We start from the raw sequence: 225,389 nt of genomic DNA on the forward strand, positions 1-225,389 counted from the left end.
GTTACACAACGCAGGGGCCAAGAACTCATTTATATATTTAACAGCCCTTTTGACTCCTAACAGGAGGAACAGAAACGGGGGAAAACATTTGAAAAGAAATAAGAGATGATGAAAGAAAGCAAGAGTTTACACAAGTGTTGAAATGAGCCGACAGGTTGCAAAAGACTGGAGGTGAGCAGAGTTCAGAGCCAGATTAGAGGGAGACGCTTTACCTTTGCCCATGTAGCGGGTTTTGTCATTGTCGCGCAGCTCCAGGGCCTCATAGATCCCAGTGGAGGCGCCGCTGGGGACTGCAGCTCTGAACAGACCTTTAAAAAAAAAACAAAAAAAAAAAAAAACACACATTTGGTTTTATAAATGCTGCCCATTACACAAAACAGACAATGAACGCAGCTTTTAAATAAGGCTTCACCAGAACACGCCTCTTCCTAAACTACAGCTCTTTGTTGCACAATGAAACATTTGCCCGGGTCTGTAGGCCGCGCCACAATTACGTAAAAAGCATAATAAAATAAACACGTAGCGAGGGAGTTGTGCTGGCTGTGCTGCAAAGAGCTACGACGTAACAGGAGGAAAAAAAACAGATCAACTGAGCATGTGCAGAGAATCTGTGGCAGGATATCAAGCCTTACACACACAAGCCCATACCCATCTGAGTCAGAAGTGAATAAAAAAAAAAAAAGAAAAAGCACCATTGGTTTTGCTTAGTGGAGCAGCAGAGATTGTAGAGTCTGAGGGGATTTAGTGATTAGGACAAGGGGACACAGCCGCTGTGGTAGAGGCAACAAATCATCTGCAGCTAGAAATCGGCATGTAGCAGGGGGGGGCTGCTGGCTGTAACCAATCAGGCCAGAAAGTAAATGCTTTCCCACTCAATCTGCCAGATCTACGGGGGGAAGACGGTTCATGTTTGCTTCACCTGCGCTACAAATTTATCTAGCTGGGTGAACAAAACAGCGGTTTTATGCAAATAACACTGCAAGTTGATAAAGATGCGTGCAAATGTCCACCAGGACATAAAATGGTAGAATTATGACAGACTACCTCTGCTGCTGGTCTTAAAGGTCAGAAAAGGAACTGTAGATGAGGTTTACAGTAAACAGAGCAGGCCAGCGGTCCTAAGCTGATGAATAGACGGCTGCAGAGCAGCCAGACGGTGTTTTATTCAGGCCGGTCCCCTTCTCTTCCATGTCAGCGAGCATTCAGGTTGCTTCATTAACATTCTCAGGACACTTCAGAGGGTTGAGCAACTTCCTCTGTTTCAACTCAACAGGAACAACCCCGTCCAATACAAGAAAATAAACTAAAATTGGTTGAGTAAATAAGAAAAAAAGGACCTAAAACTCAGTAAAAAAGGCATGACAAACCTCCCAGGTTTAACGGATGCACTATCTGGTTTTTCTCAGGTTTTCTGAGGTCTGACCTGCTGATATTAATTCAGTGACGCCACAAATTAGCAAAAACAAGTCCTGCAGATTCAGATGGAGGTTTTGAGTCAAATAGAAAAAAAATACAAGATTATCCCAGTTTGTGTTAAAGCTCATGCCTCTAAACTGCATCTGGTTTTTATTAAACTAAAGAAAACCTGCAACGAGCACGCGGTCGGTCAATGCATTTATAGATTGGGTGTTATGTTCCTAACACCGTTACAGTAACAGCAAGCTGTGGAGGTCATGTGACGCTACTGGAGCCATTCTTAAATGTCCGGTTTATCCGATCCACTCTGGACCCACATCTGGCAGCGGCCAACGAGCTGCTCTGCGGTCCTGACTCCACATGAAGGCACGTTCAACAAGCTCTCAAAGAGTTCAGAATGTAACCTATTAAAAACAACTTTAAAGGGATTTAACGAGTCGACAACGAGCAACACACAGGGCTTAGACAGACGGGACACAATACCTTTCTTAGTGTACAGGTCAACTTCCACAGTGGGATTGCCACGGGAGTCAAAAATCTCACGAGCGTGAATCTTCAGGATGGACATCGTGTTGTTAAGGTTGATCTGCACAGAAGCAAACACTCATTATTATTATTACTAAATTAATAATGCAGGTCTGAAGGAGACAGAGCACACAGCAGTCTCCTTCGCAGGAGCGTAAACAATGACATGGCAAAAAAAAATAAAAAATAAATAAATAATTATATTGGAAGAAACTCACAAAAAAAAGCACTAATGTGAAAATGTTAGTCCAGAGAACTGTTCCTCTTAAAGGACGTGCTGAGCATTGGAGCGGCACAGCCCCTCAGACTGATGCAGTCAGGCCAGACGTTATGCTCCAGTCAGAGAGGTGTGGCTTCCTGCAGCAGCGTAATCTCTGCAGGTTCACTTTATCAGACACGCACAATAAAAAGAATAGCAAACATCTTGCACAAGTGTTCCCTACAGCCACGAACTACGCAACAGTTTGAGACTGCAGTATTTACCAGTAAACACATCCAACAATGGGAACGTGACCAGGCACAGACGACGTGTTTGGCCTCCTTTTGTTTAAATGATACAGACTGCAGAGACCTGCTTGGCGTCCTAATCTCCTGCAAATTCAGCTGCAGAGGTCAGAGCATCTGGCCGTGACGCCTGCAGCAAGCCATCGATCGCCCCTCGATCTACGCAAACCGCTCCAGATCCATACTTCTGCAGCCGCAGCCGATGGAAAACGTAGCGCCCTTTAAAAGCCTGAGTGGAAACTCGCATAAACGGAGCACGAGTCTCCCAAACACACCCAAGTGGAAACGTTTAAGTCCTCTGAGGCTGGCCATCAACAATCAAAAGGCTTTTTTTTTTTGGAATAATTGTGTCATCCAGCTGGTAAAGATCATGAACTGATGCAAAGTTGACGCCTTCGTTTCCCTTTTTGCTAAACTACCAACCAAATTTAAACCGATTATTGTCATGATGGATCAAACTGGATCCTAACGTCTGATCACTGAAATGTATTTGTACGAATTTGATTTGCTCAGACAGCTGAATATGAAGCCAACTTTTGTCTTGAGAAGCCCCTCTAGACTCCAGGTGGGAACTGGCGCTTTATAGATGCAATTAAAATCATCCATGCAATCACTTTTTTTCTTTTTTAAATGTATTCATGGATAACTCATCTAAGAAAAATTAAGAACACCCACCAGTTATAGTGTATGGACACCAACAGCACATACTACAAGCTTCTTTTTGCCCTAGAGATATTTAAAAGGACTATTTAACTATTTTTATTTTCTGTAATATTTGCTTTGTTAAGAACCCTGGAACACGTTTCTCTTTAATAACTTGTGTTCATTAGGAAAATATAAATTGAGATTGTTCCAAATTGGGCTTGGCAGGTCAAACTTTGAAAAAACAACCTACAGTCAGCATTGACCAGGAAACACCTGATCAGTGCATCTGTTGGGATCAGAGTTTCAAAGTGATTAACATCTGATCAGCCTGTTGGTTCTTTAAAAAAAAAAAAAAAAAAAAAAGAGAGAATAGTATAAGTGATTATTTTATATGCTCAGCACATTTTAAAGCCAAAATACAAGATTCATTTATTATGCAGATTGATACTATGCAAAGTCTTGAACACCTGCAATCATTTTTATAGAAACCTCGGCAGAGCAAGCAGAAGAGTTAGCCCAGGAGAACAAAATGGCCCCCATGGATAAATAAATAATTAGACACCAGATACTTTCCAGAGAACTAAAAAGGGGTTTATCAAAATGCACTGAACAGACCCAGCTGTCTAAACTGATGTGACCCAATAGTTGTGCAAAAAAAAAAAAAAAAAATCCTCTAGATAGCCATTTGGCTGGGGCATAGGACTGCCTGAAGCAGACAGGAGCCTGTGTAGGCTTGCTGCACAGTAATTTTCCTTTCCACGGCAGACACGCCTCCCGTGTAAAGGAAACTGCATTCAACTAGTAGTCCAACTAGTGTGCCGTCATCTCCGTGTTCTCCACACACTCTCCATTCTCCCCCCAACAAAAGGGTCGCTACAGTGTTTTAACAAAAATGGAGAGAGAGGAGTCTGCTGCAAGGTGGACCCGCAACCTGACACCCCCCCGTTCCCCTCCACACACTGCGGCTCTAAATGGAGAGAGATATGCCTACAGCTGACGGGCTGGGTTAAAAATAGACGATGGGCTACAAGGTGCTGCATCCTGCAGGAAACCCACTAAACTGAAAAAAAGGGATTAAAAATACTGTGGAAACATCAGCTTAACCCCTTCAGCTGTCAGCTAACCCAAGGACAAGCCACGGAGGAGGCCGTCGAGGAGAAAAAGCCATCACGTAGGTGGTTATGAGAAAAAGATAAACCGCTAATATTAACACATAATATATAAGAATTAACACGCTAAGTAATAAGAGGTCGGTCAACCTTACACGTAGCAAGAAAAGGTGAGAAAACGCGGATAAAAGTTACCTTTCCGGCCTAACTGTGTGCAAGGACGGTGCTGTGTGTGTCTCTCTCGTACAGGAAGGCAGAGAAGGCGCTCGTGACGCCGAGAGGCGGATGATAAGTGGACGGAATCAGGAAGGGCGCAACCTGATTGGCTGGAGCTGAGTCACCACGCAGAGGAGCGCGAGTCAGGAAGCACGTCCGTCGGCAGGCGTGTACGGCAGGCCGTTGTAACATATAATCACGTTACATGTCACATCACCTCCTTTTTAGGAAAATGCTACATACATATATGTATGTATGTATGTATGTATGTATGTATATATATATATATATATATATATATATATATATATATATATATATATATATATATATATATATATCAGCGAGATCTAGGGTCAGAAGGCAGTGGCAGACAAAGAGTTTCGCCAATGAGGATTTATACGAGACCAACACAAGATGGGCAAATCGAATTGTCACATTTTTGTAGTTAACATGCGCACAAGTATCAGTTTCTGCTAGGTGATACAAATATACTTTCATTATGTCAAATGTAATGACATTGATGGTCCTGGGTTTAAATCCCTGGGTTCTTCCTGCATGTGTGGCTTCTCCGTTTTTCTCTCCCCCCCCCCAACCACAAAAAACAAAAAACAAAAAAACGCTTCACTAGCAAGGACCGTGCCACAAAGACATGAGATTAGAGATTTATTAAAATAAGGGGTCGAGAAGATGGATGAACGGATATAGAGCATTGGATAATCTGGGGAGGCCTGCTTAAAGGCTTGGGAGGCTCAGCATGAGGTCGCAGTTCAGTATTTGATTTAATTCAAGCCCAACAGGACCCCCAAAGTGGGTTTAATGGTGGTTGAGATTCCAGAAACAACGTGGATGACAGCTGGCATGGCTGAAGCCAGTGTAGTATATAATGCCACTGCTTGCCATACCTCCCAACTGGAAGGAAAAGAAGATGCGTATTTTCTTAATTGAAGCATCATCTAAAAGAACAAGACAGGCACAGAGAGCAGCAGCTTGAATTTATATTAAACGGATGGTGGGGAAATGTTTGCTTTTACTTGTTTTAATACATGTAAAATTCAAAGATGGTGGAGCGTGGGGAAAGATGACGCAGAGATGAGTACGTGCAGAGGAGCAGGCAGGGATCTCCCGATGCAGTGTTTCGTTGTTGGTCACATGTTAGTTGTGGTGTCGTTTCCTGGCAGCGGCTTTTCCCTCTGCTCATTACAAGCCTCATAAAATGAATGGAAACGCGGAAATGAATCATTTCACCCAGCGTGACACACTCCCTTCAGATTTCTGTGGGCATATGCTGACTATAGGTGAGTGTAAGTATAAAGTATAACATTTTAGTTTTAAATACATAACAAATTGAAAGGCAAACTTTGATGTCGTTTCCCAAAAAAATACACGCAGGATAATCTATGAACTAAAATCTATGAATTAGTTTTAATGAGTAATATGTGGGTCCCCCCCTTCCTCTCTTACTACAGTTTCGTCTCGGTATGACACTGCGTTTTTGCAGCTGCGCAGTCCACAGCGTGCAGCATCAATGGCAGGACCAACAGAGAAGTAATGACATCCTGCTGCAGTGACCTTGAGACTGAAGCGTTTTAAAGTCAAATGCGCCCCCTGGTGCTCACAAATGACACACACATTCATCAAAATAATGAATTTACAGGCGTGAAATGCTAGCTTTGGCATTGTTGAGCCATATTCCAGAAGTAAATTACACAATAAAGCTGTGGGCTCACCTGATAGAGAACGTTCACAAAGGACAGAGGGCAAATATTACAGAATCAGCCTGTGGTATCCATTCAGAAGACTGAATGCTGAAATTTAAAGATAAGGCGCTTCAACAAATAATCTTTTGAAGGGTGTACACACTTATGCAACCGGGTTATTGGGCCTTTTGGATTTATTTCCCCTTCCTAAGAGATTTACTTTGTCAAAGCATATGAGGAAAAAAGTTTGGAAATCAATCGTCATGCTATTATTTGTTTGCATCACAAAAAGCTGGTATTAAGAGACACTCTCTATGTGTCCTCCAAAACTGAAAGTCACATTTTACTTTAGGTTTATTTTCTGTATATCTTAAAACAAGACATACAATTTGACATATTTATTTACAATCAGGCATAACTAACATATTCACTCAGCATATCAGCTTTTATTGTCCTTTTAAATGAAAATATTGGTTGTGATTCTTTGATTTCTCTGTTCAGATTGTTCCATTAGCTGATTGGTTCCACAGAAACCCACTGCTCCATAACTTGTATTCTAAATTTGCTTTTAAGATCTCAGTTCCTTTTAAATCACAATTGCTTTCGATTTTTCTAAATCTTTTCATAATTTTTATTGGCAATGTGTTTTTATTTGCTTTAAACTTTATTTGTAAAACACTATAGTCTACTAATTCATTACATTTCAGAAATTTTAACTGAAGAAATAATGGATTTTTTGCCTCTATGTAGTGTGTTCCACTTATTATTACAATGACTCTTTTTTGCAAAATGAAAATTGATTGAAAATATATTTTACATGCATTTCCCCAAATTTCTAAACACAACATATTGTTATATAAAATACTTTCCATCAAATCCTTTACTTTGTGTAACGTCACAATTACCTTTTATAGTCTTACTTTTGTGTAATTTAAATGTGATTAAATTTTCATCAACCATGGCACCCAAAAACTTAAGTTCCCTTACTCTATTCATTTCAGTACTGTACCACCAATATAAGAGCTTTTTTTTGTCGTTAAGTCAAATCTTTGTTGTTTGAACAAACATTTTTGAATAAAGTGGTCACAGTAAGTCGGGTCTTATAATAAGCTGTGGAGGAAAGGGCGGGGAGTAATTTGATAATAATCAGAATCACATGTGTTTATCAGAAAGAAGCAGCAGGTGAGCTGAGTCAATTAAAAGGTTAAAAAAATAAAAGCATAAAACCTGAGCAGCAGGTTTTTGACTGGTGAAGCAGACGCTGGTGACCTCTAGTGGATGATTAAAGACCTGACAAGTCAAACACAAGATCAAGACCTGCAGACTGTCACAATAGTTTTATGCTGATACATTTTATTCTCCTGGCCCTGGGGAATTAAAATGTGCAACAAAGATAAGGAAGTTCAGTCTATTTTTTTGTTTCCTTGTAATATGAGAGGTGTGTAAGGCTTCCGTGCATGAGGAAGCTCTTGAGCAGAGTCCTGTGTAATGTCTGATGACGGGGTGCCTGTGATGGACAGGTGTCCTGTCCAGCATGCACTCTGTCCCTCAAACCCGTCCCGAGGGGTTCGACTTCTGCCACGCATGGCACTTTGTGGGTTTAGGAAGTTATGGAAATTTAACGACATTGCCGATTCATTGAAAGGTGACATAAAGGTAGCTAAATTATTTGCACACAATTCTAAAGGTAGGGTTGGGCGATAAATCGATTTAATCGATTAATTCGAATTTACAATTCTTTAAGATTTCATTTTTGGAAAATCTGGATTTTATTTTGCCAATACACTCATTGGGTATCCATGAAGAGAACAGCATGTGATGCTGAATATATGTTTTAGGCAAAATTATTGTCAAAACTAAGTGGAAACTTTTTTTTTTTTACCATAATATGAGGTACTTCATTTACTTATTTAATTTTTTCTTACTTTAGTTTGAAGTTCACAAGTGCTCAATGTGTAATACCACTAGCAGCAAATGTTTTGTTATATTTTCATTGTTTATAATGGCACGGCTACCATCTTGTTTTGCATGTTTCACAGCTTGTTTTTAGTTGCACTTTGAATTCAGGTCAACTTCCTGACGAAATACTTGACATAAAAAGCAAGGTTTTAAACTAATTTCTTTAATTTCTTTTTATGAAACAAAAAGGAGGAAAAAAATCGATTAATCGGATTTGGTAAGATAAAATCGGAGATTTATTTTTTTAATCCATATTGCCCAGCCCTATCTAAAGGCCTATTGGTTTTGAACTGAAATCTTTAGTTTGTCTGTGAGAAAGTTATATAATATATATATATTAGATTTTAACATCACAGTGAGTCCAAAAAGTACAACAAATTCATCAAAATAATTAATTTATAGGCGTGAAATGCCAGCTTTGGCATTGTTGAGCCAGATTCCAGAAGTAAATTACACAATAAATCTGTGGGATCACCTGATAGATTTGGAGAACTTTCACAAAGGACAGAGGGCAAATATTACAAAATCAACTTGTGGTATCCTGGTAAACTTCTACCAAAGAAGATTGAATGCTGAAATTTAAAGATAAGATGCTTCAACAAAGAATCATTTAAAAATGTGTACACACTTATGCAACCGGGTTATTGGGCCTTTTGGATTTATTTCCCCTTCCTAAGAGATTTTCTTTGTTTGTCAAAGCATGTGAGGAAAAAAGGTTTGAAATCAATTGTCATGTTATCATTTGTTTGCACCACAAAAAGCTGGTACTACGAGACACTATATGTGTTACCCTATAACAGAACTACTTCTAGCTAAGTTTTTTTGTTGGTTAGGTTCTCTGAATGTACAAACATTGAAATGTTTATGGCTGCTGCTTGTGTAAAGTTAGTGTTGGGTAAGTTCCTTCAGTCACCACAAAGGGAGGCTGCAGCCCAGACGGTCTCCTACTTTGTGCACCAACGACTCTGGACTCACATCACAGCAAGGCCTTCTCTACCCTAGTAACCCAGTACCCCCAAGACATGCCACTGCCCCAGCAACACCACACACACACATTCCTAACTGCTTCGGGCTGAATTTATGAATAAAATTATATGTGGGTCTATTCTATGAACCCAAGAGAGCAAAATGATTAGTTGTTTTTTTTTAGCAGCTCTCAACCACCCAGTTTCCAGCAGATCTGTGTCAGGTTGACAGCACAACCACAGAGCCAGCCTGCTGATGTTCTTTCACTGATAACCAGTAAACAGGACCAATGAAGTGCCTCCTATTTATACAAGAGTCACACATGTACACACCCACAAGTTCTCACTGCACTGCAGACCAAGCCAAAGAGCTGTGAACCGTACAATCAACGCGGAGAACAAACCGAAGACAAGCTTTCAACATTAATGCAAAACACCAGGATGCAGAACAGCCCCCGGATAGACAGACTGAGTCTCTTGACAGCAGTCTGAGATGGATTCATGCTTTCCTAACGCAAAATGACAGTAACACCAGCGGTTTGACAGCAAAACTAACAATCAAGCTAATTTGACTTTACAATGTCAGGGAAGCATCTCTCTGATTATCATAACAATATATTTAAAAAAAACCATTGTGATGTAAAATGTGACTGTTTTTATTTCTTAGTCAACTTGGGCTTTCTCTGAATGCTTCAAAGGTTCTCACAGCTCACCACTGCAGCATAGAAGCAAGCCATTTAGCATTAGGAGCTAATACAATATCTATAATATCTTTTGACCCTAAATGTTTAATTATTATAAGTTTTGACTAAAATTCACATTTGGATGACAGAAGTGTACAGCAAGCATTGTGACTCATCTCATTGTTTCATACCTACAGTATATTCAACAAACAACGTTAACAATGTGAACTTCCTGTGTGAACGATGATGACACCCCGAAGGCTGTTACTGTTACATGAAACAAAATCAACGTTTTTTGAGGCAATGCAAGTCGACATCAGTCTTGGAGATATGTGAGCACTTACACTGCAGTTTGCCAGTAAACTAGACCACAAACTGAAGCACAATTAGTTGCATATTTGATGTTTTGTGGAACTCTGACAGTACTCTGTTTCCATTGTAAATGGTTTTGAATAATTCATCGATGCTTTTAAGATCAGTTCAGAAGTTAAGGCTCCATCACCAGGAAACAAAACAACAGTGTTTAGGTCTTCCTGTAACAGTAAACCCACGACCTGACTAAGGCTGCAAAGAATCTGCATCTGATTAACCTTTAAACAACAAACAAAGCAGTGATCAGATCCAGGTTGCACAAGAGAACTAAAGTATCTAAAAAAACAACATTTAAATGGGAGAAAATTATTTTCATCTGATTTATTTTCTATTCCTCAGTCTGGTCCATGAAACTCTTTGCGATTCAAAGTGCATTTGAAATCTCATTTTTAAAATGTCAAGTTCCAGATCCAGAACAGTCCTCATCCACACAGACGATGTCCCCCAGTCTTTCACTATTGTTGTGCCATATTAAAGCCATGATGAAATAATTGATGTCAGATTGAATTCTGGCCATGTAGCCGGAGGACAACTCAGAAGGGGGTTGTGAGAAAGAGAGTTTCAGGCTGGGACGGCCTCTCTCTGCAGAGTGCCATCCGTGAGCCTGGACCACTCCTCAGATTCAAGCACATTCTTCACTTCCTCCCTGGGGCTGCCGAGGAGAGGGTGGCTAACCAGCCACCTCTGCAAGCCACCACAGTCTTCACTTCACCTTCTTCCTGCCTGAGACAAAGGAGGAGAGAGGCTGGCTTGAGAACGGCTAGGACCATGGAGGCCTCAAGGCCCCAAAAGCCCACAAGCTGCACAGAACGGGCGTTCTGTAAAACTCATCTGCCTGCTTCAATGAAGTGACAGAAGGGGGGAGGAATTATTGTCTTCTGAGGAGTCCAGTTCCGGACATTCAAAAAGAGCTTGTTTTAAAGCATGAGGCTTATTCGTTTCGCTCCGCCATCGTTCGATGGTTCTATGAGCGTTATTACCGCATTAATATGGAATATTAATGTCGATTTAAAGGCGTTTTGCTTAATGTTAGGAGTTTAGCGACCCATCGCTGCAGCGACCCCTAGCTCCCGGAGGTAGAATCGCATTAATAACATTGAGCGTCCCTAAAGTAATGATCTTACTGAGCAAATCATTTTTTAAATTTTATTTTATTTCCTCAAATAATGTTTTGCGCAACTCAGGATGCCCATGGTGAATGGGTTGAAACACATACCAAATGTTGCTCTGAATTAGTTAAGCTAGTTTAACCTCAATTCACATTCTTTCAGATGAACTTTGGTTCTTTAACTCTAACAAAATGTTATTTCATCAAAAAATGTTTTGTTTACTCAGGATTCACGTTGTAAATGGATTGAAACACATGCCAAATGTTGTTCTAAATTAGTTAAGCTAATTTAACTCCATTCCATGTTCTTTAAATCAGATCTGCAGTGAACCAGGATTCACTGAATCATTCTGATTATGATCAACCACTTTTGTTTTGTCTTTTGTTTCTTTTGCATGTAAATAGTTCCTTAGCTTAGCTTCTTTTGATTTATTGAATGAAATATAGTGTTAATTCAGATAAACAGCATTATATAGTGATGTTCTCACGTGGCACAGAGGTTAGGGAGTTTGTCTTGCAATTGGAGGGTTGCCGGTTCAATCCCCCTCACTGACTGTCTCTGTCGTTGTGTCCTTGGGCAAGACACTTCACCAGCATTGCCTGCTGGCGGTGGTCAAAGGGCCCGGTGGAGCCAGTGCATGGCAGCCTCGCCTCTGTCAGTCTGCCCCAGGGCAGCTGTAGCTACTAACATAGCTCACCACTGTCAGGGTGTGAATGACTGTAGTGTAAAGCGCTTTGGAGGTCGTCAAGACTAGTTAAAGCGCTATACAAGTACAAGCCATTTACCATTTCTCTGGATGTTCATTTTATTTCTGTTATTAAATTCTTGAACTTGAAGAGAAGTTGGCTCTCCTTATTCTATGTGTGTGCAGAGTTTGCTGTTAAAAGTTTGTTAGTGCTCGTATCATCCCTTTCAACCGTTGTCCTGATATCAGCTTAAGAGCTGATCATCACCAGACAATACTTAACAGACAAAGAGTTATTTATTAAACATGAAATAACTTTAAACAGTGTATAATTGCACTACATTATTGAAGCACATGAGACACTGGTGTTTTGTTAGCCTCTGAAGGCCTTATCCACTTGCTTCTAGAAAAAAAAATTGAAAGTTTCAATTAAGTCCCTTATGCTTGTAGTTGGTCTCTGTGCTGCCTCTCTGATTAATGTCCTCCTTGTCCAGTCTGTGAGTTTTGGTGGGTTGCCCTCTCTTGGCAGGTTTGTTGGGGGAACCATGTGCTTTCCTTTTGAAGATGATGGATCTGATGGTGCTTCAAGACAACATCAATGATTTGGATATTTTCTATAACCCCACCCTGACTTGTACTTCTCAACAACTTTGTCCCTGACTTGTCTGGAGAGCTCCTTGGTCTTCATGGTTTGATGCTGCTCAGCGGTGACAGATCATGTCACACTTAGATTGCACATAGGAGGACATCATTTCCCTTATTATGGGACTTTTGAAGGCAACTGGTGGCACCAGAACCTTTTAAGGGCTCCATAGCAAAGGGGGTGCAAAATATTTGTTACATGTGTTTTTCCCATTTGATTTCAGCAACCTAAACTATTTCTGGTGGATCAAGTTAAGCAAGATTTAAAAAATATTAAAATTAGATATTTGTAATGTAGGAATAAAAAAAGGTTAAAACAAATAGTTAGGTGGGGGGCACTTTTGCAAGGGACTGTATTTCACATTGAACTTATGGCAGTGCTGTTGATCTTCTTCCAGGAACATCACCTCCTAGAGGTAGAGTGCACTCTATATCTGACAAACGAGAGGCTACAGAAAGGTATGTGGAGGAGGTGTTGGCATGTGGTCTCACGTCCATCATTGTTGCCAGCTGCAGTTCGCCTCTGTGAAGCACGTAAGATGCTTTTCTTTGGCCTTGCATTTACAATAGGGGTCACAATGGGGTCTCAAACTTTCTCTTGACATCTTGAGAAACACGTCCATTCAGTCCATTTGTGAGTTAGCCTGGCCAAAGTGGCTAAAAGGAAGGCAGTCAGGCAAAAGATGTCCAGTGCAGCAGGTGGTTTTATTCACAAAAAAGGTGTTGAAAAATATTTACAAAAAATCTCAAAAAAATAACCAAAAGGTTTAACATGGCTAAACAGATCAAAAACTGAACATAAAGCAACCAAAATTAATGTCACGTGCACACAGCTACACTGACCTGGTTCTCTCCCTCTCTCTCGAACCTCTCAATTTCTTGTCTTTTATACCTTTCCCCACCAAGGTAGACAAAATGGCCTCCGATGGACTCTCCCACACAGGCACCCCCAAACAATTGATACATTTCCTATCAAATGTATCATTGTTAAAATCAATCCAATTCAGCACTATCTGAATATGAAACAATGCAACAATTAAAATACAAACATTAAATTACACAATGCCCAAAACTTAATATGGATGGATTACTGCTTCCCCCTCTTCAGATGGTCTCTTCCTGTGCCAATCCTCCAACAGGAAGGCCTAATTTCCAGGAAGTAAAGTAAAACATCAGGTAAATTCACTGAAATAAAATACACAAGATAAATGAAAAAACAATTACAAACTGAATGATTTGAACCACGATGTTATAGTAAATAATCATTAGAAATGCAAAACATAAACAAACCCGGGATAGTATATATATCTGCAAACTAAAGACTAAATACAATATGGCTAAATCAAAACAAACCAGAATGTTACCAAATGTATATAAACAGACAAATTGAGTTCTCACCCACTTTGTCACACCATTCATGGCCTATTGCAGAAAAAGCCTTATTTGAAGGCAGAAGAATATGGATTTCATCAGTCACAAGTCTCTTTTCTGGGATACATTTTGTTTTCTGAAGAGGTGCAGAAGGACCTGTAAAATGTGCCAGCATCAAAGGCTCCTTGGCTTTACCCATATTGTTTAATAATAATAATAATAATAATAATAATAATAATAATAATAATAATAATAAAAGCTCTGTAGCAGCCCAATTGCATCAACTCCCATCTTCTAAGGTCACTTTTTAGGGGACCTTCTGTCCTCGTCTTTCTGATCCCAATCAAATGTTTGCTGTTGATCTTGATGGCTCAGGTTCAGGATAGCAGTAATTTCAGGGCAAAGTCTCTCTGATCTCTGTCTTCATCCCAATTTCTTTCCTCAACAACGGTCTGTAGCTGAAAGAAACGATGACATCGGAAACAGTAAAACCCATTCTGGAGGAGAGATTTTGGTCTGTGCAGTACAGAAACCTTGAACACATTTTAAAGACTAAGAGGGCTGAACCTGGCATGCAAGGTGAGCATTATTTTTTAGTGGTTTATTTAACTCCTGCCCATTACCATCCAAGGTGATGCTCTTTAATGCACAAGCTCAAAAGCAGAAGGCCAGAAGGAGAAGTTTGATGATGATGTAAAACGTCTTCCACACATCTAGCTGTTTTTCCTGCAGGCATTGAAATGGAGGTCTCACATGGCTAATTTCACAGGAAGTGTCCTGTACACTGCCTTTTGTCTTCTGGACAGCCTCCAAACATTCCTCTAAGATAGCCTACTATATCTGCTCTAACAACACTTCATCCTGGTCTGAAAAACTGTTCTGGGTTGAGTTTGCCCACAGCTGCCCGCCATGCAATATTGCTGGTTTGACCCCTTTTCATACTGTTCATAGTTACCAGCCTTCTTGATTTTCCTTGCAGGGCTGTGAAATTAGAATGCTTTCTGCACAGCTTTCACTGTCAGCATGTCTGGTGGAAGCCACTGTCAGGTCTTATTAAAACGTCTATCATTTACCCCAAGGTATCCGCTTATGCTGTGGATCAGAAGGTCTGACTCTCTGTCAAGGTCAAACCTCTTCAAGTTATATGCAGAAAGCATGGTTTTTCATTTTGTTGTACGTTGTTCAGTCTGTAAGCTCAGCTATTCTGTAAATACATGTTTACATCTCCCCAGACCTCTGCTTTCCTCCATCTCAAAGATTAAACCTGTATGCACATTGGGATTGGTCTCTCCATGCAGGCCCCAGCTCCCTTCCTGATTCGTTTGTGGCTCACCGGCTTATACTGTCCTGCACATCCTTCACACTCAGCTTTGGGCAGGTTCCATTCAACTTTTGGTGGATTGTGAGGGATATAGAGTTGGGTTTCTGTTGATGACATGGACCCTTACTCCCACTGTTGACTTTTACTCCTACAGCATCGTCCTTGGCTGCCAATCCTGGAGGGTGGGGAGTAATGTCAGCTTTTATGCCTGTTCTGTGTTTCCCGAGCCTGCCCTGAATGCAGCCTCGCTCCACCTTTCTTGTGCTCATTGCCTTCAGCTGGGGTTGCCTGTATTTAACTCCTCTGTTAAATACAGGCAACCCCGGTACAGCACTCAACTGGTTTAAATCCTACTTCCAGCCTAAGACTAAGAAAGTAGAGCACATAACCCCAGTTCTAAAGTCATTACACTGGCTCCCTGTAACTTTGGCTACGCTCACACTGCAGGTCTTAATGTTCAATTCCGATTTTTTTGTGAGATCAGATTTTTTTGCGTGTCCGTTCACATTTCCAAATATATGCGACTTGTATGTGATCTCCTGTGTGAACTGAATTCATACGCCTAAGTGTCCCGCATGCGCAGTAGAAGACGCGATGACGTGATACATAGCAAGCGTGCTTATTGTTTGCGGAAGTAAACATGGATCGGAATGCTGCAGCGTATCTTCTTTACATTATTCTCCAACCGGAGCACATTACCAACGCAATCTTTTTAAGAAGATTGAAAGAGAGCCGAATTTTAGTGATGTGAGCGTCTTTACTGATACGGACTTCATTCATAATTTTCGATTGACAAAGGCAACCTTTATGTGCGTCTGAACGGATCTCTTTAGCGCTCTCACATAAAAACACACCTCTTCAGCGGCCAGAGCAGCGAGTAAATGCGTTGCCGTGGGGCTGTATGGACTTGCAACAGGTGTTTGTTACCGCACAATAGTCAACCTCTTTTTTTTTTTTAGCCAACCTCTTTGGCATAGCCAGGTCCACCGTTAGTGACGTTTGTCAAGTATCAATGACGTCTAGGTCGGATGAATGCGACCTGACCGTACAGACACAGGTCTCAATTGAAAAGATCAGATACGTATCGGATTCAGGACCACATATCCAAGCGGCCTGGGTCGCATTTGAAAAAATCCGATCTGTGTTGTTCAGACTGTCATAAAAAGATCAGATCCAGGTTGCATATGGGCAAAAAAATTTGGGTCACTTCAGCCTGCAGTGTGAACGTAGCCTAAGAGAATAGTCTTTAAAATGCTTCTGTTAGTCTATAAATCCCTGAATGGCTTAGCACCTAAATACATCACAGACTTGTTATCAGTGTATCAACCATCCAGACCACTCAGGTCATCTGGCTCCAGCCTATTCTGCATACCTAGAACTAAACACGTAGAAGTAGCACTTAATTTCTATGCTCCACTAATCTGGAACAAACTCCCCAAGACTGTAAAAGTGCTGAAACCCTAAGTTAATTTGAATCAAGGTTAAAAACCAATTTGTTTAGAGTTTCCTTTAAATGTTAATATTGAAGTTTGAGTCCAAACTGTCTTATGCTGTATCTGACCTGCTGCTACTATTCCAATACAATGTTCTTGGCTCTCTAATGTTTTCTCGCTGTCTCTGCAATGCTTTTCTTTCCTCTGTTTTTTTTTTTTTGTTTTTTTCTTGTACAGAACTTTTAACCATCTTGTTACTGAAAAGTGAAAAGTAAATAAACTTTCCTTGCCTTGCCTAATCTGTATTTTTACGACGGAGCTACCTTTTTATTTTGCTGCACAATGAGAGGAAAAGACCTGCAGTAGATGGGGCTGTGAGCACTTAAGACGCGGGCCATTCTTTCTTCCTAGATGACAAAATCAGACCGTGAAATCATTATTTTTATGACGTGTAAAACCATTTTTATGACACCATTCGATTTATGTGTAATGCCCACAGACTCCAGAGACCCAATAATTCAGCCAAGACAGAAATAAACGTTTAAATGCTTTATTGAATTAACTAGTGTAGCTTGAACAGGAACTGACAGGATCAAACTCTGGAACCAATTTCCCAGAGGATGCACTGGCTCTGATGATTGGCTTCACAGGTTTGTTTGTGTGATCCGAATCACTGACTGAATGGTCCACTCCAAGTAGAAAGTGTTCAGGGCAGAGGCTGAAGGGGAATCCAAAGTCAGGTCTTGGGTCATACACAGTTAAGCAGTTCACCTGGCAGACGTTTCCAGATAAGCTTGGTGAAAGGAAGGAATCTGGGATCCAGACTTTGAGTCGTTAATTAAAATAAAAAAAATACTTATATTGATCCCAAAGGGAAATTAAATGCTGAGCTTGGACAGGCTTAGCTTTAACGTGAGGCACACTCCAGGTCGAGGTATCCAGACCGGAGAAGAGGTAGGAAGGCTTGGTCGAGAAGCAAGTTAGGATATCAATGTCCAGAATGCAGAAGCCAACTGGACAATCTGACAGGGGTAAGACAAGCAGGAGAATCACAGGGAGAGAGACAGGTCAATCATAGGCAGACAATCAGGGAATGCCGGATGGTTTACTCACACAAAAGGCTATCAAGAATCTGGCAGTTACACGCTGGAAGAGGCTGGTATATATGGTGCTCATCGCAGGTGCAGAGACTCTGCTTAATTGGAGCTGCTGGAGGTGTAACTGCTCAGACCTTGATTACCATGCAGCGTGGGAGCAGGAAATGACATCACAGAGGCTGCAGACAGGGTTTTCACTGGCAGGATCAGACAGAATCCTTACATTATGTGATGCTTTATTTCACAATGTGATTATGACTTGAAGGAATCCTAAATCCTCTTGTCAGATTGTTATTGCCTGGATAATGTTAATGTTAGACTGTGCCAGCTTTTTGATGGGACAATCATTTTAGAGGATTTTTTTCTGGTCCTGTGTGAACAAAACTGCCTCAGATTTGAGAAGGTTAGCCGAGGTGTCCATAATACTCCAAACTTCCTGTATGGCACTCTATGTGTCATCTATCACTTTTCTCCCCCCTTGAACTGACATAGGCTTCCAGGGACTGAGACATTGTTGTTGCTGACAAGTAAAAAGCACAATAGTCTGACCTCAAGACTTCTTCAACAAGACACCATCGGCAGCATCTGTGATTTGCTGATCAGCCATATGCATAAGATTCTTTGGAAAATCTGCCATTTGTTTGTGCCATTGCTGTGTTAAGGTGGAAAATTTGTATTTTAGAGGGGTGGTAAACCCGTTTGGTGAGGTGAATACTTCAGAGGTCAAAACAGCAGCCAGCTGCAGTAGGAGATTTTTTTTACACGATCCCCCAGAAGAGCGCACACGCAGTTATTCAGAAAGGGGCTTTGGGGATCTTTGGGAAAAATTGCCGACCCTCGCTTAAGATACCCTGAGAGTAACACATGTAAAACATTCTTTCTTCAGATATTGTGTGAGGAGACCATCCCTTTTGAGGGGTGTGTCTAAGCTTAGAGAAAAAACATGTTTCTCTGAGACTGGGGCTCTTCATCTTTGGGAATGTCGCACATGTTGTTGTTGTAAGATTCCAGCGCTGTAAACTTTCTCTGCTGTATTTATAATAAATGGTTAAGATAAACTCTGAATTTGAGTCCTTGGAGGGTGTCCATAGTGGTAAGCTGCTTGGAGGAATTAAACAGACTGGTTGGAGAGACCCCGTGTTAATCTTAATGCGTGGTATTAATCTTTACGCACTTAAACCAAGGCAAAAAAATACCAAACCTGATCTTAAACACTGTGGCGTGCTTGTAAATAAACAAAGCTGGCTATTAACCGCCTCCTGAGAAAAGCCTTCAGGCTGTAAAGACGTTAAATCCTGGGTAAAAACAAATTTTACCACGCTGGACTGCATCGACTGGAGTCGCTCTGAGAGGAGGGAAGGCGGGAGGACCAGGGGTTGGCGAGGGATAAATCTGTTTTGTCAGCTATATTTTCTTATTAAACTCAAACATAAAATAAACGTTTTTTTCTTCTGTTTTGTGGAACTTCTACTGACAAAATAACTTTTTTTTCTTTACATTTTGATTATTAATAATATTGTTTCTAAGAAAATGTCAAAAAGCAGAAGTTCTCAATTTATTAAAACAGTGTTGTGCATCCTGGGTGTCTGGAGTGATTATGTGAAGTGTTTGATCTTCCTCTTTCTTTGACAGCAGCTCTCAAGCAGCCAGCAGTGCATGCAATTTTCTCATTTAAATGTTGTGGACCAAATCTCTTTTGGACCTCTTGTCCTCTGGGGATGATTTTGTTTTTTCTGATCATGCAATTTAGTGGTCCTTATTTGGAATCTTTGAAGATCAGGCCCAAACGTTACTGGCACATAAGCCACCAGAGAGGAAGTCCACCGTTGTCACGATTTCAGTCTCAAAAGGAAGTCATGACATTTAGCAGTCAAATGTTTCTTGTCAGGTCTAGACAAAATGATCGATAGAGCTTGTGAGTGCTGCAAGGAGGAGGATTTAGCTGCTCAAGGTGAAGCAAGTGGAAACAGCTGGTTTTCTCCAAAAAGCAACTCAAAAAAGTTATTTAACTTGTTTTCCCTTACAGAAAGCATTACTATTTTCTGGTCTAATTGCATCAACCATCTGTCAGAAAGGCACATTTCTCACCAGCTCTATCTGTCTTTTGCCAGACTGCTTAACAAAACACAAAAAGAGGATATTTGGTTAACAACATGTTGCTGTTTCAACAGTTCTACGTCTTCCTGCTTCTAAAGCAGCAATATGCTTCAAATTAATTCGGCAATGAGTGTTTTGACAGGAGTGGAAATTGTTTTCTGTTGCTGAAGCATTAAGCAGTTTGAACTTCTCTGGAAAGGCAGCCTTTTAAAATAAAAGTTATATTACTGCATAATTGTGATCTTTGTGCTTCCATGCAGGACAAAGAATAAACAGCATATTTTCCAGAGAAGAGCTGTCGAGTTTCAGGTGTGAACATGTGCAACTGTTGGAGCAGGGCGTTGCTGGGAAAGTCCAATGGATCTTCACGCTTCGCGGACTTCTACAAGGAGATGTAAATACAGAGAAACTGCACAACTCATCGGCTCCTTTGGCACTGCGTCCAGGTCCAGGTGGCTGCACCAACAATGTACATTTTGTGCTAACATTGCGTTTGGTCACCCAACAACCAGATGGGGTTTTTGACACACATGTGTAATTCCAAGAAGCACAGCTTTCCTCCTTGTCTCAGAATTTGCGTGATTTTTGTTGTAGAGTTATTCCAGGAAGGCAGATTTGAATCGCATCTATAGAAAAACATAAAATATGTGTTGTGTCCTTCCCTCGTTTTGTCTGTTTATTGCTTGAATTTCAGACTTTTCACATGACACCAACAAACATTAATAAACTGTATTTGGATTTGATGGGACATCCCAACTCAAAGTAGCACATAATGTAAATTGAATATCACTCAATTCTTTATAAAACCACCTTTTGTCTTTTAGGGTACGCCTCTAGCGTCTTTGCTGATTCTACAGACCAAAATATTTGACAATTTAATTTTTACAGTGCAAAATATTTCAAATATTTAAGTTTCGCCACAGATGTTGGGTTAGATTTTGGGTGTGGACTTTGACTAGGCCATTCCATTGCTCTGGTGGCATGTTTAGTGACAATATACTTGCAGAACCTCCCACCCAGATCTGAGTCTTTTCAAGCCTGCAACAAGTTTTCTCCCAGGGTTGATTTGGATTTAAAGTTATTTATTTTTGTTTCATCCCAACAGCATCCTAATTGCAGTGCCACCACCATGTTCCCCTGTAGTTATGCAGTCTTCAAGGTGTCAGTGAGGTTTGCAGGACGACCAAAAGCTTTTCTTTTGGTTTCATCTGACAAATGCAAACTGCAAACAGGCATCAGAGTAAAGGGGATCTGAATCCAAATGCATGCCACACTTTTCAGATTTTCATTTGTTAAAATATGATCGAAAATCACAATTGTACTTCTATAACTGCAGAAATATGTTCTGCTTGGTGTTGATTAATCACCAGATTCACACCAAAATCCTCTGACCTTAGAATGAACTGCACTGAATTTCATACAGTTTGTTAATGAAACATAAAAGATTGATGTGTTGTAGTTATTCACACCCTTCTGGCCGTATGAGCTTTGTTTTAATAATTCAGCAATGCCATAATTGCTGAAGTGGCTTATTTTAAACAGAAAAAAAGTCTGATTTTTATTATGTCAGTACTTTAAACCCCTCCCCCGGTTGGTTTTAAATAACCAGTTTGCCCCAGGCTTCTTTCAATTACCCCATTAACGTCCTCAGATGTTAAAAACCATCATTGTGCTGGTGGTGAGGATGAACCTGGTGATTTGCAGGGGAAGATGACAGCCGGGACTCCTGTCTAGTAAGACACTGAGGGGCATCATGTCTGCGGCTTCTTAATGATCTCATTCTTTGTGCGTAGGACAGTCTTTCATGTCTCCTTCACCTATAATGATCTGGGATATTTGCTTCTTTACCCAGGCTTGTCTAATTAGGTTTTTGTCTCTGTTTTTTTTTTTTTGGCCAAATATTAAAACAACTGCTGTTGCTGAACTGTGGATAACACTTCAAAAAGGGATGTTTTGAATCCAGTTTCTTCAATGGATGATTTACCAGTTTGTTGAAGTCTTTGCATTTGAAAGTCTTTGCATTTGAGGTCTTAGTACCAAGCTTTGGTGTAAGCCATTTTTATTGACATCAGACAGCTTTAAAGCTCTTAAAAACAAATGTTTTGTTTCCTGTTTTATGTGTCCAAGAGCAACGATTTCTGTTTTGGAAAGGGTTAGTGGAAAATACAGCTTCCATTGTCAAATTTTTTTTTACTACAGCTACGACAAATAATTTAATTGAAGCATTTTTTTTAGACAATTAAACTTTAATAATTAAATCTAGTTCCTTCTACAAACAACGGTTGTTTTGCTATGTGGCAATATTCACTGTGATGGGAAAAAGAAAGTTTCCATAAATAAACTCCATGATGGAAATGGTTGTAAAAGCACCTTTTGCAGCTATAACATGTATTAGTATATTTTTTAATCTCTTCATCAGTCATTACTGTGGGGTAGCATTGCTCTGTTCTGCTGAGGTCTGCACTTTGACTGGGAAACTGCAACATCTTGATTTTTATTGAAGGCAGTAGTTTTACCGTGTTTGAGCTCATCATCCTGCTGCATTACCCAGGTTGGACTGACGGTCTGACTCTATAAGACTGCGGTACAGAGGAGTTCGTGGTCGACTCATTGACTGCAAGCTGCCCAGGTCCCGCGGCGGCAAACCAAGCCAGAATCATCACCCCTCCACCACCGTGCTTAACACTTGGCCTGCTGTGTTTGGTTGTCTCCACACATGGTTCTGTGCATTGAGTGCAAACATCTCTACTCTTGACTTTTCCATCCAAAAGACATCATTTCAGATGTCTTTAGGTTCCTTTGTGTGAGGAGAAGCTTTCTCTTGTAAACACTGTTAAATAAGCCATACCATTTCCCACCTTTCTCAAATATTCTTGAATGTTTACAGAAGACATGCTCTATTAACTGTGGCGTGATGAGTGACACTGAGCTCTTGTTTTTTCTTCCTTTGTTTTTCTTTTGCCATTTCATCTATGGATTGCATTGTTTGACATTAGGGTGAATCTGCTGGGTTGTTCCAACCTTGGAATATCTGCAGCTGTTTTAAATGTTTACCACTTGTGAATATGTTCTCCTATTGAAGAATGGAGGATTTTAAAATGGAGAGTTTTTTCTCAGAGGTTGTGGCATATCTCCTCCCTCCTGATTCCTGAGGGACAATCACGCCAACGATCAGTCAGTCAGAGGATTTTGGGAGCTGCTCCTGGTAGCTGCTTTCGCTGTTCAACTTTGTAAGTTAACGTTTTTTTTTTCTCACGACTCATGGAGGGTAATAGAAACTTTATTTTCCTTGTGAATATATATATAACTAGATATAACTATAACTGCAGAATAAAAAACAGATCCAAATATTATGAAAAGACACTAAGAAGGCACTCACTCTTCATCACCAGACTGAGGCAGACTCTGGGCTGCTCCAAGAAGCAGGAAGCTCAGAGTAAATTACCCTGCAGAGGATTAGGTTCCTTTTTTATCTAGTCTGTGTGACAAAAGCTTCACTGTTCCTTAGCTGGCCGCTCATGTTAATGACACCCATTCAGTCAAGCGCGTCAGCCGTCCCAGGATGGCGTCAATCTTGCATGACAGAGTCCATGGAAAGAAGCTACGACATTAAACTATACGAAAAATAAATGGCAGCACTCCAAAAAGCCATCTCTACTACACAGCATGCATAATATTTTTTTCATTTTTAAATCTTGTGTTTATGTGACCAGAATAAAAAGTGTGCTTTCTCTGTCAGGTGACCTTCTGGTATTAAGTTTTACCTGCGGAAGTTTTTTTTTTTAAAGTTCCCACTATGTCATTGAGCAAATTTAAATCATCAATAAATGCTGTTGGGTTCACAATTTGTTTCTGTGGTAGTGTGATGGTAGTTTCTTTTGAAAAACTCATTTCTAGTGGGGAAGTAGCCCTGAAACCAAATACAGTACAGGCGAACCAAAGGCATCATCATTTAAAACAGTGCAGGTGGTTTTAATACTCACTTGCACTGTTGCATCCAGAATGACAGCTTTAGGATTTCTTTATACTGTTATAAAAAAAAAAAATCTGATGCCAAGCTTCTTTTGTTGGTGCATTTCTGCTTTGTTCTTAAGCTTGTAGCTATCTAATCAATTAGTTTGTTTGATTTATTGTTTGGGTTCAAGTAGACCTAGATCCAGGGTTAGACCATGCAGAATTTATGCAGGTAAAGATGTTGAACAAAATCCTTATCCTACAACAAAATCACAAGATAATTCGAAACCAGGCAGAAACACACGAGACAAAACTAAATTGAAACACTGGTGGGAACAAAAAGTGACAAAGAGGGGGAAAAAATAAAACAGGTGGCAAACACACATCTGTTGTGTAAACAGAAATAAATGATTTCCTGAGACCAAGGAGTATTTCTACTGGGAGCAGTGATTAGGAAAAGGAAACCAGATGGGACTAATTAACTAAGCAGTAAGGAGCAGTTAAACTGAGACCCTGGGGGAAAACAACAATACTATAACTTTATATCTGACAATGGCTCCCACACATCCACAAAATGTCAGAAAAAGGGGGAAACCGGGTGGAGGAACTAGAAAGGGTGGAGACTTGAGGAGGGTGGACGAGCGGCTTTGATGATTGCCAACAAAGCTCTTAAAAACCCAGAGGCCCCACTAACCAGTGAGAAAGATCTGGTGGCCATGTTGAAGAAAAGAAAGCTATGGCAGACTGCTCTGAGGTCATTCTGACGGACATTGAAGCTCTTTGCTTTAAAGAGGGACTCCAATCTCCAAAACTGACTGGCAAGATAGTCGACCCTGAGGACGTGTAGCCGGACCCAACAGGACTGAAAAGGTATCTGTTGGACCCCTAAAGACTGAAGAGTATTTGGAAGAGAGACGGTATCAGTTGTACTCTCTGGGTCTGAGAAGCTGGTATCGTCCGGACATTTAAACGCCTTTGTTCAGATGTTCTGAATCCGAAAAACAGGATCAACCTGACACCCTGGGACTGAAAATGAAGCAAAACTCAGACGCCGTAATGTAGACTGGAAAAAAAAGGCTTCATTAAGACAATCCAAGACTGAACACGACGTATCAGTCTGTCAGGTTTTGAGTTGTAGTGGATGAACAATTTTGCAGACAGGCACTTGGAAGCGGCACGATAGGATAAAAGTGGTTCGATGAATGAAACGACGCCGCTTACAGGCAGGCAGATGATCGCAGAGCCAGGAACATGACACGTTGGGGACCAGAACATGAATAGATAAACAGAGGACCCGACAACTAGTGAAGGGAAAAGGGTGGCTTTAAATAGAGGGACGAACAAAGGGGAAACCAAAGATTTTTATTGTCGTACCAGATTACATTTGTATGTTTGTGGTATGAAATTCGGACTCAGGTCCCAGTTCAATAAGCTTAATATTAAAAAGAAAAAGAGATGAAGCTGAATAAAGTGCAGCCTGACTTCAGCAGTCTAACAGCTGCAGGGTAGAAACTGTTTCTGAGCCTGGTGGTCTTGTTCTGGGCGCTCTAAAGGCTGGAACGGTCTGTGTGCTCAGGGGAAGACAATTAGGCCAATCAGTGACAGGTGCAAGGAAGGAAGGAAGGGGACACAGAACTCTGAAGGCAACAGAACTAATAAATAAGGAAGTGGAAAACCGAGGATAACTTACTGGTGAAAGAAACAACAATGTGCAGACAATAAACCATACTAAGGAAGTGCAAAAATACAAACACAAGTGCAGAATCCCCTAAAAGTAATCACACTCCTGACATGTTCCCACACCCAGGCAGCAGACGCAAATTCTCCATTCACACACTCTGGCAAGGGCAGAAATCAGGTTGGCAGGTTGGGCACTTGGAGTTAAAATGTCAGCTATGCTGTGACTAATTTGCACGGCGATGCACAGAATAATTCATTATTACTTTAAATAAGATCATGTGATCATAGATAGGGTTTATCAACCTCGTTGTTTTTCTCTCTCATAATGACTCAAGTCTTCACCGACAAGATGATCCTCAGCACCTTTTCACAGCTGAGACAGACCTTAAACTGTGCAGAGAATTCTCTTGCAAAGAAAGAGTATTAATTGTAAAGAATGAAACTAGAGTGACCAAGTAAATTATCTGATGTTATGAATAAAAAGAGCCAATCACTTTTATGTAGTCTCATAATAATCCAGTCCAAGCTTGAACTAAGTTAGGAACTCATTTCAGATAAGCGTCAGATAGTTGCCTTTCCACTTTGTCACTTTGGCTCTGCTGGGAAGCGCTCTGGGCGGTTTCAGCTGAGCTTTCAACGCCTCCCCTCACCACATGTGGGTTAAATGCAGAGAGCAACCCTCCGCGGGGTGTCAGTGTCTTGCGTGAAGAATCCAAGACGCAGTGATGGAGATCCTCTCCGCGTTTGTCTCCGCGGCTCTCGTCTGCCTGGTCAACGGCGGGGCCCATACTGATATACACTGGACGTACCAAGGTGAGCCTCTCCTTTTGCGCTCGGACATCTGTGATAAACAGCTTTACGCGGTTTGAGCAGACGCTTCTGGTGCGTAAAACCCACGTAGAATATGCGTATGCGTGGATTTGCTTTCACGAAAGACAGAAACGCAGCGATTAAAAGTACTTTTCGGTTTTTTTTTTGTAAATCAAGTGAGATTGTTACAACTTTTTAACCCCCCCCCCCCCTCCACATTCTGTTGAACTACCATTTATTTGCCATGCGCTACGTGGTTTTCCAAGTACGTTTGGGAAATTGCTGTCGTAACATCTGGAGCTTGTTAGAACAGTTGTTAATATTTCTGTGGTGAATAACAAACCACATGATGAACCGCGGCAATATCCAGTTGAACAAGTTATGTGCGCTCTTTTTAATCCGTCTACAAACAAAGGAATAATAATAACCCCACTCTAACATAAACATAAGGAACGACGCTGCGCAATACTTGGAGTCGTGACATCCCAGTGGCGCGTCTAACAGCCCTTTCTCTTATTATTTCTGACCGTGGGTGAACGTTTGCCTTATTTTCCACACAGAGGGAGCCTTGGATCAGAAGCACTGGGCAAACAAATACCCAGCATGTGGAGGAAAGAAGCAGTCACCAATTGACATCCAGCGGAGCAAAGTCAAATACGACCCAGGCATGTTGCAGCTGGAGCTGAGCGGGTACGATGCTCAGAAGGGAAATTTCCGCATGACCAACAACGGGCACACGGGTAAAGAGCTCACATTACTCAACACCGCCTCACTCCTCCAGCTTCAATGGTTGGAACGCGCGTTTTATGGGAAATGCGCTTTATTGTGAAGAGGAAGGAGAATGATGCAACATGCCCTGTACCAAGCCCTCCAGACTGTATCCTTAGTGGAGCCAAGTTTTTGCTGCTGCAAATCTTTTGGGCATGCCCACCAACATTTTGCTCCTCTAGAGATTTTTGCTCATTCTTATTTGCAAGATGGCTCAAGTTTAGTCAAACTGGTCAGATCAGCGGTTAAGTCATGCCATTTTAGGTGGGCACCCTGGGTGGTGAGCCATATCAGAAATCACCTCTGTATCAGTTATTTGTTTCCATAATTTATTTTGTCATATATGCCTGTGCTATCCTCAATTATTGCAACAGCAAACAGGTTTACATTGGAGGCAACCAGACTTTCCAACTGAGTAAAAGTCTTGTTGCCTCTGATTTAAGCCTGTTTGCTTTAGTCATATAAATATAAATTATAACAGAAACAGAAGAAAAAAAAACTAATGAATTTGACAGGAACATTCTGCAACCACCCTACCTAATGTCAACTACAGACACAATAACATGTTCGTCTTCTGATTTTATGCTGTCTTCAAATAAATGCAGCCACGGTCACTTGGAAGGCAGGAAAACGCAGTTGCAAACATCTGAAATGCCAACAGCTGTACTATGAAGTATTCATGATTCACGATGAAATCTTTATGTTGCCCTCAGTTCAAATCGACCTGCCTCCCTCCATGAAGATCACCAAGGGCCTCCCGAACGAGTTCACGGCCGTCCAGTTGCACCTGCACTGGGGTGGCCAAGACCAGGAGGAGAGCGGAGCCGAGCACACCATAGACGGTGTCCGCTACATGGCGGAGGTGGGCTTTCAAACCAGCAGCAAGAAAGGGACTTTTTTTCATTTCTGAAAGGGATTGTTTTTTCAGATCAAACCTAATGTGTTCCTGGTCTCTGCCTTTTTTTTTTTTTGCAGCTCCACATTGTTCATTACAATTCGGGCAAGTACAAGAACTTCACTGAGGCCCAAGATAAGCATGACGGGTTGGCAGTGCTCGCTTTTGTCTATGATGTGAGTCAGCTACAAACACCTCTTCGTCTGCGTCGCTGCTCGGCACCTCAGAAAACAGTTTGAGGAAGGAAATTAGCATTTGTTCTGTCGGAGGAAGCTCCAATGATGTCTTTGTGCTGAAAAATTATGAATAATAATCTGCTGGTCTTTGAAGCAGGTTGTTTTTGCCATAATGGAATAAAGGCTCTATTGAGACTTTGGCTGCACACCGACTTGTTGAAAGAGAGTTTGTACCCAGCGGACTGAGACAAGTCTGAGTTATGAGCCACTTTCTTCTCTGTACTCTGAGGTCATTGCTGCAGCAACACCTCCGCTGGCATCCACTCTGGCGGCAGCACAGAGACGTCTGTCCTCTTTGAACAATTTAAGAGCCCTTCAACAGTTTGGAGTAGATGTTTCATGGCATTTTATTTCTATTTACAAAAACAAATGTGCATTGCTCCTATATGAATTTATTTGAAAGCTAAAAGGAATAGTTTTTTGAAGTTAGCTTTAGATAAATGGTTAATAGTTAATATTTGGCCTGGAGTAAATAATTTAGTAGGATCCCAGATTAGTTGGAGGCTAAAGCTTGTCCCAGAGGTGCTTAGACAACTCCAGTCTAAGATGTCAACAAGGCTTGTGCAAACACAATTTTGCATGTGATGGAAAAATGACGCAGGAAGGTCACTTGTTGTGCATATTGTGCCTAATTTAATCATGAGGATGTTTTAATGGTTTGTAAATCAGGGTCTGCTTAAACACTTGTGAGGCTTTTTAAACTTGTTTGAGGAACATCCTACCCCAAGATGTCCACTTTGACCCTGGGCCATCTTGTACTATCGACTAATTTTAGCTTCCTGGACCAGCTAATCTTGATGTTAAATGAAAGGCATATGTTGCAGATAAGATATTAACTGCTTACAACCTTTCAACAAAACCTAATTTGAAAAATTCTGAATTGTCTCTTCAAGATGCAACACGTTCTCTAGCTTTACACTTGAACTCTTCAGGCATTTGGCTCACTGGGTCCTGAAGTGACATCTGAACCTCTAATCATCGGTTTTCTCTGTCAAAGTTTGGAGCCCAATCTCATTGGCTCATCTAATTCAGTACATTAGTTATTTATGCAGCGCTTGTGACACCCGCTCTTCCATTTTCAGTTTGGAGAGGAGCTGTTTTATGTAATGAGGTATTAACATGGACCACCTGGTCTACAATTGCAAGAGAAGTTTGGTGTATTGTTTTTTCTAACCATTACCATGCGTTCTTTAAGTGCATGAATCTATGGAGGGAACACACTTTAGGACACGACAAGATGTTTTTTCTTTGATATGAGTGAAGTTGGTCAGTGTACTCCAACACGTTTTGTTATATTTTTCAGGACAGTCACTATGAGAACACGTATTACAGTGATTTCATATCAAACCTGGGGAAAATCAAGTTTGCAGGTGAGTTTTCTCGGCATGCATGGACTCTCCTTCACAGTATGCATTAAAGGGGACATATCCTGCTTTTTAATACCTTCCTTTTCACTTTTATATTAATCAGCTGTGGTGTATATAAAGTGCAATTACAATGCTTAGGTCTGAATTCCTCATTATTATTGCCCCACAGCTCCTCTTTTACCCCTGTTATGAGGTGCGTCTCAGAGCAACTCGTTTTGGTCATGTCTCTTTAAATTCAAAGGAGGCACTTCACTCCCCGCCCCACTCCATGTCACACACCGTTCCTCTCCACCCCGTTCGGCCATTTTTGTAATATTCTGGGTGACGGTGTAATGAATTGTGTGGGTTAGTACACCCAATAAGCAAACATTTTCACCTATCCGCTTGTAGCTTCTGCATCCTTCGGCTTGGACTGCAAAATTGCCGTGAGAAATAAAAATGGCAGATTCGCAAAATTTTTAAAGGTATACTATGCAACCGGGGTTAATTTTCCAGCGAGGCTCCCCCCAGAGGGCGAAAGTAAAAGTGCACTGTCATAAAGATGCTCAGCTGTTCTGGGTTCTCAGTCAAGCCAGGCGCGGTTGTTTTGAGCTTAGCAGACAGGCGAACGCAACGAAAAGTGGAAAAAACGGCAGTACAAACAACAACGCGGCAGCCGCGGTACCGCCTCGCATTAAAAAAAAAAAGTAAATAAATAAAAAATAAAAATAAATAAATAATAATAATAATAAAACTTGATATACTTGCATGTTTATTTGACGTTAACACGCGGTTCTTTGTTGTTGCTTTCGCGCGTGCATATAGTGAATGGCAGGGCAAAAACACATGGAGTTCTCGCCATAAAGCAAGACACACGAGACTTCTGAGCCTGTGGGTGCGGACCGAGGGCTCTTGCAATTGCAAGTGCGGTATTTCCCCCACAGACCACCAGGGCGGCCGAGAAAACCTTTGTTCGACCTGAAATGACTCATTTAATCATCCAAAACGGTATGAAACACATTAATTAACTGAAAAATGTTGCATAGTATGCCTTTAAGCTGGACCTCAATGACCCCGTTTAGCAGTTCTGAAGCAAATAATGTGATGTAATTGTTCAAAAGCATATTAGAAAACAGAGAAAACCAAATGCTTGATATGACCCAAACAGAATATAAACATATCTACACAGCTTATGGACAGACATACAACATTCCTGATCCCCTAGAGACTCCAAGTACACAACAAAATGTATTTAATTACTAAAAGAAGGGAGTCTTGCATGATATGTCCCCTTTACATTATGTAATGTGCTAAGTTGCCCGCCTGTTGGTGAAACTACAGAGCGTCTGACTTGACACTGTGTCCCTGTCAGGTCAGTCCATGTACATATCCGACATCAACGTGCGCTCCATGCTCCCAGAGAACCTCAACGATTTCTTTAGATACGAAGGCTCCCTCACGACTCCCCCCTGCCATGAGAGCATCATCTGGACTGTGTTCGACACGCCCATCACTCTGTCTCACAATCAGGTATGATGGGGAAAATGCAGGAAGGTGCGAAGTCGGACTAGAAGTGGTCTTAGTGGTTCCATTAATTTAGCCTCTTGCTGCGGCACCCAGATCACGAAACTGGAGCGCAGTCTGATGGACCTGGACAACAAGACTCTGTGGAATGACTACCGCATAGCTCAGCCGCTCAACGACCGTGTCGTTGAGTCCTCTTTCCGGCAAAAAAGTGTGTGATAACACATATTGGTCAATCATCTATTCCTCAGAATGTCTGTGAATTTGCAGAGCTCGTTTTGAATTTCAGTCATCTTTGTTTGCCTTCTGCCTTCTTAGAATCTTGTCTGCAAGATGTAATCGAATATAGGTTCCAGAAGATTGAGGGTCTGATAACGTCCCTCAGAGACATGTATTCAGGTAAGCTGTTGGACACGAGTACTGTAAACGCAAAGTCTCATTTAACCTTAATTAAACAGTTTTTTGTTTGTTTCTCTTTCATTAGGAGGCCACCCCAGATCAAGGCATTCAAAATACGGTAAATGTTTTGAATATACTACCCAGTAATTGTATTTATTTTATTTCAAGGATGCACTCACAATAAACACAAAGCCGGGTACTAAAGTTAGAAGTTTCAAGATGGGAGCTCATGCCTTACAAAGTCAACTATAGGAATATATATATGACGCAATATGGCTTTTGGCATGACAGGGTTGTCAATTGTTATTAAATATTAGTCGTTTTCTGGTGCTATTTTTCCAACCTGGAAGAAAGACCCTTGACTTCACTGCAACACCGCTACTCACCATGTGGGGTCGCCCTGGAGCCACAGCAGCATGGTATCACAAAAGACCGGTTTCTGTCGCTGTGCAGATAAGGTGCTAAAAGAGCCACAACTTCTCAACTTTGAGCAGGAATTAGCGCGCTCTGCCTCACGTCTTGTTGGGCGTGTTGTTTACTGGGGCAGTGGCGGCGCGGTCAAGGTCGATGCTTTCTTTAGGGGGCGGGTAATGACCACTCTACGTAGATCTGGTCAGAGCCACTCGTTATCCAGGACAGGGAGGGGCTGCTCCTCAGAGAGCAGAATTCACCAGGATTACTCCGACATGCACGAATCAGGCATAACACCACTTTGAGCATGCTTTTGATGAAGGAATAGCATCATAACAGAGTTAAAAGCTCAAACAAGTTTATTTTGCATGATATGAGTCCTTTTTAAAAACCATCTTAATGGACTGTATTAAATAAGCTTTTTGAAAAAACAAAAACAAGAAAACATTCAGTTGTAAACTTGCCTTGGAACGCTAAAGATGTCTATTAAGATCATCTGGCCGTAACCGGTCTGCTGTGGTCCTCTTCACAAACTCTTTTCATATGTTTTACTGCTGCAACTTTTTTTCTGAAATGCATTCAGGGTTCTCACATATGGTTCGAATGTTTTGCTGCGGCCACAAAGAATGCAAGCAAACATGTTTTAAGGATGAATTTTATAAAAACGACAACGTGCAAATAAGGAAAATAATAAGTTGCACATTGTATACGCACAAGCTTTTTAGAGAGAAAAAATATATCAATGAAAATGCTCAAAAAGGGGAAACAAAGCTGTTTTCTGTTGCCTCATGGGATGTCGTTGGTTGGAGGTATCTGGCTTTAGGAGAGTAGATTTTATCCTTATTAAACAGAATTTCACAGCTAAATGCCAAAACAAACAGAAAAACCAAAACTCATGGTCAGGTTTTTCATTTATTCATCCAAAGTGAATTAAAAAGATTTCTACAGAAACGTCTGCCTTGTGGTGTTAAAACAAAATGTGTTCCTCAGCTTGATGCAAGTTTTTTTTTTCCTTCAACAGATCACAGTGACCTCTTTCCCCTGGTGCTGAACTTCGAGGATAGAAATACTCAAAGCTACGCGTTGGCTCACCTCAGCCACCTCATAGATCTGGATGCCTTCACGGTCTGCATGCATGTTCTCCTCAAGGCTGGGGGGGTCCACACCGTCATCTCCTATTCCAGCGGCGGCCATGACAACGAGCTGATGGTCTCCATCAGCCAGGACACCAGTGCAATGGAGGTGGGCCTTTGGATCGGCAACGAGTTCGTCAACATGCCACACAATACGAAGACCCAGGACTGGGCCAACTACTGCATCACCTGGTCGTCCCACTCGGGTGGGGTGGACCTGTGGATCAATGGCATGGTGGGGGAGTCGAGGCACCTGCAAAGCAGCTACATAATCAGCCATGGCGGTACGTTCATCCTGGGCAAAGACCAGGACGGCTTTCTGGGAGTCTCCAACGCAGACGGCTTCGTGGGCAAGATGACCGACGTCAACGTGTGGGACTATGTGCTGACCAAAGCAGAGATCCGAGACCAGTTTTTGTGCGGGAAGAACAGCACTGTGGTGGGGAACATGTTGAGCTGGGGAAGCAGCAAATTCAGCATGTACGGGGGCGTGCAGCTGGACAACCAGTACAGATGCTCCTGAGAGAGCTCCAAATTTTTTAACAAATTCTGCAGAAATATTCCAAAATCAACACTTTCCGTGTGAATTAGGAGATTTTTTTTGGGAGTCAACTGATATTTGGAGGTAATTTAAACATCACATCAGAACATAAGTATGAAACATTACCCTTATCGTAGGCACATACACAAAGATTTGGAAGATAAACCTTCATACCGTCCATCAAATGTGTTCATCCAACAACATAAACAGCTGTTGTTGGAGTATATGGGCTGAAATATGTGGATTCAACCGTCTTGTGCTCTGGATTTGAAAATGTGGCCACAGTTCCCCCGGGTTGTGTAAATCATCAGTGCACGTAATGAAGGAATGCACCGTGTAGGAGGCGTGGCCTTAATATCCTGGTAGAGAGCAGTGTGTTATGTGCATATGTTGAATGGTATAAAGTGTATATGCATGAAATCTAATAATCTTTGTCACAAAAATGCTATAATAATTATTTTAAGCTGTAAAACCAAAGTCTATTCATGTTCCTTTAAACTCCAGTTAATTCCCAAAAATTTTCCACGGAAAGTTTCTAAACTTTGCAACCCTACCTCCTGAAAACCCTTCTCCCCTTGTTTTAAAATAAGCTTGCAAAGCTGCAAAACCCCAAAACATCACAGCTGATGGTGTGAGCTTTTTTTAAAAAATGTTTATTAAGGATAAAATGCTTGTCGGGCTCTTGCAGTTCAGTACTGAGAATGTGTGTCATAGCTTCATCCATCCATGCATTCATGTCTTTGCATTATAAATAAAGACCTAAATGAAAAGGGTTTGGTTTCTTTAATGACTCGTGCAACATTCACACTTCTACAACCGGAGGGGCATCGGCTCATGGTGTTTTTAACGCGCAGGAGAACGATCAAAGATATCGTGCCAAAAACAAACAGTCCGAGTCTGAATCCCTGCAAAGGTAAAGAATAGAGTCTAAATCAAAACACTGAAGTCCTTTACTGCATCCTGCAGCTAATATTTCCTCTCCTCTCAATGCTCCCATTCATTTCCTCAGAAGGTCGAGAGCTTCTCTGAACCCTCCAGGCTCTCTTTGCTGTCTTTCAGAGGACAGATCCATGTCCCCGACTTTGATCTCGGCTTTGTTCCTCTTGGCAAACATCAGGGAGACCTCCAGGAAGGTCTTGCTCTTGGTCTCTGGCACCACCATCCAGATGTAGATCAGCGTGACTAGGCAGATGGCGGAAAAAATGATGAAGCTGTAGGGGCCTAGTCCGCTCTAAAAGGGAAGAAGGAAGGAGAGGAAAAGTAATCTGTTTGTCCTCAGGAGGAGTGGTTGTAAATATGTCACGAAGGCACAGCTGGACACAAACTGAAGGTGAGGGGAAGTGGGGGGGGGGGGGGGGAGTTGATTTGAAGGGGATACTCTTCTAGTTTTTATGTTCTACTACCTAAACACATTCCTCATGTGTTTGTTTATTTCATTTCTGTGTTTCTTCATCTAGTGGTTTCCCCTATCCTGTTTATCAAGAGGAGAACAGCTTGGGTCAGGACCAATGGGCAACGTGTTGTCTTCTTACTGAAAACACGCTAATCAGGGCTGATTTACAAACTTCTGTTGCACATCTAGAACCGACCGATATACACCTTTTTTATTCTGGTAAAGGAATGGTAACAGTAACCTGGCCGGCCAGATTGATAATGTGTCATACTCCCATCGGAAGCTGTATGAGACAAAATTTCGTTCTGCATGCACTCTGTACATACAAAATGACAATAAAGTTGTCTAAATCTAAGTCTAAAAAAGTCTCTACGTACTCTATCTGAGAAGATATCTAAAATATTTACTTCCACTTGTGCCACTTTGTGTTGGTCTAAAAACAAACCATCCTAATAATATAACAGACTGAAGTCTGTGGTTGTAATGTCAAAAAAACAAGACAAGGTTCAAGAGGTGTGACTGCTTTGATTTGTTCCGTAAAGTGAAATACCCTTTATTATACAAATGTAAATAAACACCTTTTGTGGTGTAAATAAAAACTTTTTACTGGATATAATTGATATTGTTGTGACTTGTAGTGCTGATTTGCTGATCTTGCTGCCGAACTCTCAGTTTCTAAAATGCATTCTTGCACAAATAATTTCTGCACATACAAATGGTTTTAAAAAAAATACTAACCTGTAGACTGTGATCGCACACCGTCTCTTTCTCCTGCATTGTTTACGTTTCAATTGTTTTACTGTTAAATCACTGCTGCACTTTATCCTGTAACCTACAGCAATTTATCCTGTAATTTCCAAGCTGTATGCAAACGAAATTTCGTTCTGTACGCACTCTGTGCATACAGAATGACAAATAAAGTTGTCTAAGTCTGATTTCACTTTGAACAAATGAAACATCTGCATGCAATGAGGCACGGACATAACCAGCGTCTGCTCTTTCAGCGTCCCTTGCGTTACCAACCTCCATAAATGGAAAAACGAGGCCAACGGTGAAGTTGGAGATCCAGTGGACCGAGCCTCCAACCATGAAGGCCGCTGGCCGGGCCGACTGCCTGAACATCTCGGTGGTCATCACGTTTGGGATGGGACCTGCCGAGCACACGTGAGGTTACCGCAGGCCAAAGCTCTGCAAAGAGAGACCATCGGTCCTCCGCAGGGAGGAGGCTGACGTCTGCCACGACAGAGTTTACAAAAATCCTGTGATTACACGTCTGGTGGTCGGAGCAGCTCTTCAGCTAATGGAGTGGTCTGTTGTAACCAGTGTGTGAGTAAATAACCACAGGTGGGTCAGACTTACTGGGTCCGATGGCATGTCCTATGACGTAGATGATGACACACGCGATACTGACGTAAGGCATCCATGAAACGTTTTCCTGTCAACATAAATAAACAGATAATCATTAGTTTGCAAAACGGAAATAAAGAAAAAGCTCTCTGAATGACCTAAAAAAAAGTCTTATTGGAAGAGAAACCTTTTACACAGTAGCCGGCTGTATATTCAGTCATTATCAGAGTAAGCTGTAACTGATATGTGTCTAAATACAGGGTTTCAGGAGAGACTCTGGGCTCTGGGTCTGTCTATCAGTAATACTCGCTGGCATTTTGGTTCAGTGTATGGGATTTTTCTACAGCCTCAGCAGAGATGCGAGATTAAAGCTGTATTCCTCTGAGCAGGTCTGACCAGCAGGTGTTTACTATTAAAAACCACAGAGCTGTTGCAGGTAAGTTGTTTCTGTGATCAAAACGGCTAAATGAAATGCATTATCTCCACATTTGGCCCCAATGTGATATTTAGGCCTTCAACTTTACTGTAAATGTCCGCGTTTGTCAATGTTGGCAAACATGATGTGTTTGCCAACATCTTTCTGACATTATTCATTGTGAAGCCTTTGTGGTTTGTTATTCTGCCTCCCTCTGTTGTGCTTCTCCAGACTCTTTCAGGTGTTTAGACCAGCTTTGTCTGGTTTTTATTCAGATGTATATACGTTGTATTTGATAATTGTTTCAATGTTCTAACCAAGAACCTAAACAAGGAAAGAAAAAGCTTCAGTAAAACTAACCTGAAGCATATTCCAAACAGTAGGATATTATTTTCAAATGGATTTTCACAACCTTTATGGCAGTGAAAACAGCCCAGTGAGGGGAGTATACACATTAAATCTTTCTCTAGCTGAGAATAGTAGCAGGATGTGGGGATGTGAACTACAGAAAAAATGTTAAAGTTTATTGTTTAAACCATTTGAATTAATCTCAAGTGTTATTTCGTTTTTTTTATTCATGTGCAACATTTACAAAATTACAAAATCTTATGTCCATTCCCCTCCACCCCAACAAAAAACAAAAACAAGACAACAAAAAAAAAAAAAAACTGGAGACAGAATTTAAGCTGATAAAAACTTCTTGAGTCAAGCTTTTTCTCCCTACCTCACCTTTCACAGCGCAACCTTTAATTTGTGAACATTTATTCAGTTGTGCAGAAACAAATTTCTAGAAGAAACCCTATAAACCCTGTTAAAATACTGAAATAAGTTTGTAGTAAATTAACTTTGTAAATTGATGTCAGCAATCTTTTAACAGTTACTTCCTGTTTCCCAGGGACTATAAAGATGTTGTGACACGGGTCCATGTCTCTAAGTTACTCTTGAAAATGGGAAAGACAAGAAAACATACTGATTAAACCCGGCCAGATGTGTGTGAATCTTTTAGCTCAGAAAATGACTACAAGTAAAAACAAAAAAAAACAACATCTCTCCTAAACTCGCGCGTATCTACAGTCTGGACTTGTGTCTCCATGAATCTCTGTGAAAATTGCAAGAGTGCAAAGAAACATAAACTCTCAACCTTTTGAATGAAAATCTGGTGAACTCTGATCGGAAAACTGACTTGTTGTCATCAAAGAATCTTTCAATGGGATAATGATCTGAAACATACGTTCAACCATTCATAAAATCGACCTTCGTCCATCAAGCTCAATCCTGCAGAAAAGCTGAGGAGAAAGGAGCATAAGAAACGACGCTGGACTTCACGCGATCCAGAGAGTTTGTACACAGAAGAATGGCCAGAGGTTGAGAGATGGGCAATTATTAGGTTTAGAGGAGCAACAAGTCTCTTTTACATATTTTTTGATGGTTTAAATCCACATTTGAAGCTGCTTTTTACGTTTAATCAGGTTATGTTTGTCTGATCTGATCATCTAAATCAAACAAACAAACCAGAAGAAACCTGTAAAGAAAAGGCCTGTAGGGGGCACCAAAGTAACATGTTTAATCTGAATCCCACTGCAGCTTTCACAGCCGCTTACCTGGAAGTTGAGGGCCACAGTCAGCAGCACACAGGCCCCGCAGCAGATCCCAAATCCCAGGAGGAGGAGCAGCCGTCGGCCTGAGGACTCCACGATGAAGACCTGAGGGAACAAACTTCCTGTTCAGAGCTAAAGCAATCGGATTACAGACTTCATTCATTTTACTTTGTTTTTGCTGCAGTTGTTTTATTCAGGGTACCTACAGCAGCTATGGTCATGAAGACGTTCACCGCCCCTGTTCCCACTGTGACATACTGGACGTCGTTCTGATTTACTCCAGCAGAACCGTAAATACTGTCTGCGTAGTAGTAGATCTGGGAAAAAAAAGCATTATTTATCTGGTTGATAGCTGAAAATGCCATTAAAGACAAGACAAAGATCCGTGCGTTGAAGGATGCCTCACCGCGTTGACCCCTGACAGCTGCTGGCCCATGTTCATAATGATGATGGAGACCAGCTGCCAGCGGAGAGACCGCTGGGACAGCAGGGAGAAGACCGACAGGCGGCCCTCGGCCTGCTCCGACTGGTCCTCCAGATGCATCTCCTCCACCTCCGCGTCCACGTCCTCCCAGCCGCGCAGACGCTGCAGCGCTGAGAGGCACAAAGCCCACACGTAGCACGGTTACGTTCGGGGTCAATGCAGCCGTGTGTAGCGGCGGTCAGTCCTGCGGTCTCACCCTTCCTGCTGCCCTTCTCGTCGCCCTTCTGGATGAGCGTGTACCTGGGACTCTCTGGGAAGAAGGGCAGGAGGATCAGCTCCATCGCAGCAGGAATGCCAGTCAAGCCGAGCATGATGGTCCAGCCTGGACCAGAACACAAGTCCCGGGTCACCTGACGGCCCGAGTGTGAGGAGCAAAACAGCAGCGAACGTTTACGAGGACTTCGGAGCACCTGTGCTGTTGCCTAGTATGTTTCTGATGCCCATCACTTGTGCAGCCAGGATGCCGACGGTGATGAAAAGCTGCGGGACGATGCCGATGGCCCCTCTCAGGTTTTTGGGCGCCAGCTCGCCCAGGTACATCGGCACCACGTTGGACGACAGACCTGCAAACGAGGATGGAGTAAAATACAACAAGCCGGAACTAAAGCGCCCTGAAAAAAAGGATCCATACCACATTTTCTCCCATTTTGTCATGTTGGTACTGAAAACGTTTAATGTATGTTTTTGGGATTTTGTGCGACTTGCCATGGTTTAAAGTGTTAGCGTGATGACAGGTGATTGTGTGAGATGCAGAGTGTTGCAGTCTAACCTGGACGCAATCCACCTCTGAATATTTTACAGGCTGAGGTGAATATTTTACAACTTGTCGCCTGATGGACAACTGTACTTGTTCAATTTCAAGCCAAAAATTTACCTTTTACCTAAATGCTTTTCAGCATCCCTGTGATTCTCCATGTTTCTCAGAGCCAAAGATCCTGGTCGAGCCTCAGATTCCTCAAGCAACTATTCCTTTCCAAGCCTTCGCCCCCAGTTCCACAGTCTTCTGCCTGCCTACTCTCCACCGCTCAGCAACACCAGTCCCCCTGGATAGCTTGCAGAACCTCTCCTCCAGACCAGACTGGAACCTCCTCCCTACTGTCGCAACAAGCTTGAGATCATCCTCTCATCCAAACTTCGCCTTCAGTCAAACCTTTTTGGATCTAACTCCCTACAGAGAACGATCACCGTTTCCTTGTCCTCAGTGGTTCTCCTCCATGTGGGTCAAAAAATGATCTCCAAACATGACAGGGATAGATTAACACAAACTACGAAGAGGGAAAGAAATTAAACATGGTTTTCAAACCTTTTTGCAGACAAAGGACTGAAACGTGCGGTGTGCATTTTTATTTGGCTCCCTTTAGATTCAAGTATAACTATAACTGCCTTCAAAAGTCGCCCAATGAGTCGCCTAAAGACTTTCGGCGTGTAATCTAATCTCAGCATGAATCCAGCTGTTCTGTGGAGGCCTCAGAGGATTGTCAGAGAACATCAGGGAAGAAACAGCGACATGAAGACCAAGGAACACAGCACACATGACAGGGAGGACGTTTAAAGCAGAGATGGACTACAAAAGCTTTAAACAGCTCAAGCAACCCTGTTCCATCCATCATCTGAAAACACAGACGGTCTAACTGCAAACCTGCCAAGACATGGGCGTCCACATAAATGCAGAGGTGGGTAAATCCAGCTTTGGAAAGTTAAAAACCGTGCCTAGTTTTCCTTTATCCTGTTTACTTAGTTAGTCCCTGTCTATGTTGTGTAGCTAAAGATGCAATTGGTTGGAATACAACTCTATACTTTCTGAATACCCACCCCTGCCTAAATGAGATGCAGGACGAGGAGAGCATTAACTAGAGATACACTAAAGACCTCCTTGGTGTCTCTGGAGGAGCTGCAGAGACACACTATTCAGGTGGGGGAATCAGCTGAGAACAACTAACCACGAGGCGCCTTATTTGCCGTTGGCCACAGGTCATGTGTGGGGCGCAGCAAACATGTGGAAGAAGGCAGACGACACCAAAAATGTACTTTCCTGCAATATGTGGCGGAAAACTAACCCTGCACAGCACTCTGAACGCACCGTCCCAAGGGTGAAACAATGTGGCGGTAGAATCATGCTGTGGGAATGTTACTCTTCAGTAGAGATGGATGACATTAAATACAGGGTAATCTGGGAAGAAGACCTGTAGAGACTCCAATAGACTTGAGACCCAAAACAGGAAGCTAGAGCTACAATTAAATGGTTTCAATCAATGCAAATCGCCATGCAAATTGCAAATTGACAAACTAATTGACAGGAATTGAAAACAGATGTGTAATTGGATTATCTCCATCCAGTTTGACTGAGCTTGAGCTATTTTTGCTCAAGCAATTCTGGAAAATGGTCCAGAATTGCAAGTAAATTGGGGGTTGGGAGGCAAGAACAAGTAATGAACAACCAAAGTTGTATATATATATATATATATATATATATATATATATATATATATATATATATATATATATATATATGGATAAACCCCTCTTTTTGTGCACACTGGTCCTTGCAGAGCTTCACAAGCCATAAAACAATAAAAGTTGCACACACACACACACACACACACACACACACACATACACACACACACACACACACACACACACACACACATAGTTAAATCAATTCCTTCAGCCTGCAATTAGATTTATCATTAGAGTAGAGACATTCCCCACTTGTACAAAGTACTGATTCTGGGGGCTGAACAAACAAAGATGCTTCACCTTTTAGATTTTTACCTGTTAAAAAAAGGGAAAAACCTTTGGATCACATCTTTCCACTTTACAATTACGCACTACTTTTGTGTTGGTCTGTCAGATCGAATCCCAAGAAATACATTGAAGTTTCATAGTTGTTGTGTGACAAAATGCGAAAAGGAGCATGAATACTCTTGTAGGTTATGATGTTAACCAACCTGCACATATCCCCACTATGAATCTGGCTACAATTATGATCTCATAGGACTTGGAGATCTCACTGACTCCCATCATGATCGCTGGGACGATGGAGAAGACGTTGTTGAAGAGGAGGGTGCCCTTCCTGTTGCAGGATTTAAATGAAACAGATGAAAGAGGCGCACTGCAGCTGAAAGCCGATCTGCCACGTTTAGCAGGGAGAGGCTTTTCTACCTGCCCAGCTTGTTAACCAGGGGAGCCACCATGAGAGATCCGAAGAAGCCTCCGAGGGGGTACATGGACACGGACACTGACCACAGGAGAGTCAAGAGGTTCTGCCCCATCGGTTCGTTGTACCGATCGGTGTAGGTTTTGTTATAAAACTGTTGCATGAACTGCAGAGGAGAGGACAAGGCTGAAAGACACGTGTGTCTCTGATACAAATCTTATTATTAATGATTGTAGATGAAGAAAAAAAGATAATTACGGGTGCTGGAGAGTTGACCACAGCCACATTATATCCATACTGGAAGGATGACCCAAACGCAGAGATAAGAGTAGCTAGTGCCAGGACTGCTGTTAGTCTCTAATGTGGGGGACAGGAGGAGACCTCTGTTCACCAACACAATCATCCTCCATAACCATCATTTAGACACGCCGACTGATCGGATGAAGCAAACCCTAAAGTGCCACTCACCCCTCTCCGCTCCACGGGCTCCTTACTGTCCTCCATGGCGGCGATTAGACTTGTTGTCACTTTCTGCGATCATAACAGCCTTTTGTTACAGCCTCGGCGCTCGCTCCGGGGTGCACTTTGGACATGAGACCAGAGAGGTTTACAGTCCGGTTTGTGATTATTACCCCCTCCCATGCTGCTGACTTTGCTCTCAGTTTTATGTAATAGACACAAGTTATAATAGATGACAGCCTTAACTGAGTGCAGATATGTAGACTCGTGCCACCTTAAGATAAAGGCATTTTGTGTAAATATTTATCTTATTTTTTCTACCGGCATCGCCTCGTTTCTAGCTCCGTCAATCCAAAAAAAAATCTTGGTGGAGCTGGCCAATAGATTTCCCTGCCTAACCCAGTACATGCATTTAAATTAAAAGTCGGAAAATTACTATGATTCCACAATAAGCATTTAATTAATAAAAAAAACATTGTTCACAAAGGATTATTTTGGTGTTTTTGTCTTATTAATCCTTTTCACAGACTCATGCCAGAGGGATTACATACATTGTGCATGTACGTATATTATTACGAAACAAACGTTTACGTCTTGACTTAAACATATATCCTAATTTTTTATTTATATAATGATTTAAGTAGAACAATGACCAGTGCAAAATTAAGTTGTATTTACCAGAGATGAAGTGTAGACTGCAAATTCTGTCGTGGTATGATGGCTCCCACAGTCCATTGGGACTGTCTGCCTGCATCCTTTTCATTGAAATTATCCATTTCTTTCTTCTTTCTTCTTTCTTCGGTAAACGAAAGAAACGTACATCCGACGATTTGGAATGCCTCTGTGTGCAACCGGCAGCACAACAAGTCGTAGGCATTGTTTAGATTCCAAAAATAAACTAAACGTATGCTCTAATTCACCTGGTTTGTTACGCAGGTAAGCGAAAACAGTACTGTTTTTGCCGACCACCGTGACCCGGATGTAGCGCAGATGTAGCGCGTGACGTCACGCGTGAAGTGCACCTATCACTGTGCAGCTAGAGCTACCCCAGACCCATTCATTTTGGCGATACTGATTGGCCAAATATTTATAAATCTTCCTTAGCAACAGTATACGATTGGTTATTTCGCTACACTTGTGGGGCTCCTTGCGTGACAGCCCCACAAGTGTAGAAGAAGAGAAATGATACGTTCTGTTGGTGGAAATACACTGTTAAATGAGTCAATTGATAGAGTCAATTAGTAGAAGTGTTTTAATAATTCTTATTACATGTAGCCACATACTATTAAGTAAAACTGACATTAATAATACTTTTAAAATCTCTATATATTTTGACTTTTCCCCTCCACATCTAGGGAAGGCAGCACCCGAGCGCCCCCTATGGGCCAGCCGCCACTGCGTCAATTCCAATCAGCCTCCCTGTCTCTGCTGGAGAAAAGCATCCCCACAGCACAATGCTGCCACCACCATGGTTCACTGCTGGATGGTGTGCTGGGGGTGAGGCGCAGCACTGGTTTTCTACCACAAATAGGATTTGGAAGAAGGCGAGAAAGTTCAGTTTGAGTCTAATCTTGGTAGAGCGCCTTCCACCTCGTGCTTGCTGCGTCTCCTGCATGGAAGGTGACAAGGACTCCTATCAACGACGGCTTTCTTTTCCTCTTTAAAGGTCAGGTTTGTGAAGTGCATGGCTGACACCAAAGCTGTGGATCTCTGGGTAGCTTCTGTGATAAATGCCCACATTGCCCCGCCTGTCAGTTTAGAGAGATGACCACACTCTGGTGAGTCTGCTGTTGTTCCATCCATATTATATTATTATCCATATTAAAGCCATATTTGGATGATTGACCAAACACGGTAAAAAGAGAACTAAAAATAAGTAGAATTATCTTGAAATGAATGTATTTGCCCTTGATTTGAGCAGGTAAATAAGATTATCTGCCAATGGAATGAGTATTTTTACCCCTAAAATAAGATAATTAGATATACACCACTTGAAATAAGATGATGGAGATGAATTGTCCCTATTTTAAGTGCAAAAATCTTATTCCATTGGCAAGTAATCTTATTTACATGCTCAAATCAAGGAAAAATACTCTCATTTCAAGAAGATTTTTCTTATTTTTAGTTCTATTTTTGCAGTGAACTGAGCTCCTCAAAATGTTTAAAGCAGGCAATATATTGTCTTCATAACCTAACTCTGCTTCAAATCTCTCTACAGCTTCCTACCTGCTGTGTTCCTTGATCTTCGTGAAGGTGTTTGCTCACTAAAGTTCTCTGAGGAACTTCCAAGGAAGAACCTTCACACAACAGCTGGATTTAAATTTAGGAGTCACCTGGTTAGTAAACGGACCCCGCCTTGTGGAGGGACGTCTGAGGGCAAATGGTTGCATTGGTTTTTATCTAGCAGTATCAAAGTAAAGGGGGCTGAACCCAAATACTTGCCACACTTTTCAGATTGTTTTTGTCATATAATCGAAACCTACGATTCATTTTCCTCCCACATGACAATCAAGCCCTGCTTTGTGTCGCTCAGTTACATTCCTATCAAACACACCGAGGATTGTTGTGGAAACGTGACAAAGGCAGTGCACGTCACGCCACAGCTCTGGCTAAACAGAGAGAGTCATTGCTGCCATTAAAACATAAATGATAAGGATAAGACACATTTACTGCTTTTACAAAAACAATTACAACAAGACAGTAAAGTAAAGCTGCCAAAGCCGTCCTTCGTAATCCTCCTTCGGTTTATTGGATCTAATCTGCTTTTATGCCGCGATGACAATACTTTAAATAAGAACCTCCTGCAGGAACAACAGGGCTGCATGTTTCTTCTGCTGCTCGCTCTGTTTGCAATCTGCCATATGCTTGTTATCTCCACAGCTGAGCCTGTTTGCCTATACAAGGTCCTTAAGGCTGTCTGCTCTTAGAGCAGCAGCTCATTTGCTTAACGGGTGTCTCTGCGCACAAATAATAATATTTAATTTCAGAGCTCAACTAAAGATAAAGTGTTAAGATAAACCTACAACTACAGCTAAGGTCTGCTGTAGTTTTATCTCTGTGTCGTTCTTCTCTCTCTCTTTCTTTTAAAGAGGCAAATTCAGAAAAAGGAAAATAGAATACCACAAGAAATATTCTCTAGAAAACAAGTTCTCTGAGGAAAAAAACAACAACTTTGTCCTGCACATTAACTTAAAACATATTGACAAGATGAGTATGGTGAGACTTTAATGGGATAAATAAAAAAAGGTGTGTGTGTGTGTGTGTGTGTGTGTGGTGGTGGTGGGGTGTTAGGGATTTTATCAGCAACATAGTAAATAGTTGGCAGCTTAAACTAAGCTAAGTGTTTAACTGAAAGCCCAGCTGAGAGATAAAAACATGAGGTTACCCACATAACATTGTCAGCGCTACTCTTAACAGCTGCATCGAAAGGCTGATGATTTAACAATTATACAAAATCTGTCCCTATGAAGGCTGTTAAAAAATGTCACAGCAGTCCAAGGACAAAGTGCTGTTTCACTGTGGGTTCAATAGTTTTTACTTCTTGCTTACTTAACGAGACTCACAAGACAAAACGTAAACACGGTTTTGTTTGACTATTGCTAATCAACATGAGTCTCTGCAGCAAGCACCAAGAAACATTAAACCCAGCAGATGTACGTTCCTGGCGATGAAGTGAGAACATTGGATTGAGAACAAAAAAGTCAAGGTCAAATTTTATTGGGGATGGCAAGAAATTTGCTACTAGAATCCAATAGAAGTATACAAATAGGTAAGTATGACTTCAACATAAGAAAGATGGAATACGCAATAAGCTAAGTAGGTAATAATATAAAGATAGGAACTTGAACCGTGTAAAAGTATAAAACCATAATAAGTGGAAGATTAACTACAAATAAAATAAGACAACAATGTACAACAGTCCTGTGCCGTTGAGGTAGTGACACAACAATGCAATTCTACAATGTTAGCAGTTTGTGCAAAAACGGCTGCATTCTGTCCAAGCATTGCAGTACTGAGAGGTACGTCTGTGGGTGTTATAGAGAGAGAGAAAGAGAGAGACAGAAACAGAGAGAGAGAAAGAGAGAGACAGAGAGAGGGAGAAAGGGAGAAAGGAAGAAAGGAGGAGGTGATTAGCCTCAGGGGCCACAGGTTCCTTCAGCGTCTCCCAGCTTGCGGGCAGAAGCTGTTCCTCAATCTGGTGGCCCTGCTCAGTGCAGCCTCCTGCCTGAGGGAAGGCAGAATGCTGCGGACCCCCTTCACCCGACCACAGTGTGGTCCTTAATGATGCAGGAGGCCCGTTTCCTGCACCTGGAGGTATAAATGTCCGTGGTGGTCGACAAGCTGCGACCCACAGTCTCCTGTGTGGCTTTCACTGCTCTATGAAGTGCCTTCTTCTGTGCTGCAGAGCAGCTGCCGTGTGCCATGATGATGCTGGAGCTGAAGATGTTCTTCACCATGAATCTGTTGAATGATGTCAAAACGGAGCCCCCCCAAATCCAGTGTGCATTAACCCTCCTTAGGAACTAGAGACCCTGGTGTGTCTTCCTAATCAGGCAGGAAGCGTTGCTCCCCCCGGAGAGGTCGTCAGTGATGTAGCTGCAGCTGGAGACCACTTTGATGCAGAAGTTGTTTTTTCCTGCACCAACTTTTCAGGTTTTCCACGTCCTGTCTGTCGTCAGAGTCCTTGCTGTTCACACAAAATCCCAATAAAAGGCCGACCGCGGTTAAAACAGGACGAAAACCTGGGTGTACGGAGGATTGAATAATGATAATAAAGATGTTTAGCTGTAAAATCCAGTGGTTGTGATTAGATGACTTTGCTGTCATTGTCCTGCTCCCTTATCTCACAGTAATTTTCCAAGGTCAAATTTTCCCTCTTAAAAAGCTCCTGTTTCTTGCGTTTTGCTCTATTCCATGAGGTGACGTTCTGTTTTTCTTGTTCTGTTGTGCATTCGTTTTTACGCCGGTCTTGAGACTCTGGACTCCTTTAACGAGCAGCTGAAATATTTCCTTCAGATCTTTTCAAACATTAATGCACTTATTTAGATTTTCTGCCTCATTTCATGTCCTCTTTGTTCTTTCGATCATACTTTAATTGTGTCTCGATGTTTGTGCTCTCTTTGTGAAGCACTTTGCTATGAAAAGTGGTATTTGAATAAAACATACCTGTATGTGGAGAGCTCCACTGCCATCCGTATTGCAAGTTGAAGCTCTGACAGCTAAATTTAGCAGTGGTGGTCATACCAGCAGTGAACAGGTGGTGGGGCTAATGTGCAGGACAGTGTCACATGATTCAAAGAAGAGACGGAGAGGATGGGTCACATGCTTATGCTTAGCATAAATTAAAGTTTTACTGGGACTTTTGCTGCTTTCCACCTGAATGTTCAGACTTTAAAGGAATTATAAGCCTTAGATTATTCTTAATGTGCATTCTCTTAGAGGTGTTTGAACGTCCTTGGTGCCATTAGTTTAACATTCAGTCTAAGTTCTTGTGTGCTACACAGTGAATTTGAGAATTGGCTCCTACGACAACAGAATCAGCTAAATGAACAGCTCATGTTAAGTAAAAAAGACTCCCACTGCCGAGTGGTCACCACAGCTCAGAGGTGCACTGAACCTAATGAATTAACCGGGCAGAGAGCCAGCAGGGGAAGAGAAAGCACCGACGTCTTCCTCGAGTGTTTCCACCAGCTCGAGGTGTTTCAATGTCAGCCAAATCATACGACGGATTCATTCCTGGAGGAAATACAGAGACGACTTAGAGTGGCTGACTTAGAGTGCCCTGCAAAAGTATTCACGCCCCTTGGGTTTTCAAACATTATGTCATGTTACAACCTCAAACCTTTATGTTTTTCTTAATTAGGATTTTGTGTGATAGACAAACAAAAAGAACTGAATAACTGGGACACGTGGGAAACAAGTTAGAACATTTTCTACAGTGACATTTTTAAAATGTGTGGCAGGAATTTGCATTGGGCCTTTATGGGAGATTCTCTGAACTTTCCGGCTTACGTGCGAACTAACCCTGCTCATCTCCCCTGAACATCCCCCCCCCCCCCACAGTGAGACATGGTGGAGGCAGCGTGATCCTGTGGGTGTGACGTCTTTTTCAACAGGGCCTGGGAAGCCGGTCAGAGTTAATAGGGAGATGGATGAAGGTGGACAGGGCGATCCAGGATCAAAACCTGTCAGAAGACTTGAGACTGGCGTGGAAGTTCACCTTCCAGCAGGACGAGACCCCAGAGCTACAACGAAATGTAGATTAAAGCAAACCTGTGGGCTAGAGGAGCCCAGCCGAAGTCCAAACGTAACCTCATGGAGACTTTTGCTGTTCGTAGACGGTTCGTAAAGCTGGCAATGACATGAAGGACGTGTAGCTGACTGGACTTTATTTAAGGTGATCAGAATAAGGGAGCCAAATTCAAAATGCTGGCCACACTTTTCAGATTATTTGTAAGGTTTCATCCATGTATCATTCCTTGCCACTTTGCTTTAGTCGGAGTTGGTCCATCACGTAAAATCCTTCTGCAAAAACATCAAAGTTTGTGGTTGTAACATGTTGTACGACTACTGCTGTAAGGCAGCAGTAGACGGCCTGTTTTCCCAGACCATCCGCCCACTCTGCTGTCGTTACTCCTCTTCCCCGGCATGAGAAACTGAACTGTGCACTCCCCCCCATTACTCCAACTACAAGTTCAATCAAAACTGTTTATTTTAATAAGTCCAGCGTAAACAGAGGAAATCAGACGGATGAATGGGAACCAGAGGTTTTTGAGAAGGATACACACATTTTTCCAACCGTTAAGTCTGTTGGTTTTGAGTCTTGAACGCTGAATAAATGCATACATGCCGCAAATGGTTCAAATGACGTCTTTGTTCAAAGCAAAACAGAGGTTTTTGAACCAAAATCAGTGTTGTTGGAGTCAAAAGTTGAATTTGAATTACTTTAAACATGCCTTTTCACCTTGTCAAACTGTGGCAAAGATATGTCCTCTAATGCGTGCTTGGGCCGTGTGTCCTTCCACACAGCCGGACGTCGTATATAGAGTATGTTCCTGTGCTTTTTATTTCTAAGATGATGCCGTAATGATGAGGAGACACAAGTAGGGAGCTTACTCACATCCCTCTTGACTTATAAACCAGCATCCACTGCAGTAATCAGTCAAAGAGCCAGATTAAATCCAGAAATAGCCCTTCTGGTGATAAGTTCAGGTTTTTACCCTCCTCTCTGGTCTGTTTCCTGCTCCGTTCATGCCCGGCCACTAGGAGCCTGCAGCAGCAGGGGTCAAGCCAGACGTTCAGGGTCACGAGCGCAGCTCAGGTTGCAAGGAGGAAGGATGACATGTGATGATCGTTCATGCTTCTCCTGACCACAGTGACACCAATGATGAAGGCGACACATCACACTGAGGAGAGCTTTCGCAACGGCTGCGTGTTGCAACCCCACAATTACACAAGAGCTACGAGCTGTAAGTTATAGAAAAGCCAGGAGTGCAAAACTGTCTTTTTACTTGGTGCTTCTGTTGTGTTTAAACTGACCGGAAGCGCAAAATATTTTAAAAGACAAAGTATTTTATAAAAATAATAATGATGATCCACTAAAAATGGCAGAACGTCATCTTGGTTTTAACATCCAGACTCTTTATTAACAGGTTAATCGCTACAGTGAGTCTGACTTGACTAAATAGAAATGGCGAGACAACAAAACATGGCGTGAACTGCTGCTTCGGCATGTTACGTCCCACTACCTCTCATTTAGGCTAATTCTGTTTCTGCCAAATTGTTTTCACATTTATTTCTGCCTCCTTCACAATGACTGGCAAACCTGGTCGAGAGAGACAAAAGCCTTTAAAATAAACTCCCTTTTGATACAACAGTATGATGTTACATTGAGAAAAAAAAGAGAAAATACTCATATTCTTTATTTGTTCCCAGAGAGGAATCTATGACCAAATCTCTCTGCATCATCCTCCCGTCAAACTGGGTTTAAGTCTGAGACAATCATTGAAGAAGGTTGAGTTTGTGTTTGTTAAATGCATCTTTGCTAATAGCCCAAATGATTTGGATCTTTATCCTGCTGAACAGCCCATCAATGACTAAACTTAAATGATCAGTCTGTCAAACTTTTATTTTAAATCTCGGGTTGGTTTTGCTGTTTTTATATCTCTTTCTGAAGGTGTAGAAACAGACTTTGAGGATATTATCTTACATCCTGTATATATTTTTCCTCTGCTCTACTTTTAACACCTTTTCTCCTTTGTAACATTTTGCCTGATTGTTTTGTATCTTCCTTTCTTTCTCTTTCACCTTCCAGTGATCTTTAGAGATGTTTACTTCCCTACCCTCCCTGTTTCTCACAGTTCCAGCTGTTTAAATAAGTTTTGGTCAATAGCCACTTTCTGTAGTCGTCTCCTGACTTAAGAAGTTCAACAAACACCTGCTTCACTTGAATGTTATGCTCTCTTGTCTTACCCACATTAAATAGGAGGATCAATGCCCTCTGTCTAGCATCATCTTGATACCGCCAAGAAAACAAGAACTTTCTAGACACTGATCAACCTAATATAAAATATCTTCAGGTAAATGTGTTTTATAAAAACCGTAGAACAATCAAGGTGTGTCACTGGTGACGTCTTATAAAGGACAATTCTTTTTTTTAATTGTGGGATTATTTTCTGTAACCAAATTAAAGGTTGGGAAGTTCTAAATCATCCAATCTGTCATCTGTCGCATGTTTTTAAGAACTCAGGGAGGGTAAAATGAGGTTAGGGAGTTTGTCTTGCAATTGGCGGGTTGCTGGTTCGATCCCCTGCTCTGACTGTCTCTGTCGTTGTGTCCTTGGGCAAGACACTTCACCCGCATTGCCTGCTGGTGGTGGTCAGAGGGCCCGGTGGCGCCGGTGCATGGCAGCCTCGCCTCTGTCAGTCTGCCCCAGGGCAGCTGTAGCTACTAACATAGCTCACCACCGTCAGGGTGTGAATGTGTGAATGTGGGTGTAAAAGACTAAACTGTAGTGTGAAGCGCTTTGGAGGTCATCAAGACTAGTTAAAGCGCTATACAAGTACAAGCCATTTACCATTTACCATAAAATAAGAGGCATTTGCTACACTTTTTAATCTAAAGTTACAATTTGAAACATGTTTTTTATATATATCTATATGGAGCTGGCTGGGTGCAGCTGTCAGCAGTGTTGCCTCATAGTAATACAGTAATGGGATCTCTCTGCATGTGTTTGCATGTTCTCCCTGTGCATGCCTGGGTTCTCTCTGGGTACTCCAGCTTTCTCCCACAGTCCAAAAAAAAAAAATATTCTTAGGTTAACTGGTCTCTCTAAATAGCCTTTAGGTGTGAGTGGGTCTCTGCGTTGCCCTGTGATGAACTGGTTACCTGTCTATTGCGTACCCTTCCCCTCGCCGTTTGTCCCCATCTTATCTGAAGCCAACCTCATTAGTGCACAACTATGTAAAGAAAAAAAATACCCAGAAAAGACTTAGAAAGCCAAGTTAACCCTCCATTTTTAAGGAAAGTCTTGTTTATTTTTTTCAATAAGGCAAATCACATTGTGCAGAGCAACAACCGGACAAAACGGATCAGATGGTAAAATGTTCTGCTTAAATCCAGACTAACATCGGAAAGCACAGCACATGTAAAATCTTTGAAGTGCTCTTTCCAAATGCTTACGGTGAGTTGGTAAACTAAGACATGGTGCAATATCTGCTGACATCACATTAACAGCAAGTCACCCTAACGTGTGATACATTTGCTTTCTATTCAGTTAATCCGTGCTAAACAAAAAAAAGACCAAACCACGACACGGATCTTAGTCACATTTTACATCCCAATATGTTTTTTTCCGGTTGCAGAAACATCTAATGAAACACAGACTAAGCACAAGCCTACAGTACCACAGGTCCTGCAGCAGGACTGGAATAAGACCGTTTAAAAAAAAAAAAAGAAGAAGAAGAAAGAAACAGAACTTCTTCCTGAATGGTTTCAGATGCAACTTCAACAGGGTAAAGATGTTTTTGGCAGGTTTTCTTCTTTCCTGTTCAGTTTAAAAACAACATCTCTCAGCACAATCAGCTGAACAAAACATCAAGATTTGATTGCTCAACCTTTCCTTCACAGTGGTAACTTTGTTACAGTACATGATAAATAGAGGTGCTACAGTACACTGTCCTTAATTTGCCGTAAGAGAATCAAGGAACATAATAGAATAACCATAATAGAAACCCCACTTTAAGGCATCGTCAAGTGCTCAAGTATCAGTGTACTTTGAGACTAACCCTAACCCCTGACATCAACCCAATGACCGCAGTCTGTAACAAAGATGCACCCGTAGCATCTCCACTCATGATTTATCGAGGCTTTGAGCGCGATGGATACCTCCACCACTTCCTCAGTCCAGCTTCACACAAGCCCATCGCAGAGCGAGGCATCATCTGTTCGACTGCGCACAACTGGTGCCGTATTCTTCTTCTTCTTCCTCTCTCTGGGTGGATGAGTCCCGTCTCGTCTGATGCCGCTGTGGGGTACCGTCTGAGCGCGGCGCCTCCGCTCGGCATTTAGAGCAGCAGCAACAGAGCGAGGTGCAGAGGCGAGAGCGGATGGGCTGAGTAAACAACACAAACATGATGCAGTTGGCTGCTCCCTGCGAGGTGTTGCCGATACCCTGATGTGACATGGAAAACAAGCGGTCACTCACCTGACCAATAAAAATGCTAATAACAAAGTTTTTTTTCTTAACCCTGTTTCAAAAACTCCATAATTGTAAAAGGTAACAGTATAGTACAGGGGTGTCAAACATACGGCCTACGGGCCGGTTCTGGCCCGCGGAACAATTTAGTCCAGCCCGGTGGCTAAATGCATTATCATTATTCAAAAAAAAAAAGTGTCCTGTCTGGAAATGTGGCAATAATTGTTGTCTTAATGCCAAAAAGAGCTCATCAGATTTGACTTTCACCAGTGGAGCAGTACTGCTTTTGCCATAGTGCTCCGCTTGATTTATGAATGTGAATAGTTTTACTATGATTTATGCGGGGAATATCTGAAATGATATGGACACTAAAATGGTAAAGCAAGAACAAGAAGAAAAAAGAAAAGGTGAAAGAAAGAGGAGATTTAAGGAAGAGAATGATAAAACAATTATTGAAAAAAAACATGTACTTTGTTTAATTGGAAATCTGCAGTTCCTATACTGTCCACGAGGGGCGCTGTGTTTTAATCAGCAGATGGTAGGACTGAGCTTCAGATGCAGAAAATTGATTTGAAATCATTTCTTAATTTTTATCTGTTTGATGTATTTTGTCATGCAGGACAGTGTTTCTAAGTTCCAAAAAATGTGAATAAATGTTTTTCAACATTGTATAATCACTGTGATCAGTTCTTATGCATAATGCACAAGTAAATGTTTAACTGAGTAAAAGTATTGTTGAAGTTGCACATACTTTTCTTAAAAACTGCTGAGGTTATTCATAATATATTGTGTAAAAGTGAAATTCATTTAATATAAAAATCAACAACAAGTCCACATTTATTAGTTCTATTTAATCTTGCAGTGAGTTTACTCGTGTGGCCCTCTTGAGATCAGATTAAGCTGTATGCGGCCCCTAAACCAAAATGAGTTTGACACCCCTGGTATAGTACTTAAAAAAAGGAAAACAAGCAAAGTGGCAGATACCTACATACATTGAATTAATTTAGGATTATTAATAATGCATTTGGCCATTCTTTTTACAGGTTTGAATACATTGTAATATTTACACACTTGGTACAATGGCCTTTAGCAACTCACAGCCCAGCCACACACGTTTTGTGGCCATCAACAAGTTTCTGGCACGACTTTGGCTGGATATCTGATGCCTCTTTTCAGCACGATTAGTAGAATTGTTTAAATTTGTTAATGTCCTGCCACAGAACAATGTGAAACAGCGTTCAGGTCAGGGCCATTCCAGGAGCTTCATATGGGCCTACTTTGTGCATTGCGAAACCAGTGTTGCAAATCCTTTGAATCAGTCCTGGGTTACTACACCCAAATGTGTCCAAATTCTATCCATCTGACCCAAACCGTCCCCCACAGATGAAGGGCAATCGGTTAGGATAGTCAAGAAAAACCCAGCAACCCCAAAGGCTCAAGCCTATCATAAACTGAAACAGGCCTAAACAAAAATGTCATTGTCCGCCGGGATGTCACGTTAACGTCATCGTGAACTCAGAGAGTACCAGTCAAGAAGGAAATTTAGACGTACCAAAATCAGAACCTTCAAACTGGATTGACATTTGCAGCTCTCCAACATGGACAAGCCCAAAGGCTTTATTATCAAAGACTGAGGTCTTTAGATAAAATGACAAGAAGTACCGCTGGCGGAGCTCAGGTAATGACTGCAAACCCTAAAACCACTTTACCAACTGTTGAGTACGGTGGTGGTTGCATCATGCTGATGAGAGCTGTGCATTAAGCTGCAAATATATCATTATTGTGGTATCACTGTACACAATATTAAAATAAGGTAGAAATACCATTTATCAAAAGACCATGCATTTAGGCGCCTTATGCTGGTGACAGCATAAAACAGTAATGGAGCAGAAGCACTACGTATAAAAGCGCCGGTTTTATTTACCACAGTTAAGTCATTGCGACATTCACCAACATTAGCGCTTGCTGTTGTGCAGCTTTGATGCTGAGGGTCTGTTTCATTGCCAGGGAGAAACAATATAGATAGAAGGAGGAAGGAGAACCTCTTCGTCTCCACCTCAACTTAACAAAACCAGTGGAAACTTGAGACCCAACCGGGTGTTCCACCAAGACAACGACCCCGGACACACGTCAAAACTGCTGTGGTCAAAGCTGCCTGACATTAGGGATCAGGGATGACTCCAACCATTTTAGCCTATTGAACATTTACGGACTGTGCTTAAAAAGGCAGGTCGGTCCCTGTTTAGGTGAACTCAGCCAGTTCTGATAAGAAGAGTGGTCAAATATCCAGCCAGAATAAGGCCGTAAGCTGGTTGAAGGCATGCAACAAAGCACAAATGTGTCTTGCTGAGAGAGTTATGGCCACATATTAGTATATGTCTGGGCATGTATGTATATTGTTGAGCCCATGATCGTCAGAAAAAATGGCTCTTGCACTCAATCATTGCTCATTTCACCCTAGAAAACAAGTGGTTCAAATGTATTAATTGCAGTCCCACACATAATATAATATTGAAGCTCTTGATGAGTCTGTGCACACATCTCCCTTTCACTACTTAGCTTCTGTTACATCTGAAGATTCATGAAGATGGTTTATACAGAAAACCTGCATGGCGATGGTGTGATGATTCACAAGTTTATTCACATCCTCTCTTACACTCACACGTTTAACAGCACAACAACTAATGATAGCACACATACACTCCCACGCTGATGTGACTAATTATGAAAAGACCTCATCTCCACTAAAAGCAGCCCCCCCCCCACCCACCCCCAACAACACTTTAAACTCACGTGTAGTGTGACCAACACCGGGTGCTGTCTGACCGGAGAGTCAGCCAGCAGCAGGACGAAGCGCACCGTGCTCCAAATGCGCAGGACAATGAAAATAATGGGGATGAGACTTAGCTTCACATCCGCCATGGAGGAGAACGACTGCGACGGAGGCCTGCTGGCCAGGATGGGACGGTACTCCGACAGGGCCACGTGCTGCGGCAAGCAGAGGACACAGGCAGGGAGATGATTTACAGAAATGAAAGAGGATGTAACGCACCACCAGGAACAACAGATCATTTTTCATGACCACGGCAGCAGCAGTTAGACGAATGTGATCTAGAATTTCAGAAGATCAGGATTAATTCAGATTTCGTAAAGTGATGGGATTGCTACGAATTGTAAATGATAAATCCTTATTATAACTATAGTAATCTCTTTGAATAAAAGGTGGGTGTGTATTTAAAATGCTAAACAAAGAACTCAAACACCTTAAAATGAGGAATCATAAAGGAGTGGCTGAAAAATGGCAAATGCGTGAACTTCTTTTTTTCTTCTGCATCACTGAGAAACATGGTGTTCCTCATTTTCACAAGGTTAGAGAAAATAGCCACAGAAACATTTGAGGTCGCTATAATAACCCTTAAAACTGTCCCTTTGTTAAATTCAACCCACCATGGGAGAAAACTCTGGTACACGATCAACTTTGATAGGACTGGTGCAATGACACTTAATGACAACGCTTTATGAATATTCATAGAGATTTTCTGACAGATTGTCATTTAAAGCCCATCAGCCAGATGAACTCAGCCATGGTCACTTTGGCTAGACTGGGGTGATGTTTTAAATTACAACTAAAAGTCACGCTTTCAACTTTAAACAGGGTTCCCACACATTTTTAAAGTCACAACTCTAAAGTCCTTGCTTAAGGCTTTAATTCATGGTTCAAATATCAATATAAAAAGGTTGTAAAGAATTTTATAAAGACTTTAAATAGGGACTGAAACAAAAAAAGGCTATAAATGTGTGATGGGGACACAAATTACTGGATTGTTGGATATTTGAATCGAGAAATAGACAAATTCTAGATTGAGGAATGGATTTGTGTATAGAAGGATAGATGGACGATAGACGTCAGACTGATCTATGGAAGTAGGAACACCAGATTGACAGACAGAATCTATTTTTTCACAATAATTCTTTTCAATATTTATCCTGAGTGTAAAACCACTTAGATCAAATTCTGTGACCTAATAAAAACTATGGCAGATCAATTAATAATTTACCCTAAATGGTAAACGGTATACTTGTATAGCGCTTTATGAAGTCTGACGATCCCAAAGTACCTTACATTACATTCAGTCACTCACACATTCACTGTGGTGAGCTTCTTTCATAGCCACAGTTTACCAGACTGACAGGAGAGAGCCTGCCATACATTCGGGGCCACTGGGCCCTCTGACCACCACCGGCAGATAAAAGAGATGAAGTGTCTTGCCCAGGGACACAATGACTGGGACGGAGTGGGGGGTTCGAACCAGCAATCCACCAGTTACGCCCCTCTCATCAAAATGACAGCTCTTAGATGCATCATAGAGCTGATATACTCATGTTGGACCTGCAAAGTGGGTAACCCCTCCACCTCAGGTTCAGAACTCAGGCAAATGAGATTTAGCTCAATTTAAACAGCAACACCGTGTGTTCACATTAGAAGAGAGAGAGAGAGAGAGGCCCCTCACCGCTTTGTGGATATGCCTCTTGATCAAGATGTAGAGCACAGGCAGAGTAAGGTAGGCCAGGAACTCCCAGATCTTTCCAGTCAGCAGCATCCACAGGACCCAGTCCTGGGCGTCGATCCTGACCCAACACCAGCCCACGGTCACCTCTGATGCATTGTAGCCGATCTTCTTGAGACACAAAGCAGTGACAGTGATGACCAGAGGAACACCCCAGCTAGAAAACAAAATCAAAGGGGAGATTTGCCGTTAGTCAGATCAAAGGTCATCTCCACGTTTGCAGATTTGTTTCACGGATCCTTGGTTGGGATAAGAGCCGAGACACAAGACGCCATGTGAAAGCTCATTTATTTCTCATTAAGACTTGTCTGTGTTACTGAGTAAACAGTAGACCACACTGCTGTGGTGTACTGTTTAGTTTGTGTTTCATGAAACCACAAAATGATTTTCACTTTCTGAAAAAACGGCATTCAACATTTTAAGCATGACTCAATCTAGAAGACATTTTAGTCTATTCTTCATGAAAATTAAGGCAGATTGTTTTAAATGACACAATGATTAAGGCCAAGTTGTGTTTCTATGTGTTATATGGGTCCATGGATTATGAATTATAGAAACAAAATGAAGACTTTCACATATGCAGGCAGGCATACCTCCTCCTCATATCCTCAACAGCAGACACCAAAAGACAAGCACAGAGGGGGAAATAGTATACATTCAGAATTAAATCTAGTCCATGCTAAATATTTTTAATCAGTTCTGTGTTACTTTTAAATAAAGCTGTAGCTTTGCATTACAAAAAAGTACTCTATTTGGGAGTTGAATCTGAATGAAAGAAAGATTTTTTAAATAGTCCCGTGTCTTAATCCTGCCGTTATTCATTTAAAAGACCCTTTTTTTCCCTCAAGAAAACAGGGAAATAAGGGCATTCTATTCAGACGATGATTCACATGCTGTACAACATAAACCTCAGAATGTGCACTATTGATGAAAATGTAAAGTCAAAATATATTTTCACAATTAGTGCTTGCTTGAAGAGATTTAGTGCGGTATGAGCTAAATCGGCGCCTATGAAGCTGATAGTTCAGCTATAAAATGGATCTGTACTTATCTGCTGAAATACTTTCTCTTTGCAAAGTACTGTGTATGTTTTTCAAATCTGTGTATGTTTTTAGGAAACACATAACAAGCGACCGGGGAACTTTCCAGTGGTACAACCCGCCTCTCACATTAATCTGACGTCAAAATCAAGCAAAACAGTCTCTGGTGGAGACTCTCTAGTCTCCACCAGAGACTAGAGAGTCTCCACCAGAGACTGGTGTCACAACATTTTAGGAATTTATTGTAATTGTTTGTGAGCGATAATTATTTTTGCCATAAACAAACAATACATAACCTCCATGTATAAATAAAAAAAATGCGGGGTACTTTATAAGTGTACAAACTAGAAAATATTAGAAGAGAAAAAAAGGAAAGAACATTCTGATCTTTAACAGGCAGCGGCATCTAGCTTTTAGCCACTAGGGGCGCTAGACTTGTAACTTCCAGAGTAGCGCCCCCGAAGGCCACTGGTAACACTGTGTTTTGGAGTCTGATAGCAGACCATTTTGGACCAGCAGATTGAGAAGTCATGGAGTTTCTTGTAAAGACAAAGCTACATTCACCCCTCTAGATTAGGCCTAAATCCTACATCAGATAATCAAAGAGGTTCTCTGATGTAGGATATGAGTTGTCCTATCTCCTTTGTTGTTACGACAGTCTGAGCTCAGTCTGCCATGACCTAGAGAGGGTCATGTGACCTAGAGCGGCGCTCCAGATCACATGACCCTCTCAAGTTACATAGTCGAGTTTTTGAGAAGGGCAGCCTGCACCGAGCATTGATACACCCCAAGTGCTGTAATTGACCTGAAAAATCATTTAACATATCTTAAATTAAGATCAAACCTAGGTCACACATTACATGGTGCTGCTTTAAGTGATAGCAGGAATTGTGGATGAAGCACTACTTTGTATTTCAATAGGAGTACTTTTGACATACCATATTTTTCAGACCATAAGGCGCACCGGAATATAAGGCGCATTAAAGGCATACTATGCAACATTTTTCAGTTAATTAATGTGTTCCATACCGTTTTGGATGATTAAATGAGTCATTTCAGGTCGAACAAAGGTTTTCTCGGCCGCCCTGGTGGTCTGTGGGGGAAATACCATACTTGCAAGAGCTCTCGGCCCGCACACACAGGCTCAGAAGTCTCGTGCAAGACCGCCAGAGTCGGTCTCGCTTTACAACGAGAACTCCATGTGTTTTTGCCCTGCCATTCACTATATGCACGCGTGAAAGCAACAACAAAGAACCGCGTGTTAACGTCAAATAAACATGCAAGCATATCGAGTTTTATTATTATTATTATTATTATTATTATTATTTATTTATTTTTTATTTTTTTATGTTGGCGAGATGCTACCGCGGCGACCGCGGCGAGGTGGCGGCGGCTGTGGCTTGGCGAGGCGGCGGCCGCAGCTTGGCGAGGCGGCGGCGGTAGCGTCTCGCCAACATAATAAAATAAAAAATAAAAAAATAAAAATAATAATAATAATAAAACTGGCGAGGCGGCAGCGGTGACGGCCGCGGCCTCGCCAAGATAGCGCTGCGGGAAGCTTGATGTTTGTGTTTTTTTCCTTGGTTTGAGTGGGTAAATAAGACCATTTGCCAATAAGATATTTGCACTTAAAATAAAAACAATTCCTCTCCATCATCTTATTTCAAGCGCAGGATATCTATCTTATTTTAGGGGTAAATTTACTCATTCCATTGGTAAATAGTTTTATTTAGCTGCTCAAATCAAGGAAAAATATACTAATTTCAAGACATTTTTATTACTTTTAGTTCCCTTTTTTGCAGAGCGCCCCTCCGCGTACACAGCTCTCTCCTGCGGGAGAGCTATTCGTCTCTATAGGGAGGACAGAGTAGTTGGACTATACTGCCCTGTTTCTAACGTAAGGCCAAAATAAACGTAATTTTTATATTGAATTAACTTACTAGGCTTGTTGTTGCTAGTGTGTACTCCTGTCGTGGGCTTCCTTACATGAATGCACTTCAAGTTCAGACATTACGGTCAGGCAATCTTGTAGACAGCTCAGGACTCCTACTATGTAGTGACAAAGTGTACCATAATGCTCTGAATATCCATTGAGTGCAGCGGCTTTGTTGCTGACCAAAGTCGTACTTACACATTTTAACATATTTTTGAGCACATTGTACCACATAAAATCGGCCAATAAGCACAAATATGGTAAAGGTTCTCCGGATTATAAGGCACACCATCAATTTTGAGAAAATTTAAGGATTTTAAGTGCGTCTTATAGTCTGAAAAATATGGTAACCAAACAGAAAAGGAAAGATGCTTATATTACAGTTTGAGCTGTTTTGGAGGCAATCTTGGAGTTTTGGTGAGATATTTGATTATTTACTGTTAAACTAAAGACGTATCAGAAATTTAGTGAGGTAAAGTTTTTATTTATCTGAGTTAACTAAAAAAAAACAACAACAACTAATATGACACTGTGTACATGTAAGTGAATTGCTTACCCTAAATAAAGACACCCAAGTAAAGGAAACATGCAGTGTCTTGCGAAGCTAATATACCCTGGAACCTTCTACATTTAGTCATGTTATGTTATTTGTGTTTTATGTGATAGAGCAAAAGTGTTCTCTCTAACTGTGAAGTGAAAGAAGGATACAGGATATCTTTTTGTGCAGCAGAGGCTCTACAATATATTGGCTTAGAAGGGGATAAATACAAATATACCCCACACGTTTCAGATTTATATTTATATATATATATATAAAAAAAAGATAACCATGTACTATTTCCCTTTGACTTCCCAATAAGACAATACTTTTTGTTGGTTTATCATAACTAAAACAATACAATTCAACTTTGTTTTTGTAAAGTCAAACTGTTGAAAGGTTCAAAAGGTTTGCAAGTACGTTTACCAGGTACTGTACAAAAATACAAAATAAACTACAATTAACGTGTTACTTTCAAAAGAAGGGGAAAATAGCATACAGTTTGAAATAAATAAGTTAGCGTGGATTAAATAAGTTAGCGTGGGTAAGTTAGCCTCACTTTAAGCGTTTCCATGGAAACCGTTGCCTACGCGAGGGAGCGCCACTTTAGGATAACAAAGTTAGCTTGTTTTTACACTTCCTTACGTAACTTGCAGTTAAAACAAAACAAAAAAACAAAAAACTTTTTATTATCCGAGGAGGAAATTAATTCAAAGTCTTGCTGTTGCTTCGTAGTATTTTTTGCTGTGTTGACAGCTTACTTGCCAACACGTTACCCTCGGCGTCTGCTCGGAGCCAGCCCGTCTTCTTCTACGCCTTCACTCACCTGACCAGGTGGAAGAACGGCACCAGGCTGTCAGCGACCCTCTGGCTCGACCTGACGATGAACACGTACAGGTACACGGCGATGGACACGGTCCAGAAGAAACTGCTGGTGTTGGCGAAAGTGGATACGGCTCCCTGGGCGATGCATTCGGGCGAGCTGGTGCGGAAAACGCTGCCGACTCCGAAGGCGTAGGAGACGGCCGACAGCCAGTCGGCGACGGAGAGGAAAACCAGCAGCCTCCTCGGGGTGGTCCTCAGGTCCGTCCAGATCATGTGCGTGAGGATGATCAGAGAGGAGCCCAGGAAGGACAGCGCACAGGTACACAACACCACCACCTGCTCAGACAAGTACACCTCGGTCTGGCTCCCGTTGGCCATGGCTCGCTGCTGCTAGACGCGACTTTCCCTTAGCGCTTCTGGGAGCAGCAGATTTGTGCTCGATGGTATCATGACTTCCCTCAAAAGCAGGCGAAGATTAAAACTGCCCGTCCAGGCGAGGCAGACAAAACTTTTTAACTCAGCCCGTAGCTTCGCTCCGTGCGTCCCCCCGCCTACTCCGCGCACCAACCGGAACCCAAAGCAGAAGTCAGTCAGCTGGTAAAAGGGAACAAACAGGTTTATTTTCGTCCTTAGATTATTTTTTGTCTCAGCTACTGTAACAGCTGTGGTCTCACCGTGTGACACATGACATTGAGTTTAGCAACGTGGATCGTTTAGATATCTAAAAAAAAAAAGGAAAAGGGTAATAAAAATGTTCTGGATTAACCGAGTGGGAAAAAAAAAGCAACAACGCGTCGTTCTCCCTTAAAAACCTGGGCGAAAGTTTCACATTGTAGCATTGGCGTAGCGGAGGGGGGCTGTATGGAGGCCCGAAACGGACAGATTTACTTTATAAATGGTACAATAAATAAACTAATGCACGTGAAATGTACCAGTTCATTTGAAAAAGACAGCTATTAATATGTCTTTGTTTAAAAATGTATTTTTTGATGTTCACATTTTCCCCTTTTATTTCCAACACATTATTTATTGAAGTATTTAATTTTTTTCAGTTTGTTTTTCTTTATGTTATTCTTTTACTTATAAAGGCACTTATGTCTCCTTTATTTTCTCCTTGAATTTTCTTGTATTGTTTTTCCCCACAGGCCTTTTTATTTCACTTTATTCTGTCTCTGTTTTTCTACTTTTCCTTAACATTTTTGCCTTATTATGCAAAAAAAAAAAAAAAAGGGCTGTCCTTCACTGGGTCAGCTCCTCTATTATTCGGCAATCAAATCTGTGTGCACAGAATTTTGCTTTTATTTTCAATTCTGTCTGTCTAGGCAAAACTTTTTCAAGCGAGTTTAATTGGGTTTCCTATTTGGAAAAAAATAAAATAAAAACAATATAGCAAGGGCATGCATACAAAATATACAATGTTCTTAGCTATGTTTAAGAATAGTAAAAGCAGTGCAATAATCTGAAACTTCAAAGTTCACCTCAAAGTGAATTCAACATCAGACCTGGTCATTCTCAACATTAACAACATTCATAAGTATTATTAAGTGTTACCAGTTTTTCTGCAATCACCACATTGCCACTGGATATTTCAGCTGAAATGAGATGAAGAAATATTTTTAGGGATTTCAACTTAACAAATTATTATTTAGTTAACCCAGGTAACCTACAATATAATGATAGCGCCCTTACCTTTGCACTGATCCCAGGAAGACACTGATCCCAGGAAGACACTGATCCCAGGAAGGCCTGCTTCTTGATGTCTTCATTTAGAAAATCCCTTTATTAGTGAAATGTTCTCACCCACACGATTGTTCCCTCATAATGTCAAAATTTTTTCATATCGGTTCTGCAGATCGGGAGAATTGCTACTCAAACCACTTTCTGCTATTAAAGAGGTTCACATCTCATTTGCTACATTTTTTAATTTGTCCTGTAAGACAAAAATGAGATCTGATTGGTTGTCATCTCCCTCGGTTACTACAGTCTCATTCTAATTTGTTAGTGTTTTAAAACTGTTGGTGGTGTTTATCATCCTTCTGAATGAGTTTTCATTCAGTTTTGGTCCAGTTTTAATCCCTAAAAAAGTTGTTAGTGAAAACTATGACAAAACAATTAGTAAAAAAAAAAGTGATAACCCCATAGTAAAACTCCTGTAATGGCTTTTAGTTTTGATGTACCACCCAAAGATGCTTTTGATGACATGGTTCCCCTCTGGCCACCCCTTTAAAAACTTTCTGGACCCACCCCTTCAAAGTTTTCAGTTATTAGTCAAGATATTTTGATTTATATCTTTATGTTTTTAATAGTGTCTATTCTACCTCTTCAGATGTGGTGAGTCGCCTAATAAACAGCAATTGTTTAAAAAAAAAGATAGGCAAACAACATTAAAATAATGAAATTAAATAAAAGGTTTAGTCAATTATTTAATGGTATACTGATTGGATCTTTACTAGGTTGTAAACAAATCTAACAAAGTACAAAACCACACACCCCTGATCCCATCATGTCATCATTTATTGAACCACGATGAAACCAAAATGGAAAAGTTTCTAACTCTTTTTTTTTTTCCGCTACATTGCCCATCCATTGCTATCGTCTTCGATTGTATGTTAACTTAAGTTTATGAGGCTCGTTTCATATTATCTAAAATTAAATTGAAAGTGCCGGTTTTATCCTCTTTATAAATTCACGCTCCACATCTCCAGTCCCTCAGACCCAGAACATGCACTTTAGGAGCTGCTACCTTCAGGCAATCACCTCAGGGCGCTGCGAGCAAAAACATCAAGGCATAGAAACGACTTTTCCTCACAATCCATCTGCCTCATAAACAATTTGCCAACATGCAAGTTCAAGTAACGACAAAGTGGCAAACATTTCTGCTGCTGTCCATTATCCCCACATGCTGCCTCATAAAATATTTTGTAAATAACAACATTGTAAAGACACCAACCTTCCTGACTGATTAAAATGTGATTTGAATGTTCCAACTATACATCTCTAACATATTTCCCAATGCACAACTGTCATCTCTGCAGGTCTCCTACTGAGCTGCCTGTTTTTTTTATTTTTTTTTTTTTTTATATTTTAAGAGAGAAATACCTGCATGTACGGGAGCTTTATTTTCCAGTTTCAATTATGGGGAGCGATACTCACTACGAATACCTTTGTTTCTCTTTGGATTGTAAACTAAACCTGACGTGGCGCTGTGAGGCTGAATTGATGAGGGTTTTGTTGTGATTTTTCCTGAGTAAGCTCAGACCCTTTTAAAATACCGTAAGCCTCTTGACATACCGTGTTTTATGAGTTCTGCTGTAGGTCAGCATTAGTGGAAGATAAAAGTGAGAATCAATAGGGTGATTAGGAAGGTTGGCTAAGGCTACGAGGAAAAAGAGTGAGAAAAGGGCTGCATTAAAAAGCGTTTTGCAACTCAAAGGTAATCCATCCCACGCTGTTTTTTAACAGACCTAGAAGGTGATTTACTCAGTGACTGCTGAGGCCTTTGGGCTTTTTTCTCAAAAGCATGGAGGGTAACCTTTCCCTGCACTGCTCAGACTGTGCATGAACTGACACAGCAGGAAAATGAGTAGCAAACAATTCAAGGTCTTTCTCACTAAATCTTTTTCTATGGCGGCTATTGACCTGAAATTCACACCAAACGACTGCGACAGCCCGTGATTCACGCACGAATCAAGTTATGTTTTATGAAGTGGAATATTCGAGGGAACACATATTGGAGCATGACGAAATTAAGATACAAAAAGTAATTTGAAAGCTAAGAAACCCACTGAAATGTTTCCGGATATAAAAAAAAGTCCTGCTGCCTATGCAAATGAATATTTGCTAATTTACTCCTAATAGTAATAGTAAAGTAATAGTAATATCATCTTTATTGTCATTGAAACATACATTGAAACATACATTACAACCAAATTTGTTCTCTGCTTTTAACCCAATACCCAGTATCTTGCCCAAGGATACAACAACTGAGACGGTCAGTGTCGGGGTTTAAACCGGCGACCCGGTTATAGGGCAAACTCCTTAGCTCCTTGCACCACTGTTGCCCCCCAAAGAAACCTTTTATTAAATTAGCAAGTACCGCTTTTTTATTAAAGAAAGCAACTATGCACTCAGCCACAATGGTCTCAATGCAAACTCACTGCAGAAAACGCCGCTGTTGAACAAAAAGCGCATGGAAGCTTTCTTAAGGATTGCTCCAGAGCATTTGGACAAGCCAGTGAGATCCAGTCTGGTTAGATGAGACCAAATTGAACTCCTTGAAAGTCATTGCTCACACAAGGTTTGGTGCTGACAGGCTTTAGAAGAACGAAGACATTTAATGGCAAATCTGAAGATAAAATGAGGACGGATTCCTAATTTTGTTCGTTTATCTTTTGTACGTTTAGTATTGTTTCTCCTGGGATCCTTGTTCCTGTCATTAGTTTAGTTTTCTCTTCAGTATTTATGTTAATAGTGTATTCTTGGATCTGTTAGATTCGGTTCCTGTTTTAGTTAGCTTCTGGTCTTTTATGATTTATGTAGTTCTGTTAGATCTTTCTTTTCTGCCTGCTCTTTCTTAGTTTAGTTAGGTTTTTCCCTCATGTCTGGTCATTGTCACGTTCCCTGTTAGGTTCTGTTATCCTCCAGCCCCTGCCAGTTCATTGTTCTCCCTCTCCTTCAGCCTTATTGCCTTTACTCATTTGACCTGTATTTATTTGCTCCACCTGCTGCTCCTTCCGTCTCCTCCCCTATAAGTTCAGCCAGCTCTGTCTCATTGTCACATCCTCCGTCTATCGACCCCGTTCTGGTCATATTCGCAGTGTTCATGGTTCCTGTATCCCTGTTTTTCCTGCAAGCTTTAGTTATCATTAAAATCTTTTGCACCATTCAACATCCGACTCTCGAACTCTTCGGTCCGATGTAGACAAACCTGACACACACAGCAATGAAAACCGTCACCTTGTTTCAAGGAAAGAAAACAAAGCTGTCAGAATGGCCCAGTAAGTCAGCGGATTAGCGCAGAAAGAGGCACCGGGACCTTCGAGATCTGAAGACGGGTTGTTTGGAAGAATGGATCAAAATCACACCTGAGCAACTACTGTAGTTGCTATTACCCAAAACACATGTAATACATTTTGATACTGGGAACTTAGTCAGAGTGTCCTTCTACTCTATTTTACACATAACTTAATTCACAAATTATTTTTCTTTACTCCTTTTCATATGTGGATGAAAACAAGATCTGGTGATAAATTCATGTCAATCGGTCCATTAGAAATATATTTCTAAATGAATAAAACGTTGATGTACGCAATGCTTATTTCCTCCACAGTATGTTCCAGAGTTATTTGTGGGTCAGATGTTTTTTTTTTTTGCTGTAAATGTAGCTTGTTCAGATGTGGTTTGTTGCTGACGGTCTTGATTTATAGTTCTTTGATTTAGTAGAAAACGTTCCTCTTTGGAGATCAATAAAACCTTTGATCTAATAACTTCTGCAGTAAAAAGTAGAGTCTAAATTTCTAACATGCCAACCTTTATTTAGGCTTAAACCCTTTTCACGTTTTAAGTACGTCTTTTCACACCAAGCCTTATAGATTTATAAAGGCTTTATATTTTTTTTACTGACGCAGTTCACATCTAATGAAAAATTATTAACAATCGGCTGACCTGGGATCCATTATTATCATCGTTTTAGCTTCATTAACCACTGTAATGATAAACCGTTACTCTTGTCATAATTTATCGGCAACTGAAGAAATCCAGCAATAAATCAAAAAAGTACTTGTGAATAACTGTAATAAAAATAAAAAAAAAACATAAACTGAATTGAGAATGTGTTGTTGATGCACATTGTTGGCCCTAAAGTAGGATCTCCTCTTATCAAGCAGCTCCCAGGGCCCCTATGATAACACGACGACTCATAACCGCTTTGATTAATGAGAGACGTGTGCCGCTCTTTGTGTCCAGCAGCTGTTAATTATTTCTTGGCCGTGTAGTTGAGGGTTTTCATAGGGCCGAGGCGTAGGAGGGCTGAAAGCCAGCGAAACAGTGACCTTGTGTGTGTGAGCCAGAGTTTACTGCTTCTGCATTGCTGCAGCTCAGGAGAACTGCAACCCCCCACCCCCACCCCCCTGGTTGCAGCAATGCAGTGAAACACCAGGAGCTTTTTTTTTTTCGTAGACTGCAGCATGCGCAACATCTGCATTGGAGTCAGAGTCGCATCTGAGCAGCACTGACCTGCTTTTTAAAAAAAATGTATTATTAACATTTGTGTCATTCTTTATGCAAAAACAAAACACCAGAGAAACAAGACAGATGCAGCTGTAATTACGGCGCGAGTCTTTCAATTGATGTGCACCTGGTTCATCCGCATTCATTACAGCCCGCTTTGTTATCCTGGCGACATCAGCTTTTCTTGGGGGGCCTTGGTGCTTTTACACGGGGCAAAGTGGTTCGTGCACAGCACAGCATTTCTCCCTTAATTACAAAATGCATGTTTGATTAAAAAAACAACAACAAATGAGCCCAAGTGATGAATCAGGTATTACGAAACATTTATTTACACCTTTTCACAATTACAATAACTAGCACGAAGAAATTATTGGGCAGCAGCTAATAAATTGGTCAAATTGACTAATTAAATTAAAATTGCTCACAAAGGAAGATGCGCTTGCAACTGAAGACAAGAAATCTGGGCCTATTAAGCCACGCGAATGCATTTTGACAATAGACGCTATAAAAGATTAAGGTAGGCTGAATGAAGAAAAGCATGCGGAGAGGTTGCTTTCAGTCACAAGATGGCAGCAGAAGATCATGGAGCTACAGAGTTAGGAGGCTTGGTGCCTCGATCCACATGGAAATGTTGGTAACAAACAGGCCAGGCTCTGTCGGTCTGCCTTCAGCTCTTCCTGTTCCCACTTCAGACCTACAGCCGCAGCCGGGTCCGTTTCCCAGCGTCCTCCGCCGTGACAATCTTTGCTCCTCTCTGCGCCTCGTGACCATCGTCGATCCCGGGGCTTCGTATTGCGAAGAATTTCTGCGGCAGTATACTTGCTGATTGCTTCGTTCTCACTCCTCACAACAACCAGCTAAGACACTGCCAGAGAAACACCCACAGCAGCCTACCGGCCTACCGTCCGTCTGTCCGCCGGCTTCCTCTCAGCAGGAACCTGGCCGCTTTTAGCCGCACGCGTTGACCCCCTCGGTTCCAGCGACGCTGATGTTTGCACCTCACCTTCCCGGCATCTTTGGTGGTGGGATGCTTTGGCAACCCCCTAGAAGTCCTGCAGGATAAAAGATGTGGAGAAGAACGTTGTTGAGTAAGAACCGTTTCAAAAACACACTTAACGTAAATGGGGGCATTTCCTTATCACCTCAAGAATATCTGTGCATAAGAGGTCTTGGGCATCCCGCTCAGTAACCCAGAGCTGGTTTCTGAACAGCCACTTCATATCCTTCCAGCCTTTTTTTTTTTTTTTTCTTTTCTGCAGCATCACTTGAAGTTTGCATAACTTGGGCAAACACAAACACCCGCGAACTAAGAATAGATCTGTCATGACTCATGATTTTGCAACAAAACCTCGGTCTGATTTAGTTCTCACCTACCTGCGAGTCTATCTGTTCACTCGAGCACTACAGAACCCGTAGTGTGTTGATGTACCCCGGGAACAACAACTAAACCCCCCCCCCCTCATCTCCCTTGCTATCAGTTGCGTCCGCTCGCTGCAGAGCTATTTTAAGCCGGCTGACCGCTGCTGTCTCCGTGTGGGATCTGCCTCTCCGTCAGGCCAGCGTGGATACTGGAGACCGGCGTCGCAGCTGCTGACAAACGACGGAGAAAGAGGGACTTCTGAGTTCTTACATTCGGATTCTACAGTCGGGTTATTTGTCATCCATTCACTGTGTGTTTATGTATTTTCGGACAGTTCTGGTTGTGCAACTGGCAACCCCAGAGGTTGATTTGTGCTTTTAGGCGCTCGGACCTTATCTGCTACGAAAATAAATTTAAACGCTTTGATGATAGCGGTCTGCAACATTCATACGCGACAAATTTGGTGGAGTTTTTTTTTTCTTTGTCTTCTTTTTGTCAGAAGAATTCTTCTCGTGTCCGCAGAGAGGCACAGGGGCTCCTCTTGACCTGCTTTCTGATGCCAAACAGCTGCATCCGCGTCCCTTTGTGTCTTTGTCTCGAGGCCAGACGCCGCCTTCGCCAAGCACATGACGACAGGAATTCCTTCCTGCTCAGGCCTTGATGTAATCTGTAACGCAGGGCTGAGAAATGCCAGCGAAAACACGGCAGCGCTCTCTAAATGAATGAAAGGCTGCCACGCCGCTTCAGACGGCGGGAACGGCACCGAGCCTCCACCCATTAAGAAAAAAAAGGGTTTAGATTACAAATGTTACTGTGAGGGTGGGGTGGGGGACTAAAACTGTGATTTTTAGATTCTTGCAAGAGGTAATGCGTTTTGATAAACTGTGATTGATTCAGTCACAACTTTTTTTTATATGTAGAAAAGTACCAAGAGGTGTTTTCAACGGACACTCCACAAAAGGTCTTGTATTGTTCCGCAAGTTAAGGTGGAAGAATGTAACATGTAAAATAATTTAAATTACCTGGTTATGAAAATACTCTGCGATTACATTCCTGTGATGATTTTAATTATTCATTATTTCTTCATAAATATTGTAGCAAATAAACAAATAAATCAAGGGTGATGTTACACAATTAGAAGAGTGGAAGATCTCACCACTTCAAGATGGACGTCCTGATTAAACATGAGAGAAACGATGTCTTATAATGCAATATAACATTTATTTGTGGTATTTCAATTTTGTAAAAAAAAAAGAAAAGGCTTTCTATGATGCAGCTTAAAGAACTATCTTATTTTATTGATCTATGATGTGCCGTTTTTGTACCCTCTGACAAATTTAGAGTTAAAGTGATTTCGTATTCAACCAAGAGGCGTGTTTCCAGTAGGAAATGAGGCATGCAGCTCTCAAAAGATTTTTATTTTTGGAAAAAATAAAACATCAAACATTATTTATACTCATGTCAATAATCAATGGAAAAACCTTCAAGGGGCATCACAGCACTCAAATTGTTCTTACGTTTTCGGACCCACTTTTTGCATGTTTCCACTTGTATTCTGACGATTTATCTTTGGTAATAAGCTCCAAGTATTTGAGGGCGGAAGGCCTCCTTGTCATCACCCTAATCACCAGCTCCCTCCCTCAGTCAGACTCGAGTCAGGCTGCTGCCCTCCAAAGCATTCATGTTGTTTCCAGTCAGAAGAAACATGCTGGGAAAACTAATAGTTTACCTTAAACCTGAATCTGCTTGTTTATGAATAATTCTGGGCTTAACAGAATAAGTCTTGTATGAAATATGAAGGAACATCATTTTTATTTAATTAACTTGTGGGCAATTTTCTCTATGGTTTATTTTCATAAATGTACATCTGTGTTTTCTCAAAATAAGCTAAAAGTTATTATTAAATAATTATATTTATTATTATTATTATCATTATTATTTGTACAGATTTTGAAAGAGTGACCGTTTTTCACCTTCTAAAGATAGCGGCAGATATTGTTGGGGATCTTTTACCTTTTGTTTGGAATTTTTTTCTTTTAGTAATTTAAATTGTAATTAATTATATTTTATCAATATCTATTTATTAATATCATGCTAACATTTTTTCTTATTTGAAAGTAGGCTGACAGGAGAGAAACCCACGGGCGGGGGTCTGAACCCTGCACAGCCTTGTTGCATCTGAGGCTTCTGTACATGGGTCGCTCACACTCCACCTAAAAGAACTCTTAATAAAATAATAGTGAAAATAATATTCAGGGTGCAGTGGTGGCACCCTGAATATTATTTTCATGATTATTTCATTTGGAGTTCTTTAATCAGGACGACCTTTCATGAAATATCCAACACCTTGTAAATGCCGAGTTAGTTTGGGATCGTGCTCTAGGCTTTGACTTCAGATGCGGCCACAGCTGGTGACAGTTCAAAGATGGTTTAATCGGGTTAAGTTAATCTGTTTTTCCCATTTATTTACTTGTTAGTATCATAATATAGAGCCATGTCATTTTCCTCAAAAATCCGCGCAGTTTTTGTTTGTGTTTGCGAGTGTATTCTAAATTACTCTTTATCAACACATAAAGACACAGATCGTCTCAATCACTCACCAGATTTTTTTCTTTCACAACTTCTTTAAAAAAATCTACAGCTAAACTAGTTATTCCTTGGTTTTAGGTATATCAATGTTGTACGGCACGTAAGCGTTTTAAATGTGTCATAAAAAGAATTGTAAATATCTGAAATAATCAGTAGTATTCTGTACAATAGTTTAATATAATAATGTACTTGGCTTGGGTTAACATCGGTTCAGGCAAACCACGGAGCAGCAGCAGCGGCAGCATTCCTCAATAAGTTCACAGTTATGTGACATATTCAACCTACAGGCAGCATTTCCTTTCAGGAGCAAAACATGTCGGCGCTGAAACAAACTAACACATTCACACGGCAACCCAAACCAAGGCTCGCCTACACCTGAGTCTGCTGGGTCTGCTGTCAGGCCTACAAAATCTGTCAGCTAGAGAACACACACGCAACCGCTGTGCCAGCCATCAGCGGCTCCGTGTGTTTCGGTCCTCGTCTCCGGCGCTTCTCGTTTCTCTCTGTGTTTCTTGGTTGTTACCAGTGTCAGCTTACAAAACTCCAACAATCATCCCTCACTGGGCTGGTCCCACTCCACTCGCATAATGATCTTATGGCTAACAATGCTGTTAATATTTATTGTATAGGGGGGGATAGTGACCCGCTTAAGCTTTTGATTTATTAATTAGAGGATGGAGGCCTTTCAATTTAGCATAATTGGGGGTAAGTCATAAAACAATACCTGTTTATGTGCTTTAAAAACAAAATAACAAATACATTTTGGCCATGAGCAACCATGGGCCGGTGTGACTTCCTCATGTGTAGATATATTGTTTTTATTATATCATAGTAATAATGAGAAATTGAAAACAACAATTTATAACATTACCTAATTTGTTTCAATTCAAAATAAAAACACATTATGATTACTGCTAAATAAGGGAATTTTGAGTGTTACCTGGACTTAATTAACAACCCCTAAGCTTTGCATTAATTCTTCCCGAGTGCTTATCACGCAGAATATTATTTGTCCGTTTACACCGTGACGTAAGGTCAATTTGTCACGTGGCGAGCCTGCAGTCGGCTGCTCGAAAGACACGGCACGTTTGTCAAATGTGGTTTTAAAACAGAGTTAAACTAGTATGACTGATGCAAGCACTGAGGATCAGAAAAACTACCAAACCGCCTAACATCTCTCTTATAGAAGCTGGGAAAAGTGTCGGGGCCTTCTTGCAGCCAGCTGACCAGCAGTTTGCAGCAAAAGGTGACTGAGGCCCAGTGAGGTGTTGCTCTATACGCTTCAAGCAGTCAGACACTTCCTCTAACATCACAAAAAAAAAAAAGAATTATCTGCAGGGACGGTGTGATGGAAGTTTTTTTTTTTTTTTTTTTATTCAATTTAGAAGTTGTAAATGAATAAATAAAAATCTTTTTGTGCCTTTTGTACTGGTAACCGTGCCCTGGTGTGAATAAAGTCCTTCTACTTCTACAGACGGGAGCGGGTTAATAATTCAGGCTTTAACACACGTGAAACACACGGGTCGTTGTGTGCCGGACACAAGTCACTGAGGGGTTCGTCTATATTTCGCTTTTTGCTGCCTACTATGGGATTTCACTGTTGAGTTCGTCAATAGCACGCGATTGCGAGTGACAACGTGGAAGGCCCTTCCGCACTTTTATCTGTGTACACTGTACTGTAATCTTGCAGAAGTGCTGACGACACTTCTCTTTTGAGAGCCGGAGCACTTTGAATGTACTGTCACGTCTAAGTAGAGACCTCCTTATTGGTCCTGGCTTTTGCAGAGAGGATGCTGTCAACGCCGGGTTTCTCTTCAGCTCAGACTCTCCGCAGACGTTACCACGCCACTTTTTAGTTTGCGTAGCTGTCCTCTGCATTCAGCAACCTCTTCCCTAGTAACCGAGACACTTTCACAACGCTGGAAGCTGTCATTTTTAAAACTAGCCTCCGATATTTAAATTTGGGCCAACTCAAAGCGTTGGTTTAGCTTATCTGAGGGCCCCGAGTCAGCTTTTTCACTTCCCAGTGCTGTGTAATCTAAAATGCTCCATCTAAAATACTCCGATTAACAGCCGCTGGATGCTGTGACAGTGGACCACAATATTAAAATAAGATCTAACAAAGTCAGAGGCGATCGTTCCCACTCACCAGGGATCAAGGCAGCGGCGGAGCTCCTCCATCCACCCCAAAATCTGGAGGGTCACTTCACAAGAGGTACCAGTTGACCACCAGCGTCTTCTCTTTCTCTCTGTGGCTTCTACCCCACTCTCTCTCTATCTCCCTCTATCTATTTCTCTCTCTGTCTGCTTCAGCCAGACAGCACAACAAGTCAAGGCATGTTCCAACACGCCACCAGCGGTGAACCCAGTGCATGAGCCTAGACCACAGAGGGGGAGGAGCGGAGGATCAGAGAAGGGGGAAGCCCAGAAAGGACCCAGCATGACTCAGCCTCCTTCACATAGCTTTGGCTTTAAAAACGCTTTAACTCTTAATGTTAGAGCTGATGACGGGCCAGGATGCAGGCAGCTGAGCAGAAATGTGTTGAAGCGGAGCTTTGATATACTGGCCTGGCTTGTCTCGTTGTATTTTTACATCAGAAGGAGGAGGAAGACCCATTTACTTGTCGGAACTGTGTACTTTTCAGGTTCAGAAGTTGTTTTCACAGTGTGTACGTTTTACTGGTATGTCGAGGTTTTAGAAGGTTATGGTTTCAAACCTGCTAGGATTCCCCGTCATGCTGTTTCTGTGGCTTAAAGTCCTTTTAATGAGACGCCAAAGGAGGAGCCGGAGGTTTCTACGTCAGCACAGAGCGCAGACTGACGCTGCCCTCCCCCTTCCCCCACCTGCTGCTGAGCACGGCTAGTCAGCTGGCTGAAACAAAAGGCTGCAGCTCCTTTCCTGTGCTTACAAGAAAGACAAATTCGTCTGTCTGAAAAATATTTCCAGTCTCAAAAAACATGAACCCCCATGGCGTTGAAATTAGTTTGGTTAGTTTTAAAACTAAAGCAGGGAAGGAGCGACATGCCTGTTAACCCAAGAAGATAGGCTGACTACTGCCAGACCATGAAAAGAACGTAAATAATAAAAAGAAAAGTCCTAAATATGCTTAAATATTTTTTGGTTTATCTCGAGATAATTACATTATTAAGTTATCTTTAGTTTTACACAAAGAGGTCTGAAATTTTAAGTCTGCCAGCTATCAGCTTTTCATACTTGCTTGTTACAATATAAAGAGTAGAACTGTAAAAACGTTTAATATTCTATGCAAAAGGCTATTAAAAACTGCTGTTTATTTATTTTTTTAGCATTAATGCATCTATTAAAACAGCAATAAACGTTATTGATAACATTGTTACAATTGTAATAATGGATATTATTATAGCAGCAGCAGGAATGATTGTTGCTTTTCCATTTTAAATAAAAGCAGTTTCGACTCGTTACATGTTGTTGTTTAAGCACCGTGTAAGCACCGTAAAACCATTGCAGTTTTACTCAAGGTTATCGTCCTATTAAAATCTCCTTCCCGGCCGACGTCTAATACTTTTACGTAGCACCGAAACTCTCGCTCTTTATTGGCTGAAGCTGAATCCAGGACATATAAAATGCAAAAGCTAAAACCTTCAGGCCTATCTGCAGTAGTTCTGTGTTATCTTTCCCAGAAGCTGTAACTGGGCACCAGCACAGCATACTAACGAAAGCTGCTGATTCATCACATCATATTATACAGTATCCCTCAGTAGGTCACATCAATTACAGATGAAGCTCATCAGGATGAATTATAAAACCGAAAATCTGAGCGAACGCATCGGCAAAGATTTGAAATCCGTGTGAAATATTAATGCTTTCTTAGAGCAGCGACATTTGATGTTGGACGTGAATTTAAAAGCAATTCATTAATGTAGCAATGACGGGATCTTCTGTCGGATGGATCAGAGAGGTACTTTTTCTTTTTGCAAGTGTGCATCGCGAGCCGTATAGCTACTCATACGTTGAATTGCGCTAATTGTGCCAGATCATCAGTATTCTTGAGTGCTAATTATGTTAAGTATCTGTTTTTTTTTTTTTTTATCTACTAGCGGGAGGCTGATGCTGTTAGTGGAAGTTGATCACTAGGCAGATTCTGGCGTCAGTAGCAGAAGCCAGCTCAGCAAAACTCACCTGCTACAATATGGCCCGAGTTTGGCCGCCTGAATGTGTCTTAAAGTTGCGTAGCGTACAGCGACGGCGTCACTCTCTGCTGCAGCCCGTCAAACAGGCCGATGACCTTATCAACGAGAGAGCAAAGTCACTACGGCGTTACACCCACAGGACACTCAAAGCGCTCTGAGCCCGGCCTGGAGCTTCGTCTCCGTCCCGCTGCAGGCGACTCGAGAGGAACTCTGCAAAAAGAGCAGAAGAGAGGAAATGGTATATAGTGGAGTTCATTTATTGACAGCCATGATGCAGCACTGAACTCCAAGGGTAGATTTTGGTGAAAGTGCACACTGAGGTATAATTTATACAAGAAAATAACCTTCCGGTCACGCAAGAGCGAAATATGGACGTCCACGGAGCGCGGCCACTTAGAGATCATTTTCTGTTGTGAAAAAAAGTCCAACCTATGCATAAAACCTTAATTTATCGCCTGTCTTACCTGGGACTGCAGTCAGGCCTCACTTTTATTTCTGTCAGTCAGAGTTGTTGGTAATGGGGTGGGGGTAGGGGGGGTGCGGAGGAACCCCCTAGCCCAGCAAGTTCAAAGCCTGCTGCATTGATTACATCATCGGTACAGGAGTGCTGGAATGGGACAATGCACCATCGGGGGTGAGGAAGGAGGGAGGAAGAGAGGGAGGGAGGGGGGGGGGAGAGATTCATCTGTTTCTTTCTGTTCTGTCTCTAAACTCGGTTTACTCCAGTGCTGAGCAAGACGGCCTGCGCCGCCTCAATTTGACCACTGCTGTGTGACGAGAGCTAAGGACTCTCTGATGAGCAAATGATGGGGCTGTGTGGTGGTGTGAATCTCCATATTTCCTTGCGTGTGTGTGTGTGTGCGTGCGTGTGTGTGTGTGTGTGCGTGCCAGCACTGCAGGAGAACAGCTGCTGCAGGACACTGCAGGATTGGTGTTCTGCTGCCTCCTCACTGGCTCTTGCTCTCTCCTCTCTCTGTTCTCTCTCAGGCAAATTGCTCAAGGAGGATGGTGAAAGCATGTGCTGCGTACTTTTTCATCAGAGAGGGGGTGAAGTGGAGGAGGGGAGTGGAAGGAGGGGGGGGGGGGATCACCGAGGTGCAAAGCATGCCAGTGAAGCGCTCTGTTGGCCAACTGTACCTGCGAGCAAAACTACAGTAGGGGAAACTGGAGACCAAAGGGAAAAAGAGGAGGGGGGGAGAGGAGACTTGATGGGAGGTAGGGGAGGGGGGGGGGCAGGGCAAGAACAGAGGTGCAAGAAACATCAGGTAAGTGCGTCAGTTTCCTGTGCTGGCAGTGCAGCATTCACCCCAGCGAGCCGGTCTGCAGATGTTCTTGGCTCAAAACGTAGTGCAGAGCTTTAGCGCTGTCTGCTATTAGTTCTTCTTCAGAGAGCAGTCCAACAAAAAAAATAAAATAAATCACATATCTTTGCACAAAATGAACTCACCACTGACCCAAGTATATATAAACTGGCCTCAAAACTTGCATTCAATACTGATTTAAAATTTAAACATGTATCACCTTGATAAACTTTCTTTTTTTTTTTAGCTCGTTTTTAAAAACTCTCAAAGTTCAGTATAGAAAGGAAAGAAAAAAAAAGACAGAAGTAGCAACACTGACTTTTTAAATTTCCGAGAAGCTGCTGCAGCCGAGTGTAGGAGTCTTTGTGCCATGAATAATCTTTACATTTCCTTCTGTCTTCAGAAACAGCACAGGTTCTGTTCATCGGTGCGAGCACGGTAAAGTTTTCATAAAGAACGTAACATCCTCATGTAGGACATCAGAGGAGTCCTATTAGCACTACTTCATGACTGCACCACAGCCTCCCTGTCCCACACAGGCCACTCTGGCCTCATTTTCATCTCCCCACTCACTACCTAGACTCAGTCATCGGTGCAGATCCTCCTCACTAAGTTCAGGCATTTTAATTACAACAAACTCGTTGTTTTAAATGTAAACACAAAGCTCGTGTGTGTGTGTGGGGGGGGGGAATGGAAAGATGGAACCAGCAGAGTCAGCAAATGATCGAAGTCTCCACTAGAGGAGGGAACTCTTCGCATCCCGATAAGTTTTCAGTGCCCTTGCGAGCAATGGAGTCCCGTCGAGCGGCCGCTATCTAACACGCCGGCTGCTATTTCAAGCCTGTACTATGTGTTAAACATGGATGAGGGAGCAGTGGAGCCTGACTGCTAGCTGAGTGGCTCTGTCTGGCTGGCCTCTGCCTGCAAGTGATGAGGCAGAAGCCAGCCTGGAGCTTCAGCACTGCAGGCATGCACACCGACAAGCATACAGGAGGAATATACGCTTCGCTTTTCCAACAGGATAAATAGCCAAGGAGATGGACATGCAAGGTGAAGCGGGCTAGAGGAGGGATGGGAGTATTTACCTACAAGAAGAGTCTGGCACCGCATCGCGCTGGAGGAGGAGGAGGAGGACGAAAACTTCTCTTCACTCTACGCGAACCTCTTGGTCACTGGCGATGTGCTTTCATGGCGCAGCAAAGTTGACTGCAGCACTGCCTCCTGAACAGAATGACATTGTTTGCACTCTCTCTCCCTTTACTCCTCCTCCTTTCTCCGGTGCACGCTTGTTCCCCCCTCCTCTTCTTTGCACGCTCACTGGCAGCACAAACTGCACAGCTCAGCAGTGTTCCCCCACTGCCGCAGCAGATCCTGCATGAGCTCTGCGTATCTGAGAGGGATGGGACTTTTAAAGGGGAACGCAACCTCCAGGGTCAGTCGGTGTGCACATCCTTCCTCTCCTCTCCTCTCCTCTCCAGTCCTCGCCATCCCTCCTCCTCCTTCTCCTTCTTCCCACAGGAATAGTCAGTGTAAAGCACTCCTCAGAACAGAGAGACCCCCTTCTGTACAAATGTAACTCACCGTCCACTCATACTCATTTTGACGCCACCGCAGGAGCCGTTGTTGAGGTTATGACTCCAAGACGGGCTGTTCCTCATATATCTCCAGTTTATTCTAGTTATTATTAAAATTAATTTTTATAAAAGGTGTGAAAGGGTTTATTTTGTTTAGATATGGAAAAAAAATATGTATTCACATAAAAAAAAAATGTTGTGTGAAGGTCTTAGAAGCCTCATCGATTTCTTTTCAAAACTCTGGAGGGTGGATGTTTCAGAAAGCTTCGCATGCAGCGTGTGAGATTAGAAAATGTGGCATAATCCAACTGAATCTGATAGCATGTTTTATTGTACAGTAAGCATTAGCCGGGAATTGTGTTTTAATGACGTACTTTGGTGTCACGGATTTATCGTGCACAGTTCCCCCCCCCCCCCCCCCCCCTCAGGTGCTGTGACAGTCATGCAACCCTGCAAACCTGTGCACAGCTGCTTTAAAGTTTAACGTTCCTCTGAGGTACGGTGCGAAATTCTCTTCAGTGGAGCAAAAAATGTCCCTTAATCTGCAACTACCTACCTTTCATTACCCATGATGCAATGTTCTACTGGTGCCATTCTGCAGTGCGCTAAAAACAGAGAAATCTTGACCGACTGAATTTGTCTTTTTATAGGTTACAGTGAGAGTGAAACCGTCCATCATTTAGTCAGGCTTTGAGCTTCACTTTTTTTGTCCCACCTATGTTGTTTGTTCTGTAAAGGTCTTTTTTTTTTTTTTAGCGGTTCGATTCCCACCTTTCAAGCGATATTTGGACAACGTGCAGATAATGGTGTCTCCATTAGAAATCCTATGTCTTTTAGCCATTAGCGACTTGGCTGTTTTCCTGCAGCAGTGCAGTGCTCTCTGCTTTTCACTGCAGGAGGTTTTCTCCTTCTTTTTTTTTTTTCATGGCTTCGTAGTGCATTGGCCCTCAGGTAAATGCCGTGAGGCTCTATTTCCCGGGAAGAAGGAAAAAAATGACAGCTTCATTCATCTCATGTTAACCCTGATTGCATCTAGTCTTAATGTATGCTCATCTCTTTCCAGGTCGTTAGGGTTTGTATAAAAAGGCTTTTCCCCCCAATTAGCTTGCAGCTTCATCCTTGTGAGATGCTGCACTGGTGGTGAAGACGATTGAATCAGCAAAACTGCCAACCTTATACTGTTAATGTTTCAGCTACCCAAGGCTTTACATATCAAACATTGCTCATGTGAATCATCAGCGTAAGTAATTGAGCAGAGATGTTACAATATGAAAATATATCATGATTTTGTGCAAATTCATCAGTCAGTATAGTTTGGTTTATTTTAAACTGTGTTCAAATATGTTTAAAGTATTATTACACACTTTAGACTTAGACTTAGACTTTCTTTATTGTCATTTTGTATGCACAGAGTGCATACAGAACGAAATTTAGCATTAAAGAACAGCACTGGTAACATCAATCAAGCACTATTATTGTTGTTGTGCAATAATACTAAAAGTTGCCGTAATACTAAGACTAGTGGTAGTTTTATTAGTAATAAACTACTTACAGTAATGGTAACAATATTTTTCAGCATTTTACTCAGTCACACTGGCCTCTTCACCCTCACACACAGAATGTGTACTCTGTTACATTTATTGTCTAAAAGGCCAAAAACCATGATATTTTAGGGCAAAAAAATTTACAAATCTTGAAAGAAAAAAAAAATCACAATCACCTTTTCCATTTGCTTTCAAAGTAGATTTATGACTTTAAAACGTAAGAGCCTTCTTTAACAAGGCCACAAATGCAGGAACAATTTATCATATATGAATGATGGCACAGTGTTTGTACCTGTATTGTTTGGAAATGTTGTATGGAAATTATGGGGTGCATTGTTTTTCTGACAAAAAAAATGGGAAGATGTTGAAATTGTGTATATATCAGTTATGCTACTAAGACCATGTGTGCAGGAACCGTGGGTAAGCCTTGAGGCAGTAAAAAATGTAGGGAAGATTGATTTTGTCCTCACCCACTAAAAACTTAGTTTGAAACACGTTTCCCTGAAGATTATCTTCAGTGTAAGGGAGCCAACAGCCCAAAGCTGATGGAAGAGGGCACAATGCAGTTCATGCTACAGCAATGACTGATAGCCTGGGCAGGGAGTAAACAGTCAGACCAAAGAGGCTATTGTTTATAAGCATAAAGTTTGTCAGGAAAATCAGGTCTGTTACTCATAACAAGCTGTTGCAGCATACTTTTTTTCTCAGTGTCTGAGCCAATCAAAGAACAGAATGTTTGCATGTAGACACTTTCTGAGTATTTTGTCTTTCTCTCCATTCACAGCATATGTAGTTTTAGCTTGAAGTTAGTTTGAACTGTAGACTGAACTCCTATGGTATGAGTGTCCTCATGATACCGTCTTCAACAGCGACATTAGAGTAGTGTATTTAAACCCTCGCAGGATTGTTTATGTGGAGAAAAGTGAGACTTGCACAACGGCTACAAGTATATTGGCTCTCTACTGTAAAGTAATGTGGTGACTCAGTTACTTTAGGAAATGGGAGGCTGCTTTCTCTGCACATCAGAGTAAGAATGCTAGTAAGAGTTCTAACAATAACAATTGTCTACATAAATTCCATCAGAAATACAGTTTTTTTTAAGATTTTTCGCAGCTCTAATAGCTCGCTTTTTTAACACAGTAGGATGACAAGAAGGGGGGTGGGAGAGACGTACGGCAAAGGAACGCAGGTCGGAGTCGAACCCGGGTCGACCGTGTCGAGGACTAAGGCCTCCGTATAAGGTTCGTGCTACCCGCTGCACCACCAGGGCGCCAGCAATACAGTTTTTTAAAAAGTTTTAATTACAGTTTTTGCAACAAATGGTAATTCATCACTATCAGGATGGATTACATGAGACTGTGCTGCTCACAGAGCCTTTTGTAATCCCTGCGAAGATTACTAGTTTGCTAAAGGAGATCGCTGCAAGTTTAACTCCTCCTGGCCAATAGGTAGCGCTGTCACACTCCCCCACTACTGTGTGCCAGCCGGTTGCCAGGTCTATTAGCATGCCAGGTTAGCATTAGCAAACATTTAACTTGTCCAGAAGGGAAGCGGTAACCTCAATGTGGCTTCTGAGCCCCTTTGCTTTCTTAAGTCAGCACCAACGCTCAAAAGCTTGACCGATGTTCTTCCATGTTTGGCGTATTCTTTGGCCTGCTTGAGTCTGAGAAATGTAACACAGAGAAGACTCCATTTCTCAGCACTATCACGGAGCTACTAAAATCTGGAAACTCCTGAGCTCCTTCTAATGTGACTCCAACCTACTATTCCTATTGGTGCAGAATCCTTTCGTGTCGACGTTGGCATTGTAACCAGAAATAAATATTCATATATTTTTGACCCGTCAAAATTAATAAAACTATTATCTATATACTGTATATTTATTTTTTAGTACAAGAAATACTTTTATTCTGCACCACTCTAGATGGTGTGTGGATGTATTATTTTTGAAAAATTAATATTTTTGATGAAAACGTTGTAGCTATAATCTTTGGGTCTCAATGCTTCGTCACATTTCTCCTGACTTTGTCGATCTCACTGATTAAACTGTCACTAAATCTTCACTTTGTGGGCTCAGAATTGAGCTGGAGACTTTGCTTTCACTGCTTTTGTCTTGGGTGGCTATTGTGTTTGACATTGATGCCCAAGTTTGATGTTCCAAACACAATGTCATCACTCTCTTTCTGCTGTATTTGCAGTTGCCTTGTGCATGCTTTTTGTTATGCTTTTGGAAATTGACATTTTATATAGCTGTAAATTAAAGCATGAAAACAATTGAAAAGGAAAAAAATGTTAAATTACAATGTATGCCCTCTTTGTATAGTTTTGTGTGTTGATACTGAGACCCTGTGTGCAATTACTCAAAATAAATAACTCAAAGCTAAATCAATATAGTGTAATACCTTTCACGTCTACAAAAATGTGCCTATAACCTTTGAGATGGAGCGATTATTTCAAATGAACTAAACTTAGGATCACCAATAAAAGAGATTTCACTGTTGGAAGTATTAACTGGTACATTAAAATAACTAATGCGTAAAGGCCTGATTTCAGTTTGCAGAGCCTCACCATGGTGCACACCACACTAACATACAATAGAATAAAATAAAAATATCCTTTATTTTCCCAAAGTGGGGAAATTTAGGTGTTCCAGGGGCAAAGTGACAGGCAAGTGGAAGCATGCAGATACACACAAGGGTAAAAAAATATAAAACAAACAAAAAAAATTGGAGGTCATACAAAAAGGACAAATTTAATATAAGAGAAAACACTGTTCAGTTGTTGAAAATACCATACATACATTAAAAGAAATTTGCAAATGTGTTGGGTAAAAAATTTACAGTCCATGCGTATATTTGTTGCATAAAAAACAGCAAATGAAAAACTGTGCAAAAAGACAGCAAGGATGTAAACACCTATAACATGTGTTGCTTTTAAAAGCCATGATTAAAAGCAAATTTGGCTCTGTCTTTTATCATATTTCAGTATATATCAGGCAGACAAAACATAGATATGTTAGCTGAAGTTTGTTGTTAATTGAAGTTCAAAAGGCAGAATATACAGTATGTCTACGGCTCCTACTGTGAAGGTTTAAAGGAAAGCGTCTCAGATCATCTTCTGTATTAATGCTTCAAACAAAATAGACACCCGTCTGGCTGTTTCTTTGCATTAAGCCTTGGATTTTTATAATTAGTCTCGCCAAATATGTATATTAAGCAAGCTTAAATGTTGATGGTCTAAGAATTGGATAAGCTGGTCAAAAACATATTCGAAACCTTTCTTTTTGTAGTTACAAAATCCAAGATACAGCAGCAGTTCACATGTAGTGCTCCTTTATAAGTGAAATTATAGCTTGACTGTCCAGGGTTTGTCATTGTGTTAATCACATGCAACTTTAAAGTTATAATACTAACCTTGGGATACCCTTAAAACCAGGAACCATTCATTCCCTATCAATATTTATACTTTCCATTTTCGTATATTTTTGTACCTAAAATGTCTTCATTAAGCGCAAAGTAGAACCAAAGTCAAATTGGCTGTTTGTGTGCACAAGCCCGGGAGTTAAAGCCGATTCTGATCACGCCGTCGAGCTGAAATCCATCTGCGCGAACAATCAGCTGCTGCTGCTGCAGAGTCGGCAGCCTCTGTCCTCCCCTCTGCACTCTGTGACTCCAGGGAAAATGCCTCCTCCAGCACCTAACAGCCACAGCCCATGCCACGCTCAGTAATGACATCCCTTGTAATGAATAAGCCATGAGGAGGGGCCCTTTTACATGTCCTATAAGATTACCTCGCTACGCCTTACCTGGCTAATGTCACTTCAACACCTCTGATTCTTTTCTTGACTTGATATTCAGCACACCAAAGGCTGCCATATGGAAATTAGTGATAGGGACCATATACTGTATACACGTTGTCTTTGTGTACTTCCTTGTCTCTGTACGTACAGTCATATTCAATAAATTAGATCATGCATTCTTATGAGGTTCGTTTATCAGATTAAAAGTATCTTTTAAAAGTAACAGCCTTTAAGCAGGTATTGACCATTTTTTCCATTAAGCCCACATTTCTGTCTTAAAAATGTTCTTCTGTTGGTCTGACGTAATATTCTAACCATAAATATCATGTTTTCATTAGCTATAAAGAGGAAATCGTCATAACTACCAGAAATAAAGGCTTGAAAACATTAATCTGTGGTTAATTAGTCCATATAAAGGGTTTCGCTTAGTTAATTGAGTTAATTAAATGGACTTTTTCAACAATAATCCAATTTATCACAGTTATTTATTTTACTATATGTAATATTACATTTTGGAGAGAACTAACTCGGTGATGAGTAATGTTAAGCTAAAACGGGGAACAGCGTTATAGCACCTGATGTCGTGGCATGAACTGTGACAAGATCCATCTGAGGAAGTAGAGGCTATCTGTCATGTATGGACTTTCCTGACACATACAGATAATGGAGGTAAACCCAACCACTGGACGATGAGTTAGTACATGTCCTTTTTTCCCTCTGTCTCGGTGTTTCTTTCTCTTTTTTTGTGATTCAGAGCTCATTCCTCAGCTCTATTGATCTGTCCGGAAAAGATAATAGACACATTGATTCACAAGCTCAGCAGCTTGCTTGGTTTACACATCAGTTCAGACTAATTCTCCGCAGTCTTCAGTCAAGATGAAAATTGGTTTGACTGACAGTTTACTCCTTGCTCTTGATAAGCGCAGATTTCAAAGTTGTTTTGGGAAGATTTTCTGTTTCTTTAGGCTTGGCATAAGGATTATTTATGTAAATGTCAAGAAATGGTTACCAGCAAATTTGTAAACAGTAAAAAATACCCACAAAAGGGAGACATCGTTAAACATACAATAAACGATGCAAAATTTGTTCAATAAAAATTATAATTTCAATGTATAATAATTTCTGTTTTAAAACCACTTTCTGGACTAAGTTTAATATAAATATGTTGCCAAAAGTATTCGCTTTCCTATCGAGATAATGGAAATTAGTGGTTCCAGTCACATCTATGGCCACAGGTGTATAAAATCAAGCTGCAGACTGTTTCTACAAACATTTGTGAAAGACCGAAGAGCTCAGTGAATTACAGCATGGTTCTGTTACAGGATGTCATCTGTGCAACATGTCCATTCCTAAAATTTCCTCACTTCTAAATAATCCAGTCAACCGTCAGTGGTATTATAACAAGGCGACTGGAAACGACAGCAACTCGGCAACGAAGCGGTAGGCCAAGTAAACTGGCAGAGCGGGGCCAGCTGATGCTGAGGCACATGGTTAGCAGAAGTCACTAATTTTCTGCAGAGTCAGTCGCTACAGACCTCCAGACTTCATGTGGTCTTCAGATTAGTTCAAGAACATTGCATAGAGAGCTTTGTGGTATGGGTTCAAGGTAACTGGACCAAGATGCAGAGTAGCATTTGGTAGCTGCATAATGAAAATGAGGATTTTATTAAAAAAAAACAAAAAACAATTTACAGCAGGCACAATGGCAGAATCAGGTGGTATGATGAAGCTACAAGGAGCAGTAAATCTAACGTAACCCCACATTTACACGATGTCCCACTCCACCCTGCCGGTTTTTCCATTCCTGATTGGAAGCGCTCCGTCCCGCTGCAGAGACAATAGGTGGTCCGAGAAGCATGTGAAGATCGCACAATTAAATAGATGAGAAGTCAGACCAAAACAACTCATTCTGTGGAAATTAAACAGTTACAACTGCTTCACTATTTTTTTTAATATATATATATATATATATATATATATATATATATATATATATATATATATATATATATATATATATATATATATATATATATTTTTTTTTTTTAAGATATTTTCACGATTAATGTTCCAAAATGGGTGAGTACACTGAGTGCAGAGAAGCTAGATTCCCACATTCTTTAATGCTTTTCAGTAATTTTGCCGTTGATCAGGGTCAGTGTCACCACTAGAACCATGAGGCGATACCTATACGCTACCGAGGTCGCACAAGCAGTCAAACTCCACCAGGGTGGTACATCAAAATGTGCCTTTGCCAGAAGGTTTGCTGCGTCTCTCAGCAGAGTGTTAAGAGCATGGAGGAGATTCTAGAAGACAGGCAGTTAGTCTAGGAGAGCTGGACAGGGCAGTCAGAGGTCCTTAACTCATCAGCAGGACTTGTTCCTTCTCCTTTGTGGAAGGAGGAACAGGATGAGGGATGCCAGGGCCCTACAAAGTGACCTCCAGAGGGTCACTGGTGTGAATGTCTCTGACCAAACTATTAGAAACAGACTTCGTGAGGGTGGCCTGAGGAACGGACATCCTCTAGTAGGCCCTGTGCTGACTGCCCGGCACAGTGGAGCCCAACTGGCCTTTGTCAGAGAATATATGAGTTGGGAGGTTTGGCTATATATATATATATATATATATATATATATATATATTATTGTGTGTGTGTGTGTGTGTGTGTGTATTTAGATGAAACAACGTACAGTTAGTGTGGGGAGGCATAATGTTACTGAACCACAATAGCTTGAAAGACAGCTTGTGTTTATTAACTGGCTTTATTAAACGCTTAGTGGAAATTTTAGTCAAGGCAGACTACAACATTTCTTCCTTAGTTATGTGTCTGTCTGAAACCAAAACAATACATAAAAAAAAGTGAAGCCTTGTGACATCCGCGTGAGAGTGGGGATTTATTTCTCAAAATAGACCTGATAAACAGTCTTTTTAAGACCTGAGGCAAAATGGATGATAAAAACCTGAACTGTTTATCTAGTTTATACAGATATATCGTGAGTGGCAGAACCAACTAAAACACTACGTCAATAAAAGTGACATGTCCTTAATTATGTGTTCTGCCTTTTTACATTGTCCTGAGGAGACCTTCTCTGTCTTTATTAAAAAAAAAAAGGTATTTACACCTGGGTATTTTCATCATTGTGGTTTTAAAAACTGTGGAGGACAGAACATTCCTGTTCTGTGTATTTTGTTTTTAGCAAAGTCTAATAGTTAAATAGGGGCTGAGGAAGCTGTGGTGGTGGGGAAGTTTCCACTGTTGTCTCCCAGCAAGAAGGTCCTTAATTCACATCATACCTTGTGTTTGATTTCCATGTTGTAATGGGATTTCTCAGCTCTTTGAGTTTCCTTCTGCCAAAATCTAGATATTGGGACGGTTGATACCTTTTGACCTACTGTGTTGGTATGGACCCCTCCCCCTCGTCAGGGTGTACTCCACCTTTTGTCTTACAACATCACGATGCAATCCGTGGATAAATCCAGGGACTGTGGGAATATATAAATGAGATTAATTAGTTTTATGGGGTTTTTTTTTTAGTCCTTACATGAAAAATTAGAAACTGCTTTTGTGGAAGCGGCGCTAATTTTCTCCCTAAGTGTTCTTGAGCCGATGCAGTGGTTTCCAGCAACACAGCCCGTTTATGCTGCAGTGTTGCTGGAGGGCTTGAAGATTACAGCTGTTCAATATTGATTTCAGCCTGGTCTCTTTGATGCAGGAATGCATTTGGTTTCTCTGAATCCCATAATGATATTAACTCTTGGAGATGATAAGATCTCCACATTCCTTTTAATTTTAATGCTGTCACTGTTACTAAATGCTTTAATTATTTCACTACACAGAGTGGTGAACTCATCCCGAACCTTTTTTGGATGCTTTTTTTTACAGTCGCATCTAAACATATTGAACCCTCACTACTACAGATTAGGTTTATTGGCAATAAAGCAATTACAAAAGGACATTTAAATAGATAAAACTATTATTACAGGGGTTTTATATAAGTTCAACAGTAAGTCCTACTTTTAATGTCTGCTACAGCCTCAAAATTATTCACCTTCCTAAAGAAGATTTGGTGCCACTTTACAATAAGGCTCCCTTTATAGAGACTTGTAAATGGTTTGTAGACATTATAATTTAATCTATAAACACTTTATAAGACATTAATAACTGTTTATTATGCAATAAAGGGTGAGAAAGAGACAAGAAATATTAAAAAGATATATATTCTACTTTGTGTCATGGTTACACAAAGGCTCCTCTTTGATAGTTGTGGATTTTTATAATGCAGTGATAAAGTAGAATATTAATGGTACAGAATTATGTTTACAAATGCTTATTGAGCTTACGAGGTAGTAATTTAGACTTAAATACATAGTCTAGCAACTCTAGATGAAATATATAGAATTTGAAACGTTTTAGCCAAATATGGATTTGACAAGAAACCAGTCAGTTCAGTCTCTGTGTCGCCCTTTATTAATGCATAATAAACAGAGAAGATTTAGTGCTGTGGGGAAGCTGAACCTTAGCGCCATTGGACCTTGAAACAGGACAACGATCCCAACCATATCTCAACATCAACCAAAACTTGGTTTCCGAACATGTCCTGGAAGATACTAACCTGACCTTAGCCATATGGATGTCGCTCCGCCTAGCTCCACTCACATACATCTGGGACATCGCCCATAGAAAGTGATTTCTCCAACCAATTTTATGGTCTGGCCAATCAGGACGCAGGGCTGGAGTTTCATGGATGTGACGTAGTGGAGACGCGACCGTGACGCGAGACTGTTTTGATAGCAATGGCGGCTCGCATCGAGGAAGCAAGCGTTAACACTGATGCTGCTATTTCTTCCGTGTTGTCCAATCTACCTAATATTGTTTCATTAAAAGAACATCAGAGAACGGCTCTGAAGGCTTTTGTTGGTGGAAACCATGTTTTCGCCCTTCTCCCGACCGGATTTGGCAAGCGGTTAGCCGCTAACGAGCGGTTAGCGGCTAACCGTTAGCGATTAGCGCGAACCATATTAGGAGGCCTTTAGTCCTCAACGCGGTCGGCCCGGGATCGACTCCGACCTGCGGCGCTTTGCCCCCTGTCTTCCCCCCTCTTCCTGTCAGCTCATTGGCAATAAAATGCGTGCCACTAGAGCCGCAAACACATAAAAAAATAAATTAAAAAAAGTTTAGTTTTTTCCTGCGTCGCTCTCATCAGCGTCACGGGTTAGCTTCGGTGTGAGGGGTTGAAATAGCACGTCGATAAAGATGACAGACAAGTGGCTTATCCAATCATATGCAAGGATTTGTGATAAGGCCCAGCCTTCTGAAACGCCATTCCTATAGATCCAGATGTTCCAGATGGATGAGTGAAGCTAGGCGGAGCGAAATTCATTTGGCTAGGGTCAGGTTAGGAAGATACCAGAGTGACCATGATTGTTGCCTAATTTAACTTCTTTTGAAGATCTGTGGTAGGATTTGAAAAAGTGGGCTTCAGCATGCAAACTGATAAATATTTAAAAAATTTAGGTATATTTCCATCTGGACTTGGATGGGTCGCTGGTATATGGCTTTAAATGACATTTGTCATAACAGTGCACTATAGAGCACTGTGAGTGTGTCCTTTTGGCTGCTTCCTTATATAGGAGTCGCCACAGCAAGTTATTACAACTTACACACATACTTGGCAGAGATTTTACACCATATGCATCCAGGATTTGAACCCAGGTCCCCCACCGTATCAAGGACATGAACGTAGTCCGCCACACCACAGAGGGATGCTGGACTATTAGGCACCAAAGGAGCTTTTCCTGAGCGGAGGAATTTTGAGAAATCAAGAAAACAAATAAAATGAAGTATTTGTGTTTAACTTGGAGAAAGTGGGTGTAAGATTAGTTGTGTTAAGCTATTGAAAAAGTTGTTTGTGATTTGTTGACAGAACACAACTGCCTCTTTGTTTCTTTTGACAATAAGCCCAGTTTGTAGTGCGACTGCACAGACAACCATAGTGATGACCTTTTCACGATGAAACAGTCGTTTTTTTTTTTTTTTTTTTTTTTTTTTTTTTTTTTTGCAGAATCTAAAACCCTGTCACATATTTCTGGTATCTAAATGTGCTACTTCTTCATCTGCACATTCATCGCTGCTCTATTTCAGTGACCAAATGAGTCCAAATGATTTTCTGGTTATGGCGCTTGTGTTCTTATGCATTTTAACTATCCTGGGATATTTGCATGTCTCTGCACCAGCGCTTCTTCGCTGACCCCATTTTTTTTTTAAACTAGACAGCTTCCTGACAGGGCAAAGTGGAGTTAGAAGGAAACCTGAAACAAAGAACCAAATCACTTGTACTACCAGAGGAGGGACTGTACACAGAGATTCAGATTTTGAGCTGTATGAAGAAACCCAGGTGTTTTTCTTGTCTCTTTTTCGTCGGCTTTCGCGTCGAGCTCTATAAACTGATTTCTTCCAGCGTCATTGCCGGTGATATTAAACATCCTTTTCTGAAGACAGACGTGAAAGATATGAAGTTTGGGCCATCACCCGCGCCTCCATCAGTGTGAGATGGATGGCAGTGAGGCAGCGGTGATGGAGACTGGCTGGATGTGTGACAGCCGGCTGTGCTGTTGTGGTGAATGAGCAGCGGCCGTATCAGCCAGCCTGCTTCTAGAGCGGCGCCGTAGCAAAGCCCAGCACACAGAGCGGTCATGATACACCTCTCTGATTGTGGATCGAGCCATCACAGAGCTTCAGTAACATTTTTCAACCATCCTATTTAGGGGTGTGTTTGCTCTGTTTTCCTTTAGTTAAAACTAAAATACAGCCAACGCAAGTTTTATGTTTACCTTCAACACTTAATATACTTGAGATTAAGTCAGATAAATGTCTCTGCTGCAGTTCATCAGTGGATAATTAAGAGGAACAAAGCTGCTTTAAAGAGCGAATCTGGGAGCCAGTTCTTTGTTCTGCTACGTGTGCACTGCAACGCTGCCGAGCTGCTTACTATAAGCCTGTTTTTACTGCTGCATTGTGCTCAGGTTGCTTCTTGGAGGAGTGCCGCATATCCTAGACAGCAGCTCGTGTCATTTGTAGAAGTGTGCTGACTCTCCCGGCCTACATTCACCGGCTCACCGCTGCCATATGTTACAGTCAAAAACTGGGTAGCGGCACATGGGGACAAAGATGGATAATGCAAAGGCTTCTCCGGGGTGGACTGTCGATGGCCGTCTTCCTGTGAAGGTATTCAGCTGCTGCAAGCATCTCTGAGGGGGGATTCCTGACTCATGCACTGCTTTCAACTAATAACACAGAAAGGCAACTGTACACCAGGAGATCTGATTCACATTCAGAGTTCAAGTGACAGAATATATAACACATCCTTTTCCCTACTTTCAGTACCTTTTTTCCCCCAAATGTGTCTTTTATTCAATAATTTAGTTCTGTTTTACTTGTAAAGTGTTAAGAAAAAGTTCTGCCATAAAGATTTCTTTAGTTTTTGCTTTGTGTTTTTTACCACATCTTTCAGATCATTAACCAAATAGCTTGAGGTATTACAAAAATATTTCTGAAATGATGATTTGATTTCTTTGGGGAACCCCACCACCACTACACAGTTTGTAATTTGACATCATTATAGAAATCACTCAAAGCTCACCAGCAAAATGAAGGTTCTGGAGTGGCCTAGTCAAAGTCTGGGTGTGATTTTGAACAGGCTGTTCATATTCAAAAGCCTTTAATGTGGCTGAGTTAAAACATTTCTGAAAAGAGAGGAGGCCAAAATGGCTCCAGAGTGATGTAAAAGACTCCTTACTAGTTACTGCAGACGCTACCGAGGGTGGAACAATCAGCTGAGGGGGCGATTACTCTTTCACACAAGGTCAGGCCTTAGCTTTTTCTTCTTCTCAGTAAATTAAATCATTGTTACAAAACTGCCTTTGATTTTTACTCAGTGTTATCTATGCCTGATATTAAAACCGGGGAAATCATTTGAAATGTTAAAGGAGTAAATTCTTTTGCACAACAGATGAGTTGAAAATCAAACAAAAATAGTGTATTTTTAATTTGTAAATCAGAATAAAAAACCCTTAAAAAGGATGGTGTTTGATACTGTATGTATATAAAAAAAAAAGTGTCTGTGGCTAAAACTAACATCGCAGGGATTTCATATCTAAGCTGCTCGAATAGAAGTACTTCACACAAGAATTGGAAACTTACATTACTGACACCCACGGAGGTGCACTAGCGAGTATTTCTGGCCAGAGAACACTATATATATATATATATATATAAATAATGTATGTATGTAAACTTAAAATGAACGTCTTATCATGTATGCTGTTTTATACTAAGGAGGCTGTGTGCCTCATGCTGTGATTTAAAGATTCAGCAGGATAGCAGGAGGAGAACAGTAAGTTTTTGTTGTACCAAGTCTCTGTTCTTTTTTTCTTTTTTTTGTACTTTCTCCCTAAGGAAAATCTGTAATATCACTAGACTTGCGGGAAAAAATGTCGAGAGACATAATAATACATTGAGAATGTTACCAGAATCAGACATACTTTAATAATCCCAGAGGAAAATTGCTTACACTATTTAAAAAAAAAATCAGGCTCTTTCTTGTTTGAAATAGCGAAACGAGTCAAGATAATGCAGAGGGGAACACGGCTAAAACATATTACCCAACAGTATTAGGGATGCAACAGGAAATGGCTGATTTTTCAGCATGAACGGTCTGCTCTGTGATGACCGGTGGGTCAGAACCTAAAGGAAAATGTTCAGCTCAGTGTATGCACCACATCTTAGTGCTACCAGGTCACACTAACAACAGCGTCCTTCTGCATGGAGGTGATCAGCCACACACATCAAAGCTGGGTTTGGAAGACGTTTGATAAGCTCTCTAAATGCCCGCTGCAAAATCCTCAACATTGGTCCACGGGAGGAAGAAATGCAAAATGAGCTTTACTGATTTTTGCCATGGATTTGGTCAAACAACTAATTAGAATTATGCCAGAAGCTTTTTAATGGCTACAAAAAGCATCTGGTTTGACTCAAACTTGTAAAGAGACACATCTAAATATTAGTAGGAGAGAATGCATATATTTAAGATAGCATGGATCATTTTGATAATGTGCAGGGAACAGAAAATCCACTATAAGTTAAACGTGCGCACCTAATTGTTTTCAAGAATCAGTGAAGGTGTATAATCAGTCACCCCTGGTAAAAGAACGACTCAAATAAATTCTTAAAATCCCCAAATTAGCATTCACCCATGATGCTTGTGTATAATATAAATCCCTGACCGACACTGTAAATGTCATCACTTCACTGCTGTGATGGGACATCATTTAAACTATCAGGTGGGATTTAATTTAAAAAACCCTTACCTATTCTCTGCATTAGCTGCATTCACTCATATGAACAAGACACATTTCTGATCAGAGTTAAACATGGAAATATTCCTCTGCACATGGCCGAGTGAGGCGCCTTGATCCACCTGGGACCCTTCCTGGTTGGATGAGGTGTGCCGTTCCACTGCTGATTGCCTCTCCGTGTTTCAGCAGCAATGCACCATTCAAGTATGCGGGCAACTTGACAAATGAGCAGCGATCTGAGCTGTGGGGGGATGCTCGTACTGCACCACATCCTGTCCCGTCCACATCCCCCTGCCCTGCAGTGGTTCACCTCCCTTAACGGATGCGCTTTTTACTCTAAACCAGCAAAAGCGCCAGTGAATGTCACATAAATAAGAATATGTGCTTGGTACACGCCTGCTGACACATGTGGAGAGAGTGAGTGAACGTAAACCTGCACAGTATCCGTTTTCTGTGTGTAATATTGCTTTTATTGCACTTTTAAGAGGGATTATATTAATGAAGGAACTATGTTAAAAAGACATTCAAACAATGTTTAGATGTTTACAATCATGTAAAAAAAATTAGTAAAATGCTTTTTTTGCCAACACAAAAGACAGAATGTAAATACATTTATGTAAATACATTGGCTCTTAATAGTACACACCCCTGTAAAAAAAAAAAAAAGTTTTTGAATTTCCCACCTTTAGTGGGACATTTATTCTTTAAAATCCAATTTTAAAAAAACAAATTGATTATAGTGGTATGTGTTTGAACAGATGAACGTGGCGTCTCAGGGCATCCGGTCGTTGTCACAAAGATGAACGAAACATGCAGAAGTCCACGATTCCTTTCCTGACGTTTCGGCTGAATTCTTCAGATGATTTCATGGTGTTTCACTAGGAAGAAATGCTTTTGGGGTGTTGCCTGAAAACACATCTACAAGTTTGGCTCGGGTTAAATATGTGTTGTGAATTAAGCAGTAAGAGAATTACAAAGGCATGACGTCCCCATCCGAGCTTTTACAATTTTTTTTAAGTGACCGTAATAATAGAGGGTGTAAAACTCTGAATTTGAATTTAGTCAGGAAAAAAATCTCAAAAATTCTATCTCTCATTATTTTGGCCTTTGGCAAATACATATCATTTTGGTAACCCTAACTTACCTAAAACAGGAAAAGACAGTAAAAAAAGAAAAAAAGTGAGAGGGAAATGGTTCTGTGTTTTTGTACTGCGTATGTATCTGGTTTCAGCTATATATACATCATGGTACATTAAAAAATGAGCATCCATCATTGAGGAAGATGTGGGGCCTGACAGATTTTATTTCCAAAACTAATGAAAACACAAGATGAAAACTGGTCTGTGGGGCTAACAAGAGAGTTACAGTAACAGTGAAGGGGCCGCAGCCATTTCCAGCAAGTACTGTGACATCGATGTGAGATATTCTTCATACGACTGGACCCACATGTAGGGATGCAAGACGGATGTCATTTCTTCCAAAGAAAACCAGGACCGGTTAAAGTCTCCCATAAACCTTGCAGGATGTCTTATTGTCTGATGCAACCAAACTGGAACTTCAGGTCCGAGGTAATTGTTGAACAGAAACGGCACCGTACATCACCAATCGCAAGGGTCCGAGGTCACGTTTCTTCACACAGCTTAGGGACCGAGGTGGATTAAATTGTGAGCAGTTTGAAATACTGCACCTGTTTAGTTTTGATTGAAAACTTTAGACAGACTGTTACAAAGCTTTTTTTTTTGTAAACATTTTTTAGCATATTTGTCACTCTGAAAAAGGGAAAAGTGTGACAATTATAATTATCATGGTTTCAGTTCTTATCCAATTTAATTGTATTTCTATAGTGCCAACACATGTCATCTCAGGGCACTTTACAAAGTCAGTTGAATAAAACCCATCACACAGATGGGGTCAAAAAGGTTTCTACCTAAAGAAACCCAGCAGATCGCATCGAGTCACAAGCTGCATCCACTCCTGGATGAACACGTAGCCACAACGGACAGCCGCTTGCAATGCGTCATTGACCTTGCAGCAATCCCTCATACCGAGCATGCATGTAGCGACAATGAGAAGGAAAACTCCAGATATTAAATTGCAAAGTCTGAAAAAGTCACACTTTTTTTTTTGTGAGCCACTGTATGTTTTCTGTTTTTGACCATGAACATGAGGGTTTAAAGAACATCAGGAAATATTTTGTGCATTCTGCCATTTTTACGCCGATACAGACATGACTGCAGTTTCTACTGATGCCCAGCTTTAGACATTGTGATAATTATGTGTGTTTTTACAAGTTTTACTTGTTCAGTTTCCTTAACAGCTCTTCTGTGAAACTGAAATGAAGTGAAAGAACGTTTAGCAATCTTTTCGATATTACATGGAGGATAAAATCTTTCCGCAATAAAACCATTACTGACCACAATAGTGTAAATGAGACAACATAAAGTAAACCTACTCAATGGGCTCCTTAAGCACTAAATAGTAAAGTCCTACTATACTGAATAAAAGTGAAGGATTTTCTCATTCATGCCCACTGGGCTACGAAAAGGCAAAGCTCATTTTTACTGCTGTGTAAGGATTTCTCCTTTGCAGAGCTGAACTGTGGAGGTCTTATATTGCAAGCGATACTCTGAAACATAAGACGTCTTCTCACCTATGGCGCCCAGCAATCCATTTGGGAGCTCAGCATCCAACTAAATTTCAACTTATAGAATAAAAAAAAATAAAATAAAAAAAACAGCATGTGAAGATATTTATTGCAATAAGCGATCAGCTGGTGATTTCTGCCTCAGCTTGGACGCTGAAAGTTAGAACACGGAGTGCTCGGCAGCAGAAACTAGTTCACCGGCTTCATCACCACGTCGGCTGCAACTGCATCCACCCACTGGTCTTCCTCGGAAACTGCAGCTGGGAGCAAGGGAGCAGCGGTGTCTGACGCAGCATACGATCATTCACCTTGACTGCGTGCGCTGCTCGAACTTGCCTCCGTTGCAGCTGTCAATGCATACCTCCTCTCGCCCCCCCACCACCACCACCACCGCGGGCCTCCATCCCCTGTGGAGGCAGCACACTCTGCCAGCCGTGGAGTGGGACGCACTATCGATCCTGCTGAACTGATGGTTTCTAAAAGGGAGCCAGTAAGCATGTCTGCTTGCCCCTCCTCCACCGTGGAACGGCCCTGAGATATCACCGAGCTCAGCACATTGCACCATCCCCGCATGGCAAAATGGGATTTTTTACCGGGAGACGAGCTGAGTGGAAGGTAATTCAAGTCGGCGAGCTATGTTCCTCACGCTGGATGTAAAACGAACCGAGTTACCTTCAGACGCCTCACGCGCCGGACAAATAAGGTCACGTTTAAAGGTCCCTCTTAATTCCCGTCCCTGTCATGGAGAATCCACATGGCTCATTTAAAATATGCCATGTGGATTGAGCAAAAAGCCAGTGAATGGGGGGTGAAACTCATCAATGAATCTTTCAGTTTTTGATCAGGACAAGTGTGTGGGCCAGCTCTGTGTTGGGAAGAATAAATATCCTGAATGTGTTCACAGACTCTATGGCCTTCAGACAGAAGGTGTGTGCTTCAGAGCAGCCGCTAGATGGCAACAGAGTACTCGTTTTTCCACAAAACTCACCTGGTGCACTCATTTTGGTGCATTTACTTTGACTCACAAAATGCCCCCGGGTTTGAACCACAGCAGTCATTACCACGCTCACGAATTTAACTGAATCTCTTGCTTGGGTCATTGTTAGAACTGATGATTATAAACAGGGATGCTTGTTGTGCTTTCTTCCTTATGACTGCACCATCTCGGAACAGCCTTTTCAGCTTGTTCAGATGTGGGTTTAAAAGATTGGACGCGATAGCACTGCCTGTCCAGAACATGAAGGTTATGTGCAGGGTGGATCGTTCTGTTCAGTTCGCCAGGTAATTAGGTTTCACCAGCTGTGGGAGCTCCAGTCTGAAGGATTTTGCTGAGAAATAAAAAAAAAAAAAATCCTATTTTCTTGCACGGAAACAAAATATTAAATAATCATTTGCATCACATCTCTTAGACTCAAATGCACTTAATGGGGTAAAAAAAAGTTGCCAGAGACACATTTTTATCTAAAAAATGTTTTTAGTTATGTTGTTTGAGAGAAACATTCTTAGATTCAACTTTAGAATAAATGTGTCCTTTATTATTATTATTGGGATACAGGCAGCAAAGTTACAGGCAAATGTAAGCATTCAGATACACAAAGTTGAAATTTTAATCTGTCCAGGGTGTACCCCACCTCTCGCCGATTGATAGCTGGAGATAGACACTAGCACCCTTCGTGACCCCACAAGGGATAGACTTGTTAGAAGATAGATAGATGAATGGACGGATGGATGGATGGATATAAAATAAATTACCTTTACTTTTATAGCGCATTATCAAGTCCTGAGAACCCCCAGGAGACAAAAACCTTTGAGCAGGCAATTGATTGAAAACAACAATTAAACTTAATTAGGCTTAAAGGTTTAAATTTAAGTCCATAGCCTTTAAAAGATAAGTTCTGTGCAAAACCATTGGCTTCCATGTAATTTTCCATCAAGTATTCCCCTTGTCAAGACCTCCTGATAGGCAAAGGCAGAAAAGCTGACCGACTTTGAACGTGGTGGGGATTGTCGAGCTCCACAAGCCAGGCCTCTCACAATGCGCCATTACTGCAGAGGTTGGACACAGTAAGACAGTCATTTTGAATTTCTTAAAAGATCCTGAGGGTTACGGAAGTAAAAACATCTAGATAATGACCCAAGATAATTCACAGAAGACCCGCAGGATCCGATTGGCTCTCCACACAGACACGGGGATGATCCTCCAGCCAAATTAAGGCCACTGCTGGTGCTGACTGCAGCCCAATAACCATCTGTATGGGAAGGGATACATAAAAAAAAGGTATTTAAAGGCCATGTCTCCTTCAATGCCACAAAATTTCCTGCCTGGACCTTGCAAGTGAGCACCAAACATGGTACGTTGAAAGGTGCGAGAAAGTTTTTTTTCCTTCCCTGATGGAAAAAAATTCAACCTTGATGATCCTGATGGCTTCCAACCTTATTGGCATGACAAGGAGATGCCACCTGGGATGTTTTCCATGCGACATAGGGTAAGGGTTGGCGCGGTGGGGGTTGTTAGCGTGCCATCCTGATATGGGGTGGTTTTTCCTTCAATGGAACAATGAAGCTTCAGGATGTGCAGGGGCGTCAAACGGCAGCTGGCTATGTGGAGATGTCGCACTGGGCATCCCTCATGACGGAGGGCCCTCGTCTGTGTGGAAACTACTGGATTTTTCAACAGGGCAATGCTGCATCTCACAATGCCCGCCTGACAAAGGACTCCTTCCAAGAGAATAACGTTACTCTTTTGTACCTTCCTGTGTGTCTCCCTGATCTAAATACCATTGAGAACAATCGGGGATGGATGGCATGGGAAATTTAGAAAAATGGACATCAGTTCCAGACAGCGGATGCCCACAAGCCTCCTGGGAACACTTGCATCAAGCATGATGCATTCACTGGCTGAATGACTGTTTGAAGTCAGCAACGATAATGATGGAGCTACTCATTACTGAGTCCTTTTTGGACACTTTGATTTCTATTTTGAAGGGGTTTTTGAGGTCTTAAATTTTTGAACAGCTGATGCACAGCCTATTTCAGTGAAATCTTCTTTCAGCATTGTAAAGTTTTACTTAGAATTTTCTTAAGATCAAATAGAGCAAAAATGCTAATTATTTTTCATCAGTCTTAAGACTGACCTATACATCAGAAGATAAGTCTCTGTTCCCATCCTTTGTTCAGCATAGAGATGTGGTAGTAGTAATGAGATGATCTTCTTTTTGGCCCCTAATAAAAACAAAGCAGTAAACGTAAAGCAAAAGACAACACCATGCCTCTAGAAAGAACAAAGGATGGTGCTGCAGTAGGGTAACTTGTACCCCTTGAAGAGTTAACTTTTTCAACATTTTTCAAAACATGAAACACTGTATATCAGACCAGGATTTCAACAAGTTTTCATGTGTTTGTGTTCACATTTCATTTATTAACACAACGTTTCCTCAGGTAAATCACAAATTAACTGTAATCAATCTCAGATTAAGATTAAATATATTACAACATATGACCAAAAAAGTCTAAATCCTTGTTTGTGCACACACTCAAATAAAGCTGATTCTAAAATAGAATACAAACAATGGTAAAAAATTAAAATTTTTAATAAAATTAAAAATAAATCCAAATTTAAAAAATCAAAAAGCAGCACATCTTAAACAAATTTACAAATAGATTTTAAAAAAAGTAATTGAAATCTATTAGACTGTAAACAGTTACAAAGCAATTTCTCTGTCTTACGGTCTATGATGGTCCACAGTGATGTGTATAAACAGATCAAAACATATGTTTTAAGGTAACGATGTGCCACTCACAATATGGCGGCGAAGTTGACGGTACGATCCGGAAGCCCGTGCCCCGTCTATTTAGAATTTCCGCGTCTGCGCCGGTGTTCCCACCTACCAGCGGAGTCGTCTCAGGCGCCTCACCTTCGGGGCTCCGCCAGGTCCTGTGCCTGCGCCGCGGCCCAGCCCGAAGCCTTTCATCTCTGCTGCAGCTCGTCACGGGGAGGTCCTAATCTACTGGTGCAGCTGGGAGCATTTTACCACGTGATTCGAGCGATGTCAGCGCAGTCATCACCATTTCACCTAATTCACGCCGGGGGCTCAAACGGTAGAAAGTGACACGGCCGGGGAAAGAGGGATGAAGTAGGAAGACGAAGACCCTGAAACCCGACCCGGTTCTCTGCCGCTGATCTCCGCCTCACGACTCAAACAAGGTCGGTTTTCTCCCGGTGCTCATCGAAGCTAGCGACGAGGCGTCTGTTTTGCTCCCAGCGCTCCTCTCTTCACATCCTAAATATACTCTTGGTGTCGGTGGGGGCAGCAGCGGCTGGCGGTTAAGGACTCCCCCGTTCCGTAACGTCCACTAAATATCCGCGCGGCGTCTCTTTATAGCTTCTGGGTAACGTTAGCCGCGCCAGGTCGCTGTTTACGCTGATCACCGCAGGTTTGTGTCGCTCGTTTTCCGTAACGAACCCGGCTCGGTTTCCGGTAAACGGTTAAAAAGTACCGAGGCTCTAAACCGAACGTTAGGGCTGACGTATGGAAGCTCGCGGAGCGTTAGCTTGACCAACGGGCGCTCGCGAGGAGACTAGCCTGCAGTGACAACGGCTAGCACGGCTAGCTCGGCGGCTAGCAGGCCCGCGGACGGTCATTGACGCTCCTGCGTGAGCTCGCCGCGACAAAGCAAGCCGGAATATGTTGGCTTGTGTACATTTCAAGCTCTAACGTCGGTCTTCGCCAGCAGGTCGCCCCGGGAAAGACTAAAACTAGCTTTTGTTAGCTTTTAAATTTTGTTTTGTCGAGGGGCTGAGCTATCCTAGCTTGTTTAAACGGGGAAGTAAGGTGTTGTACAGTGTTTGTTTTTTACAACACGCCAGCGACAGTAAACAAAGTATCCAATCCTAAGCCCCACACGCCCAACTTTCCAACGGTTAACGCTTATCAAACACAAAATAATACCCAGTTTAGACGTTTGTAGCTCATGGCTTCATTTCAGGCCCTGCATTGCTACTCGGCGCCGTAAAGCACAGCTGTTCTGGGTCAAATGATGTAGGGAAGCCTCAAACGAAAGTTGCTTATCTAATTTCTAAAGGGACTTTTAAGATAATATTTTTTTTTTTAAAAAGCAAAAAGGAGCCAAGTAAGTCCCCCGTATTGTTGAACCGGCAGTATATTATCAGTTAAATCAGTGGAGCTGTGCTCAGGGCTGGTTTAATATAAACACCCCCCCAAACTTAAGACAACAGGGGACACAAAGGAAGTCTCCATGTGCCACATCAGGGGGAAACCGAAGTATCCATTTAATACGGGGAGGGGTAGTGGTATGTTCAGACAATAAAATCTGTACTGTTAATTTAAAAGTAAGCGGAAGCCTTATTTTTCTTCCTACTGAAAGTATGGTGACTTTGGTCACCTTTTACCCACATGTGCCAATCAACAATCTACCTAAATTGAGCCTTACACACAAAACAAGTGTTTTCTTGGCTCAGCAAATTCAACGAGCCCTTCCTCTTGCATTGTAATCACCTCTGAACCAAACCAGGGGCCCCAGGAACCCCAGTCAGCCCTGGCCTGGCTTTTAGCCTACAAAACAAAGGGAACCACATGCCACTTTTTTTTTTTTTTTTTTTTAGATTTCTAATAAACTACAATGTAAAAAGTGAAGAGATTTTTTTTTTTTTTAGGTTGTTTGTTTTAGCAGTGAAAGGAATAATGGTGAGGTCCCGACTCAAAAGGCTTTGCAAATGAACATGTTGCATCCTTTGTGAATGCTGGACAGCCAGTGAAAAAGGAGACGGTTTACATTCAAATGCAGGCCACCCGTAGCTGGCTTTCTCTTCCCTCCTGTTTTCCCAATCAGCGAGGAGACATGACCCATTTAAATGGTTGTTTACTTGCATTAGAAGGAGAGCCAAGGCGGTTCTCAATGAACTCTTGTCTACAATTTAATTAGAGTGGCCTTCCCAGCAGCTTCATTTTCCACATTACAAAACGCTCTGGTACTGTGGGCCCTGCTGTACAGTCAGACGCACAGAATGACCAGAAGCACCTGCAGAAAAATCCCCTTTGAATACTCTTTCCACTAATATATGGGTGTTGTGAAGCAAGGTTGTTTTATACGGGGAGGATGAAACGCTATATTTATGCCAGAGCTGATGTTTGCTCTCTTTAACCAATCGTGTTTTGGAGGACATCACACCACGTCTTATTTCGGAAGCACGTTTCACTTTCATTTTAGCAGAATCTCGTTGCCCTCTGAAGGAAGCTATTGATTCATTTCAGATTTGCAAGACTTTTCCTCTTTTGTTGTCGGTGTATCCGTGTCCCCTGTCCTCGTGTCTGTTTTCTGTTTTAAACCAAATACAGCTTTGTGTGACGGTAAGTGCTGAAATGTCCTGGGTCATTATGTCCAGTGTTGTCAGGGCCAGTTGATTAGTTTTTAAAGCTTAATACCATTACGTTGCAATTGCTTCCAGTTTATCAAGAGAAGCTAGAGAACCCAGACCATGATTGTGGGCAACTGATCAAATGAGGTCTAAATGTTTTCTCTCCTCAATATTTGTGTGCCCCATTTTTATCTGATGTACAACAATTTAACAGAAAGCCTCACAAGACCAGGATCTTATTCCTTGTTTTTTTTTTTCTTACTAAAAAGTTCTATGTAAATAAACTAGCCTTACCTTTTTGTAAATTCACATAAAATCCCAATGTAACAATGAAAGTTTCATTGCAATTGACAAATTATTTGTAAATCGCCTTAGAAATCATGCAAAAGTGTAAAATCTGCAGATAATAAAAGGACAGGATTCAGATATGACTGGATAAAGATCTATCAGCTAAACAGATTTTGAGGTTTTATATTTTCAATGTTAAACTGTAAACATCCTGTATTACGTAATTTTCTTTGTTTTGTCCTCCAGACGAGCTTCTGAAATCGATGACTAACACGTCAGTTCAGGAGTGTATTGCAGGGTTACACCATAACGTCTTATTAACGCTATAAAATTGTCCTCAGATGAGCTCAAATTCTATGAAGCACAAATCGGCTCGTTGGAGCTTGTTGCGTACGATGCGTAGCTTTAGTCTCTTAGATTGTTTGTCAGCTGGGAAACTCAATGTTGTTTAAAGCTTAAACGCCTCTCTCTATTTGGGTGATAATTCAGCCTATTATAGTTAACCTCCGCCTCACTGATGTTAGACTTTCGAGTAACAAACTCGTTGGTCTTGTTCCTCTGGGTCGGCTGTGTGTGGCGTTGAGCCGATAAAGGCTGAAAACCGTGGCAAACAGCCCCAGCTATTGGGTGAAACTGAGCAAGTTGTCTGTAAATGCGTCGTGTTCAGGCTTCGCCTTCCACGTATTTCTGTACAAATTATAAATGTACATTTGTATCTAAGGATTTCTTGGTAAGCTGTTGTCCTGACACGTTTTTTCCCCCCCCCTCTCTCCAAGAATCACATGAGAACAAAAGCACTTTTGAGGTCGCTCGCAGCCCTGCAGCTCGCAACTAAATTCAGCCGAAACATGAACCGTTTCTTGTTAGATTTAAACCATTTCCAACAAACGAGATGAGATGTAGTTTTTGTTAATGTATTATGTTCAGAGAAATCTACTGGACACCGGGTGATTTAAAAAAAAAACTTTTTATTTTTTGTTTGCTCCGCTCTGTGCAGTCAGTAAACAGCCTGTCGACACACGACACCGGCGTTTTCTGCCAACACTTCTCAGTGTGCAAGTTGTTTTGACGGAAGAAGTCTCGGTTGACCATTTTCAGTATCAGTGAGGTTTAGAAAAGTAAAGTCGGAGGAAATACAAACTCGTCTCGCCTTTGCGCCATATTCCACAGAGGTATGCCAGCTCTGCGGCAGGGAGCCACTTGAACTTGGAGAAAAGACTTCAGCAGATGGCACAACGTTGCTTTTAAGTCCTATTATGTTGACTTTTAACTTGTAGTGACGTTGATCCAGATGTGATCTAGAAATGCTAAAGGCGGCCAGTCACCCCTGGCTTTAAAATCCATCCTGGTTGATCAGATGCGTTTCCCATTTATATGGAAATAAACACGTAGCCGCGTCACTACTTGGGCTGTCACCTGAGTAATCAACACGTCTGCTGACGTTTGACACGTCAGACATTCAGTCACTAGCACCGCTGGGTTAGTCAGGCGTCATAAGTTTCACCACAGTCAAAGTTTCTGGGTTGTTTTGTCCACTAACGGCTTATTTACTTTAACAAACATAATGGCGGAGACGACTAAACTTATGTGGCGCTTTGTAAGGCAGCATTCAGCGACGACACTTTAAAGGTATTTAGCCACGTGATGTTTATAAATACCAAAAACCGTCTGACCATTATAAAATAAGGTTATATACACCAAGCCTCCATCTTGATGGTGTTTTATGATCCTTTTTGAGCCGAAAAATAATTCGCTCTCAGGTGCGATGCACAACTATAAACTGACATGGCGACATCTAGCGACAGTATCAGAACTATCATGCTAGTTTGCTTAAATAATAAAACACTTGTAAATAATGCCGGACTAAGCCTGATCCTCTGCAATGCCTCACGGTGAAGCGGAAGCTCGATTGAAGAGCAACAATCTAAAAAAAACTAAGAGCTTCAAATCAGAACATTTACTCACCTCAATCAACTCTACGATCACATCTGAGCCTCGGCAGGTTTAGCGTCCGCTTCGGTGAACACCAACGTTCATATTGTATTCCCAGTGACATTACAGTCTTTCCCTTCTGGGAATGATATATTTTTTGCTCTTTTACCCACTGGGTTTTGGACCTTTATTGTTTCGCCTGGCCATGCTAATATCCGTTAGCTGCTTCCTTGTTTTAACCCCTGCTGCACATGTGCAGTACCTACTTCCGTTAAAATGAACACAAAAGGCTGTATTTACCAAAACATAAACCGCCAAGAATAACATCTAATACGCCAGAAGGACTTGATAATTTTTCATAAAAACGTTGTATGCAACCAGAGTGAGCTAGTGACGTAAAAAGCCAAATAACGTGGCTATGTACCTTTAAGCCATAAAACAGCACTGCAGTAAAACCGTCGACAGCTCCATGGCACGCCTTTTAATAATTTACACACCCGCTGCTGCATAAACGTATGTTCCACATATAGAGGTTTCTGTGCGTTACATGAACTTCAGCTGACATGATCAGGGGCACAAAAAAGAATTCACTCATCACATTTTTATCGACTAAAATATAAATATCCATTACATTTTCTCTTTTTATTAAACCCAGAGCTGTTCATGTTCTAACCTTTCAGCATGGCCCAGGATGGCCTGCCTCCAGGCTGCCAAACCTCTGCAGATCTAAGTGTCCAGGCCCCCTGAAGGCGTTCTCAAGCAAACCGTCTTCAGTGCAACGCTCACATTTAGTTTCCTTTGACCACTCACACCCGTTAGGACTGGGTATGGATGGGCGATAATTTCATCAGCTTCTTGTTGTGATGAAAATAAAGTACTTACAGCTTATTTTTCTGTCTTTTTTAAGGCAGCTTTATGACCGTGACTGTTTTCCTGCAGTCCAAGTCCAACAAACATAAATACCGCTCTTAAAACATTTTGAAACGCCCCTCTCCAGGACACGCGTTGCATAAAGTGGGATTTTTCATCGCTGAAATGCACGCTCCATCTACATTTAATGTTTAGGCGAGGCAAATTTATTTATATAGCACAATTCAGTACAGGGACAATGCAAAGTGCTTTACATGATTAAAATATAGCAAATTAAAACAGAATAAAAGCAAGTAGGAATAAAATGTAGATAGAAATTAGAACGAAGTGGTGATTCAGTTAACTAGAACAGTTGAAGGCAATCCTACACTTATTAGTGCTCGTAAGAAATGTACAGTTCTGAAAATAATAAAGGTAGCAATTCTGACAGTACTGTCAGTTTTGGGGATTTTCAAACATCAATTCAAATTGCCGTCGTGATAAATCAAAAGTTTGCGATACCCGTGAGCCACACGATTAGCTGCCCGTCCTGACTGCTGAGGGTAAACGGGGCCTCGCTGCACCTTTTCAGCCTTTGAAGCGTTTTGAACGCTTTTGGCCGTCGTGTTAAAATTATCGCTACGAAAGGCCGCTCAAAAGAAAACCCGACTTACAGACCTGTTTTGTGCTCTCACCTCTCAGCTGTCCAGACGGGGTCTCGGCGCCTCAGGTCGGTGGTCAGACACGGCACAGCCAGCGGGCGTCTCGGGCCGCAGCAGCACGGCGGAGGAGAGGCTCTGAGGCCGAACACTCCCCCCATTAGTCTGTGAGGCGGGGGGAGGAGGAGGAGGAGGCGGGCCACCCGGAGCTGCTACACCCGCCTGGAGCATGGGGCAGAAAGTCCCAGGTGGCATTAAAACTATTGACATGCGGGATCCGGCGTTCAGCCCCCTGACACTGGAGCTGCAGGCCCTGAGCCACACCAAGCCGTCTCGACTGGACCTCCTGCTGGACATGCCGCCCGCCAGCCTGGACACCCAGGTCCAGCACTCGTGGAACAACGACGACCGCTCCCTCAACGTCTTCGTGAAGGACGACAACAAGCTGGTGTTCCACCGGCACCCGGTGGCGCAGAGCACGGACGCCATCCGGGGCCACGTCGGCTACACCAGGGGGCTGCACGTGTGGGAGATCAACTGGGCCATGCGCCAGCGGGGCACGCACGCCGTGGTGGGCGTGGCCACCAGCGACGCGCCGCTGCACTCGGTGGGCTACACGGCGCTGGTGGGCAGCAACTCCGAGTCCTGGGGCTGGGACCTGTGCAGGAGCAAGCTCTACCACGACGGCAAGAACCTGCCGGGGAAAACCTACCCGGCCTTCCTGGAGCCGGACGACACCTTCATAATCCCGGACTCGCTGCTGGTGGTCCTGGACATGGACGAGGGCACCCTGGGCTACATCGTGGACGGACATTACCTGGGCGTGGCTTTTAGAGGACTCAAAGGCAAGAAGCTGCACCCCATAGTGAGTGCCGTGTGGGGACACTGTGAAATACGAATGCGGTACATAAATGGACTCGACCGTAAGTATGAAGCTCGGTGGTTTCAACGTGTGATTGTATGTTCCTGCCCCGTCCTCAGAGCACAGCGCGGTTATGTGTAAACCTGTCTTTCTTCAGTCATAATCCAAACTTAATCTCTGATTAGATTGATCAGTAGCCAGCTGTTTCATCGGGTCCTGGGATGTCTTTATGAAGGACTTCCACTGTAAAGGCGGAGCTTCAAGGTCACTAGTGAACTTTAGCTCCAGGAGGTAGGGGATCCTCCTGTAAGGATGCTAGCAGCACCTTTACAGGCTCCTGGCGTCGTGCTGCTCAGTGTCGCAGGGATTAAAGAAACTACAGGCGGATTAATCCCCGCTTTGTCCAGCTTTAGTGTGGAAACATGGGTGCACATCAGGCTGGGCTCTGCACATCTGTCCCAAGTGCTCTGTGCTCATTAGATCTTTCTGCTCAGCTCCCATCCCTTGCCCTAGTTCTTGTCTCTGCGATAAAGGCGCCGTAGATGATCTCTTATTCAGAGTTAGCTTGGGTCTGAAGTGACGATCTGTCCGTCCTCTGACTTTAGAAGAGAGCAGCTGCCTTAAGATGGAGGCCATGTCGGTGCTCCTTGTTAGGTAGCTGCTCCTTACCAGGCCTGAACTCTGATTTAACCCCACACCCTCCTTCTCATCAGGACAATTGTTGGCAAGACTCTCATCCGACAGCTTGACTGATGCGTCCTACCGAAAGGTTTGCAGCTGGAAAATCGACCTACTTCCTGGATAACTTTGACTGCTGGCGCCACTCTTGACGCAGTTTGCCGTGTGGGGCCTGCCCCCGCAGGAGGTGCACACCCAGTCCTGTAACTGAGCATGTTTGCCTCCTTCGTGTCTGGCTCTTTTTAAAGCAAAGCTTTTTTTCTTTTGTAACTTTGTTTACCTGTTGTACAGAAATTAATTTGGTATAGATATATTGTATTTTGATTGTACTCTTTTTGGACTCCATTAATTTGTGTGACGTAGTCGTGCTTTTATTTGGGCATCGTCGTGGTGTAACACAGGTATTACAGCATGGCGTCAGACGGGCAGAGGGTGTTTCCACCGTCTGGGGTTTGGTTTTAAGTCCTCCCCAGGTCCAGAGGAGCACAGCAAACAGAGTACGGCCAAAGAAGGGAAGTTCTTCCCTGTTCTGTCGTCTGAAGGTTTCATCCATCTGGCCATCATGCGTCCAGCCTGTAGTCCTTTGCAGTCCTGGCCTCAGCGGGACAAAATCCATAACCGGCATTTGTGCTTAAAGGTTAAAATCTGTGGAAAATGAATGAGTTAAAAATCTTTGTCTGGAAAAATCTGGACTTACAGGATCAGAATGTGTGAGGACCCTGTGGTTGTGTGCTCTGTGGCAGGCTGTGGTTGGACGCTTAACCGACAACCCCTGAAGCTAACTGTGGCTGCAGCGTTAGCTTAGCAAGAGAGATGCCCCAGCACGACTTTGTTTCCCATCTGGACTATTTCTATCCATTTCATGCTTGTAGACAGTTCTGTGTATTTTATTTGATGATGGTGACATGTTTTTAAACCTTTGTGTAGTTCTAACAAACCCATGCAGATTTGCAGTTTATATCCTGGCTAATCCTTCAGTGTCCGCCTGCAGACCGGTCCCCTTCCTAACCCTTGTCCCTCCTCTCTCCTCTCTCCCCTCCCAGCTGAACCTCTCTCGCTGATGGACCTCTGCAGGCGCTCGGTGAGGGTGGCGTTGGGACGAGACCGGCTGAATGAAATCCACAGACTTCCCCTGCCAGCCTCCCTCAAGAACTACCTGCTCTACCAATGACGAAGCCGGGTGACTCAACCCACCCAGCACTCCCTCGTTTTCTCTCTCTGGGATCGTCCTTGGGTTTAAACCCGTTTGGCAGCATTACTGAGGCCTCCAGGACTGACTAGGCCGCCTGCGTGAATTAGCAAGTACACTTCTCTGTCAGTGGCAAAAACTCCTCTGGAGTTTCTTATCCTGTTTTTATGACTCTTTTCAACTGTAATCTTTAACTTTGTCAAATCAGGAATCATTGAGTACTATGCACACACCGATCCGGCCGATGCCCTGACAGTCACCACGTCGGTGAACCGCTTCTAGCTTGTAGGTTGGCGAGGCATCTGCCGCCGCGACCTCCAAGCTCCTCCTTCGGTTATGCATTCCTGTCTTGTAGCCTTGGAAATCTGAATGAAACCCTGAAATGAGGCGCTGGGGGGGGGGAGACGTGGAACACGGTGCACTGCTGTTATCTGACCACCAGGTGGCAGTAGAGCTGCGTCAAATCGAGCATCATAAAGTTCTGGGTTTTAGAAATGGTTTTTAAAGGCTTATTGGCTCGTTCACATGACACAGGAGAGGCGATGAGCGTTTTATAGAGAGCTCCTGGTTCACTGTGAATCCGTGGAAACGCAGCACCGACCACTCGCTGCGCTCAGGTTCCTCCGTAACACGGCCGCCCGCGCGTTCTTCTGCAGAAAGATAATGTCACTGTGATTATTTGTAGCATGCACCTGCAGGAAACTCTTCTCAACAGACTCCTTTTTAGCGTTTTTTTTTTTTTTCCTCCCGTTGCTCCTTGTTTTATTGGTGCGGTAGTTTTCAGCCACGTGCCTTTGGGGCCCAAGAGCGTTTTTTTTAAACTCGTGTAATCTCCATGTTCTGAGCACTGGTTTGCACATCTTAAAACAAAGAATGGAGGTTAGAAAAATAAAATGGACATGTAAATGTTGGCTGGCTCTTGGGTCCCACTGGCAGATAACAGAACATCTTTGTCTTGTGTTTATGAAATGTATAGATGGGGGTCAGGGTTTTTTTTTTTTTTTTTCTTTTTTTTTTTTGGAGGTGCCTGACTTTAAGCGTTGGTTTTAAAGCACCGTATTGACAGAAAGCGACAATCTACAATGTGCTGCACAAACATAAGGAAAGTAGGTCAGATGGGCAACAGTTTGTCAAATGCCATATCATCATCTTGTCTGTTTTTAATTGTGTATAAGTGGTACACTTTACTTTTCCTTGCTTGCTTCCACTTGATTTGTATTACTTGGTGTATATTTGTTTGTATCTATTAAAGATTATTTCACAGTATCTTGTTCATTCCGACTTGTCATTTTGGCTTCTTATACTATCCTGTAACAAATGGCAGCTAATTGCTTCAAAAGCCTTTATTATGTTATGTGTGATATGGTTAGCATCAAAGTTAAGGGATTATTCTGCAGTTGGTATGAAAGCTGGATTAGAAATTACTATTCAACAAAATATTCAGTAATAAGGATGCACCGATTTTTAGAAACCAATATCAAAGGAGTTGCTCTTGGTCCTACTTTTGGACGCTTAACGGCGACTTGGTTCGCTTCTGCCTTTGGCCGGCTGGTTTTATGCAATAATTTAACTCGTTTTATGGGTACGTTTGTCTCCTAAAATGTTAAATGAATGGAAAATCTCAAGTCTGACAAGGATGGCTACATTCTTAAAGGTGTTTTTTGCCGTCATGGTTACACTTTACGCTGTGTAAATGAAATCAGCCCTTGTTAATTTCTCATTTGAGTAGTGATGTCCTGTGGAAAGGTTCCTGAGGGGCCCTCCGTTATCAGGCCCCACCCTCATAGGGGACTTTCTGCCTCATTAACTTGTGCCAGTATCTTGCAGGTGTGTAGACTGTTTGGTCCAGCTTTCATTTTATTCCCTCACCGCTGAGCAAGACTGTAAATGTCAAAAAATATATATTACTATAATATAATACAAAAAATAGAATGTAGTAGTTGTACTGTTTGTGTGCAGCAGCTTTGACTATAAAGTGTTTTAATCACGAGAGTCATCTTTATTGGATTTATTCTATACAGAATTTGAAAGCATCCTTGTGAAGAAGATGTTGACCCTTTCATTTTGGAGACTCACGTTTCTAAAACTAAAGAAAAATGTTTTATCCAGTCCTGAGCTTGTCTGCTGTCCTCTGGTGGCGGGTCTAGGTATTGCTGACGCCGGTTTTCATGGCATACAAAGCTTTTGTGGAACTTGTATGAGGAGCAAAGTTAAAACAAAAACGGTAGAATTATTTAATAGACAAAAGCGCGTAAAACTATCAACATTCTATACAAACCTGTGAATTTGTTTTGATAGGTTTGCTGTAGGTTCTGATAAATTTCATGGATCAGTGAATCATTTGACTTTGCTAGATTTAGTGCTATTGAAACAATACTTTATAAAAGCAAAATTTTTTGCCTTTTATTAAAAGCTAACAAACAAAATGGAAAGATAATTTAACTGTACATATTGGTCAATATATATATTAGATATAAAAATTGTTTTGAAAACAAACCGTTTATCAAGGTGTTGGAATTGGTAAGTGTTTCTATGGTGGTGTGCCATGTTTTTTGAAAAATATGATCAATACGCTTTTTTGGTGCATCAATTATATTTTAAACTGCTGAATTTTCAGACCTATGTTTTGTATCCAGCATTTAATGGGTACTTAAGGTTGAGGAGCATAAAGTGGACCAGGCATTTTCCTAAAAATGGAGTATGGCAAACTGCAGTACAAGAAGGTGAATATCAAGCACCAGAATATGACTTAATTTAAAGTTACAATAAACATAATTCAAACAAATGTGAGTGGCTCTCTCGCTCCCCGTGATGGCAGGAAAGCAGTCTAACTTCAACATAGTCTCCCTCTGTCTTAAACATTCAATTGACTTGGATGAGCAGCTAAAATGGCGCCGCGTTTAGGCACCAGCGGCTAAATCGCTGACCTGCAGATCTGAAGCAACCAAAAACACACTCCAGCCACACAATGCAGAGACGGTCGGAAAAGTGAATCACTAGATGTCAAACTATCTGTCCACAAATAGCACAGAGCCGTATGACTGTTGGCGAGATGTGAAGCTTGGGTTTAGGGCAGCTGGGAGCTCTGCTTGCCGCCAAAGCAGGTCATGGGCCTTGAAATAAAACTGTTATGTAACTGTACGTGACTTTTCTTTTTTTCCTTTTTTTTTATCTCTGCTGCGTGGCTGATGGGGCTTGTTTGTTTGCAAGCAAACACAGGCACACAGAAGACTGCAGAATGAAAACAAAATGGGACAAGTTGAAACCAGTGAAAGGTTCAAGTTGATTGGAAGTTTTTTTTGTTCAAGTTGAACGAAATGCATCGCATGCTGGTGGAAAAAGTCGTGTATGAACACATTTTTATTTTATTTTTTAATTGAAGGATTAAGCAAAATATGTCCATGTTGTTCAACTACATCTGGATCTTTAATATTGTAATCTGTGAAAAATGTGAGGTGTCAAACAATCACGCAGCTCACCATACTTGATCATCAGCTGTATTACTTTGGTGCATTGATTTGTATCATCGAATCTAACACTTTGCAAAAGTTACCAACAAAAATAAAAAGGTTCGGTAAATGTATTTATTTTTGGCATGTGAAAAAATGCATGGAGTTCAGTGGGTTGTGTACATTAAAAAAAATAAATGAATAAATGCACCCTTTGTTCCAACTACTGAGAGATCCAACATCTCAGCCATAATCTACTCCAGGCTGCTGGACAGGAGGCTCCGGGTGATTAATGAACGTCAGATTCAGGAAGAGCAATGTTGCTTTTATTCGGGCCGCAGAACAATGGATCTGATCTTTACTTGCCGAGGTGCTGAAGGCTCGTCTGGTTGTCCAGTCAGCATGGGGTTTGTGGATCTGGAGATTGCTTACAGGGCGCTGGGCTACCCGGTCCTCAAACCCAAAGTAAGGGTTGCGTCCCCGCCCGGATCACAAAGCTTGTTGACGATTCAGGTTGGACTGCATCAGGACTCCCAGGTCCTGTTTGTTTACTCGACCTCAGGGTCTGATGTTTGCTTTTGCAGATGATGACGTTCTGTTGCCATCTTCAGGCTATGACCTTCACCTTAAACAGGAATGCTTCATGTGGCCGAGTGTGAGGTGACGGAGATGGGGGGGGGGGTTGTTCTCCAGGCTGGAAGTCAGTGACAACCTGAAGCAGTGGAGTAGAGTCTCCAGTTCAGTGGATGGAGCAGAAGATGGCTTGAGAGACTGGGGCCTTGTCTGAAGTAATGCACTGATTTGTTTTGTCTCAGCGAGCCGAGCTCTCTGTCTAGTGGTCCTTCCAACCTTCCCCTGCGGCGGTCATGAGATATGGGGGATGATCCCAGGTGAAATGAGCTTCTTTGCCAGAACAAACCCGGCTCAGCCTTATGTTTCAAGAAGAACTCCGTCATTAGTTGACGGTCTGCTACTCGGCTATGAAAGGAGTCGGGTTTGAGAATTTCATCATGCATCCCAGTAAAGTCAGATCAGCGTCTGGGTTTCCTGTTGGATCCATGACCTGAGCGACGGACGGACAGATCAAAAAATCTGTACCAGCTTTGGAATTTAGTATTAAAGAAAAGAAAAGAGATTTAGCATGTCAGATAAGCACCTGAGTTAGAATACCCCTTCAAGTATTACTGAAGGGGTATTCCAGTCTCACTGTTCCATCACGCCTGTACTGTCCATCTCCGTTTAAATCCTGCATTTGTTCATCTTTTTTTTTTTTTTTTTTTTAACAAAAGGCTCAGGATCAGGAAAAGCAGCGGCATCCAAATTAAATAAATGAATAAAATCAAAAGCTTTCAGAAAGATTTCATAAAGCAGTGCCACAGGGAACTGACTTTAGCGTCAGGACCAAAGGTTTTGATGCATAACTAAAACAAATGCAAGGCTTCAGTTTATCGAAGAGTAAAAGACGCCGCGGCGTGAATGTCTGGTCACTTGGTGAGTGGCGTTTTATACATGTAGCTAATGCCAATCCTGTCAAAGATTTGGCCTAATTTCTGTCCATGCACTGCAAAAATGGACCTAAAAATAAGTGAAACATTCTTAAAGTTAGTGTATTTGTCCTTGATTTGAGCAGGTAAATAAGATTATTTGCCAATGGAATTAGTATTTTGACCCCTAAAATAAGATAATTAGACATCCTGCACTTGAAATAAGATGATGGAGATGAATTGTTCCTATTTTAAGTGCAAAAATCTTATTCCATTGGCAAATCATCTTATTTACCTGCTCAAATCAAGGACAAATACACCCATTTTAAGAACATTTTACTTATTTCAAGTTCCGTTTTTGCAGTGTGCTGGCAGAAACTGCTCATGCTTCTCAAAGCTCAACATGCAAAACATGCATGAAGAAGAAGTCACCTTTCCTGTTCACCTCTGTCACGTCACACGGCCATCTGAGCGCACGTCCCTGGCCTGTCTGATACATTCAGCAGAATTAGAGCTACGTGCCCCCATCGGAGACTCTAACACCAAAGCACAGCAGCTGCTTCTGATGTCGGAGGGGACCATTAACACAAGCTTAAATTGGATCTGCTGGCATGGCTGATTAAAAAGTAAAACCCGATGTCACACAATGAAAGATCCTACCCTGCTGTAGTCCCAATAAAAGAACGAGGAAACTCCAGAGCCGCTTCAGTCAGCAAAGCAAGCGCGTGTTTTCCATGTCAACACCCTGCTGCTGACAGCGGACATCAAAAACATTGTTATAATTTCAACCAGCCCAACATGCTAGTGTGCCTGGTTAGACCAGATGTTTTGGCACAATAACAAAGACATTGCTGTGAGGAACAACAAAGCTGCTATCAAGGTGACTTCATGTCGTTCCTATCAGCGAATATTCTTATAGTTTCAGCAGGGGTTATTTTCTATGTTTGTTTATTTATTTATTTATTTTTTGCAGACATTGTTGATGATGCAAGATTTCATGCACACATCTGCACCCAATATTTTATCATCACGACCTGCGTTCAGATGTGAAACTTGCTGTCATAAAAGAGTGGGGGGTTGTTTTGCTTCTTATCTCCCTGTTTCCAGACTAATTCCAGGTAAACGGTGGAAGATTTCCAGAAGCTGTTATGACAGCAGGAAGTAACAGGAAGAGAAGCATTCGATACAGCATGTACTACACATTGTTGTCCTCGCAGCATAATTTCAAAACATCAGGGCAGGAGAGCTCATTGCTTACAAATTAGCATTTTTGCAGCACCTTCTTATGTTTATCTCACCCCCTGTTCCCCTCGGTGGCGTGATTGGGGGGGTCCATCTCAAGCTTGGGTTCTCTACTAGAGCCCAGGTGGCGGTTCTAGACCAAATTTACCAGGGGGGCCAAGGTGGGGCCAGTGTTTTTTTCACAGGGGCACAGAACAAAATAATTAAACAATAAAATGGGAATATTTAACTGTGTAATAATATGAAGTGAGCCACTTGTGGCTCTGGAACTGCAGGTTTCATAGTCCTGATCTAGCAGTTGAAAACTTTGCCCCCCTGCTCAATACGGCGAAAGCTAAACGTGAAACATCTTAAGTTTTAAATTCTTTTTAGAGTAAAACTGTATAGGCAAAAAATTGTATTGGTCAAAGTGACCAATCAGTTATGGTTTCTTTGCCATTACAAATAATTATGAGAAGTGTATTTAATATCATGTCTTTACAGGGGCGCCACCAGGGGGTGACCAGGGGTGGCCATGGCCCCCCCATGCCATGTTCTGGCCACCCCACATGCCAGTGTAAATTGTAGGCAACCACTCTTCTATCGCGCTTTTATTTGTATCTGCCAGTATCTACTTTTCCCTAGTAACTGTTTTGTTCTCCAATAAGTTAATAAATGTGCACCTTATTCTAAATATAATTACACAATAAAAAGGAATTGTTATTCAACTCAAAATGTTAACTGTACTGTTATTGGTCTATGCACATTAGATCATTAGGAACATTAAAAATCCCCCCAAAAAACATTAAAAACCAAAAGATATTAGTAGACGTTTACTTAAGTCTTTCTGATAGGTTTCTACAGGCAGCTTTACTACAACAGTAGAATAAAATATGGCTTTAGTTTCAGTGCCACCCCAAGAGTTTGAGGGGCCCCATCTGGCCCCCCCTATGAAACATTTCTGGAGGCGCCACAGTGTCTTTAGTACAGGGGCCATAACAGGCGCCAGGACCATTTCTACAGGGGCATGGGCCCCTGTTGGCCCCTGTCTAGAACCGCCCCTGCCAGGGAGTGCTAGGGTTCTGCACAGGATTGTTCCTGTTCCCAAAACTGTGCACTTCTGGGTCTCTGATGTCTCTCCAGGTATCTGTTGGAGCCACTCTCCTCCCTGACCCCTTGGTATTTCTGCGCCCCCCCACATGATCTTAGCTTTGTTATCTTCCACCACCTCGGAAGATGATTCCCACTTCGACCACAGGGTCTCCGGTCCACAGATGTTTCTGTACATCGTACGGGAATCGAACCCAGGGCCACCACGTAGGACTTCATCACCTCTGAACATGCCGCCTCTGCTGTCGCTCCAGATAGAGATTTATATATAACGTCGACCCGGGGTTGGTTTCAGCGCAGAGGCTTTCAACCTGGCATCAGTGGTGGCTGAGGGCACATTAGTGCACGCAGCATGTGAAGGCAGGCCTGCCACCGTCGTCGCTGAGTGAATTCTAATGGAATACACACCTTACATCATAGCTGTTGCGTATAGCAATGTTCTGCGTATACATTAAAGGCAGAACATCGGCAGCACTGTTTGATGACGAAAGAGTCCAAGCTAACTGCAAGACACGCCTGCAAACGTTAAATACATTATATGATTAACGGAGTGCATTGAGATGCTGCTTTTCTCACATTATCGACCCGTTAGATTTGCTTTATTAAACAATAACACTGACAGACGGGGGGCATTATGGGGAGCGGTGAATTGGCTGCAGCGGGACACACAATGAACACTGAGGGCGAAAAGAGCCACAATCCAACTCATAAATAGCATTGCATAACTGAATTGGAAATAAATATACTTATTACATATTTACATGGAAAATTAAACCTGTATTGAATATATCTATATCTATAGAGATATACATAGATATATAGATATATATATACATACATATATATACTACTCAGATGTGCCTCTTCAAAAGTAGTTGGAAGAGGAATAGAATTATGCTGTGAATTTTACGGTATATTTACTGAGTGAATTGAAGCATTTGGTCTTCTACAAGTCAGGAGGGGGGGGGGGGGGGGGGGAAGCTATCATGTGCTGCACTTGTACATCACAGACACCAAAAATAGGATTAGAAAAAACTTCAGATAGTCAAGTCAATGAAATCCTATATCAAGCACTACATGGGTTTATCTTAATTGTCACATGTACTTTTTTTTATCCCTTTAAGAGTGCAGTTCAAAACAGGCATATATATATATATATATATATATATATATATATATATATATATATATATATATATATATATATATATATATTTACTTTTAAATAATGTGTTATTGAGTATTTTGTTTGCTATGCACTCATGCATGCTTTAGCTACCATAAGAGGTAATAATAATAATAATACATATAAGAATATTGCCTGTTTTATTTTATTTTTCTGCTCCTGTTAAAGGTCGGGGGCAGTTCAAAGTCTGGGCCCTGTTATTTCTTTTTTAGCTTTGTTGGTTGCAACACATTTGAAAAAGGCCAAGGAGACCCGGCTTGGAGCACATGTGCCTACGTCAGAACCAACACCCCCGTCCGGCCCTCTGACGTAAATGGGGACGGATCTGTCCCGGTGAGCAGGCAGCCAGCGCGCGGCCGTACCCTGACACATCCAAGAAGCCGGCGCCGGGGTTGGACGCACGGATACAAATGAGCCGCAGCACACCGGTGTCCTGAACCTCTCTGTCTGCTTCCACGCTGTTTCTGCCCGGACTTCAGGAAGAACATGGTGGCCCATTGAAACAAAAGAGGAAAAAAAATAATAAAAGATGAGTCAGAAGGACACTTTGCTGCATCTCTTCGCCGGGGGGTGAGTCAAACATTAAGGTTATCAAGACGTATACACGTGTGCGTATTATTTTTAAAGTCTTATTCTTAAACATGCGATACATTTTTTTTTGTTCCCTACGTGTTTTTAATGCGTTGATGTTAACCCGCAGCTAGCTCGTGTTAGCGCAGCGCGTGCTTTTAAAAGGTTTCCTTTACTCTTTTATCGGGTGACCCGCTAATTATTTATTTACATAAATAGGCGACTAAGGTGTGTGGGGGAAAGCGTTGGACCTTCATTATGTGACTTTTATCAAGGTTGCGGTATACAGTGACCGGCCGGCGAAACGCCTCCATGCCGGAAGTCGGCTAACCTCTCGGCCGCTACGGTTGGCCGAGATGCGTTAGCCGGTTCCTGGAAGAAAGGCGGCTCCGTTTTTAACGCTTCGCCGTCGGTCTGTGGATGAAATGCTCTGAGGCGTTTCATAACGAAGCGGTTTAACGGGACGTCTTGTCTCTCTCTCTCTCCCCCCTCACGGTCGCCATCGTGGCCGCATTTAGCGCGGCTACATTCGCAGCTAGCATTTAGCATCAAGATGTCCTTCACCGTGTTATCTAAGAGTGACGCTTTTTCTGCCAGCAGCAGCGGCGACGGTGCCAACAACCCCTGCTCGTCTTTCAAAGCCACACACATGCACTAAAAAATAATAAAATAAAGTAATATGCACAATAAGCAGCTGCGATAGCATGGTTAAAGTCACTGTTTAAATAAATTGTTGTCATTTTTGCGTTGTTTGTGGCGTTTGTCACCCTTGCAGTCCGGGCTCTCGTTTTGTTAATCATCAAACCAATAACGCTTTCAGTATATTTGGTTTACCATTAAACGGGCCGTGTTGGTTTACTTAATACACAGACAGACTAACATATCAGTTATTAGGAGGACCAAAACCTTTACTTGATGCACAGCTGTGGCTTTAATTGGCTGTTATTATAAAAAGATAAAATAAAACGAAGGGGATCACTTAATTTAAATACTTAAAAAAAGGAAAACTTGAGTACAGATTAGGTTAAGCTTGTTTTTACTCATTTTCACTGCAAAATAAACGTCCATTATGCTGTTCTATGGGATGCCAGAATGCAGTTTTGCACTGCTGGTCAGCTGGCTGAAAGAAGGCCGCTGCACCTTACGGATCGCACATAGCTGTCCTTGTACGTGAACCCGCCCCGAGCCCGAAGACGGCAAGAGTTTCACTCGCCGATACCCTGAAGCTTCCCGGGAAGCGATGGCGCACCAGTTTATTCGCCGTCTGAGAAGAAAATAACAAGAAACAAGCAAAAATATAATTAACGAATATCGTTTCATTGATTGTTGTACTCCAGTTACTGAGAGATAAACTATGCACTCCAGGAAACAACAGGTTTACTAACCCCTGACTAGGAGTAATGCTGTCCATGTCAGCACATACATGGTCACATAAATCATGGCTGCCTGTGGGTGTCCGACGAGCCGGCTAGCAGGTCCAAGCGGGCGGGTAAAGAAGAGGAAGATGATATTTACACTATTCAGGCTTTTTGGTCAAGCAGACAGTAGTGTGGGCTTGGAGATAGCGAAAAAAATATAGCAAAGAAAAACTATTCCTTGTTATAATAGTTTGGGTCGCTAGACAACTTGGCTAGTTAAGGTGTGAGAGCAGCCAAATGGTCTTATTAAGGTAATGTCCTGTTTTAAAACTATAATAGGTGTGCTTTAAGCAGCAGGACTTCAACATGCCAGCCAGAGCTGATGGCTTAACTAGTTAACCATCCAATAGCAGCTCATTATACTATGTTACCCTATAAGGACCAGGACAGTAAAGCAGGATAATATGCCTGGCGCTTAAATGGTTTGATTGAAATCTTCTACCACTGCTTTCTTTTTGCTTAAGCTTCTGTCAGAATGGCAGTAAATGGATGGTGTAGGTGACAATATTATTACTGCAAAAAGCCACGATGCCATCAGAGCTGCAGCATCTTAAACATACCGCAGGAGTCTCGCAGCAGACTAAGCTACTGGATGGGAAGGACACGGACCGATGAGACTATCAAAACGTGTGATTAACCTTGAAGAAGTTGGTTTGAATTCCTTTTGGTTTCTTATCTGAATAATGTTTTGAGTTGATGCCCGGACGTTGTTGTCACGGCTCGACTCTCGAACCGCACAGACGGGGATCTTCTCTTTGGGATCACTAGTCATGGTCGTAACAACTCAACAAACCTCTTTTGTATGTTTTTTTTTTTTTTTGTGGTCAGAATTTTGTCTGGTCCAGGCTGTGGCACTGAGTAATACCAAGGTTTTGTCTCAAAGCTGCTGCTAAGCATTCCCAACGTGGCGATTTTATGGTGAAATGTAATTTTACTAAGATGACAGTGTGACTGTAATTTTCTTGGTGCCCCATGTAGTCATGCAGCTCTGCCCCTCCCCGACCTATTGCCACGAGCTGCTGCTCATGTGGCTGAAAGAAGGCTAAGACACTCTTCCCCTTTAAACAAAAACAGTTTAATTGGTCTGCTTTTGAAAAAAAAAAGGAAAAGGTAGGCCAGTAGATTAACACCTAACGCTGTATTTAGACCGTATGCCTTAAAAGGTTCAATATTCTGTGCAGGGCGCTTAATTACTGCTACTAAATTCTGAAGGAACCGATTGGACGACTAGTAATCGGTGAACAGATAATTGGGTCAGGTGTTACTTTTGCTGAGATATTTGACGTTGTCCTTCAGACATGACACAGCACAGAGGCTTAAATCTAATCTGCTCTGGACTGCTAAACTTGTTGCATGTGAGCTTGCACTGGTCATTAAAGACGTTCTGCTGAGTTCCATTAACCCGGGCAGTAGTCTAGGTGAAAGTACCGCGGCCCTTCCTCAGGAATAAAGCTCCTTTTTAACCCGCAGTTAGGACGTCTGAGTTAAAAAAAAACGTGTCAGTCTGCTTGAATAATCTCTAAAGCGGAGTGAGCAAACTGCCTCTGACCATAATTGTGCACTGCTGCTGGCCTGTAGCTCTTCAGTTGTGTTTGGATGGAAAAAGCAGTCCCCCGTGAAAGCTGACGAGTAACATCCAGCAGCAACAGAAGGCTCTGTGTCTGCACGCTCGTTCTATGTTCATGTCAGACTTTAAGGCTTTAATACTCTCCATTCTTCCCGTAGATGCAGCGGCACCGTGGGAGCCATCGTCACCTGCCCGCTGGAGGTGTTAAAGACGCGGTTGCAGTCGTCGGGCCTCACCCTCCGGCCCGTTTTCCAGGTCCAGCTGGGGACGCTGAATGGCGCCGGGGTTATCAGACCCGGGACGGTGACCCCTGGGCTGCTGCAGGTGCTCCGGTAAGACGTCCCTCTGTGCTGTAGCTGGGCAAACAGAGGAAGCTCACGGTTCCTGTGCTTCCTCTGGACATGTTTTATTTTTCTACCGTTTGGAAATAACTTGTTTGTAAACATGTAAGAAAGAAATATTCCAACTATCAAGTGTTGTTACATGTTTTTAATTCTTGAAAGCACTGACTGAAGTCCGTTGCTTTTTATGCTTTTAAAATCAAAGGCCTTTAATCTGGTCTTACATAAAGTGAGGATTAAGTACACTGTGTCCTGCTCGTGTTTAGTGCCTTCAACCAGTGAGAACTCCCTCTGTCCTTCTCGCATCATGATTTGGCTAAAGCAGATTTCTGCGACGTCTGTGGAAGCGGTCGTCGTTCGTCGTGTCCGCAGGGATTGGCTGGGAAGAAATAGACCCCCCCCCCCCCAGTACGCTGAGAGGGGAAGGAGGGAGGGTGTTAGTTAACCGCGGCGCTGCTGCCGCTGTGTTATATTACACTCAGACAGCGACTAGCTTTGCAAACTGAACCGGTCTAGACCGGCGCCGGCTGCTTCAGTAGGCTGTAAATATTAGAGATAATCTGACAAACAAATCCATCTTTCTGTGGTAGAGTCTAGCCATTTAAATAAACTTATAAAGATCAATCAAGTCAAACATTGATTCATTCTCCATGAAATCCATTTACTTTTTACATACTTAATGTTTTTTCCCAAAAAAATATATAGATTATTTTGTTTTATGTATTTATTAAGCTGTGTCTTAGATGAAAAAAACGGACAAAAGGAATAAATGTATTTAATTCAGCCCTGTACTAAAACCTTGTGGCTGGACATTATGTTGACCAAAAACTAACTAGCCCCCCCCCAATCTGAACCACGTTTTTCTTCCATTTATCTTTCAAATACTGTTTGTTTTATTGATTCAGAAGTTGTCTTTGCATTTACATAATAATTTAAATGTCCAGAGCAAATCAAATTAAATGTGGATTTCTCCTGCAGCCTCTGATGGAGCTCTATACAATTCATTACATTTGTTAAAAGGGCAATAAATATATTTTTTGTCTCTTTTAATTTTTTTAACTTCCATTTATCAGGATAAATAAGAAAACATGTAGAGACAGCACAACATGGAAGGACGAATAAATAGATTTCATGGGAAACATTGAAACATTACTGGATTTCCCCACCGAGGGACAAGAAAGGCCATTTCTGATCTGATCTACTTTTACTGGAAAAGTTGTGGGTTTGTCACCGTCTGAGAAGAGGCGGCAAGTGTCGATGGCAGAAAGGAGGGAGTGGATGAACCCTGCATGATTAACAGAGTCAGAGAAACACTCCTGGACAGTTCCTGGTAGAGCGCAGCAGACTCGCATGGCCCAGACGGCTCACTTCCTCTAAAATGTTAAAACTCCTCTGTGAAGGGAACGTCTGGCGTGACTCTCCAGGCAGGGCACCAAGTTCAGGACAGGGTCCAGTGAACTGAGCTGATGTAACCCTGAGGAGGATTGCAGCAGAGGCTCGTCCCCCTAATGACCACATCAAGTCTTGCAGAACAAATGTGAACTAAAGTTGGTGTATTAAATGTCTCGGCTTTGTCTCTGTTACAGATCGATCCTTGAAAAGGAGGGACCAAGTTCTCTTTTCCGCGGGCTGGGGCCGAATCTTGTGGGCGTTGCCCCGTCAAGGTACAGCAGATTCTTATTTGATGTGTTGTGCTTCTGTGCTCTAAGTGGTTCAATATGGCAGCTGACTAGTGTGGGGGGAAAAAAATCCCACATTCAAACGGTGCAATGCATTCAAAGCAAAAGATGCAGAGTAGATTATCACCCTCTGTGCTTTCTAACTCTAGTCTGGTTGGAGTTTAGCACGCTGCAGCTGCAGGTCAGGCAGAAAAACACTATACTGCTTATTTCTTGAATGGCTGAAACAAAAAAAACACTTGTTTGGTAAACAGGAAGCCGTTGTCACGCGACGGCTTCAGAGTCCCATACGGCCGGTTGTTGTGCGTGCGATGCAGCTGACAGGAGGAGACGCCTGTTTCTCATAAACGCAGAGGCAGACGAGGGTCACAGAATGACACGCGTAGCGCTGAGAACAGGAGGCAATTAATCCAGAGCAAACGTTCTGACAGGAGAACGTACTGTGACGTATCAACTTCACCTTTATTCTATTTTTAGTGTCAACAAACTTCTGTACTTTGGCCCGTTCCCCCCCCCCCCCCCACTGCCGATAACCTCGCTATACCGAATGCTTCTGATTCATTGGCCATTAAATGTTGATTGGACTCTGACACTGAAAAGGGAGTTATGTGTAACTTATAAGTGTTCCCTGTGGTTGAATAATAGCCACAGTGTTATTGTTTGCTGTTATACCAACAGTGATGGTCTGAACCAGAAAGCTGGCATTAGAAAACAGATTCCTCTAGATACCTGCTGACAAAGCCTCATTCTAACCAAGGCTTTTTGTTATGCTTTCAAATAGCTTTACTTTCACATTCTCTCTGAGGGATTAAACAGCACTCTGACCGTAAAACAGCCTCAACTGCCGCTGCTTCCTCTTATCAGAGTCTTTCTCTTTCAGGGCCATTTACTTCGCTGCCTATTCAAAGTCAAAGGAGATGTTCAATGGGCTGTTTGTCCCCAACAGCGGACTGGTCCACATGTCCTCAGCTGGCACTGCAGGTGAGCAGTTTGTGCATTTCTCTCTAGTGTTTCTAATTGTTTTATGAAATGTTTATTTCAGGATCGGGAGAAATCGGCAACCTACACAAATAAGGACACAAACACTGTTCTGTTAAAATAACAATGCTCACATTTATTGTTCCCCACAGGATACAGCAACACAAAACAGCAAGCTCTTCACACACGCAAAGTAGCAAGCGCTTAAAGCAACAAGCTTTCAAACAGGCGTGACGCTCAGCAGATTCTCAGAATCAGCTCTTACCATTGACACGAACTGGGAGCCCTCAGTCCAGGTTAAGATTAGCGTTCGCGCAGCCGGCATCCACACACAAACCCATGGCAGACTCACCGGGCTGAGGGCAGTCTCCTCTTTATATACTTGTAAAGAAAGAGTCAGATGTGGAGCGAGAGTGGCCATTTCTCCCTCCACAACTGCCCTGCTTCCTAAAACATGTTTCCAAAACAGAAACCGTTCACAGCATCTCAGCAGTGTGTGAAGCAAAATAACATTGCAAACTCAGAATATTGTAAATATAAGCAAAAAATAAGGAATACAGCATCAGTCTTTCCCACAACACATTGTCATAGGTTCCCACCACAAGTTAAAACAAGTTATAGCAAAATAACACATGTTGTTAACACGAGCATATATGTTGCTCTTAGTTTATGTGAACTCAAAAACAAGTACCAGCTCTTCCCATAATATACATGAAACAAGTTATATAACTGAGCAGGTTTTCCCATAATACATTGTTAAAGAGCAAAAATAATTATTTAATATATCACTAATAAATAAACATTCGCCAAGCCGCACAGAAACGTTTCACTGCCAAATTAACATAATGATTAATGGTGAGGCAGCTCTTCCCGTAACTTTCTTGCTATACCGGTTTCAAAGAAAGGGTTTTGCAACATTATTGCGGGAAACTTGAATGGCATTCTTATCTTTTGCCTTTAAGGTTAAACTTGTCATGTTCATTGTTCTCAGCTTTTGTTACCAACTCTCTGATGAACCCCATCTGGATGGTGAAGACAAGGATGCAGCTGGAGAAAAAGTATGTTCTGCTCTTCCATTTGGCCTTTTGTTGTGTACGTCTTGGTGGAACACGCCTATTTTAGGGGGGATAGCAGGTGGTAAAGCGTGGCTGACCTTCAGCTGGAGGCATTTGGGGGGCTCTGCAGTGCGTGAGGCGGAGCGTGTGACCTGCGTTTATAAATACGCACCACTGACGCACTGTCCTTCACCCAGGAGGCTATATTTACATTGCCAGGTCACAGAAAACACGTACGTCCTGCTGCACAGGCTAATGATTTGTTGTTTTATTGACAAAAAAATTGGCCCAATCGGGGGTTTGCTCCATAGAATATTATGTGAACAATACAAATCCAGTTTGATTGGTTAATGATTTATAAAAAAAAAAATATAAAAAACATTGAGTTTTCATCCCAACTTTTCCAAAAGACGGTTTAACTAAAATTCAAGCTAAATCCTTATTGGTTAGTGTGAGGTAGAGCATTAACCCAGCCTCTGATTAGAGTTTCAAAGGTTCTGTAATTGGGAGCGACGCTCAGGTTGTTTCGTATTTTTGTATCAAATTTACTTTAAAAATAAAACTTGTCCTGCGGGTAGAGCTACAGTGACCAGCATCAGCCTGAAATAAGTTCTGCCTTTTCCAGGTTTGACCTTTTTTGACTTCTGTATCTTTTTACTCTAAGGACTGTAGCACAAAAAGGAGAAAAACATAAGTTCTTTTTTTGTTTTTCTTTTTTGGTCAAAAAATAAGGTGTGTTAAAGTACAGTGTTGGTTAATGGGTTTACAGACTAAAAACTGAGGAGTTGTTAGTTTTGTTGCATTTCTTAAACTGGAAAAACATAAACAGATTTATGATCAGTGAACGGCACGTAAAACAACGATAAATAAATAAAAGTGGATCTTTAAAGTTAAGGTAACATAGTAGATTGTTTCACGGCGTCGGTAAAGCAACACGTTCTCACACACGTGTGCAGATCGGCCACCTGGGCAGATGTAACAGGGCAGGAAACTGGAAACCAACCGGCAACTTTCAAGGCATTTTCACCATTATAAGACTATAAACCCTCTGTCACCCAAAATAAAGAGTAAAAACATGAAGAGGTGGCGTTATTTCATCCCCTAAACTGTCTAATCTGAGAGCCACTTTTGAAACCCTCCTGCACACTAAACTCACCGATTGCTTGTTTTCCTCAATCCTCGTCCTTTGACTATCGATTAGTTGCTATTTTCTGTGGAAAATGAGACGCATGGAGGCCACGTGTGACCTTTTATCACTAAAGATCCGTTCTGGTTTGACTTTTAGAGCCAGAGGAGAGAAGAAGATGAACGCCCTGCAGTGCGCCCGCTACGTTTACAGAACAGAGGGCATCCGGGGCTTCTACCGCGGCCTGACCGCCTCCTACGCTGGCATCTCCGAAACCATGATCTGCTTCCTCATCTACGAGACGCTGAAGAAGCACCTCGCCAAGAGCCAGTTCGCCTCCCCGAACGGCGACCGCGAGAAAGGAGCGTCCGACTTCCTGCGGCTCATGATGGCGGCGGCTTTTTCAAAGGGCTGCGCGTCCTGCATAGCTTACCCACACGGTAAATGACACGCAGCTGCAGTTCTAACGCATTCCTCATATTTTTATTTTTCCCCTATGTTTGTCTAACTGTTTTATTTTTTTTATACGTTGTGTCTAAACAGAAGTCATCCGGACAAGGCTGCGAGAAGAAGGCAGCAAGTACAAGTACTTCTTCCAGACGGGCAGGTTGATAGCTGTGGAGGAAGGCTACGCAGCTTTTTACAGAGGACTCATTCCACAGCTGATCAGGCAAATCCCCAACACGGCCATTGTCCTGTCCACCTACGAACTCATTGTCCACCTGCTGGGAGAATCCAAGTGACGCTTGAAAGCCGGGACTTTCCTCACCCACGACGGATTCCACACACAAAACACGACGACACGCGGGGCGAGAGACTGAAGGAAAACGTAGCAACGTCGGAGCGTTGAAACTGTAGCATCTTGTTCCGTCATCCAAAGAGTTGTTGTCCACATCGTTTAATTCAGAGCTTGTTAGTTTATCAGCACAGAGCTTCAGTACTGAAACGCGTACCTGTGGAGGGGTCATGTTCCTAGAGGACTAGTGTTAAGTTAACTAAATTATTTTTGTTTTTTGTAATTTTGAAGGTGTACGTTTTTTTTTTTTTTTTTTTTTTTTTGTTCTATCACTGTACCATAACGAATGCTGTGAGCAGCTCGACTCGGTTAGTTGATATCATTCAGGAGAAGCGCTGTTCTTTCTTAGTGGCGGCTAACGCAGGCTACCTTGAGATTTCTGTTTTACAATCTGTTTTGAAGTTGGTGTTTTGAGCTGAAAAGAGATTTATCATATTTTTCCATAAATGCTCAATCTACCGAAGCACCTGTCTGTTTGCTTTGTGAAGAAGTGGTTCATTTTTTATTTATTTTTTGCCCCAAAAAAAGAAACTGGAGGCACAGTTGATCAGAGTATCACTTAACATTTACAGACTTAAGGTTGAGATGGCCTCTGTTGTCTGAGAGTGATCCTAAAGTAAGGTGCTATCTAGAAATGCGGCTGTTCTCCTGCCCTGTGACTCAGTGGGCAGCGGCAGCTTCACATACGGAGGCTATGCTTCACATATTCCTGCGCTGAACCGTTTACTGCCCGGCTTCCCCTGCGGTTTCTGCCGGCGTTCTTCCCGTCCAGCTACAGATGATTAAAGGCCTCCAGCGCCGCAAAATCTGAAAAAAGTTCCTAATTGCTATGAAGTAATTTTTCTTTGTCATTTTTGGTTCACAGCTGTCATAGTTTCATTGTCACGTCGTTGCTCCCCTGAGATGTTTACAGCTGCCTCTCGATAAATTAGAATATCTTGGAAAAGTTGGTTTATTTCCATAATACATTGATTAACCCCCTCCCTCCCCCATTGATTAAACACACTCCTCATTTAATAAAGAAACCAAAACCATGCCCTCATTACATAAATAAAACAATTCTAAAAATCTATTTTTATGCAGTGATGAAATATGATGACACTCCTGGGTCAGAAATCTATGGAGAAAAAATGGACTGGACTGTTGCTCAGTGGTCCAAAGTCCTTTATTTATTTATTTTTTTTTCAGATTAAATTTAAATTTAACATTTGATGTCTCAGAGAGAACCTGTGGACTATTGTCAAGTGGCAGATCACAGCCAGCAAAGCAGGGACGCTGAAGATAACCTGGTGCTGCTCTAACACAGCAGAACCACAGGCGGCTCTCTTCATGCTGCGTTGATAAACTAATTGATCCAAAACAGGACACACTGTTTAGTAGGCTAGCATTCCACATTAAAAACCCACATTTTTATGAATTTGTGTCTTTAATCACTCATAAGCAATAATCATCAGAAGATACAGGGGAAAAAATGCTTGAAATACAAGTGTGAGGCATGACTTTCATTTTTGTCTAATTTATTCATTTACAACAGTGATATTTAATGTTTAGCTGAATCTGATTTTTATTCTAAGGTAAAAGTAAAAAATGTTATGATAAATCGTAAAAGGAGCTGTAACCAACTCCCTGTGTAGGACTGTGACTGGGGAGGTTGATTTGGCAACAGTTAGTCATTGTATAATCAGTCCATTTAGGTCTGACTCCCTGACGCTGCCCAAGGTTATTATGTGAGAGACCAAACAGATCCAAGTTAAACAAGCGGTTCCCACACGGATCAAGGCCTCTCTGGCTATCGTCGGGGCTTTGGGTAGTCGACTACAACAGGGAATTGAAAGGAAATTAAAGAGCGTGTCTTGAGGCATTATTTAGTCACTTGGTGTGTGAAACCCCCATGATGAGTCAGCCATGAATCAGCAGAACACGTCCTCTTCCTTCTGTTTTTGCTCGATTTAGCCACAGTGTCCTCCTCCTGCAGCCGGCTGGAGCCGACCGGGGAGCAAGTGGGAGGACTGCTGCAGGAGGAGTCATGAGGACCCAGGTGGTACTGCCTGTTCCCACGCCAGGAAACGTACACACAGCATGACTCGCATGGATCGGCCTATCAGAGGAGGCTTTCACTGATGCCTCATCAGATATGATTTACTGCACATGATTTTTTTTTAAAGTTATATCAGCTCTCAAACAGAAACTTATGCTAAATAATTAGGTTTCTCAAATATTTGGGAACCTCAAACCTTTAATTTGGAGACATTTTTTCAGCAGGGGAAATATAAAATCCTGCATTAAAAGTAAAATCACACACACATATATGTGTAGACATATATGTAGACATATATATATATATATTTAATTTCTTTTCATTGACTAAGATGTTTATCTAGTAATCGTCCCACAAAACTTTTTCAATTAAAAAAATTTGACCAGACAATTTCATCCATATTTCGCAGAGATTTTGTTTGGGATTAATACTTTTTCTAAAATTTAGCCATATTATTTTTCTATCCATATGTTTGTGTTTTTGTTTGTTTTTTTACAGGTACAATTCAGCTGAAGCATTTTCCCCCTATTTTTATTTTTATTTTTTTTTACTTTTTAAATTGATCAGAGTTTCTAGGAGCTTCTAATCGATGACTTTCTCTGGAGTATAAATACGGCACGGCAAAAATACCCATATCTTTTAGCCACTTGGGTCCTGCTGGATCAGGACCCATCTACAGTTAAATCCAAAATGATAAATAAATGGTAAATAAATATAAAATTATTCATTCCCAGTGATGGTTGGTGATAAAAACAAATATTTTGGGGGGATGCACTAGAGCAGGGGTGTCAAACTCATTTCTATATTGGGCCACTGTGGACTCAAGAAGTCATTAAAAGGGCCGGTTACACCTGTATATATGACACTTTTTATTTCACAATTTCATTCTGTCAGGATGCAGCTTATTGGCTGCATGCTGAGCCTCTCTCCCTCTCTCTTGTTCCTGCGCAGCCTGATCAGTTTCACCTGGCAGGCTGCAATTTACCCACAACTGCTTCCACCTGTTCCCACCGCTTTATCAGACTCACCTCTTTCTGTTCCCGTCGCCGGTCCATAGCGTTCACTCCCGCTCAGTCCCTGCCAGTTTTTCTTGTCAGCTCCGTTCGTACCCGTCAGCCTGAAGACTCCGTTCACCTGGTCATGTTACAGTCAGCCCATAGACTTTCCGACAGTTTTGTTTCCTCCAGTATTCAGCTCAGACGTTCAGACCTCCACCGCTCGGCTCGGACGTTCAGCCCTCCACTGCACGGCTCGGACGTCCTGTGCTCCACTACTCGGCTCTGAGGTTCTGCTCGCCTCTGCTCAGCTCTGATGCTCTGCTCGCCACTGCTCGGCTCTGACGTTCTGCTCGCCTCTACTCGGCTCTGATGATCTGCTCGGCTCTGCTCGGCTCTGATGCTCTGCTCGGCTCCGATGCTCTGCTCGCCTCTGCTCGGCTCTGATGATCTGCTCGCCACTGCTCGACTCTGACGTTCTGCTCGCCTCTGCTCGGCTCTGATGCTCGGCTCCGATGCTCTGCTCGGCTCTGACGTTCTGCTCGCCACTGCTCTGCTCGGCTCTGATGCTCTGCGCTCCACGGCTCTGCTCAAATGTCCTGCTCTCCAGTGCTCGGCTCCAGAGTTCCTCCCGGTCAGTCTCTCCACACTCCTCCTGCCAGCCAGCTTCTACACTCTTCACCTCCGTCCGTTGAAAGACTCTGGTCTCATCCTCCATCTTCCAAACTATTCAATAAAACTCACTCATAAGAACTGACTCTGTGTGTGCGTGCTGTGTCCGGGTTCATCCCAGAAAAATATATCATAACACATTCCAGTTCACATAAAATGCTAAAACTTCACAGTAACATTGAAATTAGCATAGTTGAACAGTTTATTGAACAGTTTATCTGCAAAACTTTGATAAGTTAAAGTTTAAACTCTACTCATTCTGCATCACTTTTTCTCTTTTTGGACATTTCTGGGTTGTTTTAATGTGTTGTGGGAAAACTGACATCTACTGGCAGGATGCCTCTACTTTAAGACATTATATGCCTTTTTTGGCTCTTGAGGGCCAGATAAATTGCCTCAAGGGGCCGGATTTGGCCCGCGGGCCTTGAGTTTGACACCTGTGCACTAGAGGATGGAGATTACCCCACAACAATAAACTCTACTTGGACATAAATCCCTCCACAGTCACTTGATGCCGCTGGATTTTTACACCTTTTTTTTTTTTTTTTTTTTTGCAGTTACTGACAACATAGCCTGTTGACATAACATAATCATTCATGTCCCTGAAGTAGTGACATACAAAGCTGAGTCTGTTGGATCTGCACAGGATTTACGTTCTGTGCAAAATGTTTTTTTAAACATCTTTGCTAAATGTATGCAAAAGTTGGCTCCAGTGAACCATAACATCAGGGATGTTGAGCAGCAATGTTAAATAAAAATACATCATATGAAAGTTAGACTTCTTACATAACAGGTTAGTGAGACAGAGGGATGGGCCTATAATTACACATTTACTAAGGCTGCTTGGACCAGGAGCCTGCCAACAGTCCTGTAGGTGTTTACTCCTCACAACGTTCCAGCTCACTGATGACGGGTCTGAGCAAAACTAAAACTGAAACGACGTCCAGGTCCAAACATGCAGCAGCCGTGAGAAGAGCACGCCCTGTTTTATCTCGCTGATGCATGCCTGATGAGGACACGTTGCTCTGTTTTTTTGTTCATGCTGATTTATATGTTTTATTTATTTCTTTTTTCAGAAAATGTGCAAAAGTATTCCTACCCCTTGAGCTCTTTCACACTATGGCCACACGCTTGAATCCATTTGAATGGGATTTAGTGTGCTCAATGTGGAGGATGATGGTGAAATTAATGAAAAAGATGAATTAATTCCTATATTTTAACCCTTAATTAATTTGCATAACCACCTTTTGCTGCAGCCACAGTCTCTGGATGTACATTCCCACCAGCTCAGCACATCTGGAGGCTGGATAGAGACCTGCGATGTCTGTGATGATGCTGCATATTCTCTAGGATTTAACTCTGGATTTTGACTGGTCCAGTCCAATCCTTAAACAGGTTTTAATGTAAACCACTCCATTGCTGCTGTATTTTTAGAGTCATTGTCCTGCAGGAAGAGGAACCAAATCTTTGCTTTATTCTCTCTGACAGTTTTTTTCTTCCCAGAACTGATCTTTAACCTATGCCTCAGATCACTCCCCTTGAAGAAAAGCATCCCCCTCAGCAAATTGTTGCCAGCATATTTCACAAAGGAGGTTCTTGTGTTCAGCCTTACGTCCAGTGGTAGTTTTCTTTTCTTTTTTTTGGCACAAATAACACTTTGCATGCAGGCCTCACCTGACCAGTGCATTGTATTCCACATGTTCATCGTGTTCCCTACAAAGATAGTGGCGGACTGCATGTGGGACTTCTTATGGCTTTATTTCCACACTGACGTCTTGCTAGTCTTCCATAAAGACCACATTTGCAAAGTGCACAGCAAACAGCTCCTGCAGCGTTACTGTCCGTCATGTTCTTGGCTACTTCTCTGATAGCAGTTTTGTTACTATTTTAATTTTCACATGATGGACTTATTGCTTTTTGAGACTTATTGCTTTAAACTTCTCTACAACTTTCTCCCCAGTCTCTCTGTTGTGTTCATTGGTCTTCATGATTCTGTTTTTTCCTCTCTAATGTTCTTTAAACAGCTTGAAATCACCAGTTAAAGACAAGTTGGCTCTAATTGGGCCTAAATACATTTAAGAGTTGCTGGTCATCACAGACCTGCTCACTCAGTGTTTCCAGGACCAGAACTAAACATGAGGAGGCAGCATTTAGCTTCTGTGCTCCTCAGCTCTGCAACCAACTCCCTAAAAGCCTGAGATGTGCAGAAACCGTTGGCCTTTGACCTTTAGGGGAATACTCCTATTAATAAGTCGTGAATTAAAGGAGCTTTCTCAAAAAGGTCATATATACCTTGATAAAAAAAATTATATCATGCCATTGCTTTTTATTTTTGTTATTTGCGTTTTAAGATCTTTTTCTTTTTATGTGTTCCTTAATTTTTAACTATTGTTCTTTCTAAGTTTTTTTTTTTAATGTGAGTCTCTTGTTTCTGTTAATTTCTTCTCGACCAAGCATTTTACAAACCTTGTGCATGAATACTGCTACGTATATAAATGAACTTCACAGAGCAGCTGTATATTCAATTAACTAGAATATGCATTCTAGGGAGATTTGTCAGACCAAAAGCAACCTTTGAACAACCTTTAACCGGGTATCCTGTCTCAAAAATATTTTTTTAGTGGTCTGATGTTTTACTTTCATCAGCTGTAGGTGGAAAATCATCATAAACAGAAACAAAGGCTGGAAAACATCCATCCGTATGTAACTAATCTATACAATGCATTTCACTAAGTGAATAGAGTTATTCAATTAATTGTGCTTTTTCAATAATATTCTAATTTATTGACATATGTGGACTCTAATTATGAACTAGGTGACTTGATGGCACTTTGTTGCACTGCATTTTATTTAAGGGGTTAAAGTAAAGGGTGCTGAATACAAAATGCATGCCACAGATTTCATGGATCCATTAATATCAAATGCATAATTCTTCTCCAACTTCACATTTATGCACTGCTTTGCGTTTTCAGCATCATGATTTGTGAATGCAGGTTCTGATTTCAGACCCAACGCGTCTAAAAAAGCAGAAATGTACATGAACGACAAGAGACAGGACAAAATGTAAAAATTGAAAGTGGCCATTTGAGTAAGTTTTACAACCAGAACTGATTAAAGAGATTGACTCAGTGTTATTAAACACAAACCTTTAAATCATGCAAACCTTGTCCACAGAGCCCACATCATCAGGTGCAACACAAAGTGCTTTACAGAGGCTAAAAACAGAAAGACAGATCTGAACTCTAGAGGCACACACAATAATCAGATCAGACAAAGAGTTAAATTAACCCAAAATAATTATATTGAAAACAACAGTAAAATTAGAATTAAAAGTGAGAGAAGATCAATCACTGACAGAGGCTGAGGATTAAGACTGCTGAGAGTTTTAAATACTGGTGAGGGTACCTTAAAATCCCTCAGTTCTAGATGTGACAGGAAGCCAACGCTGGGAATTTAAGCTGGGTGTGACGTGAGCTCGCTTTCTGGTCCTCGTCAGCGTTCTTGCAGCTGAGTCCTGCTGTAACGGAGCTAGGAGTTATTTTAGGAAGAGCAGGAAGCAAGGCGTCACAATAATCTCCGACTATCTCTTAATTGGAGTGAACTGGAGAATCGCTGTCTCTCTCTGGGACTGTTCTTCACATGATTAAGCACATGTTAATGTTAGTGAAACTGGTGTTTGCATCAAATATGACGGGGAGGGTTTTGACCTGATCTAAAGGATTCATTACCAGTGTTTGAGAGGGGGGGCGTCTACAACTAAAACTTCAGTTTTGTCCTGATTGACCTGAAGGAAATTATTTTGCGGCCTGCGTTTGCAAAGGGCCTAAGTTATATTTTGGCTTTGTCGAATCATGTATTCTTTAAACATAACTTTAGCTGTTTAATTTCAAGTCATGTATTTAGAATATGTTAACTTGCCCAGCCAGGTTGATGACGTGTTGCACTCTCTCTGTGCTCGTGTGTTTGTCAACGTACAAACACAAATAGAATTCAGCTTGCAGGCAAGTCAAGTTTATTTGTATATCACATTTCAGCAACAAGGCGGTTCAAAGTGCTTTACATCCTGAAAACAGAAAAAGCAAACATATTGAAACGGTCACCTGTTGTGGGAACAGTAACAACCATTGGATTGTATCAGGTGAAAAACATCAATACACATCAGATAAGCTGGTCAATGTTCCTGTTATTATGGATCTAAAGCAGCTGTGAACAGGTAGGTTTTCAGTCTTGATGTAAAAGAGCTCAGTGTTTCGACTGTTTTGCAGTTTTCTGGAAGTTTGTTCCAGATTTGTGGAGCGTAGGAACTAAATGCTGCTTCTCCATGTTTGATTCTGGTTCTAGGTATGCAGAGTAGACCAGAACCAGAAGATCTTAGTGGTCTGGAGTGTTGATACAGCCACACCAGGTCTTTAATGCATTTTAAGGAAAGGTAATGCAAGGTTAACACCATGTTACCGCGATTGACATGTTATGTTTCCATATTCTAATAGCCAACAACTAAATTAGTCTGACAGCTGCCGCGTAGCTAATATAAAAATAATAACATTATTAAGGCGACGCTTATGTAATCGCTTGGAATTTGAAGCCACGCCCCCTTGCGTGCCGAGCCTCCGGAAGCTGGGAGGTCGGAATCTCCGAGCTCCATGCTGCGGCTTGTGGTGACCTCTGTCTGCCGCTGGGGTGTATGGAAGAGCACCGCGGCTCGGAGAGTGTCAAAAGCAGATGAGAGTGACAGCCCAAAGCCCCCCAACTCCTTTTTAGCTCAGCGCCGTGTTTGTTGGTTAATAAATGGCATGGTTTAGTCGGACAGCGCCTCTAAGCTAGCGCCAGCCGCCGCCGGGGTGGGGGCTCCTTCGGCTAGCTGCTAGCTCCTCTTCCCCGCTGCTGCTCCGCTGCTGCTCCGGGTTAGCGGATGTTTTTCAGCATCTGTCAGCGGCTCCATCAGCAGGACGACAGCCCGGGCGTCTGATGGGAGGCTGAGGGAACAATGCTTGGATTCCTCGGTGCCATTTTTACAGGTACAGCAGCAGCAGCGGCGGTTGTTCGCTAGTATCGCGATGCTTGGGATTATGCAACGAGACCGGAGAACGTTTGGGCTTTGTTGTTAAAACGCACGAAAACTCACGCTGTGGTGTTTTTTTTTTCTTCTTCTTTTAATTAACTCATGTTTTTTTTTTAAGTTGTAATTTTAAAAATTTGAAGTTGTGTACGTAAAAGTTGCATGTAGATTATTCACACGTGTGAAAACGGAGTACAGTGCTGTTGTGTTCTTCGTTTTAATCATTCAAGATTAATTAATCGTAACTATTATTTTCCAGTTTGAGGGTTTGAAAAGTCAGGACATTATAACAACGATCTGGTTTTTACCAGATCCATCATCCATGAAGCTCATTTTAGGTTGTGTTAATAAGCAAAACATGTAATTTCCTTGACAAATGTTTCAATTTATATGCAAAAAGAGCTGTTTTCAGGAAACCCAGGCGATTGAGTCAACTTCCTGAATTAGTGTAAATTTAATCGCTTTGCAGCAACCCTTCATACCGAGCATGCATATGGCGACGGTGGAAAGGAACATGGCACTTTAAATCAGAAAGAAACCTGCAGCGGACCCCGGCTCTGCGTGAGCCGGCATCTTCTTTTAATTTTCTCAAATCAATGGAATGAATTGGGCTAAATGCCTATGAGGCACATTCTGCGCTCAGTATTTATTGAACTAAAACAAACTCCAAATGGAGATGCTGTGTGTTAGCCACGTCCAAACAAATTGAAATTCTTCAGCGAGAAGTATTATTTACATTTGGAAAATATTTAAGATTGTTGACAACAGACGTCCCAGAAAATTCACCTGGCCAGACTGATCAATGTTTGGAGAAATCCTTGTGGAATAAACAATAAAAAAAAAAGACCTGTTTGCCCTTAAAGGGGACATATTGTTTATTACAATCCTTCCCTTTCTCATTGAAATCATTCAGCTGTGGTTTGTGCAAAGTGGAACTGCAATGTTTTGGTATGAATTCCTCATTGTTATTGTTTCCCCACAGCACAGCCTCCCTTGTGTTGAACAACTTGTTTTGTTGTGGTCGCTTTAAATGCAAATGAGGCACGTCACCCATATGACCCAAACAAAATATAAAGATGTCTAGGCAGCTCCTGGACCGACTACATTCACATCATCTGGACTCCTAGAGATTCCAAATACATAACAAAATGTAAACGGCTAAAAAAAGTAGATTTTGCATATGTCCCCTTTAATGTGACGCTCCACGTTTGTTGAAAATTAAACACAAGATCTTTGCACAGATATCATATAAAACAGTCAAACATGGTGGAGGCAGGGTAATAATCTGGGCTTGTGACAAAAAAATTAAAAAATTCAAATAAGTCCATTCATCTGTTATGGAATAAAAAGTACCTCTCTTTCTGGTAGGACTGGGCCTTTATCATATTTTTTATCATAAGAGTTTGGGTTTATCTTGACAGCAATAAATTCCAATTAGTAATGTCTGAGACAGCCACAAACTGTCTGTGTTGTTATTTTTGCTATTTTCTCCACTGTTGGTTTATTGATGCTCTGCTGGAGCAAATCACATTTAACAGGTGTCCAGAGGAAACATATTTCAAATTTTGTTTCAATATTTGTTACATGATTAAATGTGTTTTTTAAGGCCAGAATATGTGTTTATGGGACAATAATTAACATTAGGCCAAAACCAAGAAATTACCTAAAAGACTACAAGAAGCTGGTGATAGTCTTTTAGCATTACTTAAATATTTTATTAAATAGTACAACAATAATATATCATGATAAAATGTAAAGTCTATATCGCCCACCCCAACTTTCTGGTATTTATTGGTGTCCCACTCTTACAATTAAAGATAAACTATCAAGATTAACATCTTTAAGAAGGTCCAGATGATCAAAGATGATCCAATAAATGTGGATTAAAACAAACAAGCATAAGTGGTGTAGCGATAGCCATGACTACAAAAGGTGTATAGCTGAAGGAGTGACTTCTTATGTGCAGATCGGTCAGGATAAAAAGACGGTTGTTTATCGTTTAACAAATAACCAGAGGCTGTAAAACATGCATTAGTACTTCAAAGAGCCAGGACTTTAACCCGTGACTAATGAGAAACAATACCTGTGTTGTGCATTGGTGTTATTTAAATACAATTGAGCTGAACTAGAGTTTCTCCATAGTATTTAGATTTTTACCCTTGGAAGTACGGCTGGGTATCGATTTAAAATTTCAAGCTTTGATTTCGATTCTCAAGATTTGGAATCGATTCTTTTCCATTCAGTTCGATCCGATCTCAATTTAGATTGCTGGTGTTAAAAACATTTTTTAGCTGTTAACTGAATTTCATGTAGTTATGTAACATATTAATCCTAGTATCAAATAAACGTTTAACTGCAAAGTAATAAATTAAGGATAGTTAATGCCGGCTGTAAGGACCAAACTCTCTTCCTGCATGTGGAGACAAAATGCTGTGGGTCATGATCAAACGGATCCAGGGTAGAAAACAGGGACGCCAGAGATACCTACAGCTGCTGTTTCTACTCAATTCAAATATAGTTTATTAGATCAAAAGGGAAACTAAATTTGGACACTCACCAGGTGCATTATTAAAAATGTGACATTAAAATTCACCTCTCGGACTGGAGGGGAGCTTGGCGCTTTGTTTTGTTTTACACATCAACACAGTAAACTGCGCTTAGAGAGATCAGACTGGGCCTCATGGATGGACAATAAAGGAACCCTGAATAGGTAAATTTCCAGCTTTATTGAGATACCTTAGAGCAGGGGTGTCAAACTAATTTCTATATGCGGCCACTTTGGCATCATTAAGTCATTAAAAGGGCCGCTTGTATATGTAGAGACGATACTTTTCATTTCATAATTTCATTCCAGTTCACACAGTAGTATAAAAAACGCACAGTAACATAAAAGTAGCACTCTTAGGCGCAGTTTATACAGTTTATCTGCAAAAAAAAGTTGATATTGGGGTGAGTTACACTTACAGGAGGCACAATTTTAGACACTTTATACACTATAAAAGGATATATGCCTTTTTTTTTTGGCTCTCGAGGGCCGGATAATTTACCTTGAAGGGCCAGATTTGGCCCGCGTGCCTTGAGTTTGACACCTGTGCCTTAGAGGGTCTCTGTTGAGAGAAATTTGCTCACATTCAAGCTGACGGGACCAATTTAAAGTTTTATTGCCAAAGGTTTGGCTTAAACTCTTTAGGCTCACCCTAGTTCTAGACAAATAATGGCGCTAAAGTTGCCGCAAGTAACTTCAGGACTCGTCAAACGATAACGAAATGGCCACAAATGTTTTCTGTGGTCAGCTTGTTTACTTTGTTTCCCCCCCCCCCCTGTAGGCCTGTTGGCTGTTCTGTGCGACGGAGTAGGAGATTTTGACGGTGGCGCCTATGGTGAGTCTGGGATTGATGCATCCGCTTCCTTTACCGCAGCCCACGTCTCTAAATGGGTTCTCCCTGATCCACAGGTGGGGTGAGAGTACAGAACGGGGATCACCACTGTTCCGGTACAGTAGAATTAAGCCTTCACGAGAAGTGGGAGACTGTCTGCGGCGATGGCTGGGACCTGCGGGCGGCGAATGTGGTGTGCGCGGAGCTTGGCTGCGGCATCGCTGAGTCCATCTCTTACGGAGCCGAGCTGGACCCAGACGGCGGCGGAGCGATCACTCTGACCTCCGTCCATTGCAGTGGACACGAATCCAGTCTGATTCACTGTAACTTCTTCATTAACAGGCTCTCCATTTGCTCCCATCAGAATAATGCCGCCGTGAAATGCTCAGGTGAGACCGTGGGCCGTTTAACAGATGTAAACACATTAGATGACATGGCTGCTGTGGTTCATTGTTCGCTTAAAAAAATAAACTTCAAAGGGACCACTTTCTGTTCAAAGATGCTCAGGACATCTGCAACCAGAACCCAGATGTTTACATAGACGGTATGAAAAGACTCAGCGTGTGTCCTCTCACGGTCTGGCGTTAAATCAGACTAAACTTTTTCTCTTTTAGGTCAGTTAGGGCTAAAACACTAGAATAACATACATTTCTTTGATTATTTGGCAGATTTACTTTTTAACTGAGTGACTTAGGTCAAACGGCGTGGCTACCTAACCTAGCAAATGTTTGCTCTAACTTTGGCCCATTCCCCCAGACAGAACTGGTGTAAGCGAGTCAGGTATGTAGGCTGCTCGTCTCCCACACAACCGTTCAGATTTTCCTGCAAGTTTAGCGAGAATGAGATCAGGGCTTTGTGATGGTCTCTCCAAAAAAAAAAAGGACTTGACCTTTTAGCCACTTTGTAGCTAGTGTTACTGTATCTGTGTTCATTTAAAACTAACTTTAACTTCCTGGCTGAGGACTTGAGATTTTGCTTTACGTACCTAACCGATCCATTCTGTAACAAAACATCCACACATACCACACCGTATCTTTATTTATAAAGCACTTAAAAACTGCCAATGGCTGAAACAAAGTGATGTAAATTGCTACAAATTAAAAAAACATCTCTTAAAAAAACAAAAATAAAAAGATAATGCATAAAACAGAACAATGAAACCAATTTAAAACAAACACTAAGTCTCTCTAGCGGTAAAAGCCAAAGAATAAAAGTAGGTGTTAGGGCGAGTTTTAAAGGTGGGCAGTGAAGAAGCCTCTCTTATGTGCAGAGGCAGGTTATTCCATAATTAAGGACCAACAATAGAAAAGGCCCTGCTCCCTCTGAGCTTCCTTTTAGACCTCGGTGCCTCCAGGAGACGCAGTTCAGCTGACCTGAGGGGCCGAGAGGGCGAACAGGGATGAAGAAGCTCAGAGAGGTACAGCAGGGCAAGGTCGTTCAAACGCTTAAAAATGAAGATAAGAATTTTAAAATTAACTCTAAAATGCACTGGGAGCCAATGAGTGAGGCCAGAATAGGGGTAATATGCTCTGTTTTTGGAGTGCCTGCTAAAAGACGCACAGCAGCGTTGTGAACCCGCTGTAGACGAGAAAGCAAAGACTGATACTCTCTAACATAGAGCCTGTTACAGTAATCCAGGCGGGATGATATAAAAGCATGGATTACTGTATCAATCAGTTGTCTTGACAGAAAGAATTTAAATTTTTGCCAGTCTGCCGTAAGTGATAAAAAAACATGATCCAACAACTGCTCTGATCTGACCATCTAATTTAAAACCCAACTCGCTAAAAACCCAAATCAGTGACACTTGGTTTAAAATGGTGCTGCCACCACCGTCCGTCTGCATACCCTAATCTTGCTTTTTGGTTACTTTGGAGTAATGTCTGCTTCTCCTCTGTGGGGCCTTTCAGACTATGGCTCCATCTGAATAATAGCTCCTAGCTCTTAGCTCCTGTTCCTCTGCCTTCCACGGGGTCAACTGTAAGAGCTCTATCGTGGGGAGGAAAGGACCTTCGGACTGCTGTGTCGTTTTCAAACAGCCTTTAACTCCGACGTTGTTATGTGACGGAAACACACATGGATGATGAGAGTCACATCCGGGCCTACAGCCTTATGAAAACGAACAACAAAGTGTGCAATCTCTTCTCTCCGAACATTTTTGTTGATTTTACGTGAGGTGGGCTATGCTAATACTCCATGTCACGCAAAGGATTGTGGGATACCTTAAGGGTCCTCAGCGGCGGTAGAGGACATAGCACATCCGCTATTGTCTTAGAGTCCTTGATGTATAAGGCTATTGTAAGGTTTTGCAGGCCAAAGCAAAAACCTTAGGGAATTATACAGCAGAGGAGCAGGGATTCCACTTTCTCCAACAGAGGGACAAACAAAAAAAACAGACACCCCCATATTGAAACAACCCAGCTTTTAAAGCACCAGCCTGTACCAACTAAAAAACTAAATTTCTATTTAGGGAACAAACTAAATTAAAACCTCTAGAGGAAAAACAAAAAAATTACATTCAACTTCAACAAATCAAAACAAAACATCTCCCCTCCATCTCAATCAAAATGGATTTTCCCTCATGAGGCTGATTGACAACACCAGGTCCTTATTAGCACTGCTCATGGGCACGCTTCCATGGCAACACCTGACCAGGTGACCTCAAAGGAAAAAAAAAAAGAGTGGTGAGAACAAAACGAGTTCATAAAGTTACATCAAATAAAGATAAACTTAAACCTTTCCCCAAATACTCAATTGCTTTAAAAACAGCAAATGCATGTTTACAACATTTGTTAGTGAGGGGGTAAATCCCTGATAGGTATTCAGACTGAGCCGCTGTAGGTGAAGCGTTGTGTCGCTCTGGATGGTGACACTATTACAAGCGTCAGCCAGCATCTTTACAGGGTCTTTGGCTTTTGTTCTGGGGATTGTTGGAAAGTCTTACTGACCTAAACCAGGAGCAGTTCAGTCTGATTTAATGTCAGACAAAGAGGATTTAAAAGGGTTATGCGTAATCCTCGGGCTTCATCTGCGAGCAATTAAATCTGCGATTGCTTTACCCTCAGGTACTCTCATGGAGCCCGTGCTCACGGTGCGGTCCAGCCACGCCGTGTTCTCTGTCGGGGAGTCGGTTCACTTTTACTGCAGAATTCAGCCGCGCAACCACATCAGCAACGTCCACCTGTACAAGCATGGAGTCGACACGCCGCTGGTCACGCAGAGCGCCGACCCCACCCAGATCAGAGTCAGCCTCGTTCTGTCCGATGTAGAAACTTTCCAGCAGGGCAGCTACAGCTGCCAGTACGACATAAAGGGCGGTTCCCCCCCGAAGCCGGTCAGGTCCCCGCCCAGCGACCCGGTTAACATCACTGTGGGTAAGTATTCGCCTCTCTCCCTCTTGTTTAATAATTTTACATCACCATGTTGCTTTTAATTCAATTAAATTTTATTTATATAGCACCAATTCATGAAACATGTCATCTCAAGGCACTTTACAAAGTCGAATTCAATCAGATTATACAGATTAGGTCAGATTATATACAGATTGGTAAAAAAGTCCTATCTAAGGAAACCCAGTTGATTGCCTCAAGTCTTCACAAGCAGCATTCACTCCTGGAGAAGCGTAGAGCTACAGGGAGAGTCGTCTGCATTGTCCATGGCTTTGCAGCAATCCCTCATACTGAGCAAGCATGAAGCGACAGTGGAAAGAAAAACTCCAGCAGAACCAGGCTCAGTATGAACGATCATCTGCCTCGATCGACTGGGGGTTAGAGAAGACAGAGCAGAGACACAACAAGAGAGAACCGTCTTACGTTCTCTTGAAGGCTTTTCCACATGTTCTGCAACAACGACAGACTCCAATTATGTGTTTTATTGGGATTTTATACAGAATTTAGCCTTTATCCTGATACCCCTAAATAAAATCCAGTGCGATTAATTTGCTTCTGAAGTTGCACAATCAGGAAATGGGCTCCAATTTAATGATAGCATGAATATGGATGTTCTGTGAAGGCGTGAGAGCTTTGTTTGAGAATAATGAGACGCTGAGAGCACGGCTGTGTCGGAAAAAACGATCTCCTCTGCTTTAAGTATCTCAGATTGATTCATCGTCCATGAAAGGAGAGAGCGTGACTCATATGTGTTGTTACATGACGTGACTGGGACCATGGATGAGCAAAGCATGCAAGAGGCTCGTTGTAGCTCAGTGTAGCAAAGATCCACTGCTTTGAACGATGCGTTCCTCAATCTAGTCGTATTAGACGAGCACGAAGTAAGGCAGACATAAGATGTCCCGTTTGCAGTTTGCCACGGTCGGCGTGGGGAACATGACGCCAAGGTTTCACAGACGCACGACGCTGCGTGGCAGCAAAACGGCACTCTAGCCTGAACACAACCTGCCTACACTGCAAAAATGAATCTAAATATAAGTAAAATGTTCTTAAAATTTGTGTTTTTGTCCTTGATTTGAACAGGTAAATAATATCATCTGCCAATGGAATGAGTATTTTCACCCCTAAAATAAGATAATTAGACATCCTGCACTTGAAATAAGATGCTGGAGATGAGCTGTTCCTATTTTAAGTGCAAAAATCTTACTCCATTGGCAGATCATCTTATTTACCTGCTCAAATCAAGGACAGACACACTCATTTTAAGAAAATATTACTTATTTTTAGTTCCGTTTTTGCAGTGTATGTGGAGCCCACTGAGCTATATTATACACTGGAGTGCTAATCGCCCGCTGTTAGAACGAGTCGCTTTGAAGCCACCAGCCGCCATATTGGTATTCCCTATTTCCCCCCAGTAACGAGGGAATATGTGCGCTACAGCATCAAATAATGATGATTTTCTCATGTTCAGGGGGGGCCCTAAAACTTTTAAAATGTCAAATGCCATATACTTTTATGTTATGTTCTAAAACTATCAAGTACTGAGAAAGTCATGTGCTGAAATATTTAGCATTTTATTTTTTTAAATATATATATAAAACATTTATAAATATATATATATAACAATATACAAAAACATATATTTACATATATGTATACAAATATATACATATATACATATACACATACTTACATATACATATATGTATATTTAATATGAATAACATGTAAAATATTTCAGCACCTAATTTCCTAGTAGTTGATAGTGTTAGTACATCCACTGACTGTAGAATTACCTGTGAAACGTTTTCATACAGCCAGAAAACTGCTTGTTGTTGCAAGCAAATCCTGTAGGATTCTGTGAGAGTCGGGAGTAGCAAGATGGCGGCCAGTGACTTCAGTTTTTCGGCAAAATCAGCACTCCAGTGTATAATATAGCTCAGTGGTGGAGCCTGGGCGTGGCAGCAGCATGCTGAGGTGATGCTCTTCTTCAGGAGGAAATAAAACAATAAAAACACGTTAAAATCTGGTAACGCCACCTGCTGAAAAGCTTTATTTATAATTTATTTACTTTCTGTTTTACTTGTCCTTCCCTCTTTTTTATTTTTTTCCTTTTATTGGCAGTTGACCTCTTGACGCCACAGCACTGGTACAACACGTCCTCCGACTCGCCGGCCGGCTCCGTCATCAAAGGCGAGAGTTTTAACATCACCTGCTCCACGCCGCGGCAGTACCCCGGCGCCTCCTTCCAGCTCCGCCTGGTGCGCTCCAACGGCACGGTCCGGCAGTCGCTCCCAGCCGCCTCCCGCTCCGTCACGTTCACCTTCCCCAACGCCCAGAGCGCCAACGAGGGATACTACTACTGCCTGTACCGGGTCCAGCTGGGCGGGCGGACCTTCGTCTCCAGAGAAAGCCAGCCTCTGCCTCTTGCCGTTAAGGGTGAGGCCGCGCTGAACGCAGCACACGGGACTCTGAGTGAAACGTAGAAATGACCCCCTTCCCTCTTTCAGATCCCGACCCGCTGCTGAGCCCCATGGTGATCAGCTGGCTCGTGTCTGGGGTGACGTTTGTCATAGCTGTCATAGTTATTTTTACCGTGGCAAAGGTGGTGTGTAACAAGGAGAAGAAGCCCTCTGAATTGGAGCGGGAGACCAGAACCTGTGAGTTTAATTTCTGCCAATCACTTTAAAATGTCCAGGGATCCTCCTGTGTGTGCATTTAGAGTGACGGGCGCTCCTCTCGTTGCAGGTGTGGACAACACATACGTTGCCGTATCAGTTAACAAGCTATGATGGAGTCTGCAGGTAACAGGTGACTTCAGATGACGGATGTTTCAGAAGTATAAACAGCTTGGAAGTGCTGGGGGGGGGGGGAATGTGTTAATATTGGTGGGTTTGTGTTTTTTATTTAGGTAGTTTCCATACCTTGCATTACGTAATTTAAGACCTGAACATTGAATCCAACACATATGCAACTGCAAAGCACTCCGTTTTTCATTTTGAGCCGAGCTGAGCGGCTGCAGCTTTAATCAAGAACAATTTGCTAATGGGAGCTACAGCAGGTCCCCTCTGTGCAGGATGATCCCAAGCGCAGCTAAACTCCTTCAGTGTGATCACGCTGCTTTAAGAGCTCGTCCGTTTTGCTCCTGACCTCCTGTGAGTGTTGCGTGAGCAGGAGGATCCTCGTTTCTCATTATTTCTGCTGCCCCATGTGGTCCTGCAGCTTAACTTCACACAGCTGATTTACAGTTTCTACTAACCCTGCTTTCAAAGGCCACTGCTGGATCTAGTAATGATTTATTCACATTTGTATTGGAGGGAAAACATACATGCAAAAACCTATTTCATAGCCATACCCTCATAGATCTTTATTTTGATTTTAATGGCCACTGTTTTCCATATAGCACCAAAAACTATTGAAATATTCTTTCATTTAATGCAACTTAGGGGTGGGTATTGCCAAAGAAGTCACGATCCGATTCTATCACAATGCATCACGATACTTGAATAATGCGATGCATTGCGATATTTTCACTGAACACTGTTAGAAAAAAAATACAGCCATTACCAGTGGCTAAATATGGGGTAAAAGCGGTTCCATAATAAACTTGTGCATAAAAGGATAGTTGTGTCCATATTAGTCAGAAGTTGTGCATAAAAAACATTTGTAAACTCATAAGAATTTAAATCACATTCAAAAGATACAACATACAGTTTAAATAGTTACAACTTCAATAACTAATAAATACAAATTTCAAGTTTAAATTTGTGCTTTACTCTTTATGAACACAAACAGTAGCGGCTGCTTGAGAATACGGATTTTTTCTTTGAGAATACGAATTCACAACAGTGGTCTGACGTCACGGTTTCCAAGGCTGGTTAGTGGACCACAGAGTGCGAAGATAGGAGCCGCGCATGCGCTCTTCAGACTGACCGTCTCTGAATGCACCGCGGCTGCAGCTTCATTCCAGACAGCGCAGATATCACAGTGGTAAGTTAAACACTCCCTTTTCTGCTGCTGTTGTTCAAAAGTACGTTTTCAGATCGTTTGAGGCGAGAACATTATACTTTTAAGCTTCCCTACGTGGCCTGTTTACAGAGTTAGTGCGTAATTAAAAAAAAAGAGTGATTTATTTGTTTTGTGTTTATCAGACTGACGCGTGTTGCTTTATTAACTCAATAATTGCTGGAATAAATTGTAAATGTCTCCCAAGAATGACAGCATCATATAAAATAGGGCTGGACGATAATTTAATAACAATATATATCAGTCGAAAGACGTGTGGCACAATAAGGGAAAAAAGGATCGATAAAAGTTGGTTATACAGACAGTTTTCCTTTCTTCCTTTTAACCTAGTTGATGCTACAGTCACTGCTTCCTCTCGACCAATCGTAATCGCAGACCCAGGCACACCGTCACAAAGTGCCGCCCTCTCAAACCACAACACAGAGCACGTGAATATGTCGCAGCAAAGGAGAGGCGGGGGAAACGGTCCCAAAACGGGGTTTTACTAGTTCGCTAGTCTGAAAGAAACAAACCAGTGATTTGTAAAACTTGCAAGGAACCGGTAAAAACAAAGTCTGGTAACGCAACCAACTTGTTTCATCACGTAAGCCGCTCAGTCGCTCACTACCGCAGCAGCGCGAGCTGTTTTAGCCCCGCGCGGCTCCGCGTCATCTTCTTAGGAATCTTCTGGAAGTTCTTCCAAAACAAAGCAGGTACAGCAGCTACTGGGCTCCGTTCTTTGTGATAAAATGACAAAGCGTCCTGGCGGCATAAGGACATCACGCATGCAGTAACGTGCTTTATAGTGATGGACATGAAAAACCTGGCTTCAAACTCGCCACTCTTGATCCGCGATATAAAGTTCTGGTACGCAAGTTTTTCCTCTAACAGCGCTGGTCACTTGAGTTTATTCTTTGTCAGTATTTAATAACATCACCCAGGTCTCTTAAGTTGAGTTATTTTTCTTTTAAAAAAATCAGTTATGGTTAAAAATGTTGGGTAAATAAGAATTTATTTGGGATTGAGTGTTTGTGTGTGATATATTAAAATTAAGTCATTTAGCAATATTATAAGAGCCAGGTTTTAAATCTTTGATAATTATCTATCCATCAATATGCATTTTTTTTATCAATATGCTTTTTTCTATATTGTCCAGCCCTAATATAAAATCTATAAATAAATTCTTTAAATGTTTTTCCTAAGTGAGTTTCCTCTGAGTGAGGACACGAAAAATTGAGAAGAGAAAGTGGGAAAGAAAACAATGGTAACAATATATGAAAAAAACAAACATTTATTTTAGACAAATGTTTTAACTTTGTTAATTTGTTGAATATGTTACACCTTCATTCTGTTCCAGTTACTAACGTGGTTTAAAACAAATAAATAACTTCTATTAACATCTTATACAAATAGACAACACCTACAAACATACAATTACAAATAGTTGGAATGGAAATTAATTCACTGATTATTTTATGTATTGTTACAGGTAGTGAAAAAAATGAAATGAAGCAGCATGTGGACATGACTAAAACTGATCTACGTTAGGTCAGGTGTAGTCATGTTCACTTAAACATGCAGCCAGCTGGAGCAGCTCCGTCTTCAGCCGCTGGATGGCCGTCCTCCTCTGGGTCGACCTCCTCATCTAGCTGATCACCTGCTGCTATATTAATACTGTGGAGGATGCAGCAGGCGGCGATTACTTTTGGGGCAAACGTCGGGCGGACCTCCAGCACCCTTAAGAAGATGGAACGCCACCGTGTCTTCAGACCACCAAAGACACGCTCAATGATGTTAATCAGCCTTGGCGTGATGCCTGTTGTAGCGTGCCTCCACTTGACCTGTACCAAATATAAAATTAACATGTAATTTAGGTAATATGCTGATCTGTCTTAATCTTCTATCCAATTAATATAATCTATGTATCAATTGTGTGTCATTGTTGGCTCTATTTAACGACAAGAAGGTAAGAGATCTTACTGGCAAGCTGTTTCCCTATATGATGCACCGCAGGCCAGCCAGTAGAGGGTCACCAGCACCTCTATCTCCTGTGGCCATCCATGGACCTTCTGGATGGGCAGCAGCTGAAGGAGGAGGACGATGGTGGCCCTGTTTAGCCTGAAGGCTGGTTTCAGGTCCCCTTCATTAAAAAATATTTGGAGGATTGGCACAGAAGTGTTTATCCTCACATATTTTGTTTCTGTTTCTTCCTGTAAATAAAAAATGCCAAATGTTACCATAATTGTTTTTTTCAATTCTCACCTTTTCACACCATAAAACTATATGTGGTTAACATGCAGATTATTATAGTTCTCAAGAAAGAAAGGGTCAAATGTATAGTAGTAAATGTAAATAATGGCTTCCCTTCTCTGGTATTTCTACCATTTCACTGAAAGAATGAACTGAACTAACTGCACATAATTTATAGATTAATCGCTGTAAAGGTGGACAGACAGAAATAACTTTTCCTTAATGAACAATGCTGTGAAGGTTAGACAAAGTAGCTTAACTCTACTCCCTTTACTGTTAGTAATATATAAAAATTATGTTTTCATTTTAATTATTTACAGATAAATAGTCACAATTTCAACGTGATCACATATTTAATACCATCCTCAATGTTGTTTTTTAAAGATAAAAGTAGGAAATAAGCTGTCAATCTTAAAAAAACCTACCAGTTGGCACAGACGCTCAACGTCGGACTTTTTATTAAAATTACGCACTAACTCTGTAAACAGGCCACATAGGGAAGCTTAAAAGTATAATGTTCTCGCCTCAAACGATTTGAAAACGTACTTTTGAAGAACAGCAGCAGCAGAAAAGGGAGTGTTTAACTTACCACTGTGAGCTCTGCGCTGTCTGGAATGAAGCTGCAGCCGCGGTGCATTCAGAGACGGTCAGTCTGAAGAGCGCATGCGCGGCTCCTATCTTCGCACTCTGTGCTCGATTAACCAGCCTTGGAAACCGTGACGTCAGACCACTGTTGTGAATTCGTATTCTCAAAGAAAAAATCCGTATTCTCAAGCAGCCGCTGCTGTTTGTGTTCATAAAGAGTAAAGCACAAATTTAAACTTGAAATTTGTATTTATTAGTTATTGAAGTTGTAACTGTTTAAACCGTATGTTGTATCTTTTGAATGTGATTTAAATTATTATGAGTTTACAAATGTTTGTTATGCACAACTTCTGACTGATATGGACACAACTATCCTTTTATGTACAAATCTATTTAGAAAGCTCTCTTACCCCATAGCTAAATGTCTGAAAGAAACTGAATTCATACATAGCTGTATTTATTGAAATGACTTTTGGAGGTATTGCCATGAAAACAAATATTACTGTTACTGGAGTGGACACACTGACATAAAGTGCTTAGGATTTATAAAACTTAAAATAACAAAATAAGGATAATCAGTGCCGTTTACATGGCCTCAGTGGTCCTTTAAACCAGTGAAGTTGTATTCCACTTGTTTTTGGCTGATTTTCGCCAACCATTCATGCAATTGTATTTGTTAATTTTTTTAAATTAATAATCGATACTTGGCGTCAAAAATCGATGCAGGAGATCGCGAAAATTAGAATCGCGATGCATCGTCATGACGATTATTTTGCACACCCCTAATGCAACTAGTGTATCTTTATATACAGTAAACTGAAAAAGTATTCAAACCTGAACCTGGCAGTTCCAAACTTCAACTTATTCAATCAGGTTTTTAGATCAAAGTAATATATAATTGTAAGACGGGAGGAAAATGTGACGTAGAGCAGCAAACACACACCTGATGCTCTGATACGGCGAAATAAAGGACAGTACGGCCACATGGTTCCACGCGTGTCTAAATGAATCTCAGGATGAATCCAGCTGTAATGGGAAGGCCCCAGAGGTTTGATGCAGAACATGATTGAATAAAGAGCACCATGCCGACCAAGGGACCCAGCAGGCAGGTCAGGGAGAAAGCTGTGGAGAAGCTTGAAGCAGAGTTAGAGTGTCTAAAAAAAAACGGGAAGAGTATGGTCTGATCTACGGAGGCATGGCTGTCCACCTAAACCAACAGGTTGGGTCTAGGAGAGCCTTGGTCAGAGCAACTCTGGAGATTGACTGCTCAGGTGGTGTTTTCTGTGGACAGGACGACTATTAGTAATGCAGTCCACAGATATATTTACCTGACTCCGCCAGATAGATTTGCTCCGCATATCCATCTGGAAACCTTCCGTTGAAGTAATTTTGGGAAGGGGCGAAAATACTGGTCAGCTGATTGGCCTATGTTGGTGATAGACGGGAGAAATAAACCAATCAGATTCGTCGTCGCTCGTAACAGAGCGACGACGAAAACACAACCACAAGTCAAGCTACTCTTGCTGCTGCAGGTAAAGGCTCGTTAGCTCACCAGAGAAATACTCTGTAATTCCGATAAAACTTGCTCGATAGCCGCGCTAACGCTAGTTTCATCGGCTGAAGCCGCCATGTTCTTTAGACTGAACTGACGCGCTTCCCGTTGCGTCACACCTCAACCCGCCTCAAAGCCAACGCTGATTGGACGTTCGTTTGGTGAACGGCTCCAAATTTTCTTTAACGGAGAGTATCCAGACTGATCTGCGAGTGAAACCTTGAAACCTCGCGAGATCAGGATGGTCTCACGAGGCTACAGATATATCCCTTTTGGTAGAATGACAAAGCAATAAAGCCGCTGTTTTTAGTTCGCCACAAGCCGTGCATGGGACACAAAATATGTCTGGTCAGATGAGACCTTCATGTCCAAGTAGGTCTGAGTTTATGGTAAAATATCTGGAGCTGAATGCAGGGAAACCTGTTTGAGGACTAATTAGGATGGTTTTGATCAAGGCTAGTGTGATGGACCGAGGTAAAAATGCATGAGGAATCACAGGAAATTATTCAAAAGTTGGGTTTTTTATTTTTAACCCAAAAGCCAAAAGTACAAAAATGGTGGGTTCCAGAGTCTTAAAAGAGGTCAAAAAAGAAAAAAAACAAACTTTAACTGAAGCAAACTGTGCCCAAACTAACTGACTGCACAACCAAACATAACTGACCTACAAACAAATGACACACAAGGGTATATATACACTGGCTGATCAGACCACTAACACAATAGGGGTAATTAAAACCAAACAAACACTCACAAATGACAAAACAAAGCAGTACAGTTGAGTTTGGCAATAAACTAATCTAAGAACAATGAAAAACACACAACCTCTAAATACAAACCCTAAGTGAAATACAAAACGAAGAAAGTAAAATACAAATTCCCCCCTTCCAGCGAAAGCAGGTGGAACAGTCCAATTTCCCCTCCCCGGTATTTAGTTGATCTCAGCCCTGGCAGCCATCTTTTGTCTGGCCAAACTCCCAGGCACCATGGAAGGTAAGAAATAATGATTAGCAACAAAAACACAAAAAAGATATGGATAATTGACTAAGTACAAAAGTGAACTAAATGTGCGCGCTTACAAATAGAACACAGGTACTTAAACTAAGAATAAAGTTTTATTCCAAACTAAAGTGTGCATATACTGATTGGTAAATGAAAAGTGCATGTGTGGTACAGACTTTTAAGGTGTGGCCATGGGTTTGGCCATCACACTAGTCAAAGCTCAGCCAAGTTCTCCTTAAGCTAGTTTGCAAACAAGGGTGACAATCTACACTTTTATATGTAACAAAAGTATTTGTTCTACTTAATAATGCACTACTGTATGTGTGGGTCTATCCTCTAAACTCCCACCAAAACACATTACAGTCAGGCTGCGTGACCAAAAGCTGAAAGTCTCCACCGATCCGAGGCACATCCTGCATGTTTTACCTTCATCCTGCTCATCAGATCAGTCCTGTAGCTTCATCACTTTCGGTTAATGTCTGTTTTTTTTGTTTTTTTTACATTTAGACGTGTGGACATCAAGAGGGCTCAACCCGTCTCCCAGCACATCTGGACTGCAGCAGACGGGAAGCAGCAGCCAGATACCTGTTGCTCACCCCCTGCTGGTGGCTGCTGGTAACTGTTAATCTGGATGAGAGACGGACGCTTTTATTCAGCACTTCCACGGTGATGCAGCTCGACACTGTATTGCCTTTTTTTAATTAGAACTGGAAAACGATGGATAAGATATAGACATCCAGCTCTGTATCATCAGAGCATGCTGACAGCCCCATCAGAGCAGCGGTTCTACATTAGTTGCTACGGTCATATGAAAGCCTGTTGTAAGATACGCTACAGAACCAGAAACCCGACACTAAACCTTAAACTGGGGAGGCTGTGGATCTAGTTAATGCATTTCTGTGTTCCTTCATAGCAGCTAACAAGCCACACTAATAAGCGCCTCTGCTAGATACTTGCCCTCAGAACAAAGATCCTTAAAGGATTACAAGATGTAATGTATTTGAAGACTAAAACTTCCATGCATTTCTTTTTTTTTTTCCAATAACGTACTTGTTTTTGTAAATACAAGCTGTTGATTATCAAAATGCTGTAGTCAGGAGTTTTGTGTGCAGACTGTTAGACAATCTAAACATGTTGGTACTTTTTTGTTTTGCCACAAACTACAAAGCAGAAGGATTTTTTAGACACCTTGTACAGGACTGTCTCAGAAAATTAGAATATTGTGATAAAGTTCTTTATTTTCTGTAATGCAATTAAAAAACATGAAATGTCATACATTCTGGATTCATTACAAATCAACTGAAATATCGCAAGCCTTTTATTGTTTTAATATCGCTGATTATGGCGTACAGCTGAAGAAAACTCAAAAATCCTATCTCAAAATATTAGAATATTGTGAAAAAGTATACTAGTAGGCTTTTCAACTAATCACTTGAATCGTCTAATTAACTTGAAACACTGCAGGGTTTCCTGAGCCTTGAAAAACACTCACCTTGGTTTGTTGTGGTCAAAAACAGATGAGCACATACTTTAAGATTAAATTGAGACTAAGATTCAAACTTTATCTGATGTCCACTTTAAGATTAAATTGAGATTAAGATTCAAACTTTGTCTGATGTCCAGCATCTACAGGACTGTCTGAGAAAATTAGAATATTGTGATAAAGTTCTTTATTTTCTGTAATGCAATTAAAAAACATGAAATGTCATACATTCTGGATTCATTACAAATCAACTGAAATATCGCAAGCCTTTTATTGTTTTAATATCGCTGATTATGGCTTACAGCTGAAGAAAACTCAAATCCTATCTCAAAATATTAGAATATTTCCTCAGACCAAGTAAAAAAAAAATTATAACAAAACAAAATCAAACATTTGAAAATGTCCATTAATGCACTCAGTACTTGGTTGGGAATCCTTTTGCACAGATTACTGCATCAATGCGGCGTGGCATGGAGGCAATCAGCCTGTGGCATTGCTGAGGTGTTATGGATGCCCAGGATGCTTCAATAGCGGCCTTTTGCTCATTTGCATTGTTGGGTCTGGTGTCTTTCAGCTTCTTCTTCACAATACCCACAAATTCTCTATGGGGTTCAGGTCAGGGGAATTGGCAGGCCAATCAAGGACAGTGATGCCATGGTCAGTACACCAGTTACTGTGAGAATCTTATGTCGTCTCTTAACCACTACCATACTTGTGATTTAGTTTACTGAACCAAGCTGAGTGTTTTTCAAGGCTCAGGAAACCCTGCAGTGTTTCGAGTTAATTAGAGACGATTTAAGTGATTAGTTGAATAGCCTACTAGTATACTTTTTCACGATATTCTAATTTTCTGAGACAGTCCTTTAGTATGAGATTCATTTATTTTGTATACACCATTTAACTTGCAAGACACTTTTTTTGGTTCCTGAATAAACGACTTAATACTCAAAATGCTTACATATACAAGCTCTTTATTATATTTAATTATGAAAACCAGGTACAAAACAAAATTACAAACTCTGAATATGTTGATAATGTAGTAGAAAAGTGCTGCACCTCTGAGCAAAGCATAAACTCGTAGCATTAAAGAATAGTTTACTTTTTTTTAATATTTTTAGATATTTACTTTGAAACCCTTTACGTATTTAACACCGAATGCAGAATATTAAAACACAGAGGCACTTAAATTTAAAGAGTCTGTCCGAAATATGCATAAGTGGTTGCAGTCAGCAAAAAGGAAGCGTTAGTGCCGTCTGGGGAAAAAAAAGCCAAAATTAAATTGAGCCACACCCCAAAAAAATAAAAATAAATTTAAATTAAAATTCTGTACAAGAAATTAGCCATTTGCCCAACATTTCTCCTTGCGGGCATCCAGGTTACTGATAATTTACATCACGAAACAACATTTCAACAACTAATAATATTGTCCCACTTTCTCCTGATCCACCACATTGATAAAAATGTATATCTTTGCCGTGCACCACTTTTAGACCAATAGGCCAAAACAAATCGACAAAAATGGCAGCAGAAACTTCAGACTACCCTGCATTCATCAGATTAATGAGAGCTGCTGCCGACATACAAGAAAATGTTTGGTTTGTTCTGCGGTTTGACTCAGAGGTGTTGTAGTGAAACTTGGTGACAACCTGTACAGTCATGCAAAAAAAAAAAAAAAGATAAAGAAAAGGACATTCCTTATAAATCCGAGGGATTTTTGGGGGTGTAACCTACTTTATTTTTTCATTTTCATTTTGGTATCCTATTTCATTTAACGATGAAATGCTGGAGTCTGGAATGCATGTGCATTTGTACTCTTGGTTAGATTTAAGTTGTTTTAAAAGCTCTAAAAAAGGTCGGATCATCTATTTGGTAAAAACCTAGAGTTATTTTTTAATTTTTTAAGCATGACTGCAGGTAGGTGCAAAAAAAAAAAAAAAAAAAGGAAACAAAAAAAGCAAATAATGCATTAAAGCCACAATTTCAGCAAAGTCTAAAATTCTCAAAATACATCCACCGATTTTAAATGTAAAATAAAGTATACCATCCGCGGGCGTCGCATAAAAATCACACTATTCCTTTGATAGATTTGTTTGTCTCCATACTGGAGAAGACCAAGTAGAGGAAGACGGCCAGACCCAGGAAGAAGATGAACTGAAGCCACAGCGGGATCAGGCGGGAGGATTTCGATGATTTCTGTCCCTGCGGTGGCCCTTGTTCCGACTTCACGACTTTGGAGTAGGAGTTACTGTAGGTGGATGGTGTGTCGTACATGTAGGGCCTAAAAACAACAATCATACGAGTCAGGCTGCAGCTGATGACTTGTCCTGGGTTACACTTTAATTCACACGCACTGACGTTTATCGCTGACCGGTCAAATTAAAAGTTAGGACGTTCATAAATGCGATACCTGATTTGGAGTTGAGACATCTTCTGATCATCTACAAACATTTGTACACGTTTTTGTATCATAAATGAAACGAGTATGAATAGGAACTACGTCAATGACCTGAATAAATCTATTTGTGGACGCAGAAATCAGCAAGAATCCTTGTCTCTGAACGCACCATCAGCCCTACCAGGTGGTTGACAACACTCTTCAGTGTGGACAATATGAGTAAGACTCAAAGGTTAGCTATGTTTTGTATTGGTGAGATGTGCCTGAAATAAACAAATATAAAAAAATTATTTACATGAAACCACGGTGATATAGGCAGCTGCCTAAAAGCAGACTAGTTTGTATGATCCGTTGAGACGTGTCAGCGTTTTTTTCAGCCTGCTGGAGAGCGAGACTTTGGACAAATAACAGGAAGGCTCGACGGAAAACAGCAGAAGAGCTGCTCCGTTTTATTCTTTTGTTTTTTTAAATCTGACCCATCCAGGGTTCCTATGTATTCAGGAAAACTATGGGATTCACTTTGATCAGTTATCAGGTCTGGTTAAGAATGAAAAACATTTTTAAGGAATGAGGAATTGTTTCCCCTCTTCCATTTGCCACAGGACAATTATATACTAATCCTTAATAAATGCTGTAGATTTGTACTGATTTGTATTAAACTATTTTGCCACATTACATGTTACACCCCCCCACAAATCAATAAAATAACATTTTACTACTTCTTTGGGTTCTAGACAATCTGAAATTTATGTCGAAAAACAAAAATATCAAACAAAACTGACAGTTTTGGGAATTTTGACCACAAGAATAAAGACGTTCACAAACTGTTTTAATTTAGGAGACTCGTTTCCAAGAGTGATAGTTTGAAATGGAGCTAATTTAACTGTGACGTCTCTTCTGCTTTTAATATAAAAGAAATGATGGCTCAGCAGCATTAAAAAAAAAACATTTTTGATGCCGTTATTTCATTTTCTTATCAATCTTAAAAAGAAATCAGATTCTTATAAAATTCTGATTGCTAATAAATAGAGATTTGCCAATGTGTATTCGGCCACCGGTTATTTTATTGGTCAGATCTAAAAAAGGTACTACAATAATAAGCAGACATTTGTTTTTAGGACATTTAAGCTCCTTTAGTTTGGAAAAAGAAGCTGCAATAAAAAAGTGTGTATATCTGCATTAAAAATGCAACTGGAATGAGATCTAAGTCTTTCACCAAGCATGTATGTAGATTAAAGTGGCTCTACCTTTACCCACATGTTATTTTGGGGAGCGAGTCAACTTCAGGGAATTGGTTTTGAAACCCTAATAAGTGAAGGAAAGTAAGAAGTCAAATATTTATCTGGAGCTTTTGAAAATAAAAATGCTGAAACGAATGCACCAAAAAGCACAAAGTATTGAACGACTTTAAAAGTTAAATCGGATAAAAAATAAATAAATCTGAATGGTTAAAGTATCAGAAGAATGTAACTGAGATTTACAGAAGGGGAAAAAAAAAAAAAAGCTTTGAACAGTAACAGCTGAAAGCAGACAGACTTTTCACAAAGATACTCACTCATCATGCAAATCCCTTCCTCTGTAGTCGGGCATCGACCTCGTGTAGCTCGAGAAGGAGGTCCTGCAGACGGCCATGAAAGTGTAGATGTAGAGGGTTCATTTTATTTTACATTCTTCAAATGTCAAGAACTGCTGGTCATGACTTACTCATGTTCATATTCCCTCTCGTTCCATTCTGGTCTGGATCTCATATAAGGCCCACTATAGCAACAAGACAGACTGGTTTACAATCGCCTTTAGTTAAGTAAATACAGCACAAGGGAGAAAACAGAGACACTGACCTGTCTCCAGAGATCTCGCTTCTGGTCTGAAAGAAGATGCAAACTGAAGTTTAATACAAGCGTTGACGTAAAGACAACATGTTTACACTATAAGCACTTTCCACTGCTAGGTTACATACAGAGTCGTTATTTAGGGAGATCGGCTTAGATTTATACACACATACATACATACATAAATATTTTTTAAATTACTTTTAGTTGAGACAATATGTGGCCTGTGCTTTGCTGGATTGAGACCTAAGTTAATGAGCAAGGTGTGCCACAAACACCTTAGTGGGGTGTGGACAGCGATACTTACCGGTGTCCTGTAAACGTAAGTGACTTCTTCCTCTGTAAGAAAACACAAACATCACATTAAGTATAAAGGTATATGTCTGAGGAGCTATGAAGATATGCTGCCAAAATAATAAATAACTAAAAAAAGATTTAAAATTGGCAAAAAGTTTTTTTTTTTTTTTTTTTTTTTTAGATAATTCATTCATCTGACTTTATGACATGGACACTTTAAGGCAGACTAAAGAATGAAAAGGAGATTTTTTTTATTTATTTGTCAATCTCTAAAGAAAAAAAAGATATGAATTGTATTTGTTTTAACCATTTATGTATCCTATTCTCTGTTATATTTATCATGTAATGTTTTTAAGTAGGTTAGGACCGACAGCAAATATCTTAAAAAAAAAACATTACTAATAATTTAGGAAACATGTTTTTTCCCCCACATATCTGTAAGAACTTCTGATTTTTACTCCTTTACGGGTTAATTTACAACAGAGCCACCTTTTCAAGTGACTACAGCACGTCAGAGTTTTATATAGAAATAGGGAACTGAGCTGGTCTGGTTTTTAAAATGCAGGAGTCAACATTTATTAATATGGAAAACAGCACCACAGTGATGGCTGCTGTGTGACTGGATACACGCTGCAGCCCTAAAGCACCAAGGAGAACCTACGGGGAATTTATTTATTACTGTATTTCAACCTCACGGACTTAAAGTGTTTATAAATCTTCACTTTTTAGATGAGTGTTGTGTACACATGGCTGTTTACCCTCCTCTCTGTAGAAGGTTTTATCAGATGATGCTTTAGCTTTCCTCCCCTTGGCCATGGCTTCCGTCAGCTTCTTCAGGTACAGATTCCTGGTGGAGTCTGAGGCACAGAGACGCCACACAGAACAACGTCAGCGTGAACAACCAAGCAGCCAACAAACCAACCCCAACACTTTGACAGGTAGTTGAGCGCGGACGGACGGACGGGGGGCCTGGGAGGGTCGCCCACCCTGACGGTGATTCACGCGCCGCGCGAACTTCACTCACCGACCACGGGTCCATGTTTGATCCCGTACTCGTCGAGCAGATCGCTGATTTCCTGCGCAGACTTGCTACCCAGCGAAGCCATTTCAGTCTTTTTCTTTTTTTCCCCCTACGCTTTCTGTCTCGGGTTAAGAGATAGTTTCTGTTGCCATAAAAAGAAAACCGAGTCTACTCCTCCCACAAGTCAGAGCTCGGGTTTTATCGGCGGCGAGCCGCGGCGCGAGGAGCTGTAACGTTCAGCGCTCTAACGCCGCCCTTCCGGGTTGATCGCAGACACACAATGGAGCGCACCTTCCGGCAGCTCGCTCGGCACTTCCGTTTCTCATTGTTTCTTCCTTGCGGGAATTGTTCTCAGTCTCTGACCAAACAAGCGCCGCCAGCAGGCAGGTTTGAATATTACATATTTTAAAGTAAAGCCAGTGGTGTCATTGGGCGCAGGTTTGCACGTCGACATCACCGCCATATTGTAAGTGGCAGAAAGTAGTGAACGTCTATGATTGATCCCTGTATATATGTTTTAAGTATTCAGATAGAAGGATATAGATGGAGTTTATACATACTCGTGAAAAAATATATAGAGATTAATTGATAGAGATTGGCAGCCAGATTGGCTTTTGATAGATGTTTTGATCGATGTGCATAATATATATATATATATATATATATATATATATATATATATATATATATATATATATATATATATATATATATATATATATATATATGAGAGAGAAAAATATATGTATATGTTTATGTGTTATAATTATAAAAATAAATTGGTTAAATATAAACCTTGTGGTCTTCATTATTTTATAAAACTGTGTGAACCTTTTAAGATCTGGTATACACAGATTAGGAAAAGACTTTAGGAAAAGGAAAAGGAAAAGACGAGGTGTCTACGTTTATGATGTCTATGGTCACGATGGTGACTGAACACGTATTACAGAAAGTATGGCCATAAATACAGTATTATCTACATTATCTTTTGCACGCCAAAATGTGACAAACAAAAAAACCTGTACACATTGTTTATTATCTGTTGTTTATTATGTGTACTCTTAGCCGGAGTGTCCTGAAAGAAAGTGCACCACGGTAACAGGCGGTGACAATAAGGAATCTTTATTCAAGATTAAATTTGGCCTCCCAAAAACAACAATTTACAGTTGAGCCTAAAACGATTTATACTCCTGGCAGATTTAGTTTTAAAATTACTTTGATTCAACCTAGAAGCTTGTTTCTGATGAGAAATGAGACAGCATTTCTCAAAAGTTAATACATGACACAGCTTAAAGGAGCATCGGTTTTTATTTACATCTTATTTTATTCATTAAGTGACAACTTTAACATCATCCATCCTCTCGATAATCAGTAGGGAAATCTTTTTTTTTCTTTCCCTTTGCAACAGATTGCTTCTTGCGTGTTACTTCTGGTAGTCTGAGCTCCAAGTCTTTCAGGTTGGAAGGCCTCTTTGCCATCACCCTAATCTGTAAACCTGAATCTGATGTGAGTAAATTGATGTAAGTGGAAATCCTTCCTTCATTACCAAGCTGTGTTTTTATTGTCAATGTACCTATGTTACTGAAAGAAATACTCCACTGAATGATATATTTCAACTCAAAAAAACACATATTACAGAAAGTCTGTACACTTTCAAGAACATTGATATTTTAATGTTAATGTTCTTGATATGTTTGTATATCTATTTAGTAAAGGCAACTCTTAAATTTAGTTAGCACAAACATTTAATTCACAAAAAGATCACAAAATTCATTAAAAGACCTTTCATTATTTATTTACAAAACTGTCTGGGTAAAAGCTTACACTGAGTTGTTTTATTGTTCAATCTAGTGACCAATTGTATCTCTTTAAGCATGTTTTTAGATGTTTTACATTTGTTGTGTATTTTCAAAGAAAAGGTCCCCATCACCTTCTCAAACAGTAATAAGTAAGAATGCAGATATGTACAGAGCTTGTTTTTTTTACCTCCAACCTTTATGAAACAGGTTTTCTCTTATTAGGACAATAAAAGTAAAGCATCATAACCAAAATGAGCTGCACGTCTACAAAAAGAAGAGCTGTCTGAGCCACTCGTGTTGGTCTGTAGTCAGGCAGAACATCAGGACTCCCGTCACCGCACCCAACGTGGCGATCAGCTTCAGAGTGCTGAGAGTCTGCAAGGACAGGACAGGGACTTAGAATATAACCTTGAAAGGAGGCAAGTTTGGTAAAAACCTGTGAGTGCATACACACCTTGTGTGTCTTGGTGCAGCTTTCTGTGTTAATGATGTCTGCCGGGCTCTGATGCTGCTGGACGACTGGAGGATCACACACCGCTTTTACATTCAGCTCTTCTTCAGGCTCTTCTTCAGGCTCTTCTTCAGGCTCTTCTTCAAGCTCTTCTTCAAGCACTTCTTCAGGCTCTTCTTCAGGTTCTTCTTCAGGTTTTTCTTCAGGTTCTTCTTCAGGCTCCTTTGGTTCCTAGGTACAGACCAGTCTCTCTAGTCATACATGTACTTCATGCATTTTGTCATGTTTAAAAACCACCAGCTAAGTATGTGGCCCTGAGAAGCATAATTGTGAAGTGGAAGAAAAGCGATACGAGGTTTTAAAAAAGTTTGACAGTCCTGCAAATTTCAACTGAATTTAAACCGTTTGACTGGGCCACTGCAGCACCTGCACATATTTTGATGTAAACCTTCAGCTCAGGCCCTCTGCGCCGGCATTTAGCCTTTTGCTGCCTCTGACTGGATCCAGGATGCTTTTGTATTAAGCTCCATCAATCCTCCCATCGACCTCGACCAGTTTCCCGGCCCCGGCTGAACACTGCAAAAAGAGAACTAAAAATGAGTAACATTTTCTTGAAATGAATGTGTTTGCCCGTGATTTGAGCAGGTAAATAAGATTATTTGCCAATGGAATGAGTATTTTTACCCCTAAAATAAGATAATTAGATATATTGCACTTGAAATAAGATGATGGAGATGAATTGTTCCTATTTTAAGTGCAAAAATCTTATTCCATTGGCAAATAGTCCTATTTACCTGCTCAAATCAAGGATAAATACACTCATTTCAAGAAAAACATTCTTATTTTTAGGTCTATTTTTGCAGTGAACACAAGCATTCTCTCAGCATGATGCCCCCCAACATCATGTTTGACTGTGGGGAGGGTCTGTTCAGGGAGATGTTTTATTCCACAGACAGCGTTACGTTTAGGTCAAAAAGTTTATTTTTCGACACACCTTTATTTCCCTCCCCAAACAGCTGTATTTATTCTGAGGTTAAATTACATTCAGGTGTTCTGTAAGGGCAGTCGGTTGCACTCGATTCCATTTTGGGGGCAGTAGCATAAAAAAAAGGGTGAACAGAAAGGCACGTCACACATTTCAGGCATTTAAAAAAAAAAAAGAGGTTTGAAAAACCCATGTATCATGTTCCTTCCACCTCACAAGGATCCACTGCTTTGCATCGGTGCATCACAGGAGCGGCACAGCTCCAGTGTCCTGCAAGGCGTGCCTTCGTTCCAGCATAGCTGGTTCAAATGGCTGAACTAGCTCCTCAGCAAGTCGCCAAGCTCCATGCAGAGGCCCGATAATAGACCGTTCATAGGATTCAGGTGTGCTGAACCAGGGTAAGATCTAGAAGATGCAGGACGCCCGCCATCCAGGACTGACTTTCACGTAAAACCAAAGATTTTACGAGGTGTGGTATGATTTATGCTTCTGCGGTGTGCCGTGTGTGAATTAAAAGGCTGCTTACGTTAGGTTGCTCTGCAGAGCTCGGGTCCTCCTCCCTGTCCGAGGAGCTGCTCAGGGAGTCTCTGTCACTGCTGAGAGACAAAAGTCAAGCAGATGCTGGTTCTGTTCTACCTGTCAGGCTGCGCTTTGCAGGTGATTTGAACCCCTGGCCGTGAATTTGACCTACCTGTCAGTGTCGTAATAGTTAACCTGGGATAGAGGGTCCACACAAAACTGAACTTTTATCTGCCTCTCTGAAAAACAGACACATTCGCAGACGGATGAGTCGTGTATCACGCCGGGGGAAAAGACTGAGGATCTCGGCTGTGCGTCTGAGTCCTGAACACTCACCTTCTCGTCCGTTCTCGTCGTCGCTGTTGTTGTCGTAAAACCTCTGGAACGCTTCGATCCTCTGCTTCATCTGTTCAAAGTTCCTCCTCTCTTCGTATTCATCCTCCTCCTCCTCCTCCTCCTCTTCCTCCTCCTCCTCCTCCTGCTGCCCTTCCACAGGGAAGTTGTCGGGTTCATGGGTAAAGAAGAAGCAGTCGTCGATGGATCCTTGGGTGCTTGGACTTGCTGTTTTTGTCTCTTCTCTCTGCACCATGGAGTAGCTATTAACGCCTTCCTCTGGACACTGATTTATGTCCGAAGGAGGCGAATCAGTCCCATCCGTGTCCTCTGCACTTAGGAGGTTTTCTCTCAGAAAGTTGCTGGTTTCTAACACATCTGACCCTGAGCTGAAGAAGTCATATTTGCCGTGTTTGGTGTTGTGGCCGTTGGAGACGCTGCCGTCCTCCAGTTCTGTGTCTTCGTCAAGATATTGGGTTCTTGACTTATCCGAAAAGACATCACTGGATCTTCTCAGTGGCTCTTCGTCGTCGCTGGAGCTGTAGGAGTCGCTCTCACTTGTCTTCCCTTCATCATCAAAGCGTGCCGCACTCAACAAATGCTCCAGTTTCCTCTCATCCTCTTCTCCCCCGGCCTCATCCGGTCTTGTCATCTTACCGGCATTCATCTCCGTTGTGAACAAGAAATCTTCCTCCTTTCCAGAACCGGCCTCCTCGGACCCGTGGCCTTCAGTCCCGGCTCTTTCCAGGCATTCTCCTTCCCTGGGATGAGGCGAGGCGTGCTGTGCCTCGACAGGATTTCTGCCGTATTCGCCTGGGGAAAAGTCCGAGGGATAATCGGCAAAGCTCTCACCGGCCTCCTGGTGCTCCTCGCCTGTGAAGTCGGTCATTTTCTCTTTATAAGCCTCACCGTCCACTTCAGAGATGAGATCCTGCAGATTCTGGAAAGAAATGGAGGGGAACTCCAAACAGGAGTCTGCTGGATCAATGGTGTCGGGATTTCCTGCCTCCTCTGAGAGAACGTTCTCTTCTTCAGTGTTCCTGCCTTCATACTCGGATTCAGAGGAGTCTTCCTCTCCTTCTTCTTCATCCTCACTCTCGACACTTTCCACTATCTTCTCATTTCCAGTGGCCTCCTCTTCACCACTGTCCACCTCTGCTTGTATAACTTGAATTTCATCCTCCAGTACCTCCGAGTCTTCATCATCAAGGATGCCACCCTCCTTTCTGGACTCAAGGACATCACCACTGCTGCTTATCACTATCAGCGCCTCGCCTTCCTCTTCATCTCTTTCAGCCTCCTCCTCTTCATCTTCTTCTTCATTAGAGCTTGTGGAGTCATCCTCTGGGGTTCTGCTCCTAAAACCGTCCCCTGTAAAATCCTCTTCATCACTACTGTCTTCGTCAGTATTCTCATCTGTGATCAGTGCGTCTGCACTGGGCCCCTCCGACAAAGCTGCACCTTCTGCAGACGCTTCCTGAAGCTGGTCCTCGTCTGCCTCCGTCATCAGGCTTTCTGTCTGCTCTTCCTCTCTCTTCTCATCGAAATACAAATTCTCAAAGTCCAAATCTCCCGTGGAAAACGACGGAACCGAACTCTCTGCAATAAGAGAAGTATGTGAGAAATGTCCCGCAACCTTCAAAAAATAAATAAATAAAGTCCTAAAGATTAAGTTTCTTACCTGAAAACGCATCAGTGAGAAGATCAGCAAAGCCCTCCATCTTAACAAACAGAAATCAGAATGTCAAAGCAGGACTTTTACGAAAACTAATTTTAAATCTGTAGCGAGAGACGGTCTCTCGTCTAAAAAAAAAAAAAACAACAGAAAAACAAAGACAGCTCAAAAGCAACTCCTCTGCTTTGGCTGCAAGCGGCTTCCTGTCGAACAGATCGACCATAAATTTGCACACAACCACAGAAATGTTTGCTGGAAAATAGTAACAAGAGTTTTGCACCTAGAAATCAACTTACCTTCAAAAGATGAAGACAGAAAGAAATCTTTCTCCTTTTTTTTGGGCTTCTGTGATAAAGTAAAACCTTAAAAGCCGATGTTTTGTGTTTGCCTGTTGCTGTACAAGCGCACCTTCATGAGCTCATGAAATGATGTCAGCTTTGATGTGGGTTTGGTTTCAGAAGCACAAGACAGACTCCAGCACGAAACAAAAAAAAAATGCAGATCTGCTTCGTGCAGGAAGGCTGTTCGCTGGGGCCGCTCTGATGAGGAGTGAGACCAAAAAGCACCGAATCCTTCAGTATCGGTATCACTTTGTTACTGTCCCAGTAGGGAAATTCTCCTGGTGAAAAACCTGAAAAAACTAAATCAGTCTGCAACACTGGAAAAAAAGAAGAGAAAACTCCAGGAGGAAAAAAAAATCAGTAAAACTATCAATTAAAAATGAGCAGACTAAGATGACTGAGCATTTAAGCATTATTGTTTTTCCCAATCCAGTCCCATACCAATACTTGGGCTGATAATATCGGCTGATACCCGATATTACTGTCGAGTGAATCAACCGTATACCTTGCCATGTTTGTGGTGCTGAATTTACCAACCTTATCACCGCCCCTCGCAATTTTTGCCTAGCAGATATTTCACGCTGTAGTCGGACTTGTTGGCATTTCAAGTTTTAAATGTTTCCAATTAGCGGATTTGGCTCAGTCCGGTTCTTGCTCCATGTTGCTCTGAGTTTGCTCATCGCTAGCTGCTGTATGTGATGACCTAACCGGCATTGCAAACATAGAGTCGAAGTGACGAGATCGCTGTAACTGTATTGCTGTGTATAATATTGATAAAATAAGAAATGACTGGATTGGAATGCTGGATCGGCGTCATTCATCCGATATCCGGTCCAGCTAATTAATCAGTGTCGGATCCATTATCCGATCCGGGTGTCGGACTGGCACCCCTCCAATTAAAACCCAAACATATTTTGAATTTATCTGAATACTTGATTCAGTTATTATAAATTTTTCCCTCTGTTGGTCCATTAGGCTGTCTGGATCTTCTTCCAGACGAGAGGAGCTCAAATGTTTTATGAATATAAATATAAATATAAAAGGAGTCGAGAATTTTCAGTATTTTCAGTATTTACGACTCTTTAAAAAGTTTCCTGTTAGATTAGGTAATCTAGTGCCATTAAGTTTCCCGGAGATTTTACTATGAAGAACAGATATTTTTGTAGAAAATAGTCATCAACTCACAGTAGTTTCTGTTCATTGTTTTGCTTTAATCTAAAAAATAAATAAAACAGAGCAGAAATTACAGTTTTAACCTAAAAGATTCATTGGTAAAGCTCCTCTGCGGTGATCTACAGCTCGTTCCGGAGGAGGTAGCGGTGAGTGGGCTTCAGATCAACTTCCACAGGAAAGTGGTCACTCACTTGAAGAGCCTGGAGTGACAAAGTAACATGAACATCATCATCGCACATGCAGGGCATAACTCAAAGCCGGTTCCCGTCATGTTTACCTCTTGCTCTGTGAGATGGAAATTCTCCTTAAAGTTAAATGCTTGAGCTGAACCAGGAACCACTCCGGAAATAATCTCCCGTCCGTGCACAATGATCCTGTGTGGAAAACAAAACAAAACGTTAAAGCATCACGTGTGCCCGTACTGTAGAGAGGCAGACCTTTAAAACACGAAAAGTTCAAGTATATGCTCACATTACCCACTCTGACCAAGGCTGTTGCAGAAGGCCATCCTCATGACAAAAATCTTACAATCTAACTAAAATCTTAACCAATAGATTATTTTTGGCCTTCCTTGATTGTGTAATGTACCACTTTTTAATGTTTTTTTTTTTTTTTTTTTTGTGTGACTTGTGCCTAACTGCATCAAATTAAAGCGACTTGGGACTGACTGAACATTTGGTTGCAGCGCTTTTAGCTGCCCTAGCATTTGTTTTTCCAGGTTCCTGTATTTTTTAAAGTTCCTACAAGATTTGTTTTTGTTTTGCCTTCCTGCTCCTGAAGCAGAGACAGTGCTGAGCCTTTCCTGCAGGACCTTTTATTTGCTGTTCCCTCCCCAGGTCTGAATTCCCAAGAGAAGAACGACCGAACTTCCTCTCCGGAGAGAGGACCAGATATTCTGGTTCTCCTTTTCACTGTGTTAAAACCACAGGATATTCAGAACGGCAGGTCCAGGGACCCAGCCGTGTTACTTCAGATAAAAAGTGAGCCGTTTCATTGTCACTTTCTGCACTTAAGCCTTGTGCAGCTTAAAGGCCTTCCTCCTTTAAACTCTCCTTTTTCTTTCTTCTAAACATTTCCTTAAACTATAGTCCTGGACTCAAAATGTCAAATTATATGCATAAACCTTTGCATAGAGCTCCACGATATTAGGAAAGGAAATAATTACAAAATAGTTACTCATATTAGCAACCCACCTCACTTCAATACATTTTGTGAGCTTAGGCATTTTTTTGGCTGACATCTCTATCAGGTTTGTGCATCAAGGGGGATGGAGCTGACCGGAAGTATAATTTGAGTTTAGCGCATCGATGCACGTCTCTTTAAATCTGATAATCTACCAAATACTGCCTCCAAGCAGTCTTTTGTGATTACGAGATTGCACACATTGCAATTACTTTGATGAGCTAATTGCTGTCCGTTCTCTTTGAGTAGTAAAGTTTTTTTGAGTTGTACAGTATGGTATTTGAGATTACTGGTTACTGATAAAACTGATGTTAATCCTTTTTATCTTATCTTATGCATTTTTTGATGCATGCCTATAATTAGGGAGGCATTTCAAGTGCTACAAAAAAAAAAAAAAGAATCATGCGTGGGATTCAGGGCGGACCTGTCGTAGGCGCACCGCGTCTTCTCTCTGACCGTCGTGTCTTGCTCGTCTCCAATTAGCCAATGAAATTTGGGGTCGTTCCTCAGGCGCACGGATTTCCACCCTTTAATGGTGACGTAGCTGCAGCCGGCATTGAGGTCCCCCAAGATGATCACATTCTGGTGGGAAGTCATAAGGAAACAAAAAAGAGCAAAAATGAAATTACTCATGAGCTGTGTGCACAGAGAAGAGAAGCCTACTTGGATCAAGGTGCTGATAAAAAACAACAAAAAACAGAACAGATTTAATCAATGATGTTGATAATAATCGGTGGGCTTTAACCTACGTCAGTTTTCCACCTGTTGCGAACCCGTTTGACGACGCTGTGCAGCTCATCAATCTCCTTCATGGCTGTTTTGGGACACGTGTGTTGCCCAATCAAGACAAAGTCCTTCACCACTGGAAAAATAAACAAATTTAATGAATGAATTATCTCAGATCTGTTATGTTTTTTTTTTTTGTTTTTTTTTAAATCATGTTTATATCATCAAACACCACGTATTGGCAAATACAAGTCATTCCCTTTAAAACATTGCTTAAATCTGTCGACACAAATTACAGTTTTCTGTCTGAATAAATTGCTCGATTTTACCCTTCCATACGATTGTCATTTTGGCTTAGAAACTCCTTCACCCCCATTTTCTTAAAATTTACCAAAGATAACATATATCTTTATACTGCAGATGTACATAATAAGCCTATGAGTCTCTTAAACTAGCACTTCTTCCCTACAGGCATGGAGCATTCAATGCATTTTATTGGGATTTTATGTGGTAGACCAACACAAACTAAAAAGAGAAAAAAAAGTGTGATATTTTTCTACTCTGAATAAACGGACAGACTGGATGTTTCTTTTTTTATGTGAGATGATGCTGATGCATTAAGTGATGAATTTGTGTCTATTTTCCACACATCCTTTCCAGCAGTGCCAAAAAAGTGGAGAGCAGAGTGGATGTCTGGAAGCACTCGTACCTCCACTCTTGGGGTTTCAGGTTTTTTATTCCAGAACTTGTTTCCATGACCTGATCAGATTGTTTCTGGTCCTGTTTTGGCTCTGAAAAAGCCTAAATTTACTCAAACTCTCTGGCAGAGCATCCCACAGTATGTTATAGTAGTCAATGAGTTGGATACGGGATACGTTTTGTACAGTCGATTTTTTTTTTTTTTTTTTTTGTAATTATGTTTCATTTGATCAAATACCTTTTTACTATCAGACAAAGATAACCTTGGTAAATACAAATTGCTGTTCACAAGTGATGATTACATTTATTAAGGGATAAAAAGCTATCCTAATCACATTAGCTCTGTGTGAAAATGTAGCTGCCCTCTTGTTGAATTATGACTGAACTGTTTCCTCTCAGTTTCACCAGCCACCACAGGCCAGATCATTGGCTGACCTGTACAACCAAGAAAACACTCTGAATCTGCCGGACAACGTGAAGCAGCTGTCAGACGTGGCGGTCTGCGGCTGCTTTGCTGCTTTGGGACCTGGACGACTTGCAGTAAGTGATGGAGGCAGAAAATCCTGAATGGCTGTTGTCTAATGGGTAATGAGCAGGATAACTCCAGCAAGTCCGTCTCTGATTGGCTCAAAATTAAACAAGAAGCAAAATGAAGGATTTGGAAAGCCTGGTAAATCTGACCTTAAACACGTCTTTCATGTCCAGATGTAGAATATTTACAATATTATGCCTTAATGGTGATTTTTGTAAATACCGCAATAATGATCTTGTTTTTCAAAATAATTCCATGATTTTCAGCATGTTGCCTATTAAATCTAATTCAACTAATGTTGCTTTGGCATCCAAAGTGTGAGCTCCAGACTCTTTGAATAAAATGACTGCTGTCTAACCAGTTCTCTGATATTTATGTATTGAGAACACTAACATTGTGCTGGTGATATACTAACCCTACGTTGTGCAGTTCTGTGGCTTATTTTAAATAATTCTGCATAGAAGTGTGGATCAAAATTCCTGTGCGATTCTCAGTTGTTGGGTGGCTCAATCACTTATTTAATTTTTTTACATAGAGTTACAAGTTGTTTTGGAAAGCATTTGGAAAACTGCTTTTGTGTCATCTAAGGTTATCTTTGTCTGATATTAAACCCAATTGTCTGAAACATTTAAGCACGACAAACAAAAACAACAACAAAAAAAGAAGCAATCTGTGTAGGGTAAATACTTTTTCATGACTCTGTACATCAGAGGTTTAAATATATCTTAAATATATCTTTAAAAGCTTACATGTGGTGGGGGAGTGAACACGGATGACAAAAGGCTCTCTGGAGAAAACGTCTGTCTCAGTGGTTCCCTCTCCCTCCAGTTTAGGATGTTGGAAGTGCTCCCTGACCTTTAGCATATTATTCCTGCAGACGATCACAGAAGAGAGACCTGTGAGCACATCTCCAGCGTGAGAAGCAGTTCTGGTTCGAATCAAATCTGAATTTTGACTGATTTTAAGTTATAGGTCACCTGTAAATGTAGACATATTGCTCTTTGTAGCTCTTCCTCCCAAGTCTTTCACTTTCCACATAGGAATAGGAGTTGGATTTGTCAAATCTGATGGCAACAACACCAGGAGATAAATGCGACGGCTTTCTCACTACAGATTCATCCTCCAGCAGGAAAACAAAAAAACTCTGTACCTGTTGAGATCCTTCACCAAAGCTGGTATTGCTTCTCCTTTAGAGTCTCGGACTTCCTGAATGAGGCACAAGTCGCACCGAGAGAGAATCTTGAAGAGAAGAATTAGAAGAAGAGCAAAGATAGATCCATCAGACACCAAGGTTTTCCTCCCATGTTGGTGCAGAAGTTGTTGTGGACTCGCACCAGAGTACCTTTAGTAGGACACCCATGACCCTCTTGTTGTTTGCCTTTGATTCACCAAAACTCTGAACATTGAAAGCGCAGATTTTCAGCGAAGACGTGACTCCGAACGCACACAGCCCGGCGACAAGCAGCAGCCAGGCAGTCCTCATCCTGCAGACGTGCGAGACGATCACCGGCAGACTGACCTCCGGCTGGAAAAGACCCATCTCTTCACTGAGCGACGGCGTATTTGGGGAACATGCAGGTAAATTGTGCCTGTGAGAGACGGGGTGGGCTGCGGATGTGCTGCCTCAGTGGATTTTGAGAATGGAGCTTCATCTGGAACGGCTAAAACAACCAGAACACAATGGACAACGGGACAGGAGCTCTGAGAGGGTTTTGTCCCTGAAGTTTTGAGCGTTCTCAGACAATAGATGCTGCTGGACGCCACATCTCTCAGCTTCAGGAACAACTGCATGGAATAAGCCATTTATTCTATTATTCTATATATCCCCTAAACCTACTTATATCACTGACAGTGCAGACTAAAATATATATATCATGGATAAATCTTCAAAAAGCATAACAGACAAGTTTTGTTTAAAAAAAAAAAAAAAGAAATTCAGCTTTAATATAGAACTTTTACTTTACTGTAGCTTTTATAACACCACAATAATTGACACTTTTTTGTGAATTTATCTGTCTATCTATCTATCTATCTATCTATCTATCTATCTATCTATCTATCTATCTATCTATCTATCTATCTATCTATCTATCTATCTATCTATTATATATATATATATATATATATATATATATATATATATATATATATATATATATATATATATATATATATATATATATATATAACCACAAATAAACAGGATGGTAATAAAGTTTAATTTCATACTTTAATAACGATGATACTGGTACAATAACAGAAGAACAATTGGTAAATAGACCTAAACTCAACAAAAAAAAAACAAACACAAAAAATAACTATTTCACGGTGTACAAAACAGAAACAAAATCCAGAAGCAGCCGTTTAAAGAGTGTGGCTTTGTTCAGCTGTTTTGTGTTTTCAGTTCCAGTAAGAGCCAGCTCTCCATCACTCTTATCTCAGAGACACAACAGCATCCTGCAGTCCTCCTGAATGGACCGTTTGGACTTTCTGTCACGTCAGACTTTAAGGGCTGGTTTCTCGGGGGCTTTAGACTGATCTCAAGAAATCTGAATACATTAGAAAATATTTTACCATAAATGTCAGTGGAGAAAACAGAGTGGTCATAAATGGTTAAAGTCACTGCCGTTGAAGCTGTCTGTGTCGTCTTTATGCTCCTGTTAGATGACGGGAGGAAATTATGGACCATGATGAGGAGTTTGGTCGTAGCAGTCTGTAGTGAGTGGGAAATGTTAGAGTGAACAGTGCATTAACAATGAATAATCATATGAATTATGTTTACAACACATTTGTACATGATATTAAAGTACAATTCTCTAGGAGTATTTACACATAGGGTTAATTTATAAAGTTGCCTGTTTACTGTCTTCACATACAAAGGTATTCCCACCCCTTTAGCTTTTTTACATTTTGTTACTTTACAACCACAAACCTTCTTGTATTTGAATTAGGATTAATTATGATAGACCAACACAAACAGTTGAATGGTTGCGAAGTGGAAGGAAAATTATTAAATAAGGGTTTTACATTTTCTCAAGTATAAACATCTGAAAATGTGTTTGTATTCAATCTTCTGAGTCAATATTGCATAGAACCACTGTGCAACCAAGGAATGAGCAGAGGTTTCCAAACAACAAAATATTAATAATAATAATAATAATAACTCAAATTACCATAAAATGCTTTACCTGCTCCACAAAATATAAGAATGCAATACTTTAGACAAACAAATAAATCAGATTTTCTGTGGGAAATGGGTGTGCAAATCGTTGAAGATCAAAAATTAAAAAGGGTTTTGCACGTTTCCCTTGTTAAAAGATGGTCTTCCAGTTTGCAAATTATTTTGGGTTCAATTTTAAAAAAAAATCTTAAAGATTTTTGTCTAAAAACTGCGATAAGAACAGGATTTGGGTCAGTTTTTTGTTGAAAATGCTTGTTGAATTTAGCCTATTTTCATAATTCTGAATGAGAGGCATATTTTGGTGAAGCAAAGTTGGCGGATGTGGTCCCATTTTAAATGAAATTAAAAAGGATGTAAAACGTGTGGTTAGTTAAAGACGACTACATTGTGTTGTGCCTAATTTGAATTTGTAATAAATTTGCCCTAATTAAAAATAAAGTCTCCATCTGCATCAACCAACTGTGCTGGTGGGGCCAAATCATTCCTGAATTGTAGCTGGAAGCCACGCAAAATCAGTCCAGGATCTAAAAACGTCCCCCGGGCCGCACTTTGGACTCCTCTGCTGTAGAAAGTCTGTTAAGAACAATTTTCAAGCCACAGGTTGATGCCACCGATTCCCAATTGCATCAGGCTATTCTAACACATACGTAGGTTTTCATTTAAACCACTCAGCTGCAGCTGTGGACGTATGTTTTGAGCCGTGCTTCTGCTGGGACGGTAACCTCCACCCCAGTATCAAGTCTTTGGCAGCCTTTAACAGATTTGTCATCCATTTAGCTCCTCCCATCAACACAGGCCGGTTTCCCAGTTCCCAGTGAAGAATACCATCCCCACAGCATGGTGCTGCCACCACCATGTTCCATGTTGGGAATGATATGTTCAGGGTGATTTGCTACAGTTATTCCCATCATAGGTATTTACATGTCTAGCAGAAAGTTAAATTCTGGATGCGACTAACGGAGCACTTGATTCACATGTTCCAGCAGTGTGTCGGTGCTTCTGTGCTTTTTTGTGTCTCTGCTCTGTCTTCTCAAACCCCCAATCAGTCATGGCTGATGGCCGTTCACGCTGAGCCTGGTTCTGCTGGAGGTTTTTTCTCTCCACTGTCGTAACATGCATGCTCGGTGTGAAGGATTGCCTCTAAGACAAATTAATGAAATGTAATTTATATAGCGCCGTTTTACAACGTAAACAGTGTCCCATATTTGGGTTGTGGTAAACTACTAACAGGATATCTAACCACTTTTTTTCAACGGCGTCACTCCTCCTTCTTAAGGGCCACTTAGTGAACTCATTAATATTTATCCATTATTATATTATTATTTAACACATCTCTGCAGATTCTTTAGATGGTTTTGCCGGCTTCTTCCCTGATTAATCCTCTCTTTATGTGGCATGTACAGCAAGTTTAGGTGGACGACTATTCTCAGATGAAGGATCACGCAGAGCTCCATGAGATGTCCACAGCTGTTGATATTGTTTAAATATGATATTTATATACTTTAACCTGTGGGCTCTGAGGTGCTCATCATGGTTCACAAATGTTCTCCAACAAACCTCTGAGGCCTCCGATAGCTGTATCTAAACTGTGGTTAAATCACACACAGGTGGAACCTAATTATTAAATGTTTCACCTCCAAATATAGATTTGGTTGCAGTAGAGATAAATTAAAGTGGCACCAGAATAGAAGAGGCTGACTCCACACGCAGATCACACTTTTCAGAGTGTCAGTTGTAAGAAAAGTAACAAATCCTGCCTCCTTTTGGCTCGCCTTCCCGATTTATGTTTTAGTTTGTTTCCCATAAAATCTCAAAATACATAGAGGTTTGTTGTTGTAACCTGACTTAACGTGAAAACTGTCCAAGAGCTGTAAAGACGTTTGCAAGGCACTGCATATAATGAATTTATTGATGTGTCTTTGTTTGGATATTAATATTTCTGCTAATGAGATTAATTCAGATTGATCTGACCTGCAGGGAGGCAGTCGTTGCATTGTTAGGGATTTTGATTTCACCGTCTGTAACTGTGATTGATTTAGCTGGGTCCGATTATATAGATACTCAGAACCACTTCCCCGACTGGAGCAGCTGCAGAGTTTTAAAACTGGAACGTCTTCGCCTGATAAAAGTCTGTGACCAAAACATGACTCCACACATTTTGCAAGTTTAACATCGAGGGAGAGTTTTGTTTTTCTGGGATTATCCCGGTTAAGGTAAAACATAGGTTTTCCCACACAGAACAGATCCTGAAAAATCCTAAAATAATGCATTCATACCCATGGCAGATTTAGATTTCAAATTATTTTCATTAATCCAAGACATTTGTTTCTGACAGGAAGTTTACATGGATAGGAAAACAGTTCAAAACGAGCAACAATTAAAAGCAACTTTTCTTTATATTTTTATTGAAAAGTGGCACATCAACATTATTTATAGCCTTCTAAATAGTCAATGGGAAAATCTTTAATAAAATATCAGAGCAGTCCACCCTTGTTATATCTGCAGACCAGCTTGTTGCATATTTCCACAGGTATTTTCAGGATTTATGGTGTTGAACTCAGTCTTTTAGGCCATCACCCTAATCTTTAACTCCCCCCACACATTCAAGTCAGGACTCTGGCTGTGCATCTAAAAAAATGTTAACATATCATAAATGTGCTGTGAATCTGCCAGGAGTATGAATAATTTTGGGCGCGGCTACATATCATGAACAGTGATCCAGTAATGATGTATTTCTATTTCATCCACCTTTTACAACTTCAGTTGGCTGATTCCTCTTAATCTTTAATGACCCTTTAAGCAAAACATTCAACATTTTTCTCAGAATAACCCACAAAACCAAAGCAAATTAGCAAAAACTGATTTATTGATTTTTCTTTTAAATTAATAGATCCATGAGTTTATTTATTTATTTATTTTTTAGCTTTAAAGAAAAGCAAGGCAACAGGGACAGCCGTTCTTCACGTTGTTAATGACAAATGATTTAAATTAATGTGTTTTATTTTTTTGAGGCTTCTGGCAACACAGTCCCTTTACAGTACAAAAGATGCTCCCTGTTCTGGCTCTAATCTCGTGTAGACTCACAGTTTCTTTAAACGCCTTGCTTGTGAGCTGTAAACAGCTTTAGATCAATTTTAAACGCACACAGTATGGCACATCCTCCACATTTTCAACACACAACACAAACTCTTGAGTTCCAAGTCTGAAAAAACTACCACGTGAACCACGAAACATTCATACTAAAAGTTTTTAAGCTAAAACAAAATCTACAACAGTAGAAAACGGCAACAATCTTAAAACACTATATCACTACATTGGTCTAAAACAGCCGGAGTGTTGAGGAGAGGCCATCGTCATGAGATAGTCTTCTATCCTTGTCTCCATGTCTGCGCACAGGACTTCCACTTGCTCCCTGAAAGGTGGATGCCACGACCACAACATGGCAACCCCCGCCACAGCGAGGAGCAGGAGGAGGAAGAGACAAACCCTCCACCAGGAAGCACACAGCGTCTAAATAGAGAGGCAAATATGAAAACTCGTTAAAATTGGTTGCAGCTCTGAAGGAACTATGGCTTTATTTCTAAAAGAGCATAAAGAAACACTCTTTCTCTCTCTCACACACACACACACACACACACACACACACACACACACACACACACACACACACACACACACACACACACACACACAATACTAACTGGTCTCCTGGGGCGGTGGCTGAGCTGCCGGAGTTCGTCTCTGCACTGCGACAGCCTGGCCTGGCTGGACTGACACTCCTGCTCCATAGCGTGCAGCTCCATCTGCAGCTCCTCACACTGCACACACACACACACACACACACACACACACACACACACACACACACACACACACACAAACACACACACACACACACACACACACACACGCCGTATGGAAGAAGAACGTGCAGACCAAATTTAGCCACAGCCCACCAGAACCATAATTATACTTCAGGAGGACGTTTAAAGTCAAATCTGCCTAATGTGCTTTAACTGTATTTATAAAACATTTTTACTGAAATTGAAACTTGAGAAAATGATTGTCTTGAGAAATTTTAGTGGAGCAAACATCCATCGTATCAGCATTTGCATAGAAATGTCCAAATAAAGTAACTTTCTTTTCTGCTGTGCAATGTGGAAGTTGATTTCTCTAAAATGTGGTTGGGAATGGGCTCCAGGGCTAAAAAAAAACGCTAACATGCAGCTGAACATGAATCCTATATCTGGTCTGTTTTTTCTTCTTCTCTGACAAAATTTGTGCTGCAGCCTAAACCTCAAAACACCAGCAACAATGCTGGTTAAGTTGGAGCTTAAACACATTACCGCTCTGCTAGATAACGCCAGTCTTAGTCACCAATAGATGGCGCTATGGTTGAGGTCAAGACGTTTTGGGGTTATAATCGCCAAACTGCTATACATGTTGTCAAAAGCCTTATTTGTATGAAATCCTTGAATGGTTTTACACACGATAAGATAGGCCACAACCTTTCTGCCAAATTCTTCTTTTGGCTAAATCAAAAAAAAAAAAAAAAAAGCCAAAACATTCTAAAAAAAAAAAACAAAAAACTAGAAAGCTACGCGAAAACGTTTCACAGCTAGCTAGCTAAAAAAGTTAACTTGACAAATCTCTGCAATAGCCACAGCTATCTTTACTGAATTCGTATTTAAAACTACAAACATGACCTGGGAGCATGATGTAGAGAATTTTATTTACAACTCACTTTCACGGCCATCTAACAAATTAGCTAGTTGGGCAAATTTCAAAACTAAGCGCAAACAAACAAACAAACAAACAAACCAACACAATATTATTCCCAGTTAACTAAAAGGTTAGTTGGTCAAATCTGAGACATTATAGCAGATATTTTAACAGAATCAATTTTACAAACGGGAGACAAGCTAATGACAAACATCCTGCACAAGGGAGAACAATGATGTGGCAAAAAAGCTGTATATATTTTACATTAGCTTAAGGTAGTGCCTGACAAACAAAATGTCACCCTATTTTTTTAGGCCTATAAATTGGGATATCTTATAAAGAGATTAACCTAAAGAAAGAAAAGATGAAAAAGTTTTGGAATCTCAAAAGTAAGAAAGCACAAAGTCTCAGTGCTAGCTATCTAAAATGCTAATTGGGGTAATCTTAGGTATAGTAAAAGGATATCAGAAGACATTATTATCCTAAACCAAAAACAAGATCATAAAAAAGTTGGCCCAATTTAGCAAACATGCAACACTGGGGAAAACCAGAGAGCATGGAGAGGTTAATTTGAAATAAAATGATATTTTACGTATTAAACTTTGAACATACGTGCATTCATGTTCATTTGCTATTGTAACATCTTCAATAAGGTAATGAACCTGCAAATAAAAATCAGACCTTTAAAACAATACATTTAACTCTAATGTTTTTAGGATATATTCTTTGCATGGACCTAAACATTAGATAAACTGCAGCTTGGGGTCTGTGTTAAAGTCTATTCTTCTTCTCTTTCTTCTCTCTGGAACACTGCCATGACATTAGGCACACTTCTTTAACACCTCTTGCTCATGAAAACCTTTATGTATTATTTAAATCTGTACTTCGATTTGTGTACAAAACAATATTACATACCGATGCTAGGCATCAGACTTGGTCGCCTAAAAAAATACTTTGAGAATTTTATGACAATTTCTGTATTCTAAGTGAAACTTTTGGGAACGTTTTGACATTGCAGCTACAATAGATTATCAAAAGTCTGCTCCTCAGTGAAGAGCATCAACTTGAAAATGGACAGATTACTTAAGCATGTAAATAAAAGGGTCTTTTATAGAGATTGCTTCAGGTTAAACGCTAAGAGCGATAACAGCATTAATTTATCAAAATAATGCAAAACGTGCTATTTCTAAACAGGTAACCTCTAATACTAAACATTTCTCAATAAATTTCTTTTGAACTACCTTCATCATAATCACTTTAATGTGTAATCTCAATCAGCAAATGTACGAACTTTAGGAAGGTAGAGTTTTTTTTGGTGTTGTTGTTTTTTGTTTAATGATCGATTAAATCTAGCTGACAGAGATTCGTGGATGAAGGAGCGCTGGGAGGAATGTGAAACGTCAGATTGTTAAAGACTTGGACCCCCTTCATGTAGTTCTCCTTTACTGTTACAGTCTGATGAGACAGCTTGTATGAAACATTATTCATCCATGTTTGCATGTCTAAATGTAAATCAAAATTGATATTAAGGAACACTTTTTTCGACCCCCTGAAACTGTTTTTCAAAGTAAATAGCCGTAATATTTCGTGTTCACGGCTTCCAAAGCAGGTGAACTTTAGTTTGCTGTGAGCTTGTCCTAAGGTTACCTGTTTCTCTTTAAGCTGAAGTTTCTCCTGACTGAGCCGAAGCTGCTCCTCTATCTCAGAGTCCGTCCTGGCGGTCAGTTCTGGTTCCTGGCGGTCCGACGTGAGACGCTCCTGAATAAAGAAGTTCTGGCTCTCGTCGCCGCCATCTGTGGGACGGAGAGGATTTCAAACGTCAGAGACTCGTTGAAACGGCTGAACTAATTCAGCTGAGCAGACGTGAATCGAATGCTTTACCTCTGAGGTTCTGGATTTCTTCTCTTAAATTCTGGTTATCCTCCTCCAGCAGGCAGATGTTGTACTGAAGCTCCTGCTTTTCCTGTCTCAGCGATGCCACCTCCCCCCTCAGCTGCCCCTCTCTGGCTCTGGACAGCTGCACAAAGACGCACGATCAGGTTTTACGCATTCGTTTATTTTCGCAGTCACTTATATATAAATGTCTAACCTAATGTGCTGCATTGCACCATACCTGGACTTCACTGTGCAGCTGCTGCAGCTGGTCGTTGCTGAGGTGCTGGTTCTCCCTCAGCTGTCCAGAGCTCAGCACCAGCTCCTTGTAAAGGCTCTGCCACTTCAGCGCCTCTGCTTGGGCTGTAATAAGTGCTTCCTGCGGTAAAGATGTAAAGAAACCCGCTGCAGAACTGATGCACCGATAACCCAGCGAACAGATCAATGAAACCCTAATGAGACACTGGAGGAAAGCAGAAGACAATTCTTATGTGAATTTCACCTGCAGTGTCTCAGCCTGGCAGAGCGCGTCAGCTTTCTCCTGTGTGGCCTTCTGCAGAGCAACCAAGGCCTTCTCCTCGTACGTTCCCCTCTGCTTCTCCATCTGTATCATCAGTTTCTTCACTCCATCTTTGGGAAACTTCTGCAGGGACGCAACAGCAGCTAGTCAGACTCTGGGATTATCGTAACATGAGATTAAAAACAGCAAACTCAGCCAGTGAAATCTGACCAGAGTTGAACAGGGAAGATGCAAAAATGCATCTTCCCCATCTGCTTGGTTGGTTTCTGCTACATATCTGTCTGCTGCTTTACCTGCAGGCAGACTTGCAGCTGCGCCTCCAGAACCTTGATCTTGTTTCTCAGCAGGTCTTCACTGCAGCGAGACTGTGTGGGTTAGAGAGGAAATGAGAGACTGTCACGCTTTTTAACCTGCAGATGTACAATTAATGGTTCGTGTCAAAGAGGCTGTGCATCAAGTGCGCACACAGCAAAAGATAACAGATGCATGCATTCAAAGCTACGACAAAATATATAACATACCTCCACTAGAAACGATTTTTAAAATAAGTGAAACTAACTACTTAACTGACTTCAATTGTACTAATTGATTAAAACCGCACTAAAGTTGCTCAAACCAGTTGAGAAAAGGGTTTTGTATTTCCCCTCCCATGTATTGCCATCAGAGCAGCCAGGAGAAAGCTACAGAAGATGCTGTGCACCTATAATAGTGGCTGTGAGCTACACCCTTCCTGTGTCAGCGCGACACGCTTGCACTCGTCCTGTAGATAAAAAAAAAAAAACGGAAGCAGGAAGCTTGAAACCACAAGCTGCACAGGCCTTCCTGACAAATCAGCCGCCAAACGCTGCTGCCGGGTACACGGCTGTGACACATTTCAAACATAAAACCGACCCAGGAAGAAGAACGGCCAAAAACAAGACGATCTTATGGGATAATATAACCGAAAAAAACTGCATCCCGTAATGTAGATGAAGCATCTTACCGTCCATAACACATCTGACGAGTTCACAAGGTTGGTGGAGATCTCTGTCAGGACTGCCAGCTTCTTCTTCACGGTCTCCTCTCTCCACAGGGCTTCCTGAAAAGAAACAAAAAAAAAAACGCAAACAGAAGAGTGATGAAACGCAGACTGAGCACATTCGTTTAGCCGATTGGTTTACACAGATCGGCTTTGAATGAATAGAGCAATAACGCCGCAGGACGTGGTTTCATTTACCTGCAAGTAGTCTGACAATCTCTGAACATCCTGTTGTGACAGAGATGAGACATATTTAAGTCCAACTTGTATATAAAACCGTCACGAAAAACAAGCTTTGCTTTACATTTGAAAGGGTGGGAGGAAATTCTGGGGAAGTGACATGTTTCCAGGCACAAACGTTCACCTTTAAACGCCCAAAGTGATCCCATTCATGCACCATGCATGACCAAACATAGCAAACTTCTTTAAACTTGCACCAAACGTGACCAAACGTGACCAAACATGCCCAGAACCTTGAGCAAACCTGGCCCAACATACACAAAGCATGAACAAATGTTTTGAAACATACCGACTCTTTGATTGTGACAAACCCAGACCTGTGTGAAGGCAAACGTCTCATTAGTAAACACACGACATGCTCCCTCTTACAGTAAAGCTTCTGTTTTTACGTCATATTTTAATCAAACTCACTCTGTTTGCACACTGATTTCCTGAAGACTCTTTCTTTCCGTCTGCGCAGGTGATTTCTGGTGAATCGTTGCGGTCTGAGTCAATGTTTTGCTGCTCGTGTTCTGAGCTGGAAGAAAGAGGAAACCCAAGTAGTTTATGAGGCAGATCGGACGTAGTTTGCTGGGGAAAATGGTGGAAAAACGCTCCGGTTTTATTTACTTTTTATCCAGCGCTGGCTGGATTCTGTTGTGGAGGTAGATTTATGTTTCCTTTCCTGACCTTTGTCCTGTTTCTTCACTGTTGTCGGTTCTGACCAAAGTAAAGCCTGTGGAGAGACGATGGATAGGAATGGGATACATGGTCAGATTTAACTTAAAGGTGGACAGGTAATCGACATTTATAACATTTACCCAATTGTTGGTGCTTGGATGATCACTTCTTCTGCTGTCTGGCGTTACAATCATCTCTTGATGTCCATCAGCAGAGGAGAACGTCTGCGTTGTTGTGAGCAGTTTCCCGCATTTACTCCTTGACTTATACAGTCTGTGTAGCTGCGACTCTGAAAGATCATCCAGATCCGTGGAGCAGATGATGCACCTGGAGCTGCGGGGCTCCGGGCTCACCGACCTCCTCCTCAGAAACTCCGACTGCCTCTTTTCCTTCAGCTGCCTCTTGATCTGTCTGGTGTTGAGCTCTCTGGGGGGGCTTCGGCACGAAGTCACGTTGTTGCGTCCTCGCAAATACTCCCGCTGCTCCGCTCGGTAGTCGACTTTCCTGTCGAACTCTCTCTCTTGGAAGTGTCGTGTGCCACTGAGGTCCAGGAGGTCCATGGCAGCTCCTCGCACTCTTGCGCAGCCCCCAAAGCTGGAAGAAAAAGGACGTGATGATAGAGGGAAGGCAGAACATTTTACAGTTTTCACATCCGAGAAAAGGCGCCGTGAGGCCAGATGTCACTGTGAAACTGAAGTCGTAAACTCCAAACATTTTTATTGTTATTCGCAGGAAAGCTGCTGATCGAACCTCCAAGCTGTTGTGACCCGTCTGGCAACGTTTAAAGTGAAAGCCAAGATGCGGTTCTGAACAACTTCACTGCAAAAACGCAACTAAAAATAGGCAAAATTTTCTTAAAATGAGTGTATCTGTCCTTGATTTGAGCAGGTAAATAAGACTATCTGCCAATGGAATAAGATTTTTGCACTTAAAATAGGAACAAATCATCTCCATCAACTTATTATAAGTGCAGGATGTCTAATTATCTTATTTTAGGGGTCAAAATACTTGTTCCATTGGCAGATAATATCATTTACCTGCTCAAATCAAGGAGAAAAACCCAAATTTGAAGAACATTTTACTTATTTTTAGGTCGGTTTTTGCAGTGTTGGGTGCATTTTCTCCGTGAAGCGCACGGGACGCCCCGAGTCGAGAGACAATTCCCCAAAAAGTACCTCTCGGAGCGTTTCTTTGAAATCTACTTCCACAGTTGTCAACAAGAGACTCCTGCAGGCCCGGTCAACCCGTTGATCAGAGCCGTGCAGGTGCGAGATAATTTAAAGAACAGAAACACACCAGGGAACTACAGCAGGGAAGCGTGCCGATCAGACTCACCTTTTTAGGCCATCTCATTCATTGAGGAAACTTCTTCCAGGCAGGCCGAGAAGTCGTCCATTTTCTGCCTCTCGTCTACGACAGCGCCCGGGTTCTTGTCTGCGCTTCACATGTAGCTGTTTCTGTTGAGCACAATTTTACAGGAAGTGAAGGGAACCACAGCGTCATATGTTCCTCTATCTCAGCAGCCACTCGCACCACACTGATGCCACACACAGGTGGGCCCCAAGATTACAGACAGACCCAGACAGGCCAGAACCCCCCCTCCAGTGCAGGCCGGCCAACTGGGATAAAACCCACCGTCTGAGCAGAGAGCAGCGCTGCGTGTGTAGACTCTTTTTATTTATTTAAAGCTGCTCCTCTATTGAAGTATGCTTGTTGATCTTGTTTAACCTGCTTTAAGGCGATGATGACATTGTACAGTCATTGCTCCATTTGTGGCAATTACAGACTGACAGTCCGACTTCATTTCTCACTTGTTGAGCAAATAAGCAAACACGTTCATTTCTAACGTCAGCACTAACTTTTGTAGAAACTTTATATAAAATTTTTTCCCCTCGACAGAAGTCTGTATCTTTAGACAGAATAGCTTTTAATAAAAAAAAAATAAAATTGTTTATTTAGAATTTAATATTTTTAAAGCCACTGGACAAGGACAGGTCAAGCTTTGTAAGCAGACACAAGTGCATAATTACTCAAATATCTGATATATATGTATATATCATACATATATATTAAATAAAATTTCAAAGTATAACATTTTAATACAAGTAAGAATAATATTTCTTACTAACTGTAGTATAAAATGTAATAAATCAAGTAGGACTGGACGATAATGTATATAATAATATATATTGATCGTTAGATGTATATCGATGATAGAAGAAAAATTCAGTAGAATAACTTTTGCATTCTAGTATTAATATTTTAGTCATTATATCCTCCCAGCCAATCACAAACGCAGACCCAGGAACGCTCCCTCACCAAGCTCCGCCCCCTTAAAAAAGGGTTCAGAAGCACGTGTTCTTTTTTCTTTTTCTTTTTTTTTGAAAACTTGCAGCTTTGGTAAGAAGTTGGTTGAATAAAGGGTTGAGTTTGAATTCAGTGTTTGTGTGTTCTGTATCTAAAAATAGGTCATTAAGCAACAGCATAAAATGGCCAGGGCTGCACTTAAAATATACGTTCTAAACTTGTTGAAACTTAGTGATATCGATCAAAAGTATTTATATTTTTTCTATATGCTTTTTCTCTATATTTTCCAGCCCTAATATCAAGAATTATTTATTGACTAACATATTGATATAGATATATCTATCTCCATCAAGTCTCTCTCTCCCTCTATCTATCTATCTATCTATCTATCTATCTATCTATCTATCTATCTATATATATATATATATATATATATATATATATATATATATATATATATATATATATATATATATATATATATATATATATATATATACATATATATATATATATATATATATATATATATATGTATATATATATATGTATTGATATAAATCTAAGCCAATGATAAGATATATAAAGCAAATAATGAAAACGAAGTTCAGGTATTTAAGATATATCAGTACAGCTTAGTTTGGGTGAATAGGGGGATCTCTTTAATGAATATTGTTTTTATCTTTACTATATATTTATTGAACTTTCATTCCTTTTAATCATTTGTAAGATTTAACACTACTATTTGGATTTTAGATTTTTTAATGTGTTGCTCTGGAGGTCATCATCATTAAAACAACTGCAATTATTCAGTCCTTCCAACCAATCACCTATGTTAAACTGCACAGATTTGTATATTTCCCCCTTTTTCTTTTCCATGCTGTTTTAGCTGGTTATTTGTTTAGAAGTTTTGCTTGTTGGTTCTACCTCTTACCTTGTTGCTTCCTGTTCTTATGCAATACACTTTGTGTTGCACTTGTTATGAATGATTCAGATTTTTCCACCAAATTGTTAATTTTAATAGCTGTATGGTTGGGGCTGTGTATTTCTGTCTTTTAAAATGTGTAATGTTAATTCTGAGTTCATATCACAGGAGTAATGACATTCCATCGTTACTTGTACATGCCGATTAAATTTACACTGACTGGAGGAAATGTTTGAGTTTGCCTGTGTCAGATGGACGGTTTTGATTTCTCATATAGATCATGTTTACATTCCCAAATGGAAGTCGTACGGTGATTTCCAACATTATTTCGCTTTTGTGGTGGATGGCGTGCATAGTCCCTGAAAATAATAAACAAAAAAACATCTTAATAAAGACATTTTCAATGTTCAAGCCAATGTTTTTTTATTACTACTGTAAATAATTTGATTAATAAACAAAAACATGACATATTCTGCAGGGTTTCACCAGAATTTATTGAAATCCATCAACATTTTATAAGTTTGCTAGTTTTTGATGGTCAGTGGCTCTTACCTTACTCGTGTTTCTTGTCTACTTACTCTTCCTCCTTGATGTTTTGTTTTAAAACTCCTTGATAGGTTGTCGATGTATTTCCCCCACTACTGCCGTTTAAATACTCATTAAACCACAATATTTCTTCAAATTTGTAAATGTTCTTTTTCCTAATAAAAGTCTTGAAGCCGTAGATTTGCGTACAGCGCCATATGGTGGTCTTAAGGTTTAGCACGTAAAAAAAAAAATGAAGAGCTGCTCTGCAAGTCTCGCGTTGTTTCGCGAGACTCTCCGTCATCCTTGTGGCTCTGCAGAAGGGCACGGAGAGGCCGAAACAAGGGGTCCCCGGCGAAGTAATAATCGGCACTTCACTCCTCAACCATGCTATCCAGACTCGTTCTTCTCTCAGGTCTGTGCTGAACAACTTTTGTCACATCACGGCAGTAAATGGCTGTCGTGTTTGTAGGAAACTTTCCGCTTTGAGAAATTACATTTTAAAATGTCTGGATGTGAAGGGTAAACTGCAGGCCGCGCTCTCAGTGAGACATGCTAATGCTAACTGGCTAATGTTGAAGCTAATAACATTTGTGGGTTTGTAATTATTACTAATAACTTTGTGAATTCTTGCTTTTCTGAATAGGTCTAAATCGCAGTTTAACACGGCAGAAGTGTCATTTGTTTCTACTTTCATTTCTTTATAATCTGAAGCTACATTAGCTAGCGGCTAACTCTGCACGCCTGCTAATGTCATTTTATTGACACTTCCAAGTTTGCCATTTAAAGGGTATTAAACTTTAAAACTGTTCTACCTTTTTTAATTATGACGCTGCTAATATGGTGTAAAGTTGATATTAGTTTTAACCTTGTATTAATTAAGTCACCTTTTCCCTTCTCTTTGCAGCCAGCTCTCTGAAAGGCAGTGGCCCCATTGGAGCTGGGTTTGTATCTTTTAATATTCTTTTTTTTTTTCCCGTGTCATCTAAGCAAATATTCAAGAGGAACAACCGTAAAATGTTTGTTTAAACTTAAAAGTTTAGGATAGCTTAGCGTTCTTGCTTTTCATACATATGAAAAAGGCATAGTATTTATAAGCAAATGATTTGCATGTCATGAAAAATAAAAATACTGCAGCAATTACGATCAAACAGAAAGGTGCCATTCTAGCAGTGCGTTTCTTTAAGTAATCTAAAGAGGTTTCAGTCCATTCTTTATGGAGCATTAACCAAACACTGAACTGATTTGATGGTGTCTATATCAAGCTAGTCCCACAGCAGCTTGACAGCAGAGCAGCTTCAGCTCTACAAGCCTGCTTTCTGTTCCCATACAGTCAGAACTCTGGCTTTAAGCATTGCTGACACGTTTCAAGGTGCTTTTTGGGTCGTTATCCTGTTGCACTGTTGAGTTGTAGCCAGTCAGCTGGTGTTTACAGGGGATGACATGGTGCTGCAAGAACTTATCACAGCCTTCTTCCTGCCCTGCCCCACACCATTATGATTCCTCCACCATACTTGACTGATGCGATTAAACTCTTTTCTTGCGTCTTTTCATTTTTTCTTTCTGCATCTTAAAAAATGTTCTCCTGTTTGATCTGAATCTTGAAACTCTTCCAACAACCTGTTCCAGTCTTCCAGTATCCAGGTTATGCACTCTTTTCTCACATCATGAAGTCACCTCTCAGCTGTCAGTGCTGAAATTGGTGTGTGTTGGTCATTTTTGCTACATTTTGGAGTTTGTCCTATCGCCAAGTTATGCATCAGCACCTTTCACTGTCCTTCCAGTCCTTTTTTTTTTTTTTTTAGCAATTTCAGAGAAGTCCCTTTTAAAAATATCTTCCTTTTTTGGTAGAATAGACAACTCTCCAAAGGTTTTTCCTTGTTTTCTTTTTTCATCTTGAGCCTTGAGTGAACAGAAATTTCAAACCAAAAATCAGAGACCCTCTCACTCGACATCATACCTGTGATACAAGTAAAAGTGACTCGATTCAATTTCTTGAATGTATTTTTTTAAGCACCCTAACCTATTACTGCAACAGCAGTTGAATTAAACAAGGAATGGTTAAAATAATTAGTCAGCGGGGAAACACCCAGAAGAAGCATGTCTCACCTTTCTGTGATGGAAATGGGGGGAAACACATTTAAATGAGACAACTGTATTATACGTTATTTATCAAAATATTTAGCCCATAATGTGTTACTAATCTTGCGGTCTCGTTCAGTGTGGTCCAGGCGACTCGCTGTCTGCGAACATCCTCCCAGAGTCTTGCCCCTGTGCCCCCTTTGCCAGAGGAGGGAGGTAAAGTCCGCCATGGCATCTTCCCCGAGGAGTTTTTCCAGCTCTTGTATCCCAAAACCGGAGTCACAGGTGGGTGTTTGGTTAACGCATTCAAGGCTTTTCTAAAATGAGTTAATCTCCTTTTCTGGTAAAACATTGTAGTCTAGGAAAAAAGAAACATCTTTAGCTCAGAGCAAGAGAAGGGGGGGCGGAGGAAGGAGAAACTTGATGGTGAATTTTGCTGTAGTTATAAGAGTAATTTGCTGTTACTGGTTCAGCTTAATACCAAATGTTTTCTTTTGTTCACCAGGACCATATATGCTAGGCACTGGGCTTCTCTGCTACCTGCTTTCCAAGGAAATCTACATCGTCAACCACGAGACCATTTATGCTCTCACCATTGGCGGAATCATCGTTTATTGTGTGAAGAAATTCGGTCCAGGCTTTGCTGAGTTTGCCGACAAAATATATGAGGTGCTTATATGTTTGCTTATGATGTTGATGCAGAGGGTTGTCAGGTCGTATAACTGGGACGCCCCGGCTCTGGAGATGTCTGACTGAACAGGGCTAAATTAAACCTTACGTTAGTTTAGCATCTAATGGGTTTATTGCACCTGATATTATCATTGCAATATTTAACAATATTACTTTTACATTATTGTTTTATTACTTGTAGCAATTTAAAGAATACACCATGGCAACTTTGCTTTTTAATTAGGCGTCCAGATCTAAATTTTGAACAGACAGTGCTGTGCAAAAGGTTGAGACTGGTAGGAAAAAAGGCTGAAAACAAAGACTGGCTTGAATACTGTTGATTTATTTTCATCAATTATCAATCAATTAATTATCAATCAATTATCAATCATTCAGCCGACATGTAGCAATGAGTCTTAGCATCTGTTTGGTTGATCACACGTCTGACTACACTCCTAAAGAAGCCCTGACCTTTTCCAAGTGTAGCTATAAAAATCCATGCTGGTTTGAAAGCAAAGGGTACAAACACTGCATATTGATGTGATAAAGATTTTTTTTTCATTTGTTCACTTTGCATTTTGTAAAGTGCTAAAAAAAATAACTATGTGTTTTGAGAGCATTCATAGTTTCCTTTTTATTTTTTTCATACCGGCCTAAAACTTTTGCACAGTATTCTATCAAGAGAGTGGCAAGGCTAATTTTTTTGTACAGCACATTTCAGTACAAAGACAATGCAAAGTGCTTTACATGATTAAAATATAGGAAAATAAGACAGAATAAAAGTAAGTTGAAATAAAATGTAGAAACAAAATAAAACAGTAGGGCTATAAAGTTGAACTAATGGTGTTTCAGTAAAACAGTTTAACTGTTTTACTGAAACATCATTAGTTCAATGATCAATCAAGCACACTAAAGTATTTTCTGTATAAATGTTTGCATAGACATCAAACGTACTAATTGGTAGCAGGTTGTGTTTCAGTAACAAGTGTAGAGATGTTAAGCCTGGTGGTCTGCTGGTCATTTTTCACCCTATTGGTTCTAAATCTAGGTTTTTCCTTTTCTGTCAGGCCTTTAGTACACAGGATCGCTGTTCTCTCCTTCTTTCCAAACATTTCTCTAATGTTTCTCCTCAGGAACAACTGGCCAAGGCCGAGGCGGCGAAGGAAAGCTCCATTTCCATCCTGGCTAAGTCCATCGAGGCTGAGAAGAAGGAACAGTGGAGAGTTGAGGGACGAGGGCTGCTGTTCGACGCCAAGAGGGTGAGCACCACTGGGTCTTCACGACAGCTTTTACACATTTCACACATTTACAGCAGTTTGAGGTCTTATTTAGGATTTCTGGAGACCTACAAGAATTAAAATAAGATTTTACTGACCTCTTGTGGTAACAAATAAAAACTGCACTGCTACTGGTTTGAGGAGCTGGGAATTAAGAGACCAGACTCTTAAAACATTCAAATGAAAGAAATGATCCATACCCTCCATCTAGATAGAAACCTTTCTGTATAATTATGCAGGGATGAGTTTGGCTCTTTAACAGTGTAACGCTGTGTAACCCTTTGGCACGGTACGGTCGGTGCAGAAGTGGGACACTTATTTACTCTTTGTTGGCCCGATAAAGGATGATAGATCAGACCTGGACAAGTTTGAAAGGCTGTACAAAGAGACCATCTTTATTTGAAAAATGTCGACAAGATTTATTATAGTGACCCTCAGTAGAGCAAAGACCAACAAATGCATGAAAAATGTATGAAACTGGGACCAAATAAGGGTAAAGAAAATAATCAAATGGACAGTGTTGAGTGTTTTGTCTCATCTGAGTGTAGAGATGGTTGTCCTCCTTCCAGGCGAGCAGTAAAACGGCCGCCATCATCACACCCTCCACATCCTGCTCCTCAGTCTGTTCATCCTAGCTCTGGTTCGCTGTTTTCACAATCCACTCAATAATTTAAGAAAATCAACTAGGGGGTTTCTTCGACCAAATACAAGACCCCCAAAAACAAACATAATGTTCATCAATACAACTCTTAAGTAGGAATCCTTCAAAAACAAAAAAAACACTTGACAAAAAGGGTTGTTTTATACTTTTTATGAGCAAAAACCAACTGATTATAATGCCTATATGTGTGCATCTCTTGCAATGGTGCATGGGAAGTTTATTTATTTATTTATTTTTTAAAACAGGAAACCAGCTGTCATTGTGGGGTGAATGCGCCCCCTGCAGGTGGAAATATAGAACTACACTAGAAGTGCATTGGATGTACCACACTATACACTGTTGAGCAATAAAACAACTGAGTTTTATTAGCTTCAAAAGTAATACCTTTGGTTGATGTCTGAGACTAGAATGTGCACAGATCTAAGCATCTTTATATTAAAAATAAATCAAGACTGATGCATTAAAAATGACGTCAAATCTCTTCATCCTTTGCTGTGACAATGGCTCTGGTTCATCTGCTGGTAGCCTGGGGCAGAAATCCTCATGTGATTTACACAGCTCTATTGGATTTAGTTTTTCTTACATTTTTTTATTCAAGACCTCACATTTTTATATAATCTGGTCCGGGAAGACTGTTCTTTTAGCTCCAGATGAATGTTTGGGGGGGGGGGGGGATGACTAGAAATCTCTTTTTCTGGGGAAATCTGACCCCACACGCCGGCTTTTCTTCCCAGAACAACGTGGCCATGTTGTTGGAGACCAACATGAGGGAGAGGCTCCACATGGTGACCAACGAGGTGAAGAGGCGCTTGGACTATCAGATCGCCCTTCAGAACCTGCACCGCCGCATGCAGCAGGAACACATGATCAACTGGGTGGAGAAGAGCGTCGTCAGCAGCATCACTCCTCAGCAGGTCAGCCCCTCTCTTTGTGTGAAAACCTAAAGGCTCGGTGACAACTTGGAGCTTTGCCGTTGTGAACAGAGGCCCCGTGGAATCACTTTGTGCAATAAAGATAAACGCCTCTTTATGGCTGAGTTGTTCTAGTGTTATTTATTTACTGTATTGGCTGGGATACAAGATAAGCCTGCTTGAAATATAATCTAATGTGTCCCCTTTTAGTTTTCCTTTTGATGAAACAATATTTTAGATATTTGTTCTGAAATGTTTCCAATCCTTCTTGTGGCTTTTATTTGTGGTTATTGTGTGTAACCAACTAGACATTTGACATTGTGTCCTTATTTATGAGGCTGGAAGTAATCAAAAACTTTAAGAATACTGGGAACAGTGAAACAGAGGGGGGGTAAACAATGATTTACTGATTAAGTAAAGAACTGTTAGTGTGAGGAGATCGCAAAAGGAGAAAAGTCATCAGCAGCGACAGGACTTCTGCACATGGAGGTGAGAGAAATTATTCAGTGAGAAACATTCTAAATAGCTGCCATCTTGTCAGGATTATCTCAGAAAGTTCAGACTTTATGTGATTGAGTACATCCCATACAGTCTTTAATAACATGCAAGATCAAAATCTAAATTTATGACAAGAAAAGCACTTTTGCATAGATTTCTATTTAGACGATGTATTCTGTCTGATTTTTTTTATCTCCCCCCCCCCCAATCAAAAACGTAAATTTTTGTGACTCATGGATAATTTTGATTTCTTAGGCCACTGACAAGGAAGTCAAACCAATATGTTTGTGTAGCACTGAATAAACATGACCACAGTTTGCCCAAAGTGCTTCACATAAATACAGAAATATGAGATCTAAGGACAAAACCCATTGAAAATAAAAACGGGAAAAAAAGAAATCCTTTCCCATCTTGAAAGTAGAACACAAAAAGTGAAGCTGCAGATAAATGTGCTGTTGGTGAAAAATAAACATGTTTTTTTTTAAACATTGTGGTACTGTATATTAGTAAGTCTTGTATTGCTCTAAGTTTTTAAACACGGTATGTGCTACCAGGTCTCTCTAGTAAATGAGAACTCGTCCCAAAGGGAGCAGAGATGGACAATTATTCCTCTCCAAGTGTTACATAAGCAGCTGTAGAGACTGCTAGCTGAATAAAATCACTAAGTATATATTTAAGGGAGGATGGGCCTCCATGTTCTTATAATCAGCAGCGCTCCAACTGCAGGTTACTGAAGAATGAGCCACCAGAATTGACAAAGACTCCTGAGATAGGTGTTACGTTTTAAGAAAAACTGAGCAAAGGTCTGGTTGCCTCCAGTTAAAGCCTGTTTGGTGTTGCGATGACGCGGATAACTGAAGATTTGCTCAGGCAAACTGATAAAGAGTTTATTTTTCTTCTGGCAGCAGTAGACATTGCCACTGACCATCACAATGACAGTTGCTGGTGAAGCTTCTCAGTCATCCAGGTCATGGTCATTCCAAGAAAAAGTAAAAAACAAAGCAACTGGACTTTTTATCCGTAGTAGAAGACGTTTCGCTTCCTCTCCAGGAAGCTTTCTTAACCCTTTATGCATGTTTTGTTAGCGAGAAGGCTTCCTGGAGAGGAAGCGAAACGTCTTCTACTACGGATAAAAAGTCCAGTTGCTTTGTTTTTTACTTTTTCTTGGAATGACAATGACAGTTAAAACTTTATCTGCTTCAAATACTGAATTTCAAAAACTGCTGTTAAAATGGATTTAAGTTTCAAAGACTCCTTTAAATGTTTGAGATAAATAGTTTGGTCTGCGCTGGGGTTATTATGGGTTGCAAATTAAATTTGGACGCTCCCATATAAAAGCTAGCCTTTTCAAAATAAAAGCAGCATATTAAGAGTGAGTTTTGACATGATTTATTAACCCTTTATTCATGTTTTGTTAGCAATATTCTTAAAGGGCAGATGGTGAGATACAAATGGTCAGTAGGCAGCAAAATGCCACGGTTTGCTCTAGACTGTATTAGATCAGGGTTTTAAACTGGACCTGCTTTAGAATTGGCTCTGGTTTAGATCAAAAACAAAACACTAAATTTCCCTTATTATTGTTCAGAAACTGTTTTTAATATAGTCAGTATAGGAGCCTCCAGTCCAGGCTATCTATATATTTCATATGGAACCAGGTCCTCTCTGTCAGCTGGCTGATAAGTCTGCAAATCCATCTTCTTATATGTTCCTTATCCTCACAAGTTCTCATTTTTTATTTTCCCCTGCCTTCCTCAGGAGAAGGAGAGCATCGCCAAGTGCATTGCAGACCTGAAGGCGCTGGCCAAGACCAGCCAGGCCCAAGCTGCAGTGTGAACCTCCGTCACCCTGAAGACTTCTCAGACCCTCAGCTCATAGTTTCAAGACGAGACGTCGCGTTTCTTTACAGGATCTAAAGTTGTCTCTGTCAACATTATGGGTGTGTACAGTATTTACACGTCAACAAATGGTAAAATAAATGGTTCTCTTATTCAATCAAAAACTCTGAGCTTGTGGTTATTTTTGAATACTTGATTAAACTTTGCCCTGTTTGCTATATTAGCTATTCAGATATAATAAAACATTCCTGACGTAAATTATTGCATAAATGGAGAGCTGAACAGCCCTTGAGACCTTTGATATGTCTGATGAAGGCTATATAAAGCTGCACCTACCCTTTGGAGTCTTAATGAGTCACAGCGACTCTCTTCAGAGACAAATCAGGCCGCCCCTCTCGGTCCGTCACTCCTGTCAGAACATTGCACTTTGCTCCTCGAGCTTTCAGGCGGAAGTCGAGAACATTTTCTGGCTGAACGTCTTTAAGGATCAGATGCTTCCTGCCGTGAGCCGCGTCGGAGGAAGGTGATTTAGAAAAGAAAGCAGCGATGACTCCGGAGCAGAGCTGATACTGAAAAAGGTGAGAAGTGGATGGAGAAAGTCTGCCATGTTTTATGTGAGCAGCGGTTTATACTAGAGGGACAATTAAAGCCTTTATGGGAGGCAGCATTGCTTCCTGCTTTTAAGATTAAAAATGTTTTACAGAAAGAGGTTCATTTGTTACCAGCCAAGTCCATGTTCTGTCTTGCATGAATTCCAGTAAGTTTGTGTTGAATTTAGAGCAGGAATACACAGTCTGAATTTGTTTTGCTTTATGGTCAAACATGTTCTGATAAAAAGCTTTAAATTTACGTCTTGACCTTGAAGCATAAGCCAGTGCTTGTATGCAGTTACTTTATGCTGAGCCACCACTGTCGGTCTTTGCGGTCTTGAGGACAGTTTGATGATTATTCAGCCTTTTCGTTAATTTAAACCCTGAAGTTATCACGGCCCCGGTAACTGATTAACTTAGCATTGCCCTCTTAGTGCCAAACATCTCCTTGGATTTCATTTCCCTGCTTCCTTTTAGCTTAACATGGTCATTATTAGACAACAATCAATATTCTGTTGTAGCAGTAGAAGGTAAACTTGAGAGGTCTTTGCTATTGAGGCTTAGTGGCAAATAAAAATCTCTACTATCGCTAAAGCAGTAATTTCATATTTATGTGCGATGGTGAGCTGCTACTTGAGAGGTAGAATAAATATCTAATCACCAGTCCTGGTCAAATCATAAACGGGAGTAATATGAATGTGGATGCTTAAAAAAAATTAGATAAAGATAAAATGGCCTCCAGGACAAGATGGACATAGTTTAAAACAGATCAAGTCACTGCAAACAAGTACGTGCATGATCAGCGTTTTCAACTCAATCTGTTAGCCGATCCGTCTTAAGCCAGTTGATTTTTGCTTCCCAGTCATTGAGAGTTCGTTTAAAAACATATTTAATGAGACCAGTTCCTGCATTTTCAGGTCTGCTAACAGAATGACCTGAAGGGAAACTCCAAAATCCTGTAGGAGCCTTTAGTATATAGACCGTAAGAAACAAACATAATTACCTTAGTGGTAGATCTGGGGAGCTGAAGGCAGCTGGCCCAAAATTCAGTTAAGACAAATATTAATACCTCCGCCAGATCCAGATGTAAAGGCATCATTTAATTTAAGCAACATTGTTTTTTTCCTGACTGAAAGTAATACAAGTGGTCCAGCCACTTGTATCAAGTCCTGAATTAAATCACTTTTTATAATTATTTATGCTTTGTTAATTAAAATTTTTAGCATTTGTTTTACCATCAAAGACTTTGATATTTGCATTAATAAAAAGTGCATTACAAATAAAATGTATTATAATTCATCTGATAAAAAATCTGTGGAGGGAGCTAAAGATTAGTGTGATTGTAAGGCCTTCAAACCTCAGAAGCTTTTCCACATTTTTTATGAAAAGGGTATAAATACTTTGACATGGAATATTTATTTCTTATTTCAATAATAATTTTTTCCCCCTAAATTGCTTTTCGATTTTCAGAGTTTTCTGTTTTATAGAGAGATGCCTGTCTCCCACCAGAAACCATGTTCTTTGTTTAATGAAACATAATTTTAAGCCTAAATGTGGTATTAATATGTTGGGATTTAACTGTAATCGGACCAATAAACACAAGCATATAGCAGACAAGGGTTTGGAAGCCTTTAGAAATTTGCAATGGATTTAAAAGCTTCAGAAAAGGTTAACAGGGCATTATTTCTTCACGAAGATGGAAATTATATGAATTTAAATCATAGTACTAATCCAGTAGACATCTATGAAGCAGCAGCAAAAGACAACATTTGACCAACATTTGAATGTGAGCTGTAAACAAGAGCGTTGTCAAGTAGACAGGTGAAATATTTAAGAGACAAAATTAATCTGTCAAACCTTAAAAAGTATACTAAAAGGTATAAAATATGGTTGCACAGCATTAATGCCGAACTGCAGATAATTTTGACCTGGGTTGACTATGGATGCTGAGCTTTACAAAACTGCATCATGGGCATAAAAAAGAAAATATGAAGGGTGTTAATTATAATGACGTGGAAGATTGTTTAGAAGGGTCCAAAACATGACCCCTGAGGGATACCATCTGCCAAAGTAAGAGGTAAAACCACCTGCCGGTCAGTAGTTTGTTCTCTGAAGCCTGATAAGTCTTAATCTGAATGTGCGTTTTGTTTTCCTGACACAGGTCCTTTGTGAGGCTGGTTGGAGTAAATTCCAGGCTATCCCTGCTGCCCTGAAGTTTGAACCACAGTTGATCCATAATGTTTGGAAACAACCGTCCTTTCTCCTACTCCCCGGGGTATGTTTACATAGCAGCCTTGTTTAAATCCACTTGTCCCCCATTAACTGTGGTTTAAAAGCTTTCCAACACCCGACAAGTCGTCTTGCTGATAAATAAGTCAGCTACCATTTCTTTATCCCTTCCTGTCCAAGAAGCGGGACTTTCTCAGCCAATGTCTCTTCAGGGCTGATGAATATCTGGGTTTTTCTTTGGACTCTGGATGTCCAGTCTTGACAACCTTCAGAGAAATGCTTTGGTTTATTGAGCCAGTTTTGTCAGATCTAGGTATCATTCAGATGTAAAAGGGCTCCTGAACCCCAGTGTTAGATTGTTAGACACTTTCTAATCTCCTTACCTATTGTCCCTATTTATGCGGCTCAATCTATGATAAAATGCCACAATTTGACAAACATAAATACTGTTCTGGCATCACCAATGTGATTTCTGATTTCTCTTGTTCGAAATACTTTTTATAGAGCAGATGTTGTGTGGAAAGTTAAACAGCAATGGAAAACCATGTTCTGTGTCTGGCCTTTGCTTCCTTGTTGTATTTCTTCAAGACATGACTGTGTGGCACCGTTCGTTGGTTGGATAGGGTGCATTAGGCCTGTCTGTCCTTAACCTTTGTACTTTCTTCAGTTTTTAAGCACCTGCAGAATATGTTGTAATCATCACACATGAGAGCTGGACAGAAAATAAGTGGAAAAAGTCCAAACCAGCTGATGAAAGCTTAGATAGAAATAACTTGGTAGTAAAGGTTCTGGCTTCATGGAAGTAAATTATCGACAAAACTATTGGTGCTTGTTTGTATGTTATGATATTGATGATGGCTTTAATGGATATTACATGTTTTTCAATTAGCATGTAATTGCTTTTCATTTGATTAAAAAAAACACATTTTTATTTGCTCGTGTCTTCTTTTTCTTTTTCAGGGGTTTCTCTTCGGAGGACTTCCCTCAGAGGCGAGCTTTTAACCAGGATGAGCCCAGAGAATCGCTGCTGCAGAGAAACAGCATGTCGAGACCCAGTAGCAGATCCATATACAGTATGTCCAGACATAAAAACACTCTTCCTCTTTAATCATGAACAATTATATTTTTTTTGTGGGGAAAACAATATATATTCAGGCATTCTTTTCATCAGAGCAGAGAAAGGAATACGCCGAGTCGCTCAACAAAAACCCAGACACCTTTCAAGTCAGAGTGGAGGTAGGAAATCGTACTCATTGGTAATGTTTTTATTCCTAATTTCTCTTGATAAAATCTCCCTCCTCCCCACAGCATCTGTTCATCTGTGAGGTGGATGGCCAGGAGGTGAGAACAGAAGAAGACTGCGTGGCCAAGCTCAAGCAGCTGGATGGCAAAAGTCGCCTTTGGCCTCAAGAGATGATCTTAATGATAAAGGGAGCCTATCTGTTGCTCTGTGACATTGAGACCAAGGTTGGTAGTGATTGACAGAATAATATTAAACTGACCACTTTGGTAAATAGAAATTAAATGGATTAGATAAGTGCATCAGAGGTAAAACCGACCATTGAGGCATTAGTAATAGACCCAAAGGTGACTGTTTCATAGTAATTAGCTTTCAGTAAGACCAAAGCTGTTGAGGGCCTCTAAAAAGCTCCAGAGCTTTTATTGCTGTCAAGATTAGGACTGTTCTGTATATTGGTGTACATTAACTTGGCAAACTTTTTGACTGGGCATTTATTATTAAGGAAGAACACAGGCAGGGTTCTGCTCAGAAAGAAAAAAGGTATGTCCATGAATTTGGAGGCGCGCTGCTGAGTCAAGACCGTGAACCTACATTATCTGGAATTAAGAAGCTGATCTGAAGTACTGTATAGTAAAACAAAGTAGACGTGATTCTAGAGCATTCAAGTATGAAAAGCTCAGTCCAAAGCCACGTGCCGCTAAATAAAATCGACACCAAGTTTGACCTTCTCTGCAAACGCAAGACTTTTGTGAGTTTACAGGGAAAATAAAGCAGCAAGGACCTTAGAAAACCTCTTGTTGGGTTATGAGACTATTTCCATAAAATCTGAACATTCAACCAACATTCAGCCTTGAGGAGGATTGATCATAAGTAGAAAATATTTAATACAGCTACCAATCTGCCCAGAAATGGACGTTGTGGCAAATTTGCTCAAAATTTGCCCAAAAATATTGCAGATTATTTCAAAAGCTGAAAGCGACAGAAAGGGAAAAATAATAAAAAAAGAGAAGCAGCTACAGACATTTAGCAAAATACCAGATGGCAATGCAACTTTTCCATGGAGACAGAATCCACACACAACTCTAGATATATTCAGTTTTATTTTTCAAATGTCCCTGCATTTGCATAAAGTTCCTCGCCTATGGAGGGAGTCAATAATTGTATCTGTCCCAAAGTCCAAAATACCAGTCATTTGATGGTTTTATTAGTGGCTTTTATATCGTCAGTCCTGAAGATATTAGATAAATTATTAAAAGGGCTCTAATGGACATAGTACAGGACATATTTTATGTGGATGATGACACTTTAGACTTTGCTTTTTCAACATGTGGAGGGTGCTAGTACCCTGGTCAGATTACTCATTATTTGTTTTTTCTTTGTATCCAACTTCATATTTTAGATTACAAGTTAAAGAGTTTTTTATAATAATGACCCTGCTTTTATTTCCTGGTTCATGTATTTTTTTTAAGTGAGGACAAAATGGATCCGATTTAAAGTTGTTTTATCGGAGCCCATTTTTTCACCTAACGGCTGTGGAAATCCCTAATTTTTCCATGTACAACTGGTTACTTCGGGAACAGTAAAGGTTAACTGATGAGATCAAGACAAAAATAAAAACAAATATATTTATTATTCGTTCCCAAAGAAAGGTTTGCCACAAAGGATGTATCTATAGTGGAACCAAAGTGGGGCTAGTCCAGAACCTTGTGGAACCATATCTAAGAGAACTGTTTGGTTGAAACGTTTGTAACATGTACAAAGCAGATAAATATGACTTAACCCAACCTAACGCAGTTCCTGCAAGGATTAAGTGTCTAAAGAACATCTGTGGATGCTTTTTAAAGCAGAGTTTTGATTGCAACAGTAAATATATGTGGTACACAGTTGAGAGGAATTCATCTAATGACAACCTGTTGATTTAGAAGCTCTGGTTCTCTATTTTAACTGAAGAAACACAAAGTCAGAGCGATATTATGTGTCAAGAAAGATTTGGAGTCTAAACTGAGATACTTTTTTTTATGTCAGACCGTTCATAAAGCCTTGTTGATATGGTTTGATAGAATAAAGTGCATTTTGTTGTGTGGCTTTTTATTAAGGCAGCCACATTGCTGAAAGGTTAGTTTAAAGTTTAGCACAGGGCAAAGTTTTACTATGTGTTACCAAACTAAATGTCTAGGCTTAGTGGCATTCCTAGATTTATTGGAACACAATTTCCTTTCCTCTTCTTTTGATTTGTTCAATTGTTTGGAATTGGAAAATTTACAAAGAATTATACAGAATTATTATCGAAGATCAATGAAGGACAAAAATAGTTTAAAATTTAAAAGTTCGACTCAGATACCAAATTCAGCAGTACCAGCTTCCCACGGTGGAAAGCCATATTTTGATGGAGTCTTTGCACACTAAAAAGAGGAGCACATGCCCATAAACAGATACCTCTGGAGGCTTCCCTGTGGAGCGATGCCCTTGGCCAAAAGCAATATGAACCACATGAAAAACTGCCTCTTTGTTCAGTTAAGGTGTCTGTTTAGCATGTCTTCACACCTGTCCGATATTTCCAAAACTGCCTGTTAAGAAAAATATCATAGTTTCGGGAGTTTAGAGAGATTTTCTTCTTGCCATTTTTCTAACTATTGATCAATGACAAGGTTGTGTACGCAGCAGCTGACTGATTTGTAGCTACTGGTTCTGATCACACAGGCAGAGTTGGATACGATACCTCTGATGAGCATCATGCATACCAGTGCAGTGCTGGACAACAGCGTCTACGACTCTCTGCTGATAGTAACCGTGAAGGAACCCAGCAAGCGCAACCCTCAGAACTTCATGTTCCAGTGTGAGGAGACTGGGGTGAGTTTTGCATTTCACAAAAAAAAACTTTACTTCAACCTCTTGGAACCTCCAGAAAAAGTAAAGGAAAAATATATGCAACCGATCAATCGATTATGCAATCGATCAATCTTGTTGTTCTATCAGGCGGATATCATTAAGGCCGATCTGGACAAGGCACTGCAGAGAGGAGCGACTGATCCGGACCCACGCAGAATGGCCCCTGACATGAGGTACATGGCTCAAAAGCCTGTGCAAACAGAGCTAAGATCCCATCTATGAGTAAGCTGAGGAATTGCAATGGATTTCACTTGGTTTGGATGTTGTTTAGAAATGATCTTGAAACTATCCTTAGATGGCAAAACCCAGGAAGCTTCCGGCAGAGCGGGCCCCGTCCTGTGCAGCAGGAGGACATCCTGCCCACTCCGGATTACATGGCCCCACAGTGGAATACCAGGCAGCCAGGTACACTCAAAGCAAGTGGGAAAAATAATGTATCCACAGAGCATTGCAAAAGCGTTCATACCTCTTGAGTTTTCACATGTTTGATCACAGCTAAATACTTCAGTGCGTATAATTATCTATTCATTAAACCAGCACATAGGAATCCATTACTGTGAAGTGGAAAGAAAATCATTTTCAACGCTTTTTGCAAATGAAATCTGTAAAGTTTGGTATGTAATTTGAATTCAACCCCTTCACTTCGACACCCCTGCATAAAATCCCATCCGATGAGTTGCTCTAGGAGGACATTTAATTAATAAATACAGTAAACATCTGTGATTTTTTTTTTTGCCAGTATAGATGTAGCTGTTCTCTGAAGGCCTCAGAGATTTATTAGAGAACTTCAAAAAACAAAAAGCATGCAGGTCAAGGATAAGTTGTGGAGATGCTTGAAGCCAGTTTTATCTTTTAAAATAATGTTACGGGCTTTGAACGTCTTACAGAGCACTGTTCAAATAGATCATTATTTAGAAAAGCAACTAAGAGGCCCATAGTAACTGTGATGAGCTGCAGAGACCCACAGCATGGATCCGAGATGCAGTCGACAGGATAATTATTAGTTTTGCACTCCATAAATCTGGCCTTTAGGGGGAAAAAAGCAAGAAGGAAGCTGTTGTGGAATGAAAACCTCTTGGCAATTTGACACAAGCCATGTTGAGGATAACGCAAACTTCTGGAAGAAGGCTCCCTGGGTCAGATAAGACCAAGTTAAACTTTGTGAGGCAGAGAGTTAACCTAACACATCACCCTAAACTCACCATCTCGAATGTGAGACATGGTCGTGGCTTCATCATGCTGTGGAAATGCTTTTATTCAGCAGGTCAGAGAAGATGAATGGAGCTAAATAAAGAACAATCCTGGAAGGAAAGCGTTCAAAGGCTGCAAAGGATTTCAGACCAATGCAGGGGTTCACTAAAACTAAATGGGCTAGATCAAAATGTTTTCTTGTGTTAGAATGGCCCAGACATTATGTTAAAGTGGACATATGCTTTTCAGCTCTTCCTTCTTACATTTAAATCAATCAGTTGTGGTTTACATAAAGTGGAACTGCAAAGCTTTGGTCTGATTTCCTCCTTTTTATCCCTGTTCGGAGTTGAGTTAGAGAGCAATTTGTTTCTTTACACCCAAAGGAGGCACTTTACACCCCGTTCGGTCATTTTTGTAGCATGCTGGGGGACGGTGTAATGAACAGCAGAGGACTTATCCATTTGTACCTTCTCCATCCTTCAGCTTGGATTACAAAGTCACTCAGAGAGATAAAAATGGTGGATTCACGAAATTTGTTAGCCGGAGGTCCATGATCTTGTTTAGCGGTTCCGCAGCAAATACAGTTACGTGATTGTTCAAAAAAACATAACAGAAAACTGAGAAAACTTGAAAACATGACCCAAAAAGAATATAAAGATATCTACGCAGCACGTGAACGGAGAGAGACTCCAAGTACACAACAAAATGTATTTAAGGGAGACAAAAGGGGATTTTGCAAAAGAAGCATTGGTAAAATCCTTAGATGTGTGAAGCTTGTAGAAACAGACCCCCACAGTTTGCCAGATGTAACTGCAGTGGAAGAGGTCCTACAGAGTAATGAGTCCAGAGGGCCGAATACAAAAACATTTTCCAGATTTTTATTTGTACATTTTAGAAAACAACCTTCATTTACCCTCCATTTCACACTTATCCGGTACATTGCGTTGGCTTATGAAAGAAAACCTCGGTAAAATACGTTGAAGTTTGTGATTGTAACGTAATATGTGAAAAAGTTCAAGGGTTATAAACGCTTTATGAACGGCAACAAAGAGGAGAAACTGTGTGTAATTTTATACCGAGCAACAAACTCAAATAGCGATCACTATTCTAAGAAAGGTTTTACCTCATTTCCGTTTAGATCACATGCCTGACACACGTTCCTATTCTCCCCAAGAAGAGATGTCGCATTATTCTGATATTCATGAATCAGATGTGGCTTTTCATCCAGCAGAGGTGGAGAGGAACTTGGTGAGTTCATCGGTTTGTGCAAAAAGCATCACCAAATACTCTAAAGCTGTCTCCGTGTTCCCAAGGCAAAGATTACCGAGTTTTATGCTTTTTTTTTTCTCTGCTTACATTTATGTTTTTATTCCTCTCTCCAGGACATTTTTAACCACGTTTTAACTGATATTGAGATCTTCACCGACAAAGTAGCAAACGTTGTACTTGCGCCTCCGGAGAAACCCGAAAAGGACAAGAAGAAGCGGATGTCTAAGAAGAAAAAATCCAAATCAAATGGTAACATTAGTCAGAGATCAGGTGCGGATCATAAGACGCCTGGACTTAGATAAGTTTATGATGTGACTGTGTTTGTGCTGCAGCACCACCGGCCAATCTGCCACACTGGGAGGAATATGCCGCGTATCTTCAAAAAATTAAATATGGATTCAATCTGCTGGTAAATATTAGTTCACTCTCTACAGTTTGGAGATAATTCAGAAGGACTTTGACTGAGCAGGAATGTGTTTCTGCAGTGGAAAAAAAACAACAACTTTTGTTGACATTTCAGGGCCAGCTGGAGGGAGCTCTGACCGACCCCAGCGCTGTTCAATATGTGCATATCTTCTTCTCTTCAATGAGCAATGTAAGCACCTCACACTCTAAGTATTTCCACTGTTTGGCTCAGATCTCTCAGTCTCGGTTATGACAGTGCATGCTTAATATTTCCACAGATAGTTCCTCTGTATCCCCAAGATCTGCCTCAGACAATCATCTCCCCCCTGCTGACTCTGGAGGCCGTGCAGCTGCTCCATCAGGCGGTGAGCCCAGAGGAGAAAAACCTGTGGTTGATGCTGGGCGATTGCTGGGCCATACCCAGGTAGGGCAACTTTTTACAGGCATCTGCTTCTTTTTTATTTCAGAAAGCTTGTAAACATTCCTCAGATACGACCCAGTGACGTGGGTTATTGACCTGCCTACGCCCAAAGCCTGGGCGTAGGCATCCAGCGGCATATAAGTAAACATAGGTCAGAGTTTAAGTTGATTCTCTAACATAACGGAAAAAGGCTGAGGGGTGTGTTATAGCATGAGTCATAGCTGGAAACATAAAACCAATCAAACATATCAGAGGAGTTGTTGTTTTAGCTGATAGACTTCTACCAACAGCCTCTTTTAGACTCTTTGGGATTAATTAATGCAAAAATCCATTCATACCGTTTGAACTCTTTCATATTTTCTCTCTTTTTGTTTTTTTACGTGTCCTGTCTGGCAGTGCAGCATGAAGAATTGCTGTCTTAAAGGCAAAAAGAGCCCAACAGATTTTACTTTCACAAGTGGAGCGTTACTAACCTGCCTCTAGCCAGATGGATGTCGCTCCGCCTAGCTCCACTCATCCATCTGGAACATCGCCATAAGAATTGCCTTTTTTGAAGACTGGGCCTTATCAAAAATCCTTGCATATGATTGGATAAGCCACTTGTCTGTCATCTTTATCGACGTGCTATTTCAACCACTCACACCGAAGCTAACCCGTGACGCTGTGAGAGCGACTCAGGAAAAAACAAAACTTTTATTTTTTTTTATGTGTTTGTGGCTCTAGTGGCACGCGTTTTATTGACAGTGAGCTGACAGAAAGAAGGGGGGAAGACAGGCGGCAAAGCGCCGCGGGTCGGAGTCGATCCCGGGCCGACAGCGTCGAGGACTAAAGGCCTCCTAACATGGTTCACGCTAACCGCTCCGCCACGGGCGCGCCCCGGAAAACAAAAGTTGCCAAATCCGGTCGGGAGAGAGGCGAAAACATGGTTTCCACCAACAAAAGCCTTCAGAGCCGTTCTCTGATGTTCTTTTAATGAAACAATATTAGGTATATTGGACAACACGGAAGAAATAGCAGCATCAATGTTAATGCTTGCTTCCTCGATGCGAGCCGCCATTGTCTGAATCAGTCTCACGTCACGGTAGCTTCTCCACTACGTCACATCTATGAAACTCCAGCCCTGCGTCCTGATTGGCTGAACAATAAAATTGGTTGGAGAAATCACTTTCAATGGGCGATGTCCCAGATGGATGTGAGTGAAGCTAGGCGGAGCGACATCCATATGGCTAGAGTCAGGTTAGAGCGTTACTGCTTTCGCCATAGTTCTCTACTTGATTTCTATATGCAAGAAGCTTTATTAGATTTTATGCTGGGACTATTTAATGCTCAGTGGTCACAAGAACGAGAAGGTAGAAGAGAAAAACACAAGAGAAAAAGATGAGACAAAACGCTAAAAGGGAGAAAAGGTGACAAAAAATAGATAAAATAATTTTTATCTGGGTAATGTGTGATAGACCCACACAAAGCAGCCCTTTTTTTATAAAGTGAAAGCAAAAAGGTTTTTACCAACACAAATCTGACAATTGTTGCTGCATTTGTATTCAGCCTCCCATGCCCTTACTAGAATACAGTTTTGCACCAGGTGCAATGCAAAGCGTCGGATGCAGTGGTGTGAAGCAGAGCAGTGGAGACGCGTTCTCTGGACTGACGAATTGTGCTTCTCCATCTGATGGACTAGTCTGGGTTTGGCGGTGGCCAGGAGAACGGTGCTTGTCTTACTCCATTGTTCCAAATATGAAGTTTGGCAGAGGTTTTGGCATTATGGTGTGGGGTTGTTTTTCAGGAGCTGGGCTTGGCCCCTTAGTTCCGGTGAAAGGAACCCTGAATGCTTCAGCATACGAAGACATTTTGGACAATTCCATGCTCCCAACTTTATGGGAACAGTTTGGAGCTGGCCCCTTCCTCTTCCAACATGGCCGTGCACCAGTGCACAAAGCAAGGTCCATAAAGACATAGATGGCAGAGTCTGGTATGGATGAACTTGACTGGCCTGCACAGAATGCTGACTTCAGCCCGATAGAGCACCTTTGGGATCAATTAGAGCAGAAACTGAGAGACAAGCCCTCTTTTCCAATAATAGCATGTGACCTCACAAAAATCCCATAAACACTCCAAAACCTTGTGGACAGCCTTCCCAGAAGAGTTGAAGCTTTTCTAGCTGCAAAGGGTGGAGAGTCGTCATATTGAAGCCCTATGGATTAGGAATGGGATGGAGCAGAGCGAGTCAACAACACTGACCACGCCAAGCCGTCACTTTAATGCAAGGTGTACTCGATCTTACAGTAGCTGTGTCAGTTGTTTATGTCTGCTGATCGCTCCCTGTGCAAAGTTCTTTGCAGGCTCAAAAAGGACTAAGTCAGCACCGTCAGGACGAACGCTTTGTTTATATTGTTTTAACTGAAGTTCAATATATGTTTTTTGTCTTTTCTTTTCATGTTGAAAATATGTGACTAGCAGAGACGGTTTGTTCATCAGGGCGATTGGGCGACGCACTACCAAAAAGAGAAAGAGAGAGGAGGGAATTTATAAGTTAAACCAATCAATCTGCGTTAAATGTTATGTTGAGTACGTCGCCTCCTGTGTCCCGCCTCTTTTTGGGCGATTTCAACATGGTTGAATATCGCCCTGATCTCTCTCATAAAAAGTTTGATATAAAAAAAAGTGTGAGAAATGTACTGGAGCATTTAAAACCACACCTACTGCAGCAATAGAAGTAGAAATGGGAGAAATGCCATTAGATTTAAGAACAAAACTAGAAATAAATTATTAGCTGAATTTAAAAGGTAATAACTTAGATCATCCAACTTGGGAAATTTTAAATCCATGTTGGGAAAAAGAAAAGAAAGAAATGAGGAGTTTTGGATGGACAATTGAAAATAAAATAAAATCATTTAAAATAAATGATTTAGAAATTACCCAAACAACACCAGTATCAATTATACCACCATGGATTTTACCAGAAGCGACAGTAGATATGACAATAATGGAAAAGAAACAAGATAAATCTTACATTGTAGATAGTTATTCAGTACAGTTACATCTAAACAAATATTATCAATATATTCAAATTTATACAGATGCATTAAAAATAAATGAAAAAATAGAAATAGCATTTGTAGTACCAGAATTCAATATAAGAATGGGAAAACGGATCACAAACGGGTTATCAGTATACACAGGAGTAATGTTGGCAATATTATTAGCTTTACAATGGGTAGAAGACCTAAAACCATTAAAAACAGTCATTTGTTCAGATTCAAGTTCTGCATTATTAAGTTTAAAATATGATAAATCGGATAGTAGGATGGACATTTTATTAGAAATATTTCATACATTATTCAGAATACAAAACATGGGTTTAATAGTTATATTTGTGTGGGTTCCAGTGCATATTGGGGTAGAAGGAAATGAGAGGTCAGATAAATTGGAAAAGAGGGCGATTCAAAATCCTATAAGTTTTATCATTAAAATAAGTAAATCTGAGGGAAAGAGTATAATTAAAGACAAACGTATGGAAAAATGGCAAAAAAAAGTGGGATGAAGAAAAAACAGGTAGATGGTTTTATAAAATTCAAAAAACAGTAAGAGAAAGAAGAAATGGAAGACGAAATAGAAAAGAGGAGAGGGTGATAACAAGATTAAGATTTGGGCATTGACTTTACATCAAAATGTGTGAAATGATGGGTCACTTTAGCTATCACTGCAACTAAATTAAGAATCAACAGTAACAGAATGTGTAATAATTTCTTAAATTGCCCTGAGAAAGGCTTGCCTGACAATAAAAGGTAAATCCATTCAAGACTCTCCGTATATTTTTCTGTTTCCAGGTCTGCCTGGCCGGAGGATCATATCGAACCTTACATCCCGGTGTTTTATGACGGCTGGCAGCCTCCTGCACCCGTCCACCTGCCTCCTGTGCCTAATCGGGGCAGGAGTCCACTGAGCAGAAGCAACAGCCAGCGCTTTCCTCCCGGCGGACCTGAAGGGCAAATGAACGATCAGAACTTCTCACCCCGAGCCGTGCTTCGGGGGCCCGAGGAGGTGAGCACTTATCTAATCATCAAGTGAATGCATGTCAGCAGTCATGGGTTCACAACACTATAAAGCTCTGCACGTTTTCCCCCCTTTTGACAGATAAGAGGGCAAACGCATACGCAGCTGCCAGGATTGGTTGTAGAAATTGCCTATTACAATCACTGATATGATTTCAATTTAGAGACGCCAGTTAACCTAACAGTCATGTTTTTGGACTGTGGGGGGAAGCCGGAGTACCCGGAGAGAACCCACGCATGCACAGGGAGAACATGCAAACTCCATGCAGAAAGACTGCAAGGCAACAGTGCTAACCACTGTACCACTGTGCAGCCCATTGAGTGTGACACAACATTTTAATTCTTTTAATAAGCACAGTTTAAGTTTTCTAATAGTCCTAATATTTATGTCGGAGCATCCCGGAGAGAACCTGTGATTTGGGGAGGAGTTTGGATTTCGCTAACGAAGCAAACATCAGTGAGCGGCTGATCTAAATGATATAAAATGTAGGAACGAGGTTGACAGACATGCAGAGGTGGAGAAAAGTGAAGGGAGGTTTGAATAATCTCTGCATGCAATGCCTTCAGCGCGCTGAATACCAATGACTAAATGCATCAAAACATCCCTTCATCCCTCTCATGAATTAAACTTTACATTCTTCTAGGAGGGGGGTGAATTAACGGGAGTTTTAAGGGTGCCTTTGCAGTGCTGGTCACCTCCAAGACGAGGCTCCGAGATCTACTAAGTTCAAGGAGGGTCACGGGGGCTTTGCCTACATTTTGTTTTCGCTGTAAAAGTTTGGAACCCGTGTCAGGGTTTGGAGATGGATCAAGACAATTCAACTTGTGATCCAACGTGATCCTGCTTGGCAGGGGTTTAGGGTGAATCAAGGGGGGTAATGTCCCTGATTTCGTTAAAATCTCTGTCTCCTGCTTTTGTGTCCCATAACTTTTCTCCCTTCTGTTCTTTTTAGATCTTGTCTGAAAGTCTGAAGTGTGATCCACAGAGCTGGTTGCTGCAGCTACTTTTTTCATCCATCTTTCTCTCATTTTTCTGTCATATTCTTGTTCCTCCTTGGTTTTGGCTAGCGCTTGCTCCTCAAGAAACTTCTTACCGGCTTTTTTTTTCATGATCATGGCCAGATTCTCATGCGCGATTCTCTTACATTTTTCCCGATGTTTGGTCTTATCGAGAACCTCATTCCTTACCTTGCTGGGTTTGAGTTGTAGTTCACACGGGATGCCTTTACTTTCTGAATGTTGTTTTTCCCCCTGAGTCTGTTCTGTCCAGGGACAATCCTCGCTGGTTAATTCGAGGTAATTCATGTTTGTCTTGGTTCTTTGGTTTTTTGGTTTTGGATCAACACAATTCAACTTGTGATCAAACGGGATCCTGCGCGGCAGTGGTTTAGGGTGAATCAAGGGGGGTAATGTCACTCCTGTTTCTCTCTGTGACTGACATCTACCTTTCCGCATCCGTGCAGCTACAGTTTCAGCTTCTTTTTGTCGATAAACCACCTCTCTTTCCTTATCAAGCTGGATGATTTTCTTTTTTTCAATCTGATGCAACCTGATAGGGTCATCCCTTTCCATCATCTGCTGTTTATAGCGTATTTGGTCATCCCATGCGTCGGTCAGATCCTTATTAATTGCAGCTTTTTTCTCTCTCGCTTCTCTGTCCCGTATTTTTTCTGCAAACTCCTGCTCTTCCATTTGTTTCCGTATGTTTTCGTTCATAATAGCCTCCTTAACATTTTCTTTCTTCCTTATGTCTGCTATCAGGTCATGCACTATTTTCTTACATTTCTCACGAGATTTGGCGTTTTTTTTAGGAATGTATTTCTCAGTGTCATGTTGCATAATCCCTAATTTAGATTGCCCGTTTTCCCTTTGCTTGCTAATATTTCCACACGTTTCCCTCTGTATTAAGTTTTGGTCCTGTGTGCTTTGGTCGACCACGATTTCATCTTGCGTCCTTTTCATCTTCAGCATTTCATATTGTATCTGGTCTGGCTTCAACTCATCGCCCATGTTGAGTGCGTCCTGTTTGACATCAGCAAAAGCTGCTTTAGTAATTTGACGATGTACAGGCGGAAACAAAAGGTTTTGTTTATCTGATTTCGTTAAAATCTCTGTCTCCTGCTTTTGTGTCCCATAACTCTCCTCCCTTCTGTTCTTTTTAGATCTTGTCTGAAAGTCTGATGTGTGATCCACAGAGCTAGTTGCTGCAGCTACTTTTTTCATCCATCTTTCTCTCATTTTTCTGTCATATTCTTGTTCTTCCGCGGTTTTGGCTAGCGCTTGCTCCTCAAGAAACTTCTTACCGGCTTCTTTTTTCATGATCCTGGCCAGATTCTCATGCGTGACTCTTTTACATTTTTCCAGATGTCTGGTCTTTTCGAGAAGCTCATTCCTTACCTTGCTGGGTTTGAGTTGTAGTTCACACGGGATGCCTTTACTTTCTGAATGTTGTTTTTCCCCCTGAGTCTGTTCTGTCCAGGGACAATCCTCGCTGGTTGATTTCAGGTAATTCATGTTTGTCTTGGTTCTCTCTGATCTGTCCTAGTCAAACAATGTTCCACTCTGACTGTGATCTGACTCTCTCTGACTCTGACTGTGATCTCAGATTCTAGTCTTCTTTAAAGGCTGTGATGTCACCGCTTTGATCATTCACGGAATCGCTACCGCCCACGCAGCATTTGTTCTTTATGACATCATCAGTTGGGAAGAATTGGAACATTATCAAGGCATTTTTTAAAAAAAAAGTTTTTAATTTTTAACATAAAATGCATAGACTCTTTGTTATAAACTTTATAAAGGTCAAAACCCATTGCACTATCATGATTTTTTTTTTTACTTTAAAATGCTTAATTTTTCACTTCAGTTTTACGACAGTTTTGACCAGTTTCTCCAAAATTCACGTGTTTCTGTGGAACTAGGGGACTTAATAGATAGCAAAGGAGTTGATTCACAGCATCAACACATTTCAGAATAAACTCTTTCTATTAAACAATCAAAAATAGTTTGAACCATTGATGTAGGTTTTAGGATTTTTCTATGACACACCTCCCAGAGATCATAGATCAACCTCAGGCCTCTGAATAATCTCCATACAGAATTTTACATTAGTCTTTGCTTAAAATGTCAAAGCAAAAGCTGTCTTTTGACTTGTCTTAGAGTATGACCGCAGAGAATCAAGAATGCAGGTTGAGCTTTAGCAGGAAACATTTCTGTCGTTCTTATCATGATGTACCTTGTGCTTTTTACAGCCTGTGTCCAATGGTCCAATGAGCTCACTGCCAGGTCCATAGTGAGTTTTATCAGCAGCACCTGCTCAGGGTTGCACGCAACTAAAATTTCTTACCGCGTATTATAATATTTCCCAAATATTATGAAATACTTGAACAAAATGTGTTGTCTGCCCTGGTTTCAGCCCAACCGAGCCACCGCTCTACATGCGCATCATGTACAACTTCTCAGCAAGGAACAACCAGGAGCTGACCGTCATGCAGGGAGAGGTGGTTCAGGTAAGAAGACAAACTTGATGTAAAAAAAAACTGTTTGTTTTTGCAATGCTGTACACGTTTTTACTATTGTTTAAATGATATCTATAGCGCTATAGCACACATTACACGTTCATCATACTTAGCGTGGGTATTTGTATTTACCCCACCCAAGAGACCATTGGTGGGTGTGGAGGAGCCGTAGAGATCAACGGCTCTGGTGGGATAATCTGTCGACAATGCAATCTGCCGTTTATGATAGGGTGGGAAGGAGAAAGCTACTGCAGAAAGCTTTAGATAAGACCAAAATTACCCTTTTAGCCTGCATGCAAAACGCTATGTTTGACAGAAAACTAACACTGCACCAGACCCCGAAAACACCGTGATGAAACCTGGTGGTGGCAGCATGATTGTGCGGGGCTGCTCTGCTGTGATGGGAAGATGCAGCACTGCAAGAAGTCCGCTCCTAAACCCAAATATGAAAGCTAGACAAGACTTGGAAAACTGATCCAATCCGACTGATCTGGAGTCTCTAGATGTTCAAGCTAGGAGAGACATACCCCCAAAACATTGAATCACAGTTTTTAAGATTTTTATTTGCATAAAATTTTGTAAATAATGCCTTATTTTCTTCCATATATTTCAAAAAAGTAGTCCAAAAGTCCCCTGAATTTGTACATTTTTAGTCCCTCTAACTATGAAAAGCTAATTGTTATAGAAAAGAAATCTAATCGCTTCCCTAATAGAACAGGTTTGGCCTTAGAAATAGTTTTGAAACATGCTGGAACTGCAGAGAACCAAAATCTGGCCTTAATTCTAAAGTTAAAACTTTCCATTTATTCAAGCTTGGGTTTTATTCTTGCAGCAAATTGAAATGCTCTATCAGGGTATTTTCAGGATCTGTTTTCCTCCTTTACAGGTGGTTCAGAAATCAAGGCAATGGTGGCTAGTTAGAAACTCTCGCAACGAGGAGGGCAGAATTCCTCAAAACATTTTGGAGCCAATTGAGAGCGACAGATCACCGGATGAGCAGCAGGTGAGCCAAGAAGATGGTGGTGCGAAACTGAGAACTGAAAAATAAATCAGATTAAACAAGCGAGAGCTTATTCTCTTCACTCTGCTTCACAGTGGGACTCGCGTGGTCCCGTTACTCTCGACTACAACTCCAGTCCTGCTCAAGTGAGGGCATGGCTCCAGCAGAGGAATTTCAGCAGAATGTGAGGACTGGTCTCTTACTTTAAGATGACTATAAGGAATGTTTTACAAAGAATAAATTCTCAATGCTGGGTTTTGCAACTTCTGTTGGACAGCACCGTCTCCAGTCTTGGTGTCCTGACTGGAAGACAGCTTCTGGAAATGTCCAAAGAGGATATCAGGACTGTTTGCCCAGAGGAAGCTGGAAAAGTGTTCTTCCACCTTCAAAGTGTTAAGTCATCTGTTGCAGTAAGTATTGTTCCAGCATCTAAAGATGCCGATGTTGATTTTAGCTTTTTCTAATAACTCTGGGAAATTGAAAGCAATGTTGTTCTAATGTAATCTTAAGTGTTGTGCATTGATACACAAGTTTTAACTGTGAATTTGATCGGTCCCTGTCTAGTATCAGAGTCTAAATCTGGTCATGTAACCCAAAAACCAGACGCAGAGGGCAGCTGAGCTTTACACACAGATTTCTGTTTCATCTTTAATCAGCTGAGTAAATGCACAAATCTCAAAGACAAACAATATTTTCTCTCGCAAGGAACCTTTTTTGCAAAATTATAAAGCTCTATTAAGAACAAAATGATTTGGGCTTAGATTTGTGCCAGATGTATAATTCAAGTAAGGTTATCAGTCATACTCCTCGCATATTTAGGTTTAAAGTAATGTTTTAGCTTTACCACCTTACTTCTGATTTGAAGTGAGATTTCCATTCTGGAGTGGCTCAGCCAGAGCTAATGATTAGGGTGGTGGTAAGGAGGCCTTCCAACTTTAAACACTCGGAGCTCTTCTCCAAAGACAAATCCTCAAAATACCAGAGGAAACATGTATGATGTGACAGCAATGGATGTAAAAAAACAGAACATTCAAGTAGCTGAATCAACAGCGGATGTAATTCCAAACACACAATACCCGTTTTAATGAGTGTATCCAAGGTCTTACTCATGAAAACACATTCATTCAATAACACATTAGTAATTCATAGTCAAGAACAGCATGTGCTCTAAATAACCCCTGCTAGAAAAATACGTAACAGTAGCTTTCTTAGAGATGACACAACCCATCTGTGTATAACAGGAGTTTTAGCAGCCAGCAGCTTTAACTCTTTGTGTCAAGGCTGGCTGATGAGAAACACTCCCTGCAAACAGATAAAGCTCAAATCTGGTCTCCTCTGACCAAAGTACACACCCGGAGGAGTTCACCAAAGTAAATTGTGTTTATTTTGGGTTGGTAAGAGCATTTCTGGCTTTTTATCTGGCACAACTCCTAAACAACCAATTGGTACGATGGTGTCTGGCGGCAGGGGCGGTTCTAGACAGGGGCCAACAGGGGCCCATGCCCCTGTAGAAATGGTTCTGGCCCCTGTTATGGCCCCTGTACTAAAGACATGATATTAAATACACTCATAATTATTTGCAATGGCAAAGAAACCATAACTGATTGGTCAATATTATTTTTTACCTATACAGTTTTACTCTAAAAAGAATTTAAAACTTAAGATGTTTCACGTTTAGCTTTAGCCGTATTGAGCAGGGGGCAAAGTATTCAACTGCTAGATCAGGGGTCTGAAACCTGCAGTACCAGAGCCACACGTGGCTCACAGTTTAATATTGCCATTTTATTGTTTTTTAAGTTTTTTATTCTGTGCCCCTGTGAAAAAACACTGGCCCCACCTTGGCCCCCTGGTAAATTTGGTCTAGAACCGCCACTGTCTGGCGGTTGTTGGGCACACCTGCTGATCCCAAGATACTATTCAAGCTTTTCGCTAACTGTGAGCTTCTCAGATTTGTCTACTGCTCTTATCCTCCTAATCACTATGTGGTGGAAAGATAAACAGGATTCCTGATCCAGCCTAGCGACCAGTGGGTGAAAGAAAGACCTTTGTTTGACATATTCACATCCCATGGAAACAATCGTCCCTTTAGTATTAGTAAAAAAATATTTAAAACAAATTTAACCGATCCCCCCCTCCCACACAAAAAGTAATCACATCAAAGGTTAGACTCCTAATTTTTTTTCTGAAATTGTTCAGCAGTAAATACGCTTAATTTATGAAAACTGCACCATCTGACATGAATTAGCTCAATTGCACATGAAAAAAAATATCCCTGTAACTGATAAGTCTCTAATCACCAGACTGTCTCAAAATTAGCAACTACGTTTGTTAGCAACTGCATTTCTTCACAGTAAGCCCCCTTTAAGCAACTGCTATGACCCTCTCGTCCTATGAGATTACATACATAAACCACCTGCACACGAGTAATGCTTCCTGTTTTTCCTGCAGCTCTCCAGCGAGCCATCACCGATGTACAACAGCCGCTACTGACAACAATTACAGCTGTGATGCCTGAACATCTGGACTTAACGGCATTTCTGGGTCGAGACAATCTGATCACCCTCAGCTTCTACTGAACCTTGGCCCATTGTTTATTTCATAAAGTGTGGCCTGTTTCTATGTATATCTTATTAATAGCACTAATCGGTCACTTGAAGTAATCTTTAGTTATTTTACGTGTTAATTACATATTAAACCAATCGGCACCACTGACTCCAGTTGTATCCTGAGTCGTCCATACACCTGTATAAATATATCTAAAAATTCTGTACCACCTTTTTGATTCAATAAGTTATTTTGTTTATCCTTAAAATGATTTGCACATGTGATTTATTGTAGAAAGTTTGATGTAAAAAAATGAAACCAGACTGAAGTGAGATTCTGTTTAATCTGTCAAAAAATAACAAAGTGTTTTGATTGAAATTAAAAATTTCATTTTCATCATAAACAACAGTATAAAGCTGTTTGTTTTTTTTTTTTTTGAAACCTAAACTATTAGGAAAAGTATTCTGATATTTCTTGTGTACAACTTTGACCAGACTGGTATTAAAGGATACGAAGCCTTCATGAACTACAAACAAAAGATGCTAAATTTACTCCTGAATTTAAAGTTTCTCGAGTAAGTTGCACTTGTGGAAAGCACTTTGTATTTCTAAAGGCAAAGGTCAGTTTAGTCTTCACTCCTTCTTGTGTCCCCACTTGGCCATCTTGTTGTTGACGGGAGTCTTCATGAATCTGCTGGACTTCATGTAGGCAGCAATTTTCTCCAGAGCCTACAATGACAGGACAAGTGATGAGCTGAGGGACAGGCAGGGAGGAGAGTTCCTCTGACTCTGATAAGTGTTAAAGTAATCCGTCAACTCAGATTTATCAAACCGTGCCACTAAGCATTCACACCAATTACTCCAAGCATATTTACTTGCATCACACAGACTATTTCACACACACAGAGTGGTACAGTAGCATCTTTACACCAGTCAGTATCGGACAGCAGTGTGCTCACCTCAAAGCGGTCTAGAAAATCTTTGAGGTTCTTGAAGTCGTCCAAGCAAGAAGGATGAAACATCCTGTGTTGATCCAGCAGCTCATACATGGTGAAGTCCACAAAGGTGATCTGTTGGGAGGGGAAATGATTTTGACCACTTTTTCAAAGCACCACCAAAGGTAAACCCAGCCATAATATAGAAAGGGAAGTGCAAAGTCAGCCAATGTGTGAATTAACTATATTACTACAAACAACTGAAGCAGGAACAGATCTTGCACTTCTGATTGTCGAGGTTGGTAAATTTCTCCATGTATAATTCACTGACTTTCCTAGACTTCTTGCTCCTTTAAGCCCATTTTAAAACTGGCAGACATTGTTGAGGCTTTCAATAAGGAACCTGTAAGCACCAGACGCTGTAAGGAAGAAAGGAAGAAAAAGACAGCCAATGAAGGGGAATAAAGAACACAAAGGAAGGAGACTTAAAGAATAACACAAGGGACAAAAGGAATGATGGAAACAAATGGAAAACAGGGATGGAAGAAAGTAATGAAAAGGGAGGGAGAAAGGGCAGAAAGAAAGAGAAGGAAGGAGGGACGGATAAGTATGGCGCAAAGGAAATTATTGGAAGGGCATGAGAAAAGGAAGGAAGGACGCTAAGAAGAAAGGATGAAAGATGAAACAACATTTAGACAAAAGGATAGGAAACAAAGTCAAAGAAATGGTAATATTTTTACACTCTCCTTTTCTTTTTCCATACTTAAAAAAATACAAAAGTTTCATACTTTTTCCCATATTGCATAAGAACTCTTTGTGCCTTTCGTTAAATATTTGTGCTCTGCGTGTCACTCATTATTGAGCCACAGGAAAAGGTTTTGATTTTAATCTTTAAACCTTTATAGTGTATCCAGAAATGAACTCTGGCGCTTCGGGTCCCAAACAGGTCGCTGCAGAAAATAAATGTGCCTCAAAATATAATTTTTTTTTCCTACAACTTTTAAATCTTAAATCCACTTCAGAAATATTGACAACTATACAATATGGGCTGATTGTGGCTTAATGGGTAAAGTAGTCATCTTGAAGGTTGTGGGTTTGATTCCAGCTTCCCCCGTCGCATTGATGGGGAGTGTGTGGTTTATTCAGACCATTTCATCTTTTATTCTATTTCTCCAATAAACTAACGCTGAGGAGCTCAGTTTAGTTTTATTTGGCAACAAATGGTTAAATGTTACATTTTACGGAAATAAATAAATTTGCTTTCACTGATACCATTCTGTTCATCTTCGAAAACCGTGGCTGAAATTAAACAAAAACTTTATTGAACACTTTTCTTGACCACAGGGTTTTAAAATATGATAAGAAATCCAAAGAATTCCCAAAGATCATTTTTGTCCAGTTCAGTTTGTCCTCAGTCTCTGAAACCGGTTTTACTTCGGTAAGGAAACCTATACCGCCCCCTGCTGGTGTCATTACGCAACATCTGAAATTGAGCTCAAAGGGAAACGAACTTGACGCACGTATTCTGTTATTTAGTACGCTGTTTTCATACTGGATTCTTAAAACCATGACTAATCACATCATAAAATGACTTACCTTATCGCCAGCAAACCACTTCCTGTCTCCCAGGAAGTCAGAGAACTGTTTCAGCGTCCCCACCAGTGACTTGAGGTACCCCGGCTTTATGTTGTCCTGATCATAGGGAGCGTAGGCTGGCTTTAGTGGACACTCTGGTGTAACGCCAATACATTTCTTAGTCATCTACTAACCAGGTCAGTGTAGCACATCCTCACAAAGCCGTTTCTGAAGTCCATGGCCTGGTTCTCCACCACGTCCACTCTGACCTTTTCGTCCTCAGTCTCTCCGCCTGTTATCATCCCAAAGTCCACAGAGAGAGAACATTTGACAGATAAATCAGAGAGAAAACCCTGATTTGTTAAGAATGAAAGATCATAACACTTACACATATTGTGCTTGCGAGCGATGTATCTCATAATGGCATTGCTCTGCGTTATCTTCCGGTCTCCGTCCACCAGGTAGGGCAGCTAAGGTGTGTGTTAACCACAAAACCCATCATCAACCAAACACTTAACCCGGCTCTACGGTAGGAATTAAGCTAAACAATTCTTACATTGGGGAAGTCAATTCCAAGTTTTTCTTTCTCGCCAAACCAGCAGGTTTTGTCATAGTCTGGAGCTACGGGAGAGAAATGAGGGCCGTTGAGTGATTGATTGATTAAAATCTTTTGGTAATGTACTGACGTTTGTTTATCTGCATGCTGAAACAGTGCATCACCTTCACCGCAGACGTAAAACTTGTCCTCGTACTTGGTGCCCGTGTACTCCAGCAGGAGGCGGATGGGCTGGGCAAGCTGCACACATTCAGAAATTAGGGAGAAACTATTTCAACATGAGAAATCATTTCAATACTGGTATAGGTAAATGTCAGAATATTCTTGATATGAAAAAAATTGATTTTATATTGCTTAAATGTAGATCTTACTGACGGCTGACGTCTAAATCCTTACAAATATTGACCCAATTTATTTATTGGCAGGACAATATCCTGGCCTACCTCCGCATTTAAGCAATCTCATGGTTTAATGGTTACCAGATGTGTTACAATGATCAAAAGGAAGAGGGTTTTGTCTGGAAAATTCACAATTATCATCAGTCTTCAACTGAATTATCCAATTTATCGTAACAAACTAAAGGCACTGCATAGTTTCTGCTTTAATGCAGCAGGGATTGGTCTATTCTAGCTTCTCTCGTTTCATTAGATGATTGTCTGATTGCTCAATTTATTGAGTTTAGTGTCTAATTAAGTTTAGAATCACATTAAACCAACAGCTTGTGAAATAGATATCCAGCTCAGTCTCTATATGCTATAATTTCATTATCTCCTCCGTCATTATCTCCAGCTCCTTCGTGATTTCCTTCTAAACACACACTTCTTCACTAAAACCCTGCATCAGCAGAGCCTCCAGCCATTTGCAAACAAATCCACATTTACCAAAGAACTTAATTACTCTATTTCCATTAAGGGAAAATGTCGTACCAATTTGTTTGATTTTAGCTCTTGTGCTTTTGAAACAGACTTTTTAATGTTGCGGAGTGATTTAAGAGATGCCATAATGTTTTGATGAATACAGCCTTGTTGCTAATTTGGAGGAGAAAAACTAATTTCCTTCCTAACCCTAAACCATTCCCAATAATATTTTAGATATATTGCTACTTTTAATATATGGATCAATATTATGGGGTCGCAGCAAAGCAAACTTATTGAATTGCCATAGAATTAGATCCATAATGCCAAAAACAGAGCCAAAATGTAATGTCTTAAAATGCAAATTACACAAGCTTTGTTACACATTTGCTGAAATGCTTTTTCTTTAAATTACATCATGCTTGTGTTTTGTATTTTACCTAATCCAAATGGAACTTGCTTAGGCAAGCTGAATAAACCAGTTCCATTTGATGTTTGCAGGCACATCTAAAAAATAGTTTCATATTGTGTAAAACTGCGACATTTTCTGCCAGTCATCTCAGAAAGTGAAACTCATTATATAGAACCATGACAGAGTGATATATTTAAGTCTTTGTTTCTAGTCACATTTAATGATTGTGGCTTACAGATACTAAAAGCTCAAACTTTAGTGTCTCAGAGTGTCTTTATTATTGAAAACTCAATACACCTGCAAAGGTTCGCTGAGCCTTTAAACGTCTCTCACTCTGGGTCAGTAGGCGGCACAGTCACGAGGAAGACTGCTGATTTTACAGGTGTCCAGATGTCATTGAAACCCTTCACAGGGAGGGTAAAACACAGAAGGCCATCTCCGAGAAGCTGCTTGTTCACAGCGTTCTGTATCAAAGCATATTAGCAGAAAATGGATGGATAGATGAAGGGTGGTAGGAAAAGGTGCACCAGCAACTGAGAGAACCGTAGTCTTGAGGATTGTCAAGTGAAATCCATTCAAGCATTTTGGGGAGTTTCACAAGGAGCTGGCCTGAGGCTGTAGTCGGTGCACCAAGATCCACCACACGCAAACAAATACTAGACACCAGAAGTGTCAAGTAACGAAGTACAAATACTTTGTTACTGTACTTAAGTACACTTTTTAGGTATCAATACTTTACTCCATTACTTATTTTTCTTCCTACTTCTTACTTCTACTCATTACATTTTCACACAAGTATCTGTACTTTCTATTCCTTACATTTTTAAAACAAACGTTACTCGTTACTCTTGGCTTCAGTTTAAAATGTATAAATATTTATTTCACGTAATGTGCGCCATCCAATGCAGATCATTGGCGCCATCCACACCTAGTGAGAACTAGTGTAATTGGATGAGTCATATAACGCAAACACTCATTGGTAGCTATTCTATAGCTATTCTATTTTTCTCTCTTTCTCTTTCTGGCAGTTCTGCAGGCTTGACTACTACCTCTGTTTGGAATTGAATTCCAATAAAGTTTGAGAGAGAACATGCTCCTTGAGTGACTTTGTCTTTGACTAATGGGTTAATGATTATGTTTTGTCTTGGGCCACATGTAGAACTAATCAGTGTTTAAATTAAGCTTTCAATTCATATAGTGGCATTTTTTTAAAGGTTACTTTATACTTTAAGTAGTTTTTGGAGCACATACTTTTTCACTTTTACTTGAGTAAAGAGGTCAAGTTGATACTTCAACTTTTACCAGAGTGTTTTTAAACTGCAGTATCTATACTTCTACTTAAGTAACAAATGTGTGTACTTTTGACACCACTGCTAGACACTGACTACAAATGTCACATTTTTCATCTCAAGCCACAGCTAATGTGACATTCTAATTTTCCAAGACACAGAAATGTGGGTTTTCTCTACCTGTAAGCCACAATCATCAAAAGCACAAGTAATACAAGCTTGGGATATTTTATTCTGTATAATGAATCTCTAGAAAACAACCACTTCACTGTTGGAAATGACTGGCAAAAAAATAAAAAAATAAAAAAATAGCACTTTTATGCAATATTCTATAATCTATATTCAACTCTTTTTTTTTTAAGATGTAGGCTACTTGAGCAAAACGTCGCTATGCTACATTTTGTCTTCAGTTTCCACCTCTCTACATACCACTGAGCCCAACCCCAGAAGGGTACCCGCATGCTGAAGTTAAAGTTAACCATGTAGTGACTTGAAGCTTGTGCGCTTTTGAACTTGAACCTGGCTGTTTGACCCGAGTGGGTGAGGCATTTTAGTGATGTTTGAATTGTTTTAAACGGCCCATAAATCAAATACCACCCGCCTAATTATAACGGGCAGATGTGACTGAAACGATAACAATTGGGTTAACGGTGACTAGTCATTCACAGTCAGCATAATTTTCAAATCATAACATGCATGGAAGCCAGATAATAACCGCCTCTACTTCATTCAGGCGATTAAACCGTTACTAACGTCGCTGGTTAAGGGTCTTATGCACGCGCACAGACGTTTAAACCGTTACCAGCGTCACTGAAAGGGTCTTATGCACGCGCCTGGCTGGCTGCTAGCACCTCATCTAACCCCGTCGAGACAGAAATATGAGCAGTTTAAAGCTGGCGGGCTCTGGTGGCGGGTGGCCGCCGCCTCCCATCAAACAACAGCCCGAAAGCGCGGCAGCCTAGTTAGTGAAACAAAGGCCCAAACTGGCACACTTACCCCGCGAATATCCCAGTAAGCGAGAATCATGGCCATTTTGTTTGATTAGTCTCTCGGTGCCGTGCGAGTTGCAGAGGTGAAGCAGCAGGAGCAAACAAAGCCCTGGAGAGTGGGGAGAAAGACGCCGAGCAGCAGAGGTCGTTTGCACGGTTGAGAGGCGGGGAAGAACTGGAGGGTGGGAGGGGTAAATCTCCCCATTGACTTGCTCTTTTGTTGCTCTGGACCTGTTCTACGGGTTGCGATAACGTTCATCTATCACGGTGTTGCCATGTAAAGGCACCGTAGACAGACATAATTCGTAAATCCCTTCCGTATAATAAATCTAAATGATCGACACCGAGGATTGTGAACTCAAGGCGAAGCCCCAAGTCTGGAACTTTCCATGGCAGCCCTACTGATCTGCTGTAAAAACGACCCATCCTGCGGGGATTACTATGAAAACAATAGGTTAGGTTGGAACATGCACGCCAGTTTTTGGAGGAGTTCGCATTGAAGAAGAGAGAAAACCTAACATCGACCAAGCCCATATTCTGCACACGAGTCTTAAAACAACTAAACATTCATTTGTTTAAACAAGTGTGACGTCCTGGAAACAGTTTTGCTTCTGCAAATTTAAACCTTTATTACAAGACGCGTTTTTTTGTGTTGCTTTGTTTAAGAATATGCAAAAATGCAATAAACAATTTTTTTAAAGGCTGCTATATATGATTTCTGTTCAGTTTTGCTTGATGATTCTACATTTAAAATAAGGTGTACCCTCCTAGTGTTGGGTTTAACTCATTTACTTTTATTCCTATGACATTCAGCATGAATCATGATGTTAGAAATCTTTGAAGAAATGGTCTATGTCAACATGATGGTATCACACAGTTGCTGCAGGTTTTAGGGCTGCACCTCTGTTAAACAAATCCCTGGTTCCACCTCATGGGAAAGATTGGATTGAGTTCTGTTGACTGTGTACACTGAACTCTGAGTTTGTGTTGGCAAGCGAATTAACAGGTGTACAGTAGACTACCCAATAAGGTGACTGGGGAGTCTACAGTTAGAATTTAAGAGAAGTTGTGTTTAGTACCAAGCCTTTAGTCTATATTGTTAAGATTCTGGAAACGGGCATAAGACAAACATTGTATGGGTATCAGCCTGTTTGCATCTGCATGTAGAAACACGTTCCTCCAGCAGTCACCAAGGTTAAATGAGCAGGTAGAAATGTATCATTCCTGTAAAACAGAATTAATCCACTTGTGCAAAGTAACGATCCAAAAATAAGACATTTTATTACAACGTTGCTTAGATTATGACCAGCTGGGTTTATTTTACATGTAAAATAATAATGATTTTTTATGTTTTTGCTTGTCAAAAGATAACAGCAACACTCCTGTTGAGGTCCACTGTGAGGTGTGCTTTTTGTTCTTTGACTTTCAAACAGCAGACATCTATTTGATCCTTTCTTCTTCTTCTTCTTTTTTTTTAGTTGAATTTGCAGCTTACTTTGACCCATATTACTGCATGCTGAACTGAATACGCTCACACAGAACAACAAGGTCTTTGTTTTCCCCGTTTGGATCACTGGTTTGCACACTCCCAAAAACCCCTTGTGATTATCAAGTGCTGGGTGACAAAAGAGAGGACCCCTTGTTTCTTTCTTTCTTTCTTTCTTTGTAAATCATAAACAGTTTTATCAATAAATTTTACAATTTACACTGTTATCAGAAGGTGGCTTTCAAATTTGAAATGAAAGAGAAAAGAGCTGCTTCATGAAAACAGGTTAGGCATTAAAGTACAAATAGCCTTCAGTACTGTGAAACAACGAATACAGTCCTTTGGGGGCAAATAAAAATATCATGACAAAAGAACTAATGCCAAAACTAGGACACTAAATAGGTCTTAAAAAACAACAAATAATAATGCAAAATTGGAAAGCAGGAGATTGTAGAAGAGTGAGAGAAAGTGGTCTTTATCTCCTCCAGCATCTTAAGTCGCAGCATAACTGCAGAAATAGGAACCTGAGCCACTCTATAAACTTTATCAAAGAGGAAAGTTTTAAGCCTAGTTTTAAAGACAGACAAAATCTCTGCCTCATGGACTAAACATGGGAGCTAGTTCATAAAAGATTTTCTCTTTTATACATATAACTGGTGATGAGTGTAAACAGAATAATAAGAAAATATTTTTTTGCGTTCAATTTGGTTCATGCCTTTCTAAAAAGTAAAAGCAAAAGTTATTTCAATGTAACTATTCAGTGTATAATATCTCTTCCTGGTCTGTAAATGAAATAAAAGCAACTAAGCTCATCTCAGTGAGTAAAAAGGGCCAGGTAAACCTCTGCTTGTTACCAAGTACTGCTTGTTGAAATCTCTATGTGGACAGCACTGATGAACACATGTTTTCCAACTCTTGATATTTTTTGCTAAGCCATTTTTTTCTTTGTCAGTTATTCAGTGTTAAAAATGAACAGAAAGCATATGCCCAAATAAATAATCGAGGTCTAGCACTGCTCTAGGAAGAGAAAAGGCTTTTGAACTTTACAGAGTATTAATTCAACATGCATTCACATGTAACACATCTATACAAAAGGTTTTAAACATTTTTGTTTCATCGCAGCTTCATGGTCATAAACATTACATTTAATAATGCAAGAGCTCCAGTGTGTGGAAAGATTATGTAGTCAAAAGCAATATCACTTTTGACTACATGGCTACTTTGCTGCAGCCGTACACAATAAAGTTTTTCATTTAAAAAAATCCCATCTCAAATGTGAGAAAAATACAACTGCTCTAAAAAAATCAGCTGCCTTATGTGACGTCATCAGAGGCTTGTCTGTATGGAAGCTTACATTTAGGAGGACAACAAGTTTAGCTTAGGCAGTGATTTAAAACGAAACAACTTGAAAACGAGACTATGGCATGTTGTTCTATAGGTAAAACCTATATCTAAAGAAAGTTTGATTTTATAAAAAGTATGGCTGGTAGCTTTAAGATTCCTGCACAGGTGAGGAGGGAACTCAGAGTAGAACTTGCCCTGTTGGACAGGTGGGTGATCCCTTCACTTAGAGTGATTGCTGTAACCATATATATCGATATATTCAACCAATTTTTACTAAAACATCATTATTCAATTAAGCACCTGATTAAGTGTTTAATTATGGTTGACAGCAAGCATGAAAGAAGGAAAAAATATTTTTTCTCCTCCAGAAATCAACAAGACAGAATGTTACAGGCCATATGTTTGAAATGGTGACTTCGTTGGTTAAAGCCTTTACACATTTGAAAATTGAACAGTCATTTGTTTTATGCTGACTTTGTTTAACTTTGTTCAGCCCACTTAAGATAAGATTAAGCCAGCTAACCGTGACTCAGCAAAATTTCCAAAGCTATACTGAGTCACGTATCATGGCCATAAAATTTTCTTATTATCTCTTTTATAAGTTAAAAAAATATGCTGACTAATCATGAGCTAGCTCAGGCTTATCAAAGACATTCATATCGTCAAATCTGGCGGGGGCTACAGTCCAGGGTGACCTTGATTCTCACTCTTTTAATCAACCCACCAGGTTAATACATAATAAAGTCAGATTTTTTTTAAAGAAAATAATCACAATACTTTTCTTTTTCAGATAGATTCTGAGATTTTGGTAAGAAGCCCCTGCGGACCCAGTGTCCTGATAGCTCAGTTTTTCCCCCATCGCTGCTTCTCCACTGCTCTTTGTAATGTGTTAGTGTGCTTTTAATCATCCATGCATATTTCAGACCTCAAAACCAATTGGTTCACCAACGGCAATTTGTAATT

General features: G+C 41.1%; 14 protein-coding genes and 3 long non-coding RNA genes across 20 annotated transcripts in view; 6 read left to right on the top strand and 11 right to left on the bottom strand.

The window, feature by feature from the left end:
- The window catches only part of eno1a (enolase 1a, (alpha)), a 9,460-nt gene extending 4,927 nt beyond the window's left edge, over positions 1 to 4,533 (bottom strand). Inside the window, exons 1-4 of one of the 2 annotated variants that reach the window (XM_021320501.2) lie at positions 4,395 to 4,533; positions 1,900 to 2,002; positions 213 to 308; positions 1 to 56 (exon numbers count right to left, since the gene is read on the bottom strand). The exon at positions 1 to 56 is cut by the window's left edge and continues 3 nt beyond it. In XM_021320501.2, coding sequence (XP_021176176.1) covers positions 1 to 56; positions 213 to 308; positions 1,900 to 1,984 — 237 coding nt within the window. In that variant the 5' untranslated portion in view covers positions 1,985 to 2,002; positions 4,395 to 4,533. The remainder of the gene's footprint in view (positions 57 to 212; positions 309 to 1,899; positions 2,003 to 4,394) is intronic. The other variant, XM_012870616.3, reaches the window with a different exon arrangement.
- Positions 4,534 to 26,142: 21,609 nt separating this feature from the next.
- ca6 (carbonic anhydrase VI) lies at positions 26,143 to 34,316 on the top strand. Its single transcript, XM_012870636.3, has 10 exons — positions 26,143 to 26,296; positions 26,854 to 27,033; positions 27,775 to 27,923; positions 28,037 to 28,132; positions 29,496 to 29,562; positions 30,911 to 31,068; positions 31,159 to 31,273; positions 31,381 to 31,461; positions 31,547 to 31,579; positions 32,894 to 34,316. The coding sequence occupies exons 1-10, from the start codon at positions 26,209 to 26,211 to the stop codon at positions 33,526 to 33,528; spliced, it is 1,602 nt and encodes a 533-aa protein (XP_012726090.2). The 5' UTR covers positions 26,143 to 26,208; the 3' UTR covers positions 33,529 to 34,316.
- Positions 34,191 to 42,626, bottom strand: slc2a1a (solute carrier family 2 member 1a). Its single transcript, XM_012870637.3, is given in 13 exon segments — positions 34,191 to 34,608; positions 34,610 to 34,777; positions 35,963 to 36,090; positions 36,299 to 36,374; positions 38,303 to 38,404; positions 38,506 to 38,616; positions 38,706 to 38,893; positions 38,980 to 39,105; positions 39,194 to 39,346; positions 41,735 to 41,859; positions 41,949 to 42,109; positions 42,202 to 42,300; positions 42,412 to 42,626. Coding segments are annotated over 13 exon segments (1,530 nt in total). The 5' UTR covers positions 42,448 to 42,626; the 3' UTR covers positions 34,191 to 34,551.
- A 9,266-nt stretch (positions 42,627 to 51,892) lies between these two features.
- Positions 51,893 to 62,756, bottom strand: gpr157 (G protein-coupled receptor 157). The gene is made up of 4 exons (XM_012870645.3): positions 62,004 to 62,756; positions 57,610 to 57,823; positions 55,892 to 56,086; positions 51,893 to 53,074 (listed from the first exon to the last, which is right to left on the bottom strand). The coding sequence occupies exons 1-4, from the start codon at positions 62,378 to 62,380 to the stop codon at positions 52,841 to 52,843; spliced, it is 1,020 nt and encodes a 339-aa protein (XP_012726099.2). The 5' UTR covers positions 62,381 to 62,756; the 3' UTR covers positions 51,893 to 52,840.
- Positions 62,757 to 68,529: 5,773 nt separating this feature from the next.
- LOC118563115 lies at positions 68,530 to 74,796 on the bottom strand. Its single transcript, XR_004931025.1, has 2 exons — positions 74,329 to 74,796; positions 68,530 to 69,282 (listed from the first exon to the last, which is right to left on the bottom strand). It is a non-coding gene; the product is annotated as an uncharacterized LOC118563115 (long non-coding RNA).
- A 23,480-nt stretch (positions 74,797 to 98,276) lies between these two features.
- Positions 98,277 to 100,460, bottom strand: LOC118563116. Its single transcript, XR_004931027.1, has 3 exons — positions 100,366 to 100,460; positions 98,700 to 98,814; positions 98,277 to 98,611 (listed from the first exon to the last, which is right to left on the bottom strand). It is a non-coding gene; the product is annotated as an uncharacterized LOC118563116 (long non-coding RNA).
- Positions 100,461 to 100,478: 18 nt separating this feature from the next.
- spsb1 (splA/ryanodine receptor domain and SOCS box containing 1) lies at positions 100,479 to 110,664 on the top strand. 2 transcript variants are annotated; one of them, XR_004931026.1, is made up of 4 exons: positions 100,479 to 100,769; positions 106,713 to 107,592; positions 108,245 to 108,396; positions 109,253 to 109,322. XR_004931026.1 is itself a non-coding variant. In XM_012870632.3 (3 exons), the coding sequence occupies exons 2-3, from the start codon at positions 106,899 to 106,901 to the stop codon at positions 109,378 to 109,380; spliced, it is 822 nt and encodes a 273-aa protein (XP_012726086.2). In that variant the 5' UTR covers positions 100,517 to 100,769; positions 106,713 to 106,898; the 3' UTR covers positions 109,381 to 110,664. The 2 variants fall into 2 exon arrangements, 1 of the variants encoding a protein (XP_012726086.2); XM_012870632.3 differs by lacking the exon at positions 108,245 to 108,396 and having other exon boundaries at positions 100,517 to 100,769; positions 109,253 to 110,664.
- A 7,507-nt stretch (positions 110,665 to 118,171) lies between these two features.
- On the top strand, positions 118,172 to 127,844 carry slc25a33 (solute carrier family 25 member 33). The gene is made up of 7 exons (XM_012870633.3): positions 118,172 to 118,418; positions 121,562 to 121,735; positions 123,331 to 123,408; positions 124,304 to 124,404; positions 125,393 to 125,459; positions 126,742 to 127,022; positions 127,126 to 127,844. The coding sequence occupies exons 1-7, from the start codon at positions 118,378 to 118,380 to the stop codon at positions 127,323 to 127,325; spliced, it is 942 nt and encodes a 313-aa protein (XP_012726087.1). The 5' UTR covers positions 118,172 to 118,377; the 3' UTR covers positions 127,326 to 127,844.
- Positions 127,845 to 135,707: 7,863 nt separating this feature from the next.
- Positions 135,708 to 153,560, top strand: si:ch211-150o23.3. 2 transcript variants are annotated; one of them, XM_036136899.1, is made up of 8 exons: positions 135,708 to 136,101; positions 139,469 to 139,522; positions 139,597 to 139,908; positions 142,585 to 142,893; positions 145,033 to 145,347; positions 145,419 to 145,568; positions 145,657 to 145,719; positions 152,807 to 153,560. In XM_036136899.1, exons 1-7 carry the CDS (start codon positions 136,071 to 136,073, stop codon positions 145,698 to 145,700), a joined length of 1,215 nt encoding a protein of 404 aa, XP_035992792.1. In that variant the 5' UTR covers positions 135,708 to 136,070; the 3' UTR covers positions 145,701 to 145,719; positions 152,807 to 153,560. The 2 variants fall into 2 exon arrangements, with proteins under 2 accessions (XP_035992792.1, XP_012726111.2); XM_012870657.3 differs by having other exon boundaries at positions 145,657 to 145,712.
- Positions 153,561 to 154,733: 1,173 nt separating this feature from the next.
- Positions 154,734 to 159,601, bottom strand: LOC105931764. Its single transcript, XM_012870602.3, has 7 exons — positions 159,328 to 159,601; positions 159,062 to 159,160; positions 158,314 to 158,345; positions 158,016 to 158,041; positions 157,882 to 157,935; positions 157,733 to 157,795; positions 154,734 to 156,060 (listed from the first exon to the last, which is right to left on the bottom strand). Exons 1-7 carry the CDS (start codon positions 159,407 to 159,409, stop codon positions 155,847 to 155,849), a joined length of 570 nt encoding a protein of 189 aa, XP_012726056.2. The 5' UTR covers positions 159,410 to 159,601; the 3' UTR covers positions 154,734 to 155,846.
- A 1,494-nt stretch (positions 159,602 to 161,095) lies between these two features.
- LOC110369021 (glutamic acid-rich protein) lies at positions 161,096 to 165,742 on the bottom strand. Its single transcript, XM_021320531.2, has 7 exons — positions 165,383 to 165,742; positions 165,093 to 165,132; positions 163,415 to 165,010; positions 163,251 to 163,317; positions 163,086 to 163,155; positions 161,578 to 161,805; positions 161,096 to 161,498 (listed from the first exon to the last, which is right to left on the bottom strand). Exons 2-7 carry the CDS (start codon positions 165,130 to 165,132, stop codon positions 161,388 to 161,390), a joined length of 2,112 nt encoding a protein of 703 aa, XP_021176206.2. The 5' UTR covers positions 165,383 to 165,742; the 3' UTR covers positions 161,096 to 161,387.
- Positions 165,743 to 166,617: 875 nt separating this feature from the next.
- On the bottom strand, positions 166,618 to 171,368 carry dnase1l1l (deoxyribonuclease I-like 1-like). The gene is made up of 8 exons (XM_012870599.3): positions 171,082 to 171,368; positions 170,890 to 170,978; positions 170,717 to 170,803; positions 170,489 to 170,610; positions 168,532 to 168,644; positions 168,207 to 168,364; positions 166,878 to 166,974; positions 166,618 to 166,800 (listed from the first exon to the last, which is right to left on the bottom strand). Exons 1-8 carry the CDS (start codon positions 171,277 to 171,279, stop codon positions 166,720 to 166,722), a joined length of 945 nt encoding a protein of 314 aa, XP_012726053.3. The 5' UTR covers positions 171,280 to 171,368; the 3' UTR covers positions 166,618 to 166,719.
- Positions 171,369 to 175,902: 4,534 nt separating this feature from the next.
- On the bottom strand, positions 175,903 to 185,915 carry LOC105931762 (TRAF3-interacting JNK-activating modulator). Its single transcript, XM_021320534.2, has 15 exons — positions 185,737 to 185,915; positions 183,288 to 183,409; positions 182,093 to 182,546; positions 181,902 to 182,007; positions 181,704 to 181,809; positions 181,582 to 181,609; positions 181,251 to 181,280; positions 181,017 to 181,112; positions 180,328 to 180,399; positions 180,017 to 180,157; positions 179,756 to 179,893; positions 179,524 to 179,659; positions 179,290 to 179,435; positions 176,622 to 176,738; positions 175,903 to 176,430 (listed from the first exon to the last, which is right to left on the bottom strand). The coding sequence occupies exons 3-15, from the start codon at positions 182,510 to 182,512 to the stop codon at positions 176,230 to 176,232; spliced, it is 1,737 nt and encodes a 578-aa protein (XP_021176209.2). The 5' UTR covers positions 182,513 to 182,546; positions 183,288 to 183,409; positions 185,737 to 185,915; the 3' UTR covers positions 175,903 to 176,229.
- A 67-nt stretch (positions 185,916 to 185,982) lies between these two features.
- Positions 185,983 to 193,806, top strand: atp5pb (ATP synthase peripheral stalk-membrane subunit b). The gene is made up of 7 exons (XM_012870648.3): positions 185,983 to 186,124; positions 186,617 to 186,653; positions 187,931 to 188,076; positions 188,297 to 188,460; positions 189,594 to 189,719; positions 191,133 to 191,312; positions 193,563 to 193,806. The coding sequence occupies exons 1-7, from the start codon at positions 186,097 to 186,099 to the stop codon at positions 193,638 to 193,640; spliced, it is 759 nt and encodes a 252-aa protein (XP_012726102.2). The 5' UTR covers positions 185,983 to 186,096; the 3' UTR covers positions 193,641 to 193,806.
- A 298-nt stretch (positions 193,807 to 194,104) lies between these two features.
- Positions 194,105 to 203,169, bottom strand: LOC118563125. Its single transcript, XR_004931035.1, has 2 exons — positions 202,905 to 203,169; positions 194,105 to 194,211 (listed from the first exon to the last, which is right to left on the bottom strand). It is a non-coding gene; the product is annotated as an uncharacterized LOC118563125 (long non-coding RNA).
- Positions 194,106 to 215,380, top strand: eps8l3b (EPS8-like 3b). The gene is made up of 20 exons (XM_012870630.3): positions 194,106 to 194,220; positions 196,394 to 196,507; positions 197,422 to 197,534; positions 197,633 to 197,697; positions 197,770 to 197,928; positions 200,402 to 200,551; positions 200,678 to 200,763; positions 200,886 to 200,995; positions 202,920 to 203,029; positions 203,164 to 203,299; positions 203,383 to 203,459; positions 203,571 to 203,645; positions 203,734 to 203,879; positions 207,704 to 207,917; positions 211,177 to 211,217; positions 211,341 to 211,434; positions 212,330 to 212,446; positions 212,539 to 212,627; positions 212,721 to 212,853; positions 214,892 to 215,380. Exons 2-20 carry the CDS (start codon positions 196,470 to 196,472, stop codon positions 214,931 to 214,933), a joined length of 1,995 nt encoding a protein of 664 aa, XP_012726084.2. The 5' UTR covers positions 194,106 to 194,220; positions 196,394 to 196,469; the 3' UTR covers positions 214,934 to 215,380.
- Positions 215,312 to 221,777, bottom strand: LOC105931784 (glutathione S-transferase Mu 3). The gene is made up of 8 exons (XM_012870631.3): positions 221,604 to 221,777; positions 218,217 to 218,292; positions 218,053 to 218,117; positions 217,885 to 217,966; positions 217,691 to 217,788; positions 217,518 to 217,613; positions 215,946 to 216,056; positions 215,312 to 215,715 (listed from the first exon to the last, which is right to left on the bottom strand). The coding sequence occupies exons 1-8, from the start codon at positions 221,637 to 221,639 to the stop codon at positions 215,620 to 215,622; spliced, it is 660 nt and encodes a 219-aa protein (XP_012726085.2). The 5' UTR covers positions 221,640 to 221,777; the 3' UTR covers positions 215,312 to 215,619.
- Between the last annotated feature and the right edge of the window lie 3,612 nt (positions 221,778 to 225,389).

This window comes from Fundulus heteroclitus, chromosome 1 (genome assembly GCF_011125445.2).
Source record: "Fundulus heteroclitus isolate FHET01 chromosome 1, MU-UCD_Fhet_4.1, whole genome shotgun sequence".
Taxonomy (NCBI): Eukaryota; Metazoa; Chordata; class Actinopteri; order Cyprinodontiformes; family Fundulidae; genus Fundulus; species Fundulus heteroclitus.

Bases quoted from the DNA above. Each gene is read 5' to 3' on its own strand.
- gpr157 (XM_012870645.3), bottom strand. From the start codon at position 62,380: ATGGCCAACGGGAGCCAGACCGAGGTGTACTTGTCTGAGCAGGTGGTG. The intron at 56,087-57,609 runs GTGAGGGGCCTC...TGCTTGCCGCAG, and splicing joins AGAGGCATATCCACAAAGCG to CACGTGGCCCTGTCGGAGTA. The intron at 53,075-55,891 runs GTGAGTTTAAAG...ATGTCACATCAG, and splicing joins CGGTGTTGGTCACACTACAC to GGTATCGGCAACACCTCGCA.
- LOC110369021 (XM_021320531.2), bottom strand. From the start codon at position 165,132: ATGGAGGGCTTTGCTGATCTTCTCACTGATGCGTTTTCAG. The intron at 165,011-165,092 runs GTAAGAAACTTA...CTCTTATTGCAG, and splicing joins TCTCACTGATGCGTTTTCAG to AGAGTTCGGTTCCGTCGTTT. The intron at 163,318-163,414 runs GTGAGTGTTCAG...TCTGTTTTTCAG, and splicing joins CGACGAGAACGGACGAGAAG to AGAGGCAGATAAAAGTTCAG.
- dnase1l1l (XM_012870599.3), bottom strand. From the start codon at position 171,279: ATGGGTCTTTTCCAGCCGGAGGTCAGTCTGCCGGTGATCGTCTCGCAC. The intron at 170,804-170,889 runs GTACAGAGTTTT...TGTTGCCATCAG, and splicing joins TTGGTGAAGGATCTCAACAG to ATTTGACAAATCCAACTCCT. The intron at 168,365-168,531 runs GTAGGTTAAAGC...ACTTCCCACCAG, and splicing joins GCAACAGGTGGAAAACTGAC to AATGTGATCATCTTGGGGGA.
- si:ch211-150o23.3 (XM_036136899.1), top strand. From the start codon at position 136,071: ATGCTTGGATTCCTCGGTGCCATTTTTACAG. The intron at 139,909-142,584 runs GTGAGACCGTGG...CTTTACCCTCAG, and splicing joins TGCCGCCGTGAAATGCTCAG to GTACTCTCATGGAGCCCGTG. The intron at 142,894-145,032 runs GTAAGTATTCGC...TTTTATTGGCAG, and splicing joins CCCGGTTAACATCACTGTGG to TTGACCTCTTGACGCCACAG.
- LOC105931762 (XM_021320534.2), bottom strand. From the start codon at position 182,512: ATGGACCTCCTGGACCTCAGTGGCACACGACACTTCCAAGAGAGAGAG. The intron at 181,113-181,250 runs GTAAATGAAACC...GTTTCTTTTCAG, and splicing joins GATTGTCAGACTACTTGCAG to GAAGCCCTGTGGAGAGAGGA. The intron at 179,660-179,755 runs GTATGGTGCAAT...GTCTTTGTGCAG, and splicing joins AGCTGCACAGTGAAGTCCAG to CTGTCCAGAGCCAGAGAGGG.
- slc25a33 (XM_012870633.3), top strand. From the start codon at position 118,378: ATGAGTCAGAAGGACACTTTGCTGCATCTCTTCGCCGGGGG. The intron at 123,409-124,303 runs GTACAGCAGATT...TTTCTCTTTCAG, and splicing joins GTGGGCGTTGCCCCGTCAAG to GGCCATTTACTTCGCTGCCT. The intron at 125,460-126,741 runs GTATGTTCTGCT...TTTGACTTTTAG, and splicing joins AGGATGCAGCTGGAGAAAAA to AGCCAGAGGAGAGAAGAAGA.
- spsb1 (XM_012870632.3), top strand. From the start codon at position 106,899: ATGGGGCAGAAAGTCCCAGGTGGCATTAAAACTATTGACATGCGGGAT. The intron at 107,593-109,252 runs GTAAGTATGAAG...CTCCCCTCCCAG, and splicing joins GTACATAAATGGACTCGACC to CTGAACCTCTCTCGCTGATG.
- LOC105931764 (XM_012870602.3), bottom strand. From the start codon at position 159,409: ATGGCTTCGCTGGGTAGCAAGTCTGCGCAGGAAATCAGCGATCTGCTC. The intron at 157,936-158,015 runs GTCAGTGTCTCT...TTGTTGCTATAG, and splicing joins AGCGAGATCTCTGGAGACAG to TGGGCCTTATATGAGATCCA. The intron at 157,796-157,881 runs GTAAGTCATGAC...GGCCGTCTGCAG, and splicing joins GAGAGGGAATATGAACATGA to GACCTCCTTCTCGAGCTACA.
- atp5pb (XM_012870648.3), top strand. From the start codon at position 186,097: ATGCTATCCAGACTCGTTCTTCTCTCAG. The intron at 186,125-186,616 runs GTCTGTGCTGAA...TTCTCTTTGCAG, and splicing joins CAGACTCGTTCTTCTCTCAG to CCAGCTCTCTGAAAGGCAGT. The intron at 188,461-189,593 runs GTGCTTATATGT...GTTTCTCCTCAG, and splicing joins TTGCCGACAAAATATATGAG to GAACAACTGGCCAAGGCCGA.
- LOC105931784 (XM_012870631.3), bottom strand. From the start codon at position 221,639: ATGGCCATGATTCTCGCTTACTGGGATATTCGCGGG. The intron at 217,614-217,690 runs GTTAGTAGATGA...CCCTATGATCAG, and splicing joins GGATGTGCTACACTGACCTG to GACAACATAAAGCCGGGGTA. The intron at 215,716-215,945 runs GTGAGCACACTG...CTGTCATTGTAG, and splicing joins ATTTTCTAGACCGCTTTGAG to GCTCTGGAGAAAATTGCTGC.
- eps8l3b (XM_012870630.3), top strand. From the start codon at position 196,470: ATGTTTGGAAACAACCGTCCTTTCTCCTACTCCCCGGG. The intron at 203,460-203,570 runs GTAAATATTAGT...TTGACATTTCAG, and splicing joins AATATGGATTCAATCTGCTG to GGCCAGCTGGAGGGAGCTCT. The intron at 212,854-214,891 runs GTAAGTATTGTT...TTTTTCCTGCAG, and splicing joins GTGTTAAGTCATCTGTTGCA to CTCTCCAGCGAGCCATCACC.
- ca6 (XM_012870636.3), top strand. From the start codon at position 26,209: ATGGAGATCCTCTCCGCGTTTGTCTCCGCGGCTCTCGTCTGCCTGGTC. The intron at 27,924-28,036 runs GTGGGCTTTCAA...TTTTTTTTGCAG, and splicing joins GTGTCCGCTACATGGCGGAG to CTCCACATTGTTCATTACAA. The intron at 31,274-31,380 runs GTGTGTGATAAC...CTGCCTTCTTAG, and splicing joins GTCCTCTTTCCGGCAAAAAA to AATCTTGTCTGCAAGATGTA.